The sequence below is a fragment of the Vulpes lagopus genome, chromosome 1, assembly GCF_018345385.1.
Source record: "Vulpes lagopus strain Blue_001 chromosome 1, ASM1834538v1, whole genome shotgun sequence".
Lineage (NCBI taxonomy): Eukaryota > Metazoa > Chordata > Mammalia > Carnivora > Canidae > Vulpes > Vulpes lagopus.
In genome coordinates this window covers 143,922,185-144,134,684 of record NC_054824.1, presented here as the reverse complement: position 1 = coordinate 144,134,684, position 212,500 = coordinate 143,922,185, and the positions used below count along the sequence as shown (strand labels likewise).

Below are 212,500 nucleotides of genomic sequence, written 5' to 3'. Positions count from 1 at the left end.
TTCTAGTCAGTGCCTATTAGATCTTGTGGCTGTTTGACCCTTTGTATGAATAGATAGTGAAATTGATAGTATTTTTTTGTTTCAGGAAAGTATCTAAGGCAAAAGAGAATTGACTTCCAGCTTCCCTATGACATCCTTTGGCAGTGGAAACATAATCAGGTACAAGGAGTCTGTCTTACCACTTTTCATTCTTAAGGGTGGGTGAAGGGAATGCAAGTCTCTCTCTGCCTCCTTGTTATGCCCTGTGCTCCCTGTGAAGGTTAGAGACTAAGAGAAATGAATTTGCATCCGTATCTAATGTGATCTATTTGCCTTTACTCTTGTTTCAGAATAGCAGTGAGTTCCTGCTTCCCTAGGCAACCCTCTGTTATTAGTGTAGACTCTTATTCTGGTAGCAGAGATCTGTTTCTAAGAATCCTGTTTGATGCAGGTCCCAGGAGAATTTAGATGTACTGCCAGCAGCACTAAGAAATTCCAGGCTTTATTTTTGTTGGCTCCTTCCCATCAGTTCGGAATTTATTTTTCACATACAAAGGAGATTCTTCTATCAAAGGAAACGGAAAATGTTTAACACTCATGTACTTCTAAAAAGATCTTTAAATATATTGGGAAGTAAAAAATAGGAAGGTGCTGTTTTTCCTCTGTTGCTTCCCTAATTGAAAAGTTTCCCCCAGTAGTTTTGGTAGTTAGCTATAGCCCCAGTCCCCATGTTGAGAACAAGCATGTCATGCAGATGGAGTAAGTAGGCTCCTGACCTTTGCCAAAATTCTACCAGAATTCAATTTTGGAAGGCCAAAAGCAGTCGACATACCCCCTCTGCATTCTCTTTTCTGGTGGCCTCTCTTGAATTCTGAGAGGATCAGTATGTTAGATATCTGTCTCAGAGTTCATGACCATGAAGGAGACAGTTCTCTGGCCCTGCTGAAAAATGGGGGGGTAGGGGGAGGTTCTAATTGGTTAATACACCTTCAGTTAGACCACGGTGCTTCTTTTGTTTATGCTGTTTATTCTGGTAAAACACTGGCCAGGTGATCACCTCTCTTCTAATACATTGGGGTTTTTTTGTTTTTTTTTCCTTTCCTTTTTTTTTGAATGCATTCTTAATTGCAGTATGAGAGCTTCCTTTCCTGCCTTCCCTTTCCCCTTTATTCACTAAATTAATTGCCTTAATTAAAATGTGATATGTGTTTTTCTAGAATACCTACCCTGAAAAGGCTAGGGTGCTCATCTTTTTAATTTTGTATACTACCCAGACCATTTCAACAAGCCCTATGCAAGTTTTCCTTTCTTCTCAAACAGGCAAGTTGAGTCTTGATATATTCAAAAGAATAGCTTCATTCTGCAGCGTGATTTTCATTTAAGTCTGTCTCCAATATGCATGTGATTGAGAATGCATTCTTATGAAGCTATTTCACGTTTCTTTGTTGTAGCATCTGTTTCTCTCTCACCCTGATCTAGTAAGTTACTTTTTATTTCAGGGTAAAAAGTGATCACACCAAGATTTTCCCTAGAATGTATCCAACCCAGAAAATCTTATAAATATTCACATATGAGCAGAACACGTGGATAATTTCTTGTATTTTTAGTGATTGATGCTGCTGTCTGGCATTTGAAGTTAAATGCTATATCAAGATTTTTCTTTCTTTTCTTCTAGCTATACAAAAAGCCAGATGTCCCACTATATAAAAAAATCCGTTCAAGTGAGTAACTTAGGAGCTATATTTTCTGCCTTCAGACCATCAATGTTCTTGGCCTAGCACTTAAAAAATTATCCTCTATGTTCACAAATTACTCTTTGCTATCTTCTCTCAAGACGTCTACGTTGATGTCAAACCCCTTTCTGGTTACGAGGCCACCACCTGTAACTGTAAGAAGCCAGAGGATGACACCGGGAAGGGCTGTGTGGATGACTGCCTCAATAGGTACTGTACTTACCTGACTTCTCTGAAAGCACAAGCTTTAGGATAGATGACGCTTCATTTGGAGGGAAAAGTTAAATAAGCTCTTTGGTTTCTTCTCATGGAATTGAGCAAAGCTATATAAAACCTAATTGTTGGGCTATCCTAATCTACTTGGGCCATTAATGGCAAAATACCATAACCCTGGTGGCTTAAACAGCAGAAATTTATTTCTTAACGTTCTGGAGTCTGGAAGTCCAAGGTCAAGATGCAAGTATTTTATTTAATGTTTGGTGAGGACCCATGTCCTGGCTTATAGACGGCCACTTTCTCCCATGTGCTCCTGGGTCTTCCCCTAGTGTGTGCTTGTGGAGAAAGAGCTCTCTGTTCCTCTTCCTATAGGGACACTAATTCCATCATGTGGTTCCTACCTTTATTCCCTAATGTAAGCCAAATGACCTCCCAAAGGCTCTACCTCCAATAATCATTATACTGGGTGCTACAGCTTCAGCTGTTAATTTATGGAGACACAAGCATGTAGCCCATCACATGGGCTAGAGTAACAAAAAAAGAATGAAATTTAGAGTCTTACCATACCCAGGTTTAAGTCCTCTTACTACTTAGGAGACCTGAGGAAAGTCATTTAACCCCTCTAATAAAAGTAGTACCTTCTTTATGGGGGGCCAGGAGTGAGATTTTATGAGACAATGTTCATAAAGTATTCACCATAGTTTAGAAACTTTCTTAGATCTCCGTACATGGTAGCCATGATGAAGGATTAAGGTAGGATGGTGGCAGTGAGAAAGAAGAAAGGCATGATCTATTCTGAAGGAAAATTAGGTTGGTTATCCTTATGCTTAGCATAAGCACATAGATGCACATATGCTGACTGGGTCAGTGATGCTGATGAGAGTTGGTTATGCTGTTAGAAAATGAAAGTATGGAGTTTGATTGGTTTGGAGATCAAAACTGTGATTTTAAGTTGGGGCAAAAAAGAGCCAATGAACTTTACATCAGTACTTCCTTTCCTAGAGAATTTTCCTGGCCAAAGACTACTGCTTCCCCAGTGTCTCTAGTCAACTGTCCTATGGGCTCAGGGAATCTATGTTTTACTATCTCCAGTGTTAACATGCCGGCTTCTAAATTGTCTTACAACACCATTGTTAATTCACATCTTATACATACATACATACGATTTTAGGAGTCATAGCTGCTGGCCTAGTCTGTGTTGTGCACTGACTTTTTTTCACTCACAGATGTTTTTTCTATATACTTTTTTTCTTGTTAGGTCTTTTTTTTCGTGTGTGTGTGTGTGTGTGTGTGTGTGTACATACATATATGTGTATGTATGGGGGGCCAGGAGTGAGATTTTATGAGACAATTTATACCCATTTGCTCACACCACATATGTATATACACACACACACACACACACACACACACACACACACACACACTTTTATGTATTAGTGTGGTCCACAAGCTCACCATTTTTAGGAGTTCTCTTATCTTCCATAGGTTGGTATGCCCTCATCCTCCAACCTTCTGTGACTCATCATTCAAATTATTTCAGTGTTTTGCTATTAAAAATAGCACTACTGGGATCCCTGGGTGGCACAGCGGTTTAGCACCTGCCTTTGGCCCAGGGCGCAATCCTGGAGACCCGGGATTGAATCCCACATCGGGCTTCCAGTGCATGGAGCCTGCTTCTCCCTCTGCCTGTGTCTCTGCCTCTCTCTCTCTCTCTGTGACTATCATACATAAATAAAAAAATTTTTTAAAAAAATAGCACTACTGTAAAACTGTGTGGATTCCTTTTTTTTTTTTTTTAATCCTTAGGGTGTGCTCTCAGAAGAAGAATTACCTGTACAAACTATATGAACATTTATATATTTCTTACTGTGTATTATCCAGTAGCTCTCATAAAATAATGAGTTAATTTGGGTTATAACCACCAGGATATGAATATACTCACTTCCCCATAGTTCTACCTCATTTAGGTATTCACATCTAACTTTATTTTTGGTGCTTTGATACTTCACTGGCTTAATGTTTGGCAATATCATATGTCTTTAAAATTCTTTAAGTTTGCATTCCTTTTTATGCTAACATTGCTATTTTTTATGTTTTATTGTCAGTGGAGTTGCCGTAATATAGCTACTATCACATTGGTTAGTTCTCTTTTTCGCATTAGTCTAGTAAGATAGGTAATAGTTTGATATTTTAGAAATGAAAGATCCTGGACTTAGGATAGTAAATTGTTCTGTATTACATTTATAACACTTAGGTGATAGAATTTGGACCCACATATGTTTGATTCGAAAGTCAGTCATGTTCTTTCCACTCTATACACTGTTATATAAGTCATTATTAGTCTTTTAATAACATAGAATTGAAATCTGAATATTTACCTTTACATAATTACATTGATTGTCTTGTATCATCTTTGTTAGTGTGAGTTTCACATTTGTGCTTTCCATTGTGTTGCCTTTCTTTAAAAAAAAAAACTCAAATACAGTGCCACCAACTTTATATCATGAGAATATGAACCGTATATATTCATGCATCTAATGAATGAGATGATAAATGCATAAATACCTAAGAAAAATTAAAATATATTATCCAATGGGTACTTCCGCATATATTTAAAAGTAACCCACATAATTTAGTTAAATAGAGCCACTTAAAATGTTTTTCTTGTCTTTGTATTCAAGGTTTTGTAAATATTTGTGAGAAAAACTCGAATTGAATTGAATCTATAAGATTCAATTTTATGTCTATGTAAGGCTCATGTAGCCCAATGAAAACTGAATTCAGGACTATTTTTAAAAACAAGTAATAGAGGGGATCCCTGGGTGGCTCGGCAGTTTTAGTGTCTGCCTTTAGCCCAGGGCGTGCTTCTAGAATCCCGGGATCGAGTCCTGCATTGGGCTCCCTGCATGGAGCCTTCTTCTCCCTCTGCCTGTGTCTCTGCCTCTGTCTGTGTGTGTCTCTCATGAATAAATAAATAAAATCTTCAAAAAAAAAGTAATCATTTTTATGAATAATATTTTTAAAACATGTCCTCTCTTCTAAACAATTTCTGAGAATGATCAGTGTTATTTATAAATTCTATAAGCTCTTCTCAAGTTAATATTTGTTTCTGTATACCATCCATATCAATCCCATTACTGCTTCAGAACAGTTCACATTGCCACTTTGCCTAGAGCAGACATTTCAGGCTGCTTTTTTACTCTATACCCATTTGCTCACACTACATACAGAGCCCACTTTCTTAGTTCTCCACAACAAACATGTTACATATAACAAAGCCAAATATTTAGAGGAAGATAAGAGTACATTTCTAGGTAAGCCTTGTAATGCCACCAGAAGTGGTAACTCTCAAGTTCACAGGCTGCAAATTGAATATCAGCGTCCTTGGCTAACTCCCCATTAGATCCTGTCTGTGCTCCTTTGTTGAGTATCATTTACTTCCGCTTGCCCAGTGAGAATTTCCAGGAGCCTTCACTTTTGCTGTAGAAGAGCAGTAGACCTTCAAATCCTCGGTCCCAAAAAAGTAGAGAGGTTCCTCTTCCCTGCCTCCAAGGCTTACTCCTGCCTTACCTGGCATGATTTATAGTGGGAATATTTTTCAAATAAGAACCTGTCTCCACTCCCAAGGGGTGACCTGACCTCCATAGCTAGTTAGGTCACACTAGTACATTTGCCAGCAACTATTTAACATTAAATCTCACCATGCGAGGGAAAGAGCTTTCCTATGTAGGTCTATATTTAGAAGGGGAAGATTCTCTAGTCTTAAAATGAATGGCATTATATGGCTAAAAAGAATGGCAGTTTATGCAGTAAATCAACAACTTCACATCTTAGTGTACAGCACCTACTTTCATATTTTGATAAGTTTACAGTTTTGTTTCTCAGATACAATGACTAGAAACATGTTTTACTTTTTACATAAAGGGCTTATCTTGATCATTGAAATGAATGGAATATATTTCAATGCCTTCAACTCTAGAAATGTCTAATGAGTGTTCTCTGGCAGAAAAATTTTTTAATTAATTTTAAAATCTTTCATCTCAGCACTCTGTTATACTTTAGTTCTCTTATCCACAAATTTTATTGTTTTATGTGTTTTGAGGTATGATGAAAATTCAGGTGGAAATTCAAGGAAGAGGTGGTTACAGTTGCAACTATGAACATGAATGAGCTTTTTTTTTCCTTTTTTTTTAAATTTAGATTCAATTAAATTTTTTTGAAAGATTTTATTCATTTATTCATTAGAGACGCAGAGAGAGGCAGAGACATAGGGGTGAAGCAGGCTCCATGCAGGAAGCGCAATGCACTCAATCCCAGGACCCCAGGATCATGCCTTGAGCCAAACCACTGTGCCACCCAGGCGTCTCTAAATTCAGTTAATTAACGTACAGTGTGTTATTAGTTTCGGAGGTAGAGTTCAGTGATTCATCAGTCTTGTATTATATTCAGTGCTCATTACATTACATGGTCTCCGTAATGCTTATCACCCAGTTAACCCCATCCCCCCACCTGCTATGAATGAGACTTCTAAGGATAAGAGGAACCGGAAAGTGCCATGGAAGGTATAGAGGAGAAAAAAGGATGTTTGTTTTATGTTTTTTTTTAAGGACTCATTATTGGAAAGGTGGAAAATCCATTATCATAAAAGATAAAGAGGGAAAACATTTTCAGGAGAGGTGTTCAGTAGTATTTATGCAGCAAAGAATTTATTAAAAGAAAGAATAAAGGTGGTGAATTTGACAGTAACACAATGTCTTTCTCACAAGTTAAACTAATTGTCTTAAGTGGAATAATCTAGTGGGTATGTTCTTTCTCTGCTTACTCCTTATTTATGTGACACTATGTGTTTTGTCCTGGATGGTTATTTGAAGAATGTCTGTGAAAGTACTTTATACTATCAAATGTTAAATCCTTTCTTTACAAGTTTTGTAAGTTATGTGTGTCTGTACATATATATACATGTATATGTATATGTATATATACTGAACATGATTAAAACAGGGAGGGTCAAGAATATAATGGTACCCTTACTGGGATTCTAAACCATATGCCAAAACTAAATGGCTTCTGTGAAAGATCCAGAAATGTAAAAAAAGAAAGGAGAAGACATTTTCAAAACAACTTTACTATGTTGAGAATTTTTTGCTTGTCAATTTACTAGAGGTTATAGATTCTAGTATAAAAACTAGAAATGTTATTTCCAATATGGAAATGTCATTTACACTAATGAAATATAAAATTATTATAAAACAACAATAGTGCAAATGTACTGAACTATATACTTAAAAATATTTACAGTTTAAAGTTTATGTGTGATTTTACTACAATTTGAAAAGGAAAAAAAAGATCTGTAAATTCCCATGAGCTGCTTCAAAACAAGAATGCCATGTAACCTTCAAATTATTAATTCCTCTCTGGGTCGTGGTTTTATCTTTTTTGTGGGGGGTGTAGTTTTATTGTAGTTTAATTTATTTTTTTTACTTATGAGTTCTATCTTTTTTTTTTTTTCAAAGATTTTATTTATTTATTCATGAGAGACATAAGGAGAGAGAGAAGCAAAGACACAGGCAGAGGAAGAAGCAGGCTCCATGTGGGGAGCTGGATGTGGGACTTAATCCCAGGTCTCCAGGATCACGGCCTGGTCTGAAGGCAGTGCTAAACCGCTGAGCCACCCAGGCTGCCCTGTAGTTTAATTCTTAGAACAAAGCTAAATATGATAGTGTTTACTCAAGATGCTTAGTGGACCATTAGCTTAATAATCTATTCAGTGTTTGTAACTTGACTTTGAAATTTTCGGTATTATTAAGTTCTGAAGCTGTAGACTCTTTGTCCTTATGAACCTTGTTAACCAATCCAACCTTGTTAATTTACTGTATTCATTTTAAAAGTTCCTGTAAAACAAATATGGACTCCTGAAGGCATATATATTGACATACAGTTATCTCTTTTCTTTCTAGAATGATCTTTGCTGAGTGTTCCCCTAACACTTGCCCCTGTGGTGAGCAGTGCTGTAACCAGAGGATACAGAGGCATGAGTGGGTGCAGTGTCTAGAACGATTTCGAGCTGAGGAAAAAGGTTGGGGAATCAGAACCAAAGAACCCCTAAAAGCTGGGCAGTTCATCATTGAATACCTAGGGGAGGTTGTCAGCGAACAGGAGTTCAGGTACAGTGATGAATAATGATACTCCAGTAAAATGGCAAAGGTACCAAATTAGAATAGAGAATGGAAGATTTCAGATTTACTTTCAACTTAATCACTAACTGACTTTCAATTCTTCTTCTCCTCTTTAGGAACAGAATGATTGAGCAATATCATAATCACAGTGACCACTATTGCCTGAACCTGGATAGTGGGATGGTGATTGACAGTTATCGGATGGGTAATGAGGCTCGATTCATCAACCACAGCTGTGACCCAAACTGTGAAATGCAGAAATGGTAAGGAAGCAGGGGAGGGTGAATCCACGAATCCAAGGGAGCAGAAGGCATTGAGGGTCAAAGAGATGAGTCTTCCCTCAGTGCCAGTCAGCTTACACAAGCACCTCAGGCAATTCCCTGTTGTACCATACCTCCAGAGAGATACTACTGCCATTTTTTCACTTCATCATAACTATTCCCAGAAAAATACAATATATATAATAATGGTAATACCGAATACTTACCGACTGCTTACTGTGTGCCAGGCACTGTGTTACATGGTTCTTCTCCTGTTAGGTCACTCAGCATATTTATTACATGCCCACTGGATTTGTTAGCAATGAGAAACAAAAATAAGTAAAATAGAAAAGACTCTTAACTGTAAAAAATTACATCTAAAAAACAATTCAGGGCAGCCCAGGTGGCTTCGTGATTTAGCGCCGCCTTCAGACCAGGCTGTAATCCTGGAGATCTGGGATCAAGTCCTGCATCAGGCTCCCTGCTCAGTGGAAAGTGCTTCTTCCCCTACCCCTCCCTACTGCATGCACACTATCTCATGTGCTGTCTCTCACCCTCTCAAAGATCTTTAAAAAACAAAAATGAAATCTTAAAAAAAAAAAAAGTATAGGACTTAAACTCTCCAGTCAAGTGACAGAATGGAATTCAACATCCATTTACAATAAAGACTAAACAAAGTGGGTATAAAAGGACATACCTCAAATAGTAAAGGCCATATAATACAAGCCCACAGGGATCCCTGGGTGGCGCAGCGGTTTGGCGCCTGCCTTTGGCCCAGGGCGCGATCCTGGAGACCCGGGATTGAATCCCACATTGGGCTCCCGGTGCATGGAGCCTGCTTCTCCCTCTGCCTGTGTCTCTGCCTCTCTCTCTCTCTCTCTGTGTGTGACTATCATAAATAAATAAAAATTAAAAAAAAAAAAACAAGCCCACAGCCAACATCTTAATGGTGAAAGTCTGAAAGCTTTTACTCTTAAAATCAGGAAAAGGCAACTCCCACCACTTTTATTCAACATAGTACTAGAACTTCTGGCCAGAGCAATTAGGCAAGAAAAAGAAATAAAATATAACCTAATTGGAGAAGTAGAACCGTCTCCATTGCAGAGGACGTGACTTTATACATAGGAAACCCTAAACACTCTCCCAGTTGTTAGAACTGATAAATGAAGTCAGTTAACTGGTTTTAGAATACAAAATCAAAATATAAAACTCAGTTACATTTCCATACTCTTAATAATGAACTATCAGAGAAATTAAGGGGAAAAAAATCCCATTTGCAAAACAGCATGGAAAATAAAATACCTAAGAGTAAGTTTAATCGAAGATGTGAAAGGCATGTACATTGAAAATGCTAATTTGTTAATGAAAATAATTGAAGAAGGCTCAAGTAAATGGATGACATCATATGCTCATGGAATGGAAGAATTAATATTGTTAAAACATCCATACTGCCTAAAGCAGTCTACAAATTCAATGTAATAAAAATCAAAATTTCAGTGGCCAATTTCAGAGAAATTGACCAAAGGATCCTCAGACCTCCAAATAGTGAAAGCAATTGCAAAAGAAGAAGAAAGGTAAAGACATCTCACGTCCTGATTTCAAATTATATTGTGAAACTATAGTAATCAAAGCAGTATAGTATTGGCTTAAAAATGACACAAATAGAATAGAGAGCTCAGAAATAAACCCATGCTTGTATGATCAATTAATTTATATCAAAGGAGCCGTTAATACATAGTAAGGAACACACAGTCTATTCAATAAGTTGTGTTGGGAAAACGTGACAACCACACAAAAAAGAATGAAACTGGACCCCAGTTTCATACCATACACAAAAATCAAGCCAAGATGTTTTAAACACTTGAAGGTGGCACCTTAAATCATAATATTCCTAGAAGGAACCATAGGGAGTAAGCTTTAAGCTCCTTGACATCAGTCTTGGTGAGGATTTTTGGGGTTTAACACCAAAAGCAAAGAGCAACAAAAGTAGAACTAAGCAAGTGGATTATATCAAACTATAACTTTTCTATAAAGCAAAGGAAACCATCAACAAAATAAAACGGGAATCCTCAAATGGGAGAAAATATTTGCAATTTATATATCTGATAAGTGGTAATACATAAAATATATAAAGAACCACAACTCGGGGATCCCTGGGTGGTATAGCGGTTTAGTGCCTGCCTTTGGCCCAGGGCGTGATCCTGGAGGCCCGGGATTGAATCCCACATCGGGCTCCCGGTGCATGGAGCCTGCTTCTCCCTCTGCCTGTGTCTCTGCCTCTCTCTCTCTCTCTCTCTGTATGTGACTATCATAAATAAATAAAAATTTTTTAAAAAAGAAAAAAAAAGAACCACAACTCAGTGGCAAGAAAGCAGTCCAATTTTTAAAAACGGGCAAATGATCTGAATGGACATCTTTCTGTAGAAGTCATGCAGATGGCCAACAGGTACATGAAAAGGGGCTCAACATCACTTAATCATCAGAGATATGCAAACTGAAACCACAGTGAAATAACACCTCACACCTGTTGAAATGGCTTTCATCAAAAAGACAACACAAATGTTGGTGAGGAAGAGGAGAAAAACGAATGCTTGTGCACTGTTGAGAATGTAACTTGGTGCACCCACTATGGAACAGTGTGGAGTTTCCTCAAAAAAATAAACTCAGGGGCACCAGACTGACTCAGTAAACGAAGCATGCAACTCTTGATCTCAGGGTCATAAGGAGCCTGTTTAAAAAAAAAAAAAATTACAAATAGAGCTACCTCTGTGATCTCTCTCGCTCTCTCAAATAAATAAAACCTTTAAAACACACACACACACACACAATGAGACACCACCTCACACCCATTAGAATGGCTACTGTCAAAATCACAGAAACCTAGTGTTGGTGAGGACATGGATGAATTAAGATCCTTTCACATGGTGTGTGGGAGTGAAGAATGGTATTTCTACTTGAAGAAAACCATATGGAGGAACCTCAAAAAATTAAAAATAAAATTACCATATGACCTAGCAATTCCATCTCTGAGTATTTATGCAAAAGGACTGAGCACAGTTTTGAAGATGTATCTGCACCCTCATATTCCTCCCAGCAACATTCATAACAGCTCAAATGTGGAAACAGTCCATGTGTCCATCAGTGGGTGAATAAATAAGCAAAATGTGGTATACATATATACAGTGGAACTAAATCATCTTCAAAAAGGAAGGAAATTTTGCAATATCCTACATCATGGATGGATCTTGATGGCATCATGCCAAGTGAAAATAGTCACAAAAAGACAAATATTGTACAATTCTGCTTATATCAGGTACTTCACGGTATTCAAAATCATAAGTGGTTGAGGGTATATAACGGTATTCAAAATCATAAAAGGAACAGGTGATTACTGTAAGTATATTTCAGTCTTACAAGATGAAAGGAGCTGGGAGCATGGTTGATGGTGTTGGCTGTGCCACAGTGTGGATATACTTAATATCCCTGAACGGTACACTTTAAAATGGTTGAGATGGTAGATTTTATGTTATGTGTGTTTTAACATCACTTTTTAAAAGATAATTGGGTAGTTTGAGCAACTCTATTTTTGTAAGTTTTTTAACTTTATGAATTCGGTAGAGACACAGATTTTAAGTGGAAATTGCCATCCATTTTTACAGATGTATACACCCATACAACCCACATCCTTATCAACATATAGAATGTTTCCATTGTTTCAAATGTACAAGCTCACCACCTCGAAGGCAAGCAGTGATGTGGTTTCCATCACCAGATTTGTTTTGCCTATTGCTGAAATGCATATACATAAATCTGTGTCTGGCTTCTTTCACTTAGAATGGCTTTACAATTTATCCGTGTTGTTAAATTATTGATTTTTATTCTGGGCTAATGTTCTTTGTGTAATTCACCGCAGTTTATTTTCCTGAACAACTTTCTTCTATTTAGAAAGTTAAATGAAATTAACAAATTCCTTGAAAAAACACAACTTACCAAAAACAGCACAAGAAGAGATTAAAAAATGCAAATGTCTACCAGTGAAATTGAATGTATAATAACAGTTTCTGACAAAAGAAGCTCCAGGCTCAAATATCTTCATTGATAATTATCTATATACTTAAGAAATAATGTCTATACTATCAATATCATATAAATTCTTCCATTTCAAAAGGCTGCTATAACCTTCATCTGAAACCTAACAATATTGTTAAAAAAAAGAAATATAGGCCCGGTTAACTTCTTGTTAAATCCAGAATCTACAAATAAATAAGAAAATCTAGTTTTTAAAATAGTTCAAAGATTGGGAAAATCAAAGAAATTTTTAAAGTATTCAATAAAGGGGCACCTGGGTGGCTCAGTCAGTTAAGTGTCTGGCTTCAGCTCAGGTCATGATCTTAGGATCCTGGAATCAAGCCCTGCATCCTCCTCTGCACTCAGCGAGAAACGTGCTTCTCCTTTCCCTCTCTCTCTGCTGCTCATGCTCACTCTCGCTCTGTCAAATAAAATCTTTAAAAAAAAAAAAAAAAGTAGTCAATAAACACATAAATAGGTGCTTAATATCTTTAACCATCCAAGAGAAATAGTAAACTGTGTTGGAAAACTACTACATACTCCCCTAAAATGGCTACAATCAAAGAATGACAGAGTGTTGCTAAGTATGTAGTATGACACAAATGCTTTTAGATGCTGGTAGAAGTGTAAATTGCTATATAACCACTTTTAAAAAAATGTTTGCCAGTGCCTATCAAAGCTAAGCATACCCAGTAACCCCAGAACACCAGTCCTAAGTATTTCCCTAACAGAAGTGAGTGTTCATGTTCAAAAGAACATGTGCAGGAATATCCACAGAAATTGTTGTATAACAGCTAAAAACTACAAGCAATCCAAATATTTATCAACAGAACAAGTATCTAAATTGTGCTGTATTTACACAATGGAATGTTATATAGCAAAGATACATCACAGCTACAGTGTAACATCGTGTGGAAGAACCAAGCATATGATTGTATTTACCTTCTTCAGTGTATTATTCCATTTATTTGAGGTTCAAAAGAGACAAAACTAGACTGTAGTGGTAGAGTTTGGAATTGTAACAGATACTGTGTGGGGAAAAGGTACTAATTGAGAGAGAGAGGTTTCTGGGAAGTTACACAGGTGTAAAGATATATAAATTCAACAAGCTAACTATACATCTAGGATTCCATACAGGAATCCCCTCCCAGGGGTACCTGGGTGGCTCAGTTGGTTGAATGTTGGACTCTTGATTTTGGCTCAGGTCATGATCTCGGGGTTGTGGGGTCAAGCCCTGTGTCTTGCTCGACATGGGGTGTGGAGTCTGCCTAAGATTTTCTCTGTTCCTCTCGCTCTGCCTCTTGCCTCTCTTGTCTTCTCTCTCTCTCTTTCTCTCCCTGCCTCCGTCCCCCCCCCTCCCTCCCTCCCTTACCCTCTCTAAAAATAAATAAGAATTGGGGATCCCTGGGTGGCTCAGCAGTGTAGTGCCTGCCTTCGGCCCAGAGTGTGATCCTGGAGTCCCGGGATCGAATCCCACGTTGGGCTCCCAGTGCATGGAGCCTGCTTCTCCCTCTGCCTATGTCTCTGCCTCTCTCTCTCTCTCTCTCTGTGACTATCATAAATAAATAAAAGTTTAAAAAATTAAAAAAAAAAAAAAGAATCTCTGCCTTGGGGCACCTGGTTGGCTCAGTTAGTGAAGCATCTGCCTTTGGCTCAAGTCATGATCTCAGGAACCTGGGATCGAGCTCCATCATCAGGCTCCCTGGTCAGCGAGGAACCTGTTTCTCCCTCTTCCCTGCCTGCTGCTTCATTTGCTTCTCTCTTTCTCTCTCAAAATCTTTAAAAATAAAAAGAATCTCTACCTTTAATCCTCTTCTTTTCTGTAGGTCTGTCAATGGAGTATACCGGATTGGACTGTATGCTCTTAAAGATATGCCAGCTGGTACCGAGCTCACTTATGATTACAATTTCCATTCCTTTAATGTTGAGAAACAGGTAAGCAAAATCAGTCCAAGAGGGAAGTTGAATGTTGTCACTGGCGTTCTGTAAATATGTTAACTGATCTGCAGCCATTGGGAAGTACATTGGAGAAGGCAGTTTTCACCCCACTTAGTAGGGTGCCAACTCTCCATTATGATCTCAGAACTCTGTAGAAGGAGACTACTCAGTCGAGTTTGGTGTTCAGTCAGTTCTTAACTTGCCTAGTGAAGTTTTCCCAAAATTTAATCTTTCTTTTCCATGGAAACGTATTTATATTTATTTTACTCTCAATTATTTTCCTCTGTACAAAAATATCTTGACTCAAACTTGCTTTTGGGTGTCCAGATGCTCAGGCATTCTGTTTGAACTTGTGAGACTGTAGGCCAAAAGTCCTCTCTTTCCTTTCCAAGCAACTGTGTAAGTGCGGCTTTGAGAAATGTCGAGGAATCATTGGGGGCAAGAGTCAGCGTGTGAACGGACTCACCAGCAGCAAAAGCAGCCAGCCTGTGGCTACACATAAAAAGTCTGGACGGTCAAAAGAGAAGAGAAAGTCTAAGCACAAGCTGAAGAAAAGGGTGAATAATGATCTCATTCATGGCTTTCCCTGCACAGCCACTGAGGGGCAGTTAGAGATAAGGGCTACATACAAGGAGGGTGGCATCGTAAAGTGGTTCCAGTACTCTTCAAGGGGATTTCTGATTGACCCTTTCTTTCCTGCCATCTGATCCACATGTTTTTCAGAGAGGCCATCTCTCCGAAGAACCCAGTGAAAACATCAACACTCCAACAAGATTGACCCCCCAATTACAAATGAAGCCAATGTCTAATCGAGAGAGGTAAAAAGGAGGTTTTCTTGGTTCGTGTGAAGTGTTTGTCACTTTAAAAATTATTAAAGATCTGGTTGAGTCATTCTTTTTTGCAGGAGGTCTTTCACCAAGAATCAGGGATCTATAAATTTGGATGGGCAGGGGTGATATGTCTTTATTTTCCCTAATTTCTAACTGAAATTGAGCATTTCCTTCAAATATGATCATAGGCAAAATGTGTGTGTGTGTGTGTGTGTGTGTGTGTGTGTGTGTGTGTAGTATTTGCAGTTCCCATGACTTTACCCACCAATGTTCACATTTTCATATACTGTTACAGTATTACAAATATCTCAAAGTATCGTTTACAAGATCTCTACCTTAAAATTACTGTGGTGGTTAAACCCACCACTAGATCTTGTCATGTGTTAAAAAATTAACATTTTTTTCTATATCACAATTTCAGGGTTTTTCTTTTAATATTCTGAAAACATTTTCAGTATATTTGGTTTCCTTTTAACCCTGTGTACAAAAAATTAAAATTTTTTAATCTAAAATTTTTTAAATACTTTAAAACTTTGTTCAGAGAAGGGTTGCATGGGCTTCACCAGGCTGCCAAAGGAATCCATGGCACAGAAAAGATCAAGATTCCTTGCTTTGTTAATACATTAATAGAGCAGTAAAAAATATCTTTAGCGATCATTTTTGCTCTTCTCTATATTCAGGTAAGATTTGTCCATGTCAGAAGCAAGCAAAGTAAATACGTATGTCCTATGTTTCAAATTGTCTTGGGACATATTCTACATCTTCCCTGACCATACATTCCAATATCTTAGAAAGTTCATCTGCATTTATTACTTTACTTTAGTCCCTCTCATCCTGTATCACTTGAGTCATAGAAATTTTAAACTTCAGGAAAACAGATCATCTAGTCCAGTGGTTTTCTGCTTTGGCTGCATATTAGCCTAGGGAGTTTTTAAAACCAACTAATGAAAAAAAAAAAAAAAAACTAATGCCCATGCCACACCTCAGATCACTTAAAGCAGAATTTTCAGAGGTGGAACCCAGGCAGGCATCAGTATCATAAAGCTCCCAGATGATTTCAGTGTCGCTAAGTTAGGAACTATAAAATTGGTCTAATTTTAATTTACTGAGGCCTACAATTTGAGATTTAATCCAGTATCACATCTGTTTATATATGTGCACTGGGGTGGGGATCAAATTATGGAATCATCAAACTGTGGAGGGTGTTTCAAGATACACATCACTTATCTAAGCTTAGAAATCTACTTTGAGCTACTGCACCGAAAGTAGGTTGCCCAGTGCATGTTTATCTGAAATGTCTTTGCCTTTATCTGCCTGTCTAGTTCTTGTTACCACTAATCCTGAGCCCATGCTTCTTCTTGGCAACCTCATTCAGAATTTGTGTATATATATTCGGTAAATCTCTGCCTTCATGTCAGACTGCTTACTTGCCAGAATTTGTGCAGCTTTTAAGTGGTATTTGCCAGATATTTATAAATAATAGAGGGGAACGTTTAATGTTATATGGAGGGGGGAAAAAGACGCAAAACTGAATTATGTTTCCCCATGTGTTTTTTTTTTTTTTTAAGATTTTATTTATCTATCTAACAGAGTCAGCACAAGTAGGCAGAGCAGCAGATGGAGAGGGAAGCAAGCTCCCCACTGAGCAGGGAGCCTGATGCAGGGCTCAATCCCAGAGCCCTGAGATCATGACCCAACCGAAGGCAAATGTTTAACCAACTGGAACACCCAGGCGCCTCTATAATTATTTTATAATAGCTGGATTAACTGATAATTATTCCTTTATATCATGTTAACAATGGTTTAGGGGCACCTAACTGGCTCAGTCAGTAGAGTATGTGACTCTTGATCTCTGGGTTGTAAGTTCAAGCCCCATGCTGGGTATAGAGAGGACTTAAAATCTTTTTTTTAATTTAATTTTAAGAAATGGTTTACATACAGTGTACATGTAACTTACTGAGTTACTGAATAAAGAAACTTCTTCCTTATAGGAACTTCGTGTTAAAGCATCATGTATTCTTGGTCCGAAACTGGGAGAAGATCCGACAGAAACAAGAGGAAGTAAAGCATACCAGTGATAATCTCCACTCTGCATCATTATACACCCGCTGGAATGGCATCTGCCGAGATGATGGGAACATCAAGTCTGGTATAGCCTGGAAATGAAACATTCCTGTTAATTCCATAATATTGTCTCAAAATGATTTTTTTTAAGATTTTATTTATTCATGAGAGACACATAGAAAGATAGGCAGGGACACAGCAGGGGGCGAAGCAGGCTCCATGCAGGGAGCCTGATGTGGAACTCGATCCCGGGACTCCGGGATCACGCCCTGAGCTGAAGGCAGGCACCAAACTGCTGAGCCACCCAGGTGTCCCTCAAAATGATTATTTTACTTTCATTCTAGTCAATGATTCTTTTTAGTCTGGACCAGAAAAGTTAATATCCCAGTGTACAAGCGTCTATTAGCAATCACCTGTCCATCCCAGCTGTTCAAGTTCCTAGGCTGTGCTCTAGGGAATAGGAAGAAACCCCTTCACCAGCTTCCCAGACACTGCCTATGGCCTCAGAGTGTTCAGACATGTGATTGGTAGTGGGTCCCTGGTGTCCCTTCCTACCTGGAGAATAACTTGCATATGCATAAATCATTACATCATATGTGGGAAAAGATGACAGCAGTGTAAATTTGAAGCCTTCTTCCCCCCACATTCAGATGAGCATAATATACACAGACTTTCTGGTTTCTGTTCTCTAAGCTTCTTGAGAAAATAATGTAATAGCACTCCTGAGTTCGATCTGTTGTCCAGAAAAGAACTGAGAGCAGAGACACTGGCCTGTCCAAACATCCTTTCTAACTGCATATAGAGTGTTCAAAAGCTCATGCTCCTCTTTGAGTCTTTCCTTCTTTCCCTCAAAATGTAGAAGCAAATGTAGAAGCATATGAATGAATCTGCTATATGGGAACTGATTGGCATAGAAATTGGCCTTATATACTATCAGTAACCTGACTGGCATGAATTTTCTGAACTTAAATCCCAATTAGGTCCAGTCTTCTGGTAACAAGTTCTTCCTGAGTCTTTTTTTATAGGTCAGGCTCTGAGCTCAACACATTAAAAGCATTCTCTCATTTAATCTGCATGGTTACCTCCTGAGAGAAGCACTACCAGTATTCCCCTGGTTTAGTCAAGAAGCTGAGACACGGAGTATAAGTAACTAGTCCAAGATCACAAAGCTAAGAAGTAATGAAGCCAGAATTCAAACACAGACTCATTTTGAGGTGCAGCTTTGCAGCCACTATGTTGTACACCATTTGGTCACTTGAGATCAGGTGCTTCTAACTTGCTGCTTTGGTCTCTGTGGTATATTCCAGGGTTTCCTGACATTTCTTTAAGGAGGAGAGAACTCCATGATCGCTAATCTACTTAATCACTTCAAGGAAAATAGAGCAAATGGCAAGAATCCATGGGGGAAGAGAAAGCCACACAATGTTCTTCTTACCTAGAACTGATTTTCACTGTGTCCTTGCAGACGTCTTCATGACCCAGTTCTCCGCCCTGCAGACAGCACGATCGGTTCGAACAAGACGACTGGCAGCAGCAGAGGAAAACATCGAGGTGGCACGGGCAGCCCGCCTCGCCCAAATCTTCAAAGAGATCTGTGATGGCATCATCTCCTACAAAGGTGACTATATTCACCCCAAGGGCTTTCTCTTCAGCTTTCTTCATGTCACATAGCCTCACCTGAGACACCGAGACCAGGAACAACTAACAGTTCGGGGCTAGGAATTGAGATTTATTTCATTCTACTGACGTCAGAGTGTGGGATTTATAGGACTGGTTTTAGTCTCCGGGGGGTGTTGCGAGCTGCTTCTTTTTTTTTTTTTTTTTTTTAATATGTTATTTATTTATTCATGAGAGGCACACAGAGAGAGGCAGAGACACAGGCAAAGGGAGAAGCAGGCTTCTCACAGGGAGCCTGCTGCGAGACTCCATCCCTGAACTGGGATCACACCCTGGGCCAAAGGCAGACGCTCAACCACTGAGCTACCCAGGTGTCCCGTGTTGCGAGCTTCTAAATCCCTTGACCTTCTATGTAAGTCTTTGATATTTATTAGAATTTTACCATAGTTAAATATTATATTTAGAAATCATTTTTTAGCTATAGGATAGAAAGATAAAGGTCTCTGTCTTGGATGTAATTTTCCTGAATGAGGCAGGGAATTAGCAAATTAAGGAAAAGGGTGTTATGAACGTACAATTTTAGTGTTTCTTTTATTTTTTTTTTAAGATTTTGGTAGGTGGGGCACCTGGGTGGCTCAGTCAGTGAAGCGTCTGCCTTCGGTTCACGTCACGATCTCAGGGTCCTGGGATCAAGTCAGGCATCAGGCTCCCTGCTGAGCAGGGAATCTGCTTCTCCCTCTGCCCCTCCCCCAGCTTGTGCTCTCTTCTCACTTGCTCTCAAATAAATACATAAAATCTTTTTTTTTTTTTTTTAAGTAATCTCTACACCCAAATGGGACTCCAGTTTATAACCCTGAGATCAAAAGTCACACGTTCTGCTGACTGAGCTTTTTCTAAAGCACTTTCATACAAACACCTTTAACACTCCTTTCTTCTTTCAAGATCTCTTTTGAGTATGTATTGTGAGTGATGGTTGAATAAGGAGAGTTTTTAATTTGGGGTAGGTAGTGTGGTAATGTATGTGACTTTTTCTGACCAGGAAATTTGGGGATGTTTAAAATGAGAGATTTTTAACAAATAATTGCAGCTTTTTGCCATCAACTTTGGCCTATCCCTCCCTCCCTCTCCCTAGATTTTGAGTAACTTGATTTTCCTTCTCTTTTCTTTCTCAGTCTACTGCCTATCTCTATACCTTAGTGGCTCTTTGCAGTTTTGTTAATCTAAGGTTCTAGAGAAGAAAGGAGGAACCAGCCTGTCCTAATGTGTAAAATTTTGTGGTACCTGTTCCCTTTCTATCCTGAAAAAGTCACACTCCCCATTGCCAACCAGCCCCATCTGATCTAATGTGAAACTTCTGCCAATATATCTACATGTCCCTACATGCTGGGCATGAAATTACAGTCTTTTTATCTCACTGTAGTAAATAAGTTTCTAAAGAGAAGGGTAGAATATAAAGGTTCCCAAAAAATTAAAGATGGAGGGGTTATGTGGGTGGCTCAGTCCGTTGAGCATCCAACTCTTGGTTTCAGCTCAGATCATGATGTTATTCTCTGTATTCTCTGTGTCGTGAGATCAAGCCCCATGTCAAGCTACACACTCAGCACAGAGTCTGCTTAGGATTCTCTCTCACTCTGCCCCTTTCCCCTGCCTCCTACATGCTCACTCCCCTTCTCAAACAAATACAAATCTCAAAAAAAAAAAAAAGGAAAGAAAAAAGAAAATACAAGAATTCAAAATATAAATAGGTAGAAAATACCATATGAGCCAGTAATCACACTATTTATCCAAAGAAAATGAAAATACTAATTCAAAAGGATAAATGCATCCCTATATTTTTTGCAGCATATTTTTTTTTTATTTTTTTTATTTATTTATGATAGTCACACAGAGAGAGAGAGGCAGAGACACACACAGGCAGAGGGAGAAGCAGGCTCCATGCACCGGGAGCCAGACGTGGGATTCGATCCCGGGTCTCCAGAATCGCGCCCTGGGCCAAAGGCATGCGCCAAACCGCTGCGCCACCCAGAGATCCCATAATTTTTTTTTTTAAGATTTTCTTTATTTATTCATAAGAGATACAGAGAAAGAGAGAAGCAGAGACCTAGGCAGAGGGAGAAGCAGGCTCCATGCAGGGAGCCTGATGTGGGACTCGATCCCGGGACCCCAGGATCACGCCCTGGGCTGAAGACAGGCGCCAAACCACTGAGCCATCCAGGAGTCCCTGCAGCATTATTTTGAATAGCCAAAATACAGAATCAGCCCAGGGTCCATCCATAAATGAATGGTAAAGAAGAGGTGGAATATACATACAATGGAATATTACTGGCTGTGAGAAAAAAGGAAATCTTGCCATTTGTGACAACTTGGGTAGACCTACAGAGCATTATACTTAGTGAAGTAAGGCAGACAAATCCCTGTGATTTCGCTTGTATGTGGAATCTAAAAAGCAAAATGAGGGATCCCTGGGTGGCGCAGCGGTTTGGCGCCTGCCTTTGGCCCAGGGCGCGATCCTGGAGACCCGGGATCAAATCCCACGTCGGGCTCCCAGTGCATGGAGCCTGCTTCTCCCTCTGCCTGTGTCTCTGCCCCTCTCTCTATCTCTCTGTGACTATCATAAATAAAAGAAAATAAAAATATTCTCTTAAACTTAGAAAATAAGTATGTTAAAACTGGATTTAGCAATAGACAAGGAATTCATCTCTAAAAAAAATAAAAATAAAAAGCAAAATGAGCAAATAGATTCTTAAATACGAGAACAAACTGGTGTTTGCTGGAGGGTAGGGGTGGGAAGTGGAGGTATGAATTAGATAAAGGGGATTAAGAGGTACAGACTTGCTGTTACAGAATAAGTTATAGAGATTAAGAGTACAGCTTAGAGAACGTAGTCTACGGTTGAGCATCTGCCTTCGGCTCAGGGCATGATCCCGGGGTCCTAGAATCAAGTCCCACATCAGGCTCCCCACATGGAGCCTGCTTCTCCCTCTGCCTATGTCTCTGCCTCTCTCTGTCTCTCATGAATAAATAAATAAATATTTTTTAAAAAAAGAGAGAGAGAACATAGTCTGTAAGTGTGGTGACAGATGGTGACTGCACTTATCATGGCAGTGAATGTTGTGTAACATGCAGAATTGTCAGATCACAATGTTGTGCACCTGAAACTAATACAACATTATATGTTAGCTATACATCAGTAATAAAATAGAATTTATTTTTTTTTTCATGAGAGACACACAGAGAGAAAGAGGCAGAGACACAGGCAGAGGGAGAAGCAGGCTCCATGCAGGGAGCCCGACGTGGGACTCGATCCCGGGTCTCCAGGATCACGCCTTGGGCTGGAGACAGCGCTAAACCGCTGACCCAACCAGGCTGCCCTAAAATAGAATTTTTTTAAAGATTTTTATTTATTTGAGAAAGTGTACACACAAGCGGGGGAGGAGCGAGAGAGAGGGAGAGAGAGAATGTCAAGCAGACTCCCCACTGAGCACAAAGCTGACACGGGCCTCGATCTCATGACCCTGAGATCTTGACCTAAGCCAGAACCAAGAGTCAGGAGCTTAACCGACTGAGCCACCCAGGTGCCCCATAAAATAGAATTTTTAAAAAGAATGTAGGTAAAGTAGTGACAGTAACCCCATAGCCTGAATTGTTTTCATAATATAAAGTAAACTGTTATAAGAAAACGAACGGGTCTCGGGGCAGCCCCGGTGGCACAGCGGTTTGGCGTCGCCTGCAGCCCGGGACATGATCCTGGAGACCCTGGATTGAGTCCCATGTCGGGCTCTCTGCATGGAGCCTGCTTCTCCCTCTGCCTGTGTCTCTGCCTCTCATTCTCTCTCTGTGTCTCTATAAATAAATAAATAAAATCTTTAAAAAAAAAAAAAAACGGGTCTCAGAAAATATTTACAGTACTAAATTATTCATTATCTGAAATTTAATTGAATCTAAACCAACAAAATAACTAACTGTGGTCTATTAACAAGAACTAGAAAATATTTTTTGGTTAAGATGCTCTTTGCTTTAGAAAAACTTGTAAAGCAGGAAATTGTCCTCAGCAGCCTCACTGCCTCAACAATTTATTATCCTTCACGGCCCATCTTCAGGGTCATCCTCAAAGTAGCTTCTCTCCTGCTAAGTACCCACATTTCTGAAGAGTCCTGTATATTCGTGGTCAGGCCTCATTTAAAGCTTAGATTTTTGTTTTTTTTGTTGTTGTTGTTGTTTTTTTTTAAAGCTTAGATTTTTGTTTTTCCTAACTTCTAATTTGGGGAATAATACATTTTCAGCAAGGAGTTAGTACTTGCCTCCTTTGTGTCACATAGTCCTTCTAAACCTTGCCTTCTTTTGCAGATTCTTCCCGACAAGCTTTGGCAGCACCCCTTTTGAACCTCCCCCCAAAGAAAAAGTAAGTGCACAAATGTGGAACTCCTGTGAGTTCTATACCAGGATCAAGTGTCCCAGACTGATACCCTGGCTTTCTGCCTCAGGAATGCTGATTACTATGAGAAGATCTCAGAGCCCCTGGACTTGGCCACCATAGAGAGGCAGATCCTCACCGGCCATTACAAGACCGTGGAGGCCTTTGACGCTGACATGCTCAAGGTGTTTCGGAATGCTGAGGTACTGATGCCGATTTCATACATGGATTTAAGAAGTTTGTTTTGAAGAAGAGGTGGGCAAAGGGTGGGCTAAACAGAGGATGGGCATTAGGGCCCTTGTGCTGAGCTCTGGGTGACGTACATAAGTGGTGAATCACTGAATTCTCCAGAAATCAATATTACACTATAGGTTAACTAACTATACTTTAAATAAAAACTTTAAAGGAAAAAAAGTTTGTTTTGAAGAGAACTATTCTAGAAGCTTAAGGTTTTTACTTTCTATTACCCTTTATATTTCTGGGTAAAAAAGGCAGCAATTTTTATTGAGCACCCTTTGTATAAGGGTTACAGAGTACTAAATATTGTAGAATCTTATATAATAAAGTCATTGATATGACTAGAATGGAAGGCTAAATTATACTCCCTAAAAAGAAATTTCTGTAAAAACCTAATATAGAGGGAGTGCCTGGGTGGCAAGTTTGGTGAGTATATGACTCTTGGTTTCAGCTCAGGTCGTGATCTCAGGATCATGAGATCGAACCGCACATGGGGGCTCATGCTCAGCAGGGAGTCTCCATGAAAATCTTGCCTCTGCTCATTCCCCCACCCACTCATGTGTGCATGCACACTCTCTCCCTAGATGAATGGATAAATCTTGGGGAGTGGAAACAGAATTTAGTATTGAACCTTTGTACTTACATAATACATTTTACCATACTAAAGTCATATCTGTATTTTCTTCCCTCAAGACAATAAGTACATGTGAAATACACAGAATTATGTATAATAAATAGAAGTTAATCGAAGGATGGAATTGAGGGACATTAGACTAACAGGTCATAGAATAGGTGAGGCTCATTGAAGAAAATGTGGCCTTGAACTGATTTGAAGGAAAAGATGGATATTGTATGATACATAGAAAAGAGGAAGTTTTTCAGTGATTTTGAAGAACCTTAGAGAGAAATTGGAAGGACACAAGGGGCTACAGGATCAAGGAGGAATTAGGATGAAGACAGAAGTGAGAGAAGAACAGACAAGTAAAAGAATGAGGTCAGTCCTGAATCACAACATGCTTTCTGCTGAAACCCAGCTTCCATATTCAGAGCTTATAGCTCTGTCCCAAGCGTCTCCAAGACGCTCCAAGAGTGTCCCAAGCATCTGTCAGTACAGAACTTGCGCGCACTACATTTGTGATGATTATTCCTATTCCATGGTCACTATGTATTTAATCCAATGGACAGTAATGCCTATGGCTGACTTGAATAACAGAGCAACAGAGCAGATGGGAAACCATCATGTAGATCCTAATTTTTATTCATGTTAGTTGATACTTGATGGTATTGAAAATCTGTTAACCAAAGTGGGAGGACAATGAAAATCCTATTGCCTCCTCAGGGTGTGTGTGTGTGTGTGTGTGTGTGTGTGTGTGTGTGTGTGTGTTGGAAGCCCTGCCCCTAGCATGGGGCTCAAACTCACCACCCTGAGATCCAGAGTTGCAACGCCACAAACTAAGCTGGTGGCCAGACATCACTCTTCAGGTACATTTTTAAGCCATGTTGAGAAGACTGAACATTTCTTTGTTCTGCTTTCTTCAGAAGTACTACGGGCGTAAATCCCCAATTGGGAGAGATGTTTGCCGTCTACGGAAGACCTACTACAACGCCAGGCATGAGGCATCAGCCCAGATTGATGAGATTGTGGGAGAGACAGCAAGTGAGGCCGACAGCAGTGAAACATCTGTCTCTGAGAAGGAGAACGTGCATGAGAAGGATGACGATGTGATCCGCTGTGTCTGTGGCCTCCACAAGGATGAGGGCCTCATGATCCAGTGTGACAAGTGCATGGTGAGCCCCGGGCAGGGCACAGGCCTGCTCCTTGGAGGCATGGTGGCCACCTGGCACAAGGCCTCTGGGCTTGATTTGCCTGCTGTACAGGAACTTTAGCTCTGCCTTGGTGTCTCCCATCTCTCACTATTCACCAGATTGCCTTTCTCCCGTTTTATACCTCTTTAATTTGATCCTTCCCTTCCTTTTCCACATCTCGTTCTCTCTGCCCCCTTCCCATTGCTCACATCTCACATAGTCTGGATCGAGGAGGATGCTTTTGTGCAGGATAGGAGCTCCTGACGGAAGTATGTCTGAGCCCACCACCTTACTGAAGTGGGAAGTGGAGCCTAGGGGGGTGGGGCCTGCCGGCAGTCGGGTTGGGCGGGGGGGGGGGGGGGGGGGCTGCAGTTAGGCAGCTGCCCAGAGAAGCATCATGTGGCTCTAGCCCCCCCAAACAGCCTGAGCACCGGTGCGTGCTCCTTAGTGCTACATTCATTCATTCATCCTCTTCTTCTCTGTCCAGCTCCTCACTTCATTTTCCCAGATGTAGATATTATGAACCAAACAATATACATGTGTTCAGACAGGTTCCTACTGTTTCTCTCCTATTTCTCACTCCCCCACTTATCCCTTAGTTCCTGTTTGACTTTATCCTGTCCTGCTACAATTCTTTTTTTTTTTTTTTTTTTAATTTTTAGCTCCCAGCACTTCTCTCAATAAGTCCAAGTCCTCCCTCAACTTCACTGTTTTCCCCACAGGTGTGGCAGCACTGTGACTGTATGGGGGTGAACTCAGACGTGGAGCATTACCTGTGTGAGCAGTGTGACCCGAGGCCTGTGGACAGAGTAAGCTGCCCTCTGCTGATACTCTGATCTACACGTAGGAGGTTTAGCACATGCTATCTTACCTGCCCAGCTCCTGATGCGCTAAATTTACTTTGATAAGTTACTCAACCTGGACCTTAGTTTCTTATACTTAACAATAGGGTAATAATTCTGCCCTTTCTTTTCTCAAGTGTGTGGTCAAAGGGGAAATAAAATACTTAGAAACCTGTGGAAGCAATGGTACTATATAAACACTGTCAATTTTCCATGAGGGAGGTACTTGTGAAGTCCAGAACTCAAGTACTGTAAATATCTCTTGTGTTAAGCAATGTTGACGTGAAAGGAGCATGATTTCGAGTCAACACAGGTTAGTCTTAAACCCACCTTCCAGGACAGATGGTGGATGGGGTAACTTGCCCAAGTTACTAAGTGAGTTTTTATCCTGGTTCTGCTTTGTTTATATGTGTGATCTCGGGCAGGTCTTTTCTATGAAGGGAAGTGTTTTAGGCGGTAGTTCTTAACAGCGGTATTGTTATTTTGAGCAGACATTTCTGTGCTGTGAGGGAATGTCTAACTTCCCTGGCCCTTGGGCACTGAACGCTGGTAACTTTCCTGAGTCATTATGACAATCAGTCCCCTTCACACATTATCATGCTCCCAAGGGGGTATAAGAGCAGCCACATAGTTAGTGCTTCATGCAGCTAATTTGGGATACTTGGCCTGTCAGGTTTGTTCTCTGTCTTCACACTCCCAGTTCAACTTCAGTTGCTTTCTTCTTTGTTCACATGTGTGTTGTGTTGAAATGACTAAACAGTAAGTGTTAAGTTGTTTGCAAATTCTGGGTTTGAGGTCTTTTCCTCTTGAATGGAAATCAATAGGCTGGATATAGTCACTGCAGCCCTTATCTGTTAGCTTTCCGTTCTTACCAGGAGGTACCCATGATCCCTCGGCCCCACTATGCCCAGCCCGGCTGTGTCTACTTCATCTGTTTGCTCCGAGATGACCTGTTGCTTCGTCAAGGTGCGTACACAGAGCTGACTCTACCTTTCTGAGTGCTAGGAGTATCTGCTCTCTGCATAGTAGTTATTGTCACCACATGACCTTGAATTCAGTTGACCCTTGGACAATGCAGGGTATAGGAGCACCAACCTCCTCCCCACGGTCAAAAATCCACATACGGGGATGCCTGGGTTGCTCAGTGGTTGAGCGTCTGCCTTTGGCTCAGGGCGTGATCCTAGAGTCCTGGGATCAAGTCCCACATCGGGCTTCCTTCATGGAGCCTACTTCTCCCTCTGCCTGTGTCTCTCCCTCTCTGTCTCTCTCTCTCTGTCTCATGAATAAATAAATAAAATCTTAAAAAAAAAAAAAAATCGGGATCCCTGGGTGGCACAGCGGTTTGGCGCCTGCCTTTGGCCCAGGGCGCGATCCTGGAGACCCGGGATCGAATCCCACGTCGGGCTCCCGGTGCATGGAGCCTGCTTCTCCCTCTGCCTATGTCTCTGCCTCTCTCTCTCTCTCACTGTGTGCCTATCATAAATAAATAAAATTTAAAAAAAAAAAAAATTAAAAAAAAAAAATCCACATATGACTTTTGACTCCTCCAAAACCTAACTACTAATAGCCTACCGTTGACCAGAGACTTACTGACAACATATAAATAGCCAATTAACACATATTCTGTGTGCTACATGTATTTATATACTGCATGCTTACGATAGAGTAAGCTAGAAAAAAGAAAATGTTAAAAAAAACCATAAGGAAGGTTTTTTTTACATTATATCTACCATAATTCATCAAAAGTCTGAGTATAGGGATTCCTGGGTGGCGCAGCGGTTTGGCACCTGCCTTTGGCCCAGGGCGTGATCCTGGAGACCCGGGATCGAATCCCACGTCGGGCTCCCGGTGCATGGAGCCTGCTTCTCCTTCCCTATGTCTCTGCCTCTCTCTCTCTCTCTGACTATCATAAATTTAAAAAAAAAAAAAAAAAAAAGTCTGAGTATAATTTAACCCATGCAGCTCAAACCCATGTTGTTCAAAGGTTGACGGTATAGGTTTGTATGTCCTTCAGTCCTTAGGCTTTTATACATTTCTCCTCCACCAAATAAAACTTAATTAGGAGAAACCAGGAGATCATAAAGCTAATTTTAGGAATGAGAAAAACATATAGGATTCTAAGAGATGGGAGACCTCCCTCGTGCCATTCTCATAGTCTAGAATTGACGATCATCGCCATTAGACTCCCAGTTGTAGCTCTCTGTATCTGTTGTTTTAGATTTCCAGCCCTTCTGTGTAGACCTTGGGTCGGACCAGTGGACATCTAACAGAGTTCACAGGCATCATTTATATTTAATTTGTCCTGTGCCTTCCTAGGTGACTGTGTGTACCTGATGCGAGATAGCCGGCGCACCCCTGATGGCCACCCAGTCCGCCAGTCCTACCGACTGTTATCACACATTAACCGAGATAAACTTGACATCTTCCGCATTGAGAAGCTCTGGAAGAATGAAAAGTATGTGTTGAGGTCCTCTCTCATCTTCCAGCTCTGCCTTCCAGCACAGAGCTGAATATCGCCTAGGATCTTGCCAGTTTACTAAACCTCTCCCTTTCTTCCTTAGAGAGGAACGGTTTGCCTTTGGTCACCACTACTTCCGCCCCCACGAGACCCACCACTCTCCATCCCGCCGCTTCTATCACAATGAGCTATTTAGGGTACCACTCTATGAGATCATTCCCTTGGAGGCTGTGGTGGGGACCTGCTGTGTACTAGACCTTTATACATACTGTAAAGGTAAGTGACCTGAGCTGCTGAAGAAATGACCTCCTGTCCCCTACTCCTTGCTCTGCAATTACCACTCTGTTCTTACTGTTCCTATCTGATCAAAGATTGTCCCAGACCAGCTGCGAAGCTTCTTTTACCTAGCACTTGGTACTCAATAAATGTTAATTCTCCCTCTTTTTTTAAATTTAGTTAGCATTTCTTAATAATATGTACTTGGCATTCTATTAGTATCATCATAATGTATGTTCTTCCACCCACCCACTCCAAAATCCCGAAGGCCAGCGTCAACTCTGGACATTAAACAAATCAAAAAAGCACACTAGCCTTTTAAGCTCTATGGTTAACAGTGTAGGCTGTGTAGTCAATCAACTTTACATTCCAGCCCCACCACTTTTCACCTGTGTGTCCATGGGCAAGTTAACTAATCTCCTGGCAGTGGGAATTCATACCTATCCTAGTGTTTTGTGAAGATTAAATGAAGTAATGTACAAAACACTTGGCCCACTTTGGGCTCACAGTAAAAGCTCAGTATGCTTGTCACCATTGGTGAGCTTGGCTCCCTCGCCTACTTAGTATCGTGTAGCAGTTGGTCCAGAAGAATACGTACTCCATTCAAGCATTGGCTGCTGGGGACTCCATCCCCCAGTTATTAAGTGCTTATTTCCCAGTGTGCTCCCATCATTCATCCTGCCTTTCCTTTCCTAACGTCCCCATACTCTGCTCTGTGTTCCCTCATGGATTCCCTGCAGCACTTGGATGCGCTGCCTATCTGGTTCCTTCCCACCCTGTGACCTGCCCTTAATCCCTGAGAGACAAGAACACCCCTCTCCTTTCTCCTGCAATCACCAGATGGCTCTCACAATCACTACAGTGTCCCCTCCCAGTCGTGTGGGCTCATCTCTGGGCAGTTCAGGGTGAAGGAAGGGAAAACAGGAGGGTTCTTTAACAGTATTTGAACTCCTAGGGAGACCCAAAGGAGTGAAGGAGCAAGACGTATACATCTGTGACTATCGGCTTGACAAGTCCGCACACCTGTTTTACAAGATTCACCGGAATCGCTATCCTGTCTGCACCAAACCCTACGCCTTTGACCACTTCCCCAAGAAGCTCACTCCTAAAAGAGATTTCTCAGTAAGCCCCGTCCTCTTACCTGTCATGTTAAGGCAATATAGTTTGTGCATGAAATCCCTAGGGTAGGAACCTTCAAGCTCTCTGCTTCTTCATCCTGTTAGTCCATCCCAAACTCAGGGAATCTGTCTCTAGGTGGGATTTTTTTTTTTTTTTTTTTTTTTTTTAAGTAGGTTCCATGCCTAGCAAAAATTATGGCTGCTCTCCTGGAATGTATAGAAACCATCTAACCAGAAACCAAACTCCATGTCCCTATTCTTCATATAATTATGTTTTTGGATTTTTCTAAACAGTATTTATTTTATATTCTCTCTCCCACCACCACACCCTCATCTAGACTTCTTTGGTCTTGCTTGCTCAGGCAACAGCTCACAGATTAGCTTTGAAGCCCCAACCTTAACTACTTAGATGTTAGGATATAGCAGACAGGATTGGGAGCCCGTCCGTCTCCCTGTCATCATAGGCTTATAAGACACCAAAACTACCATGGTGTCTTGTATTGGTACAATACCCAAAAATTGAAAGAATTTTTGACATTAAAATACAGCCTCCCAGCTCATCAGCGCGTTAGCCCTGTTTTTTGCTTCCTTTATTTCTTTCCCTCCCCAGCTCCCTTTTCCTGAGCTGGCCCCAGGTCATCTGATCCAGCTTCTGCACTACACTTACTACTTCCCTTTCTTTGCAGCCTCATTATGTCCCAGACAACTACAAGAGGAACGGAGGGCGGTGAGTCCCCTGGGATGTGAGGAGAGCCTATAAGTGGTTGGCCAACTACTCTTGGGTGGAGCAAGAGAACCGCCACCTGCCCACTAGGCCCCACCTGAGGACTGGGGATGCTCTGACAGAGTAGCCCAGGGCAGTGGTATCAGTAGGCACAGTCTGCTGAGGGAGTGTTAGGGTTAGGGAGGGAGGATTATAAGGAATAGAGAGAAGAAAAAGAAGATTTGGAACAGAACTCTAGACAGATTTCTGAAAGCTTTTCTCATTATCCAGAGGAGTATCAGTTCTTGGGACGTCTGTCAAGGACCTGCCATCAAGTAGCTGTTAGGTGCAGAGTTTTCACTGAGCATTGTGGGCATGTAGCTTTTTTTTTTTTTTTTATTTAAAAAAAATATATAAAAAAAATAGATTTCAAAGAAAGGTAGGGATTTGCCCAAAAACGGTGATGACCAAAGCCAAGGCTCTGAAGAGCTAGACTCAATCTCAAGCCAACCTGAGGTCCCTCCCCACCCCGTGACCTGCAGGGCCTTAGTCTAAATTCCCACATCCCTCTGGCAGGTCATCCTGGAAGTCTGAGCGCCCAAAGCCACCTCTAAAAGACCTGGGCCAGGAGGATGATGCTCTGCCCTTGATTGAAGAGGTTCTGGCCAGCCAGGAGCAAGCCACCAATGAGCTGCCCAGCCTGGAGGAGCCAGAACGGGAGGCGGCCCCTGTGGAAGTCAGTGAGGGTGAAAAGAAAGCAGAGGAAGGTGGTCCAGAAGCTCAGGCTGCCTGTACCCCTGAGGAGCGACGGCACAGCCAACGGGAGCGGCTCAACCAGATCCTACTTGGCCTCCTGGAAAAAATCCCTGGGAAAAATGGTGAGACTCAGGCACATGTCTAGGATTTAAGAGAAAGGGGAAATTAGTGAGGAAGGAATGAAAAAGGACAACTTACGGGACACCTGGGTGGCTCAGCAGTTGGGCATCTGCCTTTGGCTCAGGACGTGATCCCGCATTGGGATCCCTGCATGGAGCCTGCTTCTCCCTCTGCCTATGTCTCTGCCTCTCTTTCTCTCTCTCTCTCTCTCTCTCTCTGAATAAATAAATATTTAAAAAAATAAAAAATAAATTTTAAAAAGAAAGAAAAAGGACAACTTAGCATTACTTTCCCGGGATGGAATGTATTCTGTGAAAACCTCCTAGTTCCCCATCCCAAGAGGGGCACTGTGGGCAGCGAGGGGCCCCCAGCCCCCAGAGAACGTCTCTCCTGAGGCTGTAGGCATACCTAATGTGCTTTGAGGTCGGAAAAGGAGTCACTGGACTCCTATAACCTCCTTAGAGCTCAAATCTGGAATGAGGAACAGGAGGGTGGTGTTTGATCTCTTTGGTTCTGTTTTCAGCCATCGATGTGACCTACTTGCTGGAGGAAGGGTCAGGCAGGAAGCTTCGAAGGCGCACTTTGTTCATCCCAGAGAACAGCTTTCGGAAGTGAGCCTCGAAGGAGAAGCTCAAGCATCTGCAGTCAGCGGAGCTAACGATCCTGCCTCGTCTTCTCTTAAGTGTAGACAGGGGTGGGAAGGGGCCATGCTGTTGACATTAGGGTACTTAAACCTTGGAGCTAGTGGAGAAGAGGGGGGTCTGGAGAAACAGTTTGGTTTAACTTGTTTTCCTCTCCACTGCTTCACCCTGAGGGTTCATGGTGGGAGGAGGACAGAGCACCCTGGGGACGATCAGAGCCTTGTGGGACTGTATAGCACTTGCCCCTGCCCCAAGCTTGGGTCTTTCCATGTCATCCTCTGATCCCATGGGCGCTGCTGCCAAGCTGCTTCCTATATCCGGTATAACTCACAGTCCAGCGAGAGGGGAGCCCTGGCCTGCCTCTTCTCTGTGGGCTCCAAGAGCTACCCCAGAGACTTCAGACAGAAATAATTGCTGGGGCCCCTTTCCAGAAAGATCTCTCTCCTTTCTTGCCCAATCAGGTCAAAGCAAAACGTGAACAGACAAGTCAAAGCACTTGCATCTGCTGCCCTGCTCCCTACCTCTCCTCCCCTGAATGTAATCATGGAACAGGGAAGGCCCCATGGGGTCAGAGGGCAAAGGACTTACTGTAACAGTTCTTGTTTTAACCTTCATAACCTGCCAAACCTATTTTTTTTTTCTAATGAGGAGGCCTGGCCCTGCCAGCACATGTGCTGTTCCTGCACGGGGGCTCATGTGTGTCTGCCATGTGAGTCGAGACTCGTCCCAGAACAGACTCCCTGTAAACCCTCCATAGAAGTGGACTCTAACCCCCCAAAGTCACTACACAGACTGTTGAACAGTGTTCACCTGTCAGAGTGCTTGTCATGAGTGTACATCATCAATTTAAAACACTACTCTTGTTTTCTTACCACATGGTTTTCAGTGCCCGTCCCACCCCCCATCCCCCACCCCCCCATCCCAACCCCCCATCCCAACCCCCTCCAGCCTCCTGGCGACACAGTGGCAGGAGGACGTCAGGGTGCCCCCTTCCTTCCCATTTTCTGGGCCAGAACTTACCAGACAATACTGTCTCTTTAAAAAGCTTTGCTTTGTTGTCTTCTCAGACATACATATGCATATGTTTTAGATGTTCTTATAAGAGAAAAGATGGTTTTTAAATGTGCCAAGTTGTGTGTGTATATATATATGTATGTATGTATGTATGTATATATATCTGCTGCGTGACTAGGAAGCAATACAGCAGTAACACGTCCCGTCACTTCTCTCTAATCCCGGACCAATGCTGTCCTCACTGTACATTTCCCCTGATGATGACGACGCTCTGACTTGTTTAGGTAGAAACATTGACACCTTCCATTCCATTGAATCTTTTTTTCTTTTTCTCCTTTCTGTGTCAATCTTGAGGGAAAACAAAACAAAAGAGACAGGGGATGCCAAAGATCCCCTTGAGCAGATAAAAAGCAGAATAAATATTTTATTAAAGAAAAAAGAGAATTAAGAAAATAGTTTGAAGTATTTTCTTACTGTAGAGAAGCACTGTACATTACGACAAGACCTGGGTATAAGATACTCACGTGTGGAGCTGGAAACGTCGCATGTCCACGCCCATTTAAGTGGTTCCTTTTGGTTTTCTTTGCAGGGAGCTGGGTGGGAGGGGTTGGGAAGCAGGGGCACTTTGGGGTCTCCTTTTAGTCAAAAAGCAGGAAAATGACAAGAAAGAGATTAAAATTCAATATTTCCTTGAATAGTGTTAAACACTAAAATTTTAAAGACAAAAAAAGAAAAAAGAAAAAAACTTTGTACAATGTGAGAACAGAAGCAAAAGACACTACGCTCTGTCATCTTATCTTTCTTTTGTTGAAAGACTAAAAACTGTTTTTTAGACAATCAAATGTTAGGTAAGTGCAAAAACTTGTTTTTTCTTACTGGTGTAGAAATTAATGCCTTTTTTTATTTTTCGGTTATTTTATAATAATGAAATAAAAAGAACCCCCTAGCTGCCAGGCGGGTTTTGGTGTTTGAAATGCGGGGCAAAGCACTACATCACTGCAAATAGATACAGAGTTAGTCTGCATGTCTGTAGGCTGTGTGATTGCGGAAAATATAAATGCTGCTAATATATTTCCTTTTTACAAAAGCATATCTAAATAGATGATTGTTTTGATGTTAATCTTTGTAAATTATGTATTACCAATTTTAACATTGGATGTAATTGCATAAAAAGCTTGCATCTCAATCCTTGAAAGTCTAGTATTAAATGGAAAAAACTTTTCCTAACAACAGAGTGGTGAGCTTGCTGTTTTTTCCCCTTTCCCGCCCTGCATTTATCTTCAGGATTTCCTTCCTCTGTCCTTGTTTCCAGAGAGATCTTTCTTAAAACCATATCATCAATGTCCTGGGCCCCCACAGGGACACACTCACCACCGTCAACTAGGAGATAAAGCCCATTTCCTCACTATGAGGATTTTTTTGGTCAGAGCCCAGCCTAACCAATCAACAGGATAATCATCAAGCCCTCTGTCCTCTGCACTCAATCACACAGCACCTCATTCGGGATTCATGAACAAACCCCAGGCTTGGTGACAGTAGGCCACTGTGTCAGACCATTTCCATCCTAAGCAGTTAATGCATATTCATGTATTAATCTTCACAACAGTCATTTTAAGTAGGTACTCAAACCCAATTTCATAGACGAGGGAACTGAAGCAACACAGAGGTTAAGTAACTCACCCAGGATCATCTAGCTAGTTAGATAATCCTGATAGCCCTCTGTGGTTACTATTCCCATTTAGTAGAAGTGAAAACTGAATCTCAGCAACTTGCCAGAGATCACCTAGGAACTAGTGTTGGATTCATAATTCCAAAATCATCATGTTCATCTGCAAGTAGAAGAGTGTCACAAATAGCCAATGTGATCCTACTAAGGAAGATAAATCCACTCCTGCCAGCAACTGAAGGACCCAATGGAACGTTGTCCCAAACATGGATCCGCACTGCAGCTCTGAGTTCAGCTAGAATGGTTACTCAAGCACCAAGACCACAGACTGCGTTCCTGGGATGCAAGGATGGTTCAAAAAAAAAAAAAAGGATCAATGTTTGCAAATCAATCAACATGATACATCAGTAAGAGGATAAGAATATTGCAATTGATGCAGGAAGAGTGTGTGACAAAGTACAACATTCAACCATGATAATGCACAGCTAACGTCATACTCATGGTGAAAAAGCTTTCCCCTAAGGTCAAGAAAAAGGAAAAAAAAAAAAACAAGAATGTCCACTCTCACCACTTTTATTTAACGTAGTACTGGAAGTCCTAGCCATAAGCAATCAGGAAAAAGCAATAAAGGCCATCCAAATTGTTAAGTAAAACTTTCACTTACTATTTGCAGGTAACATGATACTACATACAGAAATCCCTAAAATTCAAAAAACTACTAGAACTGATAAATGATTTCAGTAAGGTTGCAGGATACAAAATCAATGTACAGAAATCCACTGCATTATTACATGCTAATTAATGAAGTAGCAGGTAGGGAAACTACCCCCACACACACCAAAAAAAAATCCCATATTTACAATTATACTAAAAATAATACCTAGGAATAAACTTAATGAAGGAGGTGAAAGGCCTACACTCTGAAAACTATATTGATGAAAGAGGGATTCCTGGGTGGCTCAGATGGTTGTGTCTGCCTTGGGCTCAGGTCAGGTCATGATCTCAGGGTCCTGGGATGGAGCCCTACCTACATGAGGCTCCCTGATCAGCGGGAAGCCTGCTTCTTCCTCTCCCTCGTATGTTCTCTTGCTCTCAAAAAAATCTTAAAAAAAAAAAAAGACAAAATGGGAGGTTTTTGCAAATGACATATCCAATAAAGGGTTAGTATGCAAAATATATAAAGAACCATAACAACACCAAAAAGTAATTTAAAAATAGGCAGAAGATATGAACAGATATTTCTCCAGAGAAGACATCCAGATGACCAACAGACACACAAAAAGGTACTCAATATCATTCATCAGGGAAACGCAAATGAAAACCACAATGAGAATTGCCAGAGCCAGAATGGTTAAATTCAAAAACAAGAAACAGCAAGCCACTGTGGCAAACAGCATGAAGGATCCTCAAAAAATTGAAAATAAAATTACCATATGATCCAGTAATTCCACTATTGGATATTTGCCCAAAGAATATGAAAACACTTATTTGAAAAGATAGATGTACCCGTATGCTTAAGATTTTTTTTCAAGTGATCTCTACACATAACACAGGGCTTGAACCTGCAACCTGAGAGTGATAGTTGCATGCTCCACTGACTAAGCCACTCAGGCGCCCCCACCCCTATGTTACTGTATTATTACTTACAGTAGCCATATTATGGAAGCAGCACAACTCTCCCTTGATGAATGAATGAAGTTGTATACATACATAATATATTATTCAGCTGTAAAAAATGAAATATTGCCATTTGCAACTACGTGAATGGATCCAGAGGGTATTGTGCAATAAGAAGAAAGTCAGAGGCACCTGGGTGGCTCAGCAGTTGAGTGGTTTGCCTTTGGTTCAGGTGGAAATCCTGAGGTACTGGGATCGCATCAGGCTCCCCACAGGGAGCCTGCTTCTCCCTCTGCCTGTGTCTCTGCATCTCTCTCTATGTCTCTCGAATAAATAAAAATTTTAAGTGGAATTTTAAAAACATAGGAAATTTAAAAAGAAACTCAAAAACAGACCCTTCACTTTAGAGAACACGCTGCAGGTCAACAGAGGGGAGGTGATGGGGGTGGGAGGTAGAGGGGAGGGGAGGGGAAAAATGATAGGGTCTGAGAGTCCATTTACCATGAACAGAATAATGAATGGAATTACTGGATCACTATACTGTACATCAGGAACTAGGGCAGCCCAGGTGGCTCAGTAGTTTAGCGCCGCCTTCGGCCATGGGCGTGATCCTGGAGACCCGGGATCGAGTCCTGTGTCGGGCTCCCTGCATGGAGCCTGCTTCTCCCTCTGCCTGTGTCTTTCTCTCTGTGTGTGTCTCTCATGAATAAATAAATAAAATCTTAAAAAAAAAAAAAAAAGAAAGAAACTAGTATCACACTGAATGTAACCTACACTGGAATTTGAATTGTTATTAATTTTTTAAAAATGAGTTGGCCGGAAAAAAAAAAAAAAAAAATGAGTTGGCCGGGATCCCTGGGTGGCTCAGCGGTTTAGTGCCTGCCTTTGGCCCAGGGCACGATCCTGGAGTCCCAGGATCGAGTCCCACGTCGGGCTCCCGTCATAGAGCCTGCTTCTCCCTCCTCCTGTGTCTCTGCCTCTCTCTCTCTCTCTCTCTATCATAAATAAATAAATATTAAAAAAAAAAAGAGTTGGCCACAAGCCAACTGGACGTATGTCAGCTCCCACAAGGACATGAGTCTCTCTTGTTGTTAGGCAACACTCTTGTCCACACGCTGTCAGTTTTTCTTTTTTATCCTTATGTCTTAAGCATTGGTACCCAGTACAACTGTTCTAAGTAATATGTGACCATAACAAAGTTACATTTCCTAGTCATATTTGATCAATTTCACGATGCTCTGCAAGGCGGTCTGCGGGTCTTACCACTGAGACCACTAGACCACCAGCTCCCAGTGACATGCTAGGTAGCACCACTCTTCTAGGCTCTTCCCAGTGGTTAGGATGACCCATTGTGAAGGTCAGTGCACAGGGCTAGGGTCAGGACAGGGCAGGTGGGGTCAGGAAAGCAGAGGCTCTGTTGCGGCCTACAAGAATCATGGGTCCCCCATGTGCGTGTCACACTGAGAAACACTGGTCCCAAAGTCAAAGTAACCCCAGTCTGGCATGTATCCTGTTGTAGAACCTCATTATAAAGATAAAAAGCAGGACACTTGGATGGCTCAGCAGTTGAGCGCCTGCCTTAGGCTCAGGGCGTGATCCTGGGATCTGGGACAGAGTCTTGTATCAGGTTCCCTATGAGGAGCCTGCTTCTCCCTCTATGTCTCTGCCTTTCTCTCTCTCTGTGCCTGTTTCTCATGAATAAATACAGAAATCTTTTTAAAAAAATAAATAAGGGATCCCTGGGTAGCTCAGCGGTTTGGCGCCTGCCTTTGGCCCAGGGCGCGATCTTGGAGTCCCAGGATCGAGTCCCGCGTCAGGCTCCTAGCATGGAGCCTGCTTCTCTTTCCTCCTGTGTCTCTGCCTCTCTCTCTCTATCATAAATAAATAAATTAATTAATTAATTAATTAATTAATTAAATCTTTAAAAAATAAATAAAAATAAAAAGCAATTGGAGAAGCTTCAGCAACGTGAGCACTTAGACCGTGAAGGCAACAGATTCCAAGGCTTTCAGTCCAGTGTGAGAAAGGGTGTATTGGGGCCAACCAAAGAGGTCAGGTCTCAGAGCCAGAAGGCAGCCAAAGCCAGAGCAAAACTAAGGAAGGAGTAGAGGAGTCCCCAGAAGGGGCCAGGAACTGGGAAGCCCACGCCTGAGGATGGCCCCTCCTCCTCTCCCTGTGCCAGCCTGTTGTCACCTTGACCCAAGTTCCCAAAGGTGGAACAAAATTTGTTCAGTGTCCTTTCCCTGTGTTCACCTCCTGGTCCTGTGTCCCCTGACTCTCCTGACTTCTCACCTCCTGGTGGCTCTCCTGTGGGCAGTTACTGACCTCCCTCCCAAGCCCCACGGGGAGTTCCATGTGTTCTCCTCTCCAGACGCAGCCTCATCCACTAACGAAGGACCCGAAATGCCATGAGGGTGCTTTCCAAAAAAAACTGCATCACTGAGGACTGGTGACATGAAAAAGTGTCACTTCGGGGAACCCTGGGTGGCTCAGTGGTTTAGAGCCTGCCTTCGGCCCAGGGCATAATCCTGGGGTCTTGGGATCGAGTCCCACATCAGGCTCCCTGCATGGAGCCTGCTTCTCCCTCTCTCTGTGTCTCTGCCTCTCTCTGTGTCTCTGCCTCTCTCTTTCTGTGTGTCTCTCATGAATAAATAAATAAAATCTTAAAAAAAAAGTGTCACTTCTACAACTTTCTGAGCCCTCCCAGCACCTGGCCCAGGGGTCTCAGGAACACAGGTACAGGCCCAGCCTCCCCACAGCCCCTGTCCACTGAGTGTCCTCCCCTATCACCTTGGAAAACAAGGCAACCCTGCCTTTCTGGGATCTCTGCTGGGAAGGGGGCCCCCCCTCCATCCCCAGAGCCCCCATTCCGTAACCCAGTGACACATACACATTCAGCTCCCACACTTTATTGGGACAATGAGGGGTAGGCAGACCAACACCAGGGGCCCCCCACAGTGGGGGGGGGTCTGGACTTTAGCACCTGGCACAGCATAAGAACATAATAAATACAGGCAAGGAGGGTGGTGCGCAGGTGGGGGTGACCAGAGGTGGGAAGGACCCTCGAGGCCCTTCTAGTCTTGGGGAAAGAGGCGCACGTGGCACTGGCACAGTCCACTCAGCAGGAGGAGGCAGAGGGGCTCAAGTTCCAGTGTGTGGGCGGGAGGGGATGCTTCCCTGTGCAGGTGGGGAGAGAGGTAGAGGGAAACTCCTTTTCATATCAGAAGAGGAGCAGATTTCACCTTACAGATGGCACGAGCGGGGAGGGAAGGTCATTTCTCCATTTGCGGAGAGGGATGCGGATTCGGGAGGAAGAATCATTCTGTGTCCAGGCAGCTGGGCGGGGTTCTGAGGCCACTGGGTTCCAGGGTGCAGGAGGGAGAGGCGGCCACCGACCAGACCGGTGACGGGTCTAGAGGATGAGAGAGGTGTAGCCCACGGGCACCAGCCCCTCGGCGCCATCCCGCCCACAGCGAAGCCAGTCCTCGTTCACGGTGGCCACGACGCGCAGCACCTCCCCGCGCTGGAAGCTCAGCTGCTCAGGTGTCGCCGCCACGTGGTCGCAGAGCGTGCGCACGGCCCTTCGGGGAGCCAGAGGGGTGGGCTGGGGTGAAGCTGTCGCAGCGGGGAACTCGAACTCACGGGATCCATCTGGGGCCGCTTATCTGACCCGCCCCCACGCCCCGGGGCTCCTATCCAACAGATGGAAACCAAGGCACTTACCTGAACCCTCCCAGCCAGGCCCTCCCCCAGGGTCCTCAGGGGTGTCGCCCCCAACTTCAATCACCTTGCTCTCCATGCATCCTCCTCATGGACTCCCTGCCGACCTCTGAGGGCTCCACCCTCTCTCAGGACCACTGATCTGGGCCTGCTCACCTCTCCCTGCCCCGCCTGCAGCCAGAGGGCTTCCCAAACCAATGGCTGCTTCATCTCCAGGCTTCAGACCCCTCCCCGGCACCCAGGGTGACAGGGTGAAGCCAGGTTCCCTGCCTCCAGCACTCCTTCACTGCTGCCATGTCCATTCTCCCCCCAGACACAAACAGGCCCAGCTCCTCCTCGTCATCCCCAGGGCCTCTCTGCCTCTGCTCCTGGTTCCTCCCGCACAGCCACCACCCGGGGCCTTTCCTGACCCATACATGGCCACAGGCCCTCAGTCCTCTCTCCTAAAGCAGCCACCACACGTAGCTGTCACCAAGCCTCACTCTTGGGAACCTTCCCTGGCCAAAGCTCCAGGCGGGCATGGACTCCAATGAGGTGGCCTTCCTGGCCCCTGCGGAGCATAATGCCAGGCTCGTAGTAAGTACTGGAAAAATACTGTTGGACGAAGAAAAAGTCCAGAAAGCTAATTCAGTGGCCTGAGAGCACCCAACGGAGGCCAGACTCCAGAGCACAAGCATCCCTGGCATCTAAGCTAAACACCCCCACTACAGGACGTGTCCCCACCCAGGGACACGGACGGTTCTGGCAACCACTAACCAGGCACACACCGTGTGCTACACGCCTTTGTAAAACTAAGTTCACGCTCTTATGTAACAAAAGGAGCACTTATCTGCCTTCTACAGAGAAACAGGCCCAGAGACCAGAGCCTCATGCCAACAGCAGAGATGGAACGCAAGCCAACCACTGACCTCACAGTCTGAGACCTTTCATGCTTATCTCTCCCACCTGTGGGTCTGCAATTCCCACACCTGTGGTCTACACCCCCACACCTGTGATCTGCATGCCCCCACACTTGTGATCTCTACCCCCCACTTGTGGTCTGCACCCCCACACCTGTGGGTCTCCACCATGCTGGCAGCTGAGGCCTCAAGCTCCTCAGGAGACGAGTTGGTCTCAGGAGGTGCCCCCCGCTTCACCAGAGCCAACACACTCACTGTCGGGGGCAGCCAGCTGGATGGTCTCCTGGAGGAAAGGACACGGGGTCATAGAAGTCACCCAACCTCCAGAAAACAAACGCTGGAACCCAGGACTTTGGAGATAGGAAGAGGTTGGGAGTGCGTCACTGCTGAGGGAGTTGTGACAGCTGCAGACTGAGGGGCCCTCAGGGTGATGAGACACCTGGGTCCAAGGTCCGCAACACCAAACACCAAAAGGAGCTATGGAAGGACAACCCTGGAGCCGGAAGCAGCCCCCTGAGATTCGGTAAAGGGCAGGCAGTAAGTATCTCCAGCTTTGAGGCCAAGAGGCAACACAGAGATTGCCCTGCGGGTTCTCACACAACGAAGAGGCCTCAAGGATCCCCCGAGGTTCCCCCTGGGGCAAACAGGGTTCTGAGAAAGGATCAGAGGCCCAGCAGGAGACCGGTGGTGGCAGTACCTGGACTTCAGCGTTCCTCCGTCCCCTTCCGCCAGGCCCCCAGGCACTCCAAACAGCCTCCCCAGCCACGGACCTCGGCCGGCCGTGGCCTCCTCCGCGGGCAGGGGCCTGTCGTGGGGGCCTCCAGCCGCCATCCCTGGACGCCAGGCCCTCCACCGGGAAAGGGAGAAGCCCTCGGTGCCCCCAGAGGCATAGACCCGGGAGGCCTGGGTCAGCTGCTCCCACCAGCTGCCCGGCGCTGGGGCGCTCTCAAGGGCCGAAGGGCCAGAAGGCGTATCCCCAGGGGCCCCCCGAAGGCTCTGGGCCAGCCGCCCCCCCCAGTGCAGCACTGCGTGCACCGTCTGCTGCAGGGCAGGAGGTGAGCCTGGGGTGGCAGTGGTGGGTGGGGGGCCCAGGGGCAGGTGGTGGTGGTGCTCGAACAGCAGGTCCAGGTGGAAGGTGAGCACAGACAGTGGCTGGAGCAGGAGCAGCAGCTCCGTGGCCAGGGCAGGGCAGCCAGCCCGGGCCAAGGAGAAGAAGCCAGTGGGCAGGTACAGGAGGGACAGCAGGCCTGGGGACAGCAGGCTGATGTCAGCCCCCAGCTCAGCCCCAGGCCCATGGGCCTAGTGGTGACCCCGGAATGGCAGGAAGGAGGCCTGGCCCCTCAACGACACAATGTGGGAAGTGGGCTCCCTGGGACCCTCCCAACAAGGTCCCCAAGGATGAGGGAGACTTCCTGGGGGGAGGGGAGGTAACCACAGCAAAAGGAGGGCCCTGGGGTAAGGAGCTGGAAAAAACACTGCCCAGGCCTGGGAAGGAGGAAGAGGCCCAACATGCAAGACTCTGGAGGTTTCGGGGAAGATCTGGCTCTTTCCTGCTAGGGGGGGAACAGGATACACTAGAAGTCTAAGTCACCAAACTGGAAATGAGGATCAAGGTCCCTCTGGCACCAGGGGGACCCACAGAAGAGACAGTCCCCCCCTCTTTGCCCCTAGTGGGCAAACTGCCCTACCCATTGGCGACTGACCTGCATCTTCCTGGAGGCTCGAGAACCACAGCTCCAGCTGCTTGGTGCTGGAGGGGAACGGACAGGAGCTCAGGCTGGCATAGGGCTTCGGAGAGGGGAGGCCACCTCGGGGACGCTGCGTCCCTCCACCCGTGACCCCCGATGGCCCCCAAGCCATGGGAGGGACACCAGAAACACAGCCACTCACTTAAGGAGGCCCAAGATGAAGGCGTGAAAGCGGCTGCGGCTGCTGCTCAACGGAGCTAGACGGCTGACCTGGCCATACAGAGTCCCCAGCGCCCGGCTGCTGGCACCTGTGGACACCGCACTATCAGCCAGGACCCCACCCGCCCCTGCCCCTGCCCTACCTTGCCCTGCCCCTGCCTACCTGTGCCCCACCCCACCCCACCAGCTCCAGCCCCTACCCCTACCTCGCCTGGCCTGCCCACCCCAGCACCCCCCTCAGGGGACCTCACCTGGCTTCACAGAAGCCTCCACCACGCTCCAGGGGCTACTCCTGCGCTGCCCCGTGATGAGGTCCTTCCGGAACGGCTTCAGGCCGTCCGCCACGAGGGCGTGCAGGGCCGGACAGAGGGTAGTCAGCACCAGATGCCCCACATCTGGGCTCAGACGGCTGTCCCCCAACTGGGCCTGGGGGTGGCACAACCCGCTTGTCCCAGGTGCCTGCGGCGGCCACCCCACCTACTGTTCAGGGGCCCCCACAGCCTCCCCACCACCTCGCTCACCTTCTGAACCAAGTTCCGGGCCGCCCCAAAGTGCGAGATGATCTTGTCCACGGAGGCGCTCACAGCTATCAGGAGCCCTGCAAAGGGCGGGTGGGGAGCGCACATCTGTGTGTCAAACACCCCAGGGCTGGACACCCAGGCTCCTACAGGCCGACAGGGCGCCGAGGCCTAACAGAGCAGCAGCCAACCCAAGGGCTGGGGTCAGAGGTCTGGGCGTCCTACCTTTCTTCTGCTCCTGCAGCTGGCCGGTCCCGCTCTGGGCCTCTGCCATCCACCGTCGCTGGGCCCCGGGGACACCGGCAAACGACCAGGAACTCTGGGCTACCGCGAAGGAAGGAGGCGGCACTTACCACGGTGACCCGAGGGCACCGGGCTGGCGCCCAGGTCGCCCGCAGCACCCGGGGCCGGAAACTAGCAGGGACAGGGACAGGGCCCTAGGCCGGGTGGGGCGCCCCGAGCTCGCCGCCCCTCCCCCTCCGGGGCCCGCGCCAACCTCCGCCCGGACATCCCCGCGCGCCCCGCCCAATGGGCCGGGGTGGGGGGAGGGCAGCCCGGGGAGCACGTGGGGGGCCAGGACCAATGGACAGACAAACAGACCGACCTACGGGAGTGGGAGGAGACACGGAGAAAGGCGACCTGGGGAGGGGAGGGGGTTAGGCTGGGAGGCGCGGGCGTGGGCCCACTGGGGTCCGGCGCCTGCTTTCCCCTCACCCCCCGAGCGAGGCAGGGGGGACTGTGCCCCCCACACCCCAGCACCGCACAGGCCCCGGCCCGCGCCCCCCTCGCCCGGGCCTCGAGGCGCGGGGCCAGGTGCCCCCCGCGGGCGGGCGAGGCAGCGCCGCCTCACCCGAGGACCCTGGGGGCGGAGGACGGGCTTGGGGGGCGGGGGACCCCGCGGGCGAGCCCGGGTCCGTCTTACGTAGCCTGGGCGGAGGCGGCGGGCTCCTGGTCCGGCGGGAGCCCTTCTGCGGGCGCGGCGGTGGTGGCAGCGGGGGGGCGGGCACCTGGCGGGGCGGGGGGGCCGCGGCGGGGAAGGTGCTGCTTCTGGGAAAGAGCGGGGAGAGCAGCAGGGCCAGCTCGGGGCTGGCCAGGCAGGGCAGGGCCCCCCGAGCCGGGGGCGAGTGCGCGCCCACCGGGGACTGGCGGACCGGCAGCAGCCGCTCCTGCGGAGGCCTCGGCGCGCCCAGTAGCCGCAGCCCCGCGCGGGGAGGGCCGGCGGGACGCGCTGGGAGTGGAGTCCCCGCCGTGCCCGCGCCCTCCAGCAGGGGGCGCGGGGCGGCCGCGGACCGGGGGGCGGAGGGCGGGCGCGGCGGGGGGGGGGCGGCTGCAGCAGGGGCGGGGGGGGAGCGAGGCGGCAGCCAGGCGGGGCGGGCGGAGAAAGAGGGAGCAGAGAGTTAGTGCCATAGCCCGGCGGCCCCCCAGGTCCCCCTCCCGGAGCGCTCGCCGTTGGCGGGGCGGGAGGCGGGGCGAGGGGGGCGGGAAGGGGGCGGGTGGCCCAGACGGGGGGCGCGGGGCGGGCCGGAGGCGGGGGGTAGGGAGCGAGGCCGCAGCCCCTCACCTACCCGCCCTCCGACCCCGCGGCTCCCTGCGGCGGCTTACCCGCGCGGCTGGCCTGCGCGCCCGGTTCCTCGGGCTCCCGGGCGGCGGGGGCCTCCTGGCCAGCCACGGGGCTGCCCGCCCTGCCCTCCTCGGGCGGCCGCTCGGTGATGGGCTGCAGCCCGGGCCGGTTCTTCCTCCTCCGCGGTGGGACGGGCGGGGGCGGGGGCCGGGGCGGCACCAAGGCCCAGCCGACCGGGGGATCCCGGGGCGGCACCGGCGGGGGCGTGGCCCGGCTCCGGGAGCGGAGCTCCTTGAAGGTGGTGACCTCCCGGGGCGGCGCCGGGGAGCCTCCCAGGGAGCCGCTGGGGGGCAGCTCGCTGTCGGGCGAGAATACGATGAGCCAGTCGCTGCGGTCCTTCTTGACATGCGGCACCGAGGGCAGCCCCGGGCCCCGCTTGCGCTTCTGGGCCAGCTCATGGAAGGACGTGATTGTCCGGTGCGACGCCGGCTCCCCGCTGACGTCACTCCACCCCGCATCTGTTTTTGGGCTGGCTTCGGTGATAACTGGGTTGCTTTTGCAGCCGGAGTCGAGTTTTGCAGGTTCTGTTGTCCAGCTAGAGCTGCTGTTCCGGTGGATGGTGCAGCCAGAGTCAATGATCCCCGTGGCTTTCCAGCCGGCATCGGGGAGCTCCGTGTCAATTTTCCAAATGGGGTTGATTTTCCAGCTGGGTTCGGTTTTCCCAGCGTCGGGCTCCGGGAGCTCGGAGGCAAGGAGATCCTGCTCCCCTCCCTCGTCCTCTTCCTCTAGCCCCGGGGAAGGGGGCTCCTGGCAGGTGGTCAGAGTGTTGCGGTTGGAGTCCAGACCGGGGCTCCGTGGGGAGGACGCTCCGGAGCAGGAATCGGGCGAGCAACAGAAGCTGTCCGGAGAGCAGGCGCCAGGGCCTGCGGAGGCCAGCGGGGAGCCCTGCTCCAGGGGGATGATGCTGGGCTGAGGGTGGACATCCTCACCTGGGAGGCCCTGCGAGTACACCGAGATGGGGGACTCATCTGGACTAAGATCTGAGCAGGAGCTGAGTGAGGAGGAGCAGCCCGGGTCCGAGGGAGAGGCAGCCCCCTCCTCCTCCTGCGCTGGGTCCTGTCGATTCTCCAAGCTGGGACCGTGCTCCTGGCAGCATCGGCAGGGCACAGCTGGGCTGTTGGAATTGGCGTCCACCAGGGCCCCGCTGCAGGGGCCGCGGCTCTCCTTGCCCCCTGTGTCTCCAGGGGGAGGGGATGTGCTCAAGGACCCCTCCCGTAGCTCAGGACGGCGGGACAAGTGCAGGCCCAGGGACACATGCTGGAGGTGGATGTGGTTGAGGTTGCAGAGCAAAGCCCTCTGAGGGGACAGCATTGTGCCGGCAGCGATGAGGTGGCCTCTGGAGAGTCGGGAGGCTCGGGCCTCTCACACCGCCTACCTGGCAACCGCAGAGGCAGACCTGGAAGACAGGGAGAGTGATACCCAGCCAGAGAGGACGCGGGGCGCGGCGGTGACGGGCAGCTGCAGCGGTCATGAAAGGCACCGGCTGCTTTGGACAGTATTTAAATAAGACGCCAATGTCCGTCGACTGACCGGTAGTTTCCACTGCAGTATTTGCAGGTGGAGCCGAAAGGAGCCCCCCGGGACTGGGGCGGGGAGGGTCAGGAAATGCGGCTGCGCTCTGGATCTCTGTGGAGATGCGGGGGCTTGAAAAAGGATGGAGCCCAGGATAGAGCCTCGGATCGTCTCTGCTGCAGTCTGGCCCTGCACCGCACCCCCGCTTCCCCAGCCTGCCCTTCGCTCCCAGGGGAAGGGGCTGCTGGAGGCCCCGCCCAGATGCTCCGAAATCGCGTGGGGGAGGCGCGGCCAGCTTGCTAACGCAGGAGAGTAGCGGGCGAGCGTGGGGGCGAGCGTGGGGGCGAGCACCCGGCAGCTGGCGGCGCGCAGGTCCGCGGAGCAGGTGGGCCAGCAGATCTCTGCTCCGACGCCGCGCTCACCCATTCTCTCCGCGCTGGGCTCTGTCCCCCAGGCGCCACCTCACTCCTCCTCTATGCAATTTTCCTGCGCCCCCCCTCCTGCCCCACCCAGCGTGCCCGGATGCGTCCCCCCTCACCTTACCCGGGTCCTCCAGCGACCGCTGCAGCCCTGCTCCTCCACCACTCCCAAGGTCCCAGTCGGACCGCACGGACTGGATGGGGGGCGCCAGGACGACCCGCCGGCGCTGCGCAGCCGCGCCCCTTCACGCAGGGGCGGGGCGGGGCTCAGACCCCGCCCCCAACGCTTGACGTCTCGCCTGTGTCACCCATCCAGGCTCCGCGCAGCTTTAGTCTTAAGCTCTAGGTCCCAGGGGTCCTGAAGGCAAGACCCTGGTCCCGGCTTCCGCGCGGCCACCCCTAACCCTGACTTCTCCCGACAGAGCTGCGGCGCAGGCCGGCACCAGTCTCCCCAAACCCTGCCTACTGGGGACACAGCTGTGCCCCAGACCATTACAAGCAGGCAAAGACGCACGAGAAGATTGGATAATTTATTGAGAGCCGCCCCGCCCCACCCTCGCAGTCTCTAGGTCACTTTTTCCTCTTGTAGATGTTGTGCGCCAGCCCCAGAAAGATGGCTGGGGGCAGGGGTGAGGCGCACTGCTCAATGAGGCTCATGAGGCGGCTGTAGCTGTCTTCCTCATACTGCGTGAAAACAGCCGGCAGGTTCAGCTCCTCGTACAGCGCCTTCACTCGGGCCACCTTCTCCGCCTCCTTCTGCCCATAATTCTCCTGGAAGGGGTTGGAGGCAGGGGAACTGGCTTAGCCTTCTCCAGCTATCAGGGCATCTGGCACGCCCCTCCTCCATCTATTCCAGCCTCCGATTTCCCGGGTCTTTGAACCTCCCTCTCCTGCTGCACTAGTTCAGGCCAGTTTCCTCTACATCAGCACTGCCGAGGCCTCGGAGGCCGAGGCCGGGGCTGGCTAATTGTGGGGAAGCTCAGCTGTGCATTGGAGGATGTCTGGCGGCTTTCCTGGCCTCTACCCGCTAGAGATACCTGAAGCCTGTGCACACGCCCACCAAGTTATGACAAAAAAAGTCTGCTGATGCTGCCAAGCCCCTTTGAGAATCCTTATATGCCCCCTTTCCTGGGAGCTCCAGGATCCATGGCCTCCCAAGCACCTGAAGGACTTTGCGCTGCTCTGGAGATGCCTGCTGCAGACACTGAACCACCAGCCAGCTGCACTTGTTGTCCTGAATGTCTGTGCCAATCTTGCCCGTCACACTGGGGTCCCCAAAGAGATCCAGGAAATCATCCTGGGCAGAGGGCAGAGGAGGACCAATGAAGACACTCCACGCAGGGCACTAGGCTGGCAGTGGCCTGCTCCCTACCAGTGCCCTCCTACCTGAATCTGAAAGAACTCCCCCATCTCCAGCAGGATCTTCTTAGCATTGGCATGCTCTTTCTCCCCATCGATGCCTGCCTACAGTGAAGAAAGGATCACTAGATCAAACGCCAGGGGTGCCTCCACTTTCCTTGCTGCATCTCCTAGGGGCCCCAAAGCAGCCCCCCAGATCCTCTGCCCTCTTCTTTCAGACAACCCTGGCTTCCTGGTCCCAGGATGTCTCAGTGGCCCAACCTCTAGCCCTTGGTGCATGCCAACAGACACAGATGAGCCCTGGGGGGCCTGCGGACGGCCAGGCCCCAATCCATGGCCCCTCATCCTCCTTGGTGTCTTTCCGGATGAAAGCAGAACGTGGAGCAGTGAGGTTGAGGCGGCCAGGGAATCCAACTGCCTGTCTGGACCTGGTCTACCTCTCAGTGTGAACCCCCCCAACCCTATCCAGACATGGATGCAGCAGTCGGTGCTCTTCCGAATCGTACCAACCACTTTCCTTCCTATCCCCTGCCTCCCTTCATCTTTGCAGAAGTCCTGAGGTGGGAACTCGGTCATTGGACTGGTGAGGAGACACTGAGACAACTGGCTCAGGGTCACGCAGCCATTCAGTGGGGGCTCCCTGTCCAAAGCTGCCTGCTGGGTGCCCATGGTCCAAAAGCCCGGTCCGTGGGCAGCAAGGGGCAGTGGGCACACTCACCATATACATGGCAGCGGCCACGGGAAGGTAGAATGAGTAGAAGGCCGTCTTATACTTGACAATAGACTTGTACCTGAGGAGAGGGAAGGCAGAGTCCTCAGGAAGGCAGGGCCCAGCACCAGGCCCCCCTCACCGTGTGGGCACCATCCCCCTGTCCCTCACCTCTTCTCAGTGAACCTGCTGAGATCCACGCTGCCCTGGGGGGCGGTGATGAGGTCCAGGGTCTGTCCAATCTCAGTCTGGTAGGAACTCTGAGGAGGAGGAGGGAGGCCTGTGTCAGCTGGGCTTCATCCAGGGCTGGGAAACCCACACTATGAGCAGAGAGAGACGCAGAGGACCCCAAATCCCAAGGCCTGTAGGCACAAAGGGCTTCCTCACCCCTTCTTCCACTCACAAAGAGGAGTAAAAGTCCTTTCTGCCACCAATCTGCCTGACACCCAACACCTTTGTTCCTTTCCAGGCCACTATAGCTGACTCCCATGCCCTGAACCCAGAGGCCAAACCGGGCATGGACGGGCTCTGGCCCTGGGCTGGCCTGCAACACACCTGGAGGAAAAGCTCAATCAGGTTCAGGTAATAGGGCTGCTCCCGGCAGTAGACCTTCAGCAGGCGGTAGATACATGCTTCCAGAAGCAAAGCGTCATTGATGGCATCCAAGCCTATGCCTGGCTGTCAGGGACACAACACAGAGAACACAAGCAGTCATTCTGGCCATTCTGAACCCTCGGGATGCCCTCTGCCACCACTGCCCTGTGGCCTGTTCCCATGCCCACCACTACCCTCTCTCACACACTATACCTTCTGATACCAACAGATCTGACCCCGTCGGGTGAGGGACGAGTCCATGATGTCATCTGACACCAGGAAGAAAGCCTGGAGCTAGAAGAAGGAAGAGTGGAATAAGCCCCTCATGAATCCTTATTAATGCTCCCTCCACCAGCAACAGAGCTGCAGCTATTGATAACCACTGAGCTAGGAAGGAAGTTGAGGATGGGGAGACCCGGGATTTCTATCCTGTGCCAAACACTATGGGAAATTATGTGACCTCATTGGTTCAGACTTCCCAATATAACATGAGATCAAAACTTTTGTTTCCAGAGTAAGAGACTCCAGCAGGTCTCAGACATGTCCACACAAGCAGCCCTAATGATCCTGGTATTGGGGAGGTGATGAAGCATCACATCCCATACTCTTCTTTTGCCAAAAACTATAGTGAATGCTAAAGGTTAAGATTTCTTCATGCAGTGTAACTTCCCATGTCGCCTCCAGGCCCTCTGCTTACATGCACCAGTGCCCAGGACAAAGCCCCACCTTGGGGGGCTCATTTAGCAGTGCAGGTCTAATAGGACAGAACTGCAGTCTGACTCAGTAGCTGTCACCCTTAGGTCTTAAACATTTAACCATGCCAACATCAGCAAAGGGCTTCTCTTCTAAGTGCTAGCCTACCTAAAAGTCCCAGGAATGTGCTGGCTCCCACCAGGCTGTCCCATCCTTGGAGGCCAGGACAGTGTGTTTGCCCAACTGGCACTCCCAGAGCCTTGCACAGTGCTAGTCCCAGAGCGCATGTGTCATAAACACTTGTCTCATAAATCATGAAACACTGTCATGTACCCCATGATTCGTCTTGCATTCAGGCTACACATTCGGAGCCTTTAAAAACAGCTTTTCTGATCTCTGGGTGTGCGCGAATAGGTCTGCCCTTGCTTAAAACACATAACACTGCCCATTGGCTCTGGAATGCAGAGCGTAGAAAGGACGATGGTAGCCCTTGCTCTTGTTCCAAGTGAATCCTTGGGGAAGGAGGCACCCATCTGCAGCTTCACCTCTGACCACACCCTGGGGCAGGGTCTGGGCTTTCCACACTGGAGGCATGTGTTTTATTTATAGAGTGTTTACTGGGAGTGACCTGGTTCCACGAATGCCACTGGTCCAGTGCCTCTCCCACCTGGTTTCAACCAGCACCACTCAACAAGACAGTCTCCAAAGGGCGTTCATTCCGTGGCTCCCCTCAATCTCGTCTGCCCCACAGCAATGGTTCTTAACCCAAAAGTACCTTATATTTATTAGGGGAACTTAAAAAAAAAATAACAATAATATCAGTGCCAGAGTCCCACCCCAGATCAAGTAAGTGAGAAATCTATCCCAATTATTGGTTACGGTGGAAGGGCTATTCTAAAGATTAAAGACTGAAGACCTACCAAATACGGTTCATTACTCTTTTTTTTTTTTTTTTTTTTTTTTTTTAAATTTTTATTTATTTATGATAGTCACAGAGAGAGAGAGAGAGAGAGAGGCAGAGACACAGGCAGAGGGAGAAGCAGGCTCCACGCACCGGGAGCCCGACGTGGGATTCGATCCTGGGTCTCCAGGATCGCGCCCTGGGCCAAAGGCAGGCGCTAAACCGCTGCGCCACCCAGGGATCCCACGGTTCATTACTCTTGACTGGACCCTAAATGTTTGTTTGTTTGTTTGTTTATTTATTTATTTATTTATTTATTTAATGATAGTCACACAGAGAGAGAGAGAGGCAGAGACATAGGCAGAGGGAGAAGCAGGCTCCATGCACCGGGAGCCCGACGTGGGATTTGATCCCGGGTCTCCAGGATCGCGCCCTGGGCCAAAGGCAGGCGCTAAACCACTGCGCCACCCAGGGATCCCTGGACCCTAAATGTTTAAACAAAACCAACTTAGAATGGACACTCTGGGGAGAATAAAGAATATTTAAATATGGAATATACATTAGATAATATTCCTTTATCAGGGTTAAGTATCTTGGGATGTTGCCATGGTCTGAATGTGTTCCCCGCAAATGCGTATGTTGAAATCCTGATGATCAAAGATGATGGTATTAGGGGGTGAGGGGGGCCTCTGGAAGCGCTCAGAGATGGAGCCCTCCTGACGGGAGGCTCTAGAGCTGCCTGGCTCCTTATACCACAAGGCACTGTGGCAGGGTGCCGCTGAGCCCAAAGAACCCCCCCTCCCTATGCTGGTGCCTCGATTTTCAACTTCCAGCTTCCAGAACTCTATGAAATAAATTTCTGTTCTTTATAACTACCTAGTGTGAGGTATTTTGTTGTAGAAGCCCAGTTCAAATGAACTAAGACAGATGTGACAATGGCATTGTAGTTATACAGGCAAATGTCCTTATTCTTAAGCAGTAAATGCTGAAATAGACAAGAGGTTGAAGGACCTGACGCAGGAGAAAGATAAAACCAGAAATTGTAACAAATATCACCCCAGTACAAACAATGGTGGACAGCTCAAAAGGCATCTTAGGGGAAATGACAGCATTACAGCCATGTTTAAAAAAAAACCTGGGACTCTCCCAGGTGAACCTAGAGTGCAGCTGTTACCTCAGGGCCATTCATCCTACCAGGTGACCTGCCCTGGTCCCATAGCTCTGCTCCTCTGCTTTGCCCTGATGCTCTAGCCTTCTGGCCTTGCCTGGCTCCTCTGTAACCCAGGGGCCTGTCCCTTTACCTCCTTGGAGACAAATACCTCTTCTCCACCCCCATTTTCACTTATGAGCTCCAGACTGGAATTCCCAACACCCACAGGCCAGACAGCTCCACCCACACTGCCCTATGCAGAATGCAGCATGGCTGACCCCTGAGCACATAACATTCTCCCTGGAGGCAGTTGTTCCTTTCCACAGGCCAGGTCCTGAGCGTCTTCCCTTATGAGCTCTGCCACCCTCCCCTTCTAGAATCCAGTCTCCTTGTCACTAAGGAAGCTTCTGGGCTAGGCCAGGAAACCATAACCCTTTAAGGGGCAAATGAGCTGGGTATAGAAGACAAGGACACACAGGGATTGGCACAAAGCAGAGAGACAGAACCGCACAAGAGCGCATGTGCCCTGACTCTGTGAAGTGGCTATGATTCAACATCAGCCCCTTGTTATGTGGGATCCCAGACGCAGATCTAGCAATTTTCCATGTGATGTTAGAAATCTGAGGGGTGGGATCCCTGGGTGGCGCAGCGGCTTAGCGCCTGCCTTTGGCTCAGGGCGCGATCCTGGAGACCCGGGATCGAATCCCACATCAGGCTCCCGGTGCATGGAGCCTGCTTCTCCCTCTGCCTGTGTCTCTGCCTCTCTCTCTCTCTGTGACTATCATAAATAAATAAAAATAAAAAAAATAAAAAAAAAAGAAATCTGAGGGGTTTTTCGTTATTTTTTTTATTTTTTTTTTTTTTAAGATTTTACTTATTTATTTGAGAGACAGACAGAGAAAGAGAAAGAGAACACAAGCAGGGGAAGCGACAGAGAGAGAGGGAGAAGCAGACTGCCCATTGAGCAGGGAGCCCGACACAGGACTCGACCTGAGCCAAAGGCAGACACTTCATTGACTGAGCCACCCAGATGCCCCTAGAAATCTGGGTTTTTATATAACATCTCTCCTTTCTTAAATTTAGGGTACTTAATTTTCAAAAACTATCGGTGGGCTGCAAGTTTTCAATCTCTGCTTTAGAATAATTCTCTGGAAGAGCTAGGTCACTCTGACGGTTCCCATCTGCTCGGAGGAAAGAGCTGACACCTTCATACCCAGCTCCAAGGTCCTGGCCCACACCTAGCTTAGTTTATAGATTAAGTACATACCTCCTGTCAAAGAAGTTCCCCACATTTGTTAACCCTTAGAGTAAATCATTATCTAATCTTGGCAGAAAGACATGGAGAAGTCAGTTTCAAGCTCCTCTCTCGCCTCCCCATAGGACCCATGACCCTGGTAAAAACCTCTGCTTCTCCTGCCTTTCCCCCATCTCCCTTACCAGCTCCACACACCAGCCCACGGTCAGGGCCCGCCGCAGACTAGCAGCATCCTGCTTCCTGGGCTCCACCAGCTCCTGAAATGCTATCAGCACTGTCAAACCCCGCTGGTACTTGCCTCCAACAGCATTGTACTCCAAGACCTGAGGGCAAAGGAAGAGGGACAGGGCATCAGGGTCTGCAGGGTATCTGCCCTCTCCCACCTCTAACCTTGACATTATGCTAACTTCCTCAAATCCCACTCTTCCTGCAGGAGCCTCTCTGGAATTGCTTGGCTTCTTCCCCCAAGTCCTGGAGTGCTGTTGGAAGAGTGCCCCTATCTCCAGGCTCTCTCCTCGTTGTCTTCCCCAGTACATTTTTTTTCTTTTCCTTTAAGCAGGTTCCACACCCAGTGTGGGCTTGAACTCATGACCCTGAGATCAAGAGACACACGCTCTGCTGACTGAGCCAGCCAGGTACCCCCATTCCTAGGTAAATTTAAAGGCTTCTGCACATTAAAATTTGTTCCCAGGCCCACAACAGGGCTTGAACCCAGGGAAAACTCTGTACATGCCATGGGAATGGCTGGTACGTCCAGGTCTCTCCTTCCCAGGTTTCAGCCCCATCCCCCTCTCCTAGACTTCCCAGCCACCTCCTCCTAAACACAGTTCAAACTATCTGCAAATGAAAAGCCTCTCTCACAGTATTAAAGACAAGGCCCTTGGGATACCTGGGTGGCTCAAAGGTTGAGCGCCTCCCTTCGGCCCAGGGCATGGTCCTGGAGTGCTGGGATGAGTCCCACATTGGGCTGCCTGCTTCTCCCTCTGCCTGTGTCTCTGCCCCTCTCTCTCTCTCCGTGTCTCTCATGAATGAATGAATGAATGAATGAATGAATCTTTTTAAAAAATAAATAAATAAAGACAGACAAGGCCTTGAAATTGGCCAGAAGAGGGCTCCTCCAGTGCCATCTCCTCCTGCTGGCAGCACTTCTTTTGCCTTCTGCTGCCCTGCTGTCCACCAGCTCTAATGTACTGGGTAAACCTTCAACTGCTACCCCAGTGTAGGCAAACCCTTTCCTTGGTTCTCCTCAGACAAACAAGACAGTATTTATAAAAGAATTACTAGATATCCCCCAAGAAAGAAAAAAATCAGGCAATTCAAATATCCTGGCCAGATTTCCTGCCCTGGAACAAAGGTTTCTTTTCTTTCGTTCTTTTTTTATTTTTTTAAAGATTTATTTATTTGTTTTGGGAGTGGGGCAAAGGGAGAAGGAGACAAAGTCTTAAGCAGACTCCCGCTGAGGGCAGAGCGCAGAGGCCATCATGGGGCTTGATCTCCTGACCCATGAGGTCATGACCTGGGCCGAAACCAAAAGCCAGAAGCTGAAGTGACTGTACCACCCAGCAAACCCCTGGAGCAGAGCTTCCTGATGATCCCTAGGTCCTCCTAAAGCACCTCAGGCTGCCTTCCTCCCAAGGTCTCTGACAAAGTAGCACCTTATGACTTTTGGACACGTAATTCCCTTTCTCAACAAAATCAAAGACCTAGGCCTTCATCCCCAAGGGCCTCCACTTCATATAAAGCAGTCCAGATGGCCCACCTGAACCATGAGGCAGGATTGATGGGCTGAATAAGTATACCTGCCCAGGCCTTGCCTGCTCCAGAGATCCAGAGTCACTCAGGTAAAAGCCTGCCCCACCCCCGTCCGCTGTGTCAAAGGTCTCCCAAAAGCCACAGCTGAATCCTACACACATACAGAATGAACCAAAGATCTACTCTCTGAAGTCACTAATCCTTCACCTCCTTGAGCCGGGCAATGGCGTCTCCTGTCTCCGGGTGGCCCATGCCATCCTCAGTCAGTATCTTGACAATCTGGGGGAAGTGCTGGATGAAATCCTGCCTTGCTTGGGCATAAGCGTCCAATTTCTGGTCTCCATTCATTCTGAGGGAGGAGTAAAGTGCTCTGAGGAGAGGAAGCCCAAGTCAGAAACCCGAGCAGCTGTTCCCCTCCCCAAAGCCCTTCACCCCGACTGCACTCACCGAGGCTCCTCTGTCCACGTTTGGCACCAGCAGCGGGCACTGTGCCAGGCCCCCAGGACTGGGAACCCCTGCACCAGGGAGGGCCGCGGGTGGAGACCCAGCCACCTTTCCCGGGGCGCCCAGCAAGAGGCTGGCAGCAAGAAGACCCCCACAGATCTCAGCCAGCGGGACAGGGGCATCACGGGGGTGACATAGGGAGGGGGCACCGAGCACTCCCTGCAGGGGCAAGCACCAAAGGCAAATGCACGGTGGTAGCTCCCCAGGTCACCCCCACCACCCTTTTGCCTCTGGGCCCTGGAATGCCCCCTCCTCTCTTCTGAGCTGAGCATGCAGACATTTCCAAAAAGAAGGAAACCCAAGTTACAAAAAGCATGGCTGGCTGACTGAAAGTCCACTGGTCGCGCTTAACACAAGTGCGCACTTAAAATAACTCAATGCCACCTAACTTCAAGTCCTGCAGGGAGCCTCTGGAATTGCTACTGTCTTGGCTTCTCCCCTCAAGTCCTGGAGCGCAGCTGTAAGACTGCAGACGAGAGCATCCGAGGACTAGGGCCTGGAAGGAGCCTGAAAGCACCCTACCTTACGGAGGGGTCAACTGAGGCTCTGGGAGGCAGGAAGGTACGTGGGGAGTGCGGCGACAATCTGGCACCCAGGTCTCCCTCATAGGCGGGGAAAGGGCTGGCAGGCTCGAAGATACCTCCAAGACGAGGAGAACTGCACCGGAACCCCGGGGGTCAGGGACACAAGGTCCGGAGCGCGGGGACTGAGTGTCCGGAGCCTCACAGGTGGCGCGGGGTCCGCACGGCCAGACTCGGAACGGCACGGGCGGCCGAGGACGCTGCAGGTGCACGCAGCCGGAGAGCCAGTCGGTCGGACCCACCTGTGAGCCCACACACCGCCACCCCCCACCCCCCGCCCCGGCACTGCCACCGCGGCTCCGGCCCAGCCCAGCTCACCTGCTACCTCTCTCACCTGCTCCTGGAAGTCGGCTCTAGGTCCGGTGTTGGCGGGGAACTCCTGAAAGCAGCTCCCCTCGGCGCGCGGCCCTCTGGGTCCGGTAGTTCCGGATCTCCCGTCCCTCCAGGCAGAAAGTTCTCATCCGACTACAATTCCCGGCATGCAGCGGGAGGGACAAGACGACGCGATCTAGCGCGGGCCGGCTGGGCGGAGACGATCCGCACTGATTGGCTGCCTCTCCTCGTGTGAGCATGGGGCCCTGTACCGGACAGCCAATGGGAGGGCCACGCCCCGGGCGGTGCGAGCGGGACTGGGAGGCCGGGAAGTGGGACGCATGCTCCATCGCCCAGCTGTCGCCTTTACCACAGTCTCATTATCTTTAGCTTCCGGTGCAGCCCAGCGGCTTGTTAGTGAAATACCAGTAGGACCAGCTTTATCAAGTCCTACTTGGCCAAGTCCTCAAATTTAGGCAAACCACTGAACTCTGATCCTTCGTTAACTGTCTTTCCTTGTCTGTTCAACAAAGATGAGACCATGAGGCAACGTACAGAAAGTGCGTTCAAGAAGTAAGATAAGATGGGCAGCCTGGGTGGCTCAGCGAGTCCCGCGTCGGGCTCTCTGCATGGAGCCTGCTTCTCCCTCTGCCTGTGTCTATGCCTTTCTCTGTGTGTGTGTGTCTCTCATGAACAAATAAAATCTAGGAAGGAAGGAAGGGAGGGAGGGAGGGAGGGAGGGGAGAAATAAGACCTAGAGCAAAAACCAGAAGCCTCACGCCTCACCCCTACACACACCCTACCAGCCCCACCACGGCGAGACGCTGTTGGCTCTCCACCAACCCTCCCGATTCCAGGTTACTCCACCCATCTGAAAAGAAGCCTGAAACTCCAAACCGCCTACGACCTAAAAGGGTTTTGTCATTGAGAAACAAAAATCACTGTGCAAGCATATCCACTTTCACACTGGAGCTGGCTTCTCCCTAAAGATTTTATTTATTCATGAGAGACACACAGAGAGGCAGAGACACAGGCAGAGGGAGAAGCAGGCTCCATGCAGGGAGCCCAGTGTGGGACTCTATCTGGGGACTCCAGGATCACACCCTGGGCAGAAGGCAGAGGCTTAACCGCTGAGCCACCCAGGCGTCCCATAAGTAAAAAAGAACGTCAAGACTCGCACTTCCCAATTTCAAATTTTACTACAGGGCTAGGATAATCAAAACAATGTGGTACTGGCATAAAGATAGACATATTGATCAGAAAAAAAAAAGTGGCTAAAATGGTAAGTTTTATGTTATCCATATTTTACCACAATTAAATAAAAAAAAAAAAAAACACCTGAGAATCATGTGCTCACCTGGAGAACCAGGGGGAGGTCCGGAAAATTTCATTACGCACAGTAAATTAAAGCCCAGATCACACCCAGCCACACCCAGAATCTACTTCATCTGCCTGTGAATCTGCACATCTCACCTCTAAGGAGCCTGTGGGTTCTTCCCCCAGGCCCACTTCTTCCTTCCTAGGGTCCTCTCTCCATCAAGGCCCCCCATGGGTCATGGTCCTCCCACTCCCCCACCAGTGATTTTGCTGGGGGCTGGGCAGGGGGGAGGGATTATCAAAGGGTAAGGATGACGATGAGAGATGCTCAGTGGAGCGGCAGAAAGCCCAAAGCAGTTCAAAAAGCAAATGACACTTTTAGGAAGGGGGAAGATGCTAACATGGTGTGTGGAGGCTGGGGGAAGGCACTTCAGGAAAATACATATATTAAGGTGAGTCTAAGGTGAGTGAGAATTCTAGGAGAAGAGCTTCTAGCTAATTGAATATTACCTGGCTTGTCCTGTGTGGTCTGATGAGAATCAGGTGCAGCTGCCAGCTAGCTCACTCTCAGGGAGAAGAGCACTGAAACTGGCTGGGAAGGGAAATTGATTCCAGGCTGGGTCCTGCAACTTCCCTGTCCAGCTGAGGTGGAACTCCCCTGGCTTCAGGGCTGCCTGGGCTCAAGTTTGGCCCCAGACTACCCGACTGGGAGAACTTCAGCAAGCCATGTGACCCCATTGAGTGGGCTCAAAGCTGCAAAATGATTACAGCAGAATACTTTAGGTGACCTAGGTGTACTTTAATGAGTCAAAGTACCAACATGCACCCTACCTAACCGACTTACAGAGCTAAATTGAGGGTCAAAGTGGCAAAGTGGGGAAGTCTATAAATATTCACATCCACTTATATCCAAGGAGTGATTAATCCACTTTCACTGCAAACTCAAGGTTTTGGGGGGTGAGGGTTAGAAGGAGAAAGGATTGATATGGGGGAGCTGGTGTCTGCCAGAACTCAAGCACTCTTGCTTCCTCATTCCCAGCCTGGAACCGCCTAGAAGGGACCTTTGCTGTGGGACTCAGGGCAAGTGTGGGACAGGCTGGACCAGCCTGGCTAGGATGAGAGCCCCCGGGCTCTCCTATGCCCAACCTAGCTTTTGGTGGGAAGCATGAGGCCCAGCAATAAGCCAGAGCATCCTATTTGCCCCAGGTCCCTGGAAAGAAAGAAACCTCTAGTGCTAAGGGAAGAACACACTTTTGCAGGCAGCCAGTCCTGGGTTCAAACTCTGACTTAAATTCTTCTTAATTGTGTAACTTGGGTTACCTAACCTGTTTGAACGTCATTTTTCTCCTCCCTAGAACAGTGATGATATGTATCTTACAAGTTTATGCCAGGTGTTTTTCCATATACAGATGAGAGCAGCACTCCATCCATAACAAAGTAGGCCAGTTTTCAGCCATATCTTCACACTATGTCTGCTTGGAGATGTTGTATTTTGTTATTTCTTTTTTTTTTTTTTCAAACATTTTATTTATTTATCCATTAGAGACACACACACACACACACAGAGAGAGAGGCAGAGACACAGGCAGAGGGAGAAGCAGGCTCCATGCAGAAGCCCAACGTGGGACTCGATCCCAGGTCTCCAGGATCAGGCCCTGGGCCAAAGGCGGCACTAAACCGCTGAGCACCAGGGCTGCCCTATTTGTCATTTCTTGTTACAGAGCCAGACCTGAGCTGTACTCTATGTAGGAGGACTCCCCTCATTGGGTCAGGTAGCTTTCTGTCTCCCTGTGGCTACCAAGTTCCCCCCAGGCCTGCCCTGATCACTGAACACGGACAGGGCCTGAATTCTCACCTGTCTTCTCCATCACCTGGAACTTCTTTTTTTTTTTTTTTAAGATTTTATTTATTTATTCATGAGAGACACAGAGAGAGAGAGAGAGGCAGAAATACAGGCAGAGGGAGAAACAGGCCCCATGCAAGGAGCCCGATGTGGGACTCGATCCTGGGTCTCCAGGATCACCCCTGGGCCAAAGGCAGATGCGCAACCACTGAGCCACCCAGGCGTCCCATCACCTGGAACTTCTTGAGGACAGGAACACATCTTTGTCATTGTCTCCAGAGGGAGACAGGGTCACAGGGTCTGCCCCAAGAAGAAACCTATATGGAATTTATTTTGATAAGTAGAGAAATATTTTTTAAAGATTTTATTTATTTATTCATGAGAGACACACACACAGAGAGAGGCAAAGACACAGGCAGAGGGAGAAGCAGATTCCATGCAGGGAGCCTGACGTGGGACTCGATACCAGGTCTCCAGGACCACACCCTGGGCTGAAGGTGTGCTAAACCGCTGAACCACCCAGGCTGCCCAAAATAGTCTTTGTTTTAAAGATTTCTTTATTTATTTTAGGAGGGGGAGAGAACATGAGGGGGCGGAGGTGCAGAAGGAGAGGGAGAGGGAATCTCAAGCAGACTCCTTGCTGAGTACAGACCCGACAGAGGGCTCGATCCCATGATATCTATATGGTGACCTGAGTCAGGTCAGAGTCAGAGGCTTAACTGACTGAGCCCTCCAGGTGCCCCAAGTAGAGAAATATCCTAGGAGCACTCATGCAACTGTCACCCAGCTTTCACATGGGAGCATTGTGCTCATCTGATTTTGTCAAATGACCCTCTTTTCTTACACATCAGGCACCATACTCCTCCCCTGCAGGAATATTTTTTTTTACCTTTTTTTACTTTATTTTATTTTATTATTTACAGAGAAAGAGCACAGGACCAGCAAGGGAGCAGAGGGAGAAACGAGCTCCCTGCTGAGCAGGAAGCCCAACACAGGGCTCGACCCCAGGACCCCAAGATCATGACCTGAGCCAAAGAGGCACCCCTGCAGGATTTTTTTAAAGATTTATTTATTTATTCATGAGACACACACACACACACACACACACAGAGGGGGGGGGCAGCCCTGGTGGCTCAGCAGTTTAATGCTGCCTTCGAGACCCCAGATCGAGTCCCACGTCAGGCTCCCTGTATGAAGCTTGCTTCTCCCTCTGCCTGCGTCTCTGCCTCTCTCACTCTCGCTCTCACTCTGTGTCTCTTATGAATGAATAAATAAAATCTTTTAAAAAGAGAGAGAGAGAGAGAGAGAGAGAGAGAGGGGGGGGGCAGAGGGAGAAGCAGGCTCCACTCAGGGAGCCCAGCGTGGGACTCAATCCTGGGACTTCAGGATCACGCACTGGGCCGAAGGCAGGCACCAAACTGCTGAGCCACCCAGGGATCCCCTGCAGGATTATTTTAAATTAAGCTTCCACCATCAATATCATTATACCTATAAACTCTTCAGGATGTATCTCTGGTAGACAAGAAATTTTTTAATATATTTTTTAAAGATTTTATTTATTTTTTCATGAGAGACACAGAGAGAGGCAGAAACATAGGCAGAGGGAAAAGCAGGCTCCATGCAAGGAGCCCAGTGTGGGACTCAATCCAGGACTCCAGAATCACACCCTGAGCGAAAGGCAGATATGCTCAACCACTGAGCCACCCAGGCATCCCAACAAGGAATTTTTTTTTTAACACAATGCACAAAATTAACAGTAATTCCATAATAGCATCGAATACCCAATCCATGTTCAAATTTCCTGGGTTGTGCCAAAAATGTATTTCACAATTGTTTTGTTCAAATCGGAATCCAATTCAGGACTGGATTGCAAACACACTGCATTTGGTTGGTATGTGTCTTAAAATCATTTTAAACAAACAGCTCCTCTTTCCCCCCGTTTTTCATGCTATTTAGTTGTTGATGGAACTGGGTCTTTTGCTACTAGAATTGCCCAGGTACTGGGTCTGGCTGACGGCATCCACAAGTGATTAACCCATTCCTCTATTCCCTGTACTTCCTGTGGACTAGTAGTTAGGTTGGAGGCTCCAGGAGAACCAGAATTCTTTCAAGACATGTACTCCCATTGCACTGGGCCAGAAGACACACAGGCCTGGTTGCCCCACTTTCAGTGGTGCCAAACTTAATGGTTTTATTTATTTATTTATTTATTTATTTATTTATTTATTAGATTTTTTTTAAAAAGATTTAATCTATTTATTCATGAGAGACGGGGGGGGGGGGGGGGGGCGTGCAGAGACACAGCCAGAAGGAGAAACAGGCTCCATGCAGGGAGCCCGACGTGGGACTCGATTCCAGGTCTCCAGGATCACCCAGGTTGCCCGAACTTAAAGGTTTTAATAGCTACTGGTGAGGGGCAGCCCTGGTGGCCCAGCAGGTTTAGCACTTCCTTCGGCCCAGGCTGTGATCCTGAAGACCCGGGATCGAGTCCCACATCAGGCTCCCTGCGTGGAGCCTGCTTCTCCCTCTACCTGTGTCTCTGCCTCTCTCTCTCTCTGTGTCTGTCATGAATAAATAAGGTATTAAAAAATAATAGCTACTGATGAGTATTTTAGTTTAGTTTAGTTTCAAGTAAGCTCTATGTCCAACATGGGGCTTGAACTCACCACCCCAAGATCAAACATCACATGTTCTATGGAATGAGCCAGCCAGATGCCCCTATGATGAATATCTTAAATTTAACTTACCTGGAGAAGCCCATCTAATGATGCCAGAGAGGAGGTGAAGCCTAAGTGATCAAACAGGAATGTTGTCTAAGAGAGAAGATGAAGAAGGGCACATAGGTATAGGGGACAGTGTGTGCAAGGCACGGCATTGAAGCCACAGTCTGTGGCAGCAACAACAGAAGGGGGTGGGTTTGGAAAATGGTGGGGGAACGAGGACTAACTGAGGACAAAACACAAGCCCAGGAAAGCACACTGACAAGTCCTTGAAACAGGCAAAGGGACATTCCTCTATGGAATCAACTGCCTCAATGTTCATACTTTGCTGAGGGCAAAAGGCAATCTTAGCTCGACCCCCAGATCCTGTAAGTCAACTTTTTTTTAAATATTTTATTTATTTATTCATGAGACACACACACACACAGAGGGGCAGAGACACAAGTAGAAGCAGAAGCAGGCTCCACGCAGGGAGCCCAACGTGGGACTCGATCCCGGGTCTCCAGGATCAGACCCCGGGATGAAGGGGGTGCTAAACTGCTGAGCTACCTGGGCTGCCCAAAGACAACTTTAACATATAAAAGTTCCTTTAGAAATTTCCTTTATCTCTACCCCCTAAAAATACATGTTGGGGGGATCCCTGGGTGGCTCAGCGGTGCAGCACCTGCCTTTGGCCCAGGGCATGATCCTGGAGTCCTGGGATCAAGTCCCACGTCGGGCTCCCTGCATGGAGCCTGCTTCTCCCTCTGCCTGTGTCTCTACCTCTCTCTCTCTCTGTATGCCTCTCATTAACAAATAAATAAAATCTTTAAAAAAAGAAAGAAAGAAAATGTTTGGGATCTGCAGGTTTGCAGACTGACCTTAGCTGTGGGTAGTGAGAGGCTCCAAGTCTAATAAGACACAGAAACAGCTGAGGGTGGTACAGGTGGGAGCACGGGTAAGGAAGGGAAAGGCAGACTTGGCCGCAAAATGGTGGCGCGCAACCCCGCCATGGGCTGGGCCACTGGATAGGAGGGCCTGCAGCCCCAGAGAGAGGCCGGAGCCCGCCCAGCACCCTGAGAGCCAGGCCTCCTGCCATTCAGAATGACTCACTGAACCCCGACCAGGCACTAGGAACAGACTGATAGGCAATAGAGACAAAGTGCCTCTTATCCCGGAACTGATTTTCTAGGTTGGGGGGTGGGGGGCATGGTTAACAAGTCCAGTGTATAAAAACTGAGCGGGGAAGGACAGCAAAGCCCGGGGGAAGCCTGCTGAGTTACACGGGTGGTCCCAGAAGGCCCCAGCAGTGGCCGCACCTGGAAAGAATGAGCGGGACCTAGTGAGTAAGCCATTTGACTAGCAGAAGGAGGGGCAGCCTCCATACATAGAGGGAACATCAGAGCAGCCCTCTCTCAGGCAGGGGCTTATCTTCCTTATTGGAGAAACATGGGTGATGAAGGAAAGATGTTAGGGTCCGAACCTGACAGAGAAGAAAGAATTCTTGAGACGTGTTTGATGCAAAAGGGTGGTTTTATTAAAGCCCGGGGATGGGACCGTGAGCAGGACCGGCTGCACAGGGGTCACGAAGAGTCACCAAGGTCACGAGGAGTGGCCCATCACATACTTTCAAGTTGTGATGAGCATGTCAGCCTCCCAGGTATTTTGGATACAGGGTTTCCAGTATCCTGAGGGGGCTACCTGTTTTTAGGAAAGGTCATTTATTACTGTTACATAAAAACTCAGTCATGAGACCCTTCAGATGTTCATTGGTGGGTCATATGCTTGGGGGATGATTACCAACATATATCTCAGGGGGTAGAGATAAAGCAGGTTTCTAAAGGAATTTTTGTATGTTAGAGTAGACTTACAGGGTCCTGGGGGTCAGGCTAAGACTACCTGTCGCCCTCAGCAATGTATTAACATCCAGGCAGCTGAATTCCTAGAGGAAGGTCACTCTGCCTGTTTCAAGGACTTGTCAATGGGCTGCAGGTAGAAAGGAAATTTAATTTTTTTCTGCCTGTTTCCCATATTATGGGGACCAGTATGACTGGATTAATGGGACAAAAGCAGGGGGTGGACTGGGGGACTGGGAAGGAGCCGGGCCTCGTAAGGCCTTCAGCCTGCACTCTGTGTGCGGTGGGAACACTGGTGGGTGTCATGCAGTGTGCTATGCACAGTTTGCACCCTCACCCCTCCTCCCCAGACCCCTGTCCCTGGGTGCGGCTCTCCCGCTGTCCATAGTCTCACAAGAGCTGAGTGAAGTGTGGCAGGCCTTCACAGAAGGCTCCCTGGACCCACACATGGTCCACAGCAGCACCATTCCCTGCAGCCAAAAGGTGAAGACAGCCGAGTGAGCATTCACAGATGAAGGGATAAATAAAGTGTGGTCCGGAGACAATGGTGGTTATTCAGCCTTAAAAAGGATGCAAGTTTGGAGAGAGGCTACAGTTGGAGGTTGGGGAAAGCCTTGGAAGCAAGCTGAGCGAAATAAGCCAGTCACAAAAACACTGTGTGATTCCACACTCTAGGAGGTTTGTAGAGTCATAGGCAGATCCATAGACACAGAAAGTGGAATAGAAGTTACCAGGGGCTGAAGGAGGTGGGAATAGGGAGTTAGTGTTTCAGGAGAACAGAGTTTCTGTTTGAGTTGGTGAGAAGAATTTTGGAAATAGTGCTGCTGGTTATCCAACATTATGAATGTATCGATGCCACTGAATTGTACCCCTAAAAATGGTTAAATGGTAAATTTTATCTTATGTATATTTTACCACAATCTTAAAAAAAAAAAAAAAAAAAAAAAAGAGGCCTGAGCCCCAACTCTGGGCGGCTTCCTCCCCTGTGAGAGGTCCCCACGGGTGGATGTCAGAGGGTCCATTACAAACTGTGTGCAGAAGTAAGGCCTCCCTTCCTGCTCAAGGAGCCCAAGCTCTAGAACAACTGGGGGGGGGGGGGAGTACAGAACAGAATGACCAGCACCTGCTACCAATTGCATTAATGAGGGAAGTGGGGCACCTGGTGCCCTGGTCAGAGCATGTGACCCCTGATCTCTGGGTTGGGAGTTTGAGCCCCACATGAGACACAGAGATTACTGAAAAAAATAATAAATAGGGGGCTCCTGGGTGACTCTATCTGGTAAATGTCTGACTTCACCTCAGGTTATGATTTCCAGGTCTTGGGGCTGAGCCCCTGGTCTGGCTTCCCACCCCTGATGGGAAGTCTGCTTGTCCCTCTCCCTCTGCACCTTCCCCTGCTTGGCTCTCTGTCTCTCTCTCAAATAAGTAAATAAAGTCTTTAATAATAATATAATAATAACAAAATGTTCTTATATTTTATATAATATATATAATAAGTGTTCTTATATATTAAAAGAGGGGGTTGTATTGTTTGTACCCACCTGAGGCATTTCTGAGAGACGACACAGAAACGTCAGCAATCTAATAGAATGCTGGGGGGACCTGAGTGGCTGGAACCGGGATGCGGTCAGGAAGGGAGAAACTCTCCATCTACGCACCGGACCTCCGAGTTTTGTACATTGTGCAAGTGTCTATGCAAATAAACGTAAATACATTTGAACAAACTCTAGGGAACCATTGGAAACAGACGCAGGGCTCGCTGCCCATCTTCAGGTCCCGAGGTCGGAGGCCAGCGGCCAGGTGCACGTCCACCCCGCAAGCCACGGCCCCAGGCCTCAGGAAGTGCGGCCACCTCAGGAGCAGAGGAGAAGCGCAGGCTCCCGCTCCGAGAGCCAGCAGGCCACAGGGGGGCGGGGCAGCCCGTGCTCTCGGCGTCCCCCGCAGACCCGCCACCGTCCTGCGTGGGGGGTGGGGCGGCCTCCACCTGGGACACAGGTGCTGTACTTGGCGCGCACCTATGGGAACCTGTGTCTGTGTGTGCAGGATGGGGGCGCGTGTGCCTGGTGGACCCGGGGTGTTTGTGCGTCCATGTGCGCCTGTATGCCAGCCCTGGGCAGTCCGTGCCCCTGACTCCCTTGAGCTCTGGTGTGGCCTCCACTGTGAAAGCACCTTGACCTCCTCCTGGGTCACCCATGACTTCCACCCCTCCAGTCCCCACCGCGACCTGAACCCAGCTTGGTCACCCGGCCTGACACACTTTACTAACCCCCCTGCCAGCATTCCTGTGTCTCTGCCAGCAGAGTCCAGCATGGCCAGGACACGTGCTCAGAACACATCCCAGCTCGTGTGAGTGTGTGTGAAGCCATGTGAGCAGCTCTGTGCATGTCTGACGGTGTGGGAGTGTGCATGCTGGCCTGCTGGGGATGGCTCCCATCAGGCAAAGCCCAACACCCCAGCTCTGCTTGGATCATGCAGGCCCATCACCATTGGGGTTTTGTCACCCACAGGTCTCCTACTCAGGCCTGCCCCCATCCCGGGACAAAGTACAGAACATCTCTCATGTGGTGTGACCACTAGTGTACCCAGGGTCAGCCAGACTGCTTTTCCTCTTTTGACCTGATTTCAGGTCAAAGCTTTTGGATAGGACAGGAGGTGTTTTGGGGCACCAATCCCACTTCCTGTTAGCTACTTGGGGCTTGGATCTCTAGGATTCTGGTCCTCCCAGCAGTCTTTCAGGGAGCTCAAAATCCCAGGCCAGCTTTCAACCTCCCATGTGCCTCCCCAACTGCAAGCATAAAGCCTAATTCTGCAACCCCCAAAGTCTATTACATTCCCTCTGGTTACATCTTTCAACCATCTTCACTTGTTCTGTGATCTATACACAGACCCAAGGACCCCAGGCTCATTCCCCGCTCCTGCTTTCTAACCTCTTTCTTTTCCACCCAGAGTCTGAGGGAAGGGATGGAGTTTAGTGGCTACAGCTCAGCCTCTGCAATCACACTCTCTAAAACCCAGCTCCGCTGCCAACAAGATTTGTACCCCAGACAAGGTGTATCAGGCAGGGTTCCATCAGGAGCTAAGGGCTCGGGCACCTGGGGGGCTCAGTCAGTTGGGTCTCTGCCTTTGGCTTGGGTCATAATCCTGGAGTCCTGGGATTGAGTCCTGCGTCGGGTTCCCTGCTTGGTGGGGAGCCTGCTTCTCCCTCTGCTGCCCTCCCCTCTCGCTCGTGCTCTCTTGCTCATACTCTCTCTCAAATAAATAAAATCTTAAAAAAAAAAAAAAAAAGGAACCAAGGGCTCTCTCAGATCAGATAGACTGAGGAATGTTTCAGAACAGGATTATATACTGAGATGTGCACAGCATGCTGCAAACCACAAAGGGTGGGGCATTACTCCAGATCTAGTGACAGTGTAACAGTGAGTTTAGCACCATCTTTAGGGCCCAGCGGATGGGGAGAAAATCTCCAGAAGGCCTCTGGCAGGAGCTGTGACCTCCAGCAACCTTGCAGGAAGGAGGGGAGGGAAGATGCCCAGCCTTCCTCTCCTCTGCCTGGTCTCCTATAGGTGCCCCCTTCCAGCTGCCAAGCCCTACAGAAGCCATTGGCCAGGCCTTCAGTGTGCCAGCCCCAGACAGAGTGGACAAGAGTAAAGAAAGGATCTGGAGAGGCAGAAAATGCCCAGCCCGCCCTGCTAGCCTCAGCCTCCTCACTGTCAACCGGGCTATCAATTCTATCTTCTTTCCCGGTTGCCATGGTGACAAAAAAGCTGCACATGAGATGCTGAACACTGTCCCAGCACCCCCTAAGTGCTCAGTGAACAGATCCTACTGCCTGCCTGTTGATTTTAATGATTCATTGGCATCTTGAACGTAACCTGCCTAAAACCGAAACTTTGCACGTTTCCCCTACAAACCTGTTAGTCCTCTAGGCTCAGTAAATAGCACTGCCATCAAGCCAGACCTGTCAGTGTTCTCCTTCAGGGGCTGGAAGCCTCCCTCTCCTGCTCCCCACATCTTTCCCTCCACCCAAGTGTCCTCCTCCGGAGACACCTCAGGTCTATGTCCCTCTCACCATCCTTACTGCTGCCGCTAGTCTGTCACCTCCCACCTGGGTTGCTCCTAAAACCTCTGGCCTTGGGGTGCCTGGGTGGCTCAGTTCGTTGAGTATCTGCCTTTAGCTCAGGTCATCATCCCCGGGTCCTGGGATGAAATCCCACATCGGGCTCCCTGCTCAGCGGGGAGCCTGCTTCTCCCTCTCCCCACTGCTCGTGCTCTCTCTCGCGCTATCTCTGTCTCTCTCTCTCTCAAATAAATAAAATATTTTAAACGAAAAAAAAAAACACAAAAACCATCTGGTCTCCCTACTGCTCTGTGATCTCTACCCGCCAGTCAGAGGGACCTAGAGCATCTTCTGAGTCCTGTCCCTCTGCTGGGTAAACCCAGTGCCCTCAGAGTGCCTGCTTATGTCTCATCTCCAGTCTCAAGGGGACCATGCCCTGTGTGCCAGGCCCCTCCAGGCCCCTTCTAGGCACTCTTTCTCAGGGCAGCGTTCTCTCTCTATAGTGCTAGGGCCTTCTCCTTCCTCAGGGCCTCCACACATATTCTTTCTAACCCCACAGAAAACTCCTTGCTTTGAATTGTCCCCTATAGTCCCTTTTTTTTTTTTATTATTTATTATTTATGATAGTCACAGAGAGAGAGAGAGAGGCAGAGACACAGGCAGAGGGAGAAGCAGGCCCCATGCACCGGGAGCCCGACGTGGGATTCGATCCCGGGTCTCCAGGATCGCGCCCTGGGCCAAAGGCAGGCGCCGAACCGCTGCGCCACCCAGGGATCCCCCTATAGTCCCTTCTTATCCTTCAAATGTCAGCTTGAATATGATCACACTTCAAAGAGGCCTTACCGAGCCATCTCATCTAAAATAACATGTCTCCCTCTTCTCCCCGTTAACTTTGCATTTCTGGCACCCTGATCAATTCCGTAATAGCACTTACAAAGTTTGTGGTTGTAGGGGCGCCTGGCTGGCTTAGCTGGTTAAGCACCCGACTCTTGATTTCAGCTCAGGTCATTATCTCAGGGTTGTGAGCATGAGCTATCTTTCTCTTTCAAACAAAACAAAACAAAACAAACAAACAAAAAAACCCAAACAAGAAAGTTTGTAGTTGTATATTCATTTTCTTTTTTTTTTTAATTTTTTATTTATTTATGATAGCCATACAGAGAGAGAGAGAGAGAGGCAGAGACACAGGCAGAGGGAGAAGCAGGCTCCATGCACCGGGACCCCGACGTGGGATTCGATCCCGGGGCTCCAGGATCGCGCCCTGGGCCAAAGGCAGGCGCCAAACCGCTGCGCCACCCAGGGATCTCTGTATATTCATTTTCTTGATACTTGTTTTATTTTTCCTTTTTAAGATTTTATTTATTTATTTGAAAGAGAGAGCAAGAGAACACACACACAATCAGGCAGAGCGACAGAGGCAGAGGGAGAAGCAGACTCCTCACTGAGCAGGGAGCCCCCAGGATCATGACCTGAGCCAAAGACAGACACTTAACCTATGGAGCTATCCAGGGATCCCATTTTTTTTTTAATTTTTATTTAATCAATCTATTCCTAACATTGGGCTTGAACTCACAACTCTGAGATTAAGAATCACACATTCTTCCAACTGAGCCAGCTGGGTGCCCCTCTTGGTGCTATAAATTCCATAGAAGGGCAAAGGCCTTGTCTGTTTTGCTCACCATTATATCCACAGGACCTGGCACAAAGTAGATGTTCAATAAATATTGGCCAAGGAGCAAATGGTAGCCAGTGTTATGGTAACAGTGATGCTGTGAGAGCCCTTCCAGAGAATCCCATCATACTGTCAACATGCTCCCATCCCCTTCTTCAGGCTCCAGTCTCCACCATCAATCCCCTCCTTCCTAGACTTGTCCAGGGCCAACTTCAGTAAAGTACAAAGGGCACCATATCACCAAAATCTCTATTCAGGTCCATGACAGCATGAACAAATTGGAAACTCCTTGGGGAAAAATGGATGAGAGAGGGGGAACGCCAGAAGATGAGGCAGAGTGCCAGCAAGTCTCAGGGAGGGACTCTGCATGGGGCCAGGGGCAGTCAGCTGGGTGTGCCCCTGTTCTTTTCTCTGGCTCCATTAGATAAGACCAGCAATTCTGTCCTCCTCTCTTTCTCTCTCCCCACAGCCTCTCACTTTGTAAGCATGTCCAGTCAGGAGAACATACAACCCCAGGAGCTTTGGTCAAGGATCTCTAAGTCCCAAAGGGACTTAGCAAAGTCCATCTTGATTGGGGCTCCAGGAGGTAAGGAAAGACAGCAGAAGCCACTGAACGGAGTGGGGGAATGGGGGTGGAAATCGGGAAGGGGCAGTGGCAATATAAATGCCCAACATCTGCTGCTGGCTGAGAGGGCCTTGGCGGTGCTGGAGGATCTCTGTTCATTTGTGAACAACCTGTGTTCAGTTCTGGGTCCTTGTCCAAGCCTCCCTCCCAACCTCTGTAGGCAAGGCCGGGGCGGGGGGGTTCCTGCAGCCTGGGAACCACGGGGCGCTCCCGTGTTGCCTGGACTTTGGCCCTTGGTGGTGACACTTTAACCAACATGCAGAAGTCCTCCCTCGCCCGGCCCAACTGGGCCTTGTGCCTCTGACAGGCTGACAAGTGAGGAGCTGACCCCGGGGACAGGCAGGCGTTCAGGGGCATGGAGGGTACGGCTGGAAGTGGGGCTCCTCTGAGCTGGGCCGGGTCAAGCTCCAAGGACCCCAGGACCAGGAAAGCATTAAAGGCTCTGGAAACTCAGAGGAGGGGTTGAGGAGCCAGCCAATTGGAAGGAGTTTAGGAGAGGGGACAGGTTAATTCTGGACAATGAGCAGCCGCTAGACTAGACCCGGTGAAGGACTGAGGTGGAGGGAGCACCCTCCCTCCAGCAAAGCTGCCGTTTCAGCTCAAGGGCAGAAAGTCAGGGGCATAAGGGGTAGGGAGCTGGACGGTTGAGAACTGGGCCACAGTCGGCCAGGCCTGGATGCGAACCCCATCTCTAGGAAAGGTCAGTGTAGCGCCCAGCTTATCAGAAGGACTCAGTGAAACCTGAAGCAGACAGAGTGTGCTGAGGTGAAGGGTCGCAGGTACAACAGGGGCCCACTCAGCCCTCTTCCCCTACAGGACCGGCGGGGTACCTGAGGCGGGCCAGTGTGGCCCAGCTGACCCTAGAGCTGGGCACTGCCTTTTTCCAGCAGCAGCAGCTGTCAGCTGCTATGGCAGACACCTTCCTGGAGCACCTGTGCCTGTTGGACATCGACTCGGAGCCTGTGGCCGCCCGCAGTACCAGCATCATTGCCACCATCGGTGAGCAGCCCCCAGCATCACAGGACCTCCTGAGCGTTTCCCAAGATGTTTTCCCCCTTCTATCTCCTCTGAGACCTTTCCATGTCTGACAGTCATTCGTTTAACAAATACTTGTTGAGTGTCCAGCAGCTAAGGTTTGGGGCCCGGGAGTAGATGGGTGAGGTAAACAAAGATCGCTGCCCTTAGGGAGCCTACTATTTAGCTGGGCGAGACAATAAATACTAAACATACTAACTTAAAAAGAAATAGATTATTTCGGGCAGCCCGGGTGGCTCAACGGTTTAGCACCGCCTTCAGCCCAGGGCGTGATCCTGGAGACCTGGGATCAAGTCCCATGTCGGGCTCCCTGCATGGAGCCTGCTTCTCCCTCTGCCTGTATCTCTGCCTCTCTCTCTGTGTGTCTCTCATGAATAAATAAAATCTTAAAAAAAGAGAAGAAAAGAAAACAGCAGTGGTAATCACCCTGTTGCTTATAAAAAAAAAAAGAAATAGATTATTTCGTATGTGACGAAGTAGTAGAAACTATGGAAACAAGAAACAGAGCATATAAGGGACATTAGGGGCTTGAGGTCAGGAGGCAGGCTGTAGCCCCAGATGGGGACCTATTGTTCTGAAAATTAAATCCAGGATGCCTGGGAGGCTCCATCAGTTAAGCAACTACCTTTGGCTCAGGTCAGGATCCCTGGGTCCTGGGATGGAGCCTGTTTCTCCCTCTCTCCCTGCTCATGCTCTCTCTCTCTCTCTCTCTCTCTCTCTCTCTCTCAAATAAACAAATAAAATCCCAAAAAACAAACAAACAACAAGGAAAGAAAATTAGACCTGAACAAGGGTGTGAGGGAGATGAGAGGAGGCCACGCCCCTGTGGGGGGGAGGGGCAGGAGTTCTGGACAAGGGAGCAGCCAGTGCAAAGGCTCAGAGTCAAAGAGGCTGGAATGGTTAGAAACCATCTGGGGGAAGAGTAGCAAAATGAAGACACTGTAGGGGAGAAGAGGGTCATGTAGGGCTTGGGAGCCATTCTTTGGGTTTGAGTTGACTTTTCCTCCAAGAGAAGTGAAAGAGGGCTGCAGAATGCTGGGGGGAGAACTCTCTCTTACTTATGCTGTAATAGAGTGGCCCTGGCTGTGCTGCTGCAGGGGTTGGGGTGGGGGCAAGTGCAGAAGTGGCTCCTGCGACATTTCTGGCTCAGACCAGGTGGGGGCAGTGGAGGTGGTGAGACTTGATCAGACCGTGAGTGCATTTGGAAGATGGAGTTGACATGATCTCCAGATGGGTTGGATATGGGCTGGGGGTGCGGTTGACAAAGGAATCAGAGGACTCCAAGGCTTTTGGCATGAGGCACTAGATGGATGCCTTATCAAGTGAGCAGGAAAGACTGTGGTGAGCAGGTTTTACGGGGAGGTTTGGAGTTCGGCCTTGTGTTGAGTTTGAGATGCACAGAGGTAATCAGATACACAAGTCTGGGTTTGGAGCAGAGGGCTGAACTGGAGACAGAAATATGGGAGCTGTTGGCAGCGTATAGACTGTATCTAAAGCCAGGAGACTAGGTGACACCTCCAGGGGAGAGAAGGAATGATGACAGAGAAGAGGATGAGGTGTCTAGTGTCAAGAGAAGGAAGCCAGAGCTGAGATGAGCAGCCAGTGGGGTGGGAGGAAACAGGAGAGGCCACATGAGGAAGGTGCGTCAAGGACGAGGGTCAAATGCCAGCGACCCGCCAGCCAGGATGAGCCTGAGAACTGACCATCACATTTAACTACCACCCAGAGGGTCTTGGTGAGAGGCGGGCCAGTGCCCCGCTGGACTGAGAGCACCACGAGGGGGTAACGGACCTGCAGGCAGCAAGCACAGAAAATTCGTGCAATGAGTTTTGCAGCAAAGGACAGCAAAGGAATAGGACTGTAGTTGGAGGGGGCTGGGGACCAGAGATCTTCTTTTACGATGGAAGAAAGTGCAGCAGGGTTACATGCTGATGGGAATGATCCAATAGAAAGGAACACACTAAAAAAAAAAAAAAAAAAAGAAAAAAGAAAGGAACACACTGACAGCACAGGGGGCTGCAGGAAGGCTGCATCTGTCTTCCAGCTATTGAGGAAGGGGCCTAGTACCCCTGTGCAAGCTGGCTTTGGGGAGGGACCGGAGAGGTTGGCCGGTGGGCTCTCCATCACCTAGCTGCCCTGCCAGCAAAGCAGGGGTGGGGAGAGAGCACCTGTCCTGGGTGGTCAATATGAGGCCTCCCAACTCCAAAGGCCCAGACACCCCACAGGCCCTCTCCTGGCACATTATCCCCTGCCGTAAACCCTCATGCACCAGGGGACCCTCACTCTACATCACTGTTAACACAGTTGCCTCAAGCTGGGCTAAGGACGCTCCTCTCCAAGACTGCCCCCCCACCCCCAATCCCAGGGAAGCAGGTGCTGGCTCACCTGGGAGCAGAGGTTGCATCAGAGAATAAAGTTCAGGTGGCGGGACTATTGTGGCGTGGGGGTGGAGGGGACTCTGCAGGTGGTGGGATCTGAGCAGGATCTCTGCTTTCAGGGCCAGCCTCTCATTCGGTGGAGCGCCTCAAGGAGATGATCAAGGCCGGGATGAACATTGCACGCCTCAACTTCTCCCACGGCTCCCATGAGGTTTGGGGCAGGGCCAAGGGGAGGCTGGCGGAGCTAAAGCTTGCCGGGTTGAGAGGTAGGGGGCCGGGCAACCTGCTCCTGAAATCCCCTCTCGCTGGTCCCCAGTACCACGCTCAGTCCATCGCCAACATCCGGGAGGCTGTGGAGAGCTTTGCAACTTCTCCGCTTGGCTATCGTCCCGTGGCCATTGCCCTGGACACCAAGGGACCGGAGATACGGACCGGGGTCCTGAAGGGGGTGAGAGGCCAACCACGCCCAGGGGCTTCCCTAGGCCCCCACCACCCTGTCAGGGACTGAGTCGCGGGTGGGGGCGGGGCCTGGGAGGGCAGGGCAGGAGGCGGGTGTCAAGGCCCCTCTGGCTGGTCCCTAGGGCCCTGAGACCAGCTGGTCCCTAGGGCCCTGAGACCGAAGTGGAGCTAGTGAAGGGCTCCTGGGTCCTGGTGACCGTGGACCCGGCGTTCCGGACGCTGGGGGATGCACACACTGTGTGGGTGGACTATCCCAATATCGTCAAGGTCGTGCCGGTGGGAGGCCACATCTTCATAGACGACGGGCTCATCTCCCTGCAGGTCAAGAAAATAGGTGCGCAGGAGCCTGGGCCCCAGGCGGGCGGGGACGTGGGGCGCACTCCCTTCCCCGGCCCCCTTGCGGGGTAGACCTGCGGCCCCCGCCCCCAGGACTCCCGTGTGCAGACTCGGGGAACCAACCTGGGCTGGGGCTGGCGGGTTATCTGCTTTTTCCACACACTTTCCCCTACGCCTGTCCGATGCACAGGCCAGGCCCAGGATGGACAGACAGGAGGACTTGGGTTCCTGACCTCTGGGGGCCCAAGACCCTGACTCTGACCCTGCTCACCGGTCACCTGCACTGGCTCTTCCCATGCCCGCAGACCGGAAGGGGCTGGAGACCCAAGTGGAGAATGGAGGTCTCCTGGGCAGCCGGAAAGGCGTGAACCTGCCAGGTGCCGAGGTGGACTTGCCGGGGCTGTCTGAGCAAGACGCCCAGGACCTACGCTTCGGGGTGGAGCATAATGTGGACATCATCTTTGCCTCCTTTGTGAGGAAAGCCAGTGATGTGGCTGCCATCCGGGCTGCTCTGGGGCCGGAAGGACGGACCATCAAGATCATTAGCAAAATTGAGAACCACGAAGGCGTGAAGAAGTGAGGCTTGGTCTTTGCTCCCATTGCCCTCCTCTTCTCCAGCCTACCTCTCCCTGGCATCTCCTGGCTCTTCCCAGCCCTGACTCCCCCAACCGCCCAGGTTTGATGAAATCCTGGAGGTGAGTGACGGCATCATGGTGGCACGGGGCGACCTAGGCATCGAGATCCCTGCTGAGAAGGTTTTCCTGGCCCAGAAGATGATGATTGGTCGGTGCAACTTGGCGGGCAAGCCCGTCGTCTGTGCCACACAGGTCTGGAGTGAGCCCTCAGGGCCCCGGGTGTTCTCTGGGTGTTGGGGACACCTGAGGGTCAATACCCACACCTTAGGTCTATAGCATATTTTGCTGTCCAGGGTTTGATCCTCAAACAACAAAGTTGGAAAGAGATTCTGTGAGCCCTATTTTCGGATGAGGAAACTGAATCACCAGAATCACATAGTTTGACTGTGATCCTGGCTTTCTGGGCACTCTGAGAATGGCAGAGAAGTAGCTTGGGCAAGTCCTCAGTCAGAGTGTGAGCCCTACAGCTCTGACACCCAGATGTCCCCCAGATGCTGGAGAGCATGATCACTAAGCCCCGGCCAACCCGGGCAGAGACGAGTGATGTAGCCAATGCTGTGCTGGATGGAGCAGATTGCATCATGCTATCAGGGGAGACCGCCAAGGGCAAATTTCCTGTGGAGGCTGTAAAGATGCAGCATGCGGTAGGAGCTTAGAATGCTAGGCAAATGGGCCAGAAGACCAAGCCCCTTCCAGGATCTGGTGCCCCCGCATCTCCTGACCTCCTGCTGCTTGCAGATTGCCAGGGAGGCAGAGGCTGCTGTGTACCACCGGCAGCTGTTTGAGGAGCTGCGCCGGGCAGCGCCACTGAGCCGCGATCCCACGGAAGTCACTGCCATAGGCGCGGTGGAGGCTGCCTTCAAGTGCTGTGCTGCTGCCATCATCGTGCTGACCAAGACTGGCCGGTGAGGGGGACACTGGCAACACCAACAGAGCTTTGGGTCAGGGGCAGGCTGGGATGAACTGCAGGCTTGGGTTTTGTCTTGTTATCAGGCATGAAGACTGTCATTCTGGGGCAAGAGGAGAGGTAGCTAGTTACCCAAGAGCTAGAGGGCAGGAGAGGCAGATCTTGGAGCACACCAGGAATCATCCCAGTGAGCTCCAGGAGGTTGGCAGGGGAAGGTGACATCACGGGGCACACTGGCTTCCAGGACACAGGTTTCTAGGGGCCCTCGGCAAGTCCCCTGCCCTGAGCCCACAAAGCCTTGCAATGCTGAGGCATTGCAGAAGGGCCCAGAAGGCCTTACTTAGTTCAGGTCTTTGCTCTGAAATCAGCTATGATTCTTGAATAAGTCACCCAAGCTGTAGAGACCTCTGTTTCCTTGTGGGGTTGTGACAATTAACAAAAGACATTTGTGAGTTAACTACTACATGTAGGGACATTCTCAGAAGGGTTTTATACTTCTCAAGGTTTTTTTTTTTTTTTTTTTTAATTTATTTATTCATGAGAGACAGAGAGAAGTAGAGACATAGCCAGAGGGAGAAGCAGGCTCCCTGCAGGGAGCCCGTTGTGGGACTTGATCCCCAGACCTGGGATCATGCCCTGAGCTGAAGGCAGATGCTCAACCACTGAGCTACCCAGGTGTCCCAAGTTTTTTTTATTATCTGCTCTGATCTATCCTTCATTATCTCCTATCTTCCTTGTGTAGTAAGAAGGGCAGGCATTCTTATGCCCATTTTACAAGGTGAGAAAAACAAGGCCCAGAGAAATATGATGATTCACCCAGGGCCACACAGCTTGTTTGTGACACCTGGGACCAGAACCCAAACCTTTGTTTCCTGGTTCAGCACTCTTTCACTGTTCTGAACCTTCTCTGCCTCCTTCAGTTCAGCACAGCTGCTATCTCGGTACCGGCCTCGGGCAGCGGTCATTGCTGTCACCCGCTCTGCCCAGGCTGCCCGGCAGGCCCACCTGTGCCGAGGGGTCTTCCCCTTGCTCTACAGTGAACCTCCAGAGGCCATCTGGGCAGACGATGTGGATCGCCGGGTCCAATTTGGCATTGAAAGTGGTGAGCCACCTACACACAGCCCTGGATCTGTATCATCAGCCCCCCGACCTCACTTTCATACCCATTCCAAGGGCCTTGCCTTTTTGCTCTGGTCCTACATTTTCTCTGTGATGTTCACTAAGACATGGAGATATTGTGGCCTCCAGGGACAGGGGGACATACTGAGGAGGAGGGCAATGGGAGAGAGGTCAGCCTAGCTGCTGCCTGCACCAGGTGGCCAGAGCTGGATGGGACATAAGGAGTAAGAGGTGAGAGGACAAGGGGGACCCAGTCCGCCCACCCCCACCAGCTGGAACTAAAATCTAATTTACAACTGACTGTGATCATACCCCACCCCTCCTTCCCTTCAGCATAGCAATACAGGTGGACAGCCTTGCTACGTAGTCGCAAGGCCCCTGCCACCCATGGACACCCCTGCAGCTCTAACAGACTGCAGCAGTCACATTCCCTATGTGGCCATCTATGGCACACAGTGTACAGTTTGCCCAAGGCACCTTCAGGCCAGACTGGAACAGATGGAGGGTTGTGGCTAGTTCTCCTTATAGGGCTGGCCTGCAGCCCTGTGGTTGATTGTCATCTTCTTTCCCCCACCCTCTCCCCCCAGGAAAGCTCCGTGGCTTCCTCCGTGTGGGGGACCTGGTGATTGTGGTGACAGGCTGGCGACCTGGCTCTGGCTATACCAATATCATGCGAGTGCTCAGCATATCCTGAGATGCCACGCCCCACTGACCCAGCCCAACCTGGATCCCATGCCCCAGACCCCAAGGTCCCCCTTGCAGTCCTCCCTGCTGAGGCCACATCTGCCATCTAGTCCCATTCTAGGGTGCCCCTTCCCCTCTCCATTTCACGCAGGACCCCAAAGTCTGTGTCCAGTTAAGCACTGACCATCTGGCAAGTACCAATCCTACATTCCCTGCACTCAATGCTCTCAGCTGGGCCCTAAGATTCTCTGAGCCCTTAATCCTAGCTTAACTGGTTAATTCTATCCCCCTAGGCTTCAATATACCCGGGATGGGGGTGGGGGACAGAGGGACAGGGCATCTCCACAAAGTCACTATGTAGATTACGTTTCCTGTCCATGCAGTCTGGTCCTTCCAATGCAGCTTTCGTGATGGTCGGGCATCTCCTGAGGACAGTGCCATGGCTTCCTTCACTGTGATTGCCAGTGACCTCAAAGTACCATCCTTTCGGGGAAGTGAGGGTAGACAGGTGTGGGGAGCATTGAGAGCTGGGTGGGCTCATCTTGTCACTATCTTCACAAGCTCTGTGGGGCTTGCAGGCCTCTCCCTGGCTGCTCTTATGTGTCCCTCACACCCTGTTGGGTCAGATGCCAGCTGCCTCCTCCTGCACCCAGGAACTCTTTCATGCCCTCTGTGCCCCCTCCAAATTTAGGAGGCAAAATGGGTAGCTCTAGTTTCCTTTTAAACCTGGCTGTTTGGAAGCAATTATAAAGCCCAGGACTTTTCAGTCAAGAGGAAAGGTTTAGGGTCCTGGCAACATTCTCTGATACTGTAGAGCAGGTGCAGGAGGAGAACGGGGTGAGAAGGCAGAGGTACTGGCTAGCCTACCCTTCCCCAGGTCTGGATACCTCGGGTCCTCCCCTTACTCTTGCACCAATAGTAAACTCCATAGGAACAAAACCCTGACAAGTAGCAAGAGTCCTCCTCCCCACGTGGGTAGCTCTTCCTGCGACTCACCAGGTAGACCTCCCCAGGTAGGCTGAGGGCTCCGCAGCACTGCTGCCTGCCAGTGGAGCTGAGCAAGGAGCACAGGCGCCAGCAGGGAGGCCTTGCTCCTTCCTCTCTCCCTGTGAGGAGATGTGGAGACAGATGGACAAAGGAATGGCTGAATAAAATGAATTCATAGTAAATAAAACTAGCAAATGATTAAATACAATTATTACATGGTTGAATAATAAGAATAAACAAGAAAGGATGGGAGGGAGGAAGGGAAGCAAAGTGCCACCTAAGGATTCCAGCTCTTGCCCCTCTCCTGTGGGATCTAGTGCCCACCGTCCCTCAGCCTCTGGGGGGATGCCACCAGGGCCAGGCACAGGGAGGAGGTGGCTCCCCGTCTACAAGAAGCCAGTTCTACCACAGGGACAGAGAGTGTGGGGACTCAACAGAAGACATGTGTTCCTGTTCTGGGGTGGGGGCCACAGGGTGGGGATGGTCCACACATGGCAGAGAGGGTGGAGCTCAGACATCTGTTGCCAGCAGTGGAGGCTCGGGGGACTGGCAGTGGGCGGCTGTGCTAAGGAGACAGGACAAGTGCAACAGGCTTGGGAAGGAGCCTGCGGGGGCGCAGGCAGGGAAACTGAGACCTCTGGCTGCTTGGCAGTGATGGCAGAGGCAAGGAGTTGTGCTTGGTGAGGCAGGGGCCTGGGCCTGGGCCTGGGCCTGAGCCTGGTGGGACCACGCCTGGGGCACACCCTCCTCAGAGGCCTCGGAGTCACTTCTACTTGGCAGTGAAGACATCTAGCTCCTGGCACAGTGTGTTGAACATGGTAGGCGCTCAGTATGTTTGATGAAGGGGTGAACAGATGAGGAGGATGCTAGACAGGTTGTGGGGCGCCTGAGCTGAGGACAGAGAACATCTCCTCAGGAATAAAGGGAGATATTCCCACAGGGCTGTGTCTCAGGTCTCCTTGGCCTTCCCCAGGAGGCATCTGCCCTTCGGCACACACGGCTGCACCCCACTGCTTCCCCAAGGGTTTCACATATTGGCAGAGAGCTGGGGGCCCCGAGGGGCAGCTGGCTCAGGCACTGATGGCCTGGGGGGCTGGGCTGTCCCTGGAAGCTTGGCCAAGAGCCCTGAGGAGGACAGGCGTTCACTTCCCAAGCCCTTGCACCCAGGAGAACCATCCCCAGCTGCCCGTTGAGGCAGAGAGGGTTGGGAGGCTGAGAGAGGGCGGCCCCGAAGTCCTAGTCGCCGTCCACCTCCTCCTGGGGGGGGACCCAGCAAGGATACCTGGGAGCGCCCAGCCCGGGACAGGCTGGCATGGAGGGTTCGAGCAGGTGGGACAGGTAGGCGGGAGGTAGATGCCCAGGGACCCCGGGCCAGCAGAGGGCCAGCTCGGACAGGCACTAGTGGGGAGGCTGGGGAGCCTGCTGAGCGTCGAGCTGAGCGAGCAAGGAGGGTGACTGGAGAGTCAGGAGACAGGGGCAGAGGACCCCGCTGGTGAGTCAGGGCAATGGCCACGCTAGAGGTCACAGCAGCTGCCTGCAGGGGCGCGTGCACCAGGGGCTCCCATAGCACTGGCTTTCCACTGAGCCGAGCTCCTGTGTCTGGGGCTAGACCCCGGACACCCCGGGCCATGTCCCTGTCATGCTGGACCAAGTGTTGCTCCATGGTGCCCCCGCTGCTGCCTGGACTGGGCTCAGAGCGTTTCCGCTGCAGGACAGAGTTCTTCTTGCCTAGAAATCATTCCAAGAGGGAGAGAATGAGGACAGGAACAGAATCCAAGGTGAAGGTTGGATATCAGAGCAGGAGGAGAGCAAGACAGAGGCAAAGGATGGCAGTGGGGTGAGGGATGGGGATGGGGGTTGGGGAAAGAGGGTCATGGACAAGAGTGCAAGGGTCAGGGAAGGGAGTACAGATCAGAAACGGTGAGGGTCAGGGACTGACTGGTCCTCAGGGAAGGAGGACTCTGGGCAAAGAGACTTGGGACGTTACCTCCAGGGGTAAGAGACACTGAGCGACAAGGATAGGGAGACAGTGTTGAAGGTCTACTGGGGCATTTGCTGATAATGGGTTGTGACTAGATCCTGGGCCCTGGGAGTCCAGGGGGTCCTGGCTTTGGAGGTAGGGCATGGGGGCAGACAGGGTAGATAGGCCTCACCGATGCGGCGCAGCCGATCCATGGCTACAGTCTCGAAGGCCCGGCGCATCATGGGGAACTCCTCCAGCACAGCGTTGAAATGGTCCACGCTGAGTGAGTAGAGGCGGCAGTAGGTGTCAGCCCGCACGCTGGCTGTGCGCCGGCCCCGCGTCAGCAGACAAATCTCTGTCCAGGTTGGGAGGAGGCCCTCAGAACCACTGTCCCGAGACTTCCCTCTCACTGGGCCTGCAGCCTCTGATCCAGTTTCCTCAGGTTCCTCCCCACCCACACCAAGGTCTCTAAACACCCTAAGGGTTGTCCTTCTCCAGACATACACAATTACAATCCCTCTCATTCTCTCTGAATTAAAGCTGACAAACAGGTGGATCTTGCTGGGCCACACGCACAAAGTTATTCCACTCTGCTTTAATTCCCACCCACCTCCCCTGCCCTGGCCCAAGGGGCAGGCCTAGGACAGCTCCTCGGTGTACCTGCCCTTCCACCCCTTGAAATGGAGTCAGGGCAACCAGAGAAGGAGAAAAGCAGTGCCAAAGGGCAAAGAGCAATGGGGATGCTAGGGAGTGGAGGGTGGTTTGGGGCCTGAGAGAGTACAGAGCTTCAAGTGGCTTTGGGCAGCAACTGGTGGGATGGCCCCCACTGCCACAGCCCAGGGCCCTGAACCATCCTGCCAGGGTATCTATCCCACCAGGGAACCGTCAAACTCAAGCCCCTGGAACAGCACAGCTTTATTCCTATCTTTCCTTCATCTCAGAATCCAGATTTTACAGCTTAAGGGTTCTAAAAGGCCCACTGGCCCAGAAATCTTCAAGTTGGCTGTGACTGGACTCTTTTGGAAGCTACTTAAAAACACAGAGCTCCAGGCCTCAGGCCCCAAGACCTTGGCTAAGCAGGCCTAGGGAAGGGCTGGAACTCTGATTCTACACACAGCCAGGTGCCAGGCAGGGACACTGATCCAGGGAGTAATCACCCTCTGTCCTCGGTTCCAGTCCCTCCCCCGCCCCCCGAGGCCTGCTGACCCCCAAAGTAGGATCCATCCGTGAGGCGGGTGTCCCGGGCGCCGCGGGCCAGCACACTGAGCAGCCCATGCTGGATGAAGTACATCTTCCTGCCCACGGAGCCCTCACGCACCACGAGATCTCCCGGCTGGAAGACCTCAAAGCGCAGCTTGGTGAGCACCGCCGTGACGAAGCTGGGGTCAGCATGGGCAAACAGCGGCATGTGGGCCACCAGGCCACGGCAGGTGAAGTTAATGATCTCCTGGGCAGGGGAGGGGCCTGTCAGGTAGGCTGTGCCCCCTGCCCCTAGGTGCCCCCTTCGAGCTCATCTGTCTCAGAGGCCCCACCCCTAGGGTCAAGATCTGCCAAAGGATGGGGATGCTTCAGTGGCTCTAGGACCACCCTAAGTTCCTGCCTTCAGAGCTCTCCCGCAGGACTGTTCCCCCAAAACAGAGGTCCCTGCTGCCCCTTCCCAGGGTGTGTATGGGTACTTCACCCATACATATTTCACTCCCATAATATCTTCAAGAAAGACCCTAGTCCCTAAAAGCCTCCCAGAGGCCTGGCCTGTGATGAGGTCCTCCACAGGCCTTACTCCCTACAGATGCACCTGACCAGCGCCCTTATCCCAGATGGCACCCCACACGCCCAGGTCCTAGAAAATCCCCCCTCTGGGGCCCTGCCCAGCCCCACCTCCCGAAGCGGCTCGCTCAGCTCGCCCAGAATGCTCTCTTCATCGAACATCTTGCCCTGGTAGCGATGCTCATAATACTCATGGATGCGCTGCCGGGTGTCGGCCGGCAGTTTGTGGAAAGACATGTACTGCTCCACCTGCTTGTACTAGAGACCCACCAATGGCCAGTAGGTGAGAGGACGAGACCGTGGGGCAGGACCGGCCGCAGGGGTGGGTATGGGAGAAAGATCATGGTTGTAGGCCAGAGCCGGAGGGGTGAAACATGGAGCCAGATGGGGTTGTGCCAGGCGACAGAAGGATGTGCAGACACAGGGCAGGCACACAGCACAGTCACAGGGAAACCCACACACGGGCAGAGGAAGGGTCCGAGGACAGGTTCACAGGGACAAATGGACATAGGGCAAGACACAGAGACCCAACAGGGGCATTCATCAGAACAGGTCTCAAGTTGGGCTACCCAGCCTCTAACCCCCTTCCAGGCCCGCACCTTCCTCCTGGGGCCCTGCTCACCTTCTCCTGGTATTGCCGTCGGGAGGAGTCCAGGGACTGGATGAGCGCAGTGGCATGGCCGATGAACATGGCGTAGCACGTGGCGCCCACAATCATGCTGAGCATGGTGAGCCAGACGTCGGGCATGCCTACAGGTGCCTGCTGCCCGTAGCCAATGCACAGCATGTGGCTCATGGCCTTGAACAGGGCATGGGAATACTGGCGCCCCCATGAGTGGTTCTGGAGGGCAGAGTGTGTTGCCGAGCTGGGCACAGCCTCCTCAGATAGGCCTCATTCTCCTCCTGCAATCCCCCCTCCTTCTGTCCTTTCTGACCCCTGCTTCTTAGACTTGCCTCCCATGAGGCACTTCGGTTTGGCTCTGGGGTCCGGGGGTCAGAAGGGGCATCTCTGCATCTTAGGGTCCCTAGGTGTCCTTCCCTACCTGCTCCCCACATAGAAGCACTTCCTCTAGGTAGCTTCCCCCTCTTTCCTCCCCACCTCCTCACTCCATCATCTCCCGCTTCCTGACAGAAGAGCCCTTGGAAGGCCCAGAAGTGACAGAGCTGTGGGGATTTCTCACCACCATGTGGTTGATGGAGACCCAGCAGTCAGGAGGGAAGTCCTGCAGCATGGGGACCAGGAACTGCAGACAGCCATCCCAGTGACACAGCAGCAGCATCATCCCGATGAGGTTGAAGATGCGCACCACAGCACTGGCCAGGTCATAGGTCATGTGAAAGATCTGAGGAGTCCGAGGAGCGGCTGCTGTGGACAGGACTCCCTCCCGCTGGTCCTCCTCTATTCCTGGCCTTGCAAATTCTTTCCTTGCACTTCTCTCTAGCCCCAGCCCCCATGAATTTTTAAAATGCGGCCATTGTTCATGTGCATAGAGCCTTATGGCATACATATACAGCTAATACAAAGTCGGCTGCATTACTACTCTCACCAATAGGAAGTCAATGCCAGTCATATGCCCAGAATCAGTGTCACAGCAGAAACTCGAAGAAACTTACTGCACAAGCTGCCTAGGCTGTGCCTGGCAGAGAAGAGGAAAGAGGGCATCTTACAGTGTAATGTCCCCAAGGCATGCGTGCAAGGATTCATGCCAACAGCCCCTTCCTCTCCCATAACACTAACAGATGACTTACTATTTTCCAGGCACTGTTTTAGGAGCTTTGTGGGTATTAATTCCTTTAATCCTCATAGCCTTATCATACGTCAGTATATTTAATGTCTTCATTTTATAGTAAAGGAAACCAAGTCTCATATAGTAAATAGTAAAATAGGGATGTGATCACAGGCAATGAGATTACAGAGCCCACACTCTGAACCACTAAACTCTGCTCCCCTGGAAGCTGAAACTCGCTTCCACAGCTTGCTCCCCTCCCACTTCCTCCTTCCAGAGGCCAACTAACCTACAAGCATTCCTCTGCACTGTGCTCCATTCTCCTCACTTCGGTGGGGGGCACCCTCCAAACCCTCATCGTGTCCCTGCTTCTGCCCCACCAACTCTGGAGAGAGCCCACCCAGCTGCCTCACCCCATAAAGTCACCAGGAGCCCCACCCATAGCGCTGTCCCAGAGGAGTCTGCGAGCCCCCCTGCCCACCTCCCTGCCCCACCTCCTCCCACTGGTGTATGTAGCGGATGAGGCGGGAGAGGCGGAGCAGCCGCAGCAGGCTGAGGATCTTGGTGAAGCGCACAATGCGCAGCGCACGCGCCGTTTTGTAGACCTCTGCATCCAGTCGTGGCTCCAGCTCCACCACCAGGAAGATGTAGTCCACCGGGATGGAGGAGATGAGGTCAACCAGGAACCAGGTACGCAGGTAGCGCGACCTAATGGCTCTTGGCGCCAGCAGAATTTCGGCACCCTCCTCAACCACGATGCCTGTGCGGAAGTTGAGCACCAGATCCAGCAGGAAGAAAGTGTCAGAGAGGACGTTGAAGACGATCCAAGGCGGGGAGTTCTCTTCCTTGAAGAAGGTGATGCCGACAGGCAGCACAATGAGGTTCCCCACCATCAGCAGGAGCATGATCAGGTCCCAGTAAAACCTGAGGTGGGGGTGGGACTGGGAGTGAGACCACGAGATTTCACCATCCACCAGACAAACAGCAGATAGCCTGACACAACCAAGAGTGGGCAAGAATACAAAATAACAGAATGACCATTTACAACTGGTGGGAGTGTAATTTGGGACCACCACTGGGAAAAATAGTTTGGTATTATCTAGTAAAGTTAAACATTTGCATTCCCTGCAACCCAGCAATTCCATTCTAAGTATATTCACACTCAAGGGAAGTATGTGCTCCAGGAGTTACATATAGGAATGTTTATAGCAGCATGAAATCTGGAAATAATCCAAATGTTCATCAGTAGGAAAATGTAGATAAATAAGATAAATACTGTAGATAGACTGTGATATACTCGTGCCCTGGAATAATCTACAACCCTGAAATCACCCAACAACAGCTACCATTCTGCAGCATGGATGAATCTCACACATCTAGTGTTGAGCAAAAGAAAAAAATGAAAGGATACATACTGGGTGATTCCACTTGTGCAAAGTTCAAAAACAGGCAAGACTAAGCTGCATTATTTAGAGATTCACAGAAAAGTGGTAAAACTATTAAAAGAAAAAAGTAAGGATGTGAGCCACAAAAGTCAGAATAGTAGGTTAGGGAAAGGGCTGTACGGTGCTTCTGGGCACTGGCAATACAGTCTCTCTTCACCTGGGTGGTTGTTACATGAGGATGTGCTTTGTGATTACATGTATATGTATGTATATAGGCACATGCATGTATGTTTATATACATACACACATGTGTTTTGACTATATGTAAAATATACCATTATACACTAAACTGCTATGTAGAGACCTACCATAGAGACATACATACTATATAGATATATCTACTATATACATCCTTACTATATATACACACATATATTTCTCTTTAACATGTATAATATATATGTAATTTCTTTTTTTTAATTTTTTCTTTATTTATTATTTATGATAGTCAGAGAGAGAGAGAGAGAGAGAGAGAGAGGCAGAGACATAGACAGAGGGAGAAGCAGGCTCCATGCACCGGGAGCCCGACGTGGGATTCAATCCTGGGTCTCCAGGATCGTGCCCTGGGCCAAAGGCAGGCGCCAAACCGCTGCGCCACCCAGGGATCCCTATATATGTAATTTCTTATCATGTACATGATTTATGTCAGTCACTAAATATTTTTAAAGTTGAAAGAGATCTAGTACCCTGTGCTAATCCCACAGGGTTGTTGGAAAGACACACTCTCAGACAATGGATATGACAGTGCTGTACAAGCACTAGTTGGTTTTATGACTCACCCACCTTTGGTTCCCAGATTTCTGAAGAGGTTGCTGCTTCTTCCATCTCCAGCTCTCTGCCCCTTCCTGGTCTAGGATTTCATGCCCTCCCCAGCCCTCCTTCCCAACCCAGTTGGACCCATGGTTCCTGGTTCTCTGCTGGGATCTACTCATCTATGTCCCAGGGTGGGGTGGTCTGTTCTGCCTCCCATCTGAGCTGAGCTTTTTAGGGATGCCCCACCCCCCTCCACAACACTCAGACAGGGCTGCACACAGAGCAGCTCCACAGGAGATCCCAAGGCAACAGGCTTAAAGCTCTGCATTCCTTTCCTTCACTCATCTCCCTGTGTCCGCTGGCACTCTGGCTGAGCTCAAGCAAGGGCATTGACAGGGGAGAGCCACACTGCTGTGGTAGACATTTGGAAAGAAGAGGTCAAGAGGATGCTAAGTGAAGCCTCTATTCAGAGAAGATCACTGGACCACCTGAGGGCCCCCATTAGCTATGGCAGTTTTATTTCTATTTTTTTAAAGATTTTATTTATTTATTCATGAGAGACACAGAGAGAAAGAGAGAGGCAGAGACATAGGTAGAGGGAGAAGCAGGCTCCATGCAGGAAGCCCAATGTGGAACTCGATCCCAGAACCCCAGGATCACGCCCCAAGCCAAAGGGAGACACTCAACCACTGAGCCACCCAGGCATCTTCCTTCCTTCCTTCCTTCCTTCCTTCCTTCCTTCCTTCCTTCCTTCCTTCCTTCCTTTCTTTTCTTTCTTTCTTTTTTCTTTTCTTTTCTTTTAAAGATCTACTTATATATTTTAGAGAAAGAGCACAGCAGGGGGAGGGGCAAAGGGAGAGAAAGAGAGAGTCTTAAGCATACTGAGCATGGAGCTCAACTTGGGGCTCGATCTCACCACCCTGAGATCATGACCTGAACCGAAACCAAGAGTCGGACACTTAACTGACTGAACCACCAAGGTGCCCCAGCTAGGGTGGTTTTAACTCCAGAACACACCTAATCATAGCACCAAACCAGGACCCAATCTCTTCTGACTTTGACTACAAATCAATCTTTTCAGCTTCTAAAATAAATATGGGGGTTCCCAAATCCAGGCCTCCAGGAAGCCCCTCAGACTTTCAATCAACAACAGATCCTTGAACCCCTTCCTCCTCCACCTTCTAGACCTCTGGAGAAATCCTGTAGTGTGAGCTGGGAGAGGAGGGAAGCAGAGGGCTTGCCCAGCCATGGAGTATCTTCACAGCCTGACTCACAGGCAGTCACAAGCCTAGCGGGTGATGCAGAAGAGAGGAGGGAGAAGCAGCATGATAATAAGGGGGATACATGGCTTCTGGGGTTACATCTGAGGGTAAATGGGGGAGGAGAGAAAGATCACAGGAAATTAGAACAGGTGTTATTGGTGGGGTGGGAATAAGGCAGAGAAGAGGGAAGAGAAAGGAGCAATGAGAGAAAGAGGAATATTTAGGGAGTGTGTATGGCTGTGGATTCAAAATGATGTCCAGGTCTCCAAAGGCTCCTGATTCACACCTCACCCTTTCTGCTCGTTTTGCACCCCATCTTAGGTGCTTTGGACACACCATTGCCTCATCCAAAAGCTGTCCTTCATTTCCCCCCAAGGACAGGGCTGCTCTCCTCCCCTAGCGACCTTGATGTAGAGGTACAGGCTGATGGGGACTATGCAATAGCCCCACCTCCACCCTCCGTTCCTCCGTCTCTCTAATGGTCACCTGGGAGGGTGGCGGTGGCCTCAAGTCGCTGCCTCAGCCGCTCAGAGTCCTGGCCCAGTCCCGCTGCATCCCGCTTTCAGCACCAGGGACAGCGACCAGAACCGCCGCGGGGACACCCCCGGCGTCCGCCCCCCCAGCACCCCTAGTTTATCCTGCTAGCCCGCCCTGCTGAGCATTACGGGTGCTGGGGGTGTAAGCGCAAGGGTGAGAGATACTGGAACTCGGTTTCTCCCCCAGGTTGACCCCGAGCCTTGCAACATGACATAATTTCCCAGGTCCCCAGCAGACAGGACTGCCGGCGGCAGTCGTCCCTAACTCGAGCAATCCCTGTGGTCCAGGTGGAGTGCCTGGTTCCCGAAACAGGAAATCCAGGTCTCTGGTGTCTGCTCCCGTGTCAGGTCACCGAGGACCTCCAGCTGGGGGTCCCTCGCTCAAGAATTCCCAGGTTACATTGGGGGAAGTGACTGTCTCCCCCCCCCACGACCCCTGGGCCGGAAATGAAGTGTCCATGGAGGGTGGGGCGGGCCCTGCGCCCGCGTCGCGGCCCGTGGGGTGCGATCTGTGTCCCCCGCCCTCCTTGCTGGGTCCCCAGTACCGGAAGTCGCTGTAGGGGTGGATGATCCAGGTCCCCGCTGACTTGACCCGCTCCTGCTCGATTTCCACAGCTTTGTGGCTGCCGAACACGCGAAGGGAGAACTTGTTGACCGTGGGCTGGAGCAGCGTCCCGAGCTGCCTCCGCTTGGGCTCGGGCCCGGAGCCAGGCCCGGGGGGTGGTCCCGAGGCCGCGGTCGCAGGCGCCGGGGCAGCAGGAGACGCCGCCTCCAGCCCCGGGGTCGCCCGTTCGTCGGCCCCCGTCGTCTGCCGCTGCTCTGCGTCCATGACGCCCGTTGGTTACACGCTTGGCCTCGCAGACCCTGCCGCGTCCATCTGGGACCCCGGCCCCTCCCGGAGTGGGAGCCGGCGCAGCCCGCCGGGCGCCGAGCTGCGGGCGCTCGGGGCGGAGGGGGTGTGTGCGCCAGACTCGCGGGCGGGCTGGCGGGCGGCGGGCGGGGTGCGCGGCGCCCCCTGGTGGGAGCCGCCCTGTCAGAAGGCGAGGCCGACGGAGCCCGCCTCCTGGAGGACCCCGGCGTGGGCGTGACCTAGAGGGGGGAGGCTCCAGGAGCAGGAGGAGGCGGGGAAACGCCGCCGGAGTCGCGGGGGCGTGGCCTAGCGTCGTGGGCTTTTAGCCAATGAACGCTAGGGAAGCGGGGCCGCCTGCGAGCGGCGGGAAAACCGGACGCTGGTGGTAGGTCCCAGTCTCCCGAGGGCGAGGTTTCGGGGCCCGTGGAAGGGGTGGCCACTCTCACCCGGGGACTTTCTGCGTTTCCCTTTCTTCCTCTCATTACCCTCCAGGGCATATTCCTTTCTTCTCATCTTCTCCAGACCCCTCCCTCAACTATTTAATTTCCGAATTCATTCTGCCATCTTCACCAAGACTGACCCTGACGGTCACGACGTGGACGCTGAGGACACAAGATGAATACCCCAGTCCCAGCCACAAAGCCACTGTCGTCTGCGCCCGCAGACACACACGGTGCCAGAAGTTCCTAAAAGCTCCAATTCTTCCCCTCATATCTGTCTCCCGTTGCCAGCGCCTCAGTTCCAGCCTTCCAGTTTTCACCCCGATTGTTTCAGGGGCCTCCACGAGGGCCCTACATCCTCTTGGGCACGTCCTCCCACCACTGCCATAGACTCAAAGATATTATGTCCTTCACACCTCTCCACCCTCTGCAGGACCCCATTTCAGCTCTGTGAAACGACGTGCAAGGCCCTGCAGAATTTGGACTGATTTCAACAGTGTCTGTCCTGACTGTGCCCCCTGGAAAGCCAGGCCTCCGTGTCCGAATGCCGTGTTCTGTCTTGTCCCCAGCCCTCTGTAAATATACCCTCTTGGGCAGCGCATTCACGCAGCCTGTCCTCGAGGACATCTCCAAGCTCCCTCCCCGGCTGGGGTCTAGTCCAGGGCTCTCTCACGGCCTTCATGGCAGCTCCGGCCACGAGGCTGCTGTGGTTCACGGACAGGCTCTCTATCGCATAGACCGCGAGGCTCTGAGGGACAGGAGACCTGCGCCTGGCACAGCGTGGACGCACGCTGGCCATGCATGAACGGCCTGTGCGTGTAAGAGGAAGGGAACTCTGCACTCTCTCCTATCATTTCCCTTCCTCCCCTATTTTAGGAAACTTTCCTCAACCATTTCCGGCTAATTGACCTCGATCCCAGCTCCCCTCTGAAGCGTCCTGACGTGCACAGTCATCCTCAAGTTGTTCCTCCTTTTCCCTTCGTGACTATTTCTCATCCAGTTTGTCTTTATTTTCCACTCGGTTGATTTGCACTTCTCGCTCGACAGCGAGCGCCCCTCTTCCAGTACCGGATTCTCTGTCTCTGCACCTCTCAAACCTGTCCTCCAACGGCTGCACCCCTGACCTCACGTGCATACCGTGTTTGCAGGACAAAGCGGGGGCCCTCCTTTGCTGTGTTTGGGAAGCCCAACTGCTTTAGGAACTGGATATTGGCAGGCCTTCCTGGAGGATCAGACCCCCGCCAAGCGCCGAGGCTCCAACGACAACTTCCAGGTGCTCCCCACCTCCAGCTCCTCGACCCAGCTCGCAGTGTCAGCCACACCGGCGCCGGAACAGGGCCCAGACGGAGCACGCGGAGCGAAGGCGGCGGGGCGGGGCGGGACGCGCCCGGCCAGTTCCCCAGCACCCAGCGCCTGGGATCCCGCCCTCCCAGCCTCCGGTCGGCAGGAACTCCCGCCCCCGCGCCCCCCCTCCCCCGGGGCTCCCACGGCCGCGCCCGCGAGCTACGCGAGGACGCGGCGGCGTGCGCGCCCGGGAGGGGGGGGTGCTGGGAAGTGGCGCGGACGTGCGTGCGTGCGTGCGTGCGTGCGCGCTCGCGGTATCGGCGGTGGATCGGAGAGGCCAGAGCCGGAGACCGAGCTGGGATCGGGCCCCGGGCGGGGGCGGTGCGAGCGGCGCCGAGCGGACCCTGGGGGCGGGGACGGAGCCGGGGCGGGCGGGACTGGAGCGGAGCCCGGGAACGAGGCGGGAGGTCCCAGGGTTCGGGTCGGGGGGGGTGGAGCCGCACTTCGTCGCCGCGGGAGTGCCGGGACTCCGGCCGCAGTGCCGCCGCCATCACGGACTTCCTGTGGGACAAGCGCACGGGCCTCGCCGCCAGAACGGTGAGCGCGCGGGCCGGCGGGCCGCGGGGCCGCGCGGAAAGATGGCGACGGCGGGGCGGGCGGGGGCAGAGTTGGGTTGGGGGCCCGGCGGCGGGCCCGGGGCAGGGAGGAAGGCAGGGCCCCGCTGAGCGGCGGAGGTGAAGAGCGGGGAGGTGAGGCGGAAGACCGGCCTGCCGCCCTCGTACCCGGGAGGACCTCTGGGAGATTTGGGAGGGGCCGGAGTTGGGGAAGGGGTGATGGAGCGGGGATGGGGTGGGGGGCCGCCGGGTTCCCGGGAGCCTCTGCCAAGAGTTTGCGTCGCAGAGTTGGTTCGATTCTCCGAGTGAGGACGGAGGGCCGGGGGAGGTTTCTAAGTTGAGAAAGGTGAGCTGGAGATGCTTCCGGTTGAGGAGGGGCCGTGAGCAACTTTGGTGGCGGTGTGTCGTTTGGCAAGAGGAGATTTCTATGGCTGTGCTACACACAAGGTTGATGACATGGAGAGCCCCCTGCTTGCATTTTTGCTTACAGGCCTTGCTAAACCAGGACCAAATCAAGTATCGCCCCCTCCTCGGCTTGAGGAGGTCGGGAAGTAGAAGCTCAGAATGAAACCCAGATGTTAGAGTCATTAGGCCTTTCCACACCTAACCACCCCGCCCTGACTTCTGTCCCTGGGCCTTTTTAATTTCATTATGTTCTCATATCCTTATCTTTCTGTATTGTGATAGTGATTTGTCTCCCATTTTTTTCCTTTAAGGAAAACAGCCATTTGTGCACCATGCAATTCCAATCCCAGTAACTAACTGGAAGGGGACCAGCTTTTAGCCAAGTAGTGCTGATATTAATTAAAAACCAGTTATCGTGTACTTCCTAAGCACAAGAGGGGAGCAGCCAAATAGGAAGCTGAGTACAGCTTGGGGCCTCCTGTACTAAAAACTTTTAAGGTGGTTTTGGCCAGTGATGTGAGAGATGATTAAGACTGTTCAATGAGAGATGATTAAGACTGTTCAAGAGGTGGGACTCAAATCCCTGGAACTTGCTTATATGTGGCATATGCTGCTATGTGTACAAGCCTGGTAAACTGGATTCCTGCCCACAGGACACAGAATGGTCTGGTTGTGAAGACAAAGATACACTTTTAATAATTGTAAAACATCGATCATGGTAGTGTATACCAAAGTGTTATTCTGTCAGTTTTGAGGAACTCAGCCTGGTTACAGACATAGTTTAGATTCCATGCAGGGGAGGACTGTGGCAGTCTCCGTCTGTTACACAGTCTCACCTGAAATGAGCCGTAGGCCAGACCCAAAGGTCTTCAGGGAGGCAAGTTTGAGGAGAGTCAGTGGAGCAACACTGGTGGGGAGCTGGGGGTGGGGAGTTATTATTCCAGCAGTTAGTAGGTAATATATACTCCACTAAGGAGGAGTTGTGAGCACAGGGAAGGCCAAGGAAGTTGTAGGTCATAAAATGAGAACTAGAAGAGCAGGAAGAAGCTTAGCCTCTCCAGAGCAACCAGGCCTTGGAGGTGAATTCTGAAAACTTGGAGCTTTTCCCCCACTATTTCTGTTTTTCCTTCTGTTCAGATGCCTCATCCCCGAAGGTACCATTCCTCAGAGCGAGGAAGCCGGGGCAGTTACCATGAACACTATCGGAGCCGAAAGCATAAGAGACGAAGAAGCCGCTCCTGGTCAAGTAGCAGTGACCGGACTCGGCGGCGCCGGCGGGAAGACAGCTACCATGTCCGTTCCCGGAGGTGAGGCATCAAGAGGAGACACTCACATTCAGGGGCACTCACTTGTTTATTTATTAAACAAAGATTTTTTGGTTATATGCTGAGCAGGTGGGGTAAGGTGACGTTCAGGGTTGGTAACCGAATAAGTCATTTGCACTGTAGTGTTAAGATTGTTATCGTAGGGGCATCTAGGTGGCTCAGTGGTTGAGCATCAGTCTGCCTTCAGCTCAGGTCATGATCCTGGGGTACTGGGATCGAGTCCCACATCGGGCTCCCCATGGGAGCCTGCTTCTCCCTCTATTTCTGTCTCTCATGAATAAATAAAATCTTTTTTAAAAAAAGATTTTACTTATTTATTTACCAGGCATCCCAAGAATAAAGTCTTTAAAAAAAAAAAAAAGATTGTTATTGTAGAAGTGTATAGTGAGGGGCTGAGGAAGCATCCAGCGGATTTGATTGGAGTGGGACAGGATGTGCAATTCAGGGGAAATTAATAAAGGACATGCCATCAAAGTTTGTCTGAAGGAATCAAGAGGATCAGGCAAAGGGACAGGAGGTGCAAAAGGCTATGTATGGTCTAGAGGTAGGTAATGACCTAATAGACAAGACAGAGTTAGATCTGCATGGTTTTAATAACTTAACAGCATGTTGTGTGGCAGGGGCGGGTTAGGGACAGTTTGCCGCAAAATTGGATGTTAGTCAAGCAAGGCTCAGGAAAGAAATGGCTCTTTGCTCCACTCAGTACATCAGTGGAGGGGAGAGGAGGCCCCCAGAGGCAGTTGTTCTGCCGATGTCTTTTCAGAGGTCTCGGTGACCTGGGGATGTGAGGATCCTCCTTGGGCCTCAGAGTGACTTCATGAGGGTCTGAGAATAGGTTTTCCAACATTACCCTTTTTCCTGATGGAAGGATGACCGGTCATATCATGTGGCAAGGAATATGGCTGGAACAGAGGCAGGTGACGGCTGTTTGTTGTCCGATAGCAGTTACGATGATCGCTCGTCAGACCGGAGGGTATATGACCGGCGGTACTATGGCAGCTACAGGCGCAATGGCTGTAGCCGAGACCGGGGAGAAGCCTACTGTGACCCAGACTACCGGCACTCCTACGAGTACCACCGGGAGAATAGCAGTTACCGCAGCCAGCGCAGCAGCCGGAGGAAGCACAGGCGGCGGAGGCGGCGCAGCCGGACATTCAGCCGCTCGTCTTCGGTGAGTGCCAGTCTGGGCCCTTCCTCTCCCCACTCTTCAGCCCTCTAGGACTCTGGTAAGTCAGACGTATCCTTGTTCTCAGCTGAGTACTGGGGCATAAACGCTGACGTGGGCACTGAGTCTGTCTGCTCTCTTGGAAGCTCTCCAGCTCCTAAAGGGTCCTGGAATCTGCTCTGGAGATTAATGGGCGCAGAGCATCTGTGAACCCCAGTGCCCTCCTTGGCATGCTGGGCTTCCTGTATTGGGAGCAGCTCCTGTGTCCCAGAGGCTTCCACTCTTTAGTGGGGACCTTGCTTGTGAATAGCCTCTTTCCCACAGGCTCTGGGCTCCACGGCCCCCTCAGTAGGTGGGCTTGGGTGGGGGCAAAGGGAGATCTGTGCCTGCCTGGTAGGGCACTGTGTAGAGCATGGGGTTGGGGTGACATTGGCAACGACACCACTTCTCTGCTCTGCCCGTTCCTCTCCCGGTTCCCGTTTTGGGTTTGGGGACTTGGGATTATGCGCCGCTCTCTCTTCTCACCCCGATCCGCCTTACTGCATCTGACGTGTTCCCTTCCACTGTCCCCCATCATCGTCTGTCCCCCCTGGCTGGGCGCCTGTGACCGGTGACCCCTCCACCACCCACCCCGCCTCCCTCCGGCCCCCGCTCCGACACCTGGCTTGCTCCGACCCCCCCCGCCCCCCGACAGCAGCACAGCAGCCGGAGAGCCAAGAGTGTAGAGGACGACGCTGAGGGCCACCTCATCTACCACGTCGGGGACTGGCTACAAGAGCGATGTACAAGCCAAATCGTAACAATCCTATAGCCTGTAATGGTCCCATAGCCATCCTAACGTCCCAAGCCAACCCAAGTCACAGCCTCTTGCCTTTCCTCAGTGGTGTTGTTTATCTGGGTGGTTTGAGTTGCTGTTGAGAATTGATCTCTGCTGTCCACTCCCAGCTCTCACGGCCCCTGGGTTAAAGGTGGTGGGAATCATGCAGGGGTGTTCTTCCCCTGTGACCATCTGTATCTGTTCCCCCTTCCTTCATCTCCTCACCCCAGGTTGCTGTACCCCTTTTTCTTCCAACTCAGCTCATTCCCCGCCTTCTCTCCCTCCCTCTCCCCGACCCTGCTATTTTTCATTTCAGATGAAATTGTAAGCACTTTGGGAGAGGGGACCTTCGGCCGAGTTGTACAGTGTGTCGACCATCGCAGGTAACTAGCGCCTCCCTCCTGGTTCCCTACCTGCTAGGCATAAAGAGCCAGTGTGGGTTATCTGGGGCTTTTTTGCTGATGAGCCAAAGGTAGGGTTTCTTAATCCCTGGACAGCCCCCATTGAGTCTGAAATGTTTTTGACGACTGAGCAAAAACCTTCTGGCACCCTGCAGGGGTGGGGCCCGAGTTGCCCTGAAGATCATTAAGAACGTGGAAAAGTACAAGGAAGCAGCTCGACTTGAAATCAATGTTTTAGAGAAAATCAACGAGAAGGACCCTGACAATAAGAAGTAAGCAAGCAAAGGAGTATGTGGGGAGTCTGAGAGGCTCCACTCCTATACAGGAAAACCTTCCTGGCCTGGCTGAAGCAGGCAGGGGAGTTCTAGACCTCATCCATTCATTCTTTTGTTCATCATCTTAGACTAGTAGAATGGTAGGGCAGAAAGGGAGGGTCTGACATTCTGTAATCCGTTCCCTTTGTTCTCAGGACAATTAGATTGCTCTGCAGTCTGTCCCTAGTCCGGGATGGCTTCTGTAGAGCTGTGCCCTGGAAATGGCCCTGACACTGAGAATTAGCATTTTCATCAAAAAGTCATCTGAGCTTTTAATGCCTAGAACTGTGCTGATGAGACCCCAGACATATATATGTAGTATTTGTGTCCTTGTACTTTCTGCAAGTTAAATGTAGAATAAGGCCATTAAGCAAAGACATGAGACGATAGTATAAACGTGGGCCCGCTGGTGGCTGGTGGTGAATAAATTTCAGGAGTGGGAGCTGGGGTCAGTGTTTAGGAATGACAGTTTGCCAATTTAGCATCCACACTGGAGCCTGGCAGCCAGCTCTTTGGCCAATGGAATTGTTTTAACTATTTAAAATGACGTAGGAAGGTGGCTTAAAGCTTGGTGGATAGTATCTTTCTTCTTGGGTCTGCCAAAAAGGCCATGCTGTAGTTCAAGTGAATTTTGTTGGTAATATTAACTGGCATGTTCTTACACAAGCATGTGGAATCAACAGCTCTGCGGTCCCTCCTTGTTGGAGGGGTGGTGGGCAGGTGGGAGCTCATCAGACATCCCTCTTCCCTCACTTCTCTTCTCAGCCTCTGTGTGCAGATGTTTGACTGGTTTGACTACCATGGCCACATGTGCATCTCTTTTGAGCTTCTGGGCCTTAGCACCTTCGATTTCCTCAAAGACAACAACTACCTGCCCTACCCCATCCATCAAGTGCGCCACATGGCCTTCCAGCTGTGCCAGGCTGTCAAGTGTGAGTAGGGTGGGTCGAGGTAGACTCTGGGCAGCCCCTACCTCGTTGGGCCTCTTTTGTGTCCGTTTAAACTGGTGGAGCCCCTAAACTATCAACTGGATTGTCTGTAGTTCTTCGCTGTCATGTGGACAGCTCCTGCACTTGACTGCTTGACCAATGTCCTCACCATCACTGATTAGTTTTTTTCCGTATGCAATCTAACAGGAGCTGGAGGAGAAAGCCTTTGAAATCAAAGCATTTACCTCTTTCCCTTCATTTCCATTCTTCACAAAAGTGTTAAGTTAGGCTGCAAGCACAAAGAGACAAAATGATTTCCCAAGCTAGATGTTTACATTTGTCTGAGCTGAAGTGCTCTTCGTTTCCAGCAGAGCAAGTGGAAGCAGGGACTAGTGCAACCAAGGGTCCAGGTGGGGGACCCAGAAAGTTCCTCTTGGGTTTTCATAACTGAAGTTTTACAGAGTTAAATTCACAGAATGTCAGATAGGCACATATGTCAAAAGACAAAAATACAATGAATGGCCAATTTCATATACATCAGTTGACAATTATATTTGTGTCTTACGTTGATAAGTGTGGGGCATCTTAAACCAGGCATTTCATCTGAATATAGAGTAGAGAGCAGCCTAGTGATTCTGGACCTGCCTCCTCACCAGCTTTGACTCAAGGTGACCAAGCTTGGGGTCACTGGTGCCAGTTAACCCTGGCCACCTGGACCCACCCTGACTTGGCCTTCTGCCTTGCAGTTCTCCATGATAACAAGCTGACACATACGGACCTCAAGCCTGAAAATATTCTGTTTGTGAATTCAGACTATGAGCTCACCTACAATTTAGAGAAGGTAAGAGGGACAGGCAGCTATGCCATCCCTTTATCGTAGCTCTTTTCCTTCTTCCCTTTTACTTTCTCCCATATTGTCTCCTGTTCTGGTCCAATATAGTAAACCAGAGTACTAGTGTAGATTGAAAGGGAGAGATTGAAGAAGACTTAAACTGGAAGAGAACTGGGAAGGAGGACCTCAGATAACTTTCTAACAGAGTACAAATGCTTTTTTTCTCTGTAAGGAAGCTCAGTTCTCTTGACCTGTTTTTGGAAACACTGTATACCAGTCACTTAGGAAAAGTCCAGATACACGGGGACTTGCATGTTATGCCATGATCATTCCTTAATCCTTTCCCACTTCTAAATTACTTGTGGGATATGGGGGAAGCTGTCAAGCAGATTCTCCGGTGTGTCTGGAAACAAACAGGTCAAGTTGCTTTTTTTTTTTTTTTTTTTTTAAGATTTTATTTATTTATTCATGAGAGAGACGGGGTGGGGGTGGAGGTGGGCAGAGACACAGACAGAGGGAGAAGCAGGCTCCATGCAGGGAGCCCAACCTGGGACTAGATCCCAGGTCTCCAGGATCATGCCCTGGACTGAGGGCGGTACTAAACCGCTGAGCCACCTAGGCTGCCCTCAAGTTGCTTTCTTTAAGGCCTGAAAGCACTTTGCGGGATCCCTGGGTGGTGCAGCGGTTTGGCGCCTGCCTTTGGCCCAGGGCGCGATCCTGGAGACCCGGGATCGAATCCCACGTTGGACTCCCGGTGCATGGAGCCTGCTTCTCCCTCTGCCTGTGTCTCTGCCTCTCTCTCTCTGTGTGTGTGACTATCATAAATAAAGAAATTAAAAAAAAAAAAAAGGCCTGAAAGCACTTTGGAGAGTAGTGGTAGAGTCTTGGTCTAAGGTGGCTGGGTCCATCCTCTTTCTGCTGTGCTCCTAGAAACGAGATGAACGCAGTGTGAAGAGCACAGCTGTGCGGGTGGTGGACTTCGGCAGTGCCACCTTTGACCACGAACATCACAGTACCATTGTCTCCACTCGCCATTATCGAGCACCAGAGGTCATTCTCGGTACGCGGGGTCGAGTGGGGAAACAAGGCTATCCAAGTATGTGTGATTGGTTGTTGGGGAAGGCCCCTCATCATCCATAACACCTTGTGCCTCCCATTCCCACCCAGAGTTGGGCTGGTCACAGCCTTGTGATGTGTGGAGCATAGGCTGCATCATCTTCGAGTACTACGTGGGCTTCACACTATTCCAGGTAAATGGTGGGGTGTCTTAAATAGCAATGTGATGTTCTCCTACCTGGCTTCCTGTCGTCTGCTGAGGACATGCCTGCTTATTCCATGTTCCCTTCCTGAAAGCCGGTCCTCAGCAGCCTGTTCCCACTCCCATGCTTGGTTCTGTCTTTGTTTCCCAGACCCATGACAACAGAGAGCATCTAGCCATGATGGAAAGGATTTTGGGTCCTATCCCTTCCCGGATGATCCGAAAGACAAGGTGAACTTTGGGCAGGGGGTACTTAAGTCTTTTCCTTTTCTCTCCACAATATTCGTCTATTTCACATCATTTTCTTGTTTCTTTGACGCCTTCCCTCCCCCCAGCTACTCTCAGATGGGGGAATAAGGGAAGTATCCCACAACAAAAGGAACCTCCTGATCCTTCAACCTCCCCTTCCCCTCTAGGAAGCAGAAATATTTTTATCGGGGTCGCCTGGATTGGGATGAGAACACATCGGCTGGGCGCTACGTACGAGAAAACTGCAAACCACTGCGGGTGAGCCAGGCAGGGTTGAGATAGTGCCTACCGCCGAGAGGTTATTTTCTTCCTAAGGTGCTTTGCCCCCGGAATGCACCTCACAAGCAGAGTTAGGAAGGGGGGAAACTGAAAGAAGACCGCTTTGGTCAATAGAAGAGAGATAAGAGGGAGTGGTTTTGTGGAGGGAAGGAAGTTAGACGGACATGTCTTTCTTGAGTCAACCAGAGAGAGATGAAAGCAATGTCCTGGATTCTTGAGGTTAGAAAAGAATAAACTACCTTTGAAGAGTTTACATTTTAATGAGCTAAAGAAGATTCATGAAGTTGACAAGGATTAAACAGAAATTTCAGAGTATGAAGGAGTAATTGTGCTAGTGGGAAGGTAGGTTGAGCAGTAATACCAGAAATGCTGGTCACGTTGTACCCGTGATAAGGTAGTATTCATGATAGTATTCATAATGGCAGAGCCTTGGTCCTTCGAGATTGAAAGCTAGGGCCTTGAAGATAAAAACAGGACTTAAGGCATTGTGCCTCACCTTTTTCCTGCCCTCCACCACCAGCGGTATCTGACCTCAGAGGCAGAGGAACACCACCAGCTCTTCGATCTGATTGAAAGCATGCTAGAATATGAACCTGCTAAGCGGTTGACCTTGGGTGAAGCCCTTCAGCATCCTTTCTTCGCCCGCCTTCGGGCTGAGCCACCCAACACCAAGTTGTGGGACTCCAGTCGGGATATCAGTCGGTGACGATCAGACCCTGGGCCCCTCTGCATCTCCTCCAGCAGTGGGTGTCCAGTCCAGGACACTGGTGCTTTTTTATACAAGAGAACAGAGCCGGAGCCTGCCCCTTCCCCCGGCTCCTTGTATACGTGTGAATATGTGAAATAGTGTACATACAGAAGAGCTTGTACCTGTTGCGCCCTCCCCGGCTTTGTACAGAGCTGTTCCGTCCTGCACATTTCCCACCCTCCCCTGCCCCCTCACAGTGGAGTTGGACAGGGGCAGGAGGAGAGAACCAGGTGACACCTATCCCGTGTTTTATAAGGAATTTTGTACAGTCTTTGTGAAATAAAAATGACGTGCTTCATCGGACCCCCACCCCTGGAGTTTGAGGTGCTGGAGGCTGGGCCAGAGGGCTGGGAAGATTGGCAGCCCTTCGGAGTTTATGCGTGAAGGGAGTCCATCTTACCCTCCCGAGCCCACAGCCCGCGGGTCCCGTTTGTCTTGGGAGGGTTGTGCTCGTGGGCGGGGTGCTTCTCGGCCGCGGTCCGGTGGGAACCCGGGCTAGCCAGAGGCCAAAGCAGGATTCCCGCCGGACGTGTGGGCGGGCTGAATCCCAGCCGCGGGGCCGCCGGGAGCTGTAGTTCGGGCGTGGGCGGGGCCTGGCGTCACGTGGTGGTTCTTCCGTCTTCGCCGTACCGGGGCGCAGGCGCAACCTGCCGCCGCTGCGGGGATTCTCGGGGTCCTTCCGGCCTTCGCGGCCAATCCGTGCACAGCCGAGCGGGCGGACCGGGAGAAGCGGAGGGAGCTGCAGCCGCCGCCGTGCAGGGGCGTGGAGGGCAGGGGCGGCTCAGGCCGCAGTTGCAAACATGGCTCAGAGCAGAGACGGCGAAAACCCCTTCGCCGGGCCCGGCGAGCTTGACAACCCCTTTCAGGTGATGCGCCTTCCTTGGCTAGTTCGGTTGACTCTTCTTGGTTCTGGACGGGCTAACTTGTATTCCCATTCCTGAGATTTGTTCCGGGGAAGGGCCGCCACGTGGGGGTGACGGTGACTCCAGACCAGTGAGCACCCTGGGGGCGGGCCGTGCCCCTATAAGGAGCTGGTGCTAGCAGTGTGGGGTGAAGGATGGAGGGGCAAATGTTGGGACAACAGCGTGGCCTCCAAGATGCAGTGCTTGGAGCCACCGGCATCAGAAGAGGCCCGGGGAGTTCCTCCCAGAGGCACTAGGTGCCAGCTGAGCCCCGGCCCTCTGCCCGCAGGACCCAGCTGTGATCCAGCACCGACCCAGCCCGCAGTATGCCACTCTTGACGTCTACAACCCTTTTGAGACCCGGGAGGTGAGATTGGGGGAACACAGGATGGCGGGGAGGGGAGGATATGCCAGTGAGCCCACTCTGTTGGGAAACACAGGACGTTCCTGCATGCAAAGGACCTTAGCCCCCTGTGGAGGCCCGTCAGCTTTGGCTTACCTAACCCTCCTGGAGATGGAGGGCCAACCATTCCATTTGAGCTCTGAGCATCAGTTCTAGGAGGATCTGGGGAGGTTTCCTTGAAGAAAATAGTGAGGCTGGTAGGAGTTGAGAAAACCAATTATGCTTAGGTGTGCATTCAGAGGGCGAGGGATGAGAAGGACTGGACCTGTTGGTCCTACAGAACAGAAAATGCTAACAGCTTTAAAAAGTGAAGGGGTTGGGTTGAGTAGATGAGTCCTGACTTAGGGATAGGATGTGCAGGGTGATGCTGGCTGCCCTAACTTGGAGAACAATTCTCTGACAGAGGTTTGACTCTGGGGGAGAGGTTGGGGAATGGGTTCTGGAGCTGAAGTTACTCAAGCTGACTCTAGATACCTGCGTTGAGAGAGATTGGATGATCCTAAAGTCTAACAAAACCAACAGCCCCCACTGGCCTATGAGCCTCCTGCCCCTGCCCCGTTGCCTTCACCCTCGGCGCCCTCCTTGCAGTCGTCAAGAAAGCTCAGCCCCACAGAACCCAAGAACTATGGCTCCTACAGCACCCAGGTAAACAGGGTGTGTGAGTGGGGGTGGGGGGCGTGGGGGCTAGACCTGGGCAGAGGACTCATGTCTCCCCTCTGCACTTGCTGGGCAGGCTTCAGCTGCTGCAGCCACTGCTGAGCTGCTGAAGAAGCAGGAGGAGCTCAACCGGAAGGCCGAGGAGTTGGACCGGAGGGAGCGGGAACTGCAGCATGCTGCCCTGGGGGGCACAGCTGGTAAGGGGGCTCTTTGTGGGGATGCATTTGGCACTTTGGAAGAAGCAAAAACAGCCTAAGAGCATGGACTCTGGAGCCACGTTGCTGAGTTTGAATTTGGGTGCTATTATTTATTCCCTAGGAACTCTTAGGTAAGTTATTTCATCTTGAGAGTCTCGGTTTTCTTACTTGTAAAACAAAGATAACATTTGTACTTGTTTAACAGGATTGTTGTGGCAATTAAATAAGATCATCCGTACAGAGTGCTTGGCATCATGCCTAAAAGTTGTAAATGTAGTATATACCATCAACAGTAGTCGTGCTCTCCCTCGTCTCCTCAGACCCCAATTGGAGACAGAAGAGAGGACTTGGGCAGAAGGGAAGGGGTGATTGCTTTCTTGGTCTCTGCCTCACATCTGGGTCCTCCTGCTCTCTTTCTCTGCCTTACAGCTCGACAGAACAATTGGCCCCCCCTACCTTCTTTTTGCCCAGTCCAGCCCTGCTTTTTCCAGGACATCTCCATGGAGATCCCCCAAGAATTTCAGAAGACCGTATCTACCATGTACTACCTCTGGATGTGTGAGTAGCCAGAAGCCTTTTTTGGAGGAAGAGTAAAAGTAATGACTTTACATCTTTTCTACCCTGGAGCCCACCCACCTAGAACTCAGCATTTCATCTCTGCTCAGCTTTTGAGTTTAAGGCTAGTTTCTCCAGGAATTTTCCTGGGTTACTCATTTCATAGTACATAAAACCTGTTCTCCCATCTTCTAGAAAGCACATGTTCTTATCTCCTTCCCCTTTCTTTGTCCTCCTACATAAGTGTTTTCTGAGTCCTTTAAATGTTTTTGCAAAGGTGATCATGTGTGATAGGAATCTGTCTCCACTGTTGAGGATTTTGTGAAAGCAGAAGCTTCCTTTTGTTACTCTGCCATAGTTTGGTGACTGTCGTGTGATGGACTCATACGGGAAGGAGCTGCCTTTGCAGCCCACGCTCAGTGTCTTGTACCTCTGTCCCTTAGGCAGCACGCTGGCCCTTCTCCTGAATTTTCTTGCCTGCCTGGCCAGTTTCTGTGTGGAGACCAGCAATGGCTCAGGCTTTGGGCTCTCTATCCTCTGGGTCCTCCTTTTCACTCCCTGCTCCTTTGTGTGCTGGTACCGCCCCATGTATAAGGCCTTCCGGTAAGTTCAGATGTGGGGGTGGTGGAGAGCCCAAGATGAGCCCGTCTGTTGCTCCTGCTCTCATTCGTTTCCCACTCTCCCCATTTTTTCTGCCCGCAGGAGTGACAGTTCATTCAATTTCTTCGTTTTCTTCTTCATTTTCTTCGTCCAGGATGTGCTTTTTGTCCTCCAGGCCATTGGCATCCCAGGTTGGGGGTTCAGGTCCGTGAGGCTGCTGTCCACGCCCCCCCAGCCCTTCCCCTCATTCCTCTAGACCAAGTCAGCACTGAGTACTGGGGTAGGAGTTGTTCAGAAGAAGGTGTGGTTTTTATTCTCAGGAGGTGCCAGTTGAATGAAAGAAGCAGGATAGAAAGGGCTCAGTCAGAACTCTAGACAGGCCTAGCTTTGGGGAAGGGGAAAAGCACATGCGCTCAATCAGAGAAGGCTTCCTAGAGGAAGTAGGAGTAAGTGCTCTTTAAGAGGGTACAGAGACTGCTCAACAAAAAGTCTCTTTGGACTGAGGATAGCTGGGAGCTGATTGTTCAGAAGCTGGAATTAAACTTTGAGCAGTAGATGTGGTTTGGGATTGTGGTACTTGGAAAGCTGCCCAGCGGTGGGAGGTGGGGGGAGTGACCCCTGGTGAGATGGACAGACAGGGGGCGGGGGTAGGGGGGGTAGAATAGGGTAGGGCTGTTTGGCAGGGGGTACAGAAGCTGGGAGGACAGAGCCCTGCTGGGAGCCACCCTCTTCACTGCCCCCTGCTTTCCCCTCCTGGCAGTGGCTGGATCTCTGCTCTGGTGGTGCTGAAGACCAACACGGCTGTAGCTGTGCTCATGCTCCTGGTTGCCCTGCTCTTCACTGGCATAGCTGTGCTGGGAATTGTGATGCTAAAGCGGGTGAGGGGCTGTGTAGAAGGTGGGGCCTGAAGAGTGAGATCATGTGCCCCTAGGGGCCTGGCTGGGTCACTCTGGAAGAACTTGGGAGGGCCTGGCCAAAGACGTGCAGGTTCTCAGCTAATGGATCTCTCAGGGAGTGTGTGTTGGGAGGGAGGGAGCCAAGAAGGAAAAGTGAAAGCCGCGGTGAGTGAGTGGTGGTATTGTAGGATTGTAGGCGTTAGGTTGGGGTGGCGGCGGGCACAGCAATCATCTCTGCCATCTACTTGCAGATCCACTCCTTGTACCGCCGCACAGGTGCCAGCTTTCAGAAAGCCCAGCAAGAATTTGCTGCTGGTGTCTTCTCCAACCCCGCGGTGCGAACTGCCGCCGCCAACGCAGCCGCTGGCGCTGCCGAAAATGCCTTCCGAGCCCCATGAGCCCTGGCGGGGATGCTCTGGCCTGGAGGGAGCGCACTTAGCCCCCATCCCTGAGGGCTCTGGGGCTTGGTGAGACATCTGTCACTACTTGGGGTCTCCTCTCATGCCCCCAGGTCTGCAGCCATAACTGCTGACCCTGACTTAAGGGTGTGGGGAGCCCACTGTGACCCAGTCCCGCTACCCCTGCCACCGCCCCCACAATAGGCCACACTACTGCCACCTCTCACACACCCCAACCCAGCTTCCCTCTGCTGTGCCAAGGCTGTTGCTTCGGTTATTTAAATAAAAAGAAAGTGGAACTGGAACTCCAGCCCCCTTTCCGGAATTTTTATTGAGAACTAGGCATTTGGAAGACAAAAGGGAGTGCGGCAGGGGCAGGGACCGGAGCGGAAGCAGAATGAACTCCAGGGGAAGGTCGGGTAGGGCTTGGGAGCCAGCAGACGCTGCGGAGGGCGGGGCGGCGGGGCTGGGCGATTCCGCTCCACACCCGGAAGGTGCTGCCGCCTCTGCTGGGGACGCTGCAGGCCCAGGGCCCCAGAGGCTGGGCGGGGCTGGGATCGGGCCCCAGGCCTGGGGAGGCGGGCAGAGCACCCCCTGCACCAGGCCTGCGGGCGTACGTGGGCTCCTGGGGCGCCCCACCCCTGCCGGCCGCCCCCTGTACCAGGATCGCGGGCAGATACTGGCTCCCGGGGTGCCCTGGCCCGCCCCGCCCCCCTGCACCGGGCCTGCAGGCCGACGCGGACTCCCGGGGTGCACCGCGCAGCCCCGCCCCCGCCCCCGCCCCCGCCCCGCCCCCGCCGCCGGGCAGGACCTGCTGCCGCCCGGGCTGGGGAGCGCAGCGTGTCGCGGGTTGCGGGGCGGGGTGCCCCGCAGCCGGTGGCGCCCCGGCCTCTCCCCGACAGACGGTCTCGGACTCCAGGACTCCTCCCCTCTTCCTTCCACCCTCCTCGCCTCTACCCTCCCCGCCTTTCCCCGGGTTCCGGACCGCGGCCGCTCCTGGACCTGCCCTTCTCGGCGCCCCTGTTCTCCAGGGAGATGCGATGAGCCGGCGCCCCAGCGACCTCATCGCCGTCCCGGGCACGGTGCCCGTCCGGTGCCCGCGGTGGGGAGGGAGCGCTCCGCGATCCCTCCGCGACGCCCCTCCCTTGGGCCCCCGCCCAGCTGGATGCTCTAGGCCATGCCCCAGGGGCCCCATCCGGGAGGTGGGTTCTAGAGCAAAGAGGGTGGAGAGGAGGGACGAGGGGGCCTTGGGCGCCTCTGAGATGCTCCCAAGCGACAGTGGAGGCCGAGCGAGGCGCAGGCAACCGGGCAGCAGGCATGATGCCCTCACCCAGTGACTCCAGCCGCTCGCTGACCAGCCGACCCAGCACCCGGGGCCTTACCCACCTCCGCCTCCACCGACCCTGGCTGCAGGCCCTGCTCACGCTAGGGCTGGCCCAGGTGCTCCTGGGCGTCCTGGTGGTCACCTTCAGCATGGTGGCCTCCTCCGTCACCACCACTGAGAGCATCAAGAGGTCCTGCCCATCTTGGGCTGGGTTCTCGGTGAGTTGGGTGCACAGTCCTTGGGTGGGGTAGGCTCCTGGGGCCCCACCCCTCCATATTAGCTGCCAGTCCAAATGCTGGCCTCTCCTTCTTCTGGGCTTCTGTCTTACAGGGCTGGGCACGCCCTGTGGTGAGGGGCTCACTCATGTGCCTCCCCCTTGCCAGGCTGAGCCTGTACCCACTCTGTCCCCAGCTGGCGTTCTCCGGGGTAGTTGGCGTTGTGTCTTGGAAGCGGCCATTCACTTTAGTGGTAGGTGTTGGGGTCTGGTGCCCACTGGGAGTCAGGTGCCCAGCACCGGAGGCGATGCCCACTTATGCCCCCGAGAAGAGAACTGGCCTGAATGAGGGCTCCAGCCCTGAGTGTGCACCTGCTTCCCCCAGATCTCCTTCTTCTCCCTGCTTTCCGTGCTCTGTGTCATGCTCAGCATGGCTGGCTCTGTTCTCTCCTGTAAGAATGCTCAGCTGGCCCGAGACTTCCAAGACTGCTCCATGGTAAGACTGAGAAAGGAAAGCCTGAAAGAACTGGTGGGGGGAGCTGTGCAGGACACCTGGGTTTGTCCTGACTTGGGCTGCTTCACCCTGACTTGGGCTGCTTCACCCTCCTCACTGCCACCCAGGAAGGAAAGGTCTGTGTGTGCTGCCCCTCCGTTCCCCTCCTCCGGCCCTGCCCAGAGTCAGGCCAGGAACTGAAAGTTGCCTCTAACTCCACCTGTGACGAAGCCCGAGGAGCCCTCAAGGTGAGCGTGCTCTCCCTGCCTCATTCATTCTTTTCTCTCCTATCATTCTCCTGGCTTTCACTTTTGCCTCCCTTTCTGGGGTCCTCAGGGACCCAGAACTGGTGAGATTCACCCCTCCCTAGGCCCCGCTCACATCCCTCTTCCACTCTTGCTTTCAGAACCTGCTCTTCAGTGTCTGTGGGCTGACCATTTGTGCCGCCATCATCTGTACCCTCTCAGCTATCATCTGCTGCATCCAAATCTTCTCCCTGGACCTCGTGCACACGGTGAGGGGGCCAGGGTCAAAGCCGAGCAGGTGTGATGGGGGTAGGGATGTGTGTGTGCTGGGATTGGGCTTGAGGGGATGGTGGCTACAGTGCTGGGCTTCTGAGCACCACTTATTAGGCAGTATAGTGTAGGGATCTCTAGTGTATATATGTATCTAGTGTAGGGATATTTAGGTGGTCCAAGGAATGATGAGGAGGGGAAGGACGGGGAGTGAGAGAATTATGTGATGCTAGTCAGCCCAGAGAGGGAACATTAGACAATGGGACTGCCCTTGGGTGGAGTCCAGAAGATCCTAGATGGGGACAAGGATAAAGGGTTGATGTTCTAGTGGGGGCAGAAGGCAGGTGGCAGTTCTGAGTGTAGGTAAGCCCATAAAGTGGAGGACTTTCTAGATGGCTGGGGCAGAGAGGAGCCAGTTCTGGCTGAGGGAGAGGGCAGGGCCAGGGAAACATGGAAGATTTTGGGAGCCTAGGAGCTGGACTCCCAGAAACCAGGCTTGCTGACCTGCTTGCTCCCCAGCAGCTGGCCCCTGAGCGCTCAGTCTCTGGCCCTTTGGGGTCCCTGGGCTGTGCATCGTCGCCCCCAGCCCCTCTCCTGCACACCATGCTGGATTTGGAAGAATTTGTACCACCAGTACCCCCTCCGCCCTACTATCCCCCAGAGTACACCTGTAGCTCCGAAACAGATGCACAGAGGTGAGACCTGGTGGGTTCCTACTGGGAACTGAGGAAGGGAGCTGGGGCTGCAGCCTGGACTGGTGGGGAGGGAGCACTGTGGATTAGGAATGCTTTTCCAAGCTTCTTACTCTCCCTCATTTTGCCAGCATCACCTACAATGGCTCCATGGACAGTCCAGTGCCCTTGTACCCTACCGACTGCCCCCCTTCTTATGAGGCTGTCATGGGGCTACGAGGAGACAGCCAGGTGAGAGCAGGGCTTAGGGTGGGCTGGGGAGCTGGGGAGAGAGCCTGAAAAGCTGAGGGAGCTGCTGTTGCTGGACAGGGAAACAGCAGTTGTCACATCTTGATAGCACCAGCACATCCATGGTCATCTTTGGTCTTCCCTGGAGCCTGATTTGGTGGGGGCAGGGGTAGGAACTATTACTTCTATTTTACAGATGTGAAAACTGAGGCCCACATAACTGACCTGTACAGAGTGGCCAAGCGGGCCTGAAATCTCGGTCTTCAGAGTTCTGTCCATCACACCAGCTGGCCCCTTGACACTTGTATTTTCTGCAGGCCACTCTGTTTGATCCTCAGCTTCACGATAGCTCCTGCATCTGCGACCGCGTGGCCTCCATTGTAGATGGTGAGCAGAAGGCCGGGAGGGTGGACTCCGGCTGGGCTGCCTGGGAAAACAGAGGTGGGTGGGGCCGGGTTAGGGGCTTCTGGACTTGATCAGCACCCCCCCTGCGGGGGGGTGAAGAACTGGAGGTGGAGTGGCCCCTACCGGGTTTCTGATGCCACCCCGTGCCCACCGCCGCCACTCACAGTGTCCATGGATAGTGGGTCTCTGGTGCTGTCAGCCATTGGTGACTTCCCCGGGGGCTCCAGCCCATCGGAGGACTCCTGCCTGCTGGAGCTGCAGGGCTCCGTGCGATCCGTCGACTACGTGCTCTTCCGCTCCATCCAGCGCAGCCGAGCTGGCTACTGCCTCAGCCTGGACTGCGGCCTGCGGGGCCCCTTCGAGGACAGCCCCCTGCCTCAGCGGCCCCCGCGGGCTGCCCGCTCCTACTCCTGCTCTGCCCCTGAGGCCCCACCGCCTCTGGGCGCCCCCACAACCGCCCGCAGCTGCCACCGGCTGGAGGGCTGGCCGCCCTGGGTGGGACCCTGCTTCCCTGAGCTGAGGCGGCGGGTCCCCCGCGGAGGCAGCCGGCCCCAAGCCCCCACAGCCCCTCCAGCCCGCGGTCCCACTCGCCGCTTCAGCGACAGCTCAGGTTCCCTCACCCCGCCGGGGCAGCGGCCTCCTCACCCGGCTCCTGTGCCGCCACCGCTGCTGCTGCCTCGGTCCCACAGTGACCCAGGTATCACCACCTCCAGCGACACCGGTAAGCACCCCACACCCCTCAAGGTTCAGGAGGGGGCAGGCAGGGCAGTGAGAGGGCCTGTGGTACTCCCAGGCCTCAGGGATGCTGTGAGGTGCCTGGGGAGGAAGAAAGGGCGAGGTCACTCCTGCAGTAGACACCTCCTAAAGCACCATCAGTAGCCGAGTAGCCAAGAGAGGAGGACATTTTCTGAAAACACATTCCACAGCTCACAGCTGGAACTAGTTAACCCCCAAGCCTCGGCTTCCTGCCTGTTAATGGGGTGTAGCAGCAGTGTGCAGCCCAGGTGTTATAGTTACTGAGGAATGAGGTGATGCCAGGAGGATCTGAGCACTGGCACAGAAGGTGCTCATCCCTGCCCTGAGGCATCAGGTATCAGGCAGGTGGAGCACACAGCCGCCAACCAGCGCTTTGGCCCCTGTGTCACTGGGCTCTACCATCAGGTTTCTGGCAGACGTGGGCAGAGGTGGTGCCTCCATGGTTGAGGATGGAGTGTGGGGGCTGGGCTTGAGTCTCTCCAAGCAGGGCTGTGGGTCGGTGGGCATATCCACAGGGCACCTCCACTCCCTCCCTCTACTCCCCAGCTGACTTCAGGGACCTTTATACCAAAGTGCTTGAGGAAGAAGCTGCTTCCGTTTCCTCCGCAGACACAGGTCAGGCCTGTGGTTGGGGGGTTGGGGGTGGGCAGGGAGTGCTGCCTGGCCCTTTGTGCACCTCCTTCCCATCTTCCCTTCCTCTCTCTCTCCAGGGCTCTGCTCTGAAGCCTGCCTCTTCCGTCTAGCCCGCTGCCCTTCACCCAAGTTGCTTCGTGCCCGCTCAGCTGAGAAACGGCGCCCCATGCCCACCTTTCAGAAAGTCCCCCTGCCCTCCGGCCCTGCACCCGCCCACTCCCTGGGAGACCTAAAGAGCAGCTGGCCAGGCCGGGGCTTGGTCACTCGTTTCTTTCAGATGTCCAAGAAGGCCCCAGACCCCAGTGGGAATGGGGCCCATGGGCTTAAGCAGGTAGGAATTATGGGAATCTGGGAAGATACCTAGGAAAGCCTGGAGCTTCGGGCTGAACCTCACTGATGCCCTGTCCTGTGCCCCCCTCTAGGTGCCCCGGAGCCCATGGGGCCGGCCAGGCCGAGAGAGCCTCCACCTTCGCAGCTGTGGCGACCTGAGCTCCGGCTCTTCCCTGCGGCGCCTCCTGTCTGGCCGCCGGCTAGAACGGGGTACCCGCCCCCACAGCCTCAGCCTCAGTGGGGGCAGCCGGGAGACTGGACTCTGACCTGGGCTTCTTGCCACTCTGAACATATCCAGATGAATGCTGGGGCCACAGGCACCAGATGGTTGGGACCAACAACCTCTAGCACCCCATGCACTGGCTGACACAAAGAAACCCGCTGAACACCCCCCGAAGTATACCTTTGCCTCCTACCTCTGGGGGTTCCTGCTGCTTGCCTGGGCCCCTCTGGACTGGGAGAGCTTCTGTCCTGTGCTGCATGGGTATTCAGGCTGTTGAGGGGGAGAGACCCCTGCTTACAGCATTGGAAGAGGAAAATAAAAGTCCCATCCCCTAGCATGAAAGCTGTCCGATTCGAGAGGGACTCTATAGCCAGGGCAGAGGCATATCCCAGTGCTTCAGCATACAGGGCGGTGTGCCTGTGCGATGGGGTGGTAAGGCATGAAGAGTCAGAGAAATCTGGGTGGCTCTCAGCTCTGCCTCGTCCAGCTGCATGACCTTGGGCAAAGTATTTAACCTCAATTGCCTGCTCTGTAAAACCTTGTGAAGATGAATGTTTGTAAAGCTCTTAATATACTAAATAAGTCCTCAATAAATTTCAGTTTTCCCCTTCTCTTCTGGATCATTCTTTGTCACCACTGAAATTTGTTCATAGTTATAGTTATGACTCATAGTCATAGTTAAAACCTTCTCAAGGGTTGCCTGGGTGGCTCAGTAATTGGGCATCTGCCTTTGGCTCAGGGTGTGATCCCGCAGTCCCAGAATTGAGTCCCATATCGGGCTCCTTGCATGGAGCCTGCTTCTTCCTCTGCCTGTGTCTCTGCATCTCTCTCTCTCTCTCTGTCTCTCATGAATAAATAAAATCTTAAAAAAAAAAAAAGAAAGAAAACTCTCAAGACATTTATTTCCAGCTATCTGTATCTGTGCTCCTTTTCATAGTGAAATGTTTTCTCCCTTCCCTCCTCTTCTTGGAACACTCCACAGTCAGGCTCCATCCCATCTCTCCCTAGGCACTGCTCTTGAAAAAGTGTTCAGTAACCAAAAAGGGTTTCAGACTCAAAGGCTATTTCTCTGCCTGCATGTCACTTGACTCCTGAGAAACATTTAGCCCAGGTAATCCACGTTGTTTCTCTTGAATTTTGCCCTTTCTTGTCTTTGAAGTAATCATACTCCTACTTTCCCTCTCCACACTTTTTGGATTTCCTTTGGCAGCTCCTACACCTCTGCTGGGCTGTTGTGATGCTGGAGAACCCCAGGGCTTTCCCCTTGGCCCTCTTCTGTTTTCTGTCTGCCCTCTGTCTGCAAGTGGCACTATCAAAATCCATGGCTTTAAGTACCCATCTACATGTCCATGCATAACTCCCTCCTTGATCCCTCTCCAAGAGCTCCAACATCCAACTTGACAGGTCTGCCTGGGTCTCCAATGGTCACCTCAGACTCACCATGGCCACAGATGAACCTTGAGTCCCATCCCCAGCACCTGTTCTCATCTCAATAAACAGCACCACCATTCACCCAGCTGCACATTTCAGAAGCTTTGGAATCGTCCTGATTTCATCTTTTCCCTCATCCAACACGCCCACTCCTCTCCTGAATTCATGAATTCAGCTGTTTCACCAGCTACCTAGGGAGGTTCAAGCCCCTCTCCTCGATCCCAGCCTCTTAACTATTTCCACTCTTCCTAAAAATCTCTCCCCTTGGCAGAGTGATACATCTGTCACATCAAGGTGTATTTGGATACTCTCCAAACTCCTGAGCAGGCTATGGTCAGCTATAGCCTCTCTGCTCCAGCCAAATGGCCTCACACAGAGACTTGTGCACCTGCTCATCCCCTACGTTGAATCGCCACGCCCCGCAGCTGTGCCCTCGTCACCTGGGCGCCGGGCACCAGTCATTCTGTCAGTGCCACGTTTTTCTGAGCACTCAGCACTATCTAGGATTACCACTACCTAGGGCAACCTCTTGCTGGTGTAGCTCGCTGCGCTGGGGTAACAGCGACTAGAAGGGCGAGGCGGGGCGGGGCGGGGCGGCCACGGCGGGGAGGCGTCAGGCTGCACAGCTTCTTCAATAATTCACAACCTCGAGCGGGTCAGGGCGCGGCCGGACAACAACTCGGGGTAGGAGGAGGCGGAGACGGGGGTTCCCAGTGGGGCAGTTTCTGGGCACTGAACATTCCCGGTCCCGAGGCTCCCTGAGAACCTCCGGGATGCAGCGGAGCCTCGCAGGGCGGGACTCGCTGAGAGAATCCACCCACCCCGCCCGTTACCGCCAGCTAGCCGCCTAGGCGCATGCGCGCTTCTTGCCTTCCGCGCCCTCGTTCGCGTGGACTCCCGAATACGCTTGCGCCCTATCTGGGATACGATTGGTCAGCGAGAGCAGTCCATCCCGAGAAAGACCAATGGGCGTGCGGAAAGGGCCCGCTTCCCGCCTCCCAGTGACTCGCGGCCCCGCCCCACCGCCCCGCGCGTCCCGCGGCTGCGCGTCGAGAGGCTGCGGCTGGGCTGGTGGCAGCCTTGGTTGTGCTGAGCTCCTTGCAGTCTCCCCACAGCGTGGGCGGCGCAGGGCTTTCCCTTCGCCTCCGGCTGACGCTTTGTGTCCCCTCGGCGGCGGCAGGCGTGTTGGATTCATTTTCCCCTCCCTGAGTTTGGAGTTCCCCTTTTCATCATCGTTGTTATTAATTGTAGGAATGGCCCTCTTACACTAGTGGAGAGGGGATGCAATCTTTTTTATTTTTTTTATTTTTTTTATTTATGATAGTCACAGAGAGAGAGAGAGAGAGGCAGAGACACAGGCGGAGGGAGAAGCAGGCTCCATGCACCGGGAGCCTGATGTGGGATTCGATCCCGGGTCTCCAGGATCGCGCCCTGGGCCAAAGGCAGGCGCCAAACCGCTGCGCCACCCAGGGATCCCAGAGGGGATGCAATCTTTAAATGCTCTCCATCCGCCTGTTTTTTTGAGAGGTGCAGTGGGAAGCTCATAATTTATCCATTCTTGGGGATCCCTGGGTGACTCAGCGGTTTAGCGCCTGCCTTCAGCCCAGGGCGTGATCCTGGAGTCCCGGGATCGAGTCCCACATCAGACTCCCTGCATGGAGCCTGCTTCTCCCTCTGCCTGTGTTTCTTGCCTCTGTGTATGTGTCTCACATGAATAAATAAATAAAATCTTAAAAAACAAAATAGATTCTTTAGTCATTCGACAAACGTACACCGAGCACGGGACCAGCGCCAGGCACTGCTGGCGGCGGGGATGGGGCCCTGCCGGGCGTGCCAGGGCTGGGGGGTGGTGCCAGGGTTGGGGGTGGGGCGGGTCTGCAGAAAGAATAGGGCGGGCCTGAGAGGGGGAATGGGGCGGGGCCAGGAGGGGGACTAGGGAGCCGCTGGGGATGCGGCGGGGCCGCGGGGGGGGGGGGGGGGGGGGGGGGCGGGCAGGACACACTTGTCACTACACTAACAACGGGCTTCCCCACTGGTAGGATTCATTACAACCGTGTTAAACTGCCCATGACAGGCAGGGCTGTGAGCTTGTATCACGAGCATTAAGCATTAAGGAGTCCGACTGGAGGTGAAGTGCACTGCTGAAGGAAGAGTCTGCGGAAGGGATACAGAACAAGGGGGAAGAGGCTGGTCTTCCTGGCTTGCAGCTGCTCCTTTCAGTCAGATTTCTACACAGCAGCCAAAGTGATATTTTGAAAATATAAATCTAATCTTGGCATTTTCCTGCAACAAACTCTCCGGTGAATTTCCATCTTAGAACAAAATTTAGACTCATTATGTGGTCACCAATTTGGCAACCAAGCTTTTCCTCCAAACTCCTCACTAGCCCCCTCACTGGCTCTGTCCAGCATGCTCTATCCTTTATTTTGCTTTGTAATTCTCACGGCCACCAGCCACCTGGAATTATCTGTGTTTTGTCTCCGATCTCCACTCAAATATAAGCGCCATAGGGCCAAGGACTTTAGCACTCTATTTGTTGCTGTATCCCCAAGACCTAGAAGAGTGTCTGGCATATATAAATAAATGTTCAATGATTATTTGTTGAATGTGTGAATTGGGGAGCACATAGCAAGGATGCCTAGCCCTAGCAGAGGTGTGAGGAAGATGGTTCTGATGGCAGTGACATTAAATCTCAGGCCTCAATGATTAAAAGGAGTACTTCATTTTTTTCGAGAGAGAGAAAGGAGAAAAAGGAAGTACTCATGGTGAAAGGGAGAGCAGAGGTGAGATGAAATATGGCTTATAAGAGGAAATGTTGTTGGAGCATAAAGTGGAAGTAGACAGGTGAGAAATGAGGGTGGGACAAGAGGCCAGGTCCCATAACCTCTCTTAAGGGCAGTATGGAGCCACCAAAGGAATTTAGGAGAGAGAGAGAGAGAGAGAGGAGACTTCAGAATTTGTATTTTAGTTAGAAAATCCAGTTCTTGGGGAATGGATTGGAAGAGAAAGTAAAGGTTAAGAGACCAAGAGAGAGATGTTTCAGTAGTTTAGAAGAAATAATGGGGGTAAGGATACAGAGAAGACAGAGTCAAGGATGAGCTCCAGATTCTGGGAAGAAGCAGTTGCATTCATGGGAAGAGAACACAGGAGGAAGAGTGGCTTGGCTGGAGCAGAGGATGACCTCATGATGGTCCTGCTGACGTGTCTGAGACACCCAGAGGAAAGATCTGGGGAGCTGAGTCCCATGATAGAGTCAATCCCAGGAGAAAGATTGGGATTGGAGGTGGAGATTTTGGAACCAAAAGCGACTAGGAAGCAATAAAAGCATGGTATGGTGTCCTGGAGGGAGCATGATGCATGGGGAGAGCAGTCTAGGACAGACCCTCAAAGGGACACCCATAGAAGGAAAGAGGAGGGGGTGCCGGCAAAGAGAAGGAACAGCCAAAGAAGTGGGGTAAAATCTCAACCAGTAGAGTATGGAGTCGTGAAAACAAGAGCATGCTTCAAGAAGAGGAAAGTCATGTGTCCCCTGAGGTAGAGTCAAGTCAAATAAGAGCTGAACATCACCCGTTGGACTCAGCAACAGAGATCATTAGTGACCTTGGCAAGTGATGCTCCTGAGCAGAGAAGGCCAGAGATGGCCTGTGAGTGCAGGAAGTGCTGAAGGAGTTTGGCTACAAATCATATCATGTACATTGTTGCATTAAACCCTCACAAAAACCCTTGAGGCAATGCTTCTGGAGATGAGGGAACAAAGCCCAGAGAAGTCAAGTCACTTCCCAGTATCTCAGGTCTAGTGAGTGACAGAGCAAGGATTTTAGGCCCAAACAGTCCTCCACGGTCCACACTGAAACAACCTTCCATCCTGCCTCTCTTCAAGGGAACAAGAGAGAAATGGTGGCGACTGGATCGGGTGAGGTTGGAGGTAGGGATTTTGTGTAGAAGATCCTGGAACTGTACCCGGAGGCTGAGTAACAAACTCCTGATTCCTTTCTGAATTTTCCATGGAACTTTCCAGTTCACAGACATTCTTATCTTCTATGGGCCTCATCACCACCTTGCATGGGAGGCTCAGAGCAGGACGGAACACGAGGGCAGTTCCCTGGTGTTCAGCGTGGGAGCCGATCCTTCCTGCAGCCTCAGCTGTATCTCTGTTAGATCTCACTGTCTTCTCATTGTGTACAGTGAGGCCCCATCCTGCCCTTGCCTCTGAGGGAGGAGCTTTGAGGTTTCAAAGAAAAAGGAACCAGGAAATTTGCTCTGCAACCAGTTATCACCTTTGAGGAAGACTGACACACTGCTCAGGTGCCTGGGAGACCAGGTGACGTGGCAGCTGAGAGCTTCCTGGGCTTCAGAACAGGACATATCTGAAATGAGGTTCGACTCTCTGCCACTTACTGCTCTGTGGTTTCTCTGTGCCTCGTGCATTTCATTGGTGATGTGAAGTGGTCAGGCCAATGGTTGCGAGAAGACTTCATGAAAGATTGGCGGCTGTTCTCTTGAGAAACTTACAGGATAGCATGCAGGGTACAAACAAGTACTTTCAGTTTGCCCCAGGCCTTCCCTCAATGCTAGGTGTATTGGTGAAGAGTTGGTGAATCAAACTAACTTTATTTTGCAGTATGCACATGTATCAAATCATCACATTGTACACCCTAAACTTACCAATTGTGATATGTCAGTTATATCTCAATAAGGCTGTGGGGAGAGGGTTGGTTAATCAGATGAATCCAGGGACGAAACCACACCCTAGTAAGTAAGGGATGTATTCTAGCTGGATTGATAAGGTTGATGGATTCATTCATCTAGTAAAAACTTTTTGATCTCCTGCTCTGCAGTGGGTGGAATGAGAAAATACCTCTCTTTGACTTGACTGTGGGGGTGACCTGGGCCTGGGAAGGCATCTCCTCCCTTGGGAGCTGGTCTGAGGCCTAAAGAACAGGTAGCCATCTCCCTCACTGGAGCTTGCATCTGAGCAAAGCCTACAGCCCAGTACAGGGCGGGCAAAGTGGGCTCAGAGCTGTGGTGCTGGCTCAGCCAAACTATTTTTGTACTTCTTGTCGCTTATGTTTCGTTCCCAGATGCCCTCTCTAGAGTTCAACTAAGTCTTTTAAAAGTGCTGTGTAAAGGGGACTGAGGAGGGTGTCTAGGCCACCTCGCGCGCCCCTGGTGGCCACCGCCAGCAGATCTAGATATTGGAGGGGGTGCCCCAGGGCAATGGTCTTCAGTCGCCCCCTAGGGGGCGTCCTAAAAACTTGTGTCTTTAGCGGGGACAGCTATCAGCAAGAAGGTAATCTGAGAACTTTGGGGCACCAGGACAGGAAAGGCAGACATTCCAGAAAGCGCATTACTGTCCCACACGAGGAAAAACCATCTCTCATTCTACTTGACTTTGGAGTGTTCTGCTCAACAACATGGTCAAAGTAAAAATCGAATTTAAGCCTTTAAATTTGAGTAGGACTTTATCATATAATAATAAAGAGAAGGTTTTTTTTTTTTTAAGATTTTTATCTATTTATTCATGAGACACACACACACACACACACACACACACGCAGAGAGAGAGGCAGAGACACAGAAGGCAGAAGGAGAAGCTGGATCCATGCAGGGAACCCGCTGTGGGACTCAATCCCAGGACCCTGGGAACACACCCTGAGCCAAAGGCAGACGCTCAACCATTTGAGCCACCCAAGCATCCCATAAAGGGAAGTTTTACATGAAGCTTTTTGGGAGGAGAGGGGAAAGCCCAATAATTTAGCAGATCATCATGAAGAAGAAAGCGTAAAGACAGTCCTTCATCCTGAAATTATCGTATCTGTCTTCCCAGTATTTATCGTAATCTGTCTTCTCAGTATTTTACATGCCTCCAGCTGTGTAAAATATGTTATTGAAAAGAGTTTCCGTGTACTAGTGCAGATCCTTGCAAAAGCAACCAACCAACCACAAATACGCAATACACTTTATGCTAACTTCATTCAGGTGTAATTTGCATACTATAAAAGTTTCTCCTTTTTTTTTAAGATTCTATTTTTAAGTAATCTCTGTACCCAATGTGGGGATCGAACTTACGTCACATGCTCCACAAACTGAGCCAGCCAGGCGCCCCCTTAAATATTTTGATTTGTCATATATTTTATGTATTTGTAGCACAGTGATAATCACATATTGTGAAAATGACATACATTGCTTATAAATTATTAATTCGTGGCCCGTTTTTGCTTCTATTAAATCCCATTTATTCCCTTTAGGTTAGCACAAGATCTGACTACATTATGTGTTTTAGATGATGGGGCCTAAGCATTTACTTACTGAAAACATATTTTATAATAAAAATTTGTCCCATACTCTTTCTTAATATTCCAGTTAAGGTAACTGTTTATTCTTTTAAATTAGGTGTATAAGTAAATCCTCTTTACATTCATTTCAGCGGAGGAGAGAGTATGCTAGGAAATACTTGCTAGGGAGAGGAGGTGCTTGAGAGCTTTTGGGCTGAGACCTCCCAGGCTGGAGAAGGTGAAGCTTGCCCACAGAGCAAGAGCTGCCCAGGAAATTCTCCAGGCCAGCTCACTACTGAGCCGCATCCCCTGACTGATACCTTTGGAGAAAAGGATCCAGAAATGCTGCCACGCAGTCAGCACGTCCTTTAGAAGCCAAAGCAGGCTTCAGCTTGGTGGAGTAGAACACTCCATGAAGACAAGGAATGATTTAAAACAATATGAACACTGCAGGTTTTCATTTTTTTTAATTTTTATTTATTTATGATAGTCACAGAGAGAGAGAGAGAGGCAGAGACACAGGCGGAGGGAGAAGCAGGCTCCATGCACCGAGAGCCCGACGTGGGATTCGATCCCGGGTCTCCAGGATCGCGCCCTGGGCCAAAGGCAGGCGCCAAACCGCTGCACCACCCAGGGATCCCCACTGCAGGTTTTCAAAATAGCCAGTGTCTAGCATAGTGTCTGGGACACCAGAGGTTTTCCTGAAATATGTGGTGTGTGTCATGGGATTCTGGATATGAATCTGGTTTCTTCTTTTTAAAGATTTAATTTATTCATTTGAGACAGAGACAGGGAGCGTGAGTGAGCAAAGGGAGGGGCAGAAGGAGAGGAGCCTTGATGTGGGGCTTGATACCAGGACCCCGGAATCATGACCTGAGCTGAAGGCAGATGCTTCACTGACTGAGCCACGCAGACACCCCAAAATGTAATTTTTAAGACTTTATTTTTAAAGCAATACCGACACCTAGTGTGGCACTTGAACCCACAACCCCAAGATCAAAACTCACATGTTGCACTGACAGAGCCCACCAGGTGCCCTGGTGCTGGAGAATTTTTACAAACTGAAGGGTAAGGAGAAGAAACAAGAGACAAACTCTGTGCCTGCAGAGTGAAACAGGGCAGGGATGGGGGCTTTACAGCCTAGGAGCAAGCGGGCAGGGCCGGATGTAGTATGTGCTTAATATATGCTGTGGAATTAATGAATTGGAGGGCAATAAGGTGTTGGGTGTCAACTGCTCACCTCCAGAGAGCAAGGCCCTTGCAGGAGAGTGCTTTCTGGAGAAATAGGAAGTCAGGATGGGGCAAGTGCTGGCGTGGTGATGATTCACTTCAGTTCAACGCTTTGGCACCTGCCCACTCTGGGCTTGACCATCTGCGTGGAGTAAGATGTGCCTTCACAGAATTAAACACAGACCTCATCTGTTCCGATATTTGGTGCCAGGCAGTGTACTAGACACACACAATATCATACTTAAAGCTCTCAACAAATGTGTGAGGTTGAGTTGCCACTACGCTCAAATGGCTGAGCAGGATTCCTTGGGGGAAGGGGCACAGATTTCCAGACACTGTCACAGTCAAGTGCCCTCCTGGGCACCTGCCCCTGCTGCTTCGAAACAGACTTCAGAAACCCTCACAGACTCTACTCATCCTCCTTTGGGCCATATCAAATGCCCTTTCTGCCCTGAGAGTGGGAACTGGGCCACTCTCCTCCCGGCCAGGAAGGTAGGACAGAGAAGGGCTATGAACCAGGTTAGTCACACACAAAGACTCACTGCTTCTTCTGGGGGCGAAACTGTTCCCAAAGAAGACTGAACTTGCATGGAAACTCAGGACTGGGGATCCCTGGGTGGCGCAGCGGTTTGGCGCCTGCCTTTGGCCCAGGGCGCGATCCTGGAGACCCGGGATCGAATCCCACGTCGGGCTCCCGGTGCATGGAGCCTGCTTCTCCCTCTGCCTGTGTCTCTGCCTCTCTCTCTCTATCTCTCTGTATGACTATCAAAAATAAATAATTAAAAAAAAAAAAAAAAAGAAAAGAAACTCAGGACTGCAAGCTCTGTGCTGCAATAAGATGGTGACTCCATATCAAGCCGCTTTACGGTCAGAGGGAAGACAGAATGCAGCTCCCAACTACCACAAATGATGCAGCCGAGTCTCCCACACTTGAGGACATCGCAGGTGTCAGCTCATTTGGAGTGCACTGGATATGGCTCAGTATGGTTAAGAAATTGCCTGAAGGTCAGTCAGCTAGTAAGCTGTAGAGCCAGGATCCAAGCCTGGCTAGCCTCGCTGATAATCGGCATCAGTGCTGTAGGAACCTAGAAGAGAGAATCAATTTTGCCCACAGTGTGTCTGGAAGTTTTCACTGAAATAATTTAAAAAGCCAAAAAGTGGGCAGCCCGGGTGGCTCAGCGGTTTAGCGCCGTCTTTGGCCCAGGGCCTGATCCTGGAGAATGGGGATTGAGTCCTGCATTGGGCTCCCTGCATGGAGCCTCTTCCTGTGTCTCTGCCTCTCTCTCTCTCTCTCTCTCTCTCTCTCTCTCTGTCTCTCTCCTCTCTCTCTCATGAATAAATAAATAAATAAAATCTTAAAAAAAAAAAAAGCCAAAAAGGCACAACAAAGAAGCAGTTCCTGGGCACCTACTAGGGCTACTGACTCCAGGAGCTACCCTGAGAGGTGCTGGTATTGCCTCCATTCTATAGGTGAGCAAATCGGCTCCAAGAGCTAGAGCTGGTCGGTCACAGCTGTGTGTGTCACTCCCACTAAGCCACAGGTGCTGTGGTCATGTGGCATTGTGGACAGCCTCCGTCTCACAACCACTGAGGATACAGCCGTGTACACTTTCCAGCTTCTGAACTGCCTCATACAACCTCCCTGTTCTGTGAGAAATGAAAACCAGTTATGACAGTCCTCATCTGATGACAAAACATGTTGTCCCGCGATGTTGGTGACTCCCTCCCTCCAGTGATGCTGGCCCTCTGCCCAGGGCCTGTCCTCCCTGCTCTTCCACCCCTTCTCCTTTGTGAAGCCTTCCTGGGTCACTCCCAACATGAAGGGTCACTCCATGAACACCTGGTAACTTGTCTTTATCTGTTTGGAATTTTTTTTAGATTTTATTTATTTATTTATTTATTTATTTATTTGAGAGACAGAGAGCATGAGCAGGGGGAGGAGCAGAGGGAGAAGGACAAGCAGACTTCGCTGAGCAGGGAGCCAACATGGGCTTGATCCCAGGTCCCTGAGATCATGACCTGAGCCAAAGGCAGATGCTTCACTGACTGAGCCACCCAGATGCCCCTGGCTTGTCTTTATCTGTGACTACTCGTGTACCTGCCTGACTCCCCTGCCTCTCAACCCTCTGTAGGGCAAACTATACCTTAACTGATGTACCATAAGTGTTAAGGTTTGAAGCCGATGGCCAAGAAAGAATTTTTGAGATGTGTTTGGTGTGAAAATATGGTCTTATTAAACTCCCAGATGGGACACCTGGGTGGCTCAGTGGTTGAGCATCTGCCTTTGGCCCAGGGTGTGATCCCAGGATGCTGGAATCGAGTCCCACATCGGGCTCCCTGCATGGAGCCTGCTTCTCCATCTGCTTATATCTCTGCCTCTCTCTCTGCGTCTCTCATGAATAAATAAATAAAATCTTTAAACAACAACAACAATAACAAAAACCCAGAGATGGGACCCATGGGCAGGAAGAGCCACCCTGGGGTCCTGAGGAGTGGCCCATTGTAAACTTCCAAGTTGGCAGAGGGTAGGTATAGTATATGTCTCTAAGGAATTTTGAAGCGAGGTTTCCAGGATCTTGAAGAGGCTAGCTGTTGTTGGGAAAGGTCATTTATTACTGTCTAATAAAGCCTGAGTCATGAAACCCTTTGGACGTTCATTGGTGGGTCATATGCTTGGGTAATGGTCACCAACATGTATCTCGGGGCGGGGGGTAGAGATAAAGCAGGTTTCCAAAGGAATTCTTTTTTAAAGATTTTATTTATTCATGAGAGGCACACAGAGAGAAGCAGAGACATAGGTAGAAGGAGAAGCAGGCTCCATGCAGGGAGCCTGATATGGGACTCGATCCTGGGACTCCAGGATCACACCCTGGACCAAAGGCAGATGCTAAACCGCTGAGCCACCCAGGCGTCCCTCCAAAGGAATTTTTATATGTTAAGGTAGACTTAAGTTGAGACTGCCTGTTGTCCTCAGCAAAATATTTTTTAATGATTTTATTTATTTATTCATGAGAGACAAAGAGAGAGAGAGAGAGAGAGAGAGAGAGGCAGAGACACAGGCAGAGGGAGAAGTAGGCTCCGTGCAGGAAGCCTGCAACTGCTGAGCCACCCAGGTGTCCCTCAGCAAAATATTAACATCTAGGCAGCTGAGTCCCTAGAGGAATGTCACTCTGCCTGTTTCAAGGACCTGTCAGTGGGCTGCAGGTAGAAAGGAAATTTAATATTTTCTTCTGCCTTTGTTTCCCACGTCATTAATCATCTCCCAGTATACTGAGGGTGAACATGTTTTCTTAGTATCACCTTTCTTAGTATTACTTTATTTTTATTTAAATTTAATTAGCCAACATATAGTTCATACTTAGTTTCAGATGTAGTATTCAATAATTTTTCAGTTGCATATAACACCCAGTGCTCATCACCTCAGGAGCCCTCCTTTATGTCCATCCTCCAGTTACCCCATCCCCCCACCCACCTAGTATTGCCTTATTTTTCTCTTTAATGTTTAAATTTATTATTTTATTTTATTTTATTTTTATTTATTATTATTATTTTTATTTATGATAGTCACAGAGAGAGAGAGAGAGAAAGAGAGAGAGAGAGAGAGAGGCAGAGACACAGGCAGAGGGAGAAGCAGGCTCCATGCACCGGGAGCCCAATGTGGGATTCGATCCCAGGCCTCCAGGATCACGCCCTGGGCCAAAGGCAGGCGCCAAACCGCTGCACCACCCAGGGATCCCTATTTTTTTATTTTTTTAAAAAAGATTTTATTTATTCATGAGAGACACAGAGAAAGAGAGAGAGGCAGAGACACAGGCGGAGGGAGAAGCAGGCTCCACACAGGGAGCCCAATGTGGGACTCAATCCTGGGACTCCAGAATCATGCCCTGGACCGAAGGTTTGTGCTCAAACCGCTGAGCCACCCATGGATCCCTATTTTTATTTTTTAAAAAGATTTTATTCATTTATTTGAGAGACAGAGAAAGAGAGAAAGAGAAAGGGAGCACAAGCAAGGAGGAGGGGAAGAAGGAGAAACAGACTCCCCACTGAGCAGGGTGCCCCATGTGGGACTTGATCCCAGGACCCTGAGATCACGACCTGAGCCCAAGGCAGACACTTCCCTGACTTGATGCACCCAGGAACCCCTTAATTTATTTTTTAAGTAAGCTCTGTGCCCAACATGGGGCTTGAACTCATGACCCCGAGACTAAGAGTCGTGCTCTATCAACTGAGCCAGCCAGGCATCCCATCTTTATTAGGTATTACTTAAAATTTTTTTTCTCAAGAAAGCAGAGTGCCTGCTGTGGCTCCCAGCCTCAGGGACTTGGGAGCCTCTACTTCACTTTGCACTCGGATCTTTGATTTAGATTCTTCCTGAGGTTGTCATCCAAATGTGCGTTCCAGAAGTTCATAAGACCGGTAGTCAACAGCCAGGAGGAAGCAAGCCGCCCTCTACAAGTATGGTTGCAGTTGCTTCACTTCCTGTATCATGTGACTCGCCCAGAGTTATCACATGACCCATTCACTCCCCTCTGCCGGAATTAAACCTGCAGGGCTAATCCGGTGTCTATAGTTACCGCTGGCACCTGCATCCCTGTTTTTATTTAGTGGATCCTCTATCCTTCCAAGGCTTGGGAACCCTGCGGTCCCCTCACCTGGTGATGGAGCTTTCCAGTCCTCCCAGAGAGGTAAGTGCTCCCAATTGGTCTTGTCACGCTGCTTCTGGAATCCTGGCCTTCCAGACTCTGGAATTCAATGAATGACAGTCTCTTCCAACCCAGGCGATCGTGGCCCTTTGATGGAGGGGTAGTTGGGAAGAGGGGAGAAGAGCCTGGTTGGGGTGGGCAGCACCCAGTGTCTGTGGGCCTCTTGTCCTGTCCCAGTTAAAGGAAGGTGGGAGACTGGGCTGTGGGCACGCGGCCCAAAGGGGAGCCGCTGGGGGACAGAGAGGGGCCTGCCTTCCAGCCACTCGTCATTCTGTTCTCAGGACCGTCTCCAGTCCCTGGGCAGGGTAAGCATCATGGCTGCCAGCCTCATGGGATTGCTTCTACTTCAGGCAGTATCATGGGTATCAGGTGAGTGAGTCACGGAGAGCCCCGGGCTCCTTCTGCCTGAGGGTCCTTGGTCGTCTTCCGGTATACTGGAGCTCCAGTAGGTGTTACATAAACCCTTTTGAGTGATGGGGACCCACCTTGGGGTGGGGGCACAGCGAGAGGGTTTTTGAGATCAGGATCCCAACCAGCATGTCCCTTCTCGATCTTCATCCTATAGCCTCAACTTGTGCTCCTTCCTTCCCAGGTGCCCGCCCCTGCATCCCTAAAAGCTTTGGCTACAGCTCAGTAGTCTGTGTCTGCAATGCCACATACTGTGACTCTCTTGACCCCCTGGCCCTGCCTGCCCCTGGCACCTTCAGCCGGTATGAGAGCACACGCAGCGGGCGCCGAATGGAGCTGAGTCTGGGGACCATCCGGTCCAACCACACGGGCACAGGTGACTCCACCCCTCACCCCCAAATGCAGGTTGGGATCTCCCTGGAGCAGAATCACACTGGTGACCACCACACTTTCCTCCCTGAGGCACTGAGACCCTTCCACTGCCTTGCGTGTTCTCAGGGCTGCTACTGACCCTGCAGCCAGATCAGAAGTTCCAGAAGGTCAAGGGATTTGGAGGGGCCATGACGGATGCAGCTGCCCTCAACATCCTCGCCTTGTCACCCTCTGCCCGGAATTTGCTACTCAAATCCTATTTCTCTGCAGAAGGTGAGGAGAAGGGGAACATGATGACATAGTGCGATTGACACTTTGACCTTTCCATTGACCGTGACTTCCACCCATCCCCAACATTTGGGTCCTCTCTTAATGCCCAGTGAAGTAAGATTGTCCTGCCTGACTCTCACTGAGTGCTTAGAGTTGCTGAGGCTCAGAAGGCCTGGCCCTACAGGCTCAGCTCGGGAGCCCAGGCTCCCTTTGTCCTACCTCAGTCATAATTTAGGACTGGTAAGTGGCAGGCTAGGTCTCACGTGCTTCCACTGACCCAGACCCTCATAGCTTGGCCTGCCTTTTCTACAGGAATCGAGTACAACATCATCCGGGTACCCATGGCCAGCTGTGACTTCTCCATCCGCACCTACACCTATGATGACACCCATGATGACTTCCAGTTGCATAACTTCAGCCTCCCTGAGGAAGACATCAAGCTCAAGGTGGGTACTCGGCCCTTGGGGAGTTGATGGCTGCTGGGAGAGAAGCCTCAGGCTACAGCAGTCTGCAGAGAGAGCTGGAACCTGCCCCCTGCTCTCTGTTGTGTTCAAGGGGAGGGGGTGGGCAGGGCGGGGGCCGATGGTTAGGCCTGATGCACTGGTTGGGCCAGTCTATCCATGTTCCAGCTCTGGGTATCTCTGCCCTCACCTCCATTCTCTAGATACCCCTGATTCACCAAGCCCTGGAACTGGCCCAGCACCCTGTGTCACTCTTCGCCAGTCCCTGGACATCACCCACTTGGCTGAAGACCAACGGGGCAGTGAATGGGAAGGGGTCACTCAAGGGTCAGCCTGGGGATCTCTACCACCAGACGTGGGCCAGATACTTTGTTAAGTAAGGGAACTGCAAGGCCATGGGGTCTGGACCAGATCCCCTCTTGGACACCCTCATCTCTGCCCCACCCCTGGGCCTGGGTCACCCCCAGATCTGAGTCCTCAGGTCACCTTTCTACCTCCTGGGCCTTTTGGATTTGGCCTGCCGGTTCCCCCCACCTCGATGGGCTTCCTATTCTCGAGTCTTGCTTGCCTTCCTTGGCTAGGCACACTCACACCCTCTCCCCTGCTAGGTTCCTGGACGCCTATGCAGAGCACAAGTTGCAGTTCTGGGCAGTGACGGCAGAGAATGAGCCTTCCGCAGGGCTTTTCAGCGGATACCCTTTCCAGTGCTTGGGCTTCACCCCTGAACACCAGCGAGACTTCATTGCCCGGGACCTGGGTCCTGCCCTGGCCAACAGTACACACCATGATATCCGTCTGCTCATACTAGATGACCAGCGCTTGCTGCTGCCCCACTGGGCCCAGGTGGTAAGGCCCAGGGTCTCCAGGGCTATCCCAGTGATCCCAACATCCAGGTGGCTGGCTCCTGTAGTGTCTTCCCTGCCCCAACTCCTGACTCCTAGAATTTCCTGGGCTGGAGCCAGGCACCCTGGTGGCTCCCCTGGGTGCTGATAGGGGCTGACAGGTGCTGACCTTCTCTGCGTCTCCAGGGCCCCAGGAGTCCCTCTAGTTGCCTGCATCCCTCTGCCCCTTCCTCCGGTCCCCAGTGCTGTTTCCAGAACCCTCCATGCCAGGCTCAGCTTTGGTGGCCCCTTTCCCCAGGCATCTCTGGCCTTCCCTGTACAGGTACTGGCAGACCCAGAGGCAGCTAAGTACGTCCATGGCATTGCTGTACATTGGTACCTGGACTTTCTGGCTCCAGCGAAAGCCACACTGGGGGAGACACACCGCCTGTTCCCCAACACAATGCTCTTTGCCTCAGAGGCCTGTGTGGGCTCCAAGTTCTGGGAGCAGAGTGTGCGGCTGGGCTCTTGGGACCGAGGGGTGCAGTACAGCCACAGCATCATCACGGTGAGCCCCCAGGCCTTCCTGTCGAGCAGACCACCACAGACCCTCTTCCTCTCACCAACAGAAGGCCCCTTCCCCAGCTGGTCCAGCTGATTTGCTCTTTAGGGCACATGTTGGGATGTCATGATTCCCTATGGTGCCTTCGCCTCACAGATATGCATACCCCGTTACCCTCCCTTAACGCCTGCATCTAGGGCAGTCACATCTGCCCTGATTCCTCAGCTTCTCTTTTGATGCCTCTGTCCTCACCATCCCCCTCCTTAGGTATTGAGGGTGTAGGGTGCCCCTCCCAGGGCCAGGGCACCATTGTAGCTTGTTTTGTTTGTGCACCCCTTAACTATATCCTCCGGGGACCCCATGTGGAGCGTTTCTTTCTGCCCTGCTCCCACCCCAGAACCTCCTCTACCATGTGGTTGGCTGGACTGACTGGAACCTTGCCCTGAACCTGGAAGGAGGGCCCAACTGGGTGCGCAACTTTGTCGACAGCCCCATCATCGTCGACATCACCAAAGATGTGTTCTATAAACAGCCCATGTTCTACCACCTTGGCCACTTCAGGTGAGTGGAGGGCAGGTGCCCCGACTCCACACCAGGCCTGGGATCTCCTGCACTGGGCTTATGTGGCCCCATGCAGACATTTAGGGTGGGAGCTGGGGAGAGGCACCGCTGTCCCTCCTGCCCCATCCAGGCAGGAAGTGAGCAGGTGGCAGCCGACAAGCCCTGAATACCCGATGCAGGGGATGGGAAGGGCTCTGGGGTGGACAGTGGGTAGAGAGACTTCTCAGGTGAGGGGCTGACAGGGGCTGCTCTCAAGGGAGTGGGCTCCAGCCCGGAGGGGCGAGGCTGGAGTCACTGACCATGCTTGTTCCCACTTCAGCAAGTTCATCCCAGAGGGCTCCCAGAGAGTGGGGCTGGCAGCCAGCAAGAAGAATGGCTTGGACACTGTGGCACTGACACGTCCTGACGGCTCTGCAGTTGTGGTTGTGTTAAACCGGTGAGAGTGGCAGGGCCTGGGAACTGGGCTGGGGCTGGGACAGCAGCTTTGATGGCCCAAGCGCTCAGCCTCTCTTTCTTTCCTTCCCCAGGTCCTCGAAGGATGTGCCTCTCACCATCAAGGACCCTGCCGTGGGCTTCGTGGAGACGCTCTCTCCAGCCTACTCCATTCATACCTATCTGTGGCGTCGCCAGTGACTGGGGCAGATGCCCAAGCAGGGCTGGGGCTCAGCTGGGGCATTAAAAGGACAGTTGGCTCCCATGCTGTCTGTGGCTAAAGAGGACCTAGGAGGGCTGGGGTGAACATAGGTGATGTAAGCCCGGGAGCAGTGGTTTGGGTGACTCACTCTCCCCCAGCTCATGTTGGGGGGGCAGGCCGGAGGGCTAGAGGCCCCTTGGGAGAGGGCAGGGAAGCCCCAGTAGCCCTACCCCCAAGCTGTGTGAGTGTGTGCTATGTGCTGGCTCCCGTGGAAACTGGGCCCAGGCCCAGGGTGAGCTCACCGTCTGTACAAACACAAGCTAGGGGTGGGGGTGGTTAAGGAAAGGAAATTAGGAAGACCGGGCCCCAGTGGGGAGCTGGGTGCCTCTCCTGGGCTGAGCAGCAGCAGGGATGGTACAAGGGCACAGGCAGCTAGGGAAGCTGGGTGCCAGCAGGCCAGCTCAGGTCCCCTGATGACCCCCTGCACCCCACCTAGGAAACATGGTGGCCCCTTAAAGAAGAGAATGTTTGATTCCAGTCAGCGTGGACAGGTTTATTATGGGAGCAGCAGCCCACTTCCAGCCGTACCAACAACAGGGAAACACAGGGGCCTCTGGAATGTACGAGAGTAGAAAACTCAGTCCTGAGAGCATGAGGACAAGTCATTCATCTTCATCCTCCTCAGCTATGCTCAAGGACTGTGTGCTAGGGGCCCGAGCAGGCGTGGCCCGCTGGATGGAGACAATGCCACTGAGCAAGGCGTAGCCCACCATGGCTGCCAGTCCTGCCAGCACAGACAGGATCTGGTTCCGGCGCCGGTATGGTTCCTCCTCCGTCTCTGGGCCCACTGGTGTCTGGCGTGGGAGTGGCACGTCAGCTGAGGAACAAGGAAGGAAGGTGGGCAGGAGGGCTACGTCCTAGACCCCTGTGTACCCTCCCCAGGGCTCGTGCCTACCCTTTCACCTGTCTGCCCCTTACCTCCATCCCAGGGGAAGTAGAGGCTGAGGATGTGTGTGCAGTAGGCACAGAGGTTCTGCAGCCCCCGCAGGTGGGCCTGCAGCTTTCCACTGGGCAGCTTGGCCTGCAGCAGCAGGGCTAGATAGCCAAAAACAAAGGCATCCAGGGAGGCAGGGCTGGAGCACAGAGAGAAGGGGCGAGGAGAGCATTAGAGGAAAAGCAAGCCCAGGAGGTGAGCTCTGACAGCAGAGGGCCCCCGGGGGAGGAGAAGACACCCAGTTCTGGGCCTGGTATGGCGAGAGCTCCCCAGGTGGCGCCAGCTTGGCCCTGAATGGGACTCTATCCTGAGGCTGCATAAAGGGCCCATTGAGTGCCCCACCGCCCTGCAAGCCCCTCCTGTGCCTGGCAGCCCTCCCACCCCACACACACACAGCCCCACTGTCATCAGGCCCAGGGTCTGTACCGAGGACCTCTCGTCCAGCGCCTGAGCCACCCCAGTCCCTGTGGCAACATATGAACCCGTATCTTTTCCCAAACCACGTATATTTGCCCTGAAGACAGACTCACGCATCTCCAAAGAAGAACTTCTGAGAGCCCAGGCGCTGAGAGAGCAGGGTCAGGCATTCCCGGGCCTCTTGGTATAGCTGTAGGGAGGACATGAGGCAGGCTTGTGGCTGTGGGAACAGAGCTACCTCCCATCCCAGGCACCCCCACTCTTGACCATCGTCTTTGGGGCTCCTCTCCTACGGAGCCCCCTGCCCCAGAGGTACCTCCTTCTCCAGCTCTTCCTCATTCTCTGGGCTGTGCTCCCCGCACAGCAGCTGCAGCCGCTCCATGAACTGCCGCTGCATGCGGCCGGGAAGGAAGAAGTTCAGGGGAAAGGGTATAGCCTCTGCGTACCACTTCCGGGTCACTTCCACATAGTTCTTGGTGTCTACCCAAAAAGTATGTATCTGGATCGGGCAGTAGGAAGGATGAGGCAGGTCTGAGCCAGTGCACCTGCCTGACTTAGGGAGGCCTTCGTGGGTGTCGCTGACTCCCCCACCGCCCCCCACCAGCCACAGCCACTGGAGGTCCAGGCGCACTCACCAGCACCGGGAGCAGCTTCTCCTCCAGCAGAGACATGAAGGCCAATGTGTCTGCCCCTTGCCGGGCCGAGAGATCATAATCTGCATTGTACTTCTGTGGAGGAGACGTCTATGAGGTGGACACGAGGAGGCTCCAGGGGGCACTTCCCCAAGGAGAGAGGCATCCTGTCCAGCACCACCCTCTTGGCCTCTGAGTATAGCAGAGGCAGAACAAGCACTTCTCCCACTGAGGCCCCCTGCCTGGGCCCATACTGCAGCCTGTTGCTGTTGGCGGAAAGCCTGGGCCTTGGAGCCTGCTGGCCATCAAGGTCGGGTGCCCACTGCCGGGAGGGAGGAAGGCCCAGCCACAAACCAGGAGCAGCTCCCGGAGCCTCCACGGAAAGCTGGCAGCATGCCTGCTGACAGCCACTTTCTAACAGGGACTTCCCCTGTCTGTATATCACACAGCTGGCAGAGTCGAGCTCAGATGCAGTGTGGCCCTCAGAACTAGGGGACGCCATCCTCATGCCCGGGCCCCCCTGCGGGTTCTCTCAAAGCCCAGGACTTGGCTATTTCTTCTGTGCTGCCACCACACATGGTCTAACCGTACCCCAAGTCTCAGTCTGCCACGCCTTGGTAGGCTCCAGTGTCTGGTCTCCAGCAACCTTCTCCACATCCTGAGGAAGGTCTGTCCCCACATAACCTCTGGAACATGATCCTTAGAAAACCATCTCTCGGGACGCCGGAGTAGCTCAATGGTTGAGCGTCTGCCTCTGGCTCAGGGCGTGATCCCGGGATCTGGGATGGAGTCCCACACTGGGCTCCCTGCATGAAGCCTGCTTCTCCCTCTGCCTATGTCTCTGCCTCTCTCTCTCTCTCTGTGTGTGTGTGTGTCTCTCACAAATAAATAAATATTAAAAAAAAAAAAAAGAGAAAGAGAAAGAAAACCATCTCTCTGAGCCTCAGTTTCTTCCTTGTGGAATCTTCTCTCACTGTGGCTGTGTTAGGAGAAAACTGGAAACCAGAAAGGCTGTGCCCAGACATAAAGAGTCAAGGCAGAGGTCCTGTCCCTGCCAGGAGCTCTGCCTTCTACCTGGGTCCTTTCCCTCCATGCCTCCCAAGCCTATACTGAATCCTCGGGTCCTTCACGTTTGGGAAAGCAGAAATGAAGAAGAGGCCCTATCTGACTAGTATTCTGGTGAAAGAGGAGCCCTGGCTAAGCCCCCTCGCTCTACAAACAAGGAACTTACATCCCTGAGAGGTGAAAGGACTTGCCCAAGATCACATAGTCAAGGTGCCCCTGTTCGTCTTGTAATAACTTTCTCAATGTCCCCATGCTGGCTCTATGCCTTGTCCATCCTGAGCCCCATTACTCAGCCTAACTCGGTCCCTGAGAGGACAGGAGCCACCTCTGGGGGCCTCATTTGAGCTGATGTTGTCCTCTGCCCTCCTTCCCCTTCCCTATGTCATCTGCCCACTCACCCCTCCCTGCCCAGCAGGCAAAAGGCACTGAGCTTCCAGAGGCCTCCCCAGTGCCCCAGCAGAACACCTGGCCAGCAGCACTGTGTGTGCCTCTCCCATCGGACTAGGTGCTCCTTGAAGTTCTGGGTCACCTGCATCCAGCTCAGCTTTATCAATAAACGTGTGTTGTGCTGAAATGACTGAACTCCTCTCACTGGCAGCCCTCCTACCCACTGAGCCACCTACCTCTTTTCGAAGGTGGGTGATGATCTTGTGTGGTACCGAGATGACCTCTCCATGACTGGTCCGAAGGGCGGGCAGAGTTCCTGACATTGAGAAGACAGGAGGCCCACCAGACCCTCAGCTGCCTGTCCATATGAACGTGCAGCATATTCCTGCCCGTCTCCTGCTCGGCTCCCCTCACCCCCCCGGGAGCATAGGGTACCTGAAGGGCTTTGCCAGGGGTTGGTAATCTTGTGCACCTTGAGAGGGGCGCCAGTAAACCTGGCATAGGTCTGCAGGGAAGGAAGCAGAAGGCAGACAGGCCCCCACAGGGGAATCAATAAGAGAAATAACACTCACTGAATTCCTTCTGTGCTACGCTTAGTACTTGCCTCACAAAAGAGGTGGACATCAGCTGTTTCACCATGGGCAACACAGGCTCGGAGAAACCATGGACCTGTCTCTAATGTCAGGTCTGCCAGAAAGAGCCTTCCCCCATCTCCTCTGCTGCCATCTCCCTGATGTACGCAGAGCCTCCCAACTTCTTCCTAACTCTCGTTCATCCCTTTTCTCAGGAACACTGACTGTGTCCTTCTTTGGGAGTCTCTGTGGCCTGTTCCTACTTAAAGCTTAGCACCAGAATACGTTACACAGTAGGCCCGTTTGCTAACGTGTCTGCCTCTCTGCAAATAACTACGGGGTAGGAACTAAGTCTTATTCATCTTTGCGTGCCCAAGTGTGGTATTCAGAAGAGGCCCAACAAGTGCTTATTAAATGAAGGAGTAAACGAATGAAGTGAACTAGTCTGACTCCAAAACTCTTTCCACAGAACGTGCTGGTGAGCTTCTTGGTTCAATAAATCTCAGCAAATGCTGTTTAGTGAGGCGGGGGGAGAAGGAGAAAAGGGAGCCGGAGAAGACAGGAATGCCAAGCCTGAGAACCCTGAGATCGTCTGGACTCAGTAAAGCTCTCGATGAAGAAACAGGGCTCAGAGACCACAAGGGATCGCTCCAAGGTCACACAGCCAGTAAATGAACAATGCACGAGCAAGGACTAAGACCTATTTCCTAAACCCCCGACCAGACCTCTTGCTCGGGCTGCACAAAACCCGGGCTGTTAAGCCATAGAGCGTTGAGCCCCTATCGGCCGGGCACAGCCTTTGATTGCCTCAGTTTCCCCCAGTGCGCCCGTGCTGAGGCGTCCTGGCAAAATTCGGACGACCGGTCAGTTCGAGTCCCTCCCCAGTCCTCCAGGGCGCAGCACAGGACAACGGCGCCACCCCTCACCAGCACGGCCAGGCTGTCCAGGTCCACTGACGGTAGCCCCCAGCCCCCCGACCAGCAGTACAGCTCCATGGGCGCCGCCATCTTGCCCGCCCTCTGGCCCGGAAGCACCTCCCCCCGCGCTTCCGCCCACCCCCGCGCGGCCCCGCCCCCCCGCCGCGCCCAGAGGACCGCCGGGGGCGGGGTCAGGAGGGAGCCCCGAGGCGGGGCGGGGCTGCACGGGGCGGAGCCGAGGGCTTCGGGGGAGGGCGGCCGCCGCCGGCACCAGAGGCGGCTCCCGAAGGGGGGAGGGTTGTCGGCCGGGCCCTCCTCGCGGAGGCTGGGCGCCGTGACTGCGGCGAGGCCGGGAGCCCCGAGGGCGCGGCGGGTCCCGGCGAGGCGAGTCTTGTGTGCCCGGGCCGGCTCTGGGGGCTCTCGGAGATCTGCACGCGGCCTGGGCCGCGCCAAGGCCCCGCGGGGCTAGGCCCGGAGCAGGGGCCGCGGGGGGGTCCCCCGAGCCGCATGTTTTCCACAGCGCGTTATGTTTGGAGCCGGCCCCGCGCCGCCTGTCGCCATGGAAACAAAACAGGGGCGGCGGCGGCCGGAGCCGGGTCGGGCTGGGGCCTGGGTGGGGGAGGGGGTGGGGCTCGCGGCCGTTGCCGTGGTGACGGGAACCGAGGCGCCCCTACGCTTCATCCGGGTCATGGCCTGCCCGCCAGTGCCCCCTGTGTTCCCGGCCCCGGCCCGGGCCCGGGCCCGGCCCCGGCCCCCGGCCTCCCGGCCTGTGCCCTGGTTCCCTCTTGGCCCTGCTGGCCCTTTGCTCGTTCCAGAGGCCTTCCTTCCAACCTCTCCACTGGCCACTGTGTTCAACTGGCCCTGCGGTTCCCAGCGGAGGCCTCCACGTTTCCCTAGGAAAGAGGCACGTGTCGGAGGACCCCCACCTTAATAAAAAGTACTTGCTTCGTCAGAGCAGCAAATTTCAAGCCATGTGGGCATCCCCTGAGCACGATAGCAAGCTGGTTTCCACCACTCCCTTGGCATCCTTTCCTGCCAGCTGTGGAATAAGGCCCACTGTCTGACGCTGCCCCGGCCTGGGGTTCTTGTCTTCCCCAACTGTAATTTACAGAAAACAGTAGCGTTCGGTAGTGGCCCCCAGCAGCGACATGCCGGGAGGGTGAGAGAGAGGTAGGCACCTGGGAGAGAGGACCGTTAGGGAAAGGCAGGAGGCAGGAAGGCCTTCAGACTCTTCCCCAGTGCCCCTGAGTCCCAGAGCTGGGGATGCCTCCAGGCTGATTGGCAGCTCTTTGTTTCGCCCCCACCCCCCCACCGCCTGCTGGCCCCCCCCTTCGGCTCCCCCTTCCAGTCCCTCCGCCCCCCGCTCCTGCTCTCTCCGCCTAGCCTTTTCCCCTCCCAGCCGCCTGCCTGCCAGGGGTAGTGAGCCAGCTGAGCAGCATGGAGACGCAGGAACTTCGGGGGGCCCTGGCTCTTCTCCTCCTCTGCACTTTCGCATCTGCCAGTCAGGACCTACAGGGTAAGCCAGCGTCCATCCTCTTAGACCCCTCTTGGCCTCTGCTCCATTTGCCTCCAGCCTAGGAGCAGGAAACATGTGGGCAAGGAGAGAGTCCTGAAATTGAACAGGGGGAAGTGGTGGTGAAATTTTGGCCATAGGGGGAGGAGTGAACACCAGAGGGTAGTGGGTGATTAGGAGCTGGCCAGGGTCAGCACCAGGCCAGGGCAGAGGACTCAGGAGCTGGGTGCAAGGGCTGCTCTGCCGGGTTGGTGGCTGAGCATCCCCAGGCACCCCAGGGTCTGGGAGGGCAGTGCAAAGGTGGGATTCTTCATCCAGGGGCTCCAGCCAGGGGCTCCTGGCTGCCCTGGGACAAGGTGGGGGTGGGGACGGAGAGGTCTGGGCTCTCCCGGAGGTCTGGCTGTGGGATGGGCCTGTGGGTGTGGGAGAGGTAGCTGAAACAGATGACACAGGCACAGATTCATTACTGGCTGGAAGGGAAACCACAGATTGGCCAGGACACAGGAGGCAGAAGAGCTGGGTCCTCCATTCCCGTGGGACAGAGGCAGACAGGAGGAGAGTTGGAGTCCTCCTTGGGCAGCTCTGCTCATCCAAAGTGGATGTGCTGAGCCCCCAGGATGGGAGGAGGGGCATTTGGGTGTGGAATGAGCCAAACCCAGCAGCCTAGAAAGTGCTTTTCCATTTCTGCCCTGTGGGCACCAGGTGCTACTTCTGCGTGGGATCAGCACAGTAGCTCCCTTGCGCCACCTGCTGGGGGCATCTCCAGTGTGCCGGGCGCTGTTTCTGTATTTCCAAGAGAGCCTCAGGCCTGCGGGTTCCCAGAGGGTGGCAGTAAGCAACCTCCAGGAAGGGAAGGCAGGCTCCTCGAGTTGAGTTAGATGCCAGCAAGGGTTGAATTTCAGGAAGGTGACTAACGCTGCCTAGGGGTGGGGGCGGGGGTAATGATGAAGGATGCTCCACCCCCCAGGGTTCAGGAGAAAGGGCAGGCCTTATTTAGCATTTGACCCCTCTCTCTGACCTGGCTAGTAATTGACCTGCTGACTGTGGGCGAGTCTCGGCAGATGACAGCTGTAGCGGAGAAGATCCGGGCAGCCCTGCTCACTGCTGGGGACATCTACCTCCTGTCCACCTTCCGCCTGCCCCCCAAGCAGGGTGGTGTCCTCTTTGGCCTCTACTCTCGCCAAGACAACACACGATGGCTGGAGGCCTCTGTTGTGGGCAAAATTAACAAAGGTGACTAGTGCGCATCTCCTTTCCTGCCACAGTGATCCCCTCAAGCACTTTCCCTCATCCTCCATTCCCATATTCCTCTTAATTCTCCTTGGGCTCTTGAGGGGTGGGGCATGGATCCATCTGGCTGTGCTTGGGCACCATGGGGCACTTGGAACGGAGTGCCTAGGAGGTGCCTCAGAAGGCCAGGTACACAGCAATAAAGCAAGGCCTGATACTCGTAGGGAGGGCATGTTGTACTTGGGGCTGCCTTGGGGAGGGAGAGGAGCATTGCTGTGTCCCAATAATCTCTCAAATCCCTGGCACAGTCCAGTGGGTACAGAACTAGCTGCCACTCTAGCAAGGGACAGAGTGATCTGATGTCACTGAAGACTAAGGAAGTTCTAGTCTTCGAACCAGTTTGAGGAACATTTATTGTTCCTCACCTATCACATACAAGGTGATGAGAGATACCTAGCTGACTAGGGGATAATGGGTGTGCTATCCGGAAGAGGTTATCCAAGGCTTAGCTGGGAGACAGTATCCGTACTAACCTCCCCTTCTGGGCAGTGCTGGTACGGTACCAGCGGGAGGATGGCAAAGTCCACGCAGTGAACCTGCAGCAAGCAGGCCTGGCTGACGGGCGGACACACACAGCTCTCCTGCGTCTCCGAGGCCCAGCCCAACCCAGCCCTGCCCTGCAGCTCTATGTGGACTGCAAGCTGGGAGACCAGCATGCTGGCCTCCCTGGAATGGCCCCCATTCCCCCAGCAGAGGTGGACGGGCTGGAGATTCGGACTGGGCAGAAGGCTTATCTGAGGATGCAGGTGAGCGGGGAGGGGGCCCCAAGCTTCAATGGAAACATTTTGCAACAGTGGGAAGGAGGTGTTGGCGGGTCTACCACCCTACCCTGCTGCTGTCCTCTCCCCAGGGCTTCGTGGAATCTATGAAAATGATTCTGGGCGGGTCCATGGCCCGGGTGGGAGCCCTGAGTGAGTGTCCCTTCCAGGGGGACGAGTCCATCCACAGTGCAGGTAACATGGAGACTTCTGTTAGCTAACCTTCTGGACCCCAGATCACATCCTCTGACCTTTGTCAATTCTCATCTCCCTGACATCCCCCTTAACACATTCCTTTGGCTCACTGGTTCCTGGGGCTTCTGACCCTGTGGCCCCCAATCTCCTTCACCTCTGGCTCTATGATCTCCAAGTGACACAGCCATCCAGGGAGGTGTGGGTCAGAACAGGCACCTGTTCAGGTCAGCACACCTACTGGGGTGGCTCGGAAAACAGGTCCATCTGAGAAGAATGGACCCCGAAGCAACCTGTGTGGGGGTGAGGGAATTAGCTTGGTTGTGGTGACCCAGAGGGCAACTTGGGTCGGCCTTTGCCGGTGGCTGTCACCTACCAGCAGTTCCTCTGAGCATTGTCCATCCACCTAGTCTCTCTGATAAGGATGATCAGAGGTTCTTAGTTAAATAAAACGCCGACTTCTCCCAGAAGCTTGGTGCAGGGGAGGGGCTTGAAAATGGAGTGGACTGGGGCCCTGGCCCTGCCCTGGGTCACCTCTCCCTGGGATCCCTTCTGCCACTCCCAGGCCTGGGAGCCAGGAGGACCTGGGTTGTGACCCAGGCAACCCCTTGGAGGGTCTGTACCCTTGGGGGAGAGCTGGTGCTGCCTTGTTCCAAGACACCTCTCAGCCTCTGTTCCCTCCCCCCCTTCCCATGTCTGCCTTCTGATGCTCTTTTCTCCTCTACAGTGACCAATGCGCTCCAGTCCATCCTAGGTGAGCAGGTCGAGGAGGTGGGAGGGAGGAAAGGCTGCCTGAAGCAAAATCCTTAGCCCAAGAGCTGGGTGGATTTAAAGGTGGGGTGGGCAGCAGGGGCAGGAATTGATTTCTTGCCCCAGAGGGGGTCCAGGGCTGTCGCCCAGGTCTGAGCTTCTCTGCTCCTGGGGCTCTGACAGGAGAGCAGACCAAGGCGCTGGTCACCCAGCTCACCCTCTTCAACCAGATCCTGGTGGAGCTGCGGGACGATATCCGAGACCAGGTTTGAGTGCATCAGTGGAGGGTGGCCCTGATCCTGGGGAGCTGGTGGAGGCAAAGAGCCTACAGCCCCCACCCTTCTATCTACCAGGTGAAGGAAATGTCTCTGATCCGAAACACCATCATGGAGTGTCAGGTGTGCGGTGAGTGGGAGTGGGGCAGGCTCTGGATGGTGTCCCTATGCTCCCCACCGCAAGGCTTCAGCCTCCACTTCTGGTGATGTGAACGGCCACCTTGAGGTGGCTCTGATGGTGCCCCCCACCCCTCTGTCAGGCTTCCATGAGCAGCGTTCCCACTGCAGCCCCAACCCCTGCTTCCGAGGCGTGGACTGCATGGAAGTGTATGAGTACCCCGGCTACCGCTGCGGGCCCTGCCCCCCTGGCCTGCAGGGCAATGGCACCCACTGCACTGACATCAATGAGGTGGGGGATGGTGGCCCGGGAGGGCAGAGAGATCTGGCCCAAGGAGGGAGGGGTGGATGTCCATCCCGCAGAAGCAGAAGAGCCTGGGCTTTAGGACATTGGGGTGCTGGAAAAGGAGTGAGGAGGGGGGACACAAAGCCCATGGGGAAGACCAGAGGACCACATGGGGAGCACAGGGCCAGCTAAACCTTGCTGGGAGGGAGCTTAGGGGCCCAGGGGCAGGCATCAGAGTGCAGTGAAGCTGGGTGGAGAGAAAAGCACAGGCGGGCCTGACTACTGATTGTTTTGTCCTCTGCCCCCAGTGTGCTCACGCTGACCCTTGCTTCCCTGGGGTCAGCTGCATCAACACCATGCCTGGCTTCCACTGTGAAGCCTGTCCTCGAGGCTACAAAGGCACTCGTGTGTCCGGTGTGGGCATCGACTATGCCCGTGCCAGCAAACAGGTTAGCTTGGGCAGAGTGTGAAGATGAGGTGTTGATCTCATGGGGACCAAGGGTATCTAGGCTGGATCTGGGGTCCTTGTGATGAGTGGGATTGGATGTGTGCACTGGCTTTGCTGGAGGAGACCCGCCGTCAGTCTGGTTCTACCCAGAGTCTGCCCCTTCAGGTCTGCAACGATGTGGACGAGTGCAACGATGGGAACAATGGTGGCTGTGACCCAAATTCCATCTGTACCAACACTGTGGTGAGCCAAGTGCCCTGAGTATGTGTCTGTGGTGGTGGGGTGTGCGGCCACTTCAAACCTGTTGCGTGGCCACCTCCTCCCTTTGGGCAGTCCACATAGATGTTGCACACACAGGTTGGGAATTCTGGGTCCATTTCCACTGTGACCTTTAGCAGCCTTCCAGAGCCTCAGCATCCTCCCCTGAAAACTGGGGCTGGGATACATATGGACAGGCTGCCAGGAGAGCCCAAAGGTACTGCCAGGTTTAGCTGGCATCAAGCTGGGTGTGCCTGTGGACACCCCTCAAGTGGGACAGTGTTGGTCCAAGGTGCCAGGCAGGATGACCCTCCTTCCTGAGACGTTGCTTCCCTGTCCTTAGGGCTCTTTCAAGTGTGGTCCCTGTCGCCTGGGCTTCCTGGGCAACCAGAGCCAGGGCTGCCTCCCAGCCCGCACCTGCCACAGCCCAGCCCACAGCCCCTGCCATGTCCACGCGCACTGTCTCTTTGAACGCAATGGGGCAGTATCCTGCTCGGTGAGCTAGGCCTGGGGCCTGAGAGGAACAGGAGAATCTGGAGAAAGGGGGAGGGTCATGAACCTACTTAGGGCCTGGGATGGGGCCCCACATGGGAAAGGGCCCTGGGAACTGGCTGAGAAGAATGGGACTGGGGTGTGAAGAGCCCTACTGGCCCTCACTGCTCCCCTTTTTTTACTCAGTGTAATGTGGGCTGGGCCGGGAATGGGAACGTGTGTGGGACCGACACGGACATCGATGGCTACCCGGACCAGGCCCTGCCATGCATGGACAACAATAAGCACTGCAAGCAGGTGGGGGGGGGGGGCAGGCGGGTGGGCTGTGGTGGGCATCCAGGCTGGGGCAGGCCACAACTCATCTGACCTCCTCCCCTGACATTTAGGACAATTGCCTTTTGACACCCAACTCTGGGCAGGAAGATGCTGATAATGATGGCGTGGGGGACCAGTGTGACGATGATGCTGACGGGGATGGGATCAAGAATGTCGAGGTGGCTCCTCTGCTCCCCTCCACACCTTGTCCCATAACCCTGCCACAACCCCCTCAGTCCCTGGCAGCTCTGCAGGATGGGCCCCAGTACTCAGTTTGGGAGGACAAGATGGATCACATGGAGGGTGGGCAGGAAGGCCATCCTGAGAAGTGATGGCAGACAAGGGCTCAGGGATAAGGTGAGGGCTGGGTGGCCAGTGGGGCAAGGGAAGCCTGACTCTTTGTCCCGCCCCAGGACAACTGCCGGCTGTTCCCCAACAAGGACCAACAAAACTCTGATACAGATTCATTCGGGGATGCCTGTGACAACTGCCCCAACGTTCCCAACAATGACCAGAAGGACACAGACGGCAACGGGGAAGGGGACGCATGTGACAACGATGTGGATGGGGACGGTGCAGCTGGGGCCGGGGGGACTGGGAGGCCTGTGAGGATTCGGATGCTGGTGGGAATGAAGGGCAGTTGGGCAGTGTGAGACCTGTGGTGGGGGTAGGCAGGCTGGGCAGAAGTCCCTGGAAACGTGAAGGAGGCAGGGGGAGGCAGGAGTGGGCAAGGGGGTCCTGGTGGATTCTCTAACCTGCTGTCCTCTGAGTGGGAGACAAGCTCTGGGCTTTCGCTGACCCCAAAAGAGTGTGACATGTTGTAGTGACAACCTTGTGCAACCTGCCTGTCTCGTAGGCATCCCCAATGGATTAGACAATTGTCCTAAAGTCCCCAACCCCCTGCAGACAGACAGGGACGAGGATGGGGTAGGAGACGCCTGTGACAGCTGCCCTGAAATGAGCAATCCTACCCAGGTACAGGGGATGGGGAGGACAGGAGGTAAAGCCCCAGCCCTTCACATGGGAAGCAGTGTGGCCATTGTCTCCAGAGTTATCAAGAGATGGTGAGAACAGGCCCCTCTCTCTCAGACAGATGCAGACAGTGACCTGGTGGGGGATGTCTGTGACACCAATGAGGACAGGTAGGGGGCGCCAGGAAATAGCTGGTCTCATCAGGGCTCCTTTACTTTCCTCCAGTCTGTTTTCTACTTCCTATACAGCTTGATTCTCCACTACTATTGGGTGGGAAGTCACTCCTAGGCTACCCCCCACTTTTGCTGTTGGAGCTTCGCCTCACCTGGCTGACTGTAGGGGATGTGGCTGAATGGAGGGCACACCCCAGACTCCTGAGCAGAAGAGAGGGGATGGACGTGGTACTTTTAGAGCTTTTACTCGATGCCTCTTCTGGGCAGTGATGGGGATGGACATCAGGACACCAAAGACAACTGCCCACAGCTGCCAAACAGCTCCCAGCTGGACTCAGACAATGATGGACTTGGAGATGAGTGTGATGGGGATGATGACAATGATGGGGTCCCAGACTATGTGCCTCCTGGTCCTGATAACTGTCGCCTGGTACCCAATCCCAATCAGAAGGACTCAGATGGTAAGGCTGGGGTCCCACAGAGGATGGCACTGGTGGGAGCCCTAACCAGGGGGAGGTGGTGGGTGCTGCCAGGGGGAAGTCAGGAAGACAAGGCCCAACAGTTGGTAGTGTTGTCTAGAGGCCACGACCAGGCCTTCCTGAATGCCTGGCTTCACTCTCCCCAGGCAATGGCGTTGGTGATGTGTGTGAGGATGATTTTGACAATGATGCGGTGGTAGATCCCCTGGACGTGTGCCCTGAAAGTGCAGAGGTGACCCTCACAGATTTTCGAGCCTATCAGACTGTCGTCCTGGATCCCGAGGGTGATGCTCAGATTGATCCAAACTGGGTCGTGCTCAATCAGGTATGAGGGCAGTGGGCTGGGCAAGTGCTGGACAGAGCAGACTACCAGGTGGGGCCTAGATGAGGTAGCGTACCCGGAACAGGGCTTTCTTCTTTACTACACACCACCAGGGTATGGAAATCGTTCAGACCATGAACAGTGACCCCGGCCTGGCAGTTGGTATGTGCGGGACACCCAGTCAATCGTTTCCAAATGGAGGAATCCTACAGGGGCAGAGGGAGGCGGCCACGCTGGCCACCCATACTGCAAGCATTCCTTCCCACCCCTGGCCCACAGCAGGCCTGTAGTGGCTTTGCTGCCCTTGACCTTGATCCCACCCACCTCCAGGGTATACAGCCTTCAATGGTGTGGACTTTGAAGGCACCTTCCATGTGAACACAGTGACTGATGATGACTACGCAGGCTTTCTCTTCAGCTATCAGGATAGCGGCCGCTTCTATGTGGTCATGTGGAAGCAAACAGAGCAGACCTACTGGCAAGCCACACCCTTCCGGGCTGTCGCTCAGCCCGGGCTGCAGCTCAAGGTCTGAGTCTGCCCACTTCCCCCAGTCCCAAAGCCTCCTTGGGCTGACCCTAGGGCTTCCCCCACTGCCTGAGGGGGAACCCTCTTTCTTAGACATCTGGCCTGGAAGCTAGCTCCCCAGGACTCTAGAGTGTTCTCCGATCTCCTTGACTTCCTTTTCCACCTGCACTTACCAACCCGTTGTCAACCTGTGGCTGAGCTGCTGTCTTTGCCAATACCCTCCAGGCAGTGACATCAGTGTCCGGCCCAGGTGAACACCTCCGGAATGCCCTGTGGCATACTGGCCACACCCCTGATCAGGTCCGACTGCTGTGGACTGACCCACGAAACGTGGGCTGGCGTGACAAGACCTCCTATCGCTGGCAGCTGCTGCACCGGCCCCAAGTTGGCTACATTCGGTGAGGGGAGGGGCTGCACCCTCTTGAGGGACCCCAGCCCACTCTTTCTTCATCTGTAGCTGGGACTCACCAGTGACTGCCCCGCTACTCCATTCCTTGGTGCTATGGGCTGGGACTGAAGCCGCTTCTCTCTCTGCCCTCTCAGCCCCACTCTCCTACCCGTCAGGCAGACTGGGCCTTGGAGCTGGTGCTGCCCAGGACCTATAGGCGATGCTGGGCGAGTCCTTCCTGGTCCATGATCCGATTTCCCCTCTGTAAAATGAGGGCATACCTTGGGAGCCTCTAAAGCGCAGGCCAGTCTGTGGAGAGGCCCGTGACATTTGGCGCCTTCTGTGGCACCTCCCAGAAGCTGATTCTGAAGGGGTCATTTGCAGAAGAGTAAACTGAGGCCCAGACCACATGGTTCTTAGTAGCAGTAGCAGAGCTAAGGCTTCTCAGTTCTGTGCTGTGTGCAGCACTGTGCATTTCCTAGTTGGTGGGGGTGACAGGGAAGGGAGGGGAAAAGCAAGAGCCTAGGGTCCAGGGACTTGGGTTGGTTTCCCTTTAAGGTGCCTGGGGCTGCAGGGTGCCAGGGCAGAGGATGAGGGAGGGTGGACTAGAGCCTGGGAAGCGGGTGACTTCACCCCCCAGCCCATTGTGCTCATTGTCATGGCAACCCAATCCTCGCTTGGAATGCGGCTGGTGCTTTGAGATGCAAAGGGGGTGGACAAAGAGGCAGGGGCCCCAGTCCTGAGAAAAGCACCCCGTCCCTCCCCTTTCCTTCCTCCCACTCCCTCCTTCCGTTCTCTCTCTGGCCTGGTGAGCTCAAGGGGGGTTGGGGATGAGCAGGGCCTGGGTTCGATGGCCCAGTGCCTGCTGGCACCCTAGCACCAATGGACACCCCTATCCTGGACAGGGTGAAACTCTATGAGGGTCCTCAGCTAGTGGCGGATTCTGGGGTGATCATTGACACAGCCATGCGAGGAGGGCGTCTTGGTGTATTCTGCTTCTCCCAAGAAAACATCATTTGGTCCAATCTCCAGTATCGATGCAATGGTGAGGCTCCAGTCTGAGATCACCCTGACCTTCTGTATCCCCTCTTGGAGTGTTCTATCTTCTGACCTTAATCCTTTCTCCTTCATTAGACACAGTGCCTGAGGATTTTGAGCCATTCCGGAGGCAGCTGCTCCAGGAAAGAGTGTGAAGAGGTGCCCACTGGATTCAGAATCCCGATTTTAGATCCTCTGGCCTTGGGGTCCATCCTGGAGCCCCTGGGGTCTAATCTACAACCACCCAGCCAAACAGACTGTCCTGTGGCACCCACAGGTGTTCAGCCCCAGAGGGTTGGTGACCCCCACTGTCCAGGAGATGGAGCTTTTCAAGGGGTATTTTTCTCAGGAGCTAACCCCAGGAAAGATAACCTCCAGTTGCCATAAAGTTACAGTGGTTTTCTAAGGGAGCACGTGTTGCTTATATGAGGGACTTCCCGGGATAGTGCAGGGAGCAGGAAGGAGCCTGAGGGCTGGGAGGTTGGAAGTTCCTCTGAGTGTGGGGCCCCGTGGCGTGCTGGAAGAAGGGCACTGGATTGGGGCAGGTGAAGGATGAGGGGCTGACCAGAAGATGGCTAAAGCCCTCCCGGCCCCCCCTTACTCACGGTGTGGCAGCGGCGACAATCCAGTCTATCAGGTCGTTCGGATCGAGAGCCAGGAGGGCTGGAGCTGGCCCGCTCGGGGCGAGAGGGAGGCCGGGGGGCCGGGGGGGCCGGAGGCCGGGACGAGTGCAATATTGGCGGGGGAGAGAACAACACTGCACCGCGTCCCGTCCCTCCCGCCCACCCGGGGCCCGGGATCCCGCTCCGCACCGCCTGCAGCCGGACCAGCCCCAGAAACGGTGTCGCGCTGGGGAGTCGGGTCCACCCTGGAGGCCAGAGACTTGGCGCCTGAACGAGGGGGAGGGGACGGTCGTGGGGGGACGCGGAGGCCGGAGGGAAGACCGCGGTGGCCCGGAAAACTGCTTTCCGACACGCAGCCGTTGCGCGCGCTTGCTCTTTAAATACTCGGAGCGGGCGGCGCGGAGCTGTCGCCATGGTGACGCGTGTCCCAGCAACCGGACTGAATGGCTGTTGCCAGGAAACGACGGGGCCGAATTTTTGGGACCGCCCACTTAGATGCTAGCGCTTTCTCCCGCGGGCGGGTGGGGGGGCCTCCGCGCCGACCCCCTCCCCCCACCCCCGGGCCGCGCGCCCCGCCTGGCCGCCCGGCTTCTTCCAGCCGCACGGCACCCGAGTGCCCTGAAAGTTCCTTGTCCAATCTGTACTCGCGGCCACCGAGAACTGGGGGGATGTAGCCTCCGGAGGGGGCCCGACCCCCGCGCTCCATGTGCTCTGTGCCCCAAATACCTCCCCGCGCCAGACATTCCTGCCCTCGTCCTCCTTGCACCCCCATCACGCCCCCACACAGACGGCCCGTGGTCACAGCAGAGCCTGCCGCCCCCCAGCGTCGCTCGGGGGCCCCCAAATACCATTCTGTTGCCCCACCTAGTCCCTGCCTGCTAAATGAGTCATTAACCTGACCCATTTCCTTCCCACATTCCGCTGTCCTCTCCCACATACCTCGGCGCCCCTACCACGTACCTCAGGGCCCCACCCACCGAGCGCCGGCTCCCTGGGACCCCCCCCCCACGCGCCCCGGGGTCCCCTATCGCCGACAGGCCCTCCGTGGACTGAACCGCGCGTCCCTGCGTTCTGCGGACGAGCCCCTGACCTGCGCGCCGGGGTCCCCGTCTCCCCGACCTCCCGCCTCGGCCCCTCCCGCCGCGCTCTAGCACGCTGCTTTCTCCCGAGACCCCGGCGTCCCCGGTTCCCGCGCGCACGGCTGCCAGGCTCCCGGGGGCCGCCAGGGGGCAGGAGAGCCCGGCCCGCCGCTGACGGAGGATCCGACAGGAAAGACCCCGGGGTCCCGCGGAGCGTGAAGGGGTTCTTCCCCCGCCCCCGCCTCCAGAGAAGCTGAGGCGGGAACGCGGGCTGCTGCAGGGGCGGGGACTGTGGTTTTCGGGGGACCTGCGTGAGGAACGGGACAGGGAGCGGCTGGGACTGGCCGAGGAGCAGAGATTCCGGGAAGTGGCGGGGGGAGGGGGTTCACGAGTGGCACCCGGTCCACCCTTTTTCGAGCCGTCTCGCTCCTCCCCAGCCCCCGCAGGGCGGCTTCCAGGGACCCGGTGAAAATGAGGCAGTGGGGTGAGGGACCTAAGGGTGGGCTTCCTCGGCCTGCTGTCCGGGACTGACGTAGCCCATTCCTCTGTTCCTTTTCTCACCCTGATTGTCACCCTGAGGCTAAACGGGGAGCCCGGGAGACCCAGGTCCTGGACTCCCCCCACTCCTCCACTGCCTTCTGCAGCCAGGGAGTGGTTGGTAGAAGGAGTAGACCATTTGGAGAACAAACAGGTTGTCAGAGGGTTGAGTGATGGGAGCCCAGGTACCCTCCAGGAGGGCCCAGGAATGGTTGGGGAGGAGGAGGAAGAAGTCGGAGGTAAGGAAAGGGGGAAGGGGCGGAGTTTTGTTACCTGTCACCTGCTCGCACGGAGTCTAGGGCGGGCTGGGGACCGGTATAAAGCAGCAGGCGCCTGTGATCGCTCCACCTCACACGCAGCGCCTTCCTGAAACTGTTCCACCTCCTCCCACCCAGTTCACCACCACCATGATTCCAAGCTTCCAGGCCCCTTTCTTCTTCCTGCTCCTGGTAACCCGAGAGCTTACAGGTGAGGGGCACAAGATGGGGGCTGCCTTGCTCATGGGGTCTTCCCAGCCATTCTGTGGGTTTTCTTTCCTAGCAGATTGCACCCCCAGAGGCAGAACTTGCAGACAGGGGTGACCCAGTCTGTGCCGGAATAGAGAGAGGCTAAGGACAGACGGGAGAGTCAGCCCCTCAGGAGAGCTGGCGCCAGGACCTTACAGTGACCTGGAGAGAAGTCTGGGGAGGTGGTGGGAGTCGGGAGAGGTAAATATTAGGATTGGAGAAATGGACAGCTAGGGTCAGAGGATGTGGGAAGAGAGAGGGAGACTAACAGGAAGGAGGAAGAGGGCCCTGTCTCAGGCTCCATAATCACCCCAGCACAGCATGGCACCCCATCCTTGACCAGCGGCCCAGCCTCAAGCTCGACCTCCACCTTGAGAAAGCATGGCTCCTCATCCTTGACCAGCAGCCCAGCCTCAAGCTCAGCCACCAGCCTGGGAAAACACAGCTCCTCATCCTTGACCAGCAGCCCTGTCTCAGGCTCGATAATCACCCCAGCACAGCATGGCACCTCATCCCCGACCAGCAGCCCAGCCTCAAGCTCGACCTCCACCTTGAGAAAGCATAGCTCCTCATCCTTGACCAGCAGCCCAGCCTCAAACTCAAACACCAGCCTGGGAAAAAACAGCTCCTCATCCTTGACCAGCAGCCCTGTCTCAGGCTCGATAATCACCCCAGCACAGCATGGCACCTCATCCCCAACCAGCAGCCCAGCCTCAAGCTCGACCTCCACCTTGAGAAAGCATAGCTCCTCATCCTTGACCAGCAGCCCAGCCTCAAACTCAAACACCAGCCTGGGAAAACACAGCTCCTCATCCTTGACCAGCAGCCCTGTCTCAGGCTCGATAATCACCCCAGCACAGCATGGCACCTCATCCCCGACCAGCAGCCCAGCCTCAAGCTCGACCTCCACCTTGAGAAAGCATAGCTCCTCATCCTTGACCAGCAGCCCAGCCTCAAACTCAAACACCAGCCTGGGAAAACACAGCTCCTCATCCTTGACCAGCAGCCCTGTCTCAGGCTCGATAATCACCCCAGCACAGCATGGCACCTCATCCCCGACCAGCGGCCCAGCCTCAAGCTTGACCTCCACCTTGAGAAAGCATAGCTCCTCATCCTTGACCAGCAGCCCAGCCTCAAACTCAAACACCAGCCTGGGAAAAAACAGCTCCTCATCCTTGACCAGCAGCCCTGTCTCAGGCTCGATAATCACCCCAGCACAGCATGGCACCTTATCCCCAACCAGCGGCCCAGCCTCAAGCTTGACCTCCACCTTGAGAAAGCATAGCTCCTCATCCTTGACCAGCAGCCCAGCCTCAAGCTCAAACACCAGCCTGGGAAAAAACAGCTCCTCATCCTTGACCAGCAGCCCTGTCTCAGGCTCGATAATCACCCCAGCACAGCATGGCACCTCATCCCCGACCAGCGGCCCAGCCTCAAGCTTGACCTCCACCTTGAGAAAGCATAGCTCCTCATCCTTGACCAGCAGCCCAGCCTCAAGCTCCACCTCCTCATCCCCTACCGGCAGCCCTGTCTCAGGCTCCACCACCACCCCAGCACAGCATGGCACCTCATCCTCCACCACCAGCCTAGCCTCAAGCTCCACCTCCACCTTGGGAAAACTCAGCTCCTCATCCCCGCCCGGCAGCCCTGTCTCAGGCTTGACTGCCACCCCAGCACAGCATGGCACCTCATCCTTCACCACCAGCCCAGTCTCATACTCCACTTCCACCTTGGGAAAACTCAGTGCCTCATCCTGGGCCAGCAGCCACACCACCAGGACTACCGCCAGCACCACTAACCATAGCATGGAACCTCCCATCTCCTCCAATCATAGCACTTTTCCCCAGTCTATTAGGATCTCCTTCTTCTTTCTGTCCTTTTCCATTTTGAACCTCCAGTTTAATTCTTTTCTGGAAAATCCCAGCAGCAACTACTACCAGGAGCTGCAGAAGAACATTTCTGAATTGGTGAGTAGGTGTCTTTATTCTTTTGTGCTCCATGCTCCCCCCACAGCAGCCTCCAAACTGCCTGGATTGTTTGCCTCAAGCCTTAGTCCTTCCATTCTCACCCCAGTTTTTGCAGATTTATGGACAGGAAGATTTCCTGGGCCTCTGTAACATCAGATTCAGGTAGGGGGTTCTAGGTGTGGAACCTGTGTGGGGGAGGGGCAGGTTGCCTTGGTTGGGGGAGTCTCTGCGCCTGAAGGTGGGACTTATGGTTGAGTCACCGCTTTCCCTGTGAGCAGACCAGGATCTGTGGTGGTAGAATCAACTCTGGCCTTCCGAAATGGTGCCACTGATGCCAACAAGGTGAAGACACAGTTTGAAGACAGCAAAGAAGGAGCCAGATATAACCTGAACATCTCGAGTATTAGTGGTGAGGCCACCTTTCCCAGCTGTGGCCCAGCACCATGTCTCTGTTTCTGTCTCCGGGGGCCCCTCTGTCCAGCACCTGGGTTCCTACTGTCCCCCAGGGTGTTAGTATAGGGAAGGTAACTCCTTTGGAAGAATATTCTGACCCCTACTTTTCCTTTTAGTGCGAGATGCGTCCTTCCCTTCCTCTGCCCCGTTCGAGTCTGGGGTTCCTGGCTGGGGCATTGCCCTGCTGGTGCTGGTCTGTGTTCTGGTTGCACTCGCCATCATCTATTTTGTTGCCCTGGTAAGTGTTAGGTCTCCAGCCCTGGCCAGAAGCCCCCCTGCTAGAAGGAACTCCATGGCCTCCCATAACACCCTGTTTCTCCCAGACTGTGTGCCAGTGCCGCCGAAAGAACTGTGGGCAGCTGGACATCTTTCCAACCCGAGACGCCTACCATCCTATGAGCGAGTACCCCACCTACCACACCCATGGGCGCTATGTGCCCCCTGGCAGTAATAGACACAGCCCCTATGAGGAGGTGAGGAGGGCCCCGCAGGTGGAGGGAGGCAGAGGTTTGGGCTGCGCCGGGCTTCTGAAAATGCTCAGAGAAGGTAGAATAGGAGAGGGGCACCAAGTAAGTGGTGGTGGCGGCGGTGGTGGTGGCAGCCCTCGGAGGCAGGAGGGCCTTCGAGGGGTGAGGTGGAACAGCGGGGGAGGGGAGGAGACCTTGGGAGGAAGGGGATCTCAAAAGAGAGTGTCCCCATGACCAGCAGTTCCAAAGCAGCATTCCCCGCTCCGCTGAACTGGCAGCACAAGCTGCTCCCTGGGACCCAGGATGAAAGGGATGTGACGCCATCCATGCAGGACTCACCAAGGAATGAGCACCTGTGCCCCTATTCATTTAGCTCCTAGGAGCAGAGGGTGGATTTAGAAAGTCTGGCAGGAATAGAGGGGGTCTCGGATGTGGGGGAGAAGTATAACCCATCCAGGTGAGCCTGGGTGCCAAGGGGTTTTCAGGAGTCTGGAGGAAGCGAGGACCCCTCCTCCTTGTTTCTCACCTGGCCTTTCTCTCCAGGACCTAGTCAATAATTACTTGGGCCACCTGAGCAACACTCCAGGTCGGGGGAGGGGAGTCTCCTTCTCTTGAGCCTGTTTTCCTTTGCTCAGAGACTTCCTTCTCCCAGTCTTACAGAGGCAGATACTCCTGCTTGGGCTAGAGGAGCGCAATGGAAGGAGAAAGGGGCAGTAGGGGAGGGCGAGGGGGCTGCTGAGAGCCGAGGGGGGCAGTGAAGGGGACCAGAGGGAGGAGGAGTGGCCCTGCGCCCTGTTTACAGTCACCTGGCTGCTGCTAGTGCCCAGCAGGTGCTCTCCCAATTAACCCTTTGAGAGTTAGACTCTCGGACCTATTACCCCCCCCCCCCCCATGGTGTGATCCGGGAGCCACTTCCTCCCAGGAAACCCACAGCTTCTCAGCCCATGTCTCCTCCCTCCACCCAGGTTTCTGCAGGCAATGGGGGCAGCAGCCTCTCTTACATGAACCCGAACCCAGCAGCCACTTCTGCCAACTTGTAGGAGCACATTGCCTGCCCAGCGTCCAGATGACAATGCCACTTGCCTCCCCCAGGCCCCCACCAGAGTCCTCTCCTCTCAACTGTGTTCTGGGCTGGTGAACTAGGGGGTTCAGGTGGGCTGTTCACAGACCCCACCATGTCCCCTAACCCATGTCAGCCCTGCTGAAGCCCATCCGAGCCCCTTGGGGACAGGGGCTCCCAGGAGGACTGACCCAGAAAGCTCCAGGTTGGAAGTACAAACCAGACCATGGCTGAATAAAATGGGGACCTCATCTGTGCTGACTGCCAACTTTGGATCTGTCATCTGTGACCCATAGGTGAGGGGCAGGCTGGGGGGGGGCGTTGGAAGGGGTCTTTGCAGGAGTTGGGGGCAGGGAAAGAAGGCAAGGAATAGGCTTTGTCTGGAAAGCAGGAGACGTGGAGAGATGACATTGGGGCACGGGTCACCTCTTTGCATCCCTGGTGGCACACAAGGAAGGAGGAAACGAAACTGAGTTGGCTTGGAGGCCAGCATGACCCGAAGTCAGTGTGACCCAGCTCCACCTGCACCCCTGGCTCTCCCCTCTCCTCAGGCTGGGGGCTGGTGGCAGCCACGCCCTTGCCTCCCCTTGGCCCAGTGCCCATAGGCGGCTCTATTCTTAGCTGCCAGGGTGTGAAGTAAGTCTGTGGGCAGCGATAACACAGGCAGAGTCAACATAGAGTCAACAGGCCACGATAAGCACAGCATTAGATCCGGACGCTGACGCCAGTCCTGGCCCCCTCCCTGGCCAGCAGGGTCTGCTCTAGGCACCTTGGGAATGGGGAAGTGGTTCTGGTTCCCTGACCCTTTGGGCCCAGGCACGGTGCCTGCCCCCCTCACCACATGCCCTGGGGGCCTTGGCCCTGGCATGGCCTTCAGCCACCAGCACAATGCACCCCCTGAAGGCCACTGTCGCCTGGAGCCTGAGCCAGAACGTGTGGCTGGAGGAGGGTTGGGAGCACCTGGCTTGGGATCTCCTTCCCTTGGGCATCAGATCCCCTGAGCACCCCTGCTCTGAGCAGTAGCCGAGCTCCCTGGATCCTTCCCACCTGTCACACCCAGCGCAGAAATGAAAAGGGATGGTCAGGCTCAGGGAAGGCAGAGATGTGCCTGGCAACGTCATTTATTGTTTATAAACCATGAAAATAACAGCTGTTGCTTGGCACAGGCCTGGCAGCACCCACTGCAGGGGGCAGCAGGGAGCCCCAAAGGCCTTGCCTAGCCGAACCCACTGGGGACACCCAACTTCAGCTGGGGCCCCAAGGGAGACTTGGCACGTTGGCATGGGTGTGGGACAGGGTGAAGCATGCAAGAGAGAGGAGAGATACAGGCATGCGGCTGAGGGACATGGGACCCGGACAACTCAAGCAGGATGACAGGGCCCCCATCCTCTCACCAGGGAGTGCCTGCCTGCCCCGAGGCTGGAGCTCAGCATCCATGGGGCAGGGAGCTGGGCAGGGCCAAGGGCAGGGCGCAGAGCTGGGGGCCATGCCCAGTGTTCCAGATGCCTTCCCTCCCAGTCAGCCTGGGGAGGGGTACAGGACAAGGATGGGGCAGGGGCTCTCTCCATGAATTGGGTAAGATGCCATGGGGAGGGTGTGGGGCAGAGACTTGGTGGGGGCTGGAGCCTGGCTTAACAGGCAATGGAGAGAATGGGGGACATCTAGAAGGGTGAGCAGGGGAGAGTCCCTTGGTCAAGAGAAGGCCCCAGGAATACACAGACATAGGGAAAGGGACAGGACGACATGGCAGGAAGAGTTTGGGGAGAAGCTGCCGGAGGAATAACCCAGCTCCAGCAGGCCTGGGGACCAGGGCCCAGGAGGGGCCAGAAAGGGTCAGTCCAGCTTGGCAAAGCCCCCAATGGTGACCTTCCTCTCAGGCTTAGTGCCCACGGGTTCCTGAAGCTGCACTGCACCACCCCCAATGAAGCAGAAGGCAGGGCACACAGGCCCTGAACAGTCCAGAGGGCACTCCAAGAGCCCGCGGAAGGACACAGCATCCAGGAAGGAGACACGGCCCCGCTCATAGTCCAGGCAGATGCCCAGGCGGGGTGGCAGGGGCACAGTGCAGCTGGCGGCAGGGCCATCCCGCCCTGTCAGCCCTGCATTTGAGCTGGCCCCAGACCCCAGCAGGATCTTGCCCATGCCGATGGTCAGGAAAGCGAAGGGCGGGGACGCCTCCACTGTGGCATCCTCGGCACCACTGTCATGCCCACTGTCCGGATCGTACCTGCAGAAGTGGAGTTGGGTAGGAGAGTGTTGGGGGTGAGGGGTGTGGCACTCCGGGTGGGTGGGTGGGGGCAGAGGCCTGAGCCCATGAGGATGGAATGTCAGGGAGCAAGTGGTTGAAAGGATCCATTTGGGGTACTGAGAGGATGTGTCGCAGGCACAGCAATGAAAATGTGGGGCTGCAGGTGTGAGTCCAGTGGGAGAGGGGTATTGAAAGCAGGCACACTGGCAGGGAGGTGGCGGAGAAGGAGGGATCAGCTGGGGATCAAGTGTCCCAGGGAGATAGGAGATGAGCAAGTGGCAAGGAGAACCCTGTGCGGACATGGGGACATCGTGCTGGTGAGGCCCTCAAGGAACATTCAAGGATGAGGGTTTCGTCACTGAGGGGCTGGAAAAAGAAGGTAGTCAGGGAGGTGGGTGTTCGGAGGGAGGTGGGATGGAGGGGGCTGGGGGCACCACAGGGTTGGGGGGACTGATGTTGGCAGGAGAGTACTGCAGAGAAATGGGGTGTTTAGAGATTGCTAAGGGAGTGCTGGGAGGAAGGGTTTGGGGAAGTGCATGTATTAGGGGGTGTTAAACAGGTGTTGGCAAGAGAGGAGATGGAGGTGGACATTTTTAGGGAAGGATCTCAGGATGTTGAGAACAGACATGGTGAAGGAGGAGAGAGGGTTTCGTGGAGAAAATGCATTGGAACAGGGTGTTGGGAGGCGCAGAGGTTCGGAGAGATGGTGTGGTGGTCCTGAGGACAGATGGAGCAAGTGGATGGCCCCCTCTCCCAGCCATACGCTCCTTCTTGGAAAACCAATTCTCCAAGCCCTTCCCCTAAGCCCCCGCCTGCCCCGGCCACAGGCCCCAGCCTGGCATCCATGCTCCTAGAGTGCCCCACTGCCCCCCAAGCCCGTGGGAGCTCCCCTCACCACCCCCATCCCATCCTCAGCTCCCCCACCTGGGCCCCCATGCCACCCCCCCCCAAGAGGCCTGACCTGGGGCTGATCACATCGGGGGCACCCTGGAAGCTTTCTTGAAGCTTGCTCTCCAGGCCGACGCCCACCTTGACCAAGTAGGAAGCCGGGTCCACGGCACAGGCCCAGTAGCTGCGTCCTTGGGTCACAGCCACATCGCCCAGGACCACGTCCACGCTCAGGTGGCAGCCAGTGAGCAGCCGCTCCGCAGCCAGCAGCAGTGGCAGCCCCGGCACACTCCGCACTGCTCGCTGGTCCTTGCTGATGGCCAGCCGCTCCCGGCTTGTCCCCCAGCGGCCGTCGAGGAAGAAGTGCAGGACTGCAGTCGGGGAGGGTAACAAAGGAGAGACGTCAGGGGATGAACACTGGCCTCAACACCGGCTAGGGAGGCCGTGGAGGCCGTGAGGTGTCAGCAAAGGACACTGGAAGATTGTGGAACGTGAAACATGTTGCCAGGGATGGGTAGGGGCTCCAGGGACCACGGCCTACAGAATCGCAATGGAGGACATAGGGAGAAAAGAAGGGCATCCCAAATGGGCCCAGGATCCCAGGAAGAGTTTTAGTGGTGGGCCCAGACACTGGTTCTCCAGACCTAGAGGACTTGCAGGGCTTCCTCCCACCCCTCTCTGATGGCTGGCCCCCCAGAGAGTCCCCACTGCTGTTCTGTTCCAGCTGGTGCTATGCCCCCTACCTCCAACCTACACCTTGCAGCACACCCCCCAGCTGGGCCCCCCTGGAGAGCTGCCATCATGGAGTTCTTAGTGGGAGCTGGGAACTCACCTGGCTTCAGTCTCACAGACACTGTCACTGTCCCTACAGAAGAGGGCCTGGGAGTTCAGTGGGGGCACACGACTCGCCTAGGGCCACGTCTGGCAAGAGGCAGAGTGGGGATGTGAACCCAGGCAGCCTAGCCCCAGGGTCTGGGAGCGCATCCCACTGTTGTCTGTCCAGTGCCTGCCCAGCACCAGCTGTCAGTAGGGCTTGTGGGTCCCCACACACCCTGCACCCTGGAGGTGCCACACGGTGCCCCCCATCTGCCCACTCACCAGGTGCTGGGGGTGTGTGTAGGTGCACATCTTCACTGTACTCGCCGTAGCCAGCTTTGTTGCAGCCGCGGACACGCAGCACGTACACAGAGCCTGTGTCAGGGTTCTCGAGCAGGGCACTGGTGCCCCTCACCTCTTCCCGCCGCTGCCAGCGGGCGGGGCCTGGCTGGGCAGGCACATCGGTACGCCGGAACTCGATGGTGTAGTGCCAGGCAGGTGGCGAGTGGGGGGGCAGCCGCCAGCACAGGAATATCTGGTCGTAGGCAAAGGTGCGCTGGGTGTCAATGACGGGAGCCTCGGGCACTGTTGGGAGAGACAGCTGGGGTCAGTCGGGGCCTGGTCATGGGCCTGGCATGGAGGGCAGGCAGGAAAGGGGAAAGCAGCGGGGGCCGGGGGGGTGAGTGTGGGTGAGAGGGGGCTGGAGGTGAGGCCACCTGGGTGCCTGGCAGGGAGGGGTAGGGCAGAGCCCAAAGGAGCAGGGGAGAGGTGTGTTGGCGTGCACTTGCAGGGGGCAGGAGGCCTCGTGCGGGTCCTGGACTGCCCTTTGCCCAGCTCCGGCCTTGGGGCAGTTGCTTCCCATTTCTGGGTCTCAGTTTCCTCCTCTGTCAAAAATGGTCTTAGACCAGATGGGGACCCTTCTTTCTACGACCTTTTAAATTCTATGAATAACAAGGAGCCATGGAGAAAGGCAGGCAGAGGCCACTGGGACCCAGGAAAAAGGGCACTGGACAGGAAGGAGGGGTGGAATTGGAGGGAGACAGATGTGAGAGTCAGCAAGGCAGAGAAGGGGACAGCAAAGGGCAAGCATCAGCTTGACAATGGCAGGAGACAAAGGTCAAGGGAAAGAGAAGTAAAGTCCAGAGGGCAAGGATCCCAAGGACAGGGATGAAGGCAGGGATGAGGCAGGAGCCTAGGGCAGGCAGAGAGAGACAAAGGGGACTAGGGCAGGGGGGTGGGGAGAGGACCAAGAGTCTGGTGAGGGCAAGACAGAGAAGGAAGCAATGAGTGGGTGGCCGAGCTGAGTGGGGGCGGCAGGGCAGGGCCCCCGGGGCAGGGCCGCTGACTTGCCTGGGGTGCTCCGGAGCAGAGTCCGCGGTGGCCACAGCCTACAAACAAAGAGAGGGAGAAGCAGCGCTGAGCGCGGTGGGACAGTGTGGCCGGGTGGGTGAGGTGGGAGGGGCAGCTGACCAGGCTGGGCAGGAGGCCAGGGAGGTCCCCGGTGGGCACTGCCCCCCGGGCCCGCTGCTGGGAAAGAAGGGAGGAAGGCTCTAATTGGGCGCGGGGCCACCCCGGCCACCTCCTCACCTTGTAGGAAGTTAAGCTCTGTCAGCAGCTTCATCTCACGCCCTACGTCCAACTGACAATGGCGGAAGGAGGAGCTGGCAGCTGGCCGGAACGTCTGGAGGGCCTCCGTGGCCCGGGCAATCCTGGGATGTGGGCAGGCAAGGGTCAGGCACTGCTGTGTGGGCAGCTGTCCTGCCCCGTGATTCTGCCTCGCCCATCCCTAGAGCTTTGGCACTTGCTTAGGTCACTTCCTTGTCCCTTCAGGCCAGCTGGATATCAGCTTGGCTGGACAAACCCCCTCAGGGCTCATCTCTCCATTGGGCAGCACTCTGGAGGCCGTCTTCCACAGTGGCTGCACCCATGATGCCCCTGCCCCTAGGAGCCTGTGCCCTTGTGCTGTGCCCGTGTACCTGTTGTGCAGCTGCTTGGCTGCTTGCACAAAGCAGGGTTGGTCTGTCTCCTTAAGAACCTCCTGGGCATAGCCCACCAGACCTGAGCCATCCAGTAGGCTCCGGTGCTCCTGGATCTGGGCGCTCAGACGGGCCAGCCGCTCCTGCTGGCATTCCTCAATGGCCTGGAGTAGTGATGCCCGCTTCTCCTCCAGAACAGCCCCCAGTCCCCGAACCAGCTGGGACACCTCCTCCTTGGCCTGCTGACCACTCACCTGCCCAAAGAGCAACACTCACTACCTTCTTGAAGGCAGCACCTGTGCCAGCCTATGCCAGCCTCCTGGGGCACTGCAGCACAGCTAGGATGACGAAGGCCCCAGGCAAATCCTACCCACCCATTCCAGGCTCACGGCCCTATTGCAACAGCACCTGCACACCCAGATGGGCTCAGCTCCTGAGACTTTGTGCCAACCTTCCTGGATGCCCACACCATAATCCTGACCCTATAAGGAGTCCCCCAAATAAAAAAGACTATGACTGCACTAATGTCCACTTGGACTGCACTAATGTTTACTGGCCTCCGGGCCACCCTTATTGTCTGTCCCCAGGTCAGTTTACTCAAGTGACCCGGCAGCAGGTATCAGAGACCATAGCCTTACCCTAGCTCCAGGGACATGTACCATCCTCAACAGGCAGCAGAGCCTGAGGGCATCTGAGCTATGTCCCTAGGGCTCCCTAAACTATCCTTGCCCTGGGTGATAGCCACCCCGTCCCCACTGTAGCCCCAGGTACAGCCTGGCCTGGGGCACTGTTGTTCCTGCTAGCCTGGTTGAACCAGACACATCCGTGGACCACACGTGGGCTCCCTGAGCTTTCGACCAGGGGATTGGGCCATGCCTATCTGCAGGCCCACCTCCGTGCCCTCCCTCACCTCAGTGTGCCTCACGGTCTCCTCCAGCTCACAGATCTGGGTCTGTACTGTGTCCTGGTTTCCCAGGATGTATGTCAGGCTCTTTGTCAGCTTGTCCTGAGGGGGAAGAAAGAGGTGGGCATCATGCCTCACTTGGCAGAAGCCAGCACACTGGCAGGAGGCGGTGTGAGAGGGTATGCGTGTGGCTTAGCACCAAGGTTGAGTAAGGCAGGGTCCTCACCTTGAGGGCCTGGTAGGCACTCAGCACTGGCGTGATCTTGTGTCCGCCGTGGGTGCGCCTCACCCGGCAGAGCTGGCACACCAGCCGCTGGCATGTCTTGCAGTAATGGGTCACCTCTTCCTTGTGGTCTGGGCACATCAGGCCCTAGGGACAGAGAGACCAACGACATGATCAGCCAAGGGTGAGTTTAAGGCAGCTGACCTAACACAGAAGCAGTATGGAGCCCTGCCTCCACCAGCTGCTGGAGCCGGCAGAGGAGAGAGGGGAGTGGGGAGAGGGGCCGGGGTGCCCTGCAGCGCCACCTACTGGTGGCAAAGGCTCGGAAGGGAGCCCAGCCGGCACCCTCCCTTCGTCTACACGGACATGTGTCCTAAGGGCAATAATAATAATTAATCTCTGCCTCATGGCTAATAATTAACCTTGTCCATCTTGCTCCCTGCCCATCCCCATTGCCTAGAATAGCGCCAGGCACACGGTGCTTGATAAATATTTGCTCGCTGAATGAATGAATGCAGCCAGACCTTTGTTGACGGGGAGCTTTCACCAACTACCTCATGTGATCCTGTCCACAAACCCCAAGGTATGGGTATTGCAGGGCAGATTTTATCATTCTCATTCCACACACAGAAGATTGGGGCTCCAAGATGTTTAAAGATTTATCCAGTCCCTCTCTTTTGTCACAGAAGAAGGAGCCTGGCCAAGGCAAACCTCTGCCCACCTCCCCTCAGAAGCCCACAGCGCCGGGCGCCCACCCACCCAACACTGCCAGGTCCCTCTCCTAGCGGGCTCACCTTGGGGCGGAAGGAGAGGGTGGGCAGGGTGGGCTCGTGCTGGGCCTTCTGGGTGCCCCAGGGGTGGAAGAGCTTGAAACACTCGTTGCAGAAGGTGGCCCGGCACTCGGTGCAGCCCTTGGTGGCCTCTAGCGGTGGGGGCTTGCACAGCTGGCACAGGATGGCACCACCCACACTCACACTCTGGCGGTACCGCTCCACCACACGCTCAAGGGTCAGGTTCCGGAACAGCCCTGCCAGGCCCCGCTCCCCCAGTTCCACATCACCCTGGCAGGCTGGGCACGGGAACATGATCACCTGGGGGTGCAGAGCACCTCGCTTGCGCCCGGGATACGTCCCAAAGCCTGTGGAAGAGCCAGAGAGGTAGGGAGGGAGGAGTTACAGCTGGCTGAGAATGGGGAAAGTCTGTTCAATTAAAAAAATAATTTTTATTGTGCCAGAGCTCAGCTCCCATTAGAGCCTGCATGAGCGGTATCTTCACCCTCTGCACAGTGCCAGACCCTTCCAGCTTCCTGATGTACATCCCAGCATCCCCATCCCCACCCCCACCCCACAGGACCCAGCCCCACCTGACTTAAGCAGCCGATCCAAGCGGTCAGGCTTGGGGAGAGTTCTGCGGGAGAGGCGGGGACTTCGGGTGGAAGGGGTGGAGGCAGGAGAGGTGGGCTCAGAGCTGGGGTCCCCACAATGGCCTATATAGCCTTGCTGGCCCAGCACCTCCCGGGCACAGGCCTGGCACACGTTGTGAGTACAGGGCAGCACCAGTGGCTGCTTGTACATCTCTTGACACACTGGGCACAGAAGCTCCTTTTCCATGTTCTTCATGCTTGTCTGTGGAGGGAGCAGGAGTTGGGTCAGAGCATGGACACCTGGGCATATCTCAGCAAGCCTTTCAGCTGCCCTTAGAAGCCCAAAGGTTGTCAGGAAGGGGCAGAACAAGCTATCTGGGGCTTTTCCCCAGCCACGAGCCTGGGCCGGGCTCACAGACCTTCCCAGCACCGGCTCCTGCCCGTCTTCCTCCGGCAGACAGCAGACAGCTAAAGCCTACGGAGGGGCGGTTGGAGCTCCGGGTGGGAGCACCTGCCTCCCCCAGCATCAAGCCCCACCCCTTTCACTGGGCCTGCAGCCCCTCTCACCTGGCCACGGCCCCCATCCCCCCACCTCTGGGCCGCCGGCTTCTCTCAAGGACACCGCCCATTCTGCAGCTTGATGCAGACCCCCGCCCCCTTCTCTGGCAACCCCTCTCCCCAGCGTGACTCCTCCCTAGAGCCAGGCGCCGCACGCTCTCCATCCTGCTGCTCACCGCGTCCATCATCCTGCCGCGGCTCTGCCTGCAGCCGCCCCAGCCTCCATTCCCCATCCTTCACCTCCCCAGCCGTCTTCTCGGGTCCCCAACACTAACCCATTCCCTTTGCCCTCCACCCGCACCATCCGGCCCTCCCGCTCCTTCCCCCGGCGCAACCAGACTCGTCACAAGCCCCTTCCCAATCTTGAGGGAAACAAGCGCCCGCCTACTTGCCCCCTCCCCACCGGAAGTACCCCTCCCTTTTTTGGTGGAGGGGGTCCTCAAGCTATGCCCCACCCCCACACCTCACCTTGGTCCCTCTCTTCGCAGCCATCCCGGTCAGGGGCGCAGCTGACACAAAGGAGGGAGGCACAGGCAGGGAGGGGGAAGGAAGTGGTGGGGGGGAGCAGGGTTGGCACCGCCCCTGGGAGAGCCGGGCACGGGTTGCCATGACAACCGCGGGCTCAGAGGCAGCCCCGAGTGGGGGCGCGGTGGGGTGGGGTCTCGCGGAAGGGTCCAAATTTGGAACTGCACCCTGGGGCGGCTCCTTCAGCGCCCCTCACCTAGCCTCAGTTTTCTTGGAAACAGTCCAAGCTCACGCATGCCCCCTCCTCATAGCATAGCCCGTTGGCCCTACAGCCCCAGCCTTGGTGCACTGCTGGCGGCTACCCCGGCCCACCCGCCGCATCCGGGTAGCTCCGGGTTCCTTAAACCCCAGCAGATGGACGCTTACACGGCACTCACCCCTGGGCTGCCCCCAGGATTACCCTCTCCAGTCTGCACCCCGACCCTCCCGGTGCTTTCTGCCATCCCCAGCCCCCTGGCTACATCCCAGCGACCTGCCTCATCTCCACCTGCCGAGGTCCCGGCCTGTCCCAGACCCCTATGCTCCCCCTCCCCTTCCCCTCGACCCCACCTTAACTCACACTGATGCGGACCAGTGCATCCATGATGGAAGTGAAGGTCTGCATATCCTCACCCTCAGCCATGGCCCTACCATGCCCACCCGCCCCCGGGTGCCCGATCCCGGCTGCGGCTGCGAACCCCGGGCTTGATGCAGGAGCCTGGTGGGGGTGTGGGGAGGGGTGGGGGTGAGATGTCACTGCGCATGCTCCAGGGACAGCTTCGAACAGCGCCCGTCGAGGTGGGAGGTGGGCAGTAGTTCTCCCCACGTGGTCTTTTGGAGACGGCGGGGGGGGGGGGGGGTTGGGTGACATGGAATGGTATTTGAGGGGGGGAGCCATTTCCTATGTTCGCACTCTTCATTGGCTCCCTAATCTTACTTACATACAGCGGGAGGATAGTTTCGGAGCAAGAGGACCGGAGGACTCAATTTTGGTTTGGGCAAGAGCCCACGGGAGATGCCAAGGCAACGAACGCGGGGGAGGGAGGTGTGAGGAACGGGCACTAGAGATGACATAAATGCAAGAAAGACAGGAGTGGGCTAGAGGCCATGGGCCCTGAACCCAGCGTCTTGCGCGGAAGGCAGCCGACACTCAGGGTGCGGGGAAGGGCAGGGGACCAGGGCGGTGGCCAAGGCTGCTCCTGGACGCGATACCTCCTCCATGCCGGCAGGGGCGCTGCGTCCAGGCGCCTAGAGGGAGTGCGGGCAGGACCTAGGGGCCCGCGAGTCCGCGAGCGGGGCTGACGCATGCGCACGGACGGCCGCCGCGGTTCGGTGCCTCTCTTTCTTTCCTGAAGTGCCTTCTGGGCCTGGGGGCAGCGTGCGATGGGTAACAGGACTGGCGGGGTTCCCCTACGGACCGGCGGGACGGGGCGGGGGCGCACCGGCTGCCCCGGTCCTCTGCCCGCAGAGCTGACGTGTCCCGGGCCGCGGGGGCCGGGAACGCCGTGGGGGGAGGGTCGCAGCGGGGGTGCGCAACCCCGAGGGGCGGCAGGGAGGGCCCGACCCGACCCTGCGCCTCTGATGCTCTCCTCCTCTCCAGCCGTGGGCACGGGCACCTCGCTGGCGCTCTCGTCCCTGCTGTCCCTGCTGCTCTTCGCCGGGATGCAGATGTACAGCCGCCAGCTGGCCTCCACCGAGTGGCTTACCATCCAGGGCGGCCTGCTGGGCTCCGGCCTGTTCGTCTTCTCGCTCACCGTATCCTTCCAGGGCTGCTGGAGGTGGGAGGGTGGGGGGCGCTGTTCCGCCTCGTCGCTTCGCTCCACCTGCCCTTAACTCCCTCCACCAGGCCTTCAATAATCTGGAGAATCTGGTTTTTGGCAAAGGATTCCAAGCAAAGATCTTCCCTGAGAGTAAGTGCAAACGAGAGTCGAGTAACCTCCCCCAACACAATGCTGACTTCCCAGGTGCTTGGGTGGTAAAGTTTGTTCAAAAGAAGGAAATAGAAAAAAAAAAAAAGAAGAAGAAGAAGGAGGAAATACTTCCTAAGAGCGGCCGGAGGTGGGTGCCACCCTTGAATCCAGCGCCTCTCTGAGCGCTTGGACTCGGGCCTGAAAGCAGGAAGCCCAGTTCTCAGGGGCTTCTGAGGACACTGGGCACCTGCATGCTTGCTTTGCATAGTCTTCGGGGGAGGTGGAGGTGGGGGTGGAAACAGGACCAAGTTTACTGAGGGGTTCTGATGGGAAGTTGAATAAGCGGCAATGGGTTCTGTTTATTTGAGATAATGGTGAGGAGCTTCCCTAGTAGATACACCAGATTTCTGGTCGGCAGGAATCCTGACCAAGTTAGAATTATTGTTAGATTATTTTTTTGAAAGGATACTTGTTATTGCTCATGTAATGGAGAATTGATGATTTAGTTATTTATACAGAATTAAGTTCATAAAGCAATTGGGGTATCACCTTAGGATCACCTAAGGAATGTCATGAACTTGAAAGTGGCAGCCAATGCCGCCTCTGAGGAGCCTTCATCTGCTAGAACGCAAACCTGCCGCATAGCTCTCGTGTCATTGTGCTCCTCTGGGTGGTGGCTCTCCACCTAGCCCAGTTGCAGCCTTCCAGAGCTCCTTCGGTCCAGCAGCCTCTAGACTTCTGAGATGTTGTTTCCATGTGTATCGTCTTCCTGTGTTTCTGAAAGAAACCTTTGTTGTGGGGCAAGGTTCTTGACCCCCTTCTCCCACCCTGGCCTCCCCAGCTGGGCAGGTGGTGTCTGCCCTGCTGGCTAGCTTGCCACTTTCTCTCCAGTCTTATGCTAGATAGCCCAAGACCCTTTCCTGCCTCCATGGACACATGCATCCAGATACCCGGCCCTCCAATGGTGTCCAGGGAGTGAGGCCCTCAACTTCCACCACTGGCCAGCCAGTTTAATGAATTGATCCTTAGTGGCTGGCTTTTGTTGGAAAGGCCTACTTCCAATGGGAGCAAAACTTGCCCTTCACATTCTGTATCACTTTTCCTTTTCCTTTACATTAGAAGAAGGCCAGGATAGGGAAGTGATGGGACAGAGCTGGTAACAAGCACATGTCTCTTCTCTGTTTCCTGGGCATCATTAAACGTGTCTGATATCGTCCTGCTGATGTTGTGCCTTACTCCTCCAAGCAGATCCCCCAAGATTCAGAGGGCCCCAGATTTCTCCTAGACTCCACATATGAATGCCTGGTGTTTCCAATTCTGACCACCACCCTCCTTGTCCCCTCTTGCCTTCTCAGTTCTTCTTTGCCTCCTTTTGGCTCTCTTTGCATCTGGCCTCATCCATCGAGTGTGCGTCACCACTTGGTAAGTGCCTCACAGCTGCATAAGGGGTGCAGCATCCTGTCCTTTGGTGCTGGATCCTCCAGTAATTTCAGACCTTCCCTGTCCCTCCCTCCCCCTTTGCCCTCCCTCCTTTCCCCTTCCCCATTTTCCTAAGGCTGCTGCTGCTGCTGTTGACCCTAGGAGGCACCAGGCTGGGAGCATACACACTGATGCCGCAGTCTTTTTATCTTTTCCCTGTAGCTTTATCTTCTCCATGGTTGGCCTGTATTACATCAACAAGATCTCCTCTACTCTGTACCAGGCAGCAACTCCAGTTCTCACACCAGCCAAGGTCACGGGGAAAGGCAAAAAGAGAAATTGACCCTGACTGTCCAATAAAGTTGATTCTTTGTAGCTCTGTGAGTTGTGATATTCTGTGGCTTCTTCTGCCAAGGCCTGCATGGGTATGCAGAATATTACTTATGGCAGATGGATACCTACTGTTTGCAGACCTTGGGGATGTGGGGCTTACCTTCCTCCAGGGTTCGTCTCTTAACAAATATTTATTGATTGTCGTCAGTGCTGTGAGTGCTTGTGTGAAAGTTTCATGGAAGAGAAGTGCGTGAGTGACCTGCCGTCTTGACCTTTTGGGCAAGGGGTTGAGGCTGTAATGCAGGAAGCCTTCTATGCCCATCAGAACCAGAATAGAATAAGGAACAGAAGAATAAGGAAGAAAAGGCACCCTCACCCCTCCAGTTCCCCCATGGAGTTCATTTACACCCCTGGGGACTTTGTTACTCTGAGCAAACAAGCCTCCTGCCCCTTTTCCAAGTCCTTGGGAGGGAATTCCCCACTGATGTTCCCTTCTGGACCCATTTGTTCAACTCCAACTCGGACACATGCCTGTGTTCAGAAAGACTCCAAGGTTGGTCACTGCCCCATCGTCTTTGTTCTGGAGTCTTCATTTCTCTTCTCTGTTTTACAGACAAGAGATTAGGAAATTGTTATGTTTTTGGGTTTTTTTTTTATTTTAATTTTTTTTTTTTTTAAGATTTTGATAATTCATGAGAGACACTGAGACATAGGCAGAGGGAGGAGAAGCAGGCTCCATGCAGGAGCCTGATGTGGGGCTCGATCCTGGAACTCCAGGATCATGTCCTGAGCCGAAGGCAGATACTCAACCGCTGAGCCACCCAGGTGCCCTGGAACTTGCTGTGTTTTAGCAGAGTATATAAAATGATAGGAACAGGCACCTGGGTGGCTCAGTGGTTGAGCATCTGCCTTTGGCTCAGGCCATGATCCTGGGGTCCTAGAATCAAGTCCTGCATCGGGCTCCCCATAGGGAGCCTACTTCTCCCTCTGCCTATGTCTCTGCCTCTCTGTGTGTGTCTCTCATGAATAAATAAATAAAATATTAAAATGAGATAAAACGGTAAGGACAAGGCCATCAACCTTGGAGCCATCCTTGATAGGAATGAAGGATATGGTTTCTCAGGTCCTACTCTGCTCTGCCCTGAGAAGATCCTCTCTGTCCAGAGTACCTGTCCCTTGAGGGCATCTAGGCACCTTCCCTCCGGCTGGATTGTGTGAGATTTAGCGTGTGCACAGTGCCTTGGTGAGCATTGTATTCTGCACAGTGCTTTGTAACGGGCAGTAAAGACAGGTGGGTTGGTTGAAAGAACCAGCCTTTCTAGTCACAAAATAATGTACATAGGATGTGTTTAAGTAGAGATGACGTCCCAATGGAGATAAGTGAGTTGAAAGAGTTCTGGTCAAGAATTTGAGTCCCTTTGAGTAGAGGCCCTAGGTTGGTTGAGTACTGTGCAGTGTGCCCAGGATGCCTGCAGAGGGCGCCACGAGCTCGCATCTCCTGCATACCTGCACCACTGCAGTCAAGCTGGCTCTGAAGGCTAGGGAGAGTGGAGACTGGGGCTCAACCTGGCTAAGCCCTGAAGGACTTGCCTCTGAGGGCTGAAGTCTGAATCAAATGTTACTGGGAGTGGAGACAGAGTTAAAGGGACACCAGAGGTCTGTCCGGGCCCCCTGCCCCCCCTCATCCCCTGGAGATGGAGGTCTAAGCTCTACCTAGTGATAGGGTGTTGTGAGATGGGGGACCCTCTGGGGGAGGATAACAGGTTGTCCAAAATGGGCCCTGGATCTAAGGGGAGGCTATTTGGCTTTAGGGCTCCCTCTGTAAAACCCTAACTTCCCAACTGAGGTGAGAGCTGTGGGCAGAGGGCCAGGTCCCAGCCTAAGGGAGCACAGGCACCTGGGGTTCTGGCCACCTGAGGACACCCTGGCTTCCAAGAGGAGAGTTTGGGTGGGGCCAGGCTAGGAAGGGTGGGGAGGAGTCGGAGAGCAGGTGCCAGGGCCATACCCAATGATCTGAGCACCTGCTGTCACCCACTGTGTAGGCACCAGGGACAGTGAGTGGCTCAGGGATAATGACCCCTTCTTCAGGGAACAGGTGCATTTACAAGACAGATTGGTGCCAACCTCAGCTCTCCACCCAGCCTATCTCTGGGGTACCTAGTTGCAGGCTGCCTGACTTAACCTACCAATTAACTCTGGCAGGGGTATCCTACCCACTAATAACCATCATTAAGTGAGGGGGCGTGAGGCCGTCATGGCTTCTGAGGGCCTGAAGATGGGGAGGGCAAAGGTGCTAACCTCTTGGCCCCTGTACTCCTGGACTCCACTTCACGCCAGCGGCTGGAGGCCTCGGGGAGAGAGGCAGTGAGCCCCTGGGGGACAGAGGGAAGCCAGATGTTTCCTCCTGCTCTCTCACACGTGGCCCTGACACCCTCCCACCCGTCAGCACCGCCACCAGCTCCGGAAACAGGAGTCAATAATACAGGGGGAGGGGGCCTTGGATGTGTGGGAGGCAGGGGAGGGCGCTCCAGCAGCTCCTGGCTCTGGGAAGCACAGGCTGTGGAGCCAGAGGTGAGGCCATTGGAGAGGAGGGCAGTGGGAAGGTGAGGTGAGAGAGCTCCCTAACCCCAGGCTAGACTCCTCCCAGGCTGGCACCAGAGGGAAGGGACACCACAGGGTGTAACAAGGGTGGGGGGCGCCCAGGACGGGCAGGGAGTGAGCGAGTCTGCGCCAGGCCTTGGCTCCAGCCTTTTCCGGTCCTTATTGTCCTCGGTGAGAACAGGACATGGTTAGGTTCCCACTGCCCTGGCCCCCCAGCACTGCTCCCCAGGGGCTCAGGAAGGATGTTGGGAAACTAGAGAGCCAAAGACTGGTAGAGACAGAGATGCCGAGAGACACAAAGGGGAAAGGTTCAGTCAAAAGCCAGCATTGAAGTTCTTTGTGAGCAGAAAAGGCCGTGGGCGCTGTGGGAACTTTAAAAGAATAGGAAGCCCAAGGCCCTGCCCCTCAGAGGCCTCGAGCTGGACTCCTTCTGGACTTAGGGTCAGTCACAGAGCCGCCTCCTAAGCAAACAATGGGTAGAACCCCTGTGCAGGCACAGTTGATGGCACCTGATTGCTCTGTTTCAGGTAGCTTTATTTGCCTCTCTCCCAGCAGAGGGGAAGCTCCCCACACCCTACCTCCTGCCCCCAGGCTTGGGCTGAGAGTGAGCTGGCCCCTCAGAGGTTGTGCTGGAAATACTGTTTGCTCGGGTTCCTAGGGAGACAGACAGGGAAGCCGCTGCAGGCCCCAGAGTGATGGGGAGTGCCTCACCTGGAGTGATGTGGAGTGCCTCACCTGGAATGATGGGCAAAAGCCTGGTGGGGAGGCCCCAGAGCCAGCTGTCCCTCTCCTGGCCTTGCCACCAAGGGCTTGGGAGGGCTTGGGAAGGCTTGGGCGGGCGTCCTCCTCTCCAACTCACTCTCCTGGAGCTGGGCCCTCAGTGCTCGACCACCATGCCTGGGACTCAGATCCCTTGTGTCTGTCTGTGCCCCAGATGTGCCTCAAGATAAAGAAAAATGGACGGGACACCTGGGTGGCTCAGCGGTTGAGTGTCTGCCTTCTGCTCAGGGCAAGATCCCAGAGTCCCAGAATCGAGTCCTGTATCAGGCTCCCTGCATAGAGCCTACTTCTGTCTCTGCCTCTCTCTGTGTCTCTCATGAATAAGTAAATAAGATATTAAAAAAAAAAAGAAAGAAAAATGGAAACATGTTTTTAGTTCTACTTTTAACAAATGAACGCTTTTTTTTTTTTTTAAGATTTTATTTATTTATGCATGAGAGACACACACACACACAGAGACAGAGATACAGGCAGAGGGAGAAGCAGGCTTCATCCAGGGAGCCCGACGTGGGACTCGATCCCGGGTCCCCGGGATCACACTCTGGGCTGAAGGTGGCACTAAACCACTGAGCCACCTGGGCTGCCCACATGAACACTTTTTAACACAAAATTGCAATATATTATAATCATGCTAGTAACAAGATCATTAACAAGATTTTTAGAAAATTTTCCTTCATGGCCCTATTTCATAATACAAAGTCCTGTGATAATGGGCATCCCAGCTTCATTGTACAAGTCTCTCTACTTCTGTATAATTTGGAAATTCTGTGATAGTAGATGGGGTCACTTGTGTGGTGTGTTCCCTCTCTTGGTTCTGTCAGAGGCAGTGGGGGGATGGCTGCACTTGGGGTGTGTTTGAGGCCCTGGCTGCTCAGACCCCAGGCCTGTGAGTAGCTCTTCTCTGAGAACTAGACACTAAAATAAATAAATAAATAATAAAATAAAATAAAATAAAATAAAATAAAATAAAATAAAAAAATAAAAAAAGAACTAGACGCTTAACCACCGAGCTACCTAGGCGTTCCTGGGTGTAGAGATTATTTAAAAATTAAAAAAAGGGATCCCTGGGTGGCGCAACGGTTTGGCGCCTGCCTTTGGCCCAGGGCGCGATCCTGGAGACCCGGGATCGAATCCCACGTCGGGCTCCCGCTGCATGGAGCCTGCTTCTCCCTCTGCCTGTGTCTCTACTTCTCTCTCTCTCACTGTGTGCCTATCATAAATAAATAAAATTAAAAAAAAATTAAAAAAAAAACCCACAAAAACAAAACCAATTTGATAAGCGAAGGCAGGGCTGCAGCTGAACTTCAGACCCACTGGTGCCACAACGTTGCTGAGCTGATGCGGTTCCCACACAGGCTCTGGTCCCACCTCCTTCCCACCTCCCAGCCTGGCCTCTGCAGCCTCTGCAGCCTCCACAGCCTCCACAGCTCCTTGAGGTCTGGACACTGGCCTCCACTGGCATTCAGGTTTCCATGCAGCCGCCTCTCTAAGAGTGACCTTCCTGACCACGCTGTGTGACACAGTGCCCTCTGTCACCCTCCTGCCCCTTCCCTGGCTCTCATTCTCTTCCCAGGGCTGCTCATTACTTGATTCATTAAATATTTATTTGTTTCTTGTCTGTCTCCCACCACTTACTTCACTGAAGCAGGAAATTTATCTGTTTTCACTGAATGCTTCATTGAAAGCAGGGAATTTGTCTGGTTTGTTCACCGGAATACGACTTGAGAGGTACTTGATACACATTTGTTAAATATGCTCAAACTTCTTGCAGTGACACACCATTGTCACGTTTTTTTTTTGTTTTTTGTTTTCCATTGTCATGTTTTGAGCTCTTCACCATCCTCTCTGCTTCAGTTCCAAATTGTTGAATCCCCAGAATCAACCAAGGACTTCCGTCTGCTGCCAGCCCCAAGGCCTGGGGCCTCCTCCCTCAGGCTAGCACCTTCTCCAGCTGACCATCTTCTCTGGGAAATCCTGCTGCACCCAGCCCCTCCTCAGAGCAGAAGCGCCGTCTCCGATCTACCCTGTCCCCTCACCCTGCAGGTGATATTGGGTGTGTTGTTGTTAATTATATGTGTGTCTGTCCTGTTGCCTCTGCGGATGGTGGGGGCCCCTTAGGACAGGGATGGAGGCAACACAACCTGACTAACTAGGACCTTCCCCAAGGACCCAGTAATCACCTTGGTACCCGTGGGCACCCGGAAAGCTTAGGTGGGTGCCTGACAGCAGACACAGGCACACCCAGCGTCACCACTGACCTCAGGAGCCAACAACCTACAACACACACAGATACTCTTTTTTTTAAGATTTTATTTTTATTTATTCATGAGAGACACAGAGAAGCAGAGACAGGCAGAGGGAGAAGCAGGTTCCCCTGCAGGGAGCCCAAAGCAGGACTCGATCCCAGGACCCCAGGATCATGACCTGAGCCAAAGGCAGATGCTCAACGACTGAGCCACCCAGGTGCCACCCACCCCACACAGATACTCTTAAGGGCCCTCTAGTTGCCTGGCCCTGGCCTGCTTTTCCAGCCTCCTCTTTAGCTACTCTCCCCACCCCCAAAGCCATCGGCTCATCTGTCCCAGAGTCAGCCATGGATGTTAATTACTCCCTGAGAACTCTCTTGCATCTGCACCTTTGTGGAGGGTCCCAGGGCCCTGCATCCCCCCCCTCCCCTACCTGAACAGCTTTCATGCCTCGTTCCAGCATCAGGGAGGCTTCAGGGCATCTGTGGAGCCTGGCCCCAGAAGCCAAGCCCTCATCCATGCCATGTCTGGTTTTGCCCATCCACCTGTCTTCAATGCCCTGTTGAATGAGGCCACCCAGGTCTGGATTTTCTTTCTCTGACACCAAAGCTTGCAAAAGCTGAAATCCCCCCACCTCCAAACAGGAGCAGAGCCACCCATAGAAGTAATTTATCCCAGAAGATGCTAGGTAGGCTGGGAAGGTGATGATAACTATTCGTAACTAGAGGGACCAACGCCCAGTGCATGCTTACCACGGGCTGCACATTGTTGTAAGCATCATACCTACATTCTCTCCTTCCGTCTCTATGGCAACCTGGGGGGAGGACCAATGACTGGCTCCAGTATTTAGATGGGGAAATTGAGGCTCAGGAAGGTTATGTTATTTGCCCAAGATCATACAGCTAAGGAATAGTAAGAGCAGGGACCCAACCTCGGGATAACAAGGCTCTAAAATCCCCCAATTTTTATTTTTATTTTTATTTTTTTTAAAGTTCTTTTTTTTTTTATTTTTATTTATGATAGTCACAGAGAGAGAGAGAGAGAGAGAGAGAGAGAGAGAGAGAGAGGCAGAGACACAGGCAGAGGGAGAAGCAGGCTCCATGCACCGGGAGCCCGATGTGGGATTCGATCCCGGGTCTCCAGGATCACGCCCTGGGCCAAAGGCAGGCACCAAACCGCTGCGCCACCCAGGGACCCCTCCCCCAATTTTTAAAAAAAGATTTTATTTATTTATTCATGAGAGACAGAGACAGAGAGAGAGAGAGGGAGGCAGAGACACAGGCAGAGGGAGAAGCAGGCTCCATGCAGGGAGCCCGACGTGGGACTCGATCCCAAGTCTCCAGGATCACATCCTGGGCTGAAGGCAGGTGCTAAACTGCTGAGCCACCCAGGGACCCCCCCAAACTTTTTTTTAATAGTCTCCACACCCAGCTTGGGGCTTGAATTTATGACCCTGAGATCAGGATCTGAACTGAGATCAAGAGTCAGATGCTTAACCGACTGAGCCACCCAGGTGCCCCTAAAATCCCAAACTTTTTTTAAAAAAGATTTTATTGATTTATTCATGAGAGACACAGAGAGAGGCAGAGACATAGACATAGGGAGAATCAGGCTCTACACAGAGAGCCCAATGTGGGACTCGATCCCTGGACCAGGATCACACCCTGAGCTGAAGGCAGACGCTCAACTGCTGAGCCACCCAGGCGTCCCTAAAACCCCAAACTTTTAACCCCCAAGCTGTACTGCCTCTCATGCTCTGCTGTAATCATGTGTAGCATGTCCTGTGGCAGCAGGAGAGTGATGGCCTGCACAAAGACAGAAGAGAAAGGGGTTGGATCATATGAACCTACTGGCTTTTGCCCAGCCCTATCCAAGGTTGAGGATGCTGTGTCCAGCAGATGAGAGTCTCTGGAGTAGTTCTATTTCATGGGACCAGGAGAGCTGGGTCGGTCTCCCTGGAGAACATCAGAGATTAACCTGTCCTTCCCTCTATCCCTCATTTTGCATTTAGGGAAGCCCTGCTGATTTGCCACACTGTCCTTGGTCCTGGAGCTACAATGTCCCTGGGCAGGCCACGCAGGGAAATAAAAACACTGCAGATCATCATGGTTAGTGCTACCTATTAAGATAGTCTGGGAGCTCAGAGAAGCAAGATGGTGGCCATCCCTGCAACTTTGGAGAACATGAAGTTTGAGTGGAACATAGAGAAATATGTACCCACATTTTCTTATGGCATATTTACGGTCTCACTTTTCACATTAAGTTTTCTGCGGTTTTGTGGGGGGTTTTGTGTGTGTGTGTGTGCGTGTGTGTGTGTTTTTAAGATTTTATTTGTTTATTCATGAGAGACACAGGAGAGAAAGGCAGAGACACAGGCAGGGGGAGAAGCAGGCTCCATGCAGGAAGCCCAAGGCGGGACTTCATCCCCAGACTTCAGGATCATGCCCTGAGCTGAAGGCAGATGCTCAACCACTGAGCCACCCAGGAGTCCCTGCAAATGCTTTTTAAATCATCCATCTTCTCTTATTTGCTTGAGTTGCCATCTCTATCATATGGTAAATTGGTATTTTTTTATTTTTGTTTTATTTTTTAAAAAATATTTTATTTATTCATTCATGAGAGACACACACAAACAGAGAGAGAGGGAGGCAGAGAAACAGGCAGAGGAAGAAGCAGGCTCCGTGCAGCAAGCCTGATGCTGGACTTATTCTGGGACTCCAGGATCACACCCTGGGCTGAAGGCAGGCACTTTAACTGTTGAGCCACTCAGGTGTCCCGGTATTTTTTTTTTTCTAAATATTTTATTTATTTTTTTTTTTATTTATTTATTTATTTATTTATTTATTTATTTATTTATGAGAGACACAGAGAGAGAGGCAGGCGAGACATAGGCAGAGGGAGAAGCAGGCTTCATGCAGGGAGCCTGATGTGGGACTCGATCCTGGGTCTCCAGGATCACGCCCCAGGCCAAAGGCAGACGCTCAGCTGCTGAGTCATCCAGGTGTCCCCGGTATGTTTTTTTAAAGATTTTTTAAATTCATTTTTTCAGGAGAGACAGAGAGACAGAGACACAGGCAGAGGGAGAAGCAGGCTCCATGCAGGGAGCCCGATGTGGGACCCGATCCCCCAACCCCGGGATCACATCCAGAGCCAAAGGCAGACGTTCAACTGCTGAGCCACCCAGGCATCCCAAAATTGGTATAATTTTAATCTATTTCCTTAGTTTTTATTCTGTTTCATTGATCTAGGGAGAGAAGTGCTATACTGGAATGGCAGCGTTTGCAAGCTCAGAAGTCACAGTTTGTGAGGTTTGCCAGTGCTCTCATTCGTGAAGTGGAGACAATAGTACCTGCGTCGTATGGTGGCTGTGGAAGATTGAATGAGATAATGCACAGAAAGTGCTCATTGAATCAGTGAATGTCAACTGCCATGATGATCCCTCCCTGCCCCGTTCAGGACCAAGTACCAGGATGGGGAGGGTGAAATCATTAAGCACTGAGCTTCAAGTTGGATGGCACAGCTCTGCTGCTCACTATCTGCAGGACCTTGGGCAAGTTACTTACCATTTACCATCTGTTGTAGCTTCCTCATTTATACATGGCAATATAAAAGTACCTACTGCAGCATGCTGTGAAAATTAAACATGACAATGTTTAGGGCACGACACATCACAGCCCTTCAATGAAGGGCTGATTATTATTATGTTATAATTTATTATCTTATGTGTTGTAGGACACATAAGATATATAATAATAACAATAAATACATAATTTATTATATATTATGGGGCACATAAGATATAATAAATACATAATTTATTATATTATGAGCTGTAGGGAAAGTAAAAATAAATATATGATTTATTATATTATGTGTTGTAGGGCAAGCCCCTTCTCATGTTCTTCCCTCAAAACTGTTCTGGGGAGTGGCAATCTTTCAGGGCCTGGTCTTCTTTGGGTGAACAAATAGAATTTCTGGATCTACAAAGTTGATACTGAACCCCTGAACTGTGCTGGAAGTCACTGACCAGTGAGGTCTTGCATGAGCAACCAATAGGGTTTTAGACAGAATGGGGAAGTGAGTGGAGTGGGGCTTTGAAGTTTATATAGCAAATTTAAAAAAATTAGTCTCCATGCCAATGTGGGGCTTCAACTCATGATCCTGAAATCAAGACCTGAGCTAAGATCGAGTTTGATGCTCAGGACGCCTGGGTGGCTCAGTGGTTGAGCATCTGCCTTTGTCTCGGGGCGTGATCCCAGAATCTTGGGATTGAGTCCCACATCGGGCTCTCTGCGTGGAGCCTGCTTCTCCTCCCTCTGCCTATGTCTCCGTGTCTCTTGTGAATAAATAAATAAAATCTTAAAAAAAAAAGTTGGCTGCTCAACCAAGTGAGCCACCCAGGTGCCCCTCATATAGCAAATTTCTAAAAATGTCTTTAGGGATGCCTGGGTAGCTCAGGGGATTAGCGCCTGCCTTCAGCCCAGGGTGTGGTCCTGGAGTCCTGGGATGGAGTCCCACATTGGGCTCCCTACATGGAGCCTCCTTCTCCCTCTGCCTCTCTCTCTGTGTCTCTCATGAATAAATAAATAAAATCTTAAAAAAATAAAAATGTTTTTATTTTGTCTTAATTTTTACCTTAACAAAGGAATTTGCATATTTTAAAAAGCCAATTAGTTTTATAAGGCACTTAATGAAAAATACCAGTCCCCTGTTCTAGTTCTCCTACCTCCATACGTGCTGCTCTAGATGGCACTCCTGGGCTTCTTGGCTTTCTTTGGGACACCTCGTATTTCTTAGTAACATAGTCCTATTGTTTCTTTTCTTCCATTTTATTTTTATTTTTATTTTTTTTCTTTTCTTCAATTAGAAGATGAGGATATGGTTCTTTCAATTCATGACCCTCCTCATGTCCCCCCCCCCCATGCATTCAAGTACATCATAATGTTTACTTAACTCCATACTCAGTGCTTACATTACTAAGGCTGTGAAAATAGTCTTCAGAGCTGAGTTATGTCATGTCCCTACTAAGACTCTGTGAATCTGTAAAAATTGCTTTTGTTAATTAACATCAAGGACATGAGACTGAGAAACTTCACTCTCTAATATCCTGTAGGTACTGACTTTGCGATTTGAAACCAATGGGTGAGAATGGGACGTCCCACTGTGGCCTAGAGGTCTGAACCAGGTGCATCATGTCCACACAGAGAGGCAGCCTCAAATTCCAACCTCCCTGCAAAGCTTCAAAAGGGGGCATCTGGACACAGCACTCTACCTGTATCTTAATTATGTAGTTATCTATTACATAATTCCCTAAAATTAATTATCCTAATGTTGTGGTTACAAAGTGGACCCCAGTCCCCTTCTCAGCCCAGGCTTGCTGATGTCTGCCCTTACACCTGTGCTTGGCTTGAACCTGTCAAGACTCCGCGGCGTGTACGCCCCACCTGCACCTGTCCCCTGAGGCCTGTAAGCCTCACCTGCCTGCACCTGTGCCCCCGGCCTTCTCTTTTACGTAGTTTCCTATGTACCTGCCATGAATTCGTCCCTAAACCTCTCAATAGCTCGAACCCATCAGGTAATTCTCGGGCTCCACACTTTTCTTTCCTCCAAGACCTCCTGCTAGGGCCCCTGTTCCTCAGGGCGCCAGGGCAGTGAACTCCTGCGTCTAAGTATTAAAGAAAACCTGCTACCTCGGATGGAACAGCTCCCGAGGAATACGTGAGTCAAATTTAGGGAGAACTAGTGACATTCCCATCTTCTTGCAAAGTTTGACAGTGTTCTCAGAAGGACGTCAGCCACCGTGGAGCGGGGTCCTGAGGGACAGAAGCGGCACCGAAGCCCCTGGGGACTCAGGCGGCCGTCAGAGGCCCCCAATTCCCAGAGGACCACCGCGAGGACTACAACTTCCAAAAGGCCAGGCAGAGGCAGAGCGCCGAAAGGACTACAACTCCCAGAATGCCGCGCCGAGGCCTAGCGAGAGGCGCCGCCGCGAGAACTACAACTCACAGAAGGCTGCGCGAGCCGAGAGGCCTTCCGGATGCTGACGTAGGAGCCGCGCCGGGCTAGGGAGACGCGGGCGAAGGTGAGTGCGGCTTGAGGGCCGATAGCGGGGGTAGGGTGGGGTCCGGGGCGACCTGGGCGAGAACCGCGGCGGAGCGGCCCCGCGGGCAGGCGATTCGGAGGATGGGTGACGGGGACAGGTGGAGGGGGCCGCGGGACGGACGGGACCGCGAGCTCTGCTTCCTCTCCCCGCAGTGCTCATGACGAAGTTAGCGCAGTGGCTTTGGGGACTGGCGCTCCTGGGCTCCACCTGGGCGGCCCTGACCACGGGGGCCCTGGGCCTGGAGCTGCCCTCGCCATGCCGGGAGGTACTGTGGCCACTCCCGGCCTACTTGCTAGTGTCCGCCGGCTGCTATGCCCTGGGCACGGTGGGCTACCGCGTGGCCACTTTTCACGACTGTGAGGACGCCGCCCGCGAGCTGCAGAGCCAGATCCAGGAGGCCCGCGCCGACTTAGCCCGCAGGGGGATGCGCTTCTGACACCCCAGCCCATTCTTACCCGACAGCCTTTCCTCCCGCGGCCCATTAAAGAGAAGTTTATTTTCTAACATTGTTTAGTTGGAGCATAGACAGCGGGGACTTGGGGGTTCCGTGTACCAGCTGTGGGTCCCTCCTCCTCTTTGCTCCAAAGGAGGCAAAGACCCCTTCTTAAGATCTCTGATAGAAGTGTCATTTCCCTTTCTTGGTCCTGTTAACCGTGTCTGGAAGTACTTCTCAGCTTCTCTTCTTCCCAACACCCAGGCTCTGTTCTAAGGCCTCCACCGAGTTCGTGGTTCCTTCAGATACCTCTTAGGAGCCAACCTAGCAGGCCAAGCTGTGGGTGGGATCGTGGACCTCTGCCCTTCACCAAACCAGGCAGGTTGAGAATCACCAAAAAGAGATTGAGCTTTGATGGGCAGAGGTAGGCAACAATTTATTTTAAGGCACACTCTGAAGATTTCACCCCAACCTCCACAATTAAAAAATATAATCTATAAAAAATAAGTGATTCATTTCCCAAGTCTCAGCCAATCTTCCAAGCAAAACACTTTCTTTGGTCCCTCGAGTCTCAGTGTTAGTTGTTAGTTTTTCTTTCCCACAACCCACTGCACTCATGGAGCTGGTCAGCAGACTGCTGAGACACAGAGCTCTCTTTGGTAGCAGGTTGGCATGAAGATGAGCAGTGGTCAGGTGAACTGTCTCAGGTTTGCAGGAGCTGATAGTTCCTGTCTGGCCCCTGCGAGTACTTCCAGAAAAGCCAGAGGCGAACAAGGCTGGTGAGGATCCCAGGTAGGTTGGGCACCTGAAGTCACAAGGGCTGCTATGAGGAGAGGATTTTCCACCTTTCACACCTATTGCCCATCCTTCTGCTCAGCTTACCATGATGTAGGGATCGCCCAGCTGAAACCCATAGAGGGTCCAGGAGGCAGAGGTGAGGAGGGTGGCAATGGTGAGTGGGAATGAGAGACGCTGGGTTGATTTCATCTGAATGATCTTGGCCTAGGTAAAAGGATGAAAGACCGCTGTCCCAGACACATCATAAAGCTCTCATTTGTCTGAGAATTTCCTCAGAAAAAAGATCAAACATCCTCTCCCTCTTGTCTCCCAGTTACCTACTTCTACTGCCTGTCTTCCAGGATCTTCCTTCCTTTGGAACGTAGGCTACAGTCTCTGGCTATGGGACCCTGACCCTTCTTATCTCCCCCACTTCCCTGCACAGCCCCCACTCACCAAGTCAGCCAGTGGTGAGAGGTACATACTGATGGTGAAGCCACTGCAGAAAAGGCCCAGCTGCTGAAGCTGGGTCTCCAGGTTGGGCACCAGGAGCCAAAAGTAGCCAAAACCTAGGAGAAGGACCCCCACCAGGGTTGCAGTCTGAAGGAGCACCGGCCGCTGCAGGGGAGAGAGGAACCTTTCTTTTAGGTGTCCCAGGAGTCCTCTCTGATGGTCCTGCTGGAATTAGTTCATCCTGCCCTCTCCTGCTCCAGTGGGGGAGGTAACCTTCACTAAGCCTCCAGTATAGCTCTTGCTGCAGCCTCCTCCCCACCAGTAACAAACCCGTCTGATCCCCTCACAGCACTGGAGGTTTCTAGAAGAGAAGGCTAGTATTGGTGTGAACTTGGTATACACAGTAGGAACCTAATAAATGCTGGTGTGATTGGGGAAGCAGAGCTAATCAACTCTTTTGCCAGTCCTGACTCTGAAGGAACTCTCAGAGACAAAAGCCCGCTCCCCTCAGCTTGTTGGGCAACAAGGCACCATGGGGCTGAGCAGAACTACCAGCTTGCCAGAGATAGGGGGGTGGGGGTGGGGGACTGCTCAATGCGTGAGTTCCAGAGGCTGGCTTCACGGAGGAAGGACGACTGCAAGACCGCAGACTGGAGGGGCCTTCCAGGAAAGGGTGGCAGTGCCAGCCTGTCATCTTCTAGGAAGCAGTGTTTACTCTGCCAGCAAGGCAGGGTGTGCAGCACAGAGGTGGGTCCCAGGGAGGGCCGCTACCTTCCGAGGGCAGTAGTGCACATACACCAAGATATACAGGGTCTGAAGCACAGCACCCGTGGCGTTCACGAAGATCAGGATCCCGTCACCCTTCAAGGCCCCGTAACTCAGCCAACTCAGGTTGCTGCAGAGTGGACAAGACGGTCATTCGGGACGGGGATGGGAGGGGGACCCGGGGTTCCTCCTCCCCCCAATCCCCACCTCCCTCAACTTCTCCCGCCGCAGACGCCCGTCTCACTTGATGTCCGTAGTGAGAAAGGGCAGGAACTGGACATTGTCCACGCTCCGGGTCATCCGCATGTGCCTGAGGTCCGAGCTGTAATGGACCCCCGAAAGTAGAGGTGAGAGATGGGAAGAGAGAAGCGGGCTGCTGGGGAGTCGAGATCCCTGACACCTGTGGTCGTCCCCGGACAATTGAAGGTCTCGGCCCCGCCCCGTCTCTGGCCTCTCCCTCAGGTGCCCCGGCTCCCTCGACCCGAATCCACTTTGACCCAGGTTTCGGACGCAGCCTGGGGCTGCGCCCACGTCCATGTCCCCTCTCCCTTCCTGACTTCCAGCGCCTGCCCCCGCCTAGCCCAGCCGCACTCTCACAGGCCGGTGGAGTACATGGCGAGGGTGAAGAGCACGCAAGCCCCGGAAAGGAGTGAGTCAGCCACGCCGCCCGGCTCCATCTCCCCCGGGGTCGGATCCCGAGCTGCCCGCCGGCGTCAACTAGCTGACCCGGAGCCCGCCCCGGCGGAGCTCCGCCCCCGCGCGCCGCCGTCCGCCGGAAATGGGCCCGCAGCCCCGCCCACACGGACGTCCAGCCGGAACCATGCCCCGCCCCTGCAGGTCCTCACGCGCGCAGAAGCCCGGGTCGGATGTTTCCTTCCGGGTTCCGGCTGGTACCTCGTCCCGGCTCCGCGGACCTGCCGGGTCCCCGCCGCCCCTCAACGCTCTGCTTACCCCCTGGCTCACTCGGACCCCAGCCTCCAGTCTCTTGCTCGTGACCGACGTGGCCGCCCACAAAGCAAAGCTTGCTGAACCTTCGCGGCCAGGAGCCCCGGACCACGGCTCCCCGGCCCAGGCTTTGAGGCTCCCCGGTCTGAAGCCTCTTGCCGGGGCTTTCAGCCATACTGCTGTGTGCCTTGGCCAGTCTGCTGGAGCGCCAGCCTCTGACCCCTAGTCTGCCCGACTAGGCTGCTGGGAACTTCCCCTGCCGCAGCCCACTGCCCCGGTGGCTGGGGCTGTGGGAGCAGGTCACGCCTCAGCTGCTGTTCCCCGGACCCCTCCAACAGCAGGAGCCCAGTGCGGGAGGGGTGTGGGGGTAGAGGTTTCACAGGAAGGGCTTCTAGGGTGGGCTGCAGCCTAGAGCCCCCAAGACTGCTGCCTGGCGCACAGAGGAGGAAACACCCTGCCCTTTGGCGCTGGGGAGGGGCATGTATTCTTTTCAGAGGGAAGGAACAAAATTTAAACCCAGTTGTTACCTGGTGTCCTCCAGAGCCTAGCACATGGCAAGGACTCAGTGGTCATAAATGAGGGTGGAGGTGGGGTGAGGGCAGAGAAACAGGTCCAAATAAAGAAACACATGGCTTTATTTATTTATTTTATATAAAAAAACTCCAGTTGTAGAAATCACAGACACACATCAAGTTTATATACAGATCCTGTACACGTGGGCCCTGCCCTGACAGCTACACTCTAGGCACAGGGTGGCACAGCCCCCCTGCTGGCACAGCTCTGGGGAGTGCAGTCCCCAGATGGGACAGGATGCAGTGCCTGGTTACAAACCTCTCCATGGCAGCTCCAAAGACTTCTAGAAGCCTTGGGAGAGATGCTGGATCAGCCCAAGCATGCTGCCTCTCCTGTCTCTGCCTCCCAAGCATGAAACCGTCTCATGCTTTTCCTTCAGTCAGTTCATCTGGGCATCCTGCCTCTCTTTGGAGGGGCATCTTTGCCAAACTCAGTGTCCATCTGCATGACCCCAGGCCCCTTCCAGCTTGATTCCCACAGTGTTGGTCTTAAGAGGCCAGGTCTGCACAGCTTGTTTCTTTGGCTTAAGGGCAGGAATGGTAGGGAAAGGACGGTCTCCACTTCTTTGTCCGTCCCTCAGGGTGGAGGCAGGGTTGGCACTGCCAGGCTCGTTGACCTCCTTTGGGTTGAAACCCTTAATACTGACCCATTTTGAGGCTGCTGAATGGCAGCTTGTGCATGTGGTGGGAATGGTTCCCAGGACAGGTGAGGATGCCTCTGCCAGGGCTCCTCAGCCCCATTCCAATCCATAGGCTAGATGTGGCCTCTGCCTTCATGGGGTCTGCAGCAGCAGGAATGGCAGGAGCAGCACCACCCAGGCGAGGGGGAAGAGGCGGGGGGCAGCACTGTGACCGATGCTATGTAGAACCTGTATCTCTGGGTCATCTGCAAGATGAGAGGGCAAAGCCCCCAAGGTGAGTGGCCCTACTGCTGGCACTGGCCCTCAGCTCTATGAGGTTTCCCCAGCCCCTGCTTGTGCAGAAGCCACCTTCTGTACCCAACCTCTTTAAGCAGACTTCAGGCCCAATTTGCTCAGGCTACCTACCTGCCAGAAGTCTCTTCTCTTGTGGATTGGCATGGGCCTGAGGACTGTGAGCTGAAAGGCAAGAGTGGTAGCAAATCAGGTACAGTACTGGGGAGGCAGATAGGCGGGACCTCCCTGCCACCCGAAATCACTTGCACAGGCCCAGCAGCGAGATGGAGGAGGGAGGCCCACAAGACTCTGACACTCACTGATTTTGCCACTGACTGTCACCTTCAACTTCAAGCACCGGTCTTCCTGATGGTCAATGGGTTTGGCTGTAAGATAAACCCGCAGAGTGTCAAGGGAGGAAGAAAATACAGGTGGCAGACACCTTCTGCTCTCCTTTTTCAGGCCTTGTTCATTTGAGGCACTCTCTTCCCACTCATCTGTGATCCTCACCTTCCTTGTTGATGGCCTGCTTTCTTTTTATTTTTTTAAATATTTTACTTATTTACTCATGAGAGATACAGAGAGGCAGAGACACAGGCAGAGGGAGAAGCAGGCTCCATGCAGGAAGCCTGACACAGGACTCGATCCCAGGACTCTGGGATCACAACCCTGAGCCAAAGGCAGACAGAAGCTCTACTGCTGAGCCACCCAGGCGTCCCTGTTGGCCGGCTCTCTGCCTCATGCTCAACCTTCCATTCTTTGCCATGACCCTTGGCTTTGGAGATAGCACTAAGAAACACACACAGACCATGTCCTCTTGCTACAGTCCATCCTTTCCTCCTCACAGCTTGAAGTAGGTTGGGGCCTTCCTACTCTGCTCCCCCTGCCTAGACTCCACTGACAAGCTGATTTTCCAACTCATGAAGCCACCAGTGCCTCCCCAGTGCCCTTGGGACAAAGTCCTAACTCCTTAGCACTTTCTAGGCCCCCATGATCTGCTCAGTCTACCTCTCCCCACTTCCAGCGTCACTCCTGCCATAGTTTGAATCCATATGGAGTTCCCTGAAGATACCATGCTCCCCTTTGCACATGTCTCCTTGTGCCTGGCCAACCCTTCTGCTTGTCCTAAGCTCTTGGGCCATATTCCCCAGGAATGCTTCTCTGAGCCTCCTGAGCCTGGCAGGTACCCAAGTCATTTTCCCAAGGCCCCTTGGTCCACATCTTCATATCACAACTGTTCTAATGGTCAGTCTCCTCTGTATGTCGCTTTCCAGCTTCCTAGGGGATAGGGACTCTATCATGTTTGTTTATCTCTGTGCCTGTTCTGCCAAGCAGAGTCCCCAGTACGCAGCAGCAGCTGACTCCATGCCTGTAATGTGAATGAATGAAAATAATTCAGGATTGGAAGGGGCTGTGTGCAGCTCTGAGCGCAGGCATCATACTGGCCGTGTCCCTCTATGGCCTGTGTGCATGCCCTGAGGACTCACAGATATAGTAGTAGCTGTGTCCCTCTTTGAACTCCTTGCCCAGGGTGAAGGGCGTGAAGCGCTGGAATTTCTCAGATAGCTTCTCCGGGCCATGCCTGGCACTGGGCTGGTTGCATTGCCAGCGGACTTGGTCCTTGGATTGGGGTTGGCACAGCTGGTACTGCTCATGCTCCACCAGGTATAGGGTGTACCGCTCCATGGCAGTATCCGCCACAGCATCATCCTCGTAATGTGGACAGATGATGTCCAGGTAGTCATTCAGCCGCACATGTACCGTGTAGTCCTCATTCCGGAACCTGTGCATGAAGAGCAGGAGAAAGCAAGTGGTCATTTGGAAGCCAGGCCAGGGCTGTGAGCCACCAAATGTTTAGTTGGCCCCTCATATTTCACATGGGAACCCTACAAAGATTTTTCTTGGAAAAATTGGAAAGTTGGAAGCCCAACTCCCAATGTTTACTGCTCTTGACCTCTTCAATATCTTTACACCATCATCAAACATGCTTCCTACCATCACTACCTCTTGTTCATCCTCTACATAGCATCCGCTTTAGGATCCTTCAGGTACCAAAGCACTTCCCAGATATTTACCCAAGGAAGGGCAAATGACTGTCGTAGCTCACTCATCCTGCTCTTCTACAGGAAGTATCTCCCCAAATCTGTTCTCACAGGTGTTCCCTTAAATGCTGTTAGCCCTGGGGCTGAGACCCTCCCATCAGGGTTGAGGAAACCCTTCTCTCTGCGCTCAGCCCCCAGCACACCAGCGGCTCCCGGTCCCTCACTCCTCTTGGCCTCCTCACTCCTCTTGGCCTCGCCGGGGAGACCCCGAGCGCAGTCCACCGGTCAGCTTCACTCCCGCCCCCAGCACACCAGGCCTACAGACACTATCGGCCCACTTACAGCAAATCCTCCCCTCCCCCCAAGCTTCCGCAGTTGTAGCTCACACCTGTGTCCGCCTCTCAAAGCACCCCAAAACTCCCAGCCCCTTCGCCTCCCAAGCCACACTTTCCCCTCCAAGCGCGGAGCTCCAGCACCGCCCGGCTTCTCTGGGAGGCTGCCTCTCAGCCCCGCCGCCCCGGGCAGCCGGCTCTCTCCCAGCCCTGTCCCCGGGGCCCCTAGGGCTCCAGCCCGGCGGCCCGGACACCTGGCTCCAGCCGGGCGCGGCGGGGTCCCGGCGGGGGAGGTGCCTCCCTCCCCGCTGCTCGGCTGCCCTGCTACTCTGAATTCCCCCAGCTCCGCCCGCGAGACTCTGCAGGGTCGGCTGCCAACCTGCTGCCAACCGGAGCACCAGCAAGGGCACGGGCGGGGGGAGGGCAGGAGTTCGGACGGGAGGCCTCCAGGGTGGGCACCTCCGGCCCCCAGCGGCCCGGCTCCGGGGCCGCGTGCCAGCGCGCGGCAAGCCACCCCTCCCCCTCCCCCACCGGGCGGGGGAGTAGGGAGGAGGAGCGCGCGACCGAGGGAGAGGCTTTTAAAATTCCTCTCTGGAGAGATAAACATAGAAGCCATTTCAGAACAGGTATTTCAGCTCTGGGCCTGGCGTCTTTCCCCGGTTCCCGTGACGGGCACTGACTCATTCCTCACCCACCTCTGCCGCCCGCCCCGGCGCTCCGGAGAGCTCGGTCCACTGTGGAGGGGTCCCGGGGCCCCCGGGGCCAGGACTTGCCCCGGGCACTGTCCTCAGGCCTGGGGCTCGGGCAGGTCTGCGCGGGCTGCGGGGATGGGGCGGGGCGTGGAGGCCAGCGCCCACCTCCCGGCAGCCCCCCGCCCCCGGCTGGAGATCCGCGCCGGGGCCCTCGGCCTGAGTCACCCTGGCCGGCCTCACCCCTACCCAGCTCATCACCGCCTCTTCGGAGCCTGCAAGCTGGCCCGGCCTGGCCGCCTGTACACTGCCCTCTGGCCGGCTTCTCTCCCGTTCTGGGTGGGGGGAGGGGGGTGCGCACGTGCAGCCAGATGGACAAGGCAGAATTTGTGCTGGGTGGGGGCACCCACTGACCTGCCCCCGCCCCCAGGACAATCTGTTCCACTTAGCGCTCCTTTGACTCTGGCCCTCCGTCTGGGAAAAGGGGGCAGCGGCGGCGTCAGGGAAGGCGGGGAGGGGGAGCAAGGAAGAGGCTCCTTCCTGAAAGAGAGGAAATCTGGGAGCTTGGGAACGGAAAGGGCTCCCCCCCTCCCTCCTCACGGTTTCCTGCCCCCCCCCCCCCCAGCACCTGGCATGGGCAATAACAGGACTTCGCTCTCTCCCACTACGAGGTTGGAGCGGGAAGCAAGGAGGGAGGGGGTGCTGCCCGGGCTGCCCCCGTGGCCAGGGGGCAAGAGGGCACTGCCCTCCGGGGTTAGCAGCTGGCTGCTCCCTCTCTCCCAGCCCCAGCCCACAGACCCTCACCGGGCCGGGCCGTGTAGCCACTGGGTCAGAGGAAGCTGGTTCAAGGAATTCCTCAAGGGGAGGGGGGTCAGGCGTTCTGGGCTGAGGGTGGCCAAGCGGAGTGAAGTGTTTTTCCTGACCCCACTGCCCAGCCCTTCTCTCCCTGCCCCGCCCTACCACCCCCTACACATCCTTCTCCCGTTTTCCCACAAATATTGTTCCCTTAACTTCTGAAAACTCAAGGGCAAGAACAAAGGGTCCAATGGGCTTCTTCCTCCCAGGACCATTTGCCTCCCAGCCCTAAACCTGCCCAGGAGACGTTAACTCCTTCCTGCCCAGAGCCCTCTGTGGCCCTTTTAATCCTTTCCACTCTTTCTGAACTTTTCCCAGGTGTGCCCCCCCATCTCAAAACCACGTACCTCCCTCCTGCCACCTCAAAAGATCTCTTGTGTGTGGAGAGGAGCTTTCCAGGGTCATCTCAAACACAGAATGCATAGGCTTAAAGCCGGAAGGGCCAGGTTCCTTCTGAGGGGTCCTTCCAGGGTTACAATATGAGCATTCTGCTTACTCCTGATGTCACATTAGGGTACCTGTCTGTGTGGGCAGAAGTCCAGGTGACCCACAAGAAGAGGCACAGAGAGTTTTGTGGTAGAAGGACCTAGAACAAGAGCCCTGAAGTGTTCAGCAAGAGTCCCGCACTTCAGGGTAACAGAGGGATGGGAAGGAGCGGCAGAAATAACCCTGTGCAAGTAGTCCCGGGCAGGTTCCTACCCAGGGGCGGAGTACTCCCAGTTATGGGGATAAAAGGGGGAAAAAGCCTTAGGAATCCCTCCCGCCTCTGGTCACTGCCACAAGACTCGGGACAGGGGCTGGCCAGCACAGTTACCCAGGCAGGGGGCCGGGGCGTGGGCAGTGCCAACCGGGCGCCCGGGCTGCGCGCAGGAGACTCAGGGCTTACTTGGGGTTTGAACTGTTCCAGAAGACGGTGTGGCGGTCAGCAGCGGCCAGACTGCAGCACAGACCCAAGAGCGGGGCCCAGAGGAACTCCATAGCGCAGAGCCTGGCCGGGCCGGGCGAGGACGAAGGGCTTCTCGGGGTCGGGTTCCCGCGGGCTGTCTCGGCGGCGCAGGCAGCACCGCGCACGGCTCTGGCCCCTCCTCCCGGCGACTTCGCCTTTGGGGCCGGCGCCGCCCGGCCCGCCCCCGGCCCCGCCCCCAGAACCGCCCAGCCAGGAGCGCGGCGGCCCCGGCGCTTGGGGGCTGGGAGGGAGAGGAGGGGGGAGGAGGGAGAGGAGGAGCCGGACGGGAGCGTCTGCGGTGACAGAGGTGCCCTGCGCGGCGAGTTGGCTTGCCCGTCGCTCTGCGCGCGGCCCTTTGGGCCCGTGCGGGGCGCTGGCTCTGCGGCCCCTGGCTCGGGGGCGTGCGGGACAAGGGAGCCAGCTGCACGTGCAGATCTTCGAACGCTCGGTGCGGGAACCTGTCGTGCCGCTCCGCGCGCGGCTTGCGCGGGGTGCAAGGTCCTCTACCCGGCCCACACCTTTCCCCAGCCCCGCACACCCGGGCTCCGGCGCCCGCCTTCCCGCCCTCCTCCCACCCGCCTTCCCCGGACTCTGCGCTCGGCTGCCCCTCCCCACACACGCCGCTGTTTGTTTTCGTTGAGATTGTCAATGTTGTCTTTGTTCGGAAGATTGTGTCATCGTCTCGATGCCGGGAATAAAGTGCGACCCTGTGTGATCAGGTGTGAAACGTGTGCGGCTGGGGCGAAGGGCGCCTCTGCCCATCATCGCCTGCGAGAGGGAGGGACACTCGGGTTCCCGGGTCCGAGAAAAGTCTCTCCCGTTTCTAATGCTAATGACGCGTGTATTTGTGTGCGCGCTTGTGTGCCAACACACGTGTGCACCGCGCGAAAGGGTTTTTAATCTGGACTGTGAGAATCTGGGCAGTCACCCAGGGTGACAAACTGTAACCACACATGTGCATCTGGCATGTGTAAATATGTGTGCTGGCACGCGAGCGTGAAGGCATGTGTGTGTAGCTTCACAGCCGCGTGTGGGGAAGCGTGTGCAGCTCCGGCGTACGCGTGCTAATGTTAGTGAACGGCGTGTGAAGAGGGGAAAGGTGCACAGGCGAGCGGGGCGTGTGCGGAGGGGCGGGAGTGTGCATGGCGGGGACCGCCGGGCGGCGGCGGCTCCGGGCTGGCGGGCCCCTCCCCCTCGCCGGGCACTCGAGCCCGCGGGGCTCGGCCTCCCGGGGCTCCCCCGCCGGCATCTGCAGCCCTCTGGAGAAAGGTTGGCGCGAGGGAGGACAGGTGTTTGCCGAGGCCAGTGTGGGCGTCTGGGGAGGGAGGCCCGATGCTGTGTGTCTGCGTGTCACTGCGTGGCTGTCTGCGCGCCCGGCTGGCCTCGAGAATGTGTGCGCCTCCCCGGCCGGCTCTTCCCCGCCGCTGCGCATCGCGGGAAGCCGCAGACCCGGGGCTCCTGGCCGGCTCAGGCCCAGCTCCCTGCTTCCCAGGACGTTTCATCCTCTTTTTTTACGGCCGGGCCTGACGACAGCGCCTGTAATTACACGCGGCCGCGACGCCGCTGCCAGTCGGGCGCAGAGGTCCTGCGGGGGAGGAGCCTGGGGCGGGAAGGCCGGGGCTGGCCTCCGAGGGCCGCGGGCTGCGGTAGGAGAGAGCCACCCCGCGGACTGTAAACACCTCCTGAGCCTAAGCCGATGTCTGGGTTCCCCCTCCCCCGCGCCTCCGCCCCAGGCGGCGCGCCCAGCCCCGCGGTTGCAGACTTGCAGCCCGCCTGCTCCCGCGGGTCCGAAGTCCAGCGGCCCCCCAGCCCCGGGGCGACGCCTCACGCGCGCTTAGCTCACCTGGGAGGACACCTGGGTGTGGGCCTCCTACGTGCCCCTGGAGAGATCACCCGATCCGCGCGCGTGTGTCCCGGAGAATCGCGGCTCTGCCGGTAGAGGGTCTGAGCCCACGGCGGCTCCGCTGGACTAGCCCGGCACCGAGGGCGCGCGGCAGATGGTCAATACGTGCTGGTGGAGGGAGTGAAGTCACTGTCGTGTGAAGGGGCCGAGCTTCTGGAGACTCGAAGAGGGCTTTTTAGGGGAGGGTGCTGGTAGCTCTCCGGGGAGGGTGGCCTTGCGTTGCGGATCGGGAGCACATCCCCCGTTTCTCGAGCGCCCGGCCGGGGGCGGGATCGTGTAGAGTCCCAGGGCTGCGCCGCTTGGTCGGGCAGGTTCTGGCGCGCTGGGCCCAGCCCGGCGGGGCCACGTCCGTTCCACTCTGCCTGTGTCTGGGTCTGGGTCTGGGGCAGGGCTGGGGCGAGCCGGATGGGGAAGAAGTGGGGGCCCTCCCTGACTTAGAGCTGTTCCCAGTACTCTCACTTCAGGCTTTGATCCCCTCATTCTTCGATCCATGTATTTGTGCATGGGGTGTCATTTGTCAGACTTGGGAGGGCACCTCAGGTGTGGTGTTGTTACCGAGGGTAAGGGTGGGTCTGAGATAAAATCCCTGCCCTTGGGAAGCCCCTAGACCAGTAGGGGAACTATTAGACAAGTCACACTTTATACAACATACTGGCCAGGTGCTGCAGCCCAGGCTGCTGTCCACTGGCCACCATGCTCCCTGGTGGCCCCTTAGAGCTGCACCATGACCTGCCAGACCCAGAGGAGGGCTGCAGGTACTCTGCCACCCAGGATGAGACATGGCCAGGACTTCCACTCCCAGATGCGGCTCCTCCTGCCCCCTCCCTGCCCACCCCGGACCCAGCCTGCCCAGGCAGCTGGTGTCTGGCTCTGGCCTTGGACTACCTCTGGCAACCAGTTGTGTGCTTCTGTTGGCTCCTGCTACTGCCACCCCCAGGCAAACATCTGTGCTCAGTGGTGAGAGCTGAGGTGGCTGCCTGTCTGCCTGTCTGCCTGTCTGGGAAATTCCCCTAGTGAGTCCTTTCTGGAAATTCCTGAGGTGCAGGATTAGCCCTCTGAGGCCCCAGGGGAGGCCCACCCCCGGAGAGAGATGCTGTCCACCTGCTGGACGGCACACTACCCTCCTGGAGGCGCTCTTTCCAGGCTGTAACAGGCTGCCACTCCCTTGCTGAGTGCCCTGTGGTTTGAGGTGGGGAAGGCCAGGGCCATAGTGCCCCTGGGCACTGTCTAACCTGGCACAGCTCCAGGGCATCTCTGGGCCATGGGGTGAGGCGGGAAGGGGACTGCCAGGGTAGATCCTGAGCCTGGAGTGGCCTCTGCTCCTCTCTGTCCGTGCCATTTGAAAAATAAAGGATATTTTCCCACTTTATTAGTAATGTGTGTATATTTTTCAAAAGTTGGAAAATAGAGGACAGTAGAATAGGGTGGGGGACACAGCCTCCACTCTTAGCATCTTTGTCCCTTGCCTGCCAGCCTTTGCTTAAGAGTTTGTTTGCTTTTAGATAGTGTGATAAGTGACTCATTTCTATTGTTATTTCTTTTTTTTCCCTTTTAGCTTTGCAACAGAAGACATTTTTCAGTGTTATAAACTCCCTGTAAACAACATTTTAAAAAAGATTTTATTTATCCATTTTATTTATTTATTCATGAGAGACAGAGAGACAGAGAGAGAGACAGAGAGAGAGAGAAGCAAAGATATAGGCAAAGGAAGAAGCAGGCTCCATGTAGGAAGCCCGATGTGGGACTCTATCCCGAGACTCCAGGATTACACCCTGAGCCACCCAGGCGTCCCAGACATTTTTCATGGCAGCATAATGTTTCATTAGGTGTCTGAGTGTTTTCTGTCTGCCAGTGTCATGAGGACACACAGAAATAAATTAGAGTGTCCGCACACTCACTCAAGCACTCCTCAGTGGCTGAGCAGAGTTGATTGCTTCTTTGAACTTACAGGTGATCCTGAGGTTGAATTCCATTCACTGGATATTTATGGTGCACCCACTCTGATCAGGCTCTGGATTGGGGCTGAGGGCTTAACCGAGGACAGTAGGTGAGGGCCCTGCTCTTGTGGAATTTACATTTTAGATGAAATCTGGACATCTGCTTTCTTAGATTTTGGAGAGTTTTACAGATGTGAGAAAATGCTTTTGATATTGCCAAATGGAAGCCAAATTCTTTGACTACTGGTCCAATTCTCTTACTGAGGGATAAGGTGACCAGAACCTAATGGATCTGTCCTTCCTGCATATTGCATATCCAACTCCAGATTTGGGGGGGGGGTGGCATTCTTCCCCTGGGAGCCCACTGCTGGGAAGAGGAGGCTGGACAGGATGGGGAGTGGGAGGGAGATGGAACAGGCAGTGCTAAGGAGGATGGACATGACTGTGGTTTCTGCACAAAAAGTACCAGAAGGTGTTTTGTACTACTGCCTCTTCCACCAAAAATTAACTAATCACTCATGTCAAACACTGTACGGGGAAACACTGGGGACTCTGAAGTATATCTTTACCCTAAAGTAATTTAGCCTGCTGGCAAATATATAATTAGAATATAGGTTGAGAATTATAATAGAGTCATAAGTGATACAATAGGCTGTGGGCTGGGGTGGGGGAGGAATGTTTATTTGGGTGAGGAGGGCTTCACAGAGGAGGGGATATTTGGAATGGGTTTTGGAGGATAAGTAGGCATTCATATTCAGAGATGAGGGGAACAAAGAACATAAGTCGCAGGGGTGGCAGTCTGTGCAGGGAACACTCTGGGGTAGCTACAGGTACAGACTGGGCCTGTGGGAGTGTCAGCCCCGGTGGGGAGAGCAGAAGGTGGTTTGCAGGCCACGTACCGAAGGTCTCAAATCCATGCTCAGGATCTCAAACATTGTTCTGTAGCTCATAGATACTTGAGGAGGAAACAGCAGATTTGTTTTTTTTTTTTTTTTAATTTATGATAGTCACACAGAGAGAGAGAGAGAGAGAGAGGCAGAGACATGGGCAGAGGGAGAAGCAGGCTCCATGCACCGGGAGTCCGACGTGAGATTCATCCCCGGTCTCCACGATCGAGCCCTGGGCCAAAGGCAGGCACCAAACCGCTGCGCCACCCAGGGATCCCAGATTTGTATTTTAGATAAATCATTAGGGTAACAGAATGTGGGTGAAGGAGGGAGCCCAGAGGCTAGGGGGCTGGTTAGTTCTGGTGGGGTGTGGAGGGCCAGAGGACAGGTTAAACAGTGGAGTGGAAGCCCCACCATAGGCCTCCGACAGGAGTCTTGGATGGCCTGGGGGGCAGAAGCACCACTTCCGGGTAGGGAGTGCTGGAGAGAAGACCTGGCTGGATAACCCAAGGCTAACCGGTTTAAAAACAAGAGGTTTAGGTCTGCGTCTCTCATGAATAAATAAATACAATTAAAACAAAACAAAACAAAAACAAGAGCTTTTATGTTTCCCCACGAGGAAGCACTCTTGAAACAGGACAGCCACTCATTAGCATCCTTGAGGAGCCAGTTCCCAGGTCCCTCTGCCTTGTCTGCTTTGCTGCCCTCACTACTGTGGTCTCAAGATGGTGGCCTGAGCCAAGGAGATGCATTCCAGCCGGGCCACAGGAGGAAGGGGTAGAGTGAAAGGTCTTCTTGTAAAGATTTCTTTTAATCTGGTAAGGAAATCTTTTTCTAACAGCTTCCTAGGCAATTTACTCTCAGGGGAAAGAACTGACTCAGTGTCCATGGCTACAGCTGCATCTTCGAAGGAGCAGGGGCTGCTGTGACCGGGCCTGGGGCCTGCCTCCCCCAGCCAAGATCTGCCGTTAACCTGGAAGAGGGGTGGGCACTGAGCAGTGTCCACACTGCAGGCAGGTGGCATTTAAAGGGCCAGTGGGACGTCCAGGGGAAGGGGCTCAGGGGACAGCTGGAGATGGGGGTCTGGAGCTCAGGGTACTTGTCACTTTGGGGTGTCATGGTGAACCTTGGCTCTCTAGGCGGCAGGGAAGAAGAGCGGGCTGGATATAGGGCTGGGGATCCCTTTGAGACGGGGAAACTAAAGAGACCCCATGAAAACCTGCTACACCCCCACCTTACATATACCTGACAGACCGGTAGGGTCATTCTCCTTGTGAAGGTCAAGGACTTAGTGACCTCTTTGGAATCTTTCAGCACAACAGATAACTAAAGAGCACCAGGGCGGGATCATCATGAAGTTTTTCAAGACCACCCACTCATCACGACCCCCGGCTCCAGGGTATCAATGACTTATGGAAGACAGCTAAACACTTGTCTTTGTTCTTGGATTACTGAGAAGATGTGTGCTTGGCAAAGATGAGATGCCCCCTCCTTTCCTTTCTGCATATCTGTCTCCCAGATGCTCTCTTCATCTTTGATGGACTCTGCTCGCACTCCTCTAGGCTTCAGTCTGATTTCTCTCCTGCATGAAGCCAAGGAGCCTCTTGGCAGGTCCTGTGGGATTCCCCCTTGTGTCCTCAGACCCAGTCAGCCTGCGTCATCTTCCCTGTGCTCTGGATGGGAGAGGGAGAGGGGGCAATCCCATTCCTTACCAACTCCCAGCTTTGGGTCTCTCAGGGTGGAAAGGCCTGTAAGGTAGGCAGGAGGACATTCACGCTAGGCGCTGCTGAGAGGCCTCTTTTCCAGCCCTGGCTAAGATCTTTCACTATGACATAGTTAGTATAAGAGCAGGAGTCTAGATACTTTATTTCCGAAGTATTTCTTTCATAAAAAAATTTTTTTTTCTGATTACAGAGGAAGATATGATCAGTGCAGAAAACCCGGAGTAGCACAGATGAGGGAGAGAAGGTGACTCACAGAAGCGGCAGAAATCTCAGGAGCCTGCAGCCCCCCATCCCTTCCCCAGGGCTCTGTAAGTTTTATGGTGAATGTCTTGGTGAGGCTGTGGTTTAATGCCTGTGTTACGGCCAGCTCGGAACTCCTTACATTTGTGTAACATTTTACGATCTTCCAGTGTTTTCAGCTGCGTATTTTATCATGTACTATTTCATCTTTATAGACTCCTACACATTGCAGGGTAGGCAAAGGCATAGTGAGCCTCCATTGACTAGGCCAGGACATCAAGGCTGGAGGGTGGTGGTACTGGGAATTCAGACAGCTAAGCTCGCTCCTGCTTCCATACCTAGCTGCCTTTTTTCTTTCTTTCTTTCTTTCTTTCTTTCTTTCTTTCTTTCTTTCTTTCTTTCTTTCTTTCTTTCTTTCTTTCTTTCTTTCTTTCTTTCTTTCTTCTTTCTTTCTTTCTTCTTTCTTTCTTTCTTTCTTTCTTTCTTTCTTCTTTCTTTCTCTCTTTCTTTCTTTCTTTCTTTCTTTCTTTCTTTCTTTCCTTTTTTTTTTTTAAGATTTTATTTATTTTTTCATGAGAGAAACAGAGAGAGAGAGAGACAGAGACACAGGCAGAGGCAGAAGCAGGCTCCATGAAGGGAGCCCAATGTCGGACTCGATTCTGGGTCTCCAGGATCAGGCCCTGGGCTGAAGGCGGCGCTAAACCGCTGAGCCACCCATGCTGCCCCCCTTTCTTTCTCTTTCTTTCTTTCTTTCTTTCTTTCTTTCTTTCTTTCTTTCTTTCTTTCTTTCTTCTTTCTTTCTTTCTTTCTTTCTTCTTTCTTTCTTTCTTTCTTTCTTTCTTTCTTTCTTTCTTTCTTTCTTTCTTTCTTTCTTTCGATTTTATTTATTTATTCATGGGAGACAGAGAGAGAGAGAGAGAGAAGTAGAGACACAAGCAGAGGGAGAAGTAGGCTCCATGCAGGGAGCCTGACGCGGGACTCGATTCCAGGACCCCGGGATCATACCCTTAGCCAAAGGCAGATGCTCAACCGTGGGGCCACCCAGGAGTCCTCCTTGCTGCCTTTCTGTCCTGGGTGGACAGCGGAGGTCTGGGCCTAAAGTGCTGGTGTGCTTTGGGCGAAGAAGGGGGAGGGAGTGTCTGTAGGGACATGGAAGGAAGGGGACCAGAGGGACAGTGAGCTGGGAAGTCCTAGGAGGGGCCCAAGGGGGTATGTGTGGGAGGCTGATGAGGTGCAGGCCTCCAGGGCCTCAGCCTCAGCCCCCCACCCTGCTGCCCTGGCCTGTCCCATGGATATTTCTGGAGGTGAGTATGTGTATCCCACACTCTGTTGGACACTGCCTGGGAAGCCAGATAAGATGACCTGTGAGGAAGGATGGAGAAAAAGGTAGCTGGGGTTGAGTCTCAGCTGTGGGAACTCAAGAAAGTTGCTTAACCTCTCTGAGCCTGCAGTAAACATGCTGGGGAAACACTGGGAACATGGCAACCCAGAGCCCCGAGGTTCAGTGGGGTGGAGATAAGGGAGTCCCCAGTTAAGAGTGGGGAGCAGGTGCCTTCCAAACCCAGAGCGATGGGACAGGCCACCCTGCCCGGACCCGCAGGTGTGCCAGGAAGGAGTCTGGGGGAGTCTGTCCCTCGGAGCCCATTTTTCCTTCTAGGGTCCTAACACTCCCCAGCTCTCCCCCAACCATGGTCCTGGCATCATCTCATTCACAGCAGGGTCCTGACTGAAGAGGGGAATAGTGAAGAGGAGGTAGGGAAGGGCATGCAGCTGTGGCTCTGGGGTGCAGGAGGGGCAGCAGCCTACAGAAAGCTGGGGTGCCAGGCAGGTGTGCTAAGTGCTGTGGGTCCCAGCAGGAGAAGCTTCTCTCTGGGCGTGAGTCCCTGAGCCAGGAGGTATGGACATCCTGTGGCTTACTGGGAGACTGGTGTCAAGTGGGCCAAGGTCGTTCATATTGGGCCTCTGAGATGAGGCAAGTGGCTTGTATTTCACAGGGAAACCACAGACCAGAGGAAGGCAGAGAGCGAGAGGTTTGGAGACTCCAATGTGGACAGTAGGCAGGTGCCCTGGGAATAATACCACCTCACGTTATAGAATCCTCTCGGCTCCTGGCTCCCGCTGCCTGTGAAGCACTTTGCATACATTAGCGCACTTGGTCTTCACAACCACCATACGAGACAGGTGGTTTTAGCACCCTCACTTTACAGATGGGCAAACTGAAAGTGCAGAGACATTAATAAGTTCCCTGAGGTCACACAGCCAGTACGTGGTGAAGCCAGAGTCAGAAACGAGGCAGTGTGGCTATGTCCTGACCTGAGTGCTGTACCGCCACCATTCAACTGTTCTGCCTGGTGTTCCTAGAAAGGGGCAACGAGTGCTGGCCTCGGTGCAGGCCACTGGGGATGCAGATATGTAAGACCATTCTGGAAAGGTCTCTACATGACACGGTGTTGTGTCCAAGATTGCGAATCTGGGAAACCACCAAGGAGCCGACACCAATGCAAGCGCATGAGGGTTTATTAGCAAGCTCGAGCTTGGGTCCAAGTATACCCGACACAGTGGAGCAGGGACTTGGACCTCGAAGTGGGTTACAGCTGGGTTTTTTTATAGGCTGGTCTAAGGGATTTTCGGGGTGGAAGAATTTCTCCAAGTTCTGTTTACATTCTGATGTGGGGCTTTCAAGGGCATTGAGCTCTGTTCTCATTCTAATATGAGACTTTCTACCGTGGGCGTGGGCTCTGTTGTCTTTCTGATATGGGATTCTCTGCTGAGGGCAATTCTGAGCTCTGTTGTCTTTCTGATATGGGATTACCTGCTGAGGACGTTGAGGACATTCTGCAGTTTTTCCCATAAAGTTCAGCTCTTATTCACAGGGGCCTAAGATGGCTGTACTTGTGCTAATGCTAAACTTTAGGTGGGATAGCCTTAATTTTTCTCAGCCTCCACAACGGCAGCTGTTCTGGTGTGGCGGGAAGGCAGGGCTGTCCAGTCAGCCTCAGGAGCCTGCAGATCAAATACCTCCTCCCCGCAGGCCTTTCCTCCTGAGGCTCAGCTAGTCAGAGGGTCCACCTGGGCTCCTAAAGCAGAGGAAGGACTAGGAGATGTGGGGACTGGAAAGTTCATTTCCTACCAGGCTGTTCCTGTGGTCTTGGCTGTAGCTCTGGCTGCCCCATGCACCCTGGTCCCTGCGTCACCTAGGACAGCTTCCCAGCCTTTTTCCATCTATTGTATTTTTTTAAAAAAAGATTTATTTATTTATTTATTTATTCAGAGAGAGCGAGAGAGGCAGAGACACAGGCAGAGGGAGAAGCAGGCTCCATGCAGGAAGCCCGACGTGGGACTCGATCCCAGATCTCCAGGATCACACCCCGGGCTGCAGGCAGCGCTAAACCGCTGCGCCACCGGGGCTGCCCCCATCTATTGTATAAAGTACTGAATTTCCTTCCAATAAGCCCTTTTTTGTTTTAAGTGGCCCAGAGTCAGTTTCCATCACTGGAAGCCAGAGGCTGGCCGGCAGAGGGGTCAGTGATAGTGGCAAGGTCCGGGCCTGGGAAGCTGGAAGGGTCCATTGCAGACTTGCCCCTGGGGAGGGGCAGGAGCTCCCCTTGAGCAGATTAGCTGTGAAGTGCTTGGTGAATGGGTTGGGGTGTTGCATATTTAGAGCTGGGCCTGGGACTGAGCTCTGAGCTAGCAACATGGAGATGGAGCAGGGAAAGGGGTTTGAGGCCCTAGAACCCATATAAGAGAAGGTGGAGAGCTGGCTTGCAGCTAGTGCCTGTGAGGAGTCAGGAGGGAATTGGGAAGAAATCCAGATGGAGAGATGTGTGTCCGTTTGTAGATAAAGAGGAGAGAGTTGGTGTAGGGAGCCTGGAGATACATGGGGAGACTGAGAAGCGGGCCTCAGGAGGGATACATGGGGATGGGGTGGGTTGCAGGGCAGAAAGTGGGAGTCCATGCGAGTGAGGGGCACCCTTGTGCCTCAGAGGGGAGGTGGGGGTGGGCCGAGAGCAGGAGGGATTGGCAGGAAGGCCCTGCTCCCAGGTCACCTGCTCCCAGGCCTCCCCCAGGCTGGAGCTTGGGCTTTGGAGACAGACTACCGGCCTTCAGATGCCAGCTCTTCTGGCTTCATTGGGTCACTCATGGGGATGCAACCCTGGGCAAAGCACGTCCCGGCCTCAGTCTCCTCACTCAGGAAATAACCAAAAGGATCATGGTGAGGAGGGAATGAGATAATGGAGACTCAGTACTTAGAAAGCGGGTATGTCCACTGTATGAAAAGACCTTGGGATTAGCTATTATGGTGGGAATTATGACTTTTACTGGACAGTAACAGTTACGGATTCCAGTCCCAGGACTCCGGCTCCTGCCTCCTGAGCTGGGACCTCAGGCTCCCTGCAAAGTCCCCCGTGACAGTTCCAGGTGGCATGTCACAGGAACTTCTCATCTGATGTGTCCCAGCTCCCTGCCACTGTTGGGGTGTGACAAGTGGGCAGCAGGGGCCGCTCTGTCCTTGCCCTGTCCTCTCCCCTGGTGCCCCTGTGGGGGGTCCTCCGTGTTCTGCTTTGGTGTGTCAGTACTCCAGGTGTCCTTTATAGCTGTGCCAGGGCTGGACAGGGTGGATTTGCAGGTTTGCCACCTGGCTGTCCCGCAGGGATTCCCAGTCCTCTCTGAGGGTGGGGGCTTTGCCACAGAGCCCGGGGAGGGGGGGTGAGGAGATGAGAGGGTGAAGGGATGAGGGGGTGAGAAGGTGAGGGGGTGGGGGGATGAGGGCACTGGGCAGGAGGCTGGGCCCTGAGAGGCTGGCTCCTCCTCGGCTGGGTGCTTCCAGTCTCTGGGAGGGGGAGAGGGGCCTTTGCTCTGCCCCGCCTCTAGACCACCTACCTCTGACCAGGAGGCTCCTGGCTTCAGGTGCTCCCACATGGGTCCACCTGCCACATGGGTCCATCCTGAGCTGCTTGTGTGGCTGGCGATCCTGCTCCCCTGGCTACTGGAGCACCTGTAAAATAAACATGACTGAGAAGGCCAGTGACCACGGAAGACACAGATGAAATGAAAAAATAAATAAATAAAAATAAACAAAACCCCCTAAACTCACCTCAAGCCTCACACAGAAAAGCCAAGAGCCCCAAGCTGGGTGGGATTGTAGAGCAGGCCTGTTTGGGTGATATTTATATAAGGGGCTTGGTTCTTCCCTCGGGCAAGTAAAGCAAGTTGTAAAATTTGAAGGCACCTTTTAAATTTGTCTAAAATGCTCCAAATGTGTTTCCTGTCTGGCACTGTGAACGGGCAGTGGGTAACTCGTGTGCATGTGTGGCCTGGAGTACGGGTTAATGAGGGAGCTTGGAGGCTGCAATGCAGAGGGGCTGGTGGGGACCAGGGGCAGAGAAGGAGCCCCTTGTTGGCCAGGGTGTGTGTTCCTAGCATTGGAATGTGTGTGCAGGGCCTCAGGACGTGGGAGGGGGGTTTAGTCTGGCAAATTAGCATCTTTTTAAAAACTGCTATACTTATAAATCATCAGTTAAAGGCCTATTGGGGTAGTAACACAGGTGTGTGGTTTTTACTTCTGAAGCAAGTGGGTGTGATAAGATTTGACAGCACATCATAATTAGAATACTGCATATACATTTTGATAAGTTAGACAATGATTAGGATTAGGCCCCTGCTTCCTGGTTTCTTTCTACCTCTTCGGGCTCTGTTTCCCCCTCCCTGCCCCAGATGTCAGGCTCCCTTCAGACCTCCCCATGGTGTGCATCTGGCCCTCTTCAGGGCCCCCCCACATTTCGTTTTTCACAAACTTCACTTTGTCCCCCTCCCTTCTGATACCCAGCTCAACTTGTGCGAGTTCCCTGTCGCATCTGCTTTGAGGACCAGAGCTGGGCATTGACAGTCTGTGCCCACAGTGGGCTCTTGGTCCAGGTTTGTTAAGTTAAACTATTGGGCTTTCTAAGATGATGGCTTTGCAGACAAGAGAGCCCCTGCATTGGCGCAGACCTAATTTGATAAAAGTCCTTACACTTTAGGATTTTTTTTTTTTTTTAATTTCATTGTCCTTGAACTCTGCCTCAGTGGACGGGACATAAAGTTGAGCTGAATTTAGAATTAGTGGAACTAGGGATGCCTGGGTGGCTCAGCGGTTGAGCGTCTGCCTCTGGCTCAGGGCGTGATCCCGGGATCTGGGATGGAGTCCCACATTGGGCTTCCTGCATGGAGCCTGCTTTTCCCACTGCCTATGTCTCTGCCTTTCTCTCTCTCTCTGTCTCTCAGAAATAAATAAAATCTTAAAAAAAAATAGAGTTAGTGGAATTCAAGATATAATTAGAAGAAAATATGGTTTTATTTTATTATAGTTCTGACATCTCTAATCCTACTGTCTATCTTGTTGGGAAATCCTTAGTCTGGGGATAGCATTCATTGGGGAACAGGATGACCTGTGGTAAGTCTGTCTTTGTCAGGACTTGTCCTGGCCCCCGAATGATGAAGGATGCTCATGTGGGCCATGGGGCACTGTCGTTTGTGGTGGTCTTGGGGGTTGATATCATGGAACCTGAAACCAAGCATGGGAGGAACATTCACTGGTGCTCAAAACGCAGCCTGGTAAAATGCCAATGTTGAAGGCATTGGCAATCTAGAAGTCTAACTGTTCCACCCTCAAGAAGAAATTACAACAATGACAACAGTTATTGGCTCCTTGGTGGCCAGTGGTGAGGCTGCACTGAAGCAGAGCCAGGGCAGAGGCCTGGCAAGGGCATTGCAGGAGGTGCTGTTCTTGCCTTCCTGCTTGCTTTTAGGGGGGCAACCGAGGGCTTAGGAGCCAGGAAGGCTGCGGGTTTAAGTACCAACTAGCAGTAGTCTTGAGCCTCACTGTGCTCGTGAAATGTAAGGAACAATAAATACCTCCCAGGGGTGCATGATGCTCTAGGCAAGTGCCCCGCACAGCAACCGACAGGTGTAAGTGTGCCTGCGTGCTGTTTTCTCCTCTAAGCCTGGCGGGTCCCCTACTCCCTGCCCATGTGGGCTAAACTTGAGTTTAGGCTTACCAGATTTAGCAAATGAAAATAGGGCATACCCAGTTAAATTTGAATTTCAGATAAACAATGAATACTATTTTAGTATGAGGATGTCCTATGCAGTATTGGGGACATACTTATACTAAAGTATTCATTGTAATCTGAAACTCAGACTCAGTGGAGAGTTCTGTTGTTTAACTGACTATTCTGTTGAGTCCCACTTTCTCCACAGAGCCTTCCTAGTGAACTCAGGACACCTCTGCTCTCTGAACCCCTGTGGCTCCTTCAGGACTTTGACACCTGCCTGACATCCAGGAAGTAGCACCACTTTTCCTTATGATTAGTAACTGACCACTCGTTGAGCTTCTGTCACGTAGGAGCTTTACACACCCTCACCATAACCTTATAAGGCTGGAATGCGTGTCCTCATAGGGACCAAAGGAGGGTCAGTGCCCCCCAGCGGGTAGTCGGTAGCATCACACTTCAGGTCCAAGGGAGCAGGATGGGAGTCCAGACCCGCACCCTGCTGCCCAGGGTGGGCAGGGACAGGGTGTAACACCTCAGGGTGTGGCTTTGGTTAAGGAGAGTGAGGTTCTTTTTTTTTTTTTTTTTTTTTTTTTTTAAGATTTATTTATTTGAGAGAGATGGGGGAGTGGAGGGTGGAGGCAGAGGGAGAGGGAGAGTCTTTTAAGAAGACTCTACAATGAGTGTGAAACTGTCAAGGGGCTCAATCCCAGGACCTTGAGATCATGACCTGAGCTGAAACCGAGAGTTGAATGTTTAATCAACTGAACCACCCAGGTGCCTGAGGACAGTGATGTTCTAAAGGAGTAGGGGATTGTTTTGGGGACCATGGGACTGAGTTCTGTTTCCTGAGTCCTAAACAGCATGACAAAGATAGGGGCTTTAGAATAGGAACAAAACAGTTTCTAAACTTCCAGAAACTTCTAAAGTGTTCTTTGCTCTAATATGTGGATAAATCTAGCATTGCTGTTTAATGTGTTGTAAAACTCGTCCTTGAGCAAAGTCCTCTCTGGCAGGACCTGGGATAGGGTGTCAGACGCACAGGTGTATGGGGCACGTGACAGGGAACTGGTGCCCGCCAGGATTTGGGTATTCCTATGGTTTAACTTTGGGAATCTACTGAAGAATCTGGGGTCCTTTTTTGGGGAGGATGTCAGGCATAACTGAGTAGCGGTATCTGATACGTTGTGTCTGTGGATGTTTCTCACCTAGACATGAAGTACCTGAGCTGGGGGTGGGGTGGGGTGAGGGGTGGTGAGGTGCAGTGGGTTTGTGGCCACCAAATAGAAATGGAGCTGCTGCTGTAGTTTGGACCTTAGTTATCAGATTAACATGACTTCCTTGCTTGTGCTGTGAAGTTAGACCAAGCACTGGGGTCTGCAGGACAGAGGGGCAGCTCTATGGGCAGGAGCGGATGTGGCCCTCAAGCGCGGGCTGCAGGGTGAGCCTGCTTCCTGAGAGGCTGGCCGCCTCTTTCTCCTCAGCCCCCTTCTGTTTACTTGGATTCCCATCTGAATATATGTGTGTTCTGGGGACTTGGTTCTATAAGGAGGTAGGAGAGGGAAAGAGAACCAGCCTCTTCTTTCAGTAACTGAGGAGCAGGTGTCACCTCCACTGCCAAGAGGACCTGGGAGGGACTTGGAAGCCTTTCAAGGCCCAAAACCCTGGGACGTGAAGTAGGTCTGTCCAACTTTGACCTTCAGCTCTGTCCGTGGTGACACTCAGAGCCTGTCGTTCAAGAGACTTGGGGAAAAAAGAGGTTAATCACACATATCTATTTCTCAAAACCACAACACAAGGAGTGTGAATCATGGTGTAATGATAGTGCGCTTCCTGGGGATGAGAGAAGGGGCCACATCACAGAGGGGCCTAACACGCTTTGGAAGGTGGAAGCAGCTGGGGAGTGGGGCTCATCTTTGGGGGAGGAGGCAGCTCTAGGGTGGGTGTGCGGCTCCTGCAGAACCCAGGGAGAGTTCAGGATGCAGAAGCAAAGTGCAAGGCACCACCTGGTTGCTTGTAGGCTGTGCTGCAAATGGGGCTGGGGTTGGAAGAAGGGAGCCTAGGCGAGAAGCCCTGCAGGTGTTTCCTGCAGCCCCTGCAAACCTCCCCCTCAGAGGAGCCTACCCACTCCCTTGAGAACTCCCTGCTGTCAATGCCATTTGTAAACTGAGGAATCACAAATGTTTGTGTAGCCTATACAGCACCCTGGTCTTCATGCTTATGAGACCTGCATCCTGCACTTCTCACCAGCCCGAACTTCTTCTTGGTTTCTACCCTAAGCCTCCACTACTGCCTCCCTTCTCAGAAGATGGAACTGCCTAATTGCCAAAACCCAGGAGTCATCCTTGACCTCCTTTCTCTCACCTGCCACCCCATCCTCTGCACATCTTGTCAGGTCTACTGTCCCACACCTGAATCAGGCCTCAGCTCTGCATTCCATCCTATTTTATATACAACATCCCAGAGACATTTTTTTAATTTTTAAAAAATTTTAAAAAGATTTTATTTACCTATTCATGAGAGACAGAGAGAGAAAGAGAGAGAGAGGCAGACACAGGCAGAGAGAGAAACAGGTTCCATACAGGGAGCCCAATGTGGGACTCGATCCAGGGTCTCCAGGATCATGCCCTGGGCCAAAGGTGGCACTAAACCTCTGGGCCACCAGGGCTGCCCAATTTTTTAAAAATTTAAAAAAGATTTTGTTTATTTATTCATGAGAGACACACGCACACACAGAGAAAGAGGCAGAGACACAGGCAGAGGGAGAAACAAGCTCCCTGCAGGGAGCCCAACTCGGGACTTGATCCCTGGTCTCCAGGATCAGGCCTTGGGCTGAAGGTGGCACTAAACCACTGAGCCACCCAGGCTGCCCAAGACAGACTTTTTAAAAAGGTCTTATTTTTAGGAGTACTTGGGTGGCTCAGTGGTTAGGCATCTGCCTTTGGCTCAGGGTGTGATCCTGGGGTCCTAGGATGGAGTCCCACATGGGGCTCCCCGCAGGGAGTCTGCTTCTCCCTCTGCCTGTGTCTCTGCCTCTCTCTCTCTCTGTCTCTCCTGAATAAATAAATAAATAAAATCTTAAAAACAACAACAACAACAGCAACTAATCTTTACACCCATCATGGGGTGTGAGCTCATGACCCCAAGATCGGGAGTCTCTCCTCTTCATACTGAGCCAGCCAGGCATACCTTTTCCTGCATTCTATGTACACTTCTGCACTTTGCTGCCTCCACTTAATGGTATATCCTGGCTGTCCTTCCACGGAGAGCTTCTCTTCTTTTATCTAGTGGTCTCATGTTTCACTGTGTGGACATAAAGTAGTTGATTTGACCAACTCTCAATAGAAAGACACTTGGGTTTCTCCCAGGGCTTCGCTATTGTAAGTGAACGCCACAGTGAATAACTGTGTACATCCATCGTTTCCAATGTGTGCAGATACAGCTGCAGGACAAATTCCCCGAGGTAGGGCTGCTGGGCCAGAGAGCACCTGCCTTTGTAATCGTGTCTGATGTCTCCAGGTCCCCTCCATGCCTGTGTGCTGTTTTGCCTTCCTTCTGGCAATATATGAAAGCACCTGTTCCCTGAAGCCTCATAACAGACTGTGTTGTAAACTTCTGGATTTTTGCCAAGCTAACAAATGAGAAATGTCATCTCGATGTAGTTTTAATTTTCATTTCTCTTATGTATGAGACTGAGCATCTTTTAAAAAATTTAAGAGCCATTTGCATTTCTTTTCTGTGAAATATTTACATTCTTTGGCCATTTCTCTATTGGGTTGTTGGTCTTTCCAGATAATTATTAACTACAAGGGAACTGGAAAAGTGTTTGAAGAAAGAGAGTGGATAATAGTATATAACATGGCTCAATTATGAATAATTTTTATAGTTTCATAACAATCTAATGCTAAGTATTGATTTAACCAAAATTTTGGATTTAAATGTATTGGGAAGGCAGAGGCAAAGGGTGTGTGTGTTCATTCACTGAAGGGACAGGACACAGAGAGCTAGATCCTAACCTTCATGAGAGGAAGTCCATCAATTTCTCTAGAAAGTCTAAAATTGGAAGAAAAAAAGGAAAAGAAAAGAACACAGTACCAGGTAAAATTCGATTATCTAGAAATATGAAGGTAGGGGCGTCTAGGTGACTCAGTGTGTTAAGTGTCTGCCTTCAGCTCAGGGCATGATCCCAGGGTCCTGGGATGGGGCCCCGCATCAGGCTCCCTGCTTAAATAAGTAAATAATAAATCATTAAAATAAAAAAAATATGAAAGTAAACATCAGAGGACCCAACTAGAAGGTTCATAGGCTGCCTCTGGGAACTGAGATGGGGAGTGGGGGAGTGGTGTGGCAGGAGCTGTCACTGTTCATCTGAGCTATTTTGTCCCATTGTAGCTGGAGCACAAGGGCACAGGGGCACGAGGGCACAAATGGACCAGTCCCGCCACTCTTGCTGACAAAATCCAAAGGCAGAGAGACGAGTGGTAGTGACACAGAAGGGAATTTATTTCGGTGAGGCCAGCTTCTGGAGGACAGTGGACTAGTGACTCAAAGACTGGAATACTTCTGGGTTTGTACAAGAAAAATGTGGGACAAATCAGGGGGCACATGCAGGTGGGCAGGAAAGGTCAAGTCAATCGCTGTTTGGGGGTCAAGATAGTCCTTTTTGCTTGACAAGTAGTTCTGGTCCACAGCATGGGATGCTTTGCCCGTGGGGTCTTTGGCCTAATTTAGAGACATGCTGGAAAGGAGAACATTATCAATTAGAAAGTACAGACTGAGGTTGGGATGAAGGTGGCTGATGTCCTCTTTCACTATTTGGCTTTTTAAACCAAGTGCAGTATTACTGTGATAAAATTAATTAAATACAATTAAAAGAGATGGCATATATGTGGCCATGTAAAGCTCATTTTTCTTTTTCTTTTTTTCTTTTTATTCTTTTTAAAGATTTTATTTATTCATGACAGACTGAGAAAGAGAGAGAGAGAGACAGGCAGAGGGAGAAGCAGGCTCCATGCAGGAACCTTGACTTGGAATTCGATCCTGGGTCTCCAGGATCACACCTCTGGCTGAAGGCCAGTGCTAAACTGCTGGGCCACCGGGGCTGCCCTTTTTCTTTCTTTCTTTTCTTTTCTTTCTTTCTTTCTTTCTTTTTTCTTTCTTTCTTTCTTTCTTTCTTTCTTTTTTAAGATTTATTTATCTAGGGGATCTCTGGGTGGTTCAGCATTTTAGTGCCTGCCTTCGGCTGGGGGTGTGATCCTGGGGTTCTGGGATCGAGTCCCATGTCGGGCTCCCTTCATGGAGCCTGCTTTTCCCTCTGCCTGTGTGTGTGTCTCTCTCTCTGTCTCTCTCTGTCTCTCATGGATAGATAAATAAATAAATAAATAAATAAATAAATAAATAAATAAAATCTTAAAAAAAAGAAAGAAAAAGAAGATTTATTTATTTATTCATGAGAGACACACAGAGAGAGGCAGAAGCAGGCAGGCTCCCTACAGGAGCCTGATGCAGGATTTAATTCCAGAACTCCAGGATCGTGCCCTGAGCCGAAGGCAGATGCTCAATCACTCAAGTGCTGAGCCACCCAGGCGTCCCAAGCTCTTTTTTTCCATTGAGGGATATTACAGACAGGGGTGTTTGTGCTAGTTTTTTGTGCCAAGAAAGGGTTAAAAGATTGAAGAAGCTTCAGCAGGTCTTTTCATTTCCTTTTTTTTTTTTCTTTTTTTTTTTTTTACAGTAGAGTCCACGACCAATGTGGGGCTTGAGCTCAGGATCCTGAGATTAAGAGTGGCACCCTCTGTGGACTGAGCCAATCAGGCACCCCCTTATGGTTTAATCCAGCGGGTTTTGTCTTTTCTTTTCTTTTCTTTTCTTTTCTTTTCTTTTCTTTTCTTTTCTCTTTCTTTTCTTTTTCCTTTCCTTTCCTTTCTTCTTTCTTTCTTTCTTTCTTTCTTTCTTTCTTTCTTTCTTTCTTTCTTTCTTTCTTTCTTTCTTTCTTTCTTTCTTTCTTTCTTTCTTTCTTTCTTTCTTTCTTTCTTTCTTTCTTTCTTTCTTCATGAGAGAGAGACACACACACACACCCAGAGGCAGAGACACAGGCAGAGAGAGAAGCAGGCTCCATGTGGGACTGGATCCCGGAACCCCAGGATCATGTCCTGGATCGAAGGTAGCCGCTCAACTGCTGAGCCACCCAGGCATCCCCCAGCAGGTCTTTCTGAAAGAAAAAGCCCTACTTGGAGGGAAGTCTCTTCTGAATTCATAGATGGACTTGATTCTGGCCATGGTGGAGTAACGGGACTACCTGCCTTCTACCCTCTCACATCAAACAACCAAAAACCCAGACAGACCATAAGAAACAGTGAGGTTCAGACATTGGACAAAGGGTGGAGCAGGACAGTGATCTCTGAGACAGAAGAAATGAATGAAGTGAGTCCTAAAATTGCCCACACCTACTGAGAATTTCCAAGCTGGCTGAGCCCGGGAACCTCCCAGCTGGAAAGGGGGTGGGAATCCTGGGGGCCACAGTGGGCAGGGTGCAGACAGAGCCCCGGGGAGGAGCAGGCTGCAGAGGGAGGAGCCTCCTCAGGGCCCCAGCCGCCCAGTGCTTGCATGTAGGGAAGAACCAGATGCACGAAAGGGACAATCTTCAGCTTAGACAGAGCCTGGAATGCTTTGTGCTCCCATCAGCCAGAGTGGAAAGACCCTTTTAAAGCAGCTATTATGAGGGCCCCTGGGTGGCTCAGTCAGGTGAAACGTCTGCCTTCAGCTTGGGGCATGGTCTCGGGGTCCTGGGATCGAGTCCCACATCTGGCTCCCTGCTCAGTGGTGAGTTTGCTTCTCCCTCTCCTTCTGTCCCTCCCCTTCCTTGTGCTGTCTCTCAAATAAATAAGTAAAAAATCTTTAAAAAACTTTATAAAATAGCTATTATTAAATATATTCTATATGTTCAAGAAGATAAAGAAACACATAAACATGATAGGGACAGATGTGCAAGTTGTAAAATTAGATGCCAGCTGAACTTCTGGAGATGGGAATTACAGGGTCTGAGATGAAAAGTATACTGGGTGGAATTAAAAGCAAATTAGATGCTGGAGAAAAAAGATGAGTGAACTTGAAGACTTAGCAATAGAAACTATCTAAAATAAAACAGGAAAAGACAAGAAGGAGGAGGAAAAAAAGCAGGGAGAGAGGAAAAGGAAGGGAGGAAAGGGAGGAGGAGGGGGTAGAAGGAGAAATCTGTGAGCCACAGATGGTGTTTGGAGACCCAGGAATATGGGGAGAGGAAAGTATTTAAAGAAATAATGGCCAAAAGACTTTCCAATTGTGATGAAAACTATAAAGCCATATATCCAAGAAACCCCACAGACCTAAGTACAAGAAACCTGAAGACACATCACCATCTGCCTCAGGCAGTGCTGAGCAGTGGTGAGAAGGAGAGAATAATTTTTTTTAAGTTTTTATTTATTTGTTTATTTATTCATGAGAGACACACAGAGAGAGGCAGAGACATAAGCAGAGAGAGGCAGGCTCTATGCAGGGAGCCCGATGTGGGACTCCATCCCAGGACTTCAGGATCACACCCTGGGCCGAAGGCAGTTGCTCAATCACTGAGCCATCCAGTTGTCCCAAGAAGGAGAGGATTTTAAGAGCCCCTAGAGGGAAGCCACATGCCCATAGAGGAAAAGGAGCCACAGACTTCTCTTCCAAGACGATGGAATCCCAGGGGCTCCTGGCTGGCTCAGCAGGTGGGCCTGCAACTCTCGATCTTGGGGTCCTGAATTGGAGCCCCTTGTGAGGTATAGAAATTATAAATAAAATCTTTAAAAATAATAAAAACAAAACAAAACAATGGAAGGCGGGATACAGTGGAGCAATACTTTATAGCACTAAAGATAACCTAGCATTCAGGGGAGATAGTTTTCAAAACCAAAGATGAAGTGAAGATGCATTCAGACATTCAAAATCTGAAAGAAGCCATCACCATAAAGAGGCCTGCACCCTGAGGAAAAAATATAAGTCCCTCAAGCAGAAGAGAACCCATATCAGGGATCCCTGTGTGGCTCAGCGGTTTTGCGCCTCCCTTTGGCCCAGGGCGTGATCCTGGAGTCCCGGGATCGAGTCCCGCATCGGGCTCCCGGCATGGAGCCTGCTTCTCCCTCTGCCTGTGTCTCTGCCTCTCTCTCTCTCTTTATGTCTATCATGAATAAATAAAAATAAATCTTAAAAATAAATAAAAATAAATAAAATTTAAAAAAAGAACCCATACCAGATGGAAATACCCATCTATACAAAGGAATGATGATATTTATCATTGATATCATTGATAAATATCAATGATATTTATCATTTCTATACCAGAAATGATAAATATGTGCTTAACCGTAAAAGACTTCTTTTCAGAAAGCCTGGGTGGCTCAGTGGTTGAGCATATGCCTTTGGCTCAGGGCATCATCCTGGAGTCCTGGGATCAAGTCCTGCATCGGGCTCCCTGCATGGAACCTGCTTCTCTCTCTGCCTATGTCTCTATGTCTCATTGTGTCTCTCATGAATAAATAAATAAAATCTTTTAAAAATAAAAGACTGTTTTCTTATTTTAAATAACTGGCTCAGTAGGTTTATGTGTCTGACTCTCAGTTTTGGCTCAGGTCAGGATCTCAGGGTTATGAGATCGAGTCCCTCCCCCAATCCAGTTTGGACTCCTGCTCAGCAGGGGTCTGTTTCTCCCTCTTCCTCTGCCTCTCCCCCTGCTCGTGCTATCTCTCTCAAATAAATAAATAAATTTTTAAAAAAGAGAGAATAGAGGGGCAACTGATTGGCTCAGTCAGTGGAGCACGCAACTCTTGATCTTGTCGTGGTGAGCTAGGGCCCCACGTTGGATGTGGAGCCTACCTAAAATAAGATAAAATTCTCTTTAAGTGATAGTTGAGGGATGCCTGGATGGTTCAGCGGTTGGGTGCCTGCCTTTGTCTCAGGTTGTGATCCCGGGTTCCGGAATTGGGTCCCACATCGGGCTCCCTGTGAGGAGCCTGCTTCTCCCTCTGCCTGTGTCTCTGCCTCTCTCTCTAAGTCTGTGTCTCTCATGAATAAAAAAAAAAAAAAAAAGAAAAGAAAAAAAGAAAAAAAAGTGATGGTTGAGGGATTCAAGCAAGAATTATGTGTGTGGACTCATCCGATGTGTAGAAATCCAATGCAAGACAGCAAAAACAGGAAGGCTGGAGGCGGAAATGGAAGTTAGGTGCTTACACCGCAAGAAAAGTGCTATTGTCAGTTAAAGATGCATTCTGTTGTCCGAGAGGAACCACAAGAAAAAGTTTTTTTTTAATATTTTATTTATTTATTCATGAGAGACACACACACACACACAGAGAGAGGCAGAGACACAAGCAGGCTCCATGCAGGGAGCCCGATGTGGGACTCGATCCTGAGACTCGATCCTGGGACTCGATCCTGGGACTCGATCCTGGGACTCGATCCTGGGACTCCAGGATCACACCCTAGGCCGAAGTCAGGTGCTAAAACGCTGAGCCACCCAGGGATCCCAAGAAAAGTTTTTGAAGTTTAGCTTCATAACCTACTAACGGAGATAAAATACAGTCCGGGTCACAGGCACCCGCAGGGGCCCCGTCAGCTGCCCAGCACGCACACAGGGCCTCCAGGTGTGGGGGCAGAATAAACAGCTGGGAGAGAGCTTCCTCTCCTGACACCATCTGACACTCAATCCCGTCTGTCTTTAACTCACGTCTCTGCTTAAGTGCTTTGGCTAAAGGAGAACCTGCCGCTTCTAAGCCTCTGGGCGGCCCTAGTCTCCCTGGCTTCCTGGCTCTCCCCAGCTCCCAAGGCGCTCCCTGTTTCCTAGCCACCTGTGTCCCACAGGTGACAGCACCAGCGGGCACCCACCTGGACCCGCGCGCACACATGCACCTAGACACGCACCTGGACACGCACGCGCAGACATGCACGCGCACGCATCCACACCCGTACATTTGCTGTGCGCAAACATGTGGGCACCACAAAATCGTGTTCAAAGAGGGTGTGGGCAGAAGGGCGTCTGGTGTGCAGGGTGTGTCCTGCTGCAGGTGGGCTGTATCTGGGGCTGCTCGTGCCCTTATGAACCGTGGACACAGTGGCTTCTACCTTTCGGGCACGTGCCCCTCCACTGGCCATCTTCCCTCCTGGCCCCTCTCGGCCCTCCCCACAGGCCCAGCTACACAGCCCTTTCATTCTGGGTTGGCACAGGGCTCGGGTGGGCTTAGAATGCTCCCGAGGCCGGCTGGTTTTAGGGGTCTTCCTAGGGGCTCTCCGAGCAGCCCTTTCCCACTGCCAAACCAGGTCCTCTTAGACCTGGAACGGCACCCCAGTGGCAGGCCTCAGGACACAGAGGACAATCACCCTCCGTGCCCAGAGCTGGGCCCAGGGGTCTGCCCAGACATGGTCCCAGGGAAATGAGGCAGGCTCTGCTGGTCTCTCCCCGAGTCTCTCCCCCAGGCTCCATGCTGGGTCTGTGTGTGTGCACCCATGTGTGCAAGCATGTCTAGGGCATGGTCACGGAGTCTGTCTGGTCCCGAGCTCACCTCTCCTTTGTGGCCATCATCTACTTCCTCAGCATATGGTGGGGGTGAGGGGCACTGGCTGTCCCTGGGAGGGACTGTGTCTGGAGCAATTATGGACTCGTGTCTCTGTGCATGTAGATGTGAGCGAGAAGCCCCTGTGTCACCCTGTGTGTGCATAGCAGGGGGTAAATCCTCAGAGCTCCACTGGTGGTTTGGTGTTCCATGTGGCTGTTGGCCCGACCTGTAGGTTTCCACAGGGTGGGAATGGGGCAGTACCCACAAGCCCACCTCCTCCCTTCCCTGGACCTTCCCAGACTCCAGACCTTGTCCAGTCGGTTTGGCAGATGCTCTTCCCAGCACAAAACCCTGTTTGTGTAGCCAGGACCATCACTGCTGGATGCCAGCCCTCAAGTGCATCACCCCCTGTGACCCTGGGTGTAGGTGTGGCTCGGTCCTGCAAGCTCCCTGCCTGTGTGTGGGCTCAGGTTTGGAGGCATCAGCATGATGCTCCTCTGCATGCAAAAGCCCCTGACTCTGTCAGTGTGGCTCTGAAGCCTTTGGAGCACACATGCCAGCATGCCTGAGTGTGTGCAGGGGTGTGAAGGAGAGTGTGTCAGTGGCTCTGCTCCTGTGGGGGAGGGGGCCGCTCCCTCTGGCCCAGGGAGGCCCCTTCCACTTCAGCTGTGTAAACAAAGCCCCTGCCTTCCTTTCCAAGGGCCCTTTGGGACCGTAGCCCCAGCCCCCTTCCCAGAGCAGTGAGTTTGACCACACAGTGGGTGTGGGTTCAAGGGAACAAAAGTGTGTGTGAGCAAGAATGTGAGGCCCCAGCTGTTCTCAGGACCCACGTGGGGGATCTCAGGCCACTTGAGCCTAGCTCAGGTCTCTGGGCTGGTTCATTCTCCCTTGTATAGCCAGGCTTGGTGACAGTCCTATAATTGCCCCAAGCCAGACACTCTGGTGAAAGCCAGGAGCTTGGCCCTGACCCTCTGGGGGAGGGGCCCTGTCTGCCTCACCCCGGGGGCCAAGGCACAGGAGTCCAGACCTTCCCAGGGCCCATCCCAGGGCCCATCCCTGGCTGCCCCAGCTGGCCTGACCCTGGTGCTCTGTGCTATTCCCTGTGCCCCATGCTCCCCAGTCCATTCAGAGGCTCAGCTCCCCAGCCTGTGTGTCTCTCATGCCAGCTGTGCCTCCTACCTAGCTCATCCCCCATCCCAGCCCCTGTCTCTTGTCCTAACCTACATCCCCTACAGCCCAGCTCAGCCTATGACCCAAGGCTTGCCACCTGGGTGGAACAGGGAGGGTGAGGGAGACCTCGGGAGGCTTTGGGGCCCAGTAGCTCTGGCTGGACAGGACAGGTCTAGCCCCAAGGCCTTAGCACCTAAAATGGGAGGGAAGGAGAGAAGGCTAAATGGGGTAGGAGAAGCGCTGGGATGCCAGGTGGGCTGGGACCTCAACCCTTCTGCACAAGGGCAGGGCTGAGCCCAGAGCACCCTTCAGTGAGGTCCTCCCTACCCCGCCTTGGGTGCCAGCACCCACCCTTGCAGGTCCCCAACCGCGGGACAAGCCCAGTATGGATTACAAATGGTCCTGCTCCCCTTCTGTCTCCACAGCCTGGATAGACTGACCTGACATCTGGGAGGAGCAGCATGGCCGGTTCTGGACCTCACTTCCCAAACCAGGGTCTGTGTCTACTCACCCCCGGGGATGATGCTCCAGGCATTCCAGCCTGTGTGTTGCTATGTCCCCTCCCAAGGTCCTGCTGGGGTGGCCAGAAAGAGAGACAGACAGACAGAGTGAGGCTGACCCTGCAGGGCCAACGTGCTGCCCATCTGGAGCCCACATGACCCACTGAGCTTCACTGCTGCAGGCCCAGGGCTTTGGCTCCCAGGTGCCTGGTGCAGCAGAGAAAGGAGGTGGGTCGGTGGCCAGCATTCCTGCCCCTGCTGTGGTCCTGTTGCCTCCGCCCCACCCCGAGGGTCCCCCAATATCTTACTCAGTCCCAGATCCCATATTTGGTTTTGTATTATATCCTGCCCTTGCCCTATCCTACCCAGCAGTAGATGTCGAGTCTGGACAGGGGTCCCCTTCCTTCCCACTTGTCCTCCCTGCCCTCAGGCCCTGTCACTGCTGTGCCCTCAGCATTGCCTCAGCCAGGACACCCTGGGCTGTGCCAACGTGGATGTCCCTAGGCAGGACCCTGTGCCAGGCATTGACACCCCCCCTCCCCCTAGCAGGCTTGCCTGAGGTGGGGTCCTGGCAGGAGGCCCCACTGAAGCCCCAGCCATGGGG

General features: G+C 52.7%; 17 protein-coding genes and 1 long non-coding RNA gene across 54 annotated transcripts in view; 11 read left to right on the top strand and 7 right to left on the bottom strand.

Moving 5' to 3' along the window:
- The window catches only part of ASH1L (ASH1 like histone lysine methyltransferase), a 171,805-nt gene extending 137,204 nt beyond the window's left edge, over positions 1 to 34,601 (top strand). For 5 of the 6 annotated variants that reach the window (XM_041745463.1, XM_041745445.1, XM_041745453.1 and 2 more), the window contains 21 exons: positions 86 to 159; positions 1,655 to 1,700; positions 1,814 to 1,922; positions 7,889 to 8,095; positions 8,224 to 8,370; positions 14,262 to 14,370; positions 14,766 to 14,930; positions 15,097 to 15,191; positions 17,195 to 17,352; positions 18,733 to 18,885; positions 23,232 to 23,286; positions 23,369 to 23,501; positions 25,075 to 25,323; positions 26,064 to 26,150; positions 27,059 to 27,149; positions 28,500 to 28,638; positions 28,745 to 28,917; positions 29,873 to 30,039; positions 30,722 to 30,762; positions 31,315 to 31,616; positions 32,138 to 34,601. In XM_041745463.1, coding sequence (XP_041601397.1) covers positions 86 to 159; positions 1,655 to 1,700; positions 1,814 to 1,922; positions 7,889 to 8,095; positions 8,224 to 8,370; positions 14,262 to 14,370; positions 14,766 to 14,930; positions 15,097 to 15,191; positions 17,195 to 17,352; positions 18,733 to 18,885; positions 23,232 to 23,286; positions 23,369 to 23,501; positions 25,075 to 25,323; positions 26,064 to 26,150; positions 27,059 to 27,149; positions 28,500 to 28,638; positions 28,745 to 28,917; positions 29,873 to 30,039; positions 30,722 to 30,762; positions 31,315 to 31,616; positions 32,138 to 32,229 — 2,792 coding nt within the window. In that variant the 3' untranslated portion in view covers positions 32,230 to 34,601. The remainder of the gene's footprint in view (positions 1 to 85; positions 160 to 1,654; positions 1,701 to 1,813; positions 1,923 to 7,888; positions 8,096 to 8,223; positions 8,371 to 14,261; positions 14,371 to 14,765; positions 14,931 to 15,096; positions 15,192 to 17,194; positions 17,353 to 18,732; positions 18,886 to 23,231; positions 23,287 to 23,368; positions 23,502 to 25,074; positions 25,324 to 26,063; positions 26,151 to 27,058; positions 27,150 to 28,499; positions 28,639 to 28,744; positions 28,918 to 29,872; positions 30,040 to 30,721; positions 30,763 to 31,314; positions 31,617 to 32,137) is intronic. The other variant, XM_041745481.1, reaches the window with a different exon arrangement.
- Positions 34,602 to 39,445: 4,844 nt separating this feature from the next.
- On the bottom strand, positions 39,446 to 47,419 carry RUSC1 (RUN and SH3 domain containing 1). Of its 6 annotated transcripts, XM_041765629.1 has the most exons (12): positions 47,273 to 47,416; positions 46,748 to 46,843; positions 45,199 to 46,613; positions 44,519 to 44,923; positions 43,822 to 43,920; positions 43,600 to 43,676; positions 43,330 to 43,504; positions 43,062 to 43,167; positions 42,875 to 42,921; positions 41,869 to 42,418; positions 41,326 to 41,454; positions 39,446 to 40,133 (listed from the first exon to the last, which is right to left on the bottom strand). In XM_041765629.1, the coding sequence occupies exons 3-12, from the start codon at positions 46,526 to 46,528 to the stop codon at positions 39,965 to 39,967; spliced, it is 3,087 nt and encodes a 1,028-aa protein (XP_041621563.1). In that variant the 5' UTR covers positions 46,529 to 46,613; positions 46,748 to 46,843; positions 47,273 to 47,416; the 3' UTR covers positions 39,446 to 39,964. The 6 variants fall into 6 exon arrangements, with proteins under 6 accessions (XP_041621563.1, XP_041621555.1, XP_041621570.1 ...); XM_041765621.1 differs by having other exon boundaries at positions 45,199 to 46,843; XM_041765636.1 differs by lacking the exon at positions 46,748 to 46,843 and having other exon boundaries at positions 47,273 to 47,405.
- A 240-nt stretch (positions 47,420 to 47,659) lies between these two features.
- On the bottom strand, positions 47,660 to 57,122 carry FDPS (farnesyl diphosphate synthase). 11 transcript variants are annotated; one of them, XM_041726437.1, is made up of 12 exons: positions 56,981 to 57,122; positions 56,588 to 56,846; positions 56,009 to 56,224; positions 55,769 to 55,931; positions 53,992 to 54,132; positions 50,024 to 50,104; positions 49,772 to 49,894; positions 49,388 to 49,476; positions 49,226 to 49,298; positions 48,535 to 48,612; positions 48,311 to 48,445; positions 47,660 to 47,919 (listed from the first exon to the last, which is right to left on the bottom strand). In XM_041726437.1, the coding sequence occupies exons 3-12, from the start codon at positions 56,185 to 56,187 to the stop codon at positions 47,719 to 47,721; spliced, it is 1,263 nt and encodes a 420-aa protein (XP_041582371.1). In that variant the 5' UTR covers positions 56,188 to 56,224; positions 56,588 to 56,846; positions 56,981 to 57,122; the 3' UTR covers positions 47,660 to 47,718. The 11 variants fall into 11 exon arrangements, with proteins under 11 accessions (XP_041582371.1, XP_041582355.1, XP_041582380.1 ...); XM_041726421.1 differs by having other exon boundaries at positions 56,965 to 57,090; XM_041726446.1 differs by having other exon boundaries at positions 55,769 to 55,910; positions 56,965 to 57,090.
- Positions 57,123 to 71,314: 14,192 nt separating this feature from the next.
- Positions 71,315 to 79,757, top strand: PKLR (pyruvate kinase L/R). 3 transcript variants are annotated; one of them, XM_041750940.1, is made up of 11 exons: positions 71,315 to 71,389; positions 71,844 to 72,026; positions 74,560 to 74,651; positions 74,757 to 74,888; positions 75,047 to 75,233; positions 75,541 to 75,811; positions 75,912 to 76,062; positions 76,362 to 76,514; positions 76,609 to 76,775; positions 77,698 to 77,879; positions 78,484 to 79,757. In XM_041750940.1, exons 1-11 carry the CDS (start codon positions 71,383 to 71,385, stop codon positions 78,588 to 78,590), a joined length of 1,632 nt encoding a protein of 543 aa, XP_041606874.1. In that variant the 5' UTR covers positions 71,315 to 71,382; the 3' UTR covers positions 78,591 to 79,757. The 3 variants fall into 3 exon arrangements, with proteins under 3 accessions (XP_041606874.1, XP_041606875.1, XP_041606876.1); XM_041750941.1 differs by lacking the exon at positions 71,315 to 71,389 and adding an exon at positions 71,402 to 71,727; XM_041750942.1 differs by lacking the exon at positions 71,315 to 71,389 and adding an exon at positions 71,402 to 71,806 and having other exon boundaries at positions 71,915 to 72,026.
- On the bottom strand, positions 79,706 to 90,814 carry HCN3 (hyperpolarization activated cyclic nucleotide gated potassium channel 3). 2 transcript variants are annotated; one of them, XM_041750871.1, is made up of 8 exons: positions 89,566 to 90,814; positions 85,519 to 86,017; positions 84,479 to 84,640; positions 83,920 to 84,138; positions 83,409 to 83,555; positions 82,737 to 82,977; positions 81,721 to 81,885; positions 79,706 to 81,295 (listed from the first exon to the last, which is right to left on the bottom strand). In XM_041750871.1, exons 1-8 carry the CDS (start codon positions 89,847 to 89,849, stop codon positions 80,595 to 80,597), a joined length of 2,418 nt encoding a protein of 805 aa, XP_041606805.1. In that variant the 5' UTR covers positions 89,850 to 90,814; the 3' UTR covers positions 79,706 to 80,594. The 2 variants fall into 2 exon arrangements, with proteins under 2 accessions (XP_041606805.1, XP_041606814.1); XM_041750880.1 differs by having other exon boundaries at positions 79,712 to 81,295; positions 85,519 to 85,948.
- Positions 90,815 to 91,817: 1,003 nt separating this feature from the next.
- On the top strand, positions 91,818 to 101,233 carry CLK2 (CDC like kinase 2). Of its 4 annotated transcripts, none has more exons than XM_041750915.1 (13): positions 91,818 to 92,191; positions 93,751 to 93,920; positions 94,884 to 95,109; positions 95,801 to 95,885; positions 96,237 to 96,303; positions 96,477 to 96,593; positions 97,401 to 97,567; positions 98,311 to 98,405; positions 99,327 to 99,456; positions 99,564 to 99,646; positions 99,806 to 99,885; positions 100,071 to 100,161; positions 100,703 to 101,233. In XM_041750915.1, the coding sequence occupies exons 2-13, from the start codon at positions 93,751 to 93,753 to the stop codon at positions 100,886 to 100,888; spliced, it is 1,497 nt and encodes a 498-aa protein (XP_041606849.1). In that variant the 5' UTR covers positions 91,818 to 92,191; the 3' UTR covers positions 100,889 to 101,233. The 4 variants fall into 4 exon arrangements, with proteins under 4 accessions (XP_041606849.1, XP_041606840.1, XP_041606832.1 ...); XM_041750906.1 differs by having other exon boundaries at positions 91,820 to 92,191; positions 95,798 to 95,885; XM_041750898.1 differs by having other exon boundaries at positions 91,823 to 92,191; positions 94,881 to 95,109.
- Positions 101,234 to 101,544: 311 nt separating this feature from the next.
- Positions 101,545 to 105,843, top strand: SCAMP3 (secretory carrier membrane protein 3). The gene is made up of 9 exons (XM_041750944.1): positions 101,545 to 101,796; positions 102,122 to 102,199; positions 102,758 to 102,880; positions 102,969 to 103,089; positions 103,519 to 103,647; positions 104,088 to 104,247; positions 104,347 to 104,448; positions 105,005 to 105,122; positions 105,392 to 105,843. The coding sequence occupies exons 1-9, from the start codon at positions 101,731 to 101,733 to the stop codon at positions 105,536 to 105,538; spliced, it is 1,044 nt and encodes a 347-aa protein (XP_041606878.1). The 5' UTR covers positions 101,545 to 101,730; the 3' UTR covers positions 105,539 to 105,843.
- A 137-nt stretch (positions 105,844 to 105,980) lies between these two features.
- On the top strand, positions 105,981 to 111,962 carry FAM189B (family with sequence similarity 189 member B). 4 transcript variants are annotated; one of them, XM_041750939.1, is made up of 12 exons: positions 105,981 to 107,080; positions 107,274 to 107,330; positions 107,462 to 107,572; positions 107,698 to 107,817; positions 107,976 to 108,083; positions 108,607 to 108,779; positions 108,908 to 109,007; positions 109,322 to 109,391; positions 109,576 to 110,130; positions 110,712 to 110,780; positions 110,876 to 111,129; positions 111,221 to 111,962. In XM_041750939.1, the coding sequence occupies exons 1-12, from the start codon at positions 106,856 to 106,858 to the stop codon at positions 111,392 to 111,394; spliced, it is 2,016 nt and encodes a 671-aa protein (XP_041606873.1). In that variant the 5' UTR covers positions 105,981 to 106,855; the 3' UTR covers positions 111,395 to 111,962. The 4 variants fall into 4 exon arrangements, with proteins under 4 accessions (XP_041606873.1, XP_041606872.1, XP_041606862.1 ...); XM_041750938.1 differs by having other exon boundaries at positions 108,604 to 108,779; XM_041750928.1 differs by having other exon boundaries at positions 107,193 to 107,330.
- Positions 111,963 to 124,810: 12,848 nt separating this feature from the next.
- On the top strand, positions 124,811 to 129,142 carry GBA (glucosylceramidase beta). Its single transcript, XM_041768137.1, has 11 exons — positions 124,811 to 124,972; positions 125,272 to 125,359; positions 125,583 to 125,774; positions 125,897 to 126,043; positions 126,353 to 126,486; positions 126,705 to 126,877; positions 127,110 to 127,347; positions 127,666 to 127,890; positions 128,282 to 128,445; positions 128,765 to 128,881; positions 128,973 to 129,142. Exons 1-11 carry the CDS (start codon positions 124,946 to 124,948, stop codon positions 129,076 to 129,078), a joined length of 1,611 nt encoding a protein of 536 aa, XP_041624071.1. The 5' UTR covers positions 124,811 to 124,945; the 3' UTR covers positions 129,079 to 129,142.
- A 475-nt stretch (positions 129,143 to 129,617) lies between these two features.
- On the bottom strand, positions 129,618 to 134,625 carry MTX1 (metaxin 1). Its single transcript, XM_041768150.1, is given in 9 exon segments — positions 129,618 to 129,956; positions 130,058 to 130,212; positions 130,604 to 130,680; positions 130,807 to 130,989; positions 131,126 to 131,218; positions 132,811 to 132,890; positions 133,010 to 133,079; positions 134,073 to 134,353; positions 134,356 to 134,625. Coding segments are annotated over 9 exon segments (1,371 nt in total). The 5' UTR covers positions 134,573 to 134,625; the 3' UTR covers positions 129,618 to 129,741.
- A 117-nt stretch (positions 134,626 to 134,742) lies between these two features.
- Positions 134,743 to 145,065, top strand: THBS3 (thrombospondin 3). 3 transcript variants are annotated; one of them, XM_041768115.1, is made up of 23 exons: positions 134,743 to 135,579; positions 136,603 to 136,809; positions 137,560 to 137,612; positions 137,717 to 137,819; positions 138,544 to 138,570; positions 138,750 to 138,832; positions 138,920 to 138,971; positions 139,102 to 139,250; positions 139,553 to 139,693; positions 139,858 to 139,935; positions 140,294 to 140,446; positions 140,629 to 140,739; positions 140,829 to 140,936; positions 141,171 to 141,330; positions 141,614 to 141,732; positions 141,847 to 141,899; positions 142,170 to 142,363; positions 142,528 to 142,706; positions 142,817 to 142,865; positions 143,034 to 143,230; positions 143,455 to 143,627; positions 144,523 to 144,662; positions 144,752 to 145,065. In XM_041768115.1, the coding sequence occupies exons 1-23, from the start codon at positions 135,501 to 135,503 to the stop codon at positions 144,808 to 144,810; spliced, it is 2,667 nt and encodes an 888-aa protein (XP_041624049.1). In that variant the 5' UTR covers positions 134,743 to 135,500; the 3' UTR covers positions 144,811 to 145,065. The 3 variants fall into 3 exon arrangements, with proteins under 3 accessions (XP_041624049.1, XP_041624041.1, XP_041624058.1); XM_041768107.1 differs by having other exon boundaries at positions 137,356 to 137,612; XM_041768124.1 differs by lacking the exons at positions 143,455 to 143,627; positions 144,523 to 144,662; positions 144,752 to 145,065 and having other exon boundaries at positions 137,356 to 137,612; positions 142,789 to 142,865; positions 143,034 to 143,177.
- A 1,514-nt stretch (positions 145,066 to 146,579) lies between these two features.
- On the top strand, positions 146,580 to 151,615 carry MUC1 (mucin 1, cell surface associated). The gene is made up of 7 exons (XM_041761064.1): positions 146,580 to 147,362; positions 147,716 to 149,367; positions 149,474 to 149,529; positions 149,646 to 149,776; positions 149,937 to 150,058; positions 150,144 to 150,293; positions 151,253 to 151,615. Exons 1-7 carry the CDS (start codon positions 147,302 to 147,304, stop codon positions 151,325 to 151,327), a joined length of 2,247 nt encoding a protein of 748 aa, XP_041616998.1. The 5' UTR covers positions 146,580 to 147,301; the 3' UTR covers positions 151,328 to 151,615.
- An 837-nt stretch (positions 151,616 to 152,452) lies between these two features.
- Positions 152,453 to 161,536, bottom strand: TRIM46 (tripartite motif containing 46). 3 transcript variants are annotated; one of them, XM_041771389.1, is made up of 10 exons: positions 161,408 to 161,536; positions 159,766 to 160,027; positions 159,197 to 159,540; positions 158,406 to 158,549; positions 158,186 to 158,281; positions 157,276 to 157,529; positions 156,887 to 157,008; positions 155,582 to 155,884; positions 154,557 to 154,854; positions 152,453 to 153,574 (listed from the first exon to the last, which is right to left on the bottom strand). In XM_041771389.1, exons 1-10 carry the CDS (start codon positions 161,468 to 161,470, stop codon positions 153,181 to 153,183), a joined length of 2,280 nt encoding a protein of 759 aa, XP_041627323.1. In that variant the 5' UTR covers positions 161,471 to 161,536; the 3' UTR covers positions 152,453 to 153,180. The 3 variants fall into 3 exon arrangements, with proteins under 3 accessions (XP_041627323.1, XP_041627408.1, XP_041627488.1); XM_041771474.1 differs by lacking the exon at positions 161,408 to 161,536 and adding an exon at positions 160,792 to 160,834; XM_041771554.1 differs by lacking the exons at positions 159,766 to 160,027; positions 161,408 to 161,536 and adding an exon at positions 160,792 to 160,827.
- A 540-nt stretch (positions 161,537 to 162,076) lies between these two features.
- On the top strand, positions 162,077 to 164,531 carry KRTCAP2 (keratinocyte associated protein 2). The gene is made up of 5 exons (XM_041762381.1): positions 162,077 to 162,214; positions 162,428 to 162,582; positions 162,674 to 162,737; positions 164,093 to 164,159; positions 164,379 to 164,531. The coding sequence occupies exons 1-5, from the start codon at positions 162,211 to 162,213 to the stop codon at positions 164,497 to 164,499; spliced, it is 411 nt and encodes a 136-aa protein (XP_041618315.1). The 5' UTR covers positions 162,077 to 162,210; the 3' UTR covers positions 164,500 to 164,531.
- An 11,567-nt stretch (positions 164,532 to 176,098) lies between these two features.
- DPM3 (dolichyl-phosphate mannosyltransferase subunit 3, regulatory) lies at positions 176,099 to 176,723 on the top strand. Its single transcript, XM_041763995.1, has 2 exons — positions 176,099 to 176,198; positions 176,372 to 176,723. The coding sequence occupies exon 2, from the start codon at positions 176,377 to 176,379 to the stop codon at positions 176,653 to 176,655; it is 279 nt and encodes a 92-aa protein (XP_041619929.1). The 5' UTR covers positions 176,099 to 176,198; positions 176,372 to 176,376; the 3' UTR covers positions 176,656 to 176,723.
- A 346-nt stretch (positions 176,724 to 177,069) lies between these two features.
- On the bottom strand, positions 177,070 to 179,385 carry SLC50A1 (solute carrier family 50 member 1). Of its 4 annotated transcripts, none has more exons than XM_041763947.1 (6): positions 179,245 to 179,385; positions 178,892 to 178,969; positions 178,654 to 178,777; positions 177,886 to 178,047; positions 177,535 to 177,654; positions 177,070 to 177,457 (listed from the first exon to the last, which is right to left on the bottom strand). In XM_041763947.1, the coding sequence occupies exons 1-6, from the start codon at positions 179,322 to 179,324 to the stop codon at positions 177,356 to 177,358; spliced, it is 666 nt and encodes a 221-aa protein (XP_041619881.1). In that variant the 5' UTR covers positions 179,325 to 179,385; the 3' UTR covers positions 177,070 to 177,355. The 4 variants fall into 4 exon arrangements, with proteins under 4 accessions (XP_041619881.1, XP_041619898.1, XP_041619890.1 ...); XM_041763964.1 differs by having other exon boundaries at positions 177,070 to 177,428; XM_041763956.1 differs by having other exon boundaries at positions 177,915 to 178,047.
- LOC121495916 lies at positions 178,042 to 180,229 on the top strand. The gene is made up of 2 exons (XR_005989068.1): positions 178,042 to 178,994; positions 179,211 to 180,229. It is a non-coding gene; the product is annotated as an uncharacterized LOC121495916 (long non-coding RNA).
- Positions 180,222 to 186,090, bottom strand: EFNA1 (ephrin A1). Its single transcript, XM_041763984.1, has 5 exons — positions 185,883 to 186,090; positions 182,566 to 182,861; positions 181,399 to 181,464; positions 181,211 to 181,261; positions 180,222 to 181,050 (listed from the first exon to the last, which is right to left on the bottom strand). Exons 1-5 carry the CDS (start codon positions 185,972 to 185,974, stop codon positions 180,938 to 180,940), a joined length of 618 nt encoding a protein of 205 aa, XP_041619918.1. The 5' UTR covers positions 185,975 to 186,090; the 3' UTR covers positions 180,222 to 180,937.
- Positions 186,091 to 212,500: the final 26,410 nt, after the last annotated feature.

Excerpts from the sequence above, each read along its gene's own strand:
- RUSC1 (XM_041765621.1), bottom strand. The coding sequence starts at position 46,528 with ATGCTGTCCCCTCAGAGGGCTTTGCTCTGCAACCTCAACCACATCCAC. Across the intron at positions 43,677-43,821 it reads GCTGCAGGAGCAGAAGAAAG|GGCTCCTGATAGCTGTGAGC; the intron begins GTAGGACGCCCA and ends CGCCCTTTGCAG. Across the intron at positions 43,168-43,329 it reads GGAGGCTTCTGTGAAGCCAG|GTGCCAGCAGCCGGGCGCTG; the intron begins GTGAGGTCCCCT and ends CGGTGTCCACAG.
- FDPS (XM_041726437.1), bottom strand. The coding sequence starts at position 56,187 with ATGCCCCTGTCCCGCTGGCTGAGATCTGTGGGGGTCTTCTTGCTGCCA. Across the intron at positions 55,932-56,008 it reads ACGTGGACAGAGGAGCCTCG|AGCACTTTACTCCTCCCTCA; the intron begins GTGAGTGCAGTC and ends TCCTCTCCTCAG. Across the intron at positions 49,477-49,771 it reads TGATTGAGCTTTTCCTCCAG|AGTTCCTACCAGACTGAGAT; the intron begins GTGTGTTGCAGG and ends CCTCCTCCTCAG.
- PKLR (XM_041750940.1), top strand. Across the intron at positions 75,234-75,540 it reads CCTGCAGGTCAAGAAAATAG|ACCGGAAGGGGCTGGAGACC; the intron begins GTGCGCAGGAGC and ends CCATGCCCGCAG. Across the intron at positions 76,063-76,361 it reads CCGTCGTCTGTGCCACACAG|ATGCTGGAGAGCATGATCAC; the intron begins GTCTGGAGTGAG and ends GATGTCCCCCAG.
- HCN3 (XM_041750871.1), bottom strand. The coding sequence starts at position 89,849 with ATGGACGCAGAGCAGCGGCAGACGACGGGGGCCGACGAACGGGCGACC. Across the intron at positions 82,978-83,408 it reads TGAGCGAGCCGCTTCGGGAG|GAGATCATTAACTTCACCTG; the intron begins GTGGGGCTGGGC and ends TCCCCTGCCCAG. Across the intron at positions 81,886-82,736 it reads GGATGGATCCTACTTTGGGG|AGATTTGTCTGCTGACGCGG; the intron begins GTCAGCAGGCCT and ends CAACCTGGACAG.
- CLK2 (XM_041750888.1), top strand. The coding sequence starts at position 93,751 with ATGCCTCATCCCCGAAGGTACCATTCCTCAGAGCGAGGAAGCCGGGGC. Across the intron at positions 95,886-96,236 it reads GGACTGGCTACAAGAGCGAT|ATGAAATTGTAAGCACTTTG; the intron begins GTACAAGCCAAA and ends TTTTCATTTCAG. Across the intron at positions 100,162-100,702 it reads AAAACTGCAAACCACTGCGG|CGGTATCTGACCTCAGAGGC; the intron begins GTGAGCCAGGCA and ends CTCCACCACCAG.
- SCAMP3 (XM_041750944.1), top strand. The coding sequence starts at position 101,731 with ATGGCTCAGAGCAGAGACGGCGAAAACCCCTTCGCCGGGCCCGGCGAG. Across the intron at positions 101,797-102,121 it reads AGCTTGACAACCCCTTTCAG|GACCCAGCTGTGATCCAGCA; the intron begins GTGATGCGCCTT and ends CTCTGCCCGCAG. Across the intron at positions 102,200-102,757 it reads ACCCTTTTGAGACCCGGGAG|CCCCCACTGGCCTATGAGCC; the intron begins GTGAGATTGGGG and ends CAAAACCAACAG.
- FAM189B (XM_041750923.1), top strand. The coding sequence starts at position 106,856 with ATGATGCCCTCACCCAGTGACTCCAGCCGCTCGCTGACCAGCCGACCC. Across the intron at positions 109,008-109,321 it reads GGCTACGAGGAGACAGCCAG|GCCACTCTGTTTGATCCTCA; the intron begins GTGAGAGCAGGG and ends TATTTTCTGCAG. Across the intron at positions 110,131-110,711 it reads CACCACCTCCAGCGACACCG|CTGACTTCAGGGACCTTTAT; the intron begins GTAAGCACCCCA and ends TCTACTCCCCAG.
- GBA (XM_041768137.1), top strand. The coding sequence starts at position 124,946 with ATGGAGCTTTCCAGTCCTCCCAGAGAG. Across the intron at positions 126,044-126,352 it reads ATCCTATTTCTCTGCAGAAG|GAATCGAGTACAACATCATC; the intron begins GTGAGGAGAAGG and ends CCTTTTCTACAG. Across the intron at positions 126,878-127,109 it reads TGGGCCAGATACTTTGTTAA|GTTCCTGGACGCCTATGCAG; the intron begins GTAAGGGAACTG and ends CTCCCCTGCTAG.
- THBS3 (XM_041768107.1), top strand. The coding sequence starts at position 135,501 with ATGGAGACGCAGGAACTTCGGGGGGCCCTGGCTCTTCTCCTCCTCTGC. Across the intron at positions 135,580-136,602 it reads TGCCAGTCAGGACCTACAGG|TAATTGACCTGCTGACTGTG; the intron begins GTAAGCCAGCGT and ends TGACCTGGCTAG. Across the intron at positions 144,663-144,751 it reads TCTCCAGTATCGATGCAATG|ACACAGTGCCTGAGGATTTT; the intron begins GTGAGGCTCCAG and ends CTCCTTCATTAG.
- MUC1 (XM_041761064.1), top strand. The coding sequence starts at position 147,302 with ATGATTCCAAGCTTCCAGGCCCCTTTCTTCTTCCTGCTCCTGGTAACC. Across the intron at positions 149,777-149,936 it reads GAACATCTCGAGTATTAGTG|TGCGAGATGCGTCCTTCCCT; the intron begins GTGAGGCCACCT and ends TTTTCCTTTTAG. Across the intron at positions 150,294-151,252 it reads GACACAGCCCCTATGAGGAG|GTTTCTGCAGGCAATGGGGG; the intron begins GTGAGGAGGGCC and ends CCCTCCACCCAG.
- TRIM46 (XM_041771389.1), bottom strand. The coding sequence starts at position 161,470 with ATGGCTGAGGGTGAGGATATGCAGACCTTCACTTCCATCATGGATGCA. Across the intron at positions 160,028-161,407 it reads ATGCACTGGTCCGCATCAGT|ACAAGCATGAAGAACATGGA; the intron begins GTGAGTTAAGGT and ends CTCCCTCCACAG. Across the intron at positions 155,885-156,886 it reads AGAGCTTAACTTCCTACAAG|TGCCCGAGGCTCCCGTCATT; the intron begins GTGAGGAGGTGG and ends CTCTCCCAACAG.
- KRTCAP2 (XM_041762381.1), top strand. Across the intron at positions 162,583-162,673 it reads TGTTCGTCTTCTCGCTCACC|GCCTTCAATAATCTGGAGAA; the intron begins GTATCCTTCCAG and ends TCCCTCCACCAG. Across the intron at positions 162,738-164,092 it reads AGCAAAGATCTTCCCTGAGA|TTCTTCTTTGCCTCCTTTTG; the intron begins GTAAGTGCAAAC and ends TTGCCTTCTCAG.
- DPM3 (XM_041763995.1), top strand. The coding sequence starts at position 176,377 with ATGACGAAGTTAGCGCAGTGGCTTTGGGGACTGGCGCTCCTGGGCTCC.
- SLC50A1 (XM_041763947.1), bottom strand. The coding sequence starts at position 179,324 with ATGGAGCCGGGCGGCGTGGCTGACTCACTCCTTTCCGGGGCTTGCGTG. Across the intron at positions 178,048-178,653 it reads TGCACTACTGCCCTCGGAAG|CGGCCGGTGCTCCTTCAGAC; the intron begins GTAGCGGCCCTC and ends TCTCCCCTGCAG. Across the intron at positions 177,458-177,534 it reads TGGGCGATCCCTACATCATG|GTGCCCAACCTACCTGGGAT; the intron begins GTAAGCTGAGCA and ends TTGTGACTTCAG.
- EFNA1 (XM_041763984.1), bottom strand. The coding sequence starts at position 185,974 with ATGGAGTTCCTCTGGGCCCCGCTCTTGGGTCTGTGCTGCAGTCTGGCC. Across the intron at positions 181,465-182,565 it reads ACACAGCTACTACTATATCT|CCAAACCCATTGACCATCAG; the intron begins GTGAGTCCTCAG and ends TTTATCTTACAG. Across the intron at positions 181,262-181,398 it reads GACAGTCAGTGGCAAAATCA|CTCACAGTCCTCAGGCCCAT; the intron begins GTGAGTGTCAGA and ends CTTGCCTTTCAG.